This window comes from Eumetopias jubatus, unplaced genomic scaffold (assembly GCF_037043125.1).
Source record: "Eumetopias jubatus isolate StellerSeaLion01/CBP00866 unplaced genomic scaffold, mEumJub1_p1.0 scaffold_6, whole genome shotgun sequence".
Taxonomy (NCBI): domain Eukaryota; kingdom Metazoa; phylum Chordata; class Mammalia; order Carnivora; family Otariidae; genus Eumetopias; species Eumetopias jubatus.
The window spans coordinates 103,355,642-103,619,944 of NW_028274812.1; the positions used below are offsets into that span (position 1 = coordinate 103,355,642).

Here is a 264,303-nt window from a genome sequence, read left to right on the forward strand (position 1 = left end):
GGTCATCCCATTAACGCTCAAATATGCTCAAGTATCTTCCTTCCTAAAACAAAACAGCAGCCCGGGCTTTGTTCCCTGTGCTCCTACTGACTCTGCTCCAGGTTCTCCTTCCTAGCTAACCTTCTCCTGGGAACTGTCCACATGGCTGTCTCCACTTCCTAACCTTTGGGTGTCCCTCAATCCAGTTTTCTCCTCACGCCACTGCAGCCAATGTAGAAAGGTCACCAATGTTCTCCCTCTTAATAAATCAACCTATCAACTCTATTCTCTTCTCACTTGATCTCCTGGCAACACTCAACTCAGGTGACCCCTTCTCCCTTTTTTGAAACACCTTAAAAAGATTATTCTTTTGGTAAAAAAAAAAAAAAAAAAAAAAAAAAAAAAAATATATATATATATATATATATATATATATATAATTCAGGGATGCCTGGGTGGCTCAGTCGGTTAGGTGTCTGCCTTCGGCTCAGGTCATGATCCCAGGGTCCTGGGATCGAGTCCCATGTTGGGCTCCCTGCTCAGTGGGGAGTCTGCTTCTCCCTCTCCCTCGGCCTGTCTCCCCCTCCGCTTGTGTACTCTCTCTCTCTGACAAATAAATAAACAAATCTTTTTAAAAAGAAAATTAAATAAATAAATAAAATTTGCCAACTTAACCATTTTTAACACTCAACAGTGTTAAAAGTATATTCACATTTTTGTGCAATAGATCTCTAGAACTTTTTCATCTTGCAAAACTAAAACTTAATACCCCATGTCCTCCTCTGCCCAGCCCCTGGTAACCACCATTCTACTCTCTGTTTCTATGAGTTTGGCTTTTCTGGATACCTCACATATTGTGGAATCATACATTATTTGTCTTTTTGTGACTGGCTTCCCTCACTCAGCATAATGTCTTCATGGTTTATCCATGCTGTAGCAACTGTCAGAATTTCATTCCTTTTTAGGGCTAATAGTCCATTGTGTATATATACCACATGTTCATCTGTTCATCTACCAATGGACATTTGGGTTGCTGAAACACCCTCTACCTAAATCCACGTGATCCTCACCCCCCTATTTCCTCTCTGGTCTCTTCTCTACTGACTTCTAAGTCTCCCAAGTGCTCTCTCTTCACCCCTTGCCTCACTTCACTCTCCTCCCACCCCACCTCTGTCCTTCCTGGAGTAGCTCATCCATTTCCACAGCCTTGATCTGCAGGCCACGTTTCTCCTCAGCAATACATTCATATGTCAGCAAGTCCCATCATTTTTTCTTCAAAATACATCTCAAATCTGTCCATTTCTCTCTATCTCCAGCCAGTCCAGGACATCTTTTCCCCTTGCCTACACTAATACATTTTCACATTGTCTCCCTGATTTTACTCTTGCCCCCTTCAAATCTGTCTTTCGAAAGTATCCTCAAACATACATTTGATCATATCATTTGCTCTTTTCAAACCACTGATTAAACCTACTTTCATTGCACTCAGAATAAGGTTGGTGCTCCTCATGTGCCCTGCAAGGCCTAGTTGACCTGGGACATGTCTGCCTCTTCAGCCCCACCTTGGGCCTCTCTTCCGCCAGTACACTCTGAGGACCCAGAGGTAGAAAAGCTCCGGAAACATACCAAGCTGTTTTCCACCCCCAGCCATTGTGTGTCTTGTTTCCTCTGCCCAGGACCAACCACTGTTCCATGTCTCCTTCGCCCCACCGCCTTGCCCCACTGTCTTCTTCAACACACACAATGCACACACACACACTCTTTGTGGGACTGGCTGTCTCTCCTCTCTAGCATGCCAAGTAGACTAAAATGAAGGAAGAGAAGCACCTGGGAGTAAACCTTGAAGAGGCTCTCACTCAGGGAAGTGCCAAACCTGCACTTGACTGAGAGTGAAGCCCTCCTTAAACCTTGGGTCCTAGGCCCCTCTCCTGTTTTACCTCAGTCCAGCCTTGCTCCTCTCTCGGGTCTTAGCTCCAGTATCACTCTCAGAAAGGCCTTCTTGGACTGTTCTCTCTCTAAACAGGGACCCCCATCCATCTGCCCACCTACCTCATCATCCTGAATTATTGTACCATTTGTTTCTCTCAGTTCATTTATTCTAAGTTATAATTATCTACATATGTATTTATTTGGAGGTTGTCTGCTTATCTCCCCTCCCTTCCACAGGAAAACCAGAGTGTACACATACAGTAAATGTTTGGTTGTGAATTCATTTAATACCCACAATTACTTACCCTGGAAAGAACATTGGTTCGAATTCTATCAGTCTCTGGTCACCTTCTTCTGCCTTCTGGGGGTGGAGGAAGAAGCAGAAGGGAGGAGGGTACGAGTTGCCACAGGACTGATATGGGAAATACAGTTTCTGTGAACTCTTCAGATTTCCAAGGGTGAAAAAAAATTCAAGGATTACTAAGGCCTTCTTGGAAGGAGCCAAAGAAACCTTGACATTTAACGCAATATGCAAAATTTAAAGGCTATTTGGTATGATATAGTGGCCTCATTTCTGACATGATACAATAAAACTTTTGTCATACATAAGAACAACACTTCACTTTTGACAGGTCAATGGCCCAAATGACTACCCAAACAATTTATTGATCAAACAAAGCTGAGTCCGTTAGACCTGTTGTATGTAGTAAGAAACATCACCTTGGCAGACTGAGTTGGTTTCTGAAGAGGGAAGTCAGATATTTATAGAGTTTTCAGGCCTTGAAAACTGGAGAACTGGTTGGGTTTGGCCAGTCTACGACATAAAGACTTGGCTGGATGGGAACCGCACAGCAGAGGTCTCCAGCATGTCTTGATGAACAAGCTGCTTCAGTCGATAATAAGCTGTTCTATGTGGTTCAGAGCTTATCTTCCAGGGGTAAATATTTCCTGAAGGGCAAGTACCTAAGCTATTTTTGCTTATTTGTGCGTGTGGTATTTCACACTGGGACAGGAAAGAATGTTCAGTCCCAGTATTGTTTAACACAGGAAAGTACGTTGGTTTGAATTCTCAGCCATCAGGAAAGCTTATCTGTCAAGTTCTACAACTCTCCCTCAATTTTAATTTGCATTCCCTCTTCATTGCCCACCCCTCACCTTTCTTCAACTCCACTGTTGACGTGGTTGATAACCTCGTTTCCCATCTTAATCACTAAGGAGGCTTTTAGGCTCAAATTTGATCAGCAGGAGATCCTATTATCTTCCTTTTCCAGCCTTATCATCTACCACAAAATTAGCCATTGCTGGCTAACTTGAAGAGTCTGGTTGCCGGAAGGAACTGTGATGGTGAATGAGTCCCAGGGGGGACGTGTTTCCTTTCCATTGTATTCATCCATTCACCTCAAGCCACCTCCTTGTTTTCCTTTTTAAAGGACGGGTCCTTTCAGCTGATTTCCTGTGTTAATATTTCCTGGCGGCTCCAGTTCTGGTTCACTTCCCGATGCACCTCCCAGTGCCTTCATTCAGTGTGGTCGCTGCTGTCCTTGCCTGGCATCCTGTGGGTTTGGGTCTCAGGGGAAGGCTTCCAGAAGCACCCGCTTCCCTGACTTCTCAGGGGTTGCTGGACTTGTGGGTAAACACTGCTGACTTGTTGACTATAGAAGTCCTCCCTAAGATTAAACAAGAGTAACTCTAAAGAGGAGTCACAACCAACAGTTCATACAGGTGGCATCAAGGGCAAGAAGGGGTAACAGTAAACATACTACTTTTTAAATGTATATAATGGTAGAGTTTGAACAGCCCTTAAAATTCAGGTTTCTAGTTTTTCATTTGAAGACACAGATCCAAAGAGGTGATAAAATCTGCTTAAGGTCCCTGAGATGGGGAACACAAGGCCAAGTTAGAAGCCAGATCTTGACTCTCATCTCCTCATGTAAGAGTAGGAAAGAACTACTCAGTAGTGAATAAAAATACTGACGTGTAACCTAGCCTTTGCCCCTTGCATTGTCTGTAGATCTTGTCTTGCAAAACCTTTTATAAGAAAAAGGTTTAGTTCTTATTAATTCAATTTAGTGTCATAGAGGTGTCTAGGGGGTCCTAAAATAGTATCTATTAAAATAGGCTGTAGAAGCACATCAAACCCTTAAAACTGTATGGAAATCATGTATGTGTGTGAGTGCATCCTTCTGAGCCAAAAGAACTATTGAGGGATTCTCAAAGCACATAGACCTACTGCACCAGAGGTTGGTTCTCTAAAAGGCGCCTTTATGCCTCCTCCATCACCAACCAGCTATGTAAACTCGGCCAGTTATCACCTCTCCCTTCCTCAGTTTGCTCATCTGTAGATGGGGGTGGGGCAAACTATTTGTCCACCCAATATTTATACTCTGTTTTCCTTATTAACAAGCTCTGTCTGATCTTCTTCAGAGTTGCAATGTGCTCTGTTAAAATGCATGCATTGCAACAGACCCTTGTGACTAGAGCTGGGTATGTGACCAAGTTCTGGTCAGTGAGAAGTTAGTTGAAGTCATTGGGTGAAGCTTTTGGAAATGTTCCTACTCTTTTCCATTAAAAGAAAGGGAAGTCGGGGGAGCAGATTCAGCAGGCACATGAAAGAAGGCATTCCCGCCTTCTAACTGGGATTCAGATTCAATACCTATTTTGTAAAATCAAGAATGAAAGCCACATGCTAAGGGTGGCAGAACAGAAATAGGAGAAGCTGTGGTTCTTGATACCATCCTTGAGCAGTTTACACAAGTTCTGGGCTGACTATCTCCTGATTTGTGACATTATGAGAAAAAACTAGACAGTACTGTGGTTTTGTTGTGTGTGTGTGTGTGTGTGTGTGTGTGTGTGTGTGTGTGTGTGTGTGTGTTTACATGCAGCCAAATACAGGATTTGATAATATTACCTCCCTCAAAGGATTGTCAGAGTCAATCCATTTAAAATCCCTTCCAAGGGTACCTGGGACATCGTAAGTCCTTTTAAGCGTTAGCTATCTCTACTACCACTCCTGCTACCATTACTATCACTACTTCTCCCATCACTGGTACTGCTGTAGTATAGCTGAGAGCATATGTGCCTTTTTGGGCATGAGTAAAACAGAAGAAAAAACTAGAAAAGTAAATACAGATCACGCTGGGATGTGCTTTAAATATCAGGCATCAAAGCTCGTGAATCTAATCTGTCTTCACCCAGGTCTAGAAGAAGAAAGTTTTCTAGCAGACTATTAGCCTTAGGAACTCACCGCCTCATGATAAATAATTTATCCTCGTAAGAGAAAACTCTTCTGAAATGGAAAAGCCTCATCTGGGACAATGACCAAGGTCAGAAGGGGGTTTGAGTAGAGCAGGGCATTAGCTTATTACTCTCTATTATTTTCTCATTAGGTCTTTTTTTTTTTTAAGATTTTATTTATTTATTTGAGGGAGAGAAAAAGAGCATGAGCAGGGGAGAGAAGGGCAAAGGGAGAGGGAGAGGCAGACTCTCCAGTGAGCAGGGAGGCCGTGTGGGGCTCCATGTGGGGCTTGATGCAGGACTCGATCCCAGGACCCCCAGATCATGACCTGAGCCAAAGGCAGACACTAAACTGACTGAGCCACCCAGGTGCCCCTCTCATCAGGTCTTCTCTAGTCTCACTTTCTTCTCCTTGCCTCACTGTGGGTGTGTATTAATGGATTTGTATTAATGTTACCTATTGCTATAGCTACCACAGAGTTTATACACAGGGTAAACCCGGGATGGAGGCTCAGCCTACTTGGAGCCCTTGCAGACTGATGGAAGCCTTGTGAAGAGAGAAGTAGGGAGTATAAATAGGTACAATTTTTGTAAAGGACTCTGGCTACATATATTTAAAGCATTAAACATCTTCATGTCATTAACTCAGCTGGTAATGCCTCTTCTAGGTCTTTATTGTAAGGATATGAGATGTATCCAAATATTCATGTAAAAGAAGGTTTATCACAGCCTTAAAATAGTGAAAAACAGAAATTTATGTAAATGTCCAACAATTCAACAATTAAATATATTTTATAGTCTATATGATAGAATATTACACATGTAAATTCATGTTTTGAGGAATATTTAATGATGTGAAAAAATTAATAAAATGTCAAGTAATAAAATATCCAGTATATATCCATGCCACATGGACAAATTTTAATTTTTTAAAATATTTGTCATTGTTAAAAAAAATCTGTAATTGTTATCTCTTCTGGTTACCGCATTTGTGGGATTTGTGCGATTTGTGGGATTTGTGGGAAAAGTGCAAAACAAAAACCTTCATCAGTCAGGTTTTCAGAAAACAGAAGCAACTCTTCGTATTCTGAGGGTTTTAATCCAGGGAATGAGAGGTTTACACATCTGTTGGAACGGCCCGGGGAGCAATACTAGGAACCTGTTACCAAAGTCTCAGCCTGCACCTGCAAAGCGCGTGGTTGCCAAGAACGCACCAGAAATCACAGAGTCTGCAGGAAGCCCTGTCCGCTCTCACTGCGTTCTAGGGATATTCCATAGGGGCAGGAGGGAAAAACGCCCAGAAAGACGCAGCTCGGCCTGAAGCAGTCCCAGGACCACGCTGCAGCACGTGACTCCCAGGCAGCCCAGAGCGCAGGTGTGCGGGGGCGGGCCCCCAGCCAGCTCCAGGGCCGCTCCTCTCCGTCTGCAGGCCGCCCCCGCATTTACCTGCAGCCCCAGCGGCGGAAATGCCATAAAGTAAAGGAAAAAGGAAAAAAGTGTCTAAACCAAAATGCAAAAGCAACAAAAATTTTAAAAGTGATAATACTGTGGAAGTTTCCACTTACCTCGAACTTTACATTTGGGGCACGTGAGTCCTGAGGTTTTACCAGGGGGACTCCTTGGGGGTGAGGGGGGGTCTCTAGAAAGGTAGTGTCCAACCAGTCCAGCTGTCTATTACACATGAAACAATATGTAAAGGGTTCTTTGTTCTGTTCTCTTGTTTTTGTTTTTGTTGTTGTTGTTGTTTTACCTCAGAGGATTATGCAAAGGATTTGTACAGCGCCCCGCAGTCTCAATTCTGACAGAATTCCATGAGTAAGTCACTGCTCAAACTGGGGATGACTTTTTGAAATTCGCCGCTTAAAAACGTACTTTCTCTCACTTGTGAACTGAATTGTTCCCCTGAGCCTTTCCAACAATACTCCAAAGAGAAGGGAATGGGGCTGGGACATAGGAACATCACAAGGGCTCTTCAAGGTAGAAGGAGGAGATGGGAGAGTCAGGGTCACAGAAAGATGGGACTATACAAAAGGGTGGAGAGAGGGAATGTGAGGACTCACCCCAACATTGTTGGCTTTGAAGACAGAGAAAGGGAGTCCCAATTCAAGAAGCGTAGGCAGCCTTTAGAAATTGGAGAGAGCAAGGAAAGAATTCTCCCCCAGAGCCTCCAGAAATGAACTTGGCCCTGCCAACACCTTGATTTGGCACAGCGACTTCTGATCTCCAGTGTGTAAGATAATACTCTCTGTTGTTTATGCCACTAGTTTGTGGTGACCACAGAAGCAATGGGAAATGAATACAGAGCCCTTCTCCTTCTGGGACAGGAGGGGCCCGAAGAGAGGACGTGAGCAGGGCAAGACATGAGATGTTAAGTATCCTCTCAGGTCTATACTCGTCTGGAAAGGAAAGGGCAGAGGGAAGCAAGGGCCTCAGGAACACACAGCTACACTTGGGGAGACCCAAGAACGAGGGATGAAAGCCCCATTTCCACTAACATGTCATGGGGAGTTTCAGACTAGAGGGGTCTCATGAGGGGCCTGGCATGTTGCTAAATGTTGAACCAAGGCAGTAAATGGTAAAAGCAAAGGAAATAAGAGTGTAATGAGCTAGGTGTTAAGATACCATCTCTCTTCCCCTGCCTGAGCGTAACTTTACCCAGAAATCTGTGGAGGCCTTAGTTGGGGGAAGCTTCGAGAATTGTTGGAAAAATCAACATGAGATGAGGCAGTGCTACGATCAGAGAATTCTTTTTTTAAGATTTTTTATTTATTTAATAGAGAGAGAGAGAGACAGCGAGAGAGGGAACACAAGCAGGGGGAGCGGGAGAGGGAGAAGCAGACTCCCCGCCGAGCAGGGAGCCCGATGCAGGGGCTCCATCCCAGGACCCTGGGATCATGACCCGAGCCGAAGGCAGTCGCTTAACCAACTGAGCCACCCAGGCGCCCGTTCTTGGAGATTTGGGCAGGAACCAAGTGTGTTATCAGTGCAATGCCATGAGAAACTCGTCGGGGTGAACAGCACCTCAGTGGACATGGGATCAGGGAAGATACTGCCCTGGGAGACCAACGAAGACTCAAAGGACAGCACATAAACCTGAGGTCTCACTTCCTCCTGCTGCCAAGATGTATCTACTTTCCCAGCACACAGTCACCACACTAAGAACAAAGACCCTTGAGTAGGGGAAACAGCTTGAGAAGAACTTTAACTGCTACTTTAGATACATATAATAATGTAAACCATATGAGACTATTGCCTTTGAGTGAGGTTTTGTCTTTTCTTCCTGCCATCAGTGGGAACAAGGGCTTCAGATCAAGATAAAATCAAATAAGCATAAAGCATTTTTACATTACACATACATGGACATATGCAATGGACTAAGATAAATATACATTATTTTCTTTCATTCTTCATTTCCTTCCCTCCTGCCACGGGATAGGTGATAGTCTTGGTGAGATTAAGGAAATGGTTCTTTCTACATCTGAATACTTTCGTGTGCTTCATTGCTTTTGTCACACTCCAAAACCTTTATCACTATTAAGAGTCATAGATAATCTCTAGTTCTGTCACTTGCTCAAAATAACTAAGCCTTGAGCGCTTATTGACCAACTGATAGTCAGGGAAGTGCCCTGCAGATGGCTGGCTGTGAGTCTACTGGTTAAGGAAAGAGCCGTCTGATGTTATCTCATTCTGTTCTCCCCCAACACCTGTCCCACCTCTATAGTCTTCCTGATGACCTTACCCTTTCTGGGATACTATTGTTTCTGTGGCCCTGTAGTCCTGTCATCACCATGATACGGACACTTTAATTCCATTTTCTTGGAATTAAAAAGTCATTTAGGCTTAGAATTTGAGCTGAAAATAGATTTGCTTTTTCAAGTACAGTCATAGCACCATGGACCCTCCAACGACTCCCTGCTCTGGACGGTCATGCCAGACTCCAACTCCGTGGCAATTAGACTAGGCCCTTGGGGAGAAGACAGAGTGGCAAAATAAAAGAGATGCTTGATCAGAATCTCCGAAAGAAGCCCACAGCACAAGCTATTTTGTGAGCTTGTTTCCTAAGTGCCCATGGAGGAGATTTGTTGTCTTTGGCCTGGTTGATATAGGAACACATTGCAGGACAAAATGGAGAAACATAAGCAGCTCCCAGCGAAGCAAGGGTGGACAATAGCAGATCACATGTGTGAGAAGAGCTGAAGAACCACTACAGCAGCCTGGGTTCAGAGGAGGCTTCATGGTATCAACAAACAGGACAAAGATGGTTTTGGTTGCTGTTGTTGTGATGAGACTGTTTGCTCAGGGAAAAATCAAATACAAAGCGCTCAGGGCCCTCTTTCTCTCTCTTCTCTGAGTATGGTAAGAGGGAAAGGCTTTAAGTTATAAGAGTAATTTTTTAAAAATCTCCTAAGATATCAGGGAAGAGATAAGATTTGAGTGATAGGCCAAATTCACACAGCTACTAATTTTTTAGAGCCAGTTTTCAAAGCCAGATCTCTTGGATTCCAAGGCCTCAATTCTTTTCATTATATCATGTGGAACTCAGCAGAAGTGGCTAGGCTAGGAAAGTGTGGTGCTTGTGTCCTACTTCTGCATGAATTCAAAGGGCTGGAGCCCAAAGATTTTATTTGCAGCTTCTACAGGCCTTGTGGTTTACTCAAGACACACAAAAGCAGCTGAGCTTTATTTGACTACCATCTAGTGGTCATTTCTTTATGGGAGCCAAGTAAGGCTTTTCTTTCCCCACCTTGACTGAAAAGCCATGAAAATCACTTTAACGTTTGCAAAGCAACAGAGAATGTTCCTTAAAATCTTGTATGTGACCGCATCACAAAGAAATCTAAACAGACTATGAGATCGCTGAAAATGGACTTTGTAAATTATCTAGTCTCCCTCACTGATGGAAACATTTAATAAATAATATAAAGGATTACAAAGACTCGAAAAAACTAAGAATAGAATTTCCCAATTCAGGCTCCTTCTTTCCCATACATTACCTATGTAGGGCTAGCATACCATCAAGAACACAGGCTTCAAAACCTGCCTGGGTTTAGCTCCATCTCTTATTAGCCCAGCAGCCTTGGCCAAGTTGCTTAGCCTCTCAAGCCTGTTTCCTCATCGGTGCAGGGTAACAATAGTGCCTATTAAATAAAATTGCCAAGATACATGATAGATGACAGACAAATGTTACTTGCAACAGTGCTTGGAACATGGTAAGCACAATGCATACATTAGCTCAGTATTTGACATGATACCTATTTTTAAAGATAAATTTCCTGTTAACCTTAGGGTAATTAAACTGACCACTTAGGGGTGCCTGGGTGTCACAGGGATTTCTATTTGCAGGATCAAGCCTTTGTTTTCGGACAATGTTTTACACATTTGAATATAGCACAAGCATCTGAAAAGGTCCTTGTGTGTACTGCGTCTGATTACTCACCTTTGAACAGTGTCAGTTACTTGCTGACTAGCTCAGGGAGGAGTTCGATGAGGGAGGGAACGTAGCTTTAATTCCGTCTGTTACCTAAACACGCTCTCATCAGAGCTGTTTTCTTTCCTAAGAATATGTCTCCCTCCCCTTGGTTTTCAGCCTTCAAATTAATAGTTAGTGTGGCTTCTCTTTCAGTCCCATGTCCCCTGCCATTCTGCCGTACAGGATTTGGGCCTAAGATGATCATATAAACATTTCAGAGGAATCTGCATCTGACACAGGTCTGGGGAGGCTTAGGTCAGTCTTCAGGCTGTCCCTCGTTTCGTTCCAAATCTCAAAGCATTTGGGAGGTTATTTTTTTATTATAAATTGTGGTTGTTTCCTTATTGGAGAGCGCTACTTTTTTAAGAGTTTATTTGATAGAAAGACAGCGAGACCAGGAACACAAGCAGGAGTGGGAGAGGGAGAAGCAGGCTTCCCGCTAAGCAGGGAGCCCAGTGTGGGGCTCCATCCCAGGACCCTGGGATCATGACCTGAGCCAAAGGCAGATGTTTATCGACAGCCACCCAGGCGCCCAGAGAGTGATCCAGGCGCCCGGAGAGCAATGTTTTTATTTTACATCTCTTTTTAGTCAGTTTCAAGGGAGATGAGGAGTAAAAATGTCATTACTCTGTCATATCAGATTGCATTTGCATTCTGTTCAACTAATGCTTTAGGAATAGTTCTAAAAATACACTATATACTATGAAATGTTTAGTGATTTTTCTTTACTGAAGAATTAAGTTACTCAGTACACTGTTTAAAAATGAGTTTTACTTTTAATAACTTTATTCACACAACTTTTTAGGAACCGAAATGTAGCTAATAAAAAACACTTGTAACCTGATAGGAAAAAAATACCACCCAATAGTTGCAAAATGAAAACCACAACACCTTCTGTGATAGAAAAGATTACTGGCTCTATACAAAAAAATACTGATACCTATTTCTAAATTTATTTTCCATACACACACACACACACACACACAAGCATAGTCACAATAAAGGTCTTAGTGGCAAAATGAAAACAATGTTTAGTATTCAGAAATAAATTTTAACACCAAGACCCACCCAGTCTACTCTCTAAATCTTAATTGGCAAGTAATAAAGCCAAATAGATTCATTTGAGTTAAACTGCTATCTGCTTTTATTTCCTAGAATTAGACTAAACCTGCAAATTGTATTTTCATATAAAACCATCTGCACAGGGATCGGATTGTTCAACCTCTTTAATGTCCCTTCAAATATTAAAATTCTGTAATCCAAAAAACAATGACGTCGTTTTGGAATGTTGGTGAGGTTCTGGAGTCGATGGCCAAGATTTTAGAGCCACGTTTGGTACAAAAAGGGTTTTACTAAAGCGCAGGGAGGGGAAGGAGCTGAGGCCCTGGGACTGTGAGGAGCAACTGATTTTATACTTTGGGGGGGGGGGAGTAAAGATAAGGGAAGTGTCAAAAGGATTTTCATTATGCTAAAGAAGACTCACAGGATACTGGAGGTCTTGCTGTTGTCAAACCAAGGCTCTTTTTCCCTCTAGCAAGATATTAATACTAAGACAATTGGGAGCTTCCTGGAGGAACGTGATACTCTGCCGGCCTCAAGTGTTTGTCAATGGGCTGCAGGTTATAAGGACATTTAATTTTATCTACATTTCCTTCTGCCTTTGTTTCCCACACCAATAAAAATAAAAAATAAAATTCTATAATCCAAACTTCACCATCCTGTGCCTGGCAGGCTTAATTTATGCCTAGTGTTTATCAAGGCCAGTAAGAAGCATGTAGGAATTTTCAAACTACATTTTTAACTTAAATGACTTGCCATATTTTTTTTTTCTGTATTACTTCATACTGGTGTCATTCCTTTTCTAGGATTCAAATCTTCAGGTGGATTTCTAAGAAGCTTACAGTCGTGTATGTGGCATATTTTCAGCAAGAGTACATGGGTCTTGATGTCTTCTGGACTCTTGTTTTTTTTTTTATTTTATCAGGGCTTCCAGTTGTGAGATCAGAAACCCAAAAAACTTAAGAGCAAGTTTATGCTTAAGGAACCAAGCAGTGGATGGATAGCTGGGATTTAGGAATGACTGTAATCGGTTTTAAAATTCTCTGGATTGTTTCCATCTCTTTATGCTCTATTTAAAGATCTGTTCTTCCCAATCAGCTTTTTCCAGATGACAGACTATTAACTGAGAGCACTCCCATGCTGAGATCAGTGCTGTTTCAAACAAAAAAAAAAAAAGAAAAAAAATTTTTTTTTTCTTCCAAATTTTTACAATCTCAGTCTCTAAGTCAGGAACTCAGTTTGGGCAAAGTACTCTCCTTTGGGTCAATCACTGGGTGGTCAGGAAGGCAGAATCTTTAAGATGGTAGCAGTTCTATTTGAATATAAGGCTAATGTAAGGAGCTATCTCCCCCAAAAGAGATGCTGTACTCAAAAACAGGGGGAGAAAAACTACTATGCCTTTCTTTTAAATCTTATCTAATTTACATCATAGAAGAGAACAGAAGCTTCCACTAAAAAAAAAAAAAAAAAAAAACCACTCTACACCAAGTATTCTGCAACATACTTTATATAAATCATTTCAAATTATCCCAATAAACTTGTGAGGTAGAAATTATCATCTCACAGTTTCAGGGGGAAAAGAGACTCAAAAAGGTTCAGTAAGAGTCACATAGGTCTAGAACTTTTAATGCTTTCATTTTACTATTTACACTGTTTCTCTTATTTGGAAAACTCAAAGTAATAGAATTTTCATCATACTCTGCAATAAACATATGCTGATGTTAATGAAAAATTAATAAAGACCAACACAACTGACAATACTATTCTTTATTGTTTTTCTTTTTGAGGGAGAAGCATGCTTTTTTACAGCACCTGTAAACAAGTCAGTGAAGTATACTATTTTGAGTTTCCCCACATATATATTATTTTTATTTTTTTGGAATGTTAGAATACCACAACACCAACTGCATTACATAATAGTTACTGAAGGCAAGTCAGGCTAAAACAAGGGTAAAGTTTTATGGCTAAAAATATTCATAGCAGCAACTTTTAAAAGATGATTTTATTAAATCAAATCATTGCACTTGGTCATTTTATTGCTACAGCAAAACAAGGCCATTAAATTTTTAACGCTTCTCATTTCTGATTTTAACTGATTGTCTTATTCTGTTCATACATTTCAAGTTTAAATGCAAGCACAAAATGTTTACCAACAACTCAAGAGAGCACTTGGGTTTCTTCCCCCCCCACCCCCGTGATCACAGTAAAGCATAAAAAAGAGAACCCCCATTCTCTTCCTATCTTCAGACTTAAATTTTGTAAAGAGGTAACAGCTTTATAGTAAGACCAACCACTAAAGCTTGCACAAGCAAGCACACACACACACACACACACACACACACACACACAAAATACTTCCACTATTGAAATACAAGTAGGAAAATTAGTAATATTATGTGTTTCAAAGAATAGCAGACCTGAAAAATACATTCACTAATAATTTGGCAATGACAGATTCTACACTGTTCATCCCTAGTCTGTCATTTATACTCGCTCATAGAAAAAAACAATGATTTATCCCCAAATAAAGGCTACTTTGTGATATGAACTTTATGAATAAAAATAATAAAATTCCCACATCAAGAGCAAATACTGGTAAATTGCTAGATTGAAGTAATCATTCTTCCCTTGAGTTTGGCTTTAAGAACTTTACTTTCTGATCAAGGGCAGAAAAATAGAGCCATAATAATTTTCTAATAGAGACACAGTACTTTAATTTCTATTCTGACTGAGGAGTATACAAAGCAGATACTTTAAATGTATGTCAGCATTCATGACCACCTTCATTTTATGCACTAGTGAGAAAATGACCAAGAAAAACTTTAAGAACAGTCTGAAATCTGCTGGAAACTTCCCTCACCCCATTATCAGGGTGAGGAGGGGTCACTTAATAGATGTTCCAGTCAGAAAGCTGGAGAATGATTTCTAGGATACAATGTTTTTATTTCTACCTAAGGACAATTAATTAAAAGAAAATAAAATCTAAATAACATAATAAAATTTTAAAAATCTAATTTTTTTAGCAAGAAGGAAATCATTCAACAAGTCATTTAAAAATATTAGAATAGGAGTAAACAATTTCGTTCAGTAGTGACCTAATCAGAAAAGCCCAAGGACTTTAAAGAGTTAAAGTGTACATACTCAATGCACAATCATGTTTCCTGAATTAAACATTAAGCAATTCCTGGAATTTCTATTATTTTCTACTTCAGTTCTCTTTTATGTGAGACAACATGGCAAAATTTCATTAATAAGATTTCAGTATATAAGATTAAAACTTAAAGGGAAAAAACTGGTTTGGTCGTTTAAAATAACACAAAACGGAAGCATGATAGGTGGTACTCAAAATCTGAAAGTCTTTGCTATAATAAAGCTTAAAATCTAATTTTCTTATAAATGAAAAGTCAAGTTTTCTATTTTTAATACAAACCCACATATTTTAAGACAGGTTATCTATAGAAACAACATTTTAAAACGTTCAACTGTTCATAAGTGACTCTTAAGAAACTACTAATTCATCCATCCTGTGAAAATGCATTTTGAATATGGTCAACTGTATTTGGTTTTAAATAAGCTGTACTGTTATGTTTTGATATACTAACACTCTGGTACCTAAATGACAGCCTAAAATATCTCCACCAGTTAGTTTGGCCTTTTAGGTAAACTACACATTGTCAAACCTGAGTATTTACACGATGATAATTTGTCAAAGTATGAAACCTCACACCGAAGTTCTCAGTGTTCTGAGTTTTGTTCTCCTCATATTACCATTATTAAAAATCAGAGGGAGGAGTATGAACAACTCAATCACAAGATCACAAAATGAGTAATCTCTGAGCCTGTAAAATAAGCAGAAAAGTACAGCAATAAGGCTGGTGTTTGCATATTATATGTGCTGTAGTTTCTAGGCACAAGTTAAGGGTTAAATTGACATTTTTAGTTCCTCGACCTAATGAATTTAAAATATAGCTCATATTTTCCCAAATATAGTTAACAATCCAATATATTTTAGCTAAATTCCTTTTATGAATCCTATAGTGCAAGCAATATAAAATATTCTAAAAATTGAAGAAATTATTTTGATTGTTTCATTAGTTATTACTATATGCTTGGGTGAATAATCTGGTTTATAGCTAGGAAACTCCTATTTCATCACCCAGAGTATAAACAGCACTGCAAACAAACAGGCACAACAGTGTAATCCTGGGTAAGAAGCTAAAAGTAAAAAATATATATATATACAAAGTTTATATCCCTTATGTATTATGGGAAAAGTAGTGGCTATAGTTACTATAAAGCTAATTTGTCCCTCTCAAATAGTATATTTTACAGATTATTTGTAAAGATATCACCATATTTATAGTATAGATCTCTTTAAAAATAATACTACAAGTTTCAATAAAAAAACTATTGTGAACTTTCTTTCCTTTTTATACAGATTCAGTAGTATTTTCAAGCAAACTAAAAAAAAAAAAGTTTGCAATTCCAGCACATAAGAAATAAGGCCTTTTCTTTTTTCATATTGGCAAAACAAAATATATATAAAAAAAAAAAATCCACCCTCTCCCTACTTTTCTATAGATTATAGTTCAAATACTCATATTTCTTTATCAGGACAACAGCATTTGTTATTTTTAAGTAACAAGTCAGTTGAAGTTCATAGTGTTGCTTCTGAATCCCTGGAACCTTAAGAACACGGGGCCATGCCATTTTAGGAAGACAGGACTGCTTTTTTCAGCTTCTCTATTTCCACCTAAGATATAAAACATAAGTTGACAATAAATAAAATATCTTTAGTCAAATTATTTTATCCTATGTCATTAAGATCCAATCATACTTTGCTAAGACTTCAGATTTTTATTTCCATTCTAAAATCCAATTTCCAATGGTGTGATCAATAAAGAAAAAGTTTAACAGAAGAACACACCACAAGTTCCTAATACAGTTCCTAAATGGCAGGAGACAACCACAAAACAGCAACTACAGTTGTTTCAGCCAGAATATTAAGGAATGGGATTATCCGAAAAAAATACTGTCATAAAATCAGCCCTCCAAAGAACAAGAGAATCCTTGAAACCAAATTAAGAAACGTACAAGTACCTGTAATTAAACAAAGGGGGGGTGGCAGTAAAGAACTGAAAAATGATCATAATAAAGACCAGTTTAGTCCTATGTTTTTCACTTACTACCTAGTGAAATTGGCAAATCCCTTAACCTCATTTGGTCTCAATTTCCTCATCTGTAAACAGTATGTTCTAGATTAAATTCTTTTTAAAACCCAGGAATGTATCTAAGATTCAGTCAATGTGTTGGAAATATTTCCACCTTTAGGCAGAAGACATCCTTCACTTAACAGAAATTCACAATTTAAGAAACTTAAGAGAATTAGGAAAATTCAATACATGTTCACAATAACTGTGGTTATTTAATTCTGATATATTACAAATCATGATTAAATACCATGCCAAGTGTCCACACTAGCAAGTGGTACAGAACTTGCACTGACTGGGTCTAAGGCTCTGAAGGCCAGTTTTTTACTCTTCCCAATTATGAAAGGTTTTGATGATCTCTGACCGTTCACTGCATGCGGAAACATTCAGGCCTTACCTTCTCCTGACAGCATCATCCCTGTCCCCAGCGCTGCATACAAGTAATACCTGCTACAGCAAACCTCTGACAAACAATTCATTATTAAATGATAAGCACTTTGCCAGTCAAAATGTGTAATTTCAGTATGCTCAGAATTTCCTAAGGGATTCTAACCATTCAAATATGGTTTGTTAATTCTAGGATCTTTCCTGATATTAATCTTCCACTAATATGATTATTAGGTAAATATTTTAACAGCACTACTTTGGGACAAACCTTGGTCTTCAGCCTGGATTGAGACAAAATACCTTCAACCTTCATCATGATGTGCTATTATCATCTCTACTCCAAAGATACATGAACCAACTAGACCAATTTTAACAAGCAAGGATGCAAAGAAAATGGGGGGAAAAACAACACCGGTGAAAAAAGGAGTAGGGGACAGAAAGAATAACCCTGCACCCAATCAGTAATACTCCTTATAGACCGTCACATAAATTTAGATATCAAGCAAATATTTTTACTGCTAGAGTTCCTCTTCTAGCACTTTTATGTTCATTGTTCATCTTTAGTACTTTTATCATTCCTCAGTATAATTTAATACTGTATGTTAACTTCATAGTTCAAAGTACTACTTTTAATCTTTAGGGAACAGAATTTCTCCTTTCAATGTATGATCTTAAAACTCTGTCTTATTAGGTGTGCTCTTATAAATACGAGGGTCAAACTTTCCCCATTAGGCAAAAAAAAAAAAATTGTAATGCAAATGAGGGCGAGTCTAAGTAACAGCTGATTTTGCTAAAAAATTGAATCAAATAAAATTCTTCAAAAATGAAATAATTCATTTATGATTTTTATGACAAATTAAATCACATATAGAAATTTAACACTGTATTAGTTCCTCTTGCTTATAACACCTTATTTTCATATATGAATATGTGTATGTAGGAAATACAAGAAATAAAAATCAAGAAACTTGTTTTTAATTTCTGAATTTCTGGGAATTTAAGACATTTTTAATATGTATTCTTTGACAAAAATTAGCTATCTAATATGTGTACAGCACTTTGCTAGGACTATGGACAAAGATGGAACAGACAGATACACCCTCAAACAGTCTTACAGTCTAGAAGATGGGCAAAGTCAGTCCATAATGTCACAGTGATAAGATAGAAAATTATTATTTAACCTTTTCAAAATAAAGGACATGAATTTGGAAGAAGACAAAATTACTTTTAAATCAGAGGAAGATGGGTACTAACTTAATGAGGGTGACTGCTGGAGGTAAGCTTTGAGAATCTGTAGAACTTATGCATGAGAAGATGAAATAAAAGGAAAATCCAAGAAAATACAGTAAGAGCAAAAATTCAGACGAATTAACTGTGAGGGACAACTGAGGATAAGCAAGCAAGAAAAGATAAACTAGGACCAAGACATGAAAGACCTCACATGCTAAGTTGAGAAGTCTGAACTTTATTCAGCAAGTAACAGAAAGTTCTTGAAAGTACTAAATAAAGGAAGATTAATTTGAGATAAGAATGAGAGAAACTTAAATAGCTAAAGAGAAGATAAAGAGCATGGGAGAAGAACGGAAATACTAGGAACAAGGAGATAAGGTGAGGGAGTAAAGCTAACTGGCCTAAATGTGAATGGAACGAGAATGGAAGTACTATGTAAGACTTGAAAGGCAATGAAATGATCAACAGAAAAAGAAAATCGGAAAAGCAGGAAAGGAAGATGATAAACGTAAAAGGGTACATGCTAGTTCTAAGATCACGGCGTATCATCCAGGGAGACGAGCAGCTGGAAACAGGACAGAAGCTGGGAAAAGAGAATCAGATTCAGATAGGAGAGGGACGAGAGCTAATCACAATGCTTGAGGGCACAGGTATGAAAAGAGTGAGGAGATGCTGAGAGGAGGGCCAAGGGCAGCTCTGAAGCAACATTTCACTTAAGAGAAAAGAGGGGGCTGAGAAGTGGACTGAAACAAAAGAATGTAGATCACATAAACCAGGACAGAAAAAGTGGCAACAGATTAAAAAATGTGAAATGCTGTAGAAACTGGAGACACTGGAGTTGCCTTCAGTAAACCTAAAACATTAAGAGTTGTTGAGTGAATTAAAGGTGAAGAATTAGAGACCACAAACGTACACTTTTTTTTGGTTGTTTTGCAGCAAATGAAAAGTGAAAACTACAGATTAAGAGGGCAGCTGGACCTGAAAGAGGACTTTGGTTTTTTGAAAAAGGGGAAAAATTGAGTATTTTCATGGAAAAAGGGAAAGTAACAATAAAAGGGATACGTCAGATGTAAGAGTGAAAATGGAGTTTTGATAATTTACCAAAGACCTTCACATATATTATCTCAACAACTAAAACTAAAAGGCAGCTAAGTGACTTCCTCAAGTTCAAACAGTATAACTTAATCCCTGAGAGCAAAGTTTCAATAAGTCTGGCTGTTTCTGTTAAAAATTTCAGCCCAACTGCTGATTTAATCACTCTAAACCCTAGTTTCCTCATCCTTAAAATAGGAACAATAATCCTTACAAGTTGTTATGTGTGTCCACTGAGATAACGTACAGGAGGTGCCAAGCCTGACACATAGTTTAGAGCTGAAAGTCACCAGTGTAAGTCAGAAGAGGGGCTCAAGGTTTTCTTTGGTTGTTGTTGTTGTTGTTTTGTTTTTACCAAGTCCCAGGTTCTTTCTGTTTCACAATGCTAACAATAGGGTAAGCAATAAGGCAAGGTAAAAACAGGGAGGCACATGAAATACTTAAGTACCAAATGGGAAGAGACTCTGAAAAAAGGCAGAGTACACTTTCTCTGAAATATGCAGAAAATAAGAATACAAATGAAGACCAAAGTAGGCATGGATGGAGGAGATGGAAAAAAAATTAAGGAAAATAAGTGAAATTGTAGTCATCAGCAGAGTGAAGATGATGACTTCACAGTTATGAAGTAAATGCTCAGTGAGAAATCAAGTCAACAAATCTATAGCCGTCCCATTACCACCCTCACCCCCACCACCCTTGCCTCCAGGCAGAAAAAAGGAATTAAAAAGAAAAAAGTTTAACTGTGGAAAAAAAGAGGAATAGTTCAAGAAAGCAAGAATGCAAAAGATCTAAAACTACACACTCTTACAAGGCCAGAACCATGTTTATTTATGAATATATACCTTATGCCTCTCACACATTGCCTGAGAGCTAGTGCTCAAAAATATTTGCTGCATGAATGAATGGAATGTGACAGGGAGTCAACAAGAGATTAGTTAAATGGCTATCAAGCAGCAGGGAGTGTCCAACTGAAGTAGGAAAGCATAATTTGTAGTGAACCCAATCACCTAGCAGAGATGGGAAAACACACCTAGTTTATGCTGACTACAATCAATGTTAGGAGAAATGAATTACCTCCAGATTACTTCTCATTGCCTTCTCCTCTTCCAAATCCTTTCGTAGTTTTTCCAGTTCTTTCCTAAAAACAAACTATTTATTACTGTTAAGTCTTTCATTTAAACAATATATTTGACTAATGTTAACGGGATCTCTGTTACCTGACATACCAAAACATGAGGAAAACGTTTTAAAGAAAATAGCCATATTGATCAAGAAAAATTTCAAATTCACTAATGCAATGGTTCAGTACAACATTAAAAAAAAAAAAAAAAAAACTCAGCAATGCCATGGCAAACCTACCTGTGATAAAGAATTTAAGTGAATAGAGAAAGTAGCTCATGATAAAATAAAGAAATAATAATTGGCCTTTAGAAGAATTTTCCATATTCAGTTATCATGCATTTTCCAGGCTGGACACTCTAAAGCCCAAGCAATTTGGTAATGTCAAAACATGTATTATTTAACAGGGTTACCTGGACTTTACATTTCTCTTTATCAGTTTTTTAAAATTAAATACTACATTAAAATTACCAAACCAGGGTCGCCTGGGTGGCTCAGTCAGTTAAGCAACTGCCTTTGGCTCGGGTCATTATCCCAGGGTCCTGGGATCCAGCCCCACATCAGGCTCCCTGCCCAGCGGGGAGTCTGCTTCTCCCTCTGGCCCTCCTCCTCTCATGCTCTAATAAATAAAATCGTTAATAAATAAATAAATAAATAAAATAAAATTACCAGACCAATAAACAAAAAAACTTTAGCCAACAATCCGTCCTCCTTAACTCATGTTTGCATTTTTCTGTATTCTCGTCTTTTTTTATATAGTCATCTTCCCTCCACAGCTGTAACTATATATTCCATATTGTGTCTTTTCACAAAGTGTTTTAAAATACTTCCATGCTGCTAAAATTATCATATTTCTGATAATTGTTGCTTGACACTCAAATATCCAGGTTTTCTGGTTATTGCTTTTTGGGGGGAGATGGAAAGAATAGGAATTTTATTTATCATGAATATACCAGCATATCAAATTTCTAAATCAAAAAGTAGGGACATTTTCACAGCTTTTTGACATATGCTAGGAAAATTCTCTTCAAGAGTATTATAGAAATAATAGCTTGAAAAATGCATGAAAATGCTCAGGAAGAAAGACTACATGAGAAAGAAAGGAACTTTCTTTTTCTTTTCTTTTCCCCCATTATTTATTTTTTTTTAAAGATTTTATTTATTTATTTGACAGAGAGAGAGACACAGTGAGAGAGGGAACACAAGCACAGGGGCAGTGGGAGAGGGAGAAGCAGGCTCCCCGCGGAGCAGGGAGCCCGATGCGGGGCTCGATCCCAAGACCCTGGGATCATGACCTGAGCCGAAGGCAGACGCTTAACCATCTGAGCCACCCAGACGCCCCAGAAAGAAACTTTTAAATTCTATAGTTTCAAAACTAGTTTCTTCTGTGGTTTTAATGATTATAAAGCTATTTCTCTATATTGAGAATAAATGTTCTACTGTTTCAATTTAAATTATAATTTAAATATTTAACTCAAACGTATCTAGAGTTTATTTTAGTATATGATAGAAAATGTGCTAAAATATTAACTTTGTAGTTCTAAAATGTTACCACTAAATTAAATAATGCTTCCATTTTCTAATTATTCTATTACTTTGAGTTTATTATACATTTAAATTATATCTAAATGAGGATCTGTTCCTAAAAATATTTATCCTGCTCTGTTTATCTATCACATTTTTATTTTTAAAAACACATTTGTGAATATAAAATTTTTATGTAACATTGTTTTCTTTTTACAGGAACAGATCAAACTATATCTCTTGTTCTATAACTTTTCAACTAAAGAAACAGATTACTAATACATTTGTCAATCATTCCATGTCAATAACCTTCAATTTTTTTAATGATTTGTTCCAAACATTTTAGATTCTAACACTGAATGCATAAAGACTATGTATTTGTAAGCTATAAAGATAAAATAATTAAAAAACCTAAGAATTCCAAGTCAGCTCAAGAAATAAATTATTACTACCAGTACCTCTGATACCCAGAGTGACCCACAATCCTATTTTCCTCCTCTCCTTCACAGGAAGAGTTCTATAGTCTTTATTTCTTTTCTTTTCTTACCACATATACAAATAATATCTTGAAACAACACACTGTTAGATTTTATATGCTTTTCAAACTTCATGTAAATGAAATAATACTGTATGGATGTCTCTGACTTGCTTTTCCTACCCTCTTTTTTCAGACTGATTCATGTTGACACATATAGCCACAATCCATTTATTTTTTCTTGCTGTACACTGTATAGCATTTTGTTGTATCAACATACCAGTATATGTTTTACCCATTCTCCTGTGATGCTCTTATTTTTCAGATTAAAAAATCTGCCATCCATTTCATTTTCCCAGAGGAAATAACTTTGAAAACACCCATTGGAAAGATTTCTAAAATATCTGATATATATATGTTTTAAAATATATATGTCATAAATATTTTATTCATCCTACAGCTACTTTAAGAACACCGAGGGGCAATTTGTAAATGTAATCATCAGTTCACTAAAAATAGCAGACTTGGTATCAAAAATGTAAATGTCAAAATCAACAAATTAGGAGAGTTCTCTAACTTACACATGGATGGTGTTCAATAAATACTTCCTAGATGAATGAACTTACAGTTTATAATGTGTATATTGCAGAATCTGTAAAAAAAAAGTTCCGCAGGATTCAGACAGATAAACTGAAGGGTAAAGAAAAGACCCAACATGTATCAAATTAAGAACACTCTGTCTCTCCCTCTCTTTCTCTCTCTCTCTATATATGCAAATATATTTTTTAAGTAGTCACTCAAGATAAATTTTTTGGTTCTACTTAAAAGACATTTGTAAAAGTGCTCTGCAACTACAAATATATTGTTAATCTCAGTATCTTTTTTTTTTTTTTTAAGATTTACTTATTTGAGAGAGAGAGAACGCACACAGTGGGGAGGAGTAGAGGGAGAGAATCTCAAGCAGACGCCCCAATGAGTATGAAGCCGGACGTGGAGCTTGATCTCATGACCCAGGAGATCACATGACCTTAGCTGAAACCAAGAGTTTTGGACACCTTACCGATTGAGCCACCCAGGCACCCCTCAATATCACCTTTAATAAAGAATCCAGTGCCATCTGAAAACTGGGGGAGAAATGGTAAATTCAGCTCTGAGGCAGCATGGTTTCTGGCAATGACTTTTATACCAGATTCCATATACCATCAAATACTTCTAGAAGCTACAGGGGAAGATGAGATAGGGGAAGAGCACCTGAACCAACCCTCACCCTTGGTTCAGTTAGATTAGCTCATCTTTGACCTGTTTTACCTACTGGGCCTTTGTAGAACTATGTTTAAAATGTTAACAAGTTCTATTTTTATATTTATTTATTTTTTAATGTTAACAAGTTCTAAAGCTCAAATAATAACGGTTCTAGAAAAATATCTCTAAACCAACAGAAAATATGATTTCAGTTCTAGCTCTGCCTTTTAAGAACCGTATAATCTTAGATAAATAGCTTTACCTCTCTGAACCTTTACTTCTTCAGTTAAAAGAAAGGAGAGGAGCTATAGTAGGTGACCTTTTACATTTGTTTTCACTCTAAAAATTCCCTTTCACTTAGGATCTCACCATATACTATTATTGAAAAGTTTCAGAATTAAGAGAATTTTTTTTTTATTTTTTTTAAAGATTTTATTTATTTGAGAGAGAGAATGAGATAGAGAGAGCATGAGAGGGGGGAGGGTCCAAGGGCGAAGCAGACTCACTGCTGAGCAGGGAGCCCGATGGGGGACTCGATCCCGGGACTCCAGGATCATGACCTGAGCCGAAGGCAGTTGCTTAACCAACTGAGCCACCTAGGCGCCCAAGAGAATGGTTTTAAAGATCACCTATTCCCAACCCCTTGGTTTTATTTACATACCAATCTCAACGCTAACAGAGACAGTGATCCAGTCCCTCTTGAAAAGTAAATATACACTCCAGATCTGAAATACAATATAACTTTTCCTAATATTTTTAAGACTAATTAACCCATGTGTTTGACCAGAAGATTTCTACCCTTGAATTATGGGTACATATATACCTTTTCCATAATAAGCCTATGAGAACAAGTTTCCTAATTCAAGTTTTTTGCAGAAAGGAGGGAAGCACTATTAATGAAAATTTCTTTGGAAACATATCTGCTTATACTAGAAATTTGGCAGATTACATCTCTGCTTGATAGAATTTGAAAGAATTCTTTACGTATGTGTTAAGTAGTTTTCAAAGAGGAAAACAAGGGCTACTTACCCATGATCCTTTTTCAGCGCTTCTACAATGCAGAGCAGTTCAATAATCTGAGCTCTAAGTTCATCCAAGGGATTTTTTTTCCCATCATCTGATTCTACTTTAGCTTTGATTTCTAATGGACTTAAAAAAGCAGCCGTATTTGGCTTAGAAGCACTTGAAGGTGTTGAAAGGTACACAGATGGCTGAAAACATAATAGAATATTTTCTTACTTTATTTGTATTTATATTTATGTTTAAGTTCAAAAAATTTTATAGGAAAGAGGTAAATAAAGTAATAATTCAAGATAAATGGTAACTTTGGAAATTCAAAAAGCAGCTTGATATTCACAACTAGTAAAACCACCAAACAACCAAAGAATAAACTTGTAATCACTAGTTTATGTGAGAAATGTCAAAAGATTTATTAATAATAATTTTTAAAAAGTGGAAAAGAAAAACCTATTAGATTTATCTTATGAATGGTTTGCTGAGTGGAGCATCTAGAGGCAAGAATATATCAGCATTATTAAGGTGCTGCTTTGATCCTCCACTTTAAATAGTCATTATTTAAATTTCACTTAAAAGTAATTAAGAAGAATTGAATAAGTCCATGGAAGAGGCATTAAAATGAATCCATGGCCTGATGCTCTTTTTACTATTTCACTCAAGTAACAGGAAGTAAAATTTCAATCGACTGTTGACAAGTTGAGGGAATCAGATTTAAGTGTATCTGATAAACTGGAATGGCAGCCAAATGCTGCTTGGAATGAATTTGAGGAGAAAACACTAATTTCTTAAATATAAGATATGTATAGGTTGTGATAATACTATCTTAAATAAAAATGCAAGAGTTTAGAAAAGTCTTAACACCATGTAATAAATGGAAGAATCCATGTATACTGCCATTCATTCCAGTATATATTCAGTGCACCATGCTAGGTCAGGGGTAAACAAATGATGGCTTCTGGCCTAAAGAGTGTATGTTTAATGGGAAAATGAAACAGATGGAGAGATCTATGCCTTAAAAAATATGAAACGTGTAACATTTATACTACTCATTTAAAATAAGCTCTTTTAAAAAATGACCTACAGAGGACAGTGTGACTTTAGTAACTCCATTTTTTAGCAAGAACTTTTTTTATTTCTTGGCAGAAGAAATAATTATTAGAAGACACTTTAAATTCTACAATTTTGGTGTTCACAAAGAATCCTACAAATTATACAAATCTTAGGCCACAATGCCCCTCACCTTTGGAGAATAGCATGAATCCTTTTTAAATTCAGATGGCTTTAAGTTGGCACCATCTTCTTCTTTTGGTAACTTCAAGATTTTTTCTGGGCTTTGAGTTGGCTGAATGATTTTTTAAAATCAACAAACAGAAAATACCAAAGAAGGAAAAGGCAATAAACATTTGGATGATAAACTAAGTAATTTTTATCACTGTTTTTCAGCACCTAGTGTTCCAGATATTCCATTATTGTTAACAGGATATTACATAATTTCAAGCTGAATAACACACTTGCATATCTGGAAAGTAAAAATAGCCTGCCTCTTAGCAACAAAAATTTTCTCTACTTCGGTAATTTAAAAGCACCATGGCGCTCAAGAGCTAATATATTAATAATAAAATACTACCAGCATTCCAGGCAATGTATAGAAAACATAAAAAGAAGCTACACATTTAGATACTAGCATTAGTACTACAAAAAAACCCCCCACTATTTCAGAGGAAAAGAATGTTCTCATTCTTTCCTAAGGTGAATATGTACCACTCAATTCTAATTATTGTTGTGAGATGGATAGATTATATGGGTACCCTGACCCCTTTTGATTACATGTGCTTTGTGGTTATGGTCTCAGGATAGCTCTTTATTCCTGATTCTGTAATCTTCTCTGAAATGAACATGACCCCATATCTCCCTAAATACAACCAACCATTTGCCACTTGAGTATCATAACTATCTTCCTGATTTTTAAACTTTGGTGGAGTTACAAATCCTCCTTGTTCCTATCTTTAGAAGGATTCTGGATTTGCTAAATTCTGTGTTTTAGAACAGTAAGTGTAACTCACAGAATGTCCACCATTGAAGCGGCCCGGCAACCTTCTTCCGGGCATCTTCGGTCTATTTGCGGTGAGATGTAGCAAGTTTTCTGAGGAAGCTATGTCATCAAAATTTACAAGATCTGGAGAATAAAATTAAACATATCTACTAAGACGTAACTGTACATCTTAAAAGATAAAAAAGAACGTTTCTGGATTTCTAACAAACTATACATTAAAAAGTACCACTAGGACTCACAAGTTAACCTGTGCTTTTCATATGCATTTGGAAAACAACACTCACCCTTAAAAACAAACATCCTCTTTACCTGATACATTTTATAGCATAAGACTTTACTAACAATAGAAAGTTCATGTTTCTAAGACCTCAAAAAAAGTTCTTATTGAAAAATACAAATCTGAACCAAAAATTACAGTATCATAAAAAAACTGTCATCTTAAGTTCTTGCTTGTAAAAACAGATCTACTTCTTCAACTTATAATTAATTACAATATATCAGAAAATTAACACATAAAATGTCTTAAATTTCAAGTAGTATCCTAATATTCAAATTTTAAGAACTCAACTGTATGTGGGACTCTGATGCTTTCCAACTGTGAGGTGAAAGTATAATTTAATGGATCTTTATATATGTGCGTGTGTGTGTGTGTACACACTGCTTTGTAGCTGGGACTCAAACTGTTCATAGTTCACTGCACTTTTGCTTAGACATCAGCTGTTTGGGAACTATAAGACAGTTATAAATCTAAGGCAAACAGGGTATCAAGGAAAAATGCTACAAAGATCATTCACTTGTTTTACCACTATCAAAGGTTGGTTGACCTTTGATCCAATGACTTGGGTTTCTTTAAACCTATGTAATTTGTATCTTTGAAATAATGGCATATAATACCTTCCCTTTTTCTAGATGATCCAGAAAACCTTGCTGAAAAAGGTGATTTTTATTGAAACCTAGAAATCTGTAAGTGATACGAGAATCCTAAGGATAATTCCAGACACTTCCACTGTCAATATAATCTTCTTTTAGCCCAGATTCCAAACTAGGGATATTAATCACAGTTGAGATACTTGATATGGCAGCAGATATCTTTGGTTTAGTCTTCCAAATACAGAATTAATTCTGCACATTCCCATTGCTTAGATGTTTATAATGATTTCTGTCAAATATTTAGATATCCAAACTCAGTGATTTGTTATTTCTTAAAAGACATCTAAAGATAATTATTATTACTGCCCTCAAAAGCTTATTCATCAATTTTCATATTCAAAGTAATCAATTTAGAAAAAAATGTTAAGAGTAAAAGGGCACAAAGGTAAGACACAAGAAAAGTTATCACTGTTTGGCAATATGTGTTTTGTAACAAATTTAAGTATTTGTTGACCTCTTAATTCTTTTCCATCCTCCCATTGTGGGATTACTTTGTGAATTCTATCTTATATCTAGTCATCTGCTTACCAGGCTAATACATCACAAAAGGCAATCAAATGTGCTCAGTTTAATTCTGGTCTTGAGTCTTTTGATAATTGTTTATAATTATAAAATATAACAAACCATAATAAGAGACAGTGGCTTTAATGGAAAACACATTATATAATGTGAAAGACCTTGAGTTTAAATATACTTTTAAATATTTCATTTTATTTGTAAATTTCATAAAGAAAATCAGTATTTTAAAAAATGTTAAAAATATGCTGTAGTTTGAAGGGTTAAAAATTGCTTTTAACACTGATAAATGTACATTGGCAACCTATAAAAAAAAAAAACCTTGAAAAGTACAATTCAGTAATTTTGGCCTGTGAAGATTATTTTCAAATGCATATTTAAGCAACTTGCAGAAAGAAAAAGAAACAGAAAAACATAGGAAGGGATGAAGATAAATAAAACTGAAAGGATAAATAAAAGGTAGATTTATAAAACTATAGACCATGCTCATGTAAAAATGCCTTCCATATGTCCAGTTTTGGGCTACACCACCAAGACAAATAATTTTACTATTCTAAAACTTTCACAGGTCCTCCATGTAAGCCATTAGGTTAGTAAAATAAAACAGTGCACATTTTGGACTCATGATATATTTGAACACGTTTAAAATTTACCTAAGAGTAATAAGAGTGGATTTATACTGTACACATGGCATGAAAGGAATGACAATCACTTAACTCTTCCAATTATATTGCCACTCTGCCAGCCATTTACATTTCTATACATTGCCTAAGAAGACACAAAATTTTTTAAAAAGTCAAAATGAAATATCAAATTTTGGTAGAAAATAAACTGACTTTTATGGTTTTCAGTTAAAAAAAAACTTTTATCAAAAGAATATCTTTAATCAGGAAAATTTTTCCAACATAAATTTCATTTTATTTTCAAATGGAAAACCAAAAGGGTTAGAATAGACAGACAAACATGTACACTTTTAGTACAATTACAAAGAAAAATCAATGTGCACCACCTATTTATATGGAATATACTGTTTTGATTTCTTTTATAAATTGTCATCTTACCAAAATGGAGAAAGGTAGGATAATTTCCTGACACGTAAGAAGGGAAACATGGCAAACAGGCTAGGAAACAAAATCTGGAAAGAAAAGTCAAGGATAGGAATGTCTAGAAAAAAAGACTAAATCAAAAAAATTATTTTACAAAGCAGGAAAAAGGAACAGTTGTAGAATGAGTAGAACCATTTCAATGTTTAGCATATACCTACTGCAGTTTATCTAAACTCACATGTGTATCAGATTTTAGATTTATCTTTGGAAAGAAAAAATGATTAGTATTAATTTCAATATATTATAAGTAGAAAGAAGCCTTTTAAAAATTACTCACTGAACACCAAGACAGCTTCAAAAGGATGTTTTAGTAAAAAATTATAGAGGTCAGAGTAATAAATCAATATATTAACAACTCATTAATATAGTTATAACTAAAATTAAACTACCTTCCAGTCAAGTTTTAGTCTTCAGCATATGACAGTAATTAAATGAAAGAGACAATTTTAGTTCTATAATAAAAGAAGAAAAACACGACAAATAGTATTTTTAAATATCTCACTATAAAAATACAACTTATACATTTAAAATCACATAATCCATAGATGAATCTTCAATTATGCCTTATATGATGCTATAAAGGAATTATCAAGAAAATTACTGTAAGAAAATAATAATTTTAATCTCTGCTCTTAATTCTCCAGGTAAATTCTATATTTTTGGGTGTGTTTTGTTTTGTTTTTGTAGCCTAGTTTAGATATAGACTCATTTTTTATAGTATCTACCACTCAACAGGTAAGCATCTTATTAGAAAAATTCCACCTTAAACTCTTTCTGGAAGAAATAAATGAATAAACATTGAGAACATAATTCAAACAAAAATAGATTATCAAACAAAGCAAAGAATGTTTCACTATTTAACAATGAATGCTTTGGGATCAAATACTATTATGTACCTCTAAAATTTCCTTTTAACCCAAGAAGAATTTATCATAGAAAACAATCAAAAAGGATAATATAACACTCTAAGAATACTTCATCAGCTGTGCTTTCTCAATGTAATATGTATGTTACCACCAAATCTTCTATCTTGTATTTTAAGACTAATGTGTAAACCAATTTTATGTCCCAGAGAACTTATTATTTTGGAAATATTTAGACCATGTGAACTTTATAATTGACCAGTAGTAGCAGTGAGATTATTCTAAACCAATTTTTAATGAAAAAGAGAGGAAAAAATTAAAACATGTTCTAACAACTACGCAATTTATAGTACTATCTTATATATGAGAATATATACTGAAGGACATTTATTTTAAAAATAGTTTATAAATGGCTTTATATACAGTATAATCATATCTGAGCATAGTGTCAGGAATTTCTACCCTATTTTACAGGGAAGAGCAGAAACAGAATAAGATGAGATTAACAACAGAGGAAAGGAAAAGGGAAGTAACATTTTATAACATCTTCCATGTCAGGTATTCTAATAGGTATCATAGACATATTGGATCATTCAATTACCATTTAAGTGCAAAAACAAGACAATGATAAATGAGCTAATAATTTAAAACCCACATTTTTAATAACAAAGTATACTTGCTTACTATATCATCACCTGAAATTATTATTTTGTGTAATAATGAGACTGTTCTAAGAAGATTTTCATGTATATTTTAAACTTTCTGAAACATGTTAAAGGGCTAGGTTCATATGCTATTTTAAAAATTTGAAACCTCTAACTGTGCCAAAAATATAAATTAAAATATGCCTCAACCTAATGCAAAATTTGAGGCTGTATTTGATGCAGAACACAGTGTTTTTTTAAGGTGTCAATATCTCAAAAAAAGAGTTTAAACACTTTTGCACTACAAAGACTAAAAACATAATATTCCAAAAAAATGGAAATGAGTAATAACCTGAGTTGAAGTTCAGAATATAAGCTATATGCTATAGCAGTCAGGCCTTTTGTCTTAGCATATTATTTGTGCCTAAAATAGTAATGGGATATAACACTCGCTCAATATATATTTCCTATGTAATATGAACACAAACATAAAATTTCTCATTTTACTGTGCTTTGCAGACAACTCCATTTTTTTACAAATTGAAGGTTGACGGCAACCCTGCGATGAGCAAGTCTATCGATGCCATTTTTCCAACAGCACTGCAGATCTGTCACATTTTGGTAATTCTCACAATATTTCAAACTTCTTCATTACTATGATATTTGTTATGGTCATCTGTGATCAGTGATCTTTAATATTACTATTGTAACCGTAACGAACTGTGCCCACGTAAGATGTTTAACTTAATTTGTAAGTGGTCTATATGTTCTGACTGCTCCACAGTGAAGCTGTTTCCCATTTCTCTCACTCTCTTTAAGCCTCCCTATTCTCTCAGACACAATACATTGAAATTGGGGCAATCTGTAACCCTACAATGGCCTCTAGGTGTTGGAGTAAAATGAAAAGTCACACATATCTCACTTGCAAACAAAAGCTAGAAATGATTAAGTTTAGTTAGGAAAGCATACAGAAAACCGAGATAGGCCAAAAGCTACACTTCTTGCACCAGTTAGCCAAATTGTGAATGCAAAGGAAAAGATCGTGAAGAAAATTAAAAGTGTTACTCCAATGAACACATAAATTACAGAAAGCAAACAAGCTGATAGGGAGAAAGTTTCAGTAGTAGTCTGGATAAAAAAAAAATAAAATCAGGCACATTCATTCCCTTAAGCCAAAGCCTAATCCAGAGCAAGGCCCCAACTCTCTTCAATTCTGTGAAGGCTGAGAGAGGTGGGAAAGCTGCAAAAAAAAAAAAAAAAAAAAAGTCTGAAGCTAGCAGAGGTTGGTTCACGGAGTTTAAGGAAAGAAGTCATCTCCATAACATAAAAGTGCAAGGGAAAGCAGTTAGGTGTTGATACAGAAGCTACAGCAAGTTATACAGAAGATCTAGCTAATCAATGAAGGTTGCTTCACTGAACAACAGATTTTCAATGTAGATGAAACAGCCTTAGAGTGGAAGAAGATGCCATCTGGGACTTTCATAGCCAGAGAGGAGAAACCAATGCCTGGCCTCAACGCTTTAAGGACAGCCTGACTCTCTTGTTAGAGACTACTTGCAGCTAGTGAAAGCTAAAGTCAACGCTCATTTACTATTCTGAAATTCCTAGGGCCCTTAAGAATTATGCTAAATCTGTGCTCTATAAATGGAACAACAAAAAAGGATAGCAGCACATCTGTTTACAACACGGTTTACTCAATATTTTAATCCCACTGTTGAGACCTACTGCTCAGAAGGTTCTTGTTACCCAAGAGCTCTGATGGAGATGTACAGGATTAATCTTGTTTTCATGCCTGCTAACACAACATCCATTCTGTAGCCCGATTAAGGAGTAATTGTGACTTTCTTCTGACTTTCAAGTCTTATTATTTAAGGAATACATTTCATAACACTACAGCTTCCATGGATAATGATTCCTCTGATGGCTTTTGACAAAGTAAATTAAAAACCTTCTGAAAAGCATTTATGATTCTAGCTGCTATTAAGAACACTAGGGATTGGGGCGCCTGGGTGGCTCTGTCGTTAAGCGTCTGCCTTCGGCTCAGGTCATGATCCCAGGGTCCGGGGATCAAGCCCTGCATCGGGCTCCTTGCTCGGCGGGAGCCTGCTTCTCCCTCTCCCACTCCCCCTGCTTGTGTTCCCCCTCTCTCTCTCTCTGTGTCTCTGTCAAATAAATAAATAAAATCTTAAAAAAAAAAAAAAGAACACTAGGGATTTATGGGAGAGGTCAAACATGAGTTTAGAAGGAGATGATTCCAACCTTCACGGATTACTTTGAGGGGTTCAAGACATCAGAGGAGGAAGTGACTGTAGATGTGGTGGAAATACCAAGAGCACTAGAATTAGAAGCGGAGACTGAAGATGTGACTGAATTGCTATAATCTCATGATAAAACTTTAAAGATGAGCAAAGAAAGTGGTTTCTTCAGATGGAAACTACTCTTGGTGAAGATGCTATGAAAATTGTTGAAATGACAATAAAACATATAGAATAGTAGATAAACACAGTTGACAAAGCAGAGGCAGGGTTTGAGAGGACTGACTTCAATTAGAAAAAAGTGCTACTGTAAGTAAAATGTTATCAAACAGTATCACATGCTACAAAGAAACTGTTCATGAAAGGAAGAGTCCATTGACGTGGCAAACTTCATTGTTGTCTTATTTTAGAAATTGCCACAGCCACCCCCAACCTTCATCAGCCACCACCCTGATCAGTCAGCAGCCATTAGCATTAAGACAAGACCCTCCACCAACAAAAAGATTATGACTTGCTAAAAGTTCAGATGATGGTTACCATTTTTTAGCAATAAAATTATTTTTTAAAGTATGTACATTTTTTAATCACAATGCTAATGCACACTTAATATAGCATAGTCTAAATGTAACTTTTATACGCATGGGAAACCAAAAAATTCATTTGACTCACTTTAATATTTGTTTTATTGCAGTGGTCTGGGATGGAACTCTCAATTATCTCTGTGGTATGCTTTGTGTATTTCCTGAACTTAACTGGGTGTTAAGTGTAGTACACCAAAGGCAGGCAGCCTGATAGTCAAAGGAATAAAGGACAGCAGTATGGAAGTTAGCTGTTAGTTTTCTGTCCTTACATGTCTCAGCTTCTCTAAATCACTTCCTTATTCATTTGAAGAAAAAAAAAACACAAAACAGAAATTAGGAATTTGCAAACCCTGTTTCATAAGACCTATTTGTTTTTTAATGACGAGTAAATAATGGATATGGATAAAAGTAAAAATTGGGACCAAAAAGAGTAAAAAAAATCAAACTTTACAAACCACCAATAGTTTGACATTATTACATGTGTTACTTCTTTTTTTTTTTTTTAAGATTTTATTTATTTGAGAGAGAGAGAGAGAGAGCACAAGCAGCGGGAACAGCAGAGGGAGAGGGAGAAGCAGGTTCCCCAAAGAGCAGGGAGCCCAATGTGGGGCTTGATCTCAGAACTCTGAGATCATGACCTGAGCTGAAGGCAGTCGCTTAATCAACTGAGCCACCCAGATGCCCCTAAAGGATATTTTTTAAAAACCTTCTATAAGGAACATTTTTTTGTTTTTATTTCACTAACAGTAAACAACAATTTTCACCAGATACAACACACTAAATATAACTGAGTGAATTGTCTCCAAAATACAATCAACATCTCATTTTCCAGAAATTATTAATGAATATGGCTTCATCCAGAGCAGGCAGGATCCAAATATATGATGAAAGGGTCTATAAAACATTCAAATTAAAAAACTGAAGGAGAACATGTGTAGGTCAGAGCTTTTGTATTGGCAAAATGACAATTCAAGAAAATAATAAAATCACCTAACAGTTTTCAAAAGGTAGTAAGTAGCGTATCTTACAATACAGTGACAAAAAAAAACCCTGAGTATAATTGGCCTTTAAGTCTGAATATAAATATGAAATGTTAACACGAAGACATTAACACTTTTAAAAGAATATCATGAGCATTTATATAAAGGGGACTTAAAAAGTTCTCTTCTGCTTTATGTCATCTTGGACACTTGATGCGTCTATAGCTTAATTTCTTTAGAAGCAAAATAGCGTCTGCCTTTTAGAGTTACTATTAAGATAAAATAAGAATATATATGAGAAAGTGCTTTGAAAATGTAAAAAAAAAAAAACAAACAAAATGCAAGGTACTATACAATAATCATTACTACAAAGTAATGATTGTGCTATGCTTTTAATATTGAGACCTTTATCAAAAGTGCTCTGTTTCAGGTTTTCCATTTTACAACTAAGAGGTATAAAAGACCAGGAGACAAAGATGATAGATGAGTTGAAAAATCAGTCCTAAAACTTAAGGAACAACATTTAACTAAAGAAGTAAAGCCTGCTGATACACATACACAAAGAGAGAGAGACATAAAAAGTGTATTTTCCTGAATTAGAAACAAAAGTATCTTGAGATAAAGTAAAGAAGTAAAAATAATCTTCAATATAATCTCGTGCTGGGCACTGATAATCTGTGTTATCTCTTTATTCTTAAACTTTTAAAACTAAAATGTATTCATATCTGCCTTAGTATGGACATTGCATTACAAGGGGACAGAATATATGATAAATGATCTTTTAACTCATTTCTCAGTCCTTACATGAATCAAGTATTTTGCTCATTTATCTTCTTTTAGTTTTATTTTTCTCTTTTGGCTTCATAGATTTTAAACAAATTTTAATTAATTTCTACTCTATCTATCCACACATAAAATGCATACACAAGTTTCTTAGTTTCTGAAAACTGTATTGGCAACTTTTTTTTTAAGTGTACCACCCTTCTACATGTTAACTTACCTGTTTCTTTAGAGCTCCTAAATGTAAATGAATCTAGGTCTACTGATTTTGGTCTAAGTGGTAACTGTTCAGAATCTAGCTTTGGTTTTGACACTGGCTCAGTTTCAAATTTTGATGAATTGGTAGAAACTTCCCCATTAATCCTGAAATGAGAAAATCAAACATATGTACAAATCACTTGTATGTGAATCATAACCATTTTTTTTACACTGTGAATTAATGACACTAAAGATGTTATAGCACAATAATTTTTCTTTCTGTCCACAAAATTATTTCCATAAACATACACCTCCACAATAACACTAAACACAATAAAATCAGAAATGTAAAAACAGCCTAATAGGTATGTATTTACCTGGTATGAATATAAATCATTTAACAGAGAATCATTATAGTCTATAGAAAAAATCTGGAAAACAAGTACTTTAAAAATTATTTTGACATTTAGAAAAGCAATACAGGGGCGCCTGGGTGGCTCAGTTGTTAAGCGTCTGCCTTCGGCTCAGGTCATGATCCCAGGGTCCTGGGATGGAGCCCCACATCGGGCTCCTTGCTCAGTGGGAAGCCTGCTTCTCCCTCTCCCATTCCCCCTGCTTGTGTTCCCTCTCTCGCTGTGTCTCTGTCAAATAAATAAATAAAATCTTTTAAAAAAGAAAAAAAAGAAAAGCATTTATGTCAAAGGCAGGTAACCAATAAACTAAATTAGGTAAGTTAACTAAATTAAAATTACCTAAATTAAAATTAGGTAAAACTTACCTGGCTATAGGAGGTGGTGGAGGGACTGGTTTTTCAGGTCGCTTTGGGTATACTGTTCCAGGAGATCTCAATAAATTATTGGCTTTGGTGGGTGGAGTAGGCTTCTTAGGTGGGACTTGTGGAGCGGCTGGTTTAGAAGGTTTCTGTTCCAGTACTGATTTTTCATCTGGTTATTTAAAAATATTTAACAAGTTATTAACAATCAAAATTATTTAGGTTTTTCTATTTCTTACAACTCACATCAGGCTGAAAATGTGTGAAACAGAGACATTATCTGTTTATGTGTTCACTGTTTTAAAGTTATAATTTAGTAAGCTTAAATATCTAAAAAAGCTTACTTTGGTGGGAAGGAGGACCACTAATAAGCTTCCGAGCAACAAATAATGCCCAGTTCTTAATGTCTTCTCAGCATCCTTTGTTTTTAGAGGCGGTATACTATATATAATCACATATGATTTTACTCTAAGCAGAGGACAATATTATCTATGCTTAAATCCAGACCATTTGCTGAGACTGAAGTATAGGAAACTAGTGACATTTAACATACTTATTTAAAAATAATCACAATGATAAAGGAAAACACCCAATGTTAACAAAAGCAGGCTAGCTTGACTAGTCACAGATGAGAAAATTACAGGCTTATATTTATAATCCTCACAATTGTACTCGGAATATATTAACACAATTTCATTGTTTCCAGTTTATTAACACCATTAATAATTCTATGAACTAGGGGTGCCTGGGTGGCTCAATCATTGAGCGTCTGCCTTTGGCTCAGGTCATGATCCCAGGGTCCTGGGATTGAGCCCCACATCAAGTTCCCGGCTCTGCGGGAAGCCTGCTTCTCCCTCTCCCACTCCCCCTGCTTGTGTTCCCTCTTTCACTATGTGTCTCTCTGTCAAATAAATAAATAAAATCTTTTTAAAAAAAATAATTCTATGAACTAGATAAGGAAATATGCTGGAAATAAACAACACTGGGAACGATTTTAAGCCATGTTAATAAAAACAATTTTATCATCAAAAAGGCATGGTACTATACACAATGACACACTTGGTTCCTGATCTTTCAAGGTACTAAGAACAAATATTAAAATTGACACACACATGTGACTCTTAAACACGGAGAACAAACTGGTGGTTGCCAGAGGGGAAATGGGTAGAGGAATGGGCAAAACAGATTTTTTTTTTTTGACTGACACAGGTACACACATACTAGATATTCATGATATAGCAGTCAGCAAAAATGTGTCATATGCAAAAATAAGAAGCTCTTAAGTGCAATACTGAGTAATTTTCAAAATTTATTTGGTCTTTGTAAAGAATGTCTATCACAGGACCACAAATAATTTCATGAGATTTCATATCAATCAGAAACTGGTGACTATGAATCTTGAACAAACATGCAAGCCACGGGTAAACCCTGGTTCAAAATAAATTTAATATAACAACAATGAAAATACAAATTACCATTGTTTCAGTTTTATCATTTATGTATAGCTTCCGTGGATCATTTGAAAATATAACAAGTCTATTAAACCCATGGTCATCATGTTGTACAAAAATCCACTTTCATATGGCCTCAAAATAAACAATGCATCATATAATTACATCATAATAATACCATCCAATTCTAACTATAAGCCAAAAGAGCTATCTGTATCATTTATAATAGTCAACCAAATCTCTAGAAAATGTTAAGAAACCTGTTTTATATAAAATATCAGGAAAAATATTGAAGGCTAAATAGAAGTTCACTGATTAACTGAACATACTTCTTTTAACAGATATGTAACTAAAAGCTTGAAATCAAGTCAACGCTGTAGTTTTTTCTAAAATAAAAGAACACATTTAAATATTCATGGAAATCAAAGGTGATAAAACTAAGTTCATCATTTCTGGTATTGCCATGACTAAATCAACAATAGTATGTTGATTTATTATATATGATGGCAATGTATTTGGGAACTAGGTTTTATCTACCTTTACTGAGGTGAAATTTACCTAACAATTTAAAGTGAACAATTCAGTGCCATTTAGTAAATTCACAATGTTCTGCAACCACCACCTCTATCAAGTTCCAAAACTCTTTTATCACACCAAAAGAAGAGTCTGGTTCCCACTGTTCAGTTACTCCCCATTTCCTCCTGTACCCATCTCCTGGCAACCACCAACCTGCCTTCTGTCTCTACAGATTTGGTATTCTGGGCATGTCATAAACATGGACTCATATAACATTCTGTGTCTGGCTCATTTCACAAGAGCGTAATGTTGTCAAGGCTCATTCTCAGTGCAGCATGTATCATTATTTCATTCTTTTTGTGATTACATAACATCCACTATATGTATATAGCACACCTCATTCATCTGTTGATGGGCATATGGGTTTTTTCAACCTCTTGGCTATTATGAACAATGCTGCTATAAACATTTACATACAAATATTTGTTTGAATATCTGTTTTCCATTCTTTTGTGTATATGTCTAGGATCACACAGTAATTCTATGTTTAACCTTTTGAGGAATTACCAAACTGTTTTTCACAGCAGCTGAAACATTTTACATTCTCATCAGTAGTGTATGAGAGGTCTATTTTCTCCACATCCTTGTCAACAATTATTATTTTTCATTTTTATTATTATTATAGCCATCCTAGAGAGTGTGAAGCAACTCATTGTGGTTTTGGTTTATATTTCCCTAATAATTAATGATACTGCACATCTTGTCATGTGCTCATTAGTCATTTGCACATCTCCTTTAGAAAAATGTCTATTTGGGGCGCCTAGGTGGCTCAGGCGTTAAGCGTCTGCCTTTGGCTCAAGTCATGATCCTGGAGTCCCAGGATCGAGCCCCACATGGGGCTCCCTGCTCCACGGGAAGCCTGCTTCTCCCTCTCCCACTCCTCCTGCTTGTGTTCCTTTTCTCGCTGTGTCTCTGCCAAATAAATAAATAAAATCTTCTTAAAAAAAAAAAAAAGTCTATTTCAATCCTTTGCCCACTTCTGGGCTTTTTGCTGCTGAGTTGTTATAACTCTTTGTATATCAGAACACCAAACCTGTTATATATTCCTGATACTGGATATAGGATTTGCAAGTATTTCCTCCCATTCTGTGGTGTATCTTTTTACTTTCTTCATTATGTCCTTCGCTGCACCAAAGTTTTTAATTTTAATGAATTACAATTTAACCATTCCTTTCTTTTGTTGTCTGAGCTTTTGGTGTCATATCTAAGAATCCATCACCAAACCCAAGGCCATGAAGATTTAGCCCTATGTTTTCTTCTAAGAGTTTTAGTTTTATACCCCTCATATTTAGGTGAATGATCTATTTTTAGTCAAATTTTGTATATGGTATGAGGTAAGGGTTCAACTTCATTCTTTTATATGTGGATATCCAACTGTGCAAGGAATTTTAGTTTAGCTAGAAATTCACCAAAACCAAGAGGAAATTTAGACTAAAGAAAAAACATCTTGTTAGTTTTTCAAATGCCCAAAGGAAGAAATATGTAAGGTACAGAAGTTATAATTTAAGACAGAGAAAAGATCATAAGTGTATGGAGAAAATTTTTAACTGAAAGCAGCTAAAATATATGGCAGCTAACAAAATACAGCAAAATAACTGAAATATGCCCTATCGTATTTACTACAGAATATAAAAATATATTACCAACACTATATGTAATAAATTCATCCATTTGTTAATTCAGATGAGGATTAGTTCCCCACTGCATGAATAAGAGTAGAAAAACAATTCTCAAAAAATTAAAAATGGAAATACCATATGATCTAATAATTCCACTACTAGGTACTTACCCAAACAAAACAAAAACACTAATTTTAAAAGATATATGCACCCTATGTTTATCACTGCATTATTTACAATAGCCAAGATATGGAAGCAACAACCTAAGTGTCCATCAATAGACAAATGAATATGGAAGATGGGGGGGAGGTGTACATATGTATATACACACACACACACACACACACACAGAGGAATATCACACTTATAAAAAAGGATAAGATGATGCCATTTGAGATAACATGCATGAACCTAGAGAGTATTATGCTAAGTGAAATAAGTCAGACTGAGGAAGACAAATACTTTATGATTTTACTCATAAGTGGAATTTAAAACAATAACAAATGAATAAATAAAAAGCAGAATCAAACCTATAAATACAGAGAACAAACTGATGGTTGCAAAGAGGGGAGGGGTGTGGGGGGTTGGGCAAAATGGAAGATGACTGGGAAATACAGCCTTCCGTTATAGAGCGGGTAAGTTACAAAAACGAGAAACACTATAGTAAAGTATGGAAACAGACGGTAGCCACATATGTGGTGATTATAGCATAATGTATAAATGTGTTGAGTCACTATGTTGCACACCTGAAATTAATGTAACATTGTGTGTCAATGATACTCAAATTATTTAAAAAAATAGAAAAATAAAATAATTATACTGGCACCAAAGCATGAATGGATTACGAATGCATAAATTCAGACTGAAAAAATCAAATCCATTCTTTATCAATTGTTACTCAAAGATGTGTTAGAGCAAAACACAGTACTATCCAAAAAGTAGCAAATGAATTTATTTTTGAGAGAGAGAAAGCACACACTTGTGCACATGTGGTATAAGGAGAGGAGGAGAGAGAAAATCTCAAGCAGGCTCCACACCCAGCGTGGAACCCAACACAGGGCTCGACCTCATGACCCTGAGATCATGACCTGAGCAGAAACCAAGAGTCAGATGCTTAACCAACCCATCCACCCAGGTGCCCCGCAAATGTATTCTTAATTGAATCTATTTTCCTAACATTTCTAGAAAACTTAAGGACAAAAAAAATCTACCCATATTAATCTCACTGAAATAACCTAAACTGAAGCATAACATACTTTCAGAAGTGTAAGTACAAAGCTCAAGAAATTATCATCACATGAACACACATGAATAACCACCACTCAGGCCAAGAACTGAACATTAGCCACAATAAGTTCCCATCATGCCCCTTTCCAATTCCTACACAACTGCTCCCACCCAAAGGTGGCTTCTAACCCTATATAGATCACTTCTGCACATCAGTAAAATCCTAAGATTCAAGTTGTTGCACAGTATCTTGCTTGTCATGTGAATATACTTCAATCTATTTATCCATTCAACTGTGAATGAAGATTCGTGTTGTTCCCAAATAAGAGCCAATATAAATAATGCTATGATAAACTTTCTTATTTGAATCTTTGGTACATACACACAGCATATTTCTGCTGGATATATAACTAGGAGTGCCAGTGCTGGGTAAGAGGGTATGAATATATTCAACTTAAGTCCTCCAGATTAGATATAACAATTTGCATTCCCACCAACAGTGTATGGGAGTTCTGCTAATCTGAATCCTCACCAACATTTGGTATTGTTAGTCTCCTTTGCAAAACTTCACCCATTTTGGTGAGACTCTTACTTTGCTTTAAATTGTATTTCCTTGCTGAGTAATGAAATTGAGTAACTTCATACTTTGATGAAGTATCATATTCAATGCTCTTAGCTGCATTTTATCAAGCTTTTTCTTACTGATCTGTAGAAATTCTTTATATGTTCTGAATATATAAGTACTCTGTCATTTATCTGTGTTGTAAAAAATCATTTCCTTCTCTGTGACATAACTTTTTATCCCCCATGTGGTGTCTTTGTAAAAGACATTCCTAATTTTAATGTAGTCCAAAAAGTCAATCTTTTGTCTTACAGTAATATCTTATATATCCTGTTAAAGAAATAGTTCCCAACTCCAAGGACACAGAAATACTGGTTTATAGTATCTTGCAGAAAATTTGTGGAGCCATCATCCACTTGGAACTTTTGTGCCTACTGTAAGATAGCTAGGTAGGTATAAGGTATTATAAAGTAGGTGTAAGGTTTAAGTTTTATTTACTGAAGAATGCCCTTTATCACTTCTTTACAGTGCAACTTTGGTCATAAGGCAAATACCTATTTCTGGATTCAAATTTATGTACTATGTGAGATAGAGATTAAGACTTAGTTCTTATATGAATATCAGTATCATTTACTCCATCTTTACTGCAAAAACAACTTCTCTTTATAAATCACATGGCCTTAATTAAATGTCCCTCTTAATAAGCTTCTTGCTATCCTGTCTACTTTGTCAGCTATTAATATAGTTAGGCCAGCATTTTTTTTTTAGGCATTTGCCTAAAAAATTTGCCTTTTATCATTCCTGAATTCTTCTAAGATATGTCTCTTGTTAGCAGACGATGGTTGGATTTTTTTTTTTTTTTGAGTCTAATAATTTTTCTTTTAAATGGAATCTTTAGTCCATTTACATTTTCTGTGGATATATAACTAGGAGTGCCAGTGCTGGGTAAGAGGGTATTTTACTGAGTAAAATAATTACCGAGTATTATTTTTTTCTGGCTTGGTCCATTTTTTTCTCCTTTCTTGCCTTTTTGTATTTTTGTTATTCCACATTCTCCTATTATCTTATTTATACATTATTCTATTTTTTATAATTGCCTAGAGATTACAGGACAAATCCTTTCACGTATATATAAATTCTTCTACTGCCCTAACACTTTCACTCCATTTATACCCTACTGTCTTGTTGCACTTTTATATCTATAAAAGCCCAGAATATATTGTTTCTTACAGTCAATATTTAGATTTACCTATTTAAACTTTTCTGTTGCTCTTGCTGTTTCTCCAGGTTGACATTTGGAATCATTTCCATTCTGCCTATAGTACTAGCATGTCAGTGATAAATTCTCTAAGATTTGACTGGCCTAAAAATGTTTTTATTTCACCTTTTTTTCTGAAGATATCTTCACTGGCATTATACTTCTAGGTCAGCAGTTATTTCCTTCAACACTTTGGTGACATCATTCCATTGTCTTCTGGCTTCAATTTTTTTTTCCACTGAGAAGGAACTGTCAGCCTTATTTTTGTTCCTCTAAAGTTAATGTGTCTTGTTCTCTGGCTGCTTTCAGTATTATTTTATTTTTTGTTTATAGCAGCATGACTATAATGAGTGTATGGAGGTTTTGTTTTTTGTTTTTTGTTTTGTATATATCCAGGCTGGGCTCCGTATTATTTCTTGATTCTGTGGCTTTTTGCTTTTCATCATTTTTGGAAGTCTAGAAACCACTGTATCTTCAAATAAGGTTTCTAGTCCCTGTTCTCTCCTCCCCATCTGGATCTTCAACTGCATGTACATTGAAACTTTTCACTGTATTCAATAGCTCTTAAGATCTTTTTTTCCACTGTTAAGCTTTAATTCAGTAATTTCTTTTGAAAATACCACCACATATTTCCACACATATATATGAATATATGTATGTACAACATGTTTGAATTGTCCAGGCCTACCTACACACAGATTTTTTTAATACAGTGTTGTAAATGTATTTCTTCTTCCTTAACATTCTCATTTTCTTAATAACATTTTCTCTTTAGCTTACTTTACTATAAGAATACAATATATAATGCAAAATATGTGTTAGTTGACTGTTTATGTTATCAGTAAGACTTCTGGTGAACAGTAGGCTATTGGTTGTTTTTGGTGAGTCAAAAGTTATATGGGAGGGGCACCTGGATGGCTCAGTCGGTTAAGCATCAGACTCATGATTTCGGCCTCAGATCATGATCTCAGGGTTGTGGGATCAAGCCCTACCTCAGGCTCTGCATTCAGCATAGAGTTGGTGTCTGTCCCTCTCCCTCTGCTCTTCTTTCCACTTGCGCGCTCTGTCCAATAAATAAATAAAATCTTAAAGTCCAGGAGTTTATTAAGGTATCTCCTTTTATCTGGGCCCTGAACTCTAATTTTTGTCTCTCAAACCCTAAAATATATTGAAAGTTCTTTTCACAGGTTCAGCTACCACTTTCCGAATTGGCAAATGCCTCAAAAGGAAACACAGGCTCAAATGCTGGACTTACTCTAGTGGGCTCCCCTCCTCTCCTAGATCTTGACCCTATAATTTCCTGTACCCTTCACAGCTCTTCTACATCTAGTATATATGTATATATTTCATACAACCCTACTAGTTGTTCTCACTCAGATCATTCTCTGCCTGCCTGTATGGTCACTCATCAGTCTTCTTCAAGAGTTCCAGTTCATCTAACAACTTCTTAAATGTACACAGATTCTAAGACTCCATGCTGAACCCTCTTCCTATTCTCATTTTAAGCAACCTTCTTGAACACATTACCCGTATCCATACATTTAATAGCTAAGTTCCAAGACAGCACCTTATAAATAAATGCTTAATACAAACTCTCAGCCAAGATTCATCCCATATTTCCTATATTCATATCAAATTCCAAGTCAAAAGCTGAACTATATGTATTTTCCACCAGAAACTGTCTTTATTTTATAATTCATACCTCATTTCCCCATCCTCACAACCCTTGGGATTTAGTCAACCAAGATGTACTAATATAAAACCTAAGCCACCTTTCTTATGGTAGAGCCTAAGTATGTGTCAACATCTCTAGCAGATAATATAGTTGATTAACTCAAATCTATCATACCTTCATATGATTATACCAAGCTAGTAAGTGCACAACATTCATTTTATAAGACTTATTGGTCTGGAATTGAACATGTACCCAAAATTCGTCCAAGAAACTGAAAAAGACTTACATTCTATGGTTCTGGAGAGGTTTTCCTCTCTTTCCTATCAAATGGACAAGATAGCAAGTTGCCCTGATTGTCACAGTCAGCATTCTTGTGACCTCAAGGGAAACCAATCTGAAGACAAAGTAGACACTAAGGATGGCAAATGGAGAGAGATATAATCCAGGTCCAAAATGAAATTATTCGCTGGGGGGGTCATATGACTCCTCCCTCTAGACTTCCAATTACATCAGACTGTTTCCCTATTGTTTCAGTTTGAAACAGTCTTTGCTCTTAAAACATTCCAATTTCCTTTTTATCCACACCACCACCACATCTATTCAAATAATAGCAATAGAACAGTTTCAGAAAAACATATCTGAACATGTCACACCAGTTTTTAAAAATATTGTGTATTATTACACAATTATACTGAGTATTCCTTATGCATTATATACTTACTTTGCAAGAAACCATAGAACCAATGTCGAATAAAATTCACACACACACAGACACGGACCCTACACCTTGACCGCATGAGGTTTAGTCAAATGTAGGAAAAAAAAATATGCACAAAATATCTAAACTAATAGGTGACAATACTGAGAAATATCTACTTTTAGAGCAATTAAGAAAAGACTAATGTCTAGGAGGTGACATTAAATTGGACATTTTAAGCTAGAATCTGAAAAATGAGAAGGAACCACATATAAGAAGATTCTGAGGGGAGTGCAAGACAAAGATGGGATTCTAAGGAAAGGGTACTCATACCACGTAACTGGGAGGGGAAAAAAACTCATCCTATGAACATTACAGATGGGGGGACCCTACAACACACAGTCAACAAGTAAAGAGAAGTATGGAACATATTAGAACACCCGACAGGGGGCAAGATCCCTCAAAATCTGGTAGGCTAAACTAAGGCTAATGTGGTCAGGTCTTCTTTCGAGACTATACTATAAGCTAAAGTTTTTTTCCCAAATGCAACACGAAGTATTCAAACACAGTAATAAGTTCATGTCCCGTGAGTCATAACACGACTGACACATATTTGTATGAAACATGCACATACACACTTTATTTCCATAATATAAACTCTGAAACCCTTATTACTTTAAATCTTTTTTGGAGCAGGGCAAGATATAAATAGCTAAATACAACTCTTTGCCATAGCACTGAAACACCTTTTATGAATCACACAAGTGATTATTAATTTTGTCTTCAGATCAGAATCCCGTGGAGAGCTTTAAAAATACTACAATGAGTTCTACCCTATAAAAATTCTGGAAGAGGATCCTTGGCATCAGCGTATTTTTAAAAGACACCCATGTAAATCCTGATATACCACCAAGACAAAAAACAACTGTACCAAGCTACCTTTCTTGATTTCTAGCTTGATTTCTTACAATTCTTTTAGTTACCTATAGCCATTTCCTGAATATGTTATGCTTTCTCTCATTCTTTTCACATTCTCTTTCTGTGTCCTGGAATCACCTTCTCTTTTCTAATCAACACATTATGCTCATTTTCTAAGTCTCTGAATGGTTACAATCTCATTATCATGCATATTAACTAGTCAACTAGCAATTGTCAGAATATCATTTGAAACAGAAAAAAAAGTAAACAAAAAAAATTAATCTTCCTAGTGATCGGCAGAAGCCAGGTGCCTCACATATATATATACTGATTTTGCAAACTGTTAATGCGTGTTTAACATTTGATTAAAAATCTGTTTCATGTGTGGGTTAAGTATAATAACGAATATTTGCTACTTCTTTTTTTAAAATTTTATTTTATTATGTTAGTCACCATTCATTACATCATTAGTTTTTGATGTAGTGTACCATGATTCATTGTTTGTGTATATTTGCTACTTCTTAAGAGGTCAAGATTATTTTTAGGTTCAAACTGGAATGATTCTTTGTCGAACTCTAATAGAGACAAGTACTGTTTTCTTTCTGGTAAGCATACTAAATATATAATACAATAGAGTCCTGCCACAGCTTTCAACTCAAGAGTCTATGCGCTACAGATTGTATCACAGATGAAAAGGCATTTGAGTTCAGTACCTCCAATAATAACTGCCGTGAAATGAGTCTTAAACACACAGATCTTGATTTTAATTCCACACTCAACTGTACTATACCAAAATTCCAGAGCACATAATTTAAAAGCGTATTTTGAATACGGATTTCCAAATCTCTCTGTAATATGAACAATACTGACTATCCATAGCCAGCATATGAATTGGAAAACTACAACTTTTTATTACATTTCAATTTCATTAAATTTTTTACTCTGCGTTCCTTTTATTGGCTCAGAGGAAGAAGAGAACACTCCTGAGCAAAGATGTAAAGAAGACAACACCTCAAGACTTCCATTTCAGGCAATATGTTGAATTATGTACTAAAACCTATTTTGCCAGCTTAGAATTCAATGTAAGGTAAAATTATCTCTCAAAAACAGGAGAAAAAAATATATTTCAAATAAAACGTCATACCACTAGGTCCTCCGTTAAAGGATATTATTTTTAAAAATTATATATACCTTATATATATAATTTTATACTACATATATAGTTTATATAGTTATATATAGCTTATATAATTATATATATATGGCAGAAAGTATGAAATGCAAACAAACAAAAGTACAAAGAAAGCAGCAATGCATATGAACAAACCCAAACACTGAAAGGCAATCAGCAGCATGCAGATGGTGGTTAAGCCATTGAGCCTTTATATATATGACTGTCTAAGCAATCAAGAATAAGACAACAAAAGATCCAACTCTGATAGTCCTTATTAATTCTTAGTTCAGTAACTGAACAAATGAATTAATGATGCTATTGGACCCTTGTGTGGGAACCAGCAGCAGTCACACAACCTTTTGCAAGAGACAAAATCTTAGTCAATAAAGTATAACTTTTTCAAGGAGATAGGGTAAGATTCACAATTCAATTTACTGGGGTTGGAAGTCCCAGAAATCTGCCAACTAGACCCTCAAAATCTGTAGTCTCCTATATTAGTAGTGAATTCCTAGCATGTAAACATTTTCCTAGCAACAGTAACTTGTCCTCCTTTAATGCCAGATACATAGACAAGAAAACCTCAAGAGGAACATCCACCAGCACAACTCTCCCTTCCCATTCTGCTAATATGAAACACTATTGCCATTATTAACATATTGGTATTTAGTTCCTGCCTGGAGGTTTGTACCATCTGGTTATGTTCTGCTTATGAATCAACTGAAAAATAAGACAAATTCTGTCCTTTACACCTGCAGATATAGAAACTGGAAAAAAATGTTCCTCAAGCAAGTGAATACAGATTCACTGCCTCTACTAGTAAAAGTATTAAACCAGTCTGGGCTTTAGCAGCCCATTACACCCTTCCTATGGATATGACTGAGACCACGAGGGAGAACATGTACATAAAGGTAACCATTTAAATGATTTTATAAGCCTAAGAGCTTTGCTTACATTCTCTCCTACACATATACATGTCTCTCTCTCTGTCACTCCAAAGTAAATATCAGTTGCTCGCTTCCTTTCATATATATTTCATATCAAGAATACAAGTCACTGAGAATGAAGTGGGCTACTGAAAGGTATGTCCAAGAAACTTTTTCCAAAAAGCAGGAGAAAAACTTGTGCTCCAAAGTGTTGATGTTATTCTTCTAATGAAGCACACTATGGCCAGCATTCAGGTACCTCTGAGAAAATAGGGGGCAGGAAACTACTAAGCAGGTTTGAAAAAATAAAAACTACATGGTGGCCTGGGGCAGGGAGCAAACAATCAAGATTTATTCTTAAGATTTGAAAAGTATCCCATGAGACAATGGGGAGTCACTTAAGACTCAAAGGTAATAGGGTAATCAGGTTCACGTTTTCTTAAGATTTTTATTTTTATTTATTTGCCAGAGAGAGAGAGACAGCACAAGCAGAGGGAGCGGCAGACAGAAGGAGAAGCAGGCTCCCTGCTGAGGAAAGAGCCCAATGTGGGATCAGGACCTGAGCTGAAGGCAGACACTTAACCGACTGAGCCACCCAGGCGTCCCATGGTTCATGTTTTCTAGTAGCTCCTTTTTCCCCTCTGCTCAACACAGCAGAGCTTTTCAAAGTATATCCTCTGTAGAATTAAGATCATAACAGAAATAAAAGTCATGAACACACATGCCGGTGGGATATACTGTATTTCCTCTCTGAAGGTTTAAGGCTCCTCAAATTGGCCCTGGCCATGGTCTGAAGAAGCTCCCTCTGTTGAGGGTGGAAAAAGGGTAGAACTTTGTGTTTATTAAAAAAGAAAGCCTTTAATCTATACCAATATTTAACACTCAGACTGATACTAGTTCTCTCTCCCAATGCACATCTCCAAAGCTTACTAGGCAAAGCACTGACATTTTTTCTATTCCTTGAACCAGGTTTAGGCATGTCAGATTAATGAGAATATTTTGAAAATATTAAGAATTGTTTCCCTCATTTTACATTTGTCCTGTTTCATTAATTAAAAAAATCCTTACATTTGCACACAAATCTGAAACCAACACTTACTTAAAAAAAAAAAGTTTTGGGGGGCCTGGGTGGCTCAGTCGTTAAGCGTCTGCCTTCGGCTCAGGTCATGATCCCAGGGTCCTGGGATCGAGCCCCGCATCGGGCTCCCTGCTCCGCGGGGAGCCTGCTTCTCCCTCTCCCACTCCCCCTGCTTGTGTTCCTGCTTTCACTGTGTCTATCTCTGTCAAATAAATAAATAAGAATCTTTAAAAAAAATACAGTTCAAAATATTAAAAAAAAAAAGTTTTAAAATCTTTCCAATGAAGAATTTTGGTGTTATTGACAAGATTTAAAAACAAGAAAAAAGGGCGCCTGGGTGGCTCAGTCGGTTAAGCATCTGCCTTGAGCTCAGGTCATGATCTCAGGGTTCTGGGATCGAGCCCCACGTCGGGCTCCCTGCTCAGTGGGGAGTCTGCTTCTCCCTCTCCCTCTGCCTGCTGCTTCACCTGCTTGTGTTCTCTGGCAAATAAATAAGATCTTTAAAAAAAAAATAAGAAAAAAATGTCTTTTATATTTACTTAAATATTTACCATTTCTGGCATTATCAGTTTCTATTTATCCAAATACCCATGTAACATCATTTTCCTTCTGCCAAAAAGTACTTCCTTTAACATTTTCTGTGTAGTATATACAGGTCTGCTGGCAACAAGTTCTCTCAGATTTTGTCTGAAAGCTTTTATTTTGCCTGCACTTCCTGAAAGGTATTTTGCTAGGTAGAGAATTCAAGGTTGAGAATTATTTTCTTTCAGACTTTATGCTTTTCTTTTTATCACAGCTTTTCACTGAACTGATTATGTTCCTTTAGGTGGTTTCTTTCATGTTTCTTCTGCTTTGAGTTCACGGAGCTTCTTAGATCTATGGGCTTACAGTTTTCAATAAGTTTGGAAATTTTTCAACTATTATTTCTTCAAATATTTTTTCTGCCCCATTCTCTCTCCATTGATTCAGGGACTCCAATTAGACATACGTAAAACTACTTAACAGGGCCTGTGGGCGGCTCAGTTGATTAAGTGTCCAACTCTTGACCTCAGCTCAGGTCTTGATCTCAGGATCATGAGGTCAAGAAGCCCTGTGCTGGGCTCCATGCTGAGTGTGGAGCCTACTTAAAAAAACAAACGAACAAACAAAAAACACTATTTGATATTGCACTCAAGTTACTAATGCTCTATTCCTTTTTTTTCTAGTACATTTTTTTAAAAAGTAGGCTCCACACCCAACATGGGGTTTGAACTCACAATGCTGATATCAAGAGTTACGCTCTACTGACTGAACCAGCCAGGCACCCCTCTAGCACATTTTAGATAGTTTCTATTGCTGTGTCTTCCAGTTCACTAATATTTCATTCTATAGTGTCCAATAAGCTGAATTCCATGCAATGTTTTTCATTTCTGATACTGTATTAACTCATATGCATAAGTTCAATTTGGGTCTTTTTACATTTTCCATTTCTCTCACCATCATGCTTGTGTTTTCTTCTACTTTCTTGAACACATGCGATACAACTGTAATAGTTGTTTTAATGTCCTTACTGCTATTTCCATCATCTCTTGTCATTTCTGGGTCTGTTTATGTTGACTAATTCTTCTTCTAGTTACAGGTTGCTATTATCCTGGCTTCTCTACATGCCTGGTAATTTTTTTTTATCAGATAATGGGCACTGTGTATTTTACACACGTGGCTGCTAGATTTTGTTATACTCTTTCAAACTGTATTGAATTCTGTTCTGGAATTAGTTCAATCTGCTTCCAAGGTACATGCAAAGAAACCTTTAGTCTAAGGTGATACAATCTTTTATAGACTCTATCCTGTGCCTTATGAAGTCTTTCCACTGTGCCTTGTGGAAACATGAACTATTAGTGAGTTCCAGAAACTGCTTCACCAAATGCTTTCCAGCAGTTATTTCTCCAGCTATGGAAGTTTCCTTTCTTATGTGTGTAATTCACAGTACTCAGCCAAAGCTTCATGGTAAGCCCTACAAAGATCTCAGAGTGCTGTCTGTGCAGTTTCCTCCATTCTGGAACTCTGCCTCACACACTGTAGCTGCCTTGGCCTCCCTATACTCCTATCTCCTATTTCTGCAATTCTGCAGGAAAACTGGGCTCTGTTGGGACTTCCTCCTTTCTGCTGCCTGTAAATTGCTTCTAGACAATGAGGTAGGGTAATTTTAGGGCTTGCCTTACTTTTAGTGATAACTTCCTTCAGTGATAACAATCCTATGCTGTTGTCCAATAACTGAAACCACTATTTCATGTACTTTGTCCAGTTTTCTAGTTGTTTAACTCAGGAGGGCAAATTCAGTCCTTGTTACTTCATCATGGCCAGGATTTTGACCACATAAATGATACAAAAATGCATCACCTTCTACTTTGTTTATAACATCACCTGACTGATTTCAGGGAATATGGGAAGTCACTACTAAATTTTAACAAACTCCCAATCTACTTGGTGGAGGAGACTATAAAAGGAATATCATAATGTCGGTAATGAAGCCAACAACATAGTTCTTACATGTGGTTCTACATATCTTTACAGAATGAATCTTTCATGTAGGACAGGTATTATAACCAGGTACCAAAATAAACTGATCCAAGACTCAGACCTAACAATAGCCATATTACAGCTGAGATTAAGAAATAGTTCAAAGTATAAATTGTTTTTGCATAACAAATAAAAAATTCTCAAATGTAAAGAAAAAAAAGAATATAAAAAACTTCCATGCTGAGCACAGATAATGAGAAAGAAAGCAAGCTATGAAAGTACATCACATGTTCAGGGACAAGAGTGTGATTACTGTATTTAGTGAATGAAAAAGAAGATGATACAAAATTGTAATTTGGAGGTCAGTTCCCAACAACACCAAAAGCTGGCCAGGATAAGAAGCAACAGGAGTTCTCATTCATTGTTGATGGGAAAATGGTAGAATTTGGAAGATAATCTGACAGTTTCTTACACAACATACTCTTAACACATGACCCAGCAATCACACTCCTTGGTTATTTACCTAGGTAAACTAAACTCTTATGTCCCCAGAAAACCCAGACAAGGATGTTATTTATAGTAGCTTTATTCATACCTGACAAAGTTTGAAAACAACCAAGATGTCTTCAATAGGTGAATCTGGATAAACTGTGCTATAGATAGTTAACAGACTATTAATCAGCACTAAAAAGTAATCAGCTATTAAGTCATGAAGACACGGAGAAAATTTAAATACATATTACAAAGTGAAAAAGCTATATACTGTATGATTCCAACCACACAACATTCTGAAAAAGGCAAAACTATGGAGACAATAAAAAGATCAATGGTTGCCAGGAGCTGAGGGAAGGGAAAGATGAGAGAGCAAAAGATTCTTAGGGTAGCAAGATATATTCTGTAAGATATTACATTACACATTTGTCAAATTAAACATTTGTCCAAACTCATAAAATGTACAATACCAGGAGAGAACTCTAAGATAAACTATGGACTTTGGGTGATAATGTCAATGGAGATCCATTCTGGTTCAGGATGCTGATAGTGGGGGAGGCTATCACGGGGGGGCAAGGAGTATATGGGAACTATCTATACTTTCTGCTCAATTTTGTTGTCAATCTAAACTATTCTAAAAAAAGTCTGTTAAAAATAAATGAATCTGGCAACAATATGAAATATAAGCAGACAAGGGACTAAAGTTGAGAGAAATCAGTTAAGAGAATAAAGGAACACTGTAGGCAACACACAAGGATAGGCAAACAATACTGGCAGTAGAAACAGAAGCACTCTAAAACAGTGTTCAAGTTGTTGCTTGTACAGTTGACCGCTGAACAACACAGGGAGTTAGGGGCACCAACCTCCCACACAGCTGAAAATCTGAGTATAACTTTTGACTCCCCCAAAACTTAACTGAAAGCCTACTGTTGGCCAGAAGGCCTTACCAATAACATAAACATTGAATTAACACATTTCTTGTATGTTATGTGTATTATATACTCTATTCTTATAATACAGTAAGCTAAAGAAAAGGTTAATAAAATCCTAAGAAAAAATACATTTACAGTGTTGTATCATATTTATTGGGAAAAAAATTCATGTGCAAGTGGACTTCTGTGGTTCAAACTGGGTCATGCTGCTCAAGGGTCAACTATATATATAACCTAGTATACTAGATAGAATTACTGCAGATCTTTCTGCACAAAGAGAAGTAATTATTTTCTCCAAATTAATAGTAGCAAAATATTTTTTGTTTTTATTTTTAACAAAATACATGTGTACCTTGGAACAACTTTCCAAGTTTATATGACAAATATAGGCAGTGAAAATTAGATAATACATAACAAATCACGTCCGTGTTTTAAAAGTTAGAACTCACCTAAGAAATTTTTTTTTAACTTAATTGGGACTCTAAAAAAATAATTAAAATATAACTAATGCTTAGTTTTCTTATATAACGAACTATAATGAAACACCACATTCTTACTGAAGTAATGGTTTAACTTTTTAATGAATGTAAATTGGTATCAGTTTGAGTGAAATCTTAACTTCCTATCAATCTTGACAAACTACTTCCTCCCAGAAAACTCCAAATATTGCTAAAGACTGAACAGCTGTTAAAAATCAATCTAAATCACTCTGTGTGGAGAGAGATTATTATTTACAATGACAACAAAAGGAAGAATTACTTTTCTGAAAGTGGAAGAATTAGTCTCACCTTTTTCTTCTGGCCTTATAGGAAAATACTTCTTCTCTATAGCTATTAGCTCAGGCTTTGGAGCTAAGGAAAAAAAACAAAGTTAATACTTAAAAAAAATAGTTTCAAAGCACAAAGACGATTATACCACTAAACAGTACAGGTTAGTTTTAAAATAACATTAGAGGAAACATGGCTTAACAGAGGAACAGTGTACCAGAATCACTAGGCTAAATATCTAATCCTGCACCTACCTACCACTGACCATGACTAAGTAGTTACTTTGTGGTCTCAGTTCTTTCTTTGTCAAATGAAGGCGTTCATATCATCTACAACACTCTCCAGTAGAACTTTCTATGATGATGGAAATATTCTATTTTTGTGCTATCCAATACTGAGTATGGAGACTTGAAATGTTACTACTGTGACTGTGAATTCAATTTTTTATTTTATTTAACTAGTTAAATTTTAAAAGCCCAAATATGACTAGTGACTAAAAAGCCTCCAACACCAACTTCTATAAAAATTATTTTTAATTTATGCTTTACTTGTTATGGGATTAGGTCAGCAAATACAAAGCTGAAAACTTGGGAGTAGGGAAGAAGGACTTGTATTATTTTAAGATAAAGCAAATCTTCCAAGAAAAATAATTGTACTTCATTTGTAAAAATCAGAAATTAGGGGCTAAAATTTACAGAAACAGAGTAAGAGCCAGATTATAAAACTGTAACTCCGGAAAAGTCTTCTAAGAACACCGTAATATATTCAACTGCTTAAAAAAAAATAAAAATAAACTGATCTAGTTTGCTTAACCCTTAGAGCACATAGTCTGAAGAAATACAAATTAGTATTTAAATGAGACATTAACAAATGTATTTAATGTGAAAAGGTTAAATTACTAATTGGCCAGATCAATATATTAAGTATTCTACCTAAATACATTAAACTTTGTCAATTTTCTTAATTAGAAATGGCAAATTATAACTAAAGTATCCAAATTACTTTTAAGATCCTATTTTAAGTTTATACTTAAAAAAATACTGATATTAATATATGTAAACACTTAATTTTTATATATTTCTAAAGTCTGTATATATCACAGCATATATGGTTTTTGCTAATATAAGTGGTTTATACTTAAAACCCAATTTCACCACTTTATAACTTGAAAATATGAAAAACAGCAAACTGAATAATGTGTTTCTTACCTACCTGGACCTTTAGCAGGTGGTGGTGGTTTCTTTGGTTTCTATTAAAATAACAATGGTGAAGATACATGAACACTTACATGTTACATACTTATACTTAAATTCTGATCATTAATAATCTAAATTGAAGGAATATCTGTCCTCATCGCATCCCTGCCAAAAATTATAAAATAAAAAGATCTTAACAACCAAAAGGTCACTAACAAAAAATTTAATCTATCAGAACAAATGCTGGGGCGCCTGGGTGGCTCAGTCGTTGGGCGTCCGCCTTCCGCTCAGGTCATAAACCCAGTGTAATGGGATCGAGCCCCGCGTCTGGCTCCCTGCTCTGCGGGAGGCCTGCTTCTCCCTCGCCCACTCCCCCTGCTTGTGTTCCCTCTCTCACTGTGTCTCTGTCAAATATGTAAATAAAACCTTTAAAATAAAAAAAAAAGAACAAATGCCTTCTTGATCAAAATTCAAATATGTCAAAACTCACCAGTGAGTTTGGTAAACTCCAAAATATCTTAATGATAATCAAAACTATTCGTGACCGCTTCCCCTACTTTAAGATTCCTAGACACAATTTTACCTCCCTTTAACGACTGAGTAGTACGGGGAAGGAGAGGTGGCAGGGAAAGGAAGAGAGAGACAGGTTTAAAAAAAGAGTGGCTAATAGATGGATCTAGCTTATACTCCTAACTCTTCAGAACTCTCAGAAGATTTAAAGCAAAGGCCCGTGGGGCACGTGGGTGGCTCAGCCAGTCAAGTGCCCAACTCCTGATTTCGGCTCAGGTCACAACCTCAGGGTCGTGAGGCTGAGCCCCACACTGGGCTCCATGCTCAGTGCGGATTCTGCTTATCCCTCTCCCTCCCCTGCTTGCACATGTACACACTCTTTCTCTCTAAAACAAATGAATAAAACCTTAAAAAAAAAAAAGGTTTATTTTTCCTCAATTTATTCAAATTCTCTTGGGTTTATAAGCATTTTTTTTTTTTTAAGAGAGAGAGCGGGGGGGGGAAGCAGGGGAGAGGGAGAGAGAGAACGTTAAGCAGACTCCACACCCAACGTGGAGCCCCACACGGGGCTGGATCCTACAACCCCGAGATCATCACCTGAGCTAAAATCAAGATCAGACACTTAACTGACTAAGCCACCAGGCACCCCAGTGTTCATTTATTTTTAAGACTTAATTTAATGATTTAAAAAACTTGAAATATTCCTAAGCATGTGAGTTTGGTTTTCCCAAATTAAAAAATAACTGAGAGTCAATGCTGTATAAACACCAAATAAACGCCCCCAAAATAATTTGTTCATTAGGCATTAAAATAAAGCACCCTGAAAGGCTGAATAAATACTGAATGAAATCTAGCAAAAGAAGGACCTCAGACAGCATTAACCCATAGCACAACCTCTAATAATTTACTTAACTACATAAAGACTACAAAGGTTAGAAATTTCTACATTGGCTTAAATAAAATACGGTAGACTGTCTTGCTCTGGGTGTCCGCTCTCTAACTCAATTAGAGAAGTAGCAAGTGGAGGCAGTCCAAGGTGGTGGCATAGGAAGACTCTGAACTAACTTTGTGAGAGGAATCCCATGGACACAATAAATTTACACCTATATATAGAACCATTCCTCCTGAAAAAGTGAGGGTGGATTGAATAGCTTCTACACAACAAACAACAGAGGAACCACACAGAGAACAGTAGCAAACAAGGTAACAACACAAACCACACCCCAGATACAAGAACCTGCAGTAGGGAGGGATATCACTGAGGGTCCCAAGCAGACTCACCTGCCCTGAGGCAACAGAAACAAAACAGCAATTTAAAGGCAGCTAGACTGCAAGTGAAGGAAATCCATTTACTAACTCTAGAGCCTCTGCCAAATGAAGGAACTGCTGGAACTCTTTCCAGGGGTCAAAGATGCCTACAAGTGCCAGTGTTTATGCTCCCCACACCCATACTTGACAGTACTGATGAGAAGAGTCCAGGTACTCTAGCTGGCCTGCTAGGACTGCCCCAGCAAGTCTGGACCCCCAAGCCCAGAACAGTTTCAGCTGTCCCACCAAGGCAATCCACTGCCCTGTGCCAGCCCCAGCTCTAGCCATCACAACAAGGTGGCCCCAGAAGCTCCAGGATATGCCAGGCCTGTAGCCAATAGCTCAAGCTCTCCCACCATTGTGGCCCTGGCACAGAGTACATTGGAATCCCTCCCATGCCCACACCTACTCAAGTCATCTGCCAAGGAGCCCAGGCCAACTCTAGCCCCAGCCATCCTGCCAAAGTGCCCTAGTGTAGCAAGCCCCAGGGCACCCCTAGCCCATGTCTACTCCAGCTCCAGCTACCCAGCCAAATCACCCTGGTACACATACTCAACAAAGGAGACATTCCTATACAAGGCCGCTCCTTCAAGACCAAGAGGTAGCTGTTCCACCAAATTTACAGACGCGGACACAGAAAGACAAACAATATACAGAGAAAGAAGATGTGTTCAAAACAAGAGAACAATATAAAATAAGAGAGATAAATAGCTTTCTTGATAAACAGTTGAAACTAATGGTCATAAAAATGTTCACTGAACTTAGGAGAAGAATAAAGGAATACAGAAAGAAACCTTAACAAAGAGGTAGGAAATATAAGAGTACCAAAAAGGGGTGCCTCAGTCAGTTAAGCATCTGACTCAAGTTGGGCTCAGGTCACGATCTTGGGGTCAAGAGATTGAACCCTGTGTCATGCTCTGCGCTGGGCATGGAGCCTGCTTGAGATTCTTTCTCTCCCTCTGCTTCTCCTACCCCTGCTCACATGTGCTCTCTCTCACTCAAAAAAAAAAAAAAAAAAGTCACAGAGCTGAAAATTTCAGTAACTAAACTAAAAGTACACCAGAGGGCATCAAGAGATTAGAGGATAAAGAAGAATGGATCGCCCCAATGGAAGACAGAATAGTGGAAATCACCCAGTCAGAGTAGCAGAAGAAAAAAGAATTTTTTAAAAAATGAGAATAGTTGGAGCGCCTGGGTGGCTCAGTCATTAAGCATCTGTCTTCAGCTCAGGTCATGATCACAGGGTCCTGGGATCGAGCGCTGCATCGGGCTCCCTGCTCAGCGGGAAGCCTGCTTCTCCCTCTCCCACTCTCCCTGCTTGTGTTCCCTCTCTCTCTATGTCTCTGTCAAAAAAAATAAAATCTTTAGAAAAAAATGAGAATAGTTTAAGGGACCTCAGAAATGACATCAAGTATACTAACATTCACATTATAGGGGTTTCAGAAGGAGGAAAAAGAGTAAGAAAATCTATGTGAAGAAATAATGGCTACAAATGTTCTTAACCTAGTATAGGAAAGACATCCATGTCCAGGAAGCAAAGAGAGTTCCAAACAAGATGAAACCAAAAAGAGCCACACAAAGATAGATTATATTTAAAATAGCAAAAGTTAAAGAGAAAATCTTAAAGGTAACAAAAGAAAAACAGTCACATATAAGGGAAACCCCATAAGATATCAGCTGATTTTTGCAGCAGAAACTTTCTGTGGGCAAGAAGGGAGTGACAGTATACATTTAAAAACCTGAAAGGCAAAACTCAACCAAGAATACTCTACAAGGCAAAATTATTCACAACTGAAGGAGAGATAAAGAGTTTCCCAGATAAGCAAAAACTAAGTAAGTTCATCACCACTAAAAAGGCCTTATAAGAAATGTTAAAGGGTCTTCTTTAAGTAGAAAAAAGGACCATAACTACAAATAAAATATGAAAGAAACAAAATCTCACTGATAAAAATATATAATAAAGGCAGTAAATCAGCCACTTAAACAGTATAAAAGTTAAAAAAATTAGTAAAATTTACTATAACTACAATAACTAGTTAAGGGATACACAAAATAAAAAGATGTAAAGTAAAACATCAAAACATAAAACATGGATCAGATGCGGGATAAAAGTTTAATGCTAGAAATACATTTGACTTTAAGTAACTATTAGCTTAAAATAGACTGCCATATATAGGTCAATATACAGAAACCTTGTAGTAACCACAAACTAAAAGCCTACAGAATAAACACAAAAAATAAAGAAAAAGGAGCCCAAATATAACACTAAAGAAAACTATCAAACCACAAGAGAAGAGACCAAGAGAAGAAATGAACAGAGAAAAGCTACAAAAACAAACAGGAAACAATTAAAATGGCAGTAAGTACACACCTACAAATAATTACTTTAAATGTAAATGAACTGAATGTTCCAATCAAACGACACAGAGTGGATGAATGGATAAACAGAAAACCAAGACCCATCTATATGCTGCCTACAAAGACTCACTTCAGATCTAAAGACACAGACTGAAAGTAATGGGATGGAAAAAGATATTTCATGCAAATGGAAACAAAAAGAAAGCTTATGTAGCAATACTCATCAGACAAAAGAGACTTTAAAGACTGTAAGAAAAGATAAAGGGTATTATGTAATAAAGGTGTCAATCCAAGATGAGGTTGTAAAATTCATAAATCTTTATGCCCCCAAAACAGAAGCACCAAAATTATATATAAAGCAAGTATTAACAGACATAAAATTGACAGTAACACAATAATAGTGGGTGACTTTAATACCCCACTTACATCAATGGATAGATCCGAGAAATATTAATAAGGAAACCTTGGCCTTAACACATTAAACCAGATGGACTTAAAAGATATATACAGACGATTTTATCCAAAAAACTATAGAATACATATTCTTTTCAAGTGCACATGGAACAGTCTCCAGATGTGAAGCCACAAAACAAATCTCAAAAAATTCCAGAAGACTGAAATCATAACAAGTATCTTTTCCAACCCCAATGGTGTAAAATTAGAAATTAATTACAAGATACCTGGAAAAAAACACAAACACAGGGAAACTAAACAATGCTACTAAACAATCAGTGGGTCAACAAAGAAATCAAAGAGAACATCAAAAAATATGTTGAGACAAATGAAAATAGAAACAACTTTCCAAACCTATGGAACACAGCAAAAGCAATTCTAACAGGCAAGTTCATAGCCATACAAGCAAGCCTACCTCAAGAAATAAGAAAATTCCCAAATAAACAATCTAAATTTACACCTAAAGGAACTAGGAAAAAAAAGAACAAAACCCAAAGTTAGTAGAACAAAGACCAGAGCAGAAATTAACAAAATAGAGATTAAAAAACAAAAGACAAGATCAATGAAACTAAAAGCTGACTACTGAAAAGATAAGCAAAATCAATAAACCTCTACTCAAAAATCATCAAGAAAAAGAGAGGGGACCCAAATAAATATACAAGAAATTAAATAGGAGAAGTTACAACTGACATGTAGAAATATAAAGGATCATAAGAAATTACCACAAACAATTACATGCCAACAAACTGGAAAACCCAGAAATGGATAAATTCCATTTATGGATAAATTTCACTTTTCTAATAATTTATCCGTTTCCTCTGGGTTCCGAGACTTGATTACAAAGAAATAGAAAATGTTAATAGACCAATTACAAGTAATAAAATTCAACCAGTAATTTAAAAGTCCAGGACCAGACAGCTTCATAGGTGAATTCTACCAAACATTTAAAGAGGAGTTAGTAACTATCCTTCACAAGTTATTTCAAAAAACTAAAGAGGAAGGAATGCTTCCAAACTCATTTTATGAGGCCAGCATTACCCTGATATCAAAACCAGTCAGACATCACAGAAAAAAAAAAAAAAAAAATTACAGGCACTCTCTCTGGTGAACACAAATGCAAAAATCCTTAACAAAATATTAGCAAACTGAACTGAACAATACTTCAAAAGGATCATACATCATGATCACTTAGGATTTATTTCAGAATGATTCAACATCTTTAAACCAATCAACATAATACACCATTTTAACAAAATGAAGGATAAAAATCCTATGGTCATCTCAACAAACGCAGAAAGACCATTTAAAAAATCCAACATCCATTTATAAAAACTCTCAGCAAAGTGGGTATAGAAGGAATGTACATCAACATAATAAAGTCCATACATGACAAACCCAAAGTTAACATCACACTCAATGGTAAAAAGCTAAAAGCTCTTTCTCTAGGATCAGGAACAAGATAAGGATACCCACTCTCACCACTTTTCTTCAACACAGTACTGGAAGTCTTGGCCACAACAATTAGGCAAGAAAAATAAATAAAAGGCATCCAAATTGGAAAGGAAGAAGTAAAACTGTTCACTACTGGAAGACAACACATATATATACACACATGTGATGTATACATACACAATGGATTATTACTCAGCTATAAGAAGAATGAAATCCATAGATGGACCTACAGGATCATATACTAAGTGATATAAGTCAAACAGATAAAGACAATACCATATGATTTCACTTATTGTAAAATCTAAAAAACAAACAAATGAACAACAACAAAAAAAAAACAGAAACAGACTCACAGATATAGGAAACAGACTGTTGGTTACCATAAGGGGGAGGGGCTAGGGAGCAGGTGAAATAAGTTGAAGGGGAGTAAGAGATACAAACTTCCAGTTATAGAATAAATAAATAAGTCATGGGGCTGTAATGTACAGCAGAGAGAACACAGTCAATAATATTATAATAACTTTGGTGACAGAACTAGACTTATTATAGGGCCCATTCAGTAATGTATAAAAATATCTAAAAATAAATAAATAAATAAATAAATAAATAAAATATCTAATCACTATGATCCATAACACCTAAAACCAATAGGATATTGTATGTCAATTATACTTCAGTCAATCAATCAATCAATCCTCAATTAGGTCCAACATCCTATGGGGGAAAAAAGGGATCAAGTTGCAGAAAAGCAAAAGAGCACTGATGAATGACTCAGCATCACTTTAAATACTGTAATAAAGCAAAGACTGCTTCTTACCCTCCCAAAAATGCATTGACAGAGTAGTACTGTAAGATCAAGAGTAGCTTAAAATAAGATTTTCCAAAAAATTCAAGTATAATTTCTTCCAGGGAAGTGTTAATTTGTCTAACTACTATGAGAGACTTTTTCTTTTAATTATAATAAAGTAAAAGTCTAACATTACTTTTCAATATAGTCAGTGGGGAAAGAACACCAGAAATAAAACACAAAACTGAAATATTATTTTGTTTTACTACAGTTCAAATCAATTTCACCTCAATATATAAATTGGAAACCCCCTCATAAAGCTGACCTGTTTTTAAAGAAATAATTGGCAAATGGTTCATTAAACTATTACCATCATTGAAAAATAAAAGCTTACTGGAAAGTCTTTATCCAGTTCATTTATCTGAATAGCAAAATTATCCGGAAATACTCCTTCTTTACCATTAAGTTCACCCTTCCACCAGCCAGCTTCTCCAGTCTCCTATAATGCAAAATGAGGAATAATTAAAATAATTGGGGCTATCTTTAAATAAGAAAAAAGTTTACAACAAAATGGGAAAGTACTGTATTCCATTATTTTTACAAGGAAAAAAAAGGGCTAAACAGATCATAAGGTCCTCCTAAAAGCAAATATTACCCACATATTACTTCCAGCAGTATTATAAAACTGGGTTTCATTTTTTTAAGTAAGTCAAATAATTTTAAAATTCAGTTTACAAGAAGAAAGGAAAAAGTAAAGTGGGAGAGGAGGTGGAGCAAGAATATGATTTTCTAAACTGTATCTTACTTAACATTCTTAACACTTTATATACCAAAAAACAAGCACATTATTCATTTGCCTTAGAAATTAACAAGATATTCTACAATTCTTTCCAAATAACCCCCCTTCCATGAGAAATTGTATGATTATCAGTCCAAAACTATGGATATTAAAAATCACATACACTAAACCATCTGATAACAAAGTCAATTTAAAACAAGGGGAAATTTTTTAGAAATTATTCTATATGGTTATAACAAAACCAAAACATTTATAGTTTTCCTCTATTACAAATAGTAACGGGATTCTGCCCAGACCCAAATACTCCTGGGTTTTCTATTTTTTTGCCATAATTTATTCCAAGTTATAAAACTACTTCATTCTTTAAAATAGCTGCATCACTTTCCACTGTATGGTTTTATAAACATTTACATACTGATGGAATTTAAATCATTTCCTTATTTTTCTTCTTTTTATTTTTAAGAGTTTATTTATTTATTTGACAAAGAGAGACACAGCGAGAAAGGGACACAAGCAGGGGGAAGGTCAGAGGGAGAAGCAGGCTTCCTGCCGAGCAGACAGCGCAATGTGGGGCTCAATCCCAGGACCCTGGGACCATGACCTGAGCCAAAGGCAGATGCCTAACGACTGAGCCAACCAGTTTTATAAAAAACTCTTTTTATATGAGCCAACCAGTTTTATAAAAAACTCTTTTTATATTATAAACAACAAACATTAGATGGGGGAAAAATGTAATGAGGTGAACTAGGAAGTGAGAACAGAAATCTGGAGTTGAGGTTAGAGAAAAAACACACATGATGGTAAAAATAATCCCCAATAAATCAATTATTAGACAGACAATAAAAATGTTCTCAAAAAAAAAAAAACCTTTCTGAGCACTTACTATGTGCCAGGTTCTCAAAGTTCCAGCTCCTCTAGAGCTTACATTGTAGGAGGAATGTAAGAATGAATAAATTAAATGATGCACTGAAAAACTGAAAAATAGCTTACCTTACTTATCAAGTAGATTATCTCTCCCTCTTTAAAAGAAAGCTCATCTTCATTAGTACCTTCATAGGCAAATAACGTTCTACAATATTCCTTTGCTAAAATAAAGAACGTAAATAATGTAGTTTAAATAGATTTTTTCAACAATGCTTATTAAGCCTCTACTTTGTGTAAAAAAAAAATGCACACTAGAAGCTATTAAAGATGAATGAATAATTTTGGCCAATACTATACACTGAATTAAGTAACAATTTCATTAATACATGCACTCAAATAGTTACTAAGTGCCTACTATGTTCTAGGCGCAGTTCTAACTACAGGGGGATACATGAGTGAACAAAGCACACTAAAATCTTTGACCCTGTAGTACTTACATCTCATAGGATCTAATACTGTGATCAAGTAGTACAGTGTTAACAAACATCTTCAAAAAATCTAATTATGTATTTGAGCATGCTTCATTCCCAATATGCAAATTTTATTCAAAAACTTACCTTTAGTTTTACTTTCTGTTTCTGTTTTTGTTATGTCCACACTCTGTGCTTTGGATCCTACTGACTGTATAACTAAGGGCTGGAATAGAAAAGGATGGTATCAACTATTTTAGGTGAGAATTAAGATAATATTCTTAAATAAAATTTCCATTTGCGTTAGCCAACTTTCCCGAACGATACCTATAGCCAGGTTAGTAATGTGACTAAAAACTCTGCAATGAAAAGATAAAGATGACATAAGCTTTCCTAAATGTGATAGCTCAGAACTTTACATTTTTAAAACTCCCCATCTTAAGGATAATACACATTCTCTGCTACCCATAATACAGTAATTTAATTGTAAACCTCTAAAATCAATAAAAATAATAGCATCTGGGACGCCTGGGTGGCTCAGTCAGTTAAATGTCTGCCTTCAGCTCAGGTCATGACCCCAGGGGCCTGGGATCGAGCCCCATGGGGCGCTGGGCTCCCTGCTCGGCGGGGAGCCTGCTTCTCCCTCTCCCTCTGCTGCTCCCCCTGCTTGTGCTGACAAATAAATGAATAAAATCTTAAAAAAAAAATAGCATCTGAAAATGTACTGAATACCAATCCCTTAGCTAAACACTTTATATACATTATAACTTAATCCTCAAAACAATCTGCATAAAGGAAGCACTATTATGTGCTCCTTTTATAGATAAGGAAGCAGTTAAGTAACCTGCCCACAATAACAGTAATTTAGTAGTGGAGCCCAGATCTGAATCTAGAAAGTCTGACTCTAGAAAGTGGCTCTTAAACAACAGCACTAAACTTCCTTACGATGACATAGGGAAGAAAAGAAAGTCTTTATACTTCATTGCTGCTATCTGAATAAAAATACCTAGCTAATGTTACAACCTCTGTAACTATAGTCCAGGAGAAAATTTTACCTTGTAAAGGACTAAGTTAAGTCCTTCATACTCGTGTTTTCCTTGACTTCTCTCCCCAGAAAAAAACATTACATTTGACCTTACCTGTCATTAGTTAAAAATCTAAATGTACCAACTACCTATCACTGTGTGTTCTGTATATTTTAAGATACTCACTTTAATTTCTCCCAATTCTACCCATCATTTCTTTTAATCTGATGTCACCCACAAACATAGCAAATGTGCTCTCTATCAATTCCTGGGTGAGTGATCAAAGCAAGGCTCAAAAGGCCATCAATATAGGGTGACCCTGAGACGACTCTCACTAATAATAATTCTTGAATAGTGAACATTTTAAGTGTTCTGAAAGAGTACTACTGTAATCATTAATTAAAGTTATTTGATATAAATCATAAGCTTTAGAGTTAGAAAGGAGCCCCAGATTATCTAATGTCCCTCATAATGCAAACACTGCTTCTCCAGCATTCCTGGCTCTTATATGGCTATACAGCACCATTCCAAAACCATTAAGAATTCCAATCTTCACCTTTAAAACCAAGAATCAATTAGGCCCCATATTCTAACTGCCAGACAGTCTTGAAGCTAGGAGAGGGTAGGGTAGAAAGTACAAGTTCTCTTTCCTGAATCCAAATCATTATTACATGAAAAAATATGTAGCAAGCTGGGAAAGAAAAAATATGTTGAAACTAACCACTGTAGAAGAAAACTTGAAAATACATTTCACCAACCAAAACAGTCTTATAAGTGAAATACAGCTGAACTAGGCAAGCAAATACTGAAATACTTAAAACTCTTAAGAGTTAAATACAGTCATAGAACTGAGAACTAAAATGAAACACCCTAAAAGTCAATGGAAAAAGCTCCTATCTGAAATAAGTAGTCTGTATCTCTAAGATGTGAGCCTCAGAAACAACATAGCCTTGTAATTAGTGTTCCAGAAATTGCAGCTATTTTCCCCCAAAACAAAGATTTGGGAGTTTATTTTAAAATCTGTTATTAATTTGGAAGGAAAAAATAAAAAGGATCTCACCAAGTGGTAAAAAATAAAGTAAAATAAATAAAATCTGTTATTAGATGTTATAATTTATGGTATGTTCATTTTGATTTATTTCACAACGCCAGTGAAATACTAATGAAAAATAAAGTTCTCCATACATTTAGAGAGAGAGATTAGCATATTTCCTCCTAACAGGCAATCCAGAGGAAAGTTAAGTAGAGCCTAATCAACTTAGTATCTCATTGTGAATCCATTTTAAAATGACCCATGTTAGGCCTATTTCAAATTAAAAGAAAAAATATGTAATTTTAGCTTTTAAAAGGCAAAGCAAAGAAAAAAAATCGCCGTTTCTATTTTTACCTATGATAACCAAAAACTCTAAAGTTTCCACTAAGAAAAGTCGGGTGTTAAATTTACCAGTAAACATTCTCATTTTATAAGAACCAAATATAAACATTAAAGTAATCACTATAAAGTTGCAGTTTCTCATTCTTCTCATTCATAACCAATTATTAGTGATCTTAAAAAAGGAAATATAACAGAGTTGCAAACTGACTTTTACATTTTAAAAAATACTTAATGAGAGAATAAGTGCAGTTAATCTAGAAGTTCATCATTACCTTTTCTGTTTTCTTCTCTTCTATTTCACTACCAGATGTTCTTGTCCTAAGTTTCACAGAGCCTTCTTTAAAAATATCTCCAAATCCAATTCCTCGAATTTTCTTTGGCTGTGTAACTGATCCAGGTGCAGTTTCACTCCCATTCCCTGGAGACGGTAAAGGTGAGGTAGTCCCAGTCAAAACAGTTTCTGAAAGAATAATTTGTTTTTGAAGAATGCAGAATCACAAAGATCCCCTTCCATACTGTTTACATTCTATACCTCCTAATTAAAAATGGTAAAATAAAAATAAAAAATTAAGAGCACTAAAATATCCAAAAAAGTAAAATTCACTTAAACTGATTATTTTGGATATTGTTTTAAACAATAACAATTTTAGGAATATTTAGGTAGTAAAATGCTAATTTAGAAATCCAGGAAGTCATATAATACAAGATCCTTAACAAAAGCATGTCAAAATTTACAGCTCTTGGCCAAACATGACAGAATTCTAACATGTTGCACAAAAATTTATCATTTTCTAAAAGTTACATAAGATTCAATTTGATCAAAGTAGGGGAGTTTCCAAATACAGCAACTAGTAATATTAGCAAATTTTTATTTTAAAAAGTCCATTTTCGGACGCCTGGGTGGCTCAGTCAGTTAAGTGCCTGTCTTCGGCTCAGGTCATAATCCCAGAGTCCTGGGATCGAGCCCCACATCAGGCTCCCTGCTTCGTGGGGAGCCTGCTTCTCCCTCTGCCTACTGCTCCCCCGCTTGTGCTCTCTCTCTCTGACAAATAAATAAAATCTTTAAAAAAATAATAAATAAATAAAAAGTCCATTTTCATTCTTAGAAGTTTATCATTTTAACTCATAGATGAATGAAGTCTAAATTTGAACCAATAAAAATTTAAACTACAATAAAAAATTTTTTAAAGAAATTTTAACATTATATAAGTAAGAAAGTTGTTTCTACAATCTTGCTCAGCAGCAAAGGATCTTATTTACAGGCTTTAATGAATTTATGAACAACCCATGGAAAATTGTATGGGTATTTTTTCAGCTTATTTTTCTGGGTATAAGAAGCATATCTCTTAGATTCTCAAAAAGCCTTATAATCTAAGAAAAAGTTCTAGAGTATATCATCCAAGAAAATCCCAGAAACACTTCAGAATGGGGTCAAGGGGTAGGGAAAAACACATGATACCAGTTCATTGAACTAAAGGAATCTGTTGAAGTTTAACAGTAAGAATAACAACAACGTAATTAATAAAAATGGTAGTTACATTTATTCAGGGCTTAATCTATGACAGGCACTTGCTAAGCACTGTACATGAATTATATCTAATTTACATAATCATTCATAGGCTTAACATTAAGAACTATTATTCCTCATTTTGAAAATAACTGGGTAAAGAGATATTAAGAACTTCCCCCCAAAAAAAGAACCTTTCCAAAGCCATATATGTAGTAACAAAGCCAACATTTGAATTCTTGATGATCCCAGAACCATTTTAATTAGATTAATCATTAAATTATTAATAATGGTTCAAACAACAAAAGCCTCTACTCACACATCTGAAACATTTGAGAATTAAAGGAAACAACTTTTAATAACTTAAATGTAATGCTAACAAGTACAGTGATCTATACTAACCACTTTCAATATTAGCCTAAGCCACATAACTTTTTGTAATATATTTTAAATCATTTATTAGAACGTTTACACACAATAAAATGAACCAATTTTAAATGGATATTCCAATATCTTTTGACAAATGTATGCACCATGGAACCACAACAATCAAGATACAGAACACGTCTGTCACCCCAAATGGACATTCATACACCACCCTCATCAATCCTTCCTAAGTTCAAGCTTCAAGAAACCTTGATCTTCATTCTGTCACTACAGGTATCTTGAGTTTCAAATAAATTTAATCACACAGCACATACATCTTGTATCTGCTTCTTTTGCTAGGCAGAATGTATAAACTATATCCATGCTGTTCCATGCATTCCTACTTCATTTCTTTTTATTGCTGATTGGTATTCCATTGTACAGATATGTCACTATGTATCTAGCATTAAGAATGTTAGCTGCGGGGGGGGGGGGGGGGGGAGTGCCTGGGTGGCTCAGTCATTAAGCATCTGCCTTCGGCTCAGGTCATGATCTCAGGGTCCTGGGATCGAGTCCCACATAGTCCTCCCTGCTCGGCGGGAAGCCTGCTTCTCCTTCTCCCACTCCCCCTGCTTGTGCTCCTGCTCTTGCTATCTCTCTCTCTGCCAAATAAATAAATATTAAAAAAAAAAAATGGTTAGCTGCAGGTTTTTCATAGATGAGCTTTGTTCAATTTATAAAGTTTCCTACTGTTGCTATTATGGAGCTTTTTTACTGAAATTAAGTACTGAATACATAAAATTCTCTTCCTGCATCTGAGATGGCCATCTTTTAAGCTGTTTAATATAGTATATTAACTTTTGAATACATGGGATAAACATCATTAATTATAATATATAACCTTTACATATTTTACTTTTGAATGAATGGAGTAACTCCCTTTAATCATAATGTATAACCTTTACATATTTTGCTGGGCTTGATGTGCTAATGCTTTGTTTTGATTTCTGTGTTTATGCTCATGACATAATGGTTTATAATTCATTTTTTCATGACTTCATCAGATTTTTATATCAAAGTCATACCAACCTAGAAATCTGAAAAACTCTGTGTAAGATTAAATCCTTAATAGAATTCAGCAGTATTTTGTGTGAAGATTTTTGATAATGAATTCAAATTTCTTCATCTGCTACTCAGACTATTAGTTCTATTTCTATTTTAATAAGTTGTATTGTTCAAGGAATGTGTGCATCCTTGAACAATAAAAAACAAAAAGTTATCAAATTTATATTTTTTATCATCCCTTTAATGTCTGATCTGCAGTGATAATCATATCACTGGTTATTACTCAATCAGACATTTCATATCTGATTATCAGTAATATTTTTTCCTTTTTTCTCTGAGCAACCATTAGAGCTTTAACAATTTTATACCTTTTTGAAAAACTCAACTGTTGAAATTGCTGATTTTCTTGAAAGTTGGTTTGTTCTTTATTTCATAGGTTTTTGCTCTCATTTCCTGACTTCTAATTATTTCAGGTTTACTTTGCTCTTCTTTTACTGATTTCAGATAAAAACTTATAATTATTGACTTTTGTTTTTTCTTTTCTAGTATTAGCATTGAAAGCAATAAATTTCTCTACAGGTGCTGTTTTACCTGCATTCCACAAATTTTTATTGTTTCCTTTTTTTTTCATTTTGAAAAACCAGTTTAATTTCCCTCACAATTTCTTCTTTGATCCACAGGTTATTTATAAAGGTTGCTTAATTTCCAAGTAACTGAGAATTTCCCAAGTATCTATTCCTGAAATACTTCCACTGAGGTCACAAAACCTACTGTGTAGGACTTCAAACCTTTTAAATTTCTGAGACTTGTCTGATGCCCAAACATTAAGGGTCTATTGGTAAATATTCCATGTACTTTTCAAAAGTATGTGTATTTTACTGTTGTTGGGTTAACTATTTCAGAACATCGACTAGATCACTTATTTGATCATTTGACTCTTCTATATTCTTACTAATTTTTTTGTCCATTGGTTCTATCAATTAATGAGAGAAGCATGTTCAAATCTATGCATAGATTTGCCTGTTTCTTTCAGTTCTGGCAGTTTCTGTCTCATGTACTTTGTAGTTCTGGTATTAGGTTATACATATTTACAACTGTTATGTAATTTTTATGAATTGACTCCATCATTATGAAATGCTTTTTATCCCTATTTCCTTTGTATATTAATATATCATTAGTAATGTAACCATTCTAGATTGCTTATGCTTTGCAACAGAATACCCTTTTTCTTTCTTTTTAACCTGTATCTTAATATATCGAGCAAGTTTCTGGTAGGCAGCATATTATCCAGTCAATTGGCCTTTCAATTAGAGTTTTTAGACTTTTTTTTAGTAGGCAACATGCCCAGCATGGAGTCCAGCGTGGGGCTTCAACTCACAACCTTGAGATCAAGACCTGACCTGAGATCAGACTTGACTGAGCCACCCAGGTACCCCTAGACCATTTAATTTTAATGTAATCACTGTTGTGGTTTAAATCCATGATCTTGCTATTTGTTTCCTATTTACCCAGTTAATCTTTGTTCCTTTTTCTCTTTTTTTCCTTTGGCTTTAACAAGAGACATTTATTTTTTTCAGTTCTGGAGTCTAGAAGCCCAAGATCAGAGTGCCAGCATGTTGGGTTTTGGTGAGATCTCTCTTCATGGCTTACAGATGGCTGCCTTCTCACTGTGCCTTCACACGGCCTTTCCTCAGTATGTGGACATAAAGACAGTGGGCTCTGCCGTCTCTTTTTTTTTTTATTGATATATAACTGACATATAACATTATATTACTTTCAGGTGTACAAATAATGATTCCTTATGTGTATATATATTGTGAAATGATTATCACCACAAAAGTCTTATAATTAACATCTATCATCACACAGTTAAAATTTTTTTATGAGAACTTTTAAGATCTACTCTCCTATGACTTTTAAAATATACAACACCGTTTTATTAACTATAGTTACTATGCTGTACATTACATCCCCAGAACTTATTTATAACTGGAAGTTTGTGCCTTCTGACCACCTTCATCCATTCCACCCATCCTATACCCTTCACTTCTGGCAACCATCAATGTGTTTTCTGTATCCCTAAATTCAGTTTTGTTTTTAGATTCCACATCTAAGTGAAATCATACAGTATTTGTCTTTCTCTGTCTGACTTATTTCACTTATAATAACGTCCTCGAGGTCCATCCATGTTGATGCAAATGGCAAGGTTTTTCTTCTATTTTATGGCTGAAAAATATTCCATTGTGCATATGTAAAACATTTTTTATCCATTAGTAAAAAATGCTGCCATGAACACAAGGGCGCAGATACCTTTTCAAGTTAGTGTACTTCTCTTCTTTAGGTAAATGACCCAAAGTGGAATTTCTGGATCACAAAGTAGTTCTAATTTTTTGAGGAACCTCCATACTGTCTTCATTAGTGGCTACACCAATTTACATTCCTACCAACAGTACAGGAGGGTTCCCTTTTCTCCACATCCTCACCAACACTTCTTGTCTTTTTGAAATAGCCATTCCAACAGGTGGTTTTGGTTTGCATTTCTCTGAATATTAGTGATGTTGAGCACCTTTTCATGTATATATTGGCCACCTCTACATCATCTTTGAAAAAATACCTATTCAGATCCTCTGCCTATCTTTCAATCATGTTTTTTGAGTTGGATGAGTTGTTTATATATTATGGATATTAACCCCTTATAAGATATATGATTTGCAAATATTTTCTCCTATTCCATAGGCTGCCTTTTCATTCTGTTGATGGGTTCCTTTCTGTGGAGAAGCTTTTTAGTTTGATGTAGTCCCATTTGTTTATTTTTGCTTTTGTTGCCTTTGCTTCTGGAGTCAGGTCCAAAAAATCATCTCCAAGACTGATGTCAAGGAGCTTACCGCCTAGGTTTTCTTCTAGGAGTTTCATGGTTGCAGGTATTTGTTCAAGACTTTAATGCATTTTGAGTTAATTTTTTTGTTTGATGTCTCTCTTTTTTAAAGTACTTTTTTAGCATTTCATTTTATTATTAACTTATTAGCAATTCCTCATTGTTTTATTTTCTTAGGGGTTGTTCTAGGCTTATAATATGCAACTTTAACTTGCCAAAAACCATTCAAATAAAATTATACCGCTTCACATGTAATAGCCTTATAATAGGTACACTTCCATGTCATCTCTTCTGTGTTTACAGCTACTGTTGTCATTTGTTTTACTTCTACATAAGCTGTTTCCCATAATATATTATTTTAAAATCAATTATCTTTTAAAGAAATTTGAAAATGGAAAACAGTGTTTTATACTTATCCACATATTTACCTATATTTCTGTCACTCTTCATTCCACTTATATAAATACAAGTTTCTACCTGGTATCATTTTTTTTTTTTCCTAGAGAACTTTAATTCTTTAGAGTATAGCAGGTCTGCTAACAATGAATTCTCTATTACTGTTTGTCTGAAAACTTTATCTCACCTTTATTCTGGATAATATTTTCACAAAAATAGAATTCTGGGTTGACCACTTTTCTTCTTTCAGCACCTCAAAGATATTCCATTGTCTTCTGCCAGTTAGTTTCTCATGATTATCTGTGGTTTTTATCTTAATTCTTCTCTACTTGAAGTACCTTTTTCTTCTGTTTCCTAAGATCTTCCACTTTACTGTTCATTTTCAGCACTTAATTATAATGTGCCATTGCAAGCCCTGTGTGGGTGTGTTTATCCTTTTTGAATTTGTGGATTTATAGTTTGCATCAAATCTGGGCATATTTTAACATTCTTTCTCCAAATTATTTTTCCTGACCACCTTTTCTCTACTCTTTTTCTCTAACTCAAGCTACACATGTTAGACTATTTAAAATTATCCCAAGTTTTCTGCAGTCTTTATCCTGTTAGTGCTTCATTTTGGATGGAGTCTTTGCTACATGTGTAAGTTTCAATTATCTTTTCTTCATTCTCTAGTTTACTGCTGAAATTCCACAAGAAGGAATTCATTACAGATATTGTGTTTTTCATCTCTAGGAGTTAGTTCCATTTGGTTCTTTTTTACTATCTTCTATTTCACTCATTACATTCACATTTTCTATTACATCCTTGAGCATACTGAGCATTTTTATTATAGTTATTTTTAACATCCTTGCTGTTAATTCCATCATTTCTGGTTCACTTTCTATCAACTAGATTTTCTTCCAAACTGTGGGTCACATTTTGCTACTTCTTGATATACAGCTAGTAATTCATTTTATTTAATGTTGTTGAGGGCTAGATCTTGTTGTAATCCTCTAAAAACCAGTGATTCTTGGGGCCCTGTGTGGTCCAGTAGGTTAAGCGTCCAACTCTTGATTTCATCTCAGGTCATGACCTCAGGATCATGGGACTGAGCCCTGTGTCAGGCTCCATGGAGACTGCTTAAGATTCTCTCTCTCCCTTTCCCTCTCCCTTTGCCCCCACCTCCCAAGAAAATTTAAAAAATTAAAAATTTTTGGGGGCACCTGGGTGGCTCAGTTGTTAAGCATCTGCCTTCGGCTCGGGTCATGATCCCAGGGTCCTGGGATCAAGCCCTGCATCGGGCTCTCTGCTCAGCGGGAAGACTGCTTCTCCCTCTCCCACTCCCCGTGCTTATGTTCCCTCTCTCGCTGTGTCTCTCTCTGTCAAATAAACAAAATCTTTAAAAAAACTTTTTTTAAATAAAAAAACAGTGACTCTCAACCTGGGGTGCTTTTATCCCCCAAGGGATACATGGGAACATCTGGAGACAATTTTGATTATTTCAACTGAAGACTGCCACTGATATCTAGTAGGTTTAGATCAGAAATGTTTATAAACATTCTATATGCACTAGATAGACCCCCCCCCCAAAGTAAAGAGTTATCCTGCCCAAATGTCACTAAGGACAAGGTTGAGAAACCCTGCATTAAAGAGTACTAATTATGGGGGCACCTGGGTGGCTCAGTCGGTTAAGCATCTACCTTCGGCTCAGGTCGAGCCCCATATCAGGCCCCCTGCTCAGTGAGGAATCTGCTTCTGCCCCTCCCCCTGCTACTTTTCTCTCTCTCAAGTAAATAAATAAAATCTTTAAAAAAAAAAAGAGTGTTGATTTTTTTCTGGCAAACAGGTAAGTACCTGCATATTAGTGTGAAGCTTTCTCAGGGTAGAACTAGAATAGCTTCCATTTGAACACCAATCTACCCTCATTTCACCCTTCCACTGAATTGCCCATGTATTCAATGAAGTCTCTCAAAACCAGATGGAGAAAATTCAAACAATTCTTGATCTTGTGTAAGCACTGGAAATTATTCATGTTAATCCCAGTGATTTATTTTTCTTCACCAACTATTCATGTCTAAGCTCATGGGGTTTCACTCTATGCATTCACAGACTGATATTAGCCAAACGCTCAAGGAAACACATTGTTGAAGCGTTTTCTCTCCCCCCGCCCCCCCACCGCCCTCTCTCTTTCCCCATGTAATCAGCTCCACAATTCTAACTACCTTGGCTTCCTTGAACTCAAGTCTCTAACTCCTCAACAAAACTGACAACCTTCTGCTGAGGTTCACCCTTTTGGCACTGCAGTCCAAAAATTACTTCCTGGTAGAAATTCCGGACAATGATAGGATTTTCCTTGTTTCCCCTTTTCTCAAGTATCTCATTCTTGTGCTTCCTATCATCTGAAAACATTTGTTTTCTATAATTTGTTCAATTTCCTAGTTTGTATGGTAGGAAGGTAATTCCACTGGCTTGCCTCCTCACTGCTGAATTGTGTTCTAAATATTGTAATATACATCTTCAATAACCAGCTTATCAGACAAAACAATATTCAGACACAGAACAGTATGAGGTACCTACCTGGAAGGCTTTTTTGAAACAATCTACGATATTAATAAGCTGCAAATTAATAAAGGCAATGTCATCAAATTATTTTAAGGTACGATTTTCAGTTTTTAGAATTATGGCCATAAAATGAAAATTTTCTTTTAGATTTAGTAACTGTAAACTTTACTGGAGTCATTAAAACATATCACTAAAATAAATGGCTAGATATTAAAAATATCTAAATAAGAAGGATAGGTTGATCATTTTCAGCTCATTGAAAATTGTCAAAACTACTATAATGACTTTTTTTTAAGATTTTATATATTTATTTCAGAGAAAGAGAGAACGCATGAGAGAGCACAAGCAGGGGGTGCAGCAGAGGGAGAGGGAGATGGTGAGAGGAGCAGAAAGCCTGATACAGGGCTTCATCCCAGGACCCCAGGATCATGACCTGAGCCGAAGGCAGATGCTCAACTGACGGAGCCATCCAGGTGCCCCTATAATGACTACTGAATCAATGGCTGGAAGGCAGCACAGTGCAGTAATAAAGCACATGAACTCTAGAGTCAAATCATATCACCTCCTCCACTGTATGTACTCAGTTTCTTCACCTATAAAACAGGATTCTTCATAGGACTGCTATGAGGATTAAACAGATTACTATAAAGTGCTTAACAGGATCTGGTTCAGTGCCTATGATTTTTGAAGAGTTTAAAGATGTATTGCTGAGCACCATTCAAGCAAGAGAGAGCATGATCACATAGAAGAACCAAAAAATAAAAGGGAAAATGTCTTAACTACTACAAGGAAGAATGAGTGAAGAAGGGGGAGGAGAGAAAGGAAAAGCGGCCAAACAGGAGGTTTTATAATCAGACAAAACAGAAATCTTACCTATATGGTATTCCTAATATTTTTATGCCTATATACTTTATCTGTCAGATTGTCCTTGAATTTCTAAGTTTGTAGAAAAATTATATCTACATTTTATGTGTGCCAGTGTCAGTCAAAAAATGTAACAAGCAAGTGTTCCTATTAGGCCTAAAATCCTTTCTCCCTTTTTCATTAAATCTCTATAAGCAAAAGCCACTTAATGTCTTGTACCTCCGTATAAAATGACAAAAGAACCAAGAGTCCCAAAGTAAAATCGTTGGGAGAAAAAACAAAAACAAAAACAAAAAACCAAGAATCTTTATGTGAACTACACTGAGTGCTTAAGTAGAAACTTGATGAAAATACAAAGCATTTAATGAAAGCAATACAAGTTCACCATTAAACTAAATGGGAACTCATGTAGAATATGTTAAAGTAAAATATGTAAACCAAGTAGGACTTTAGATTTGAGAATCTAAAGTTGCTGGCACAAATTCCCCCTTTTTACTCCAAAGAATATCTTTTACCATCATTCAAAAATTTTAAAAATAATCCTGTATTTCCTAAGAAAATGTTGCATGTGTTTTAAGTAGTTAAAATCTGTATTCCTTAGCTCCTAAACAGAATCTTTAGAAACAGCATCTAGCTATAACCTAATTTATAAAGACTCACAAAATATTACCAGTAAAAGCATCAAAGCCCCCCAACAATTTTCCTTCCAAAGCTGTTTACTTTAGGCTGTTCAAGGTGAATGCTAATGTGGAACTACAGACACCACCTTAAATCCTGCAGACCAGGCTGCAGGCCACCGGCGTTCAATCCACCACCTTTGGCACGACCAGCGTACACCGCCATTCCACAAGCCCCTGCGCCCCACCAGCAACAAGCACTGTCTTCTTTTTCAGAGCCTGAATAATCCAATTAAAACACTGTTCACTTCTCCTAAGAGAATGACTGTTTCTACCCACAAGAAACCAGAACTTCTGAAGAACAATCCATCAGGGTTTCTCAAACATTTTATGCCTCGCATCCCTCCGATAGCCCAGTAAAGCCCAGAGGGATGCATGGCTCTAACATTTAACTATTGGAACCCTTTTAATCGCCTCAAAATTCTGACCTCTCATTCTTAGCATCTCTCTTTTATAGAAAAAAATCAGAAGTCAGACATCTCTCCCTCAGCTTCTCGACACTAACTCTGATGTATCGCCAATCAATTGAGACTAATGATACCTACAATATGAATCTCATTCCCTCTACCTTCTGGGTAAATCCTGTTCTGGTGATAAATCCCATTCTTCCAAATATGCATCTTCAACTTCTTCCTCTCTACTTGTTCTTTGCCATTAGCGTTTAAAAATGATCAAGACTTTTCCTTCTTAAGAACAAAAACATTCTTGAATATGTTGTCCTAAACTGCTGGACTGCTTTATACTTCCTTTCTCCACTGCTCTCCGCCCCCCCCCCCCAATCAACTCAGCTTCTGTCCCAATCACCTTTCTTTACTGTGCTTATCCAGGTCATTAATGATCTCTCCATCCCTAAATCCAGGATTACATTTTCTCTCTTATCTAACTTACCTTAACTTCACAAGGAGCATCAGACATTACTGCCTATGTCCTCCCTGAAAAACTCTTTCCTTGACTACCCCATACTCGTAGGTTTTCTCCTGGCTCTCTCTCTGTGCCCTCTTGGTCTTCTTTTTAGTAATTGTATCTAAGTCCACACCATAAATGTTGCTATATAGGATTCGGTCCAGAGCTCTTTTCTTCACTCTAGACCATCTCTCTGAGTGATCTCATCTAACTCCTGCAAACGCTGAGACAGGAATGTTCCTGACATCTTTAAAAAACTATAAGGAGACCAACATGAAAAAAAGGGAGAGTTAAGTAGGAGACAAAGTCAGAGAGGTAGGGGAAGACATTGGGGGTGCCAGGTCAGAGGGCTCTGTAGTCAATTTAAAAAGACTTTGATTTTTACTCTAAGTAAAATATGTACCTACTAGAGTGTGAGCACATTAACATTTAGGAGGCAGGTAATGGCAAATTAAGAACCCACTGCAATTGTACAGCAAAAGATAACTTACACCAGGTAGAGGCAGTAAAAGAAAACAGTTCTATTTTTAAGATTTTATCTATTTATTTGAGAGAGAGAGAGAGAGAACACGAGTGGGGTGAGGGGCAGAGGGAGAGACAGACACCCTGCTGAGCAGGGACCCTGATGCAGACTCAATTCCCAGGACTCTGGGATCATGACCTGAGCAGAAGGCAGATGCTTAACCGAATGAGCCACCTAGGCGCCCTGAAAATAGTTCTATACATTTATTTAGTAGGTAACAGAATCTGTTAATGAATCAAGTGTGGAATGTGAGATTAAAAAGAGTTAAAGATGAATCTAATTCTTAAATAAAAGAAGAATGGAGTTGCCATTAACTTAGATGAGGAAGACTGTATAGAGCAAATCTAGGTGCAGAGAACAAGACAGATGACCAATTTTGACTATCTTAAATTTGAGATGCCTCATAGACATCTAAATGGATATTTTTATAGGTTTAAGATGGGCAGAAGACTTTATACAAGGGAGGAAAATACAGAAACTGTAGTCACTGGCTTTATAGAATATGGGGGGAAACTGAAAGCAGGTCCTACTTAGCAAATAAGGTGGAATGTAAAAGATGATAAAGGACACTCTAAACAAAAAGGGTTATGTAGATCTGACAAAATAAAAAAGGAGTCATTTCATTATAAAAATGGAAACGTAACACTTCTTTACAGAAGCAAAGCTTTTCCTGAAATTGAATATTAGAAGATATTTATCTAAATAAGTAAAATAGACTAAAAAGACTATAAAAATACCAATTATAGACAGAGTACGTTACACTTCATTAGGGCACAGGAATAGTGGACATCAATTCTGTAAATAATGCATTAGATGGAACTCTTAAATCAAAGCTTAAAGATCTATATTCTTTTATCACAAGAGTTCTAAAGTTCTTATAAAGCACTCACTTCTTGGCATTCAAATCAATATGCAAAAACTTTCCGCCTAAAACTTAAAAGTTTTTTTTTTTTAAAAAGGGAATTATAGTGTACTTCAACCACTGACTTCCCACCCCATAATCACAAAGCTCCACATTTAGAATGCAGTGTTATTTTAAAAGGGTTAAGCAAGCAAGAAGTACATTTTTGACAGACATACTTCTGCAAAGTTACTAAAATTCAAATAAGGCTGAAAGTGCAAGAAAGTACCCAAAGTATTTATGATTATAAAAATTTAAAATAAAAATTTATAAATATAATATAAAATGTAAAAATATAAAATATAATAAAATTTAAATTGTATTTCTTTTGCTAGTGGTCCCACATAGCCTTAAAATTCTGGAGCGCCTGGATGGCTCAGTTGGTTAAGCGTCTGCCTTTGGCTCAGGTCATGATCCCAGGGTCCTGGGATAGAGTCCCTCATAGGGCTCCCTGCTGAGCAGGGAGCCTGCTTCTCCTTCTGCCTACCACTCCCCCTGCTTGCGCTCTCCTCTCTGTCAAATAAATAAAATCTTTAAAAAAAATTTTTGTACATATTTTAAGAGCTGAGTTTACATGGCATCATAAACATCATTTCACCATAAGCTTTAATTCATAATAATTTTTTGGGGAGGGAGGGGCACAGGGAGAGGGAATCAAGCAGACTTCATGCCCAGCACAGAGCCCTACGCAGGGTTCAATCTCACAACCCTGAGATCATGACCTGAGCCAAAATCAAGTTGGATGCTTAACCAAGTCAACCAGGCGCCCCAAATGTTAAAAATAAATATTAGAAGATCCAATACCTATGAAATATATGAACAAAAATATGCATCAGAAGTAATTCAGGGGACAGTCTACTAAGTAATAACTGTACCACTATGTTTTCAGTACTTGTTTGTTCTCAATGTTTTTACACATCTTCAAGACATGAGTTCTGACTTTAGAATACCAAATATTCTCAAATAAGTAGAACATAAAATAGTATATGTTTTTATGACTCATATATCTTCCTATCTAAATGATTTTCTATATTTCAATGTAATCAGCAGCTGCACTGAAAGAATGATTTCAATGTCCCAACCCCACCCCCAAACACTGTTCTGCTTAGGGGTGCCTGGGTGGTTCAGTCGGTTAAGCGACCGCCTTCAGCTCAGGTCATGATCCCAGAGACCCGGGATCAAGTCCCACATCCGGCTCCCTGCTCAGCAGGAAGTCTGCTTCTCCCTCTGACCCTTCCCCCTCTCATGCTTGCTCTCTCTCATTCTCTCTCAAATAAATAAAATCTTTATTTAAAAAAAAATTGTTCTGCTTAACATTTTATCATGTCACTACTCAAAATAGTTAACTCCACATTTTTTTAAAGAGGAAAATTAAAGGAAAGAATGGGGTAAAGAAGTAAAAATAAAATAGTTGGTAAGAAAGAACTAATATCAACTATACTTCAAAACTTGCCAGGTACTATGCCAAGTTCTCTCTCCATATATGTATAATCTGAAAAATGAGGGCATGCTTCATGAGGTACTGATCAAAAAAAGGACACTAGAAAAAAGCTGACCAAAGAAAAGACAAGCTTTTAAAGGATTCAATTATTTGTTTCTTTAATTCACATAGTTTAAAAGGTAGAGCCTTAGAGAAATTTAGAACCTAGAGTTTACTGCAAAATTAAGGAGAAAAATATACAGCGGGAGAGCACTTAGAAATGGGAGGCAAATTAAAAATGGAAATTCACACCTTCCAGAAGGCCATCACCATTCATACTAAATACCCATGAAGACAGTGTTCTTTTCATTCGTTTTCAGCACATGTACAGAGCTAAGAAAACACTGAAGCTCCTCTGAGAGGCCAGAGTCTTAAAAGAGGATCCATGGTATTGTATGTGGTAGATTGCATTAGTATTCACATTTAGTGCCCCACCCTTGTAGGAAACTTACATATCCCTACTCGGTTTCACTCAGGCATAGCCATGATGGTCCAATATAATATTAGTGGAAGCGATTATGTCCAAATCTGGAGTAGAACCTTTAAAAGCCATGTTCCTGTTGCCCTGCCTCTGTGTCTAAGCCATGTGTCAAAAAGGAGACTCTATCAGTCTAAGTCCCTAAATGACTATGTCTGTTTTAAGCCACCATGATTTTCAGGTTGTCCTGAACAACATACTATGTTACATTTTATTTAAGAAAGAAGGAACTATTCAAATAAATGTTTTTGTGGGAACCTGCATAAACACACACTGGGAAGACAGCAAGAATATACAAATACTTTCTGGTACAGAAGAGACAACTGCATGGATGGAGACAAGTATTATAATGTATATCTTTTTATATACTGACTTTTGAACCAATATATGATCTAGTCATATATATGTATATGGGTATATATGAACTATGTACCACATGAATTAGTATGTAAAATTTTACTCATATGATTACATGTACTTTTCAGAGAGCATACTACAGCTTTCATCTGCTTCCCAAACATGTATATGAACCAAGAAACATGAAAAAAGCAATACTCTAGCCCTCTATATAACCAAGATGGCATGTCAGATTAGGAATACAATAATTACCCACACATGCTAAATGATCAAGCCCCTAATTTGAAAAGCACAGTGCTCCATGCAAGTAGGTTAACCAACCATAGCAGAGATTGATTCATCTACTCTCCCTAGGAATAATCCGTACCATGTCCTTGTGCTCTAGAAAACAGATGACATAACCAACTGGTATGAGGGCTACCTGCTCCCTATATAAATTACGAAGTTTTTTTTACACTATCCCTCCCCAAAGTGTTGGCCCTATAAAAAGGCACATAAATGACATGAGAGAAAATATAATACTCCGGAATAAAAATTAAACAGATCATAAGCTATTCATTTTTTGGATCCCTATAGTAAGCAGTAAGCAAACAAAGAAAAAGAACAGTCTCTGTCTATAAACAGCTGACAGTCTACTGGAGAGGAAAAACATAAACATGTAAATAGCCATACGTGCCATGATAAAAGTCCGCATAGACTGGTCAAATGAACTTCAACAAGGGTGTTATGGTGACTCAAAAGGGGAAAGGACTCTCTGTAACAGCATCACCACGGGTCTTAAGGGTAATTATTAACCTTGCTTCAAGTTTACGCACTCCTTACTTGCTTTAAATCCCTTGATCTGCAGCAGAACTAACCTACTTTCTTTGAGATTTGCAGATCACTGACCTTGAGGACTAAAGGACCAGACTTTCCCAGAAGATAAGGCCTGACTACACTGAAAACAGCTGCCACTGATGCCAGCAAGTCCATTCTGGGTCATGTCAACATATGGCTAAGCCGCCTCGGCGCCGGCTTCTCCTGCAGGTTACCCTCCTCCTTTTTTCCCATGCCTTCCCGTTTAAAACTCTCCAGCTTCACCTGGACAGTGAAGATGGCTTTGAGACATTATTCCATCATCTTCCCAGGTTGCCAGCTTCCTGAATAAAGCAACCTTTCCTTTCCCACCATCACTTGTCCTTTGACTATTGATTTTTCTAGCAGTGAGCAACCAAACCTGAGCTTGGAACCAGTTCTCTGTCCAGTAACATCCTTAACAAATGCTGCTAGGAAAACTGGATATCCACATGCAAAACAATGAAGGTGAACCCTTGTCTTAAATTTTACTCAAAATGAATTAATGACCTAAACATAAAACCAAAAATTATACAATTCCTACAAGAAAACACAGGGAGAGAGTTTCACTTGCATTGGATTTGGCAATGATTTCTTAAATATGATACTAAAAGCACAAGCAACAAAAGAAAAAACTGACAAATGAGACTACCTATATGAAAAACTTCTCTACATCAAAGGAAACAATTAACAGAATGGGATAAAATACCTGCACATCATGTATCTGATAAGGGATTAATATCCATAATACATAAAGAATTACTACAACTCAACTATAAAAGGAAAAAAACCAAATAATCTGTTTGAAAAACAGACAAAGGACTTGAACAGATACTCCTCCCAAGATGATGCACAAATGGCCAATAAGCATATGAAAAGATGCTCAAGATCACTAGAGAAATGCAAATCAAAATCACAATGAGATATCATCTCATACCCATAAGGACAGCTAATAAAAAAAAAAAAAATAAAATAAAATAAAAAACAACCCAGAAAACAAGCGTGTTTGCTGAGGTTGTGGACAAATTAGAACTCTTTCCACCGTTGGTGGAAGTGTAAAATAGTGCAAACACTATGGAAAATGATACAGCATATCCTCAAGAAATTAAAAATAGAACTAGCATATAATCCAGCAATCCCACTTCTAGGTATATATTCAAATGGGAAACAAGGTCTCAAATATCTGTATGCCCATGTTTTAACAACCCATGTTTTACTCACAACTGCCAAGAGGGGGAAACAACTCAAACATCCATGAATGGATGAATGGCTACACAAAAGGCAGTACATACACAAAATAGAATATTATTCAATCTGAGAGAATTCTGTCACATGCTGTAACATGGACAAACTTTGAAAACATTATGCTAAGTGAAATAAGCCAGTCTCAAAAAGAAAATATTGTATGATTTCATTTATATGAGGTATCTAAAGTAGTCAAATTCACAGAAACAAAGTGGAATGGTGGTTCAAGGGGCAAGGAATGAGGAGTTATTTAATAGGTATGGAGTTTTGATTTGTGAAATGAAGAAGTTCTGGAGATCTACTGCATGGCAATGTGAATATACATAACACTACTGAATTATGCTAAGAAAATGGTCAAGATGGTAAATTCTATATAATGTGTTTTTTATAACAATTAAAATTTTTTTTAAAAATGCCTGTATAGTGGAAAACAAGGGGAAGAACAATTAGAAGGAAAAGAAGTTTAGAAAATAACATCTTCTAAAATAGTTGTAGTCAAAGCTGCAGATTATATTTTTAATGTTCCCTAGAATATTTCTGAAAAGATGAAAATGTACAAAGTAATTTTTTAAGTGACAATGTATTCTGTTTAGAACTGTTTTCCACCAGCACCTCTTACACTCAGACCATTTTAATCCAGACTGAAATGTACTAATTTGAGTTCATACTTGTCTTATCCCTCAGAGGCCTGGACCTTAAGCTTCTGGACTGCAGAGGGGATTCTGTACCCTCACAAAACCAACCTAGCACTTAGCACATAGTAGGCTTAAGAAATATTCACTGATTAAACTGTCCTCTACTGCTTCCTAAGGTCATTTATTTTATTCTAAAAATAAGATGAGTTAAAACTATTCACCAGACTGATTTATACCATCACTCTATTACCTATTATTACTAAAACTGATCCTAAAACCCTTTCCTGAAAATTCCCTTAAAAGTAAAGTAAACTCAATTATTTATTTCATTCATCTCTATGGCTAATGGGCTTAAAGACGAAATCACTGCAGACTAGAATGCACCCTGTGGTATTAAAATAGAATTAGAGGCACCAGCAGAAATAGGTAGGCAGACAGGCAGGTAGGTAGGTAGGTAGGTAGGTAGAGAGATGGATGATAGGTAAAGAGATATAGGAGTGTGTATGTGGGCATGTGTGTACATGTGTAAGCATTCCCCCATTTTATCTACTAAGAGTGCCTAGAAGCAATATCACCCCAGGATCAATGAGCACACTTGTACTCAGATCTCAGTGTTTAACTACTAACCAACTTTGCCTGAATAAGTAGCCGATTAAGGATGAAGTAGGTAAAGTTCAAGATGAGCCTGGAACATCTTGTACAACAAAATAACAAAGTGCTCAGACAATGATGAAGACCTGTTCAGAGGACACAGCAATGCAAACCGATCCATAATGAGAAAAAAGCAGACCTATAATCACCTGAAACCAGAGACAGAAAAAGAGATGGACTGCATCAGGGAATGAGGAATATTCTGGGGATGATGCAAATATTTTGTATATTTATTGTGGCAGTGGTTTTCATGGATGTATACTATACATCTGTCAAACTCACATATTTTAAATAGGCAGATTATATATAAATTATATTTCCAATAAAGTTGATTTTAAAAAAAAATCACAGAAACTAATTTGAAGGAGCTTTCATGGGCCAAATCTGGTGGTATCAAAATAAATAACAGTAACAGATTAATACCTAGTGAATAAAATAGAACCCACTGGTGAGTCCACACCAATAAATAAACAAACTGAGCAGAAAGAAAAGTTCCTTAGAGAAGAATGTCAATTTTATAGTCTCAAAGTATTTCCCCCCAAGACACTTCCCAATCATAAAGAAAACAACAGTACCCTTACACTGGCAGCACAGCTTTAACCAAGTAATTAAATTGAACATCACCAAAAAGAAAGCACACAGACATCATGTGCCTCCTGATACAATGCAATGAGATAACATTTTGTAATCCTGTTAAAACACAACCTGAAACTAATCATGAAGAATCTGAAGGAAAGCCCAAACTAGGATCCATTATATAAAATATCAGCATAAATCCTTCAAAATTGTCAAGAAAAACAATGAAAGACTGGGAAACTATTCTAAAGAAACTTGAGAAATAAATTCCCTGCATAGTCTTGTCCAGAATTGGGAGAAAAAAACAACTATACAAAGCATATACTAAAACATTAAATCTGTATGTGAACTATGAATTAAATAATACTGTCAATATTAAATACTGTCAACATTTAATGTTGCCTTTGAAAATATACTGAACCTCACTACATACATTTTTCCATACATAAAAAGATCTACTTTAGATCCCTGCATTACCACTTTTGAATTTAATTTCTCTTACAAAAAACAAAAAACAAAAAACAAGGGTGCCTGGGTGGCTCAGTCAGTTCAGTGTCAGACTCCTGGTTTCAGCTCAGGTCACTATCTCAGGGTTGTGAGATCAAGCCCCACATCAGGCTCTGCACTCAGGGCAGAGACTGCTTAAAACTGTCTCTCCCTCTCCCTCTGACCCTCCCCCTGCTCACTCACACATGCTCTCTCTCTCTCTCTAAAATAAATAAATAGACCTTAAAAAAAAAAAAACTAAACTAAATTCCATTGCAATTCTTAAAAATAAAAATAATTTAAATTTAGCTTTGGGATAAAATGTTTTTTTTTTTTTAAGATTTTATTTATTTATCTGACAAAGAGAGACACAGCCAGAGAGGGAACCCAAGCAGGGGGAGTGGGAGAGGGAGAAGCAGGCTTCCCACCAAGTGGGGAGCCTGATGCGGGGTGCCTGATGCGGGGCTTGATCCCAGGACTCTGGGATCATGACCTAAGCCGAAGGCAGATGCTTAACGACTGAGCTACCCAGGCGCCCCTGGGATAAATGTTCTCAATCATACTTTTAAATGGTGAGCAAATTTAAGATGAATTTGTGGGTAAGCCTATAAATGAGGGCAATCACAAAATATTAAATGATATTCTGGCTACACAAAAAACTAATTTATTATCTGAATATGAACAAAAACAAAAGCAAGATTTTTTAATTAAAAAATTCGAAAATCTCTGAAGTAGTTATGACATTTGCAAACTCAAATCAAAACATCAGTACATCTTAAGTGGAAAGAAATCAGATAACATAAGCAGTATTAATTCATAATCAGGGAACTAAACATTTACTTTAGGTTGAAACAGAAATCAGAGAAGGAAAAATATTAAATTATTTGCCAAATACTTAGTTCATTTTAAGTCCCTGTCATAAGCTGCTTTTTAAAAGTAGAAAAACTGAAGCTCATAGTTCAACAAGAACAGAGTTTCAAAAAATACCAAATAAGCATTAGATCATATATAATTTTATTTAAATCTATTCAAATTTTTTAAATAATCTACCTGAATCCTCCTGGGCTTCATGAGTTTCACCATCATCTGTTACCTCTAATTCTTTCACAAAATTTGAGGGAAACAGTCCCAACTTGTTGTTCAGCGTTCCACTCCACCAGCCTTCTTCTACCTGAAAGAGTTCACAACTCAAAAATAATAAAAAGTTCTCTTAAGTAAAATTGTCCCGCTATGGGAAAATTAACCTACATAAATGAATGAGCACAAAGTTAGTGATGCAAAATAATCCCTCTAAATCTGTAAGAAAATAATGGTGAAAAATATATTTTAAGTAGATTAAATCTAAATTGATTAGACTTATCATATATGGGATTAGTCATATCAGTAGCACTTTAGAACATTTACAATGAGAATTTGTAATCAACTGCAATCCACCGTGTAAGTAATTTTTATAAAAATACCAGATAACCAAGAATAAGGTATTAATAGCAGGAAGTAGATAGCTCTCTTCTGGAACATCACTCTTTTAAACACCACTGAGCCTCAATTTTGTAATTATTTCAATATTTGTAATATGTTTCATATATTATTTAAGCATATGAAAATTCAGATTTAGAAAAAGTTTGATGAATATAAGACTATACTTTCCCAAATGCCACATAAAATTACTAAGCCTTTTATTTAAACAGTGAATCTTAACCCAAGTAAGAAAAAGAACACTCCCCAAATGTCAACCAGAAATATCCTCGGGAACCAAACTCTTTAGAAAAATATTTACATTCACTAGTAACAAGGTTACTAACTTTCGTGGTTATTTAATACTATTTAATAATTTTTAAAATGTATAATTTTTACTAAGGATGCTAAAAGGTCTTAATAGGTTAAAAAAAATTTTAAGAGTAAACTATTCACTGTTAACAGCAGAACATGAAATATCACTGCTAGAAAAGGCTATTTTATTTAAAATGTTTTAAATGTTTTTCACTTCAGAATTACAAAGCAAACTTTAATAAGTTATTCATCCAACAGGCACTCACTATGTATGAGCCATGGTGTTGACTGCTAGTTAAAGACTGAGATTTGCATATGAGAAATCTCTGCCCTTGAGTGAAACAATCTAAAGAAGAAAACAAATACTAAGCAGATATTACAATGTAATGTAAGAGGTACTACAACAAAAGTATGAACAAATTGCTATAAGAGCACAAAAGAAGGGCTTAAAAGATTCAAAAAAGGCTTCCCTAAAAAGAAATAACAAAAAAAGCTGGGTATTAAAGGCTGAATAAGAGTTTTCTAGGTATAAACCAAGTTAAAAATACAGTGACCTAAAAATAAAAGATTTATTCCTGGAATATATACAACTGAAATACAAGGCAGCTAGAATACAAACTGTTGGAGGGAGAAATGGAAGGCTCTTAAGACTGAAGAGTTCAGAATTTTTCAGCAGACTTGAGACACCAAAGGATTGAGAGTTCTTCAAACCAAGGTGATGGAGATACACAGACCAAACTGTAACAGATACAACTGAGAAAAACATCAGGAAACTTAATTATCTACACCTGCAATCCCAAATTGGCAGCAACTGAGTAGTTAGGGTAAATAACCTTGTAATTCCCATAAATTAAGAAATTCCTAAGAGGCAGGATAGTATAGCAGTAAACAATAATGACTCAAACTGTAGATTCAGATTCTGGCTCCTCTGCATCCCATGCATATGGACTTGGGCAAAAATGGCTGAAACAAGATCTCCTATCCCACATGATCATCTACAAGGTAATCTTGACATTCCACCAACAGATGGTCTTTGTTCCATTGCCTTCAATCTTGCTGGCTTTTGACATGCTTGTAGCCAATAGAATATGGTGAAAGTAATACTATCACTTCCAAGGTCAGATTATAAAAGGCTATCACCATGTTTGCTGAAATGTTTACACTAAGAGCCCTGAAATGGCATGCAATAAGTCCAACTATCCATCTCGGGGCCTCACACAATGAGAAAGCCAAGTCAAATGGACAAGCTACCTAATAGGTCCCCAGAGGTAGTCTTCGAGCCTTTTAGGTACCAATCACGTCAGTTAAGGCGCCTTCCCATGATTCCACCAACACCCGAACTTTGAGTCTTTCCAGTTGAGCCCTCCAGACATCTTGGAACAGAGGCACAAGCCATCCCAACCGTGCCCTTTCTGAATTCTTGACTCACACAACCCATGAACCTAGTAAGGTTCATTGGCTACAAAGTTTGGGCCAGCATGTTATGCAGCAACAGTAACTAGAAGAGCCAATCACTTATCTTCCATGACTCCATCTCTTCATATATAAAATGGATATAAAAATTCCTGTCTCCTTAGGTTGTTTAGAAATTTAAAGAAAATAAATGTGAAACACTTAGCATAATGCTTTAGACACATAGCCTCAATAAACATTATTATTATTGCCACCTGGTAGAAATAAAACAGAATTGTCTCATATATATTTTGGAATTTAATATAAACATTAAGTGATAAATTACATTACATGATGTTATGACATAAAATCAATTCCTATGACTATATCTGATATCAAAACATATACTTTGAAAATGGGATCTTCAGCTGCCAAATGAAGTTTTTAATATTCTTTTAATGGTAAAAGAAGAGATATGAAAGGTTATATCTACCATCTTTTTAAATCTCGCTGTAAGATATTAAAATGTGGGAAAAGTGTTTTTGGTTCACATTTGAATGTGACAATTCAAACAAGGCAAAGCTTTTAAAAAGATTCTGTTTTTTGTATCCCTGCTATGCAGAAGGTAAAACTGCTTCTATTTTACTGCTTTGGGCCTAAAGTGAATTCAGAATCGAAGAAAATGTTTTATTCTTAGCTACTTAGATTACATTAATCTTCAGCTTAAAAACTTTTATTCCTAAAGTCAACACATACAAATACAGTACACAAATAACCAGGTATAGTAAGAATTTAAAGCTTTATTCCAACAGGTAAGACAACCTTACATTAAGACATTAAAGAAGCATTTTAAAACCTGTATCTTAAAATTTTTATAATACAATAAAACTGGCAAAAATTTCAATGAAAAATTAATACTCTTATAAAGCAGTTTTCTAATACCCAGAGCATCAATTCCAATTGCTGCTTTATCTCTAGCACGTTTTCCTTACCTCTTCACTAATATCAATAATATCTCCCACTTTCAGCTCCAGTTCATCCTCATTTTGTGGAATGTACTCAAAGAGAACTTTACACTGACGCTTCTTAGTCTCTGAAAGAAGTAGCATAGTAAAAAATGAAGTTAAGAAAGATCATTAAAACAAACAACAGCACCTTTATTTACACACCATATTTATTGCCATAGAATTCGTATGTATGAATAAAGCAGAACATGGAAGCATTCTAAGCAGCTAACCACAATCAGTTCTGGCTGGCTTTTCACCTTGCCCCACATTACGCATGCCAAAATAAATTCAAACCAAATACAAATAAGGTACATGGTTCCCAGCCATGAAATCTATTTATACATCTAATCCCACCAATTACACCAAAGTAAAATATCCAATGCCAATTTTGAAACTTAAAATAAAAACAATAAAAGACACTGTTGGCACAACAAATTTTTTCACAGACAAGCTGTCTTTCAAGCCAGTAATTTTCAGACTACTTCCTGATCAAAGTCTGGAAATACTAAAAATGCACTAATTTAAGAGTGTGTTAAAAAGTCACAAAATGAACAAGTCCAAAATGTATCTTATATTAAGAGTTCTATTTTCTGACATATAAAAATCAAACTCACCTAGGTAAAGATAATAATTTTACTTAAAGTTTTCAAACAAGTTTCATTTATTCAAATAAGTGACAATCATTTATAACCATCCAGGCTTGTGGTTCTCAACTTCTTTCAAACTCTAAGAGTTGAGAACTCAGATTCACCCCCATCTTTAAAACTGACTCATTAAAGCACCTATGGGTAGATGATCAGGTACAACTGATTCAAGGATAACTTCTTGCTATTCAAAGTATGTTCCTCAGACCAGCAGCAAGAAATGCAGTATCTCAGGCTCCACGCTGGACCTACCCATTATGGACTGAACTGTGTCCTTGACTATATTGGGAGGTAGGGCCTTTTTGGGGAGGTAATTACGGTTAAATAACATCATAAAAGGGAGCCCTAATCCCCACACACACTTAATTGTGCACATGTGCATGTGGGCATACACACACAAAAGGCCATGTGAGGATACAGGGGAAAGGCAGGTACTTGCAATTCTGGAAAAGAGGCCTCACCAGAATCCAACTCTGATAGCACCTTGATTTTAGAATTCTAACCTCCAGAACTATGAGAAAATAAGCCTCTGTTGTTTAAGCCACCTAGTCTGGGGTATTTTGTTATAGCAGCCCTTGCAGGCTGAATCAAAATCTGCAGTTTAAGATGCCCTAGATGACTCTTAATCTTGTACTCAGTGATCTAATTATACTGATTTCTAATTGCTTAAAAATGACAAATCCTATTCCTTCTAAGACTTAAGTATACCATTTTTTTGAAGCACCTGGGTGGCTCAGGCAGTTAAGCGACTGCCTTCAGCTCATGATCCCAGGGTCCTGGGATAGATCCCCATGTCAGGCTCCCTGCTCAGCAGGAGAGTCTGCTTTTCCCTTTCCCTCTGCCCCTATCCCTGCTCATGTTCTCTCACGCACTCTCTCTCTCTCTCTAATAAATAAATAAAATCTTTAAAAATATATATACTGTTTATTTGGCCAAGGACTCTTTACTTTCATCCACAGAGTCCACCTTTCTCGGGCTTCAACTCATTTTCAGGTCTCAACTAAGAAGAAACCTCTTCCCAAATAGCTTTCTGAATTAGGTACTCTTCCTTTGTGTTTCTATAGCACCCTATACTTACACTATTTAATTCTGTAACCTACCTGTTACTGACAACTCACTTTTTCCTTTTTATTCTATCATAATGATTTATTTTCATGTGTGTACACCCCATCCTCTGTAGGCTAAAGATAAATGGGCACTGAGTTTAATTGCTTTCTCCCCAGTATCTAACATAGTGCCTGGCCTATGTCAGGCCCATTAAATATTTTTGAATGAATTAATGAACAATTTCTAGGCCTAACTATATGGCATTAATGCCAAGAAACATCATGCCAAGAGTATCCACATTCCATCAACCCTTTGCCACCAACAATCCTGTGACTTTTCTTAATAAATTAAATGCACACTTAAGCAACTAAAAGAACTTAGGAAACAGGCAACAATTAGTAATAAAATACAAATATATAATGAGATAGTAAATATTTAGAGCAAACTACAAATATCCCAAAAATTAATAGAAAGGACAGGTTTGAACTGGAACAGATGTGGAAGAATTCAAAGAACAATGATCAGAGTTACACAATTAAAGATGAACACAATATAAGAAGGTGGAAAAGACGTGGCAGATATTCTAGATAAAAAAGTTTTCCCAGGGGCGCCTGGGTGGCTCAGTCGGTTAAGTGTCTGCCTTCGGCTCAGGTCACGATCCCAGGGTCCTGGGATTGAGCCCCGCATCGGGCTCCCTGCTTAGCAGGGAGTCTGCTTCTACCTCTCCCTCTGCTGCTGCCCCTGCTTGTGTTCTCTCTGTGTCTGCCTCTCTCTCTGTCAAATAAATAAATAAAATCTTAAAAAAAATTTTTTTTAAGTTTTCCCAAAGAAATAGGAGTTGATAATACAAGGATTCTAAAGAAATTGTTGCTGACAACAAAACAGAACGCTGAAAAGCAGTCTAGATAGATACAACTTCACTACATCAAGTCATAACCTCTCCAAATAAACTTCTGTATGTAGTAAAAAAAAAAAAAAAAAAAAGATGCCATGCTACAGAAGAAATAACATTAGCTTGGAAGTCAGAAGACTTAGGTTCTAGTACATCTGTCATTTCCTCATTATTTGACCTAAGTTCTCTGGGAATCAATGTCCTGAACTACAAAATAAAAGAGCTGGACTACACAACCATGACTGTTACTTCAGCTCTGATGTTCTATGGATCTATGAAAATTGTTTACCAAAACAAAAATATAAATCCAACTGAACCTCCAAAACAATAAAAGAAGCATATTATATGCAATCAACACATGAAAGAGGTGCAAAACAGATGATAATCAAATAGAAAAATCTAGTCTCCAAATAAGAAACAGTTATACCTCAGTAATTGTTTCCTCCACTTCATACTGGAATATCTGATTTTAAAAATGTTTTACAATAGAAGGAACCAAAGAAAGTAAACACTGACCATACTTTTTTTTTTTTTTAAGATTTTATTTATTTATTTGACAGAGAGAGAGCGAGAGAGCATGGGAGCAAGTGAGCACAAGCAGGGGGAAGGGCTGAGGGAGAGTGAGAAGCAGGCTCCCCACTGAGTAGGGAGCCTGATGTGGGACTCGATCCCAGGACCCGGAAATTATGACCTGAGCCCAAGGGAGACGCTCAACCAGCTGAGCCATCCAGGCACCCCAATGCTGACCATACTTTTATAACTAACCTAGAATTTACAGTATAATTTTTCAAATGTCACCTTTCATCACATCTCAGAGTAAATTTTTAAGTAGTTATTTAATAGTGGCTTTTATGCATACTGCAGGAAAACTTCTCATTTCTTACACTATAGATAAATACAGTCCCTAAATACTTTTGGAAGTTGAAGTGAGCTTGAGAAAATGTGTCTTTTGTAGTTAGCACTTCATAGGTGAAAGAGAAATGATCTACATTACTGAAAAGAAATTCTATTCTGCTCAGGGTGCACTTCAAAGAAAATCCTATCATTTGATAATCTTATTAGGCCTTTAAAAAAAATGTAGCTTGCTTCTTTTTAATGGGTATGAATATCTTTAAATGACTTAAAGTAGATAAAGAGCATTAATTAGCCCCCCTGCACCCAAGCATATCAATTAACTTTGAGAAGCCTAGTTATAGCATAACCAAAAGCTTTGAGTTTGTGGTTTTTTCCCTGTTCACACTAAGCATAATTCACCAGAGTGTTTTCCAAAGTAGTTTGCAAAATTATTTGCAAATAATTTTTCCCCCAAAGGAAAGAGCCACATTGGATAAAAAATATCTGAATGGCCCCTATTATTACTACAAAATATGAGCCATTTATTTAAACTTAGGATTTTCTGTTTTATTTATTTTAGGAAAAATAGTAACTTTACTTTTTTAAGTTGCTCAAACAAATTTCTCTACAACATTATCTCTGTGCCTGATTTTATAAAGGTCTCAGCAGCAATGTGACCTGTACCAGTTTTTGCTATGAGACGTGCAAATTTTTCTCTTCTATAACTTTAGCAACTTCTAGTAATTGTCCTGGAAAACACTATTCTGTGCTCACCCTAAAAAAAATACCAGTTTGTTTTACCAGTTATTATGGTTAGCTTACACACAAAAGCAAAAGTTTCAATGGCTTTGCGTCTAGACTTCATGAAATAGCCAACACTTTTTTGGCTTGGGAGACTAAAGAAGAATAGCTAACAAGCCCAGTTTCCAGATACTTAACACCACAGTATGTACTTGAAACTCTCTTTTTAAGTTGCTTAAACAGAATTCAATACACATACAGATTCACTTGTCTTGGCATACAGAGATTAAAATTGAACATTCACACTGCAGTTATTATTTTATCAACTTTTACAATGTTTTTTTAAATTATAAATAATATTGGATAGTAGTATCCACTACTATTTAATATTAAAATAAACCACCTTTTGAATAACTGGTCTATTTTGTGAATTAAGGATACGAGAAAAACAATAACAAAAAAATCAGATAAAAAAAAAATTAGCTTGCTTTTCCTGGAAAATCAATCTGAAAGCAAAAACAACCTGCATCCTGTTTTACATGTTAGCTAGCACCAAATTACCAATTTAGTCCTTGCAAGAACATGCACTTAAAAACAAGTTATGGAGGATCCTCAGGAAAAAGTCTAAACCTCCTGGCACCAACTACATAATGGTTTTTCCTTTTACAAGAAAAAGAATTATAACCAGTGTTCTTGAGGAAGGTAAAATTTAGTATGGCCTCTCTTATTAGGACACAAAAATGAATAAAATAATCATAACCTTGAAGTCCTTTGTCTAGTCTCTAAGAAAACTGTCCTTTTATAGCTCAGTAAAACTAAAGAAAGTGGTAAATGGATTTTATAATAGACAAAGGTCATAAATTAACACACCAGTGGGCCTTAAAATTCTCCTGTGCACAAAAATTCCATCTAGAGGTACACCTGTAGGATATGAAATACTCTCGGTAATCTGTCCCCCAGTCTCTAAAATAGAGTCTGAGCATCCTTAAAACTATTGAAACTGTTCACCTTCAGGCAGTAGTCTGAAAGCAGTATGCGTAATATCTAAATATTGTTTGTACAATGCCTTTACTGGGAAACAACAAAGAATCCTTTAACTGGTCTGTCTTGTCATGAAATCTTTTTAATTTTTATGAAAATCTGTTTTCATTTTATGAAAATATCAAAGGATGACAGAACCGAGAAGTAAAGGTTTCCCCCAAACTTCACAGACAGTAGCACAGAAGTAGCAAGATATAAGGAGACTCTATAAAAATCATAAATACTCTTGTATTTGTAAAATATATACAAACAAAATTTCTTTACTGTAGACTACTTGGTACCACAAGGGATTTACAGACCACAATATCAAAGACATTGATCTAAGATAAATGTGGCTAAATATTCATTTACCACTTATTAACTCAAATTAATCATGTAATTCAGTATTCAATTTCTCAAGGGGCTTCAGGTCTTACTATGTTAAAATACCATCTGCTCCCATAAATGCTATATTTTGTACATGTTTAATGTTTAATACTTTAATAACAGTCTTTCCCAATACTGTAAGCTTTTTGAAAACAGCAATACTAGCTGTCTTTTTTACCACTTTCTCACCAGCAGCAAAATAAAACTCAAGAGGTTAAATGATCTAAGGTCATAAGATGGACTCAAACTCATGTCTGATTTCAAATGTGGTGCTCTCCCTCTATGCTAAAATGTTCTAACATATTTAGAGAGTACTAAATACCTAAAAGGACTGCTGGGCCAATCACCTTAGGAAGCTGAATGTCTATATTCAGATGTCTAACCAATTAAGAAAACATACTACCAAAATGCATGCATCTATACTACTTAAAGATGAGTAGACATCTTAGCATAAAATAAATTTTATTTATGGTATAAATATATAAATTGTATTAAAATAAATTTAAGGGAAAGCATCAACTATTCAACAGAACCTGTAAGGCAAATAAGAAAACAAAGCCCCATATTTTAATTTCTAATTCCTATAAACAATTGTCAGCAGGTCATGCTCAATATTTGTAAGAAGAATGACTACAAGGGCCAGTAACTAGTAACATGAGAATATGGAGGAAGTTTCTGCAGTCCACTGCAAAAGGTTAAGCTAATTTTTCTTAACATAACTTATGAACGGTTATAAAACATCCTTTATTTTGATTTAAACAGGAAAGAAATTATTTACATACTCTTCTTAATGTTTTTGGTTTGTGGATGTGGTTGAATTCCTCCAGCTGGAAGTCCATAGGTGCTTATTCGTTGTACAAGACTTGCTACATTCCCATGTCTTTCCCGTTTAATGGGCAAATTGTCATCCTTGGATTCTGTCTCTCTCTTAATTTCCTATAAAAGAGGATATCAGTAAATAGGCAAATTAAGTTGTATTTTATTAAATTAAATCCTCAAATGTAAAATACCAAAACACAGGTACAGTGATTATTATATAAAACATGACATCAAATTTTTCTCTGCCCACACATATCTAAAGAATGCAACACACTTTGGTAACAGTGACTCATGAGTTTAAGTCTTACCAGAACTGGAGACAGACGTAAAGAAAGACAGGCTGAAACACCACCTCCACCCCAAGATACAAAGAAACTCTGAGATATATAAACAATGAAACAAACAATAATTCTCAACCAGGGTGGGCAAACTTTTTCTATAAAGGGCCAAATAGTAAAATATTTTAGAATTTGTGGGCCATATAATCTCTACTGGAAAAATGAACCCTACCATTTGTAGTGCAAAAGCAGCTATATACTTAAATGAATGAACACAGCTATACTCCAAAAAATTTTATTTATGGACACTAAAATTTCAATTTCATGTAATTTTTACATGACATTAAATGTTGTTCTTTTGATTTCTTCCAACTATTTAAAAATTCTTAACTAGCATTCTCAGCTCATGGGTGTTATAAAAACAGGTGATGTTCAGATTTGGCCTGTGGGCTGTAGTTTGATGAAACCTGTTCTAAGTCATAGTTCTAACAGAAGATATGCAAACCTTCATGAAAAGAAGGGGCACCTGGGTGGCTCAGTGGGTTGACTGTCCAATTCTTGATTTCAGCTCAGGTCGTGATGTCATGGTCATGGGGTCAAGCCCCAAGTCGGGCTCCCTGTTCAGCAGGTAATCTGCTTGAGATTCTCTCTCCCGCTCACTCTGCCCCTCCCCCTGCTTGTTCACACTCTCTTTCACTCTCTAAAATAAATAAATCTTAAAAAAAAAAAAAACCTTCATGAAAAGAAGTATGCAATTAAAAAAAGACAAATGGGAAGTCATACCATGTTCAGTGATTAAAAGCTCAAATTATTTTAAGGATATCAATTCTCCCTAAAACTGATGCAATGATGCAATGCAATCCCAATAACTGTACCACAGATTTGGGAGAGCGATAAACTGGTTTTAAATTTGTATAGAAAAAACTCCAAGAGCAGCCGGAATACTTCAGGGAAAACAAAGTGAGGGGGCTTTTCTTTTTAATAAGATATAAAGAAAAACTATATGATAATGTAATTTAGACAGTGTGGTACTGGCATAAAAAGACATACTGATAAATGAAACAAAATAGTCCATAAATAGAAAAGCTTGACTTATAACAGGCAAAAAGCAAAGAAAAACACATGATGCTCATAAAACTAATATTCCATATTTAGGGGGTTGGGAGAAAACTGTATTCCTATACCTCACACATTTGATAATAAAACTTAAAAATTTCTGTTCATTAAAAGGAACCATCAGAAAAGCAAATCACTAATCAGAAGATATTTTTCACATACAAAGTTAACAAAGAATTTGTTATCTCTAGGTGTTTACATCTACCACAAGGTTAACCAGTTGTTACTCTCTAGCTGGTAGGATTTCAGACAATTTTCACTTCTTTATACTGTTCAGAATTGTTTTATGTTTGTTTTGTTTTTAACAATGCATATTATCTTAACAATGAGAAAAAAAGTTTTTCATTTTGGGAAAACTTATATTGGTCAAGAATTGTGAAAAGTTATTAAAGTATAAATCGTGGAAAATACAAAGTATTTCACAAAATGGGCTGCTTCATTTTTATTGGTAATTCACTTAAGGAAAAATACTCCAATTTGCTATCAACACATGGGATATCAACACTTGAAAACCTCAGTTTTCAGACTGCACTAGTATATTTCAAACTAATAAAAGCATAAAATCTTTGTAAAGAACAGAACTTAAAACTTCAACATGCTAAAAAGTATTCATTTTGAATTCTTCTTACTGTCTCATGAGCTGCCCACATTTTAAAAAACTGAAAGTCATATATCTCTGAGGGCTATTGTTTTCTAATACAGGGACCAAGAACTTGGCTTGATATTCAAGTTTTGTTCCTCTAGGAAAGTAACTCCAATCTGACGAATTGTGATTAAGAGTACAGGCTCAGGAGACAGATGACCTGGTTATAAATCTCGATTCAATCCTCTTCACTGGCTATATAACTTTGGATATTTGTGTTATCTTTTAATAAAAACTTACCACATGTATAACTATGATATATTGAGACAATGCTTCTTGTTTCAAAAGAAAACTTACAACATATCGCTCAAGACCTAGAAACATTTTAAGGACCTTCAATATTCTCAGAGACATAATCACATCTAAGAATATTAGATATAATAAATCTTCTGAGGGTACAAAACATAAAAGGAAACGGGGAATGTGAATTAGAAGTATATAGACTACACTGAATAGAGAAGACTCAGGTTTACAACCACTCAAATACATAGTGCCAACTAAGATATTTAATCACAAGTATCAAGTGACCTCAAAGCTCTAAGTAAAAGTACAGATAAAGTTTGCCTTGAGCTCCACCTCCTCTTCCTCTGCAACCTCTTCCTGCTACAATCCACAACCACTAGATACACACACTCACTCACTCACCAACCTAATTTTCCCTAATTCCTAGACACACAGTGCCTCCAAATTACTCTTTGGCTATCATCTTCAACAGCAAATCTCACTGACTCCTATGAAGTGTTACTATGGTGTCCAGTGTTTCTTCCTTCTTCTGCCCTTTGCTTCCTTTTACCCAACCAGCCAGTAAATAAACTACTAACATGGTAGTATCTATTTTCTACCAACTTCACTTCCTTTCCTAACTTTGAAAAATGACTCCAGGAAATCCAGTAAAAAAGAATCCTCACTTGAGGAGTATCGTGTATTGACAAACAAACTCAGAAAAACTTTTGAATTTCGCCCTACAAATGAGAAAAACATCCTACAAAATAGGTAATAATCAATGCAAAATTGGCCAAGAAAAAGACAATGTGGATAATCTCCATATAAATAAGAATGCAATTACACTAATTTGTTCCATAGATAAGGAGTAAGAAGAGGCAATTTAGAGGGAGGCAAAAAATACAAGCAAATGAGAGGGAGCCAAAAAGTTTGGAAAGGATATAGTTATTCTTCATCTATTAAGATAATCAAAGATACTTAACTCTGCACTAACCAAAAACAACTTAAAAGATGATCAATAAAATTCATAAACCACTTCTTAATGTTTTAGTATGTCTTCATAATAATGTGGTTATCTAATCATAGCCAATGCATGATCATAATCTGAAAAAAGAAAGCAATTAATTTCTATATCACAGAATTAAATAAACATCACAAAGAATAATAAAAACCAGATTAAAGGACAAAAGAATCTTTTTTTGTTGTTTCTCAAATGAAAGAGATGGTCATCCTAAACTGAGTCACAGTTCTTATGCTAATTAAAATTTAAGGAATACACTTAATGTTTTTAATATAACATTAAGGATTTCCAAAAGTGTTATTAAAACTAGTACTTCCAACTTTACAAAACATAAATCAGAAGATATGGATATAAAGTGATATTACTAAAGATGTATGAATATAAGCAGAATTAAATGTTTATTTAATACGTCCACTGTTTTAGCTTTGGCTGCATCCATTAGACCCATATTTGAAAATGAGGTTTGCAACCTAAAATTGTTTACCCTATTCCTAAAGTTTTTATTTTGTTTTTTTAGAATGTAAGTAATAGTATATAAGGAATCATGGACCTCAAGTCATTAGATACTAATTTTTATGTCTAAATTAAATCAGATAGTAGCAAAGAACCTTTAAGTCCAAAGTGAAAGGACCGACAGGAGAAAATCTCCTTAATATGAAATAAGTACACACCTCCTGAGTGCCAACATATCAAAATCATGAAGGAAAACAACAGATATAACAGGACTATTCTGAAAGTTTCTAAATTTATTCTCTTCCCCAAATATGCTATTCTCCACATAACTGCAGCCTCTCCAACTTGGACAAAAGGCCTTCCTATTGCAACTGCCCCTCCCCCACTGGAAAAGACAAAAGTAGGGAAAGAGAGAGAAAAAGTTATGTACATTCATTGTCAATGGAATCCTACTCCTTTCTCTTTTTCCATCACAAGAATGTTAATGAGAGCCAAGTGAAGTAGAGTGGGAAAGACACGAAATAAAGAACTCAGACATACTACACTGAAAACACCCCAGCAATTTATAATGGTCACATTTTTCATACTAGTTATATGGATTTAAAAATGTTATTTGTGCTTGCAGTTCTAGGATGAAGGGATTTTAAGATACAGCAGGTAATGAGGGCTAATAGATCTATAACTCAAAAGACCTTAGACCTACATGGAGATCCTTCTCCCAAAGCTGCTAGACTCCTTGAGGCCACACATGACATTATCAAGCAGGCAATGAGTGCTGATCCAAAAAGATCAGGAGATATCCCAGAAGCCCAGGTTCTGGCACTCAAACTTTCCAAGCTTCAATTATTTCTACAATTTGAAATACCTTAGCAGAAACAAAATGTATTAACTCTTTAAGGGGAAAAATTAGAATTTAACTTTCCAGGTAAGTCCAAGGTAAACATTAACATGATCTATATAATAATGTCTTAAATTTAAATTTGTTTAAATATAGGCTATAAAGGGGGAAGGGGATACAAATAATTCAGTTAAAAAAATTTTCTACAGATAAGTCCGTATCTACCACATTCCTAAACGTGGAAGGAGGCTGGAGGAGGATAAGGAAAGAAATGTAACTTTCACAATAGCCACTTCTATATTCCTTGAATTTTGTTTCAACATTATTTCAGTGATTTTTTTTTTTAAATAAAAAATTTGGTGTGCTCACAAACAGTGCTACAAGTCAAATTGTTCCGGGGCATTCAGAGAAAGATTTTAGTTGTAGGAACACACATTACTATGTCTAAATCCTTAGACATTTTTTCTAGCATTACCTGTACTGAACTATTTCATTAATGCAGTGAATACAGCCTACACAGGATTCAGAATATTATCAAAAATATCCCAAGTCACAGAACAAATTGCTGTGTGTATACTTAATGATTTACAGTATATAACAAAATATGTACTACAGTGTATCATAAGTATAACTTTGACGTTTTATCTACTGTTTTTATTGTAATTCCCAATAAGCTGTCTTTCATTTAGTATTCTGATATCTACAGCTGTTTTCTCATCTAATGTGTTTCAAATAATGAAAGTAAATCAAACACAAAATTTTCTCCTGATATAAAGCCAACTTCCTGAACTATTCTATTAAGGTCACCAATACATCTCCTAAAACTTAAAAACATCACTGAGGTTTATCTAAAAGAACAGGTTTCAAAAAATAAGGGATTCAAAAATATCAAGGTAACATAAAATCATGCTGACATTTCCTTCATTAAAAAAAATTCTTGGGCGCCTGGGTGGCTCAATCGTTGGGCATCTGCCTTCGGCTCAGGTCATGATCCCAGGGTCCTGGAATCCAGTCCCACATCAGGCTCCTTGCTCAGCAGGGAGCCTGCTTCTCCCTCTACCTGCCACTCCCCCTGCTTGTGCTCACGCGCTCTCTTGCTCTCTGTATCTGACAAATAAATAAATAAAATCTTAAAAAAACTCAAAATCTGCATTCTTCTAGAAAAATGTAATATTAAAAAAACAAGAAATCACTAAGATGGTTCCAAACTAGCCACATACATCAGATCATTATCTTATCCCCATATTGCCATTTTTCTTTAAAAGTAACTTGTTTTTAAACGCACTTAAAGACTTAATGCCTGCTTAACCATTTAACCCACAGAATACAGACATAAAATGACAAACATTCTTAAATGCAAGATAAGTTGTCAAACTCCCCAATTTAAAAAAAAAAAAAAAGACTCAATGAGGGGCGCCTGGGTGACTCAGTCAGTTAAGTGTCTGCCTTCGGCTCAGGTCATGATCCTAGAGGCCTGGGATCAAGTCTGGCATGGGGCTCCCTGCTCAGCGGGCAATCTGCTTCTCCCTCTCCCTCTCTGCTGCTGCTCGCTCTCTCTGTCAATTAATAAAGTAAAAAAAAAAAAAAAAACTTAAAAGATTCAGTGATTTGATTTAAATCTTTTTCTAAATGAGAAAAATACTGCTAGAAATTTAAGTCAAAATAAAGAAAAAAATATCCAAATGACTTTTATTCACTTGCCAGCTCCCAAAAATACTTAAATGTTAAAAACTTTTGTTTCCTTGTTCCTTATTATATCAGAAAGTCTGAAACACCTTATCAAGCTCTGAGAACTCTTCAAAAGGAAACAAAATTTCATTTTAAATTTAAAAAGATGGGGAAAAGCAATTCATTTACCAACATCTGACTTCAATGAATATATCCACTTATTTTTTAAAGTAAAAATATCATAATAACATCATGTAATAACCTATACCACCATCAGTATAAAGCTCACAAGAAAGCTATAGCAAAGCTCACAAATAACATCCCTTATCCACACTGTCCTGCGAATACTCTTTAAGTACAACCAATAAAAGTATTTATTAATTTCTTTTAATATCTTATTTCACTCATATTTCTCTGCTTTTCTTAAGAGAAACTAGCTATTACTACACCATTTCTAAAAGGAGAAGTTCTTTCTATGCAGTGAGTTTTTAGACCATTAATGATATGCACTTCAATCTCTATTAAAATGCGTAACCATCTATCTGATGGTTACCATAGGGGAGGGGGTTTGGGGAGATGGGTGAAATAGGCAATGGAGATTAAGAAGTGCACTTGTCCGGTGATGAGCACAGGGCGATGTATGGAACTGTTATATCACTATACTGTATATCTGAAACTAATATAACACTGTATGTTAATTAACTGGAATTAAAATAAAAACTTTAAAAAAATGCATCACCATCTAGATGGAATAGATCAACGGCTTCCTTAGTCTTCCCACTTAAGTACAGTTAAAAACTCTAGACATTACATATTAAAAATAAACAGATAAAAATACTCTGAAAGTGGAGAAAAGAAGATAGACCAGCCAAGACAGCCCAGGTTCCTCAGAACCTGGTTAGTGAGCTGACGAGTTTTGCCTCACATATTCTAGACTGAGTACTGGAGAAACCAGCAACTGTTATTGCCCCTGAGAGGAGAGGAAAAAAGCTCCAAGAAAAGCCTGCTCTCTCCAGCAGAAGGACCAAGAAAAGGGTAACCTAGGCAAGATGGAAACCAGTCTACTATAGTCAAATAATACAGAGAAAAAGGAATCAAACAAACAGGGAGCCTAGACTTCCACCCTCACCAGGCTGTAACCAGACCGCCCACTCACCACCACTACCCCATTTTTCCAGCCAGCATGGTGTCAGACAAGGCCAAGTGGAGAGCCAAGACTCTCGTACCCACCGGGTGGGAATGAGCCCCCTTCTCCTCTCTGTCAGTGGAGACCACAAGGCAGCACTAAGGAGGCATTTACCTGCTCTTTCATCAAGGGGGATTCAAGGACTAGTGAGCCTCAAATCCTACACCACTCAGCAGTAACAGGCAGCTCCCCCCTCTACAAGTGGACACAGAGACAGAGTGGGGAACTAGACTTGGAGGTAACTCATTCTTTTTTCAGCACAGGTTTTCTCTTTAGTAAGATACAATTTAAATGTAGACCCAAGGTCCTCAACCAACGTTATGATTTTTAAAAAATATTTTTACCGCCAATACTTCTACCAGGACATGAACACAAATCCTCAGCTTTAAATAACATGTCCTGACAAATGTCGGCTTTCTCTCCTTTCTCAGTAACTAAAACAACTTTCCAAAGGCATTTTATTTTTTTTTAAAGATTTTATTTATTTTTTCCATTCCAAAGAACTTAACAAAAAAAATTTATTTCCACCAGATCACTTTTCTAAATACATCCTGACTCCAAAGGCCATGTTCCTTTCCTAATGTCATGCTATCTTCTTGACATAGCTCTAGTAGAAAAGACCTATCAAAATTAGTTTTACCCTAAGGAGCTAGATCTTACACAAATCTGAACACATTAAAAGCTTTTTTTATTGTCTAGCCTCTCACACACAGTTGGCCCATTTTTAAACAGACTTCATCTGTTCCACCACAACCACCATGAAGACTACAGATTTGGTTTAGAGAAATAGGCTAATCAAACTAACTGCTTGTCCCATATTTTCTCATTTTAATTACCTTCTTCTTTATTTTTGTCCTTCCTTAAAAACAACTAGCTTTGGGGCGCCTGGGTGGCTCAGTCAGTTGAGTGTCTGCCTTCGGCCCAGGTCATGATCCCAGGGTCCTGGGATCGAGCCCCATGTCAGGCTCTCTGCTCAGTAGGAGACCTGCTTCTCCTTGTCCCTCTGCCCCATACTACTGCTTGCTCTCTCTCTAGGGCTCTCACTCTCTCAAATAAAATCTTAAAAAAAAAATTAAACTGCTAGCTTTTTTAAAAGAGAAATTAGAAAAGTTCTAACTTATTTACCTATTTTATTACTGTTTGATTTAACAGTACCTGGTATAGTATAGTCACCAGGAAAAAAAACCTATTTGTTGACTAAATTAACAATTTAGGTGATTTTCCTCTCTGACCTTCCCTTTATGAAATGGATGGGCAATTCCTGAGCAAAAAAATAATAATAATAACAACAGGATAAAATAATAAATCCATAATGTATCTACTTGCAAAGTACAGACACTCAAAATCTAATTCCTACCAACAACCCGAACAGGTGGGATTCCCCACATGCACACCGGAAGAAATTCATACTCTAGAGTGAGACATCTTTAAGGAAGAACACACAGTAAGCATGTGTGTGGGTACGGGGGAATAGGGGGTAAGAAGTCAAACAGAGGTCTATACATCCTGACTCCAAAGGCCATATTCCTTTCCTAATGCCATGCTATCTTCTTGACATAGCTCTAGTAGATTGGCAACCACAACTATCACATTAAGCCTACTTTCCTCTAATTTCAAGATCCTTCTCAAAGGGAATTCATTCCTTATCTCCTCTGCACCCTCCTGGGTTTTTCTGGCCAAACAACCTCAAAGATACTTTCCTAGAACACCCAAAGTAAAGTATTAAATGCCATTTTCCACCTCCCACAACTCACTTTTTTTCTTTCAAAGCACTCATGACAATCAAAATTATCATCTTATTCATTCATTTTTTCATGTTTGTCTTCTCTCCACCATTAGAAAATAAACTCATAAAGAGAAGGGAACTTATCTGTTTTATCCACCATTGCGTCCCTAGCATCTATAAAAGTCCTAACACATAGAAAGAACCTTGGTAAATATTTGACAAATGAATAAATGGCAAACAGAAAAGAATAAAACAATGGAGAGGCAGGGTATGAGGAGGATATGCCACAGTATTGGCACTGATGTTACTAAAACATAGCTCAGTAGAGAGTGCCTGGGAAATGTTTTTTTTTTTTTTTTAAAGATTTATTTATTTCAGAGACAGAGAGAGCGAGTGCAAGCACAGGAATCAGGGGACGAGCAGAAGGAGAGGAAAGAATCTCAAGCCGACTCCCCACTGAGCAGGGAGCCCAAAATGCAGCTCAATCTCAGGACCCTGAGATCATGACCTGAGCCAAAACCAAGAGTCAGCCACTTAACCCGACTGAGCCAACCAGGTGCCCTGGAAATCTCATTTCTTATCAAGGATACTGAAGAGTCCCATTATCTAAAAAAGAACTGAAAACCCTGCTGTAACTGCTGCAAGAAGAGACATGTGGTTGATGAAAACTACAGGCTTCCAAGAGAGCTTACTGAGAGTTATCCCTTACTTGGTTGCTGTTAATCTTACTTGCAATAAAGAAAGCTCTTATTTTACTTATATTTAACATAACTCACTACCTGGACTACATGAAATTTTGTACGAAAGCATGTATTCCTTGTGTTATGCCAGCCCTGAGATTTTAATATTGTTACTACAGTATAAGCTATCCCATTCTTACTGATACATTGGGCCTTCAATTTTCCCTATTAAACTTTGTTTTTCAGCACATTTCTAGGGATGGAGGCAGTAGAAAAACATGAATGAAACTGATTCCATTTTATAAAGTTACCTACAGATAATTTTACACAAGCATTACAAGTCCTGTTTCATTTTCCAAATATCTCATTATTTGTACATTTTCTTCATGTTTCCATTCCATCTTTAGTCTTTGCAATGCCCTCATGTCAAATCTCAAGTTTAGTTTTGGGGGAAAAAAAGTTTGTTTCCATAAAATTGCATTTTGAGGAAGCAGTTTGAATTTTCTTCTTCAAGGGTTAATTCTAAAGGTTATCAAAAGCATTTAATTTTGTAATTCTAACATCTTTCAATTATGCTGATGCCACTGGAGAATTTCAATGGCTAAGATTAATATCACTTTGTCTTTAGATTCTTAAAAGCAGAGAATGTTACAAAATGATCACATTTCTCCAATAACCAGCACATACTATATAAAATACATTTCTCATCTAAAAACAGGCTGACATTTGCCTACTACAGAGCTATCAACTACCAAGTCCTTGGTCCACCAACTATCACTAGTATGACTTTGGGCATAAATGACATATTCCTTGTCTTACTTCTATAGATTGCAGAATAAAGTGAGAAAATATATGGAAACTTGCAAAGTCTTAACACAAATAAAAGGTATTATGCCTATTAACTATCCCTTTGCTTCCATTCTCACTGCACAACTCTCATTTACATTACTATACTTTATAGCCTCAACTCTCCGTTCATAAAACCTTTCCTTCTCACTAAGATTAATCCATTAAAGCATTCTATTCTCCCTCTCCTGTCTCTAAAAACTCTGTGATTTCCCTAGTATCTTTTAAATAGTCTTAATACCTTTACATGATCCTAAAAATGCACAGTACCACTGGCTTTAATCCATACTTTTGGCCTTAAATCCCATTATACACACCCCCATAGAAAAACGTACATTCAACCGAAGTAGTCCATTACTTTTACCATAAAACACTTTGCGCCGTTGTCAGACATAGAGCACACCAACTATTCTTCTAACTTCCTATCTTTATTAAAGACCAAGTCAAATGTTACTTTCAACATCTTTTCTGAAAAGTATTTTTTCCAAGATCCTTTAGCACCCATCATCTTTACCACACATTTGACATTCAGCCAATAAAGCACTGCAATTTATCCTTCTGTTTTCATGTTGTTATCTCCCCCAATAAAATAAGTTGTGGGAAATCTTCTCACCACACCCCAAAATACTTTAGACAATTACTAAGTATTTGTTCAAAGGAGGAGTGTTTACTTTGTTTCATTGCAATTACAAAGACCCAAAGTGTCAAATGTCAACAAGTCATAACACTGATACTGAATCTCAAAGTTTACAGGAACAAATAAATCAGACACTCTCTACTTTAGTCCAAAATACTGAAGTTGAGAATGAGGAAAGTTTCTTCCCAATTTTGGCTCAATTCTTAAAACATTACAAATCTGTGAGGAAAGAGTAGACGATTCAACATTTTTTTATGTGGAAAAAATTTAATTACTGCCTAAATCACATCTGTACAAAAAGTAAAGAGAGACTGATAAAGACTTACAACGAAAAATCGAAACTTTAAAAGTAATGAAAACATAGATTATCTTTAAAACCTCCCTGCTCCCAAGTTATACATAGACAAGCCACAAAAAGCACTTGTTAAAGAGAAAAGACACATAAGCAGAAGACAAACGACTAGCATTCACAATACAGAATTCACAGTATTCACAATAAGAAGTACTACAATGAGAATGAGCAAGAACTCAACAAAAATGGACAGAAATATCTGAACAAGCTAGAAACAGGAAAAGAAATTTAAATGGCCAATAAATGTGAAAAAATGCCTAACTTCCCTCATAATCACAAAAATGAAACACTGAAACATGTGGATATTATTATAGATCTGTAAGATTAGAAAGAAAAAAAAGAAAATCTGATGGTATCAAATGTTTAAAAGAACATGGAAGAAAAACTCATACTACTGGTAGGAATTTAAATTGGCAATAATTATTGAGAAATTAGACAATGTCTAATATAGCTGAATATGTGCGTACCCTAGGATGCAGCAAATTCCCAGCTATGTATATAACCTACAAAACGATATTCATTGCAGCACTGTTCTGAATAGCTAAAAAATGAAAAATAGTCCTATTTTACCTCATAAAATGTGGTAAAGACCCAGAATGGAACACCATAGGACTGTGCAATCTCTACTATAAAACTACATGTACATTCCTAAACATCTGACCTTCTGGGGGAAAAAGAAAATCATATACACTAAAATACGACTGAGTATGTGAAAACTAAATCAAACACTAAAAAATACCAGTGATTATGCAAAAAAAAAAAAAAAAAAGTGTAAGGTTTGGGACATACCAATTTAGACCTATGCAACTTTGGAACCTGAGCACTAAAACGAAAATAAAAATAAGTAACAATAACTGAAACCTTAGAAAATGGATTAAGTGGGTAATAACTTAAGGTTGCCCAAGCAGATGACAGATGGATTCCTCCATAGCTATTAAAAATGCATAACAACAATAAAGTAGAAAGGTTGGTTTATGGATGTTAAGATAGTGCAGAAAGAAGAGGGGTCAAAAGATAGAACTTTTTATGCTAGGACTGTCAACTTTGAGGAGAATACCCAGGTACAGATGATCACCTTAACAAAAAAAAAGTTTCACTTAGGAGTGGCTGGGTGGCTCAGTCGGTTAAGCATCTGACTCTTGGTTTAGACTCAGGTCATAATCTCAGGGTCCTGAGATCAAGCCCTGAGTTGGGCTCCATGCTCAGCCTGGAGTCTGCTTGTCTCTCTCTCTGCTCCTCCCCTAGCAAGCTCGCACACATGAGGTATCTCTCTCGCTCTCTCTCATTCTCTCTCTGGAATAAATAAATAAAATCTTTAAAGGAAAAAAAAAAAAGGTTTCACTTAAAAGCTGAAAGAACTCCTGTTTACACAAGCAGCCAAGATGAGAGCCTCTCCCGTTCTTATGGAAATTATAATTCTACACTCTTTATCAAAGCTCCCTTTACCTAGAAAATAACACAACTTTCCCATTGTCCTGACATCATTCCTCTATTTACCATTTTTTTAAAGATTTATTTATTTATTTGAGAGGGAGAGTACGCATATACAAGCATGTGTGCAAGTGCGGGGAGGGGCAGAGGTAAAACTCTTCAAGCCGACTTCCTGCTAAGTGCAGAGCCCCACCTGGGACTCGATCCCACAACCCATGAGATCATAACCCAAGCGGAAACCAAGAGTCGGATGCTCAACCAACCGAGCCACCCAGACGCCCCCATTTACCAATCATTTATGAGCTAACTACACAGTGTTATGAACGTATATTGTAGTCAAAATGATTATGTTATGTATCACATTGAAACCCGTATTAAGTTTTAAAAAGCTGCAACCTGACAATTATGCCAATGTCTAAATCACACAAAATACTATTTGTTTATACACAGGTAAATATGTATAAAACTATGTATTATAAGGATACATATAATTTCAGAATACAGAGTTTGGGAGGAGAGAGAAATGATAAGGAGGTTAACAAAACTCAATTTTATCTGTAATGTTTATTATGAAAGTAACACTCTAAAGCAAAAATGCCAAAATGATAACATTCTATACATAAGTTCATGAATCCTTGCTCTATATTGTTTTAAACTATTTTTTAAATCATGTAAAGATGAAATAACACTGCAAAGGGACAATGAAATGAACAGTTTGTCATAAAACAATTTAGTGTCCGTAAGTTTTTTTCAATAAGCTGCAAAAATTATTTGACCTTTCTATCCATCTTCCAGCCCAAATGGAGTATCAGTGCTCTTCAGTACAGCTATCTGAGATAATAACAGGGACGTGAGTCTTTAGAGGAAGCCTGGTTAGTTCTACCATCCACTCCATAGTCTTCATTTACAAAATAACCTATGTACCTTAATGTTAACAGTACATTAAACATAAAAGGCTTATTTTCTTTTTTTTTTTAAAGATTTTATGTATTTATTTGAGAGAGACAGAATGAGAGATAGAGAGCATGAGAGGGAAGAGGGTCAGAGGGAGAAGCAGACTCCCTGCTGAGCAGGGAGCCTGATGCGGGACTCGATCCCGGGACTCCAGGATCATGACCTGAGCTGAAGGCAGTCGCTTAACCAACTGAGCCACCCAGGCGCCCAAGGCTTATTTTCAAGGGGACAGTGAATTAGAAATTCTAACTCTCCCTTAAATCTTCATATACACAGCTGAAGTAATAAAGCCGACTTATTACCTATCGCTGTTGATTGCCTGTGGTTAATTTTTTCAATAAAAATTTTACTTTAGAATAATTTTAGGTTTTTGGAAGGGTTACGAAGGTAGTACACAGAGTTCCCATATCCCCTTCACTCTGTTCCCCTAATGTTGTATCTTGCATAACCATATTACACTTGCCAAAACTAAGAAATTAACACTAGTACATTACTACTAACTAAACCACTGACTTTATAAAGATTTCATCAGTTTTTCACCAGTGTCTATTTTTTTGTTCCAGAATCCAATCCAGGATACTACAATGCATTTGGTCATCATGTCTCGTTAGGCTCCTCTAGTCAACATCAGTTTCTCAGTCTTCCCTTGGTTTTCATGACCTTAAAATTCTTTTTCAGCCCTGGTCAGGTATTTTGTAGAGTGCCTTCAATTTAGGTTCGTCTGATTCTTTTTCTCACGCTAAAACTGGGATTATGGGTTTGGGGGAAAGAATAAATACCACAGAGATGAAGGGGATACATGATATCAACATAATATATCACTGATGATGTTAATTAGCTTTCATCACTTGATTATGGTAGTACTTGCCAGCTTTCTCCACTGTAAAGTTACTATTTTCTTCTTCCATCTATTTTTTTAGTCCAGCCCATTCCTGAGGGATGATTTTGAGGGGAGGGGAGGGGAGGGGGGAGGATGGAGGGAAAGAAAGTCTCTACAAATATTTGAAATAATTCTGTGAGATTTCTCCCTTCCCCCCATTTATTTATTTACTCAATCATTAATCTTTATCAGCAGGGACTTAGTTATATTTATGCTCCACTTTGGGTAATGATCAAATACGTTATTTTGTTGCTTAAACTGTTCCAGCTCTGGACACTGGAAGCTCTTTTAGATTGGCCCCTATGCTGTTTTGACATGGGCCATTATTTTGTGGGTTTTTTTTGAGCACTTCCTTACCTTCTGGTACTATGAGATGCTCCAGGGTCCATCATGTATTTTCCTTGCCACAATCCTAGAATCAGCTATTTGTCTAAGGAGCCCTGCTTCCTTTTATTGGAGAATAATATTTAGAAACCAAAATCTGGACACTGGGTATAGTCATTGCTACTGGTGTGTCACTGTTTCTAGGCTGTCTCAGTGGAGAGAGCTGAGAAATATATGTATGTCTATTAACCAAGTTAATACAAGTATTAACACACACATATATAAATATATCTGTATGTGTTGGTACATATCTTAAACTAAACATGAGTTCATACTGATGTCTCCAACTCTAATTTGGTACCCTGTGGTTACTTTTTAATCCCAGATTATGCTTCCCTCTATTATCCAGCATTTTCAAACTGCATCCTCTATTCTCAGGCAATTCATTCAAGTCAAGTTCTAGTGTTAGTTGTACTGAAACAGGAAAGTAACATGTATTTCAAAATGGAGTCCTGTGATAGGTCATCTCCACTACTGGGACAATACATCAACACACAATTAAGAGAACTATATAAATACTTTAACTTATTTTTCTTTAACTAGTGTTCTATTACTTCAATATATTACCTCTGAAAAGGCACTTTCCTTTAAAAAAAAAAAAAGAAATGAAATGAGAGGTCAATGGCATGGCTTACTATACACTATCAATATATCATTTTTAAGTATAAAAAAACAGAGAAATTATGTGGTTTGACCTATATTATTCCACCAGCCAAAGACAAAGCTGGAACTTGACTGTGTTTTAATCCATTTATTCTACTCCAATTTCCAAATCTGCATTACACTCCATTTTAGATTATAAGAAGTCGATTTATAAAACAAAAAATAAAAAACAAAAGTGACCTTCTCCTATAAGTTCAAGTCCTTATTACAGCTTTTCTTAGTTGTTTCAAGAGATAAAATATAGTTAGGTAAAGTATAGTTAATTCACTTCTGAAACAACTAATATTACAGTAGGAGTTCATATTTAGAGGTAAAACCATAATTAAAATAAACACAAATTATTCAGGGAACAAATATTTACTAAATATCCACATTGTGCAGGTGGATATTACTACGTAAGGTGAACAAACAAATGAGACACATTCTAGCCTTCCCAGAACTCATAATCATAATCTAACGAGGCCAGGGATACAGCTAGGTATAAGAAAACTAATACAGGAAAGAAGACAATTACAAGTGAAGTATAAATATACAGATATTATTTTTTTCCTTCTCTAAACTGAGAACTTTGTTTGCAAATGATTTTAAGAATCTTGATTGTTTTCTGGCAGGGGCGACTAGAATATTTACTAAAAAGGGAATGTTTGGTGGTTAAAGAGTAAACTGTTATTTGATAAATACCTGCTGCAATGCTGAAACTTAACAGAGGAATGCAAAGGGACTATGAAAGTAACAATATACAATTAGACTTGAGTCAACTATCCTGGATTTCATTTCAAATTCTAGATCTTCTTAGCTAGTCAACATTGGGTAAACCATCTCATCTATATGTCACCATACTTAAAACGGGGTTATCATCTGCCCTACTTACAAGACAGTAGGCTCAAATGAGAATGTACACAGCAAAACTACTTTGTAAGTAAAAGAGTGCTACCCAAACACAAAGTACCATTTATTTTTTTAAAAAGACAGACAGGTAGATACATACATACATACATACATATATAAACACACATGTACGCACACATACACACAGTGTTATTATCCACTAGGACACCAAGCAAATGTGGAGTAAAAAATACACCTTGAACAATTTAGTTTTTAAAATACATGTATTTCTGGGCGCCTGGGTGGCTCAGCTGGTTAAGCGACTGCCTTCGGCTCAGGTCATGATCCTGGAGTCCCGGGATCGAGTCCCGCATCGGGCTCCCTGCTCGGCAGGGAGTCTGCTTCTCCCTCTGACCCTCACCCCCATGTGCTCTCTCTCTCTCTCATTCTCTCTCTCAAATAAAATAAATAAAATCTTAAAAAAAATAAATAAATAAAATAAAATAAAATAAAATACATGTATTTCTTAAAGTTAAAGATTAAATCCTATGAAGCTAAAGCTAGAAATTTAAGTGAGAGTACTAACCTTAACAAAATTATCAGGAAACATTCCTCTTCTCCCATTTAGTTCTCCTTCTAGCCATCCTTCCTCCTGCAGTTTTTTCACATTCCTGATGATTTCACCAACTCGAATAGTTAATTCATCATCATGTACAGCATCGTAGTCATACTCCACAATATAGTCAACTAAAAAAAAGAAAAAGAAATGTCTAAAACTTAATTCATGAAATACAATTAACCATATTAATAAACTTAAAACTAAGGAGCCTGTTTAACAACAACAATATTACAAAGACATTATCAAGACTTACTTCAATGATTTTAAATATTTGGTTACATTTGTAAATTTCTTGATTGCCTTAGTATGAAACAGTACAAATTTTAAGTAGAAGCCTCAATACAACATATAATTCATGTCATAACTTGTTCTTATGGTCAGATGTATGTATTATTAGTGACAGATAATCTCTATAGTAGTCCCTATGATCCCCATCTCTTGATATTCGTGGCTTTGTGCAATTCCCTCTCCTTGACAGGGGACATGACTTATGACTGACTTCTGACCAACAGGAAATGACAAAGATGATAGACTTTATAGGACTACATAAGATTATAATGTCCTTCTTGCTAGGAAACTCTCTCACACTTGCTGGCTTTCAAGATGCAAGCTGCTTTGCTATGAGCTGGCCTACCAAGAAACTGATGAAGGTCTCTGGCTGACAGTCAGCAAAAAACTGAGGGCATTAGTCCAACAGCCACAGAGAACTAAATGATGCCAACTACCATGTACGCTTGGAAGCAGATCCTTCCCCAGCTGAGAGCCCAGACCTGGCCAACACCTTCACTGCAGCCTTGCACAGTACCCAGTTAGTCACACCCAGACTTACTAATCACAGAATCTGTGAGATAATAAAATGTGTGTTGTTTTTTGTTACTACACAACAGAAAATGAATACACCCTCAAGATTAGTAAGGATCTATTTTACTGCCTTTAAGTACAGAATTTTAGGTTATAGGACATCATATGTGCATACTATTAATATTTTACAGGGCTCAATACAGGAAAGCAGTAACATATTTCCAATTCAAGATGGCAGACTAGCCATACCTCCATTCATCCTTTCTTCCTCCTCTAACAATGATTTTTTAAAAAGAATACACACATACACACACACAAACACGCACACAGTTACAACCAAAAAAGGGATAAGGATTATGGGCAGACATTGTTGGTTGCAAAACCAACAGCCATTCCTACACTGACTCTCGACATCCTTCTTCCTTTCTTATTGAACCCTGATTTTGTTCAGGTATTTTGAGATCTTGTACTTTTACAAATGCGGCTTCCCTCATTCCCAGAGGGTTAAATCTTTTCTTGTTCAGACCAGGGCTTTTCAAAATACTAATGTACAATCAAGTCATCTTATTGACTTGCAGAAGCCATCTTGTTGAATCTTGCTTAAATGTGTACTCTGAAAAGGCCCAATATCTAATGCTGCTGGTCAAAGAGGCAATGGTCTCAAGATAATTTATTTACTAAAGACAATTTATTTATAGTAATTTCACACAAACACATACGCATGCACACACTGGTTTTCAAATACACATGTGATAGATGGATTCTACCAATAAGATATGAGCAAGGGTTCGCAGAAAGTTTTATCCAAACTTAAAAACAAAACACAAGGAAAAAAATGTCTTCTTGCAGACTTTAGATGTTCCTCAGTGAGAATGTAATGCCCAAAACTGCTATAACTATTTAAGACAAGAAAAAGACGAAGAGATTGTCTTAATCCCTCCTTAAGACAAGAAAGAGATTATGATGGAAAAGAAGAAAGAGGAAAATGACCTAGATCTTTTCTAGATTCATCAAACTGCGTATTAACCAACAATACCATTAGTTTTCTTATTACAGAAGTAGTTTTTTCTTAACCTGTTTTAAAGAGTCATTTATTTTAGAGAGAAAGCACACGCATGAGTGGGAGGGTCAGAGAGAGAGGGAGACAGAATGTGAAGCAGACTCCACACTGAGCACAGAGCCCAACTCGGGGCTCAATCTCACAACCCTGAGATCACGACCTGAGTGAAACCAAGAGTCAGACACTTAATTGACTGCACCACCCAAGGGCCCCAGTTTTTTCTTAACTTTTAAGTAAATTTTAGACAGGATTTCTACTTGCAGCTGAAAATCCCAACTGGAGAAGAAAGCCAAAAAGAAATTTCTCAAATTTATGAAAATGGATCCATAACTAATAAAGCCAGGAATAAAGCCCAGAGAATTTCAGGAAACTATAACAGATACCAAATTGCTCTGCAGAATCCTATAAAAGCTAGAAATTCAGAAAAGGAGGGCTTATGGGAAATGCAAAACTGAAAACAGGGGAATTACCTCTACCTGGAAGAGCTACCACTCACTATCAACCACAATAGTTCTAAGACAATAATGCTAAATAGGCAGGCATTTTTCTCTGAAGGCGAAAAACTAAAGGGTTAATCCCCACCCTCCACCTGTGCCCCTCCCCCAACACACACACACACACACACACACACACACACACACACACACACACACACACTTTGGGGAAACTAGTATAGCACCTATGGATGAGTCCTGGTTTCTTAGAGAAATGACTACTGATTTCCAGAATTTAGAGGTCTCCACAGCAATGAGCAGCTCTCTGCCTAATAACTGTAAAATAAAACACTAAGTTCTACCTACATAGTGTCCCCAGCTTATTATTTATTCATAAATATGAATAGACTATAGTTAATCATGAAAAACCATAATAAAATGAAAAATTACTCCTGGATGAAACATACACCCACGTTCCCCCTTCTACCCTCCGAAACAATTGAGTCCTAAAGCCATTTAGGGATAGAAGAGCACAGTGGGGGAAAAGCGGGGGGAGTGAGGAGGAGGAGTCTAATATGAGAAGTTAAAGACCAAGAAGAGTAAAAGTATCCAAAATTGGGGTGGGGGTAGAAGCAGAAGTCAAGCTATCAGAACCAGAGTACAGTAAGGAGAGCATCCACATATGGGGGCTTCCCTAGAACAGCTATCAGCACTCTAACACAAGGTGAGGTAGGCATCCAGGTAGAGGCACCCTGACATGGTGTATCAGACCCCAAGCACAGTGGAGAGGGCATCCAAGCTGAGGGGTAACTTGGTAAGGGATATCAAAGGTCAAATGGTATTGGGGGTGGGTGGGAGATTTCCATGCAGAGTTATGGAAGGGTAAAGGTAATCTAAAATGAGGACTAATAGTCCAAGGAGAACAGGGTGTTTGTGTGAGGGTGAAGAGTGACAACAGAGATGGAAGACTAGCTACATCCAGGGAATTGATCAAGTAAGTAAATATATTAAGGGTAACAGAAGTCAAGCTTCTCTGTGTCAGAGAAGGGAGTTGCAAACATAAAGGAGAAAAAGCTAGATTCGATGATGTGATACTAAATGAGAAGTACCACCATGAACTTAACAGTTCTCAATACATAAATATACACACACATAAAACACACACACACCAGCTCTGTCCACTGAAAGGGTGTGAAACCAGCAACAGTCTAATAGCAATGAGCAAACCTAATGCTGAGATCTTAAAAACACCACTTTCTACTAGAGAACTAGGAATCCTTGGGATTCCGCCATTAAGGCAGGAAAAGTACAAGATAAGCCTGGGACACAAAATTATGTCACAAAACAAGTTAAAAAAGATAAGGTGATGCCAAAGGACAGAGAGAAGTAATATCAAAAAGGCTCCTACTGGTCAAATCAGGGCAATGTGAGCATCAAAATAAACAATGAAAGTTAACAATATATTCCACTGAATAAAGTAAGAAATCATGCATCCATGCATGTATAAATAAATGTTAATTTTTTAATTCTATGGTTGGATTGTGATCAAGTAGAAGATCCTGGCTTGCAGAAAATACATACTAAAATATTCAGGAGAAAGACAGGAAAAATGTCTTTGTACTGCACTTATTTCTACAATTTACCATTTCAAAATAAAAATTGTGAACATGTACAAATTTTTATCCTCAAGAGATATAACGAAGTTCGTAAAATCAGAAAAGACTGCTATAAAAAAAAACTAAGAAAATAAAAAGGGTTGAGAAATCTATATCTTCCGGGGTGCCTGGGTGGCTCAGTAAGTTAGACATCTGCGTTTGGCTCACGTCATGAACCCAGGGTCCTGGGATCCAGCCCCGCATCATCAGCGGGGGGGCATGCTTCTTGCCCTCCCTCTGCTGCTCCCCCTGCCTGTTCTCTCTCTGTCAAATTAATAAATAAATAAAATCTTTAAAAAAAAAATCTTTATCTTCCAACATGTTTCATTAACTTTTTTTCTCTTTTGGAGAGGTGGAGACAAATCCAAGAAAGTTTTCCAGAAAAGGTAAAGCAAAAAGACATAAAGAAAACATAAAAGACAGATGACCAATCCAGACAATTCAACATCCAATTAACAGTTCTAGGGGGAAAAAAATAGAGAATTGACAATGAAATAACACAAGGAAATACTCCAAAGCTAAATGAAACAAATCTTCAAATATAAAGAGGTCTATGAAAATCCAGTACAGTAACAAAAAAGTAAGTACTCACGTCTAGATGAAATTTTATAACAAAGATAAATATATCCCTGAAAGCTCTCTGAAAAGAAAGAGTTCATCTACAAAAGAATGAGAATCATCAGAAGACTTCTCATTGAGGACAACAGATTCTACGGGAGAAGTAAAAAGGCAAGGCCACTTAAGTATTAAAGGAAAATGAATTCCACACTCAGCCAAATCAGCAGGCAAGTATAGGCTGTAACATTTTCACACAGGCAAGGAAAAGGAAATTAACCCTACATATGACCTTACATGCTACCCAGTAAAATAAAAAATCTGAAACAAAAGAAAGGAAGACATGAAATCCAAGAAATACTGGAGCCAATCCCAGAGAGTAAGAAAAGTGCTAAGATGGTAACTGTGCAACAAAACTAAGGAACAGTCTAGACTAAGAAGGAGACAAAAAGTTCTAAGAGGTATTTGGGGGCAAAGAGGAATGAGGAATAGACTGTTTTTTAATTAACTTTAGATTTTTAAAAGCTAATAATACAAGTGGTAATCACTAACATAATAAGAGTATAAATTGCCAAACAAAAAATACTGGACTTGCAGTTTCAGCTCCAACATATGAAAAACTTAGAAGCTGTCACTCCCACCCCTACAAGAAAAAAGCTAAACAAACTGAAAGTCACTGACTTTCCCTGGACCCATCAGAGAAATGAAGACACAAGGCAAACTGCCAGCTCAAGATACGGAGAGATGGACATACCCAGGAAGTCAAAGGCAAGAAGTACTAGATCACCTCAAATACAAACAAGAAGAACCATAAACTGATAAGAATATTATATTAATTTCCCAGGGCCATCATAACAATCACAAACTAGGTGACTTAAAACAATAAAACTTTATTCTTTTACATTTATAGTTCTGGAGGCCAGAGTACAAGGTCAAAGTATCAGCAGGGTTGGATCTTTCTGAAGACTCTGAGAAAGAATTGCTTTCACGCTCTGCCTTGGTTTCTGGAGGCTGCCAGAAATCTCTGGCATTTCTTAGCTTGCATAATTCCAACCTCTGCCTCCATCTGCACAGGACCTTGCCCTTCTGTGTGTCTCAAATCTCCCTCCCCTTACTCTTAATAACACTGCTCACTGGATTTGTGGTCAGTCCTAAATCCAGGACAGTATTATCTTAAGATCCTTAGTTACATCTGCAAAGACTTCATTTCCAAATAATATCACATTCATCTATACCAAGGCTTAGAACTTGGACATACCATTTTGGGGGCAGAAAGTTAATCCACTGCAAACACCTAAATGGTATTTTTGATTAACTACTACAGGCTGAACATGGAATAGCATCAGAGTAGGAAACTTCTGGGAACCAGTCTCAGGATTCCATCTGAGGAGTAGTTCTTAGGAAAACCCAAGTTCTTAGGAAAACCCAGACAGCCAGGAAGACAAAAAAAGGACTCTAAAGAAATGTGAAGCCTCTGGCACCTACACCTAGAGCGAATACTAAACCCAATACAATTCTTGGAGAGACTAATATAAAATCTCACACTCAGTATCTGTTTATCTCAGCTCCTATTCCCTAATACATAATGTGCAACTTTCAACAAAAATTATACATCATGCTTATAAAAGGCAAGAAAAAACACAAAGCAAGCATCAGAGACAGACTCAAATATAATACATATTTTGGAATCAGACAGGGAATTTAAAATAACTATGATTAATATGTTAAGGGTGATAATGGGGGGAAAAAAGACAACAAGCAAGAACAGATGGGTAAGGTAAGCAGATGGAAACTCTAAAATCAAAAGGAAATGAAAGAAATCAAAAATACTAACAGAAATAAAGGATGCCAGGGTGGCAGATCACTGCCCCAGGAAATGAGGGGTGGGTGCTGAAAGGGAAAAGTGACCACCACAGCAAAGGTGGTGTCTCAGAGGGGATCCACAATGGTAGCACCTCAGAAGAAGGTTTCAGGCAAGGTAGGATGCATGGCAGCAGCCACTGAGATGCTGGCCAGCTGGTTGGTGACCTAAACTGAAGGGACAAGTGACACGCTCAGCATCCACAGCCCTGAGCCCTTGCCTCAGTTTTCTAAACTTCAGACTCCCTTCCACCAGACCTTTATGCCCAGAATAAACAACTTTATCAACCCTCTCCTCTCCCAGCCCCTGGAGCTCTGTGTGGAGCAGGGACCAGGAACTTCCAGCACTGAGATACGGCCCTGAAGGGTTGACAGGTAACAAGAAGGTCCCCAGTGCCCAGGAGGAGGGAACTGTGGCAGGAGAAGGGGGAAGGGACTGGGCAAAGGGGTACAAGCTCTCTGCACCTACCCCTACCTCCTCCCTCTGCCATTGCCCATTCCGTGCAAGCAGCCTCCTAAGCACCAGGGCCACGGAGGTGTCCTGGTAATCACCACTAATGGAAGCTGCCAGCACCACCATCCGGACCTCAGAGAAAATGGTCAGCTTTACCTGGAAATCAGTATGCACAGCACACAGGCAGAAATGCTCCCAAGGCTCCTGACAGTTCCGCAGCAGGGGCAACAGGCAAAGGGGAAATCCTTGTCCCTGCTCAAAGATGACACTTCAAATGAACAAGAGCTTTTCTGTCAGAAGTTAGCTGCATCAGTGTTGTATACTTGATTTCATGGACTCAGTTTCAGACTTGAAGACCAACAAAATTCAAAGAACAACACTGAACTGATTGAGTATGTTTCCCAACTAATTGTGGGGTAATCTGTCAAATCAGTGTACTGTGATAAAGTAAAAATAATCAGTGCTGGCATCTTCCATACTCTTCCTCCAAGTCATAATCTAGATTTTGATCCAGAAAAGGATGAACTTGAAGCCTCTTGGCTTCACATACAATTGGTGTCAGAGTTCTTAAGATTTTTGGAGAGTTTTGGTTTGGAGAGCATTGCAAAGTAATGTATGGACCAGAAATTTGTAAAACAGTTCCTGACCTTTTCAACAGTGAAGGTATCTCAGAGAACAGGAATACCTGAAGACTGTTCTGCACTGAATTTATAGGAAATTTCTTGGATTAAGAGCATTTATCAGAAAACAAATTAACAACACTTTCCTCAGGTTCATATATGAAACCACATTTCCATGGGGTTGCTGAACTCTTTGAAATATTAGTAAGTTTTATCAATGGCTTTATGCCATACTACTGAAAGCAGAACATAAATAATTTCTAATGAAGGCTTTTATTCGTATGCATACTGCAAAAGGATTAGCTTTGTCCCATGCTCAGATAGCCTACTCTGTTATATAGTTTCTGGGGAAAAATACAACACTAACATAACCAGAGATCACAGGACTGCTAAAATTTTGGCCAAAAACATGCAGTCAGAAAGAGGTGATGCTTTCAGAAGAAAAGTGAGAAATCTTAGATGTCACTGAACCAAAACAATTCCAAAGAACTGAAGAACCCCTTTTTAAGCAGATATCCAGATGTGTATCCAGTTCTCAGTTTTAGGTTGGAGAAAGGGTACTGCACACTTCTGGAATAATGAATATACTCTTAGTTTGAGGAGAATATTAATAAAATCCTGACAATTACATTTGGCAGTTTGTAAAAAATCTCCAATGAACACTGGAATTAGACCACTGTAGCCCTGGTGTACAACACACAGAAAACCCTAATGGACATAAAAACAGCAAGCTTTCCAACAATCTTACTAGCTCACCCAAAGATGAAAGACAAAAAAGAGTAAAAGAAGAAATTGGAACACAACGAATTGTAAGGAAAAATCAGAGCAGCAAAAGCTAAAGAAAGCTTAAGAAAAGCAGAACAGTGCTTACAACATGCACAGTATTCTCAGCAGTAGAAGTAACAAATTAAAGAAAAAAGCCTACACCACTACTGGATAAGCACAATTTTGTACACTGTTTTGAAACACGTAAAAATTTTGAAACAAACTTCATCAGTATAACTAAAAGGCCAATTTTTTTCCCAGCAAATGTAAATGAAAAAAATAGACTGAACATAGCTCTGTGCTATACCATGGTCACAGTACACTGTAACCTTTGTCTCATCATGGATTTACTGTGTCACTTTCAAGTTATGAGTGAGATAATTATGAGTGGTAAGAATTATTATTTGAATTTTTATTTTACTGCACACATAGGTATATTTTTCCTTTTTATAATGCTCTTCATTCATATTGTTACAGACCTTAGTTACTATGAAAAAGAGTATTTCCTAAAATAAAACGGGAGGTATAATCCTTACCCTTCTCATTTCTCCTAGACATATGATATGGGGAATTGCCCACTCTGAGCATTCCTTCACTAAAGATATTGCTTCTATTCTAAAATCTAAGCTAAAACTTAAATTGCCAAGCTTTTTAAAGCACAAAATATAAATAAAAGCTGGGAAAATAAAACAAATAAGATAAAGGATGCTATTGGTGGGCTCATCACCAGACTAAACACCACCAAAGACAGAATCAGGAAACTTGAAAATAGGTCAATAGAAACTTCCCAAACTGAAATGTAAAGAGAAAAAAAAGAAAACAGAACATCTAAGAATTGTGTAACAATTTCAATAGATATAATATATGTGTAACTGGAATGGTAGAAAAGGAAGATAATGGAGAATTTTCCAAAATCAGTACCATACACCAAACCACACACCTGGGAAACTCAGAGAATACAAAACAGGAAAATGTGAGAAAAGTCTACACCTAACCACAACCTTTTCAAACTGCAGAAAACCAAACACAGAAATTCTTGAAGCCATAAGAACAAAAGCACCTTACATATAGAAGAACAAGGGTAAGAATTATAGCAAACCTCTCTTCAGGAACACTCAAGAGAGGGGAGTAAACCATTCGAAGTTTGAAAGAAAAAAACTACCAACTTAGAATTCTAAGAGGGAAGTTTACAAAGATAACAGATCAACCTTAAGAAATAAGAAAAATCTCTGGGGCGCCTGGGTGGCTCAGGTCACGATCCCAGGGTCCTGGGATCAAGCCGCGCATCAGGCTCCCTGCTCAGCAGAGAGCCTGGTTCTCCCTCTCCAACTCCCCCTGCTGTGTTCCCTCTCTCGCTGTCTCTCTCTCTGTGTCAAATAAAATCTTAAAAAAAAAAAAGAAAGAAAGAAAGAAAGAAAAATCTCAAATAAATAATCTAACCTTATATCTAAAGAAACTAGAAAAAATACAAAGCTCAAAGTTAAAAGGAGAAAGAAAATAAAAATCAGAGTAGAAATAAATGATATAGAGATTTTTAAAAAATAAAAAAGATTAATAAAACCAAGAACTGCTTTTTGGCAAGATAAATGAAATTGATAAACCTTTAGCTAGACTTATCAAGAAAAAAAGAGAGAACTTAAATAAAATCAGAAATAAAAGAAGTAACAACTAAGACCACAGAAAAACAAAGAATTATTTAAGATACTACTCTGGAAAATTATATGCCAACAAACTGGCTAACCTAGAAGATACGGATAAATTTCTAGAAACATAAAATCTTCCAAAACTGAATCAGAAGGAAATAGAAAATCCGAACAGACTGATGACCAGTAATGAAATTAAACAAACAAAACTCCAGGACCAGATGCCCTCACAGCTGAATTCTACCAAATATTTAAAGAGTTAAGACCTATTCTTGTCAAACTATTCCAAAAAATAGAGGAAGAAAAGATTCCAAATTTCACTCTACAAGGCCAGCATTACCCTAATACCTGAACCACTAACACTACAAAAAAGAAAACCACAGACCAATTTTCTCTGATGAACATAGATGCAGATATCTTCAACAAAATATTAGCAAACTGCATTCAACAATACAAGAATCATTCACCACTATCAAATAGGATTTGTTACAGAGATGCAAGCATGGTTCAGTATTCATAAATCAATCAACATGATGTATCATATTAACAAAATAAAGAATAAAACCCATATGATCATCTCAATAGATGCAGAAAAAGCATTTGCTAAAATTCAACATCCATTCATGATAAAAACTCTCAACAAAGTGGATTTAAAGGAAACACACCTCAACATAATAAAGGCCATAGCTAATGTCATACTCAATGGTGAAAAACTGATTTTCCTTTAAGATTAGGAACCAAAAAAAAAAAAAATTAGGAACAAGACAAGGATGCCTACTCTTGAAATTTTTATTCAAAATAGTACTAGAAATGCTAGCTATAGGAATCAGACAAGAAAAGTAATAAAAGGTATCCAAATTGGTAAGAAAGAAGTAAAATTGTCACTATTTCCAAATGACATGACCCTGTATTTAGAAAAGCCTAAAGACTCCACCCGAAAACTTTAGAATAAATGAATTCAGTAAAATTGCAGAATACAAAATGAATACCCGTAAATTGGTTATATTTCTATACACTAATAACAAAATAGCAAAAAGAAAAATTAAGAAAACAATACCATTTATAATTGCACCAAAAAGAATAAAATAGCTAGGAATAAACTTAACCAAGGAGGTAAAAAAACCTATACTGTGATAATTATAAGACGCTGAAGAAAGAAAATGAAGACAACACAAATGGAAAGTTATACCATGCTCACAGAGTAAAATAATTAATATTGTTAAAATGTCCATACTCCTCAAAGCAACCTACAAATTCAATGCAATCCCTATCAAAATACCAAAAGTGTTTTTCACAAAACTAAAATAATCCCAGCACATGTATGAAACCACAAGACACTGAATGGCCAAAACAATCTTGACAAAGAACAGCAAAGCTGGAGGTATGACAATCCCAGATTTCAAGATATACTACAAAGTCATAATAATCAAAAACAGTGTTGTTCACACAAAAACACTTAGATCAGTGAAACAGGACTGAGAACCTAGAAGTTAACCACACTTATATGATGAATGTACAATGTGGAAAAGACAGTCTCTTCAATAAATGGTGTTGGGAAAACTGGACTGCTGCACACAAAAGAATAAAACTGGAACACTTTCTTACACCAAGTAGAAAAATAACTCAAGGGCGCCTGGGTGGCTCAGTTGGTTAAGCGACTGCCTTCGGCTCAGGTCATGATCCTGGAGTCCCAGGATCGAGTCCCGCATCGGGTTTCCTGCTCAGCAGTGAGTCTGCTTCTCCCTCGGACCCTCCCCCTTCTCATGCTCTATCTCATTCTCTCTCAAATAAATAAATAAAATCTTAAAAAAAAAAAAAAAAGGCAGTAGTCTCTGACATTGGCCTTAACAAAATATTTATGGATGTGTCCCCTCAGGTAAGGGAAATGAATAAAAAAAAAAACTATGTGGACTACACCAAAATAAAAAGCTTTTGCACAGCAGAGGGAAATTTCAAATGATTAAGGCAAGAGACCAAACTAAGTATAAAGTACAAACCAAATCTGTAAAATATATTTCTTTTTTAAGACCTGATATACATCAAAATAACTGTTCACTCTGTAGAAATGTACAGGTCTTTTTTTCCTCCTTCTTTATTCTGTTTTCTCTAAACTTCCTAAAATGAACAGTTTTACAATTAAAGATGATACTAACGTTGGTAATTCATAATGTGCTGTATTTACAGAACATTAGTGTGGCAGAACCCCAATTATGCAAGTGTTCCTTATTATAATGTCGTTCTTTTCCAGCTAGGGTTCATTCCAAGGTGATACAGGGGGGTATCTAATGTTATGCCCCACAGCATACATCAAAACCTTTCACCTAGAAGTAGAGCTAGTTAGAATCAATGGGGTATGTTTCAACCCTGAAGGAATCATTAAAAAGCCATAAATCCCATCTGCCCTACTCTGATAGAATTCTCTTATAATTTAAGACTAAACTCAATACAAAAAAGTTAATCCCAATCTTCCAACAATACTTCACTGTCTTAGAAACCACAAGTTCTACAGTACACATCATATGGAACAAGAAATGTTCCTGACTTACAAATGTACTGTTTTTCAAGTTCTTGTCTACTTCTCAATAGTGCTATCTGATCTTAGCCATCTACTTAATTATAACACCTATATTTGGATATGAGAATTGTTAAATTTCTTTAATGATATTCATATATATGTATACACATATAAACTATACATATGTATATATAAACATACACAATGTTTTTCAAAATATTATAGTGAGTCATGAAGTGTGGCAAAAAAATATGTCAGCAACACAATGAACTCCTCCTTAAATTATGTTGAATTACTCTAAATTATTTGTGCCTTCTTGCAGGAGAATTATACTGAGTTGACTTTCTTTTTTTTTTTTTTAAGATTTTATTTATTCATTCATGAGAGACAGAGAAAGGGAGAGAGAGAGAGGCAGAGGGAGAAGCAGGCTCCCAAGGAGCAGGGAGCCCGATGCGGAACTCGATCCCAGGACTCCGGGATCATGACCTGAGCCGAAGGCAGACGCTCAACCATCTGAGCCACCCAGGCACCCTGAGTTGACTTTCAAATATTTTATCCACTTTAACAAAATCTCTACTCGGAAGTCCAACTTTCATTTCAACAGTTCATGTCTAAGTAAAATTTACTTATTCCTTAAAAATTAGTTTGTTGTAAAAGCTATTTTATACATAGTTCAAGTAGTATTTTTTATTTTTTTCAGATAAACTACAACCAAAAACACTAACTTCTCATTTATTAGAGCTAAATGAACCAGATATTCCTAAAGTCAGTAAACTTCAAAATAAACACATCCTAGGGCGCCTGGGTGGCTCAGTAGGTTAAGTGTCTGCCTTCAGCTCATGATCCCAGGGTCCTGGGATCTAGCCCCACATCGGGCTCCCTGCTCAGAGGGGAGCCTGCTCCTCTCATTGGCGCTCTCTCTCAAATAAATAAATAAAAATCTTTAAAAAAAATAAAAACAAGGGCACCTGGGTGGCTCAGTTGGTTAAGCGACTGCCTTCAGCTCAGGTCATGATCCTGAAGTCCCAGGATCAAGTCCCGCATCAGGCTCCCTGCTCAGCAGGGAGTCTGCTTCTCCCTCTGCCCCTCCCCCCTCTCATGTGCTCTCTCTCTCTCATTCTCTCTCAATAAAAAAATTAAATAAATAAATAAATAAAATAAAAAAATTAAAACAAAATAAACAAACTCATCCTAGATTTGGGGGGATATTTTTGCCAATATATATACAAATAGCCATCCTAAACCCAAAGACTTAAGTTATGATTATTTAACTAACCAATAAACAATAGTAGCACTTGTATGGTTAGCTCACCCAGCAATCCACTTCTAAAACATCTCAAAAGATTAAATACTTCAAAGAAGCCTATCAGGATGAGCAATGAAAAATAAACTGGAGCCACAAGAGATTACAGAATACACAAAGAGATCTGTCAATTCAGCACTCTAAAATGGGATGCTGCAGAGTTGGGGCCAGACTCAGAGGCTCAGAGTCATGTGACAACCTATGAAACTGGGCTGGTTCTTGGTTAGACTATAAATTTCCAACCCTAAATCTCAATTAAATGGATAAATTTCTATTTTAAAAAGAAACACGAATTACTCAAGAGACTAAAAATAAAATCAACAGCCATCATCCAGGAATAAAATCAGAAAGTGGCCTAAAAATAGCCTCAAAAACAGTTCCCAAAAACAGATGATTTGTTTTAAAGGTTAATTCTTTCAAAACTACCATAAAACACAAAATAAGCCTACAAAGCTTCACTATCTTAAAATAATCATTATTTAAAAACAATTTAAGTGATATTAAGACCAAAAATTGTACCCACAAATATACTGTCTCAAACACATAAGGTTCTATCAAATGCATAGATAATTAGCCACCACAATAAGCAGGGGATAGAGGTTTAATCTTGGAAAATCTGGGGCAACTGGCTGGCTCAGTCGGTAGAGCATGCAACTCTTGATCTCAGGGTCATGAGTTCAAGCTCCATTTGGGTGTAAAGCTTACTTTGAAAAAATAGTAAGAAAGAAAGAAATCTTGGAAAATCTAATTTATCATATAAACAGATAAAATTAAGAAAAACCACACGATCCACAGATTCAAAGTAGCATTCGATAAACTTGAACGTTAGTGTGTTTTGTGTGAACTCAATCCCTCTTGTCCCAGTAAAAAGCTCCTAACATGAGGTCTTAACCTCAAGCTTTGCCCCAGAAAACACAAGCTTTGGGGCCAAATTAGCAATTCAGTTCTTCTCAGGATAACTATATTTATAACATGTACATTCAGACCTAGTTTATATTAGGGCAGTAGTTCTCAACCAGGATGATTTTGCCCCACAGGGGACACTTGGCAAAGTCTGGACACATTTTCAGTTGTTACAGCTCAGGGAATGCTACTGGCATCTAGTGGGTGGGGGCCGGGGATGCTGCTAAGCATCCATCAATGCACAGGATAGTCCACCACACAAATTAATTTCTGACCCAAAACTGCTAAGGTTGAAAAATTCCATATAAGGGGAAATATGCTACATACCGATTTTCATCTCATCCTGTAAATTCTAGTTGAGTGAAAAAGAACTCTTCTCAGGGCACCTGGCTAGCTCAGTCAGAAGAGTGTGCAACTCTCGATCTCAGGGTTGTAGTTTTCAGCCCCACACTGGGTATAGAGATTACTAAAAAATCAAGCTTAAAAAAAACCCACACACACAAACAAAAAACACCTCTCCTCTCACACATACACATACAAACACACACGCACGCACGCGCAAGGAAGAGGGTAGGAGAAATGCAAAGGAGGGAGGGAAGGAAATGGAAGTAAATATCAAGATTGTGGTGAGAAGCTTCTAAGCAAACAAAACAATCAAAATTTAAAAGCAAGCAAACTGGAAACTAGGAATAAATATTTGCAGCAAACCAAAGAATTAAAAGCATTTCTAAGAACCAAAAAGAAAAATAATACAACCAAGGTTGAAAACAAGCAAAAGAAAATGTAGTATTTAAAATGAAGTACAGCCACTCTAGGAATTTAATTCTCACTTTGAAAAAAAAAAGAAACATATTTTCTTAGCAACCTGGACTCAGTAGGGAGGGGGACCACGCAGGGGGGTTGATGATAGTATTTTTTAAGGAGTCTACATTTTCAAAAATTTTTTAATAGTGATTTTAAAAACAAAAAAGTGATTTTTTTAAAAAACAAAATCTGAAAACCAAGGTTAAATTTCTTAAAATCCAGAAATTTTTTTTAATTGCGCACAAAATATCAATGGTAATATAAGTTCACCAACTATTCTGCCCCAATAAACATGTATTCTTCTGATAATGAAAAATCACATCATAAAAAACATAATATAAGCAATTTATACAAATTCCAAACAGGTTTGAGTTGTATGGACATTCACTAGGGAATATTTACTTTGGTTCTAATCAATACAATATAGATAGGTATCACAATATCTAATTAGGTCTGTCAAATTAAATGTACTCTGTATTATACCACTGGTTATATCATACCATTAAGCTTTAACCTTTATTATAGCAAATGACAAATTACAAGAACTTATACAAAAATTAACAAAACTATGCTCCATTGGGGTGCCTGGGTGGTGCAGTCAGTTAAGTGCCGACTCCTGGTTTTTTTTGGCTCAGGTCAAGATCTTGAGGTCACGGGATCGAGCCCCACTTAGGGTTCTGCACCCAGTAGAGAGTCTGCTTAAGACTCCCTCTCCCTCGGCCCCTCCCCCCCTCCACTTTTCCTCTCTATAAAAACATACTCCACTGTAAATTCAGAAACAAGTATAAGCTTTATTCCAAAGAAGCAATAATAGAAACACTTTAATGATTCCATTAAAAATAGAAAAGATAAAAAGTATTTTATTTTTTTTAGTACTTTAGTACTATTTATTTTAGTACTTTTTATTCCCAAGATTAAATACTTATTTTTTACCAGAACCAAAAGTCTTTACCAGAAACTTCTTTCCAGGACTATCCTTACATAAATGCAGAAATGCAAAATTGATGAGCATTGCTTAATATCATTTACCAGTGACATTATTTAGGTTCCCTAAAGTTATCCAGAATGTCAAAATACTAATAAGAAAATTTCCTCATGTTCGTTAAAATAGAACTGATAAACAGCGTTTCTTACATTTTTTTCAACAGAGGTAAGTAAATCACTCTAAAGATACCATACACAAAACCCACCCCTTCCATTTGTATTCAAATAGAGCACAAAAGTTTGCATATCAGGTACTTTATCAGAGAAGAGAATATGTGGTGTAAGAAAATTTTTACACAGTATTACAATCCTTTTAATATTACTAAATCAGATCTGTGATAAATGTCTATAAAAATAATCTAAATTTTAAAAACAAAAGTATTTTAATCCCACAAAGACCAAATACTTAATAATTAGTTGAAAACAAATTACCATGCATGCGTGACTAATGGCTCCTTACAAAATAACAAAGCCTAAGAACAAATAAAATTTATCTGAAGAGCAAACAAGTTAGAAAATTTAACTAAATATTTCTCATTCAGATTATTATTCCCATTAACTTTGAGAAAATACTAAAATTAGTTTTAAGCACGTTTCAAGCCATATAAAATACCATGCATTTGTCATAAAATTTTATAGAATTCACCAAAAAAGTCTTATGATAGTCTACTGAATACGTAAGTAAAAGACCAAAGTGTAACACACAGTTAAAATTAGTTAAAAATCTTTTAAGAGAAAATAATTACCCAAATACATGTACAATGTGTAATACCAATCCACAATTTTAGGATGATAAAGATTTAATGTCATTTCTTTATTCTTAAACCACATTAGGACAGGTATTTCAATCAGTATTACTTGCTCTGTTTAGCTCAACTTTTCCCCCCAATGTTTTAAGAAATAATTAAGAGGGGTGCCTGCACGTTCCAGTCGGTTGAATGTCCAACTCTAGATTTCAGCTCAGGACATGATCATGATCTCAGGGTCATGGGATTAAGCCCCAAGTCAGGCTCTGCACTCAGCTGGAGGTCTGCTTCTTTCCCTCTGCCCCTCCCAGCGTGCACGCGTGCACGCGCGCACGAGCGCGCGCACACACATTCACTCTCAAATAAATCTTAAAAACAAAACAAAAAAAAAATTAAGAGGGCATGCTTTAAAATCAAAGCAATAGAACTTTAATCCAGCCTTCTTCACATCCTTTCTCTGACCTTGGATGAGTAACAATCTCTTCAATTTCTAATTCTGAAAAATGGAAACCATGTTTTACCCCAGAATGCTCCAGGGGAAATTAAATACTGAATAAAATACCTAGCATTGTAAGCATTCCCTAAATGCTAATAATTAGCAAAGTATCAATTAAAAAAGAAATTTTAAGGTTACCAAAAAATGGAAACTGGGTTTAAAAGACAATTTCACTCTTCAAGTAGACCTTAAAAGTGTAATGAAGTTATATAACTGCAAGAACCTGTAAGAAAATCAGAATCATGAAATCATTTTATTTTCTCCACATTTCCAAGCATACACCAAAAGTAAATTCGTGCATTAAAAAATAACCTAAATCCTTACACTCAAAAAGGTGTTAAATTCAAATTACCAGAAAACATTACCTGGCCAGGGTTGAGAGCAGGGGACTCTGTTTTACTTATCTTTGTAGGCCCAAGCCCCATCACAGTGCCTAACATATCAAATGTACTAAACAGCTATTTGTAGCACTGAAATGAAAGACATCACATTGCCTAGAATTTTAAATTCTTCTTTCTAACGCAAGTATAATGATAATACTCATTCAGCAAGTATTTGAGTGGCTGCTACTGGAAGGTAGCCACTAGTTCCAGGTACCTCTAAGGTAGAAAGGGAAAAAAAAAAAAAAACCAAAGCTCTGCACTCCTGGAGTTTATACTCTACATTTATATTCTAGAAGGGTAAGACAAGCAATAAACATGTAAATAAGGAAAATACAAAGTAAGTTACAATGTGGAAAGAATGGGTTAAAAAAAAAAAAAGTAGGGCAAGGTAAGAAGGATCAAGAATGCCTGTTATCTGTAACCCTAATGACACCTCTCGGAGGAAGTTAGGAATTCGCTCCCCATTTATAATGGTTAAGAGTAGCGCAAGCACTGGAATACACAGTTGCCTGTATTCAGTAAACTACTTCTGTGCTTCCTTCCTAATCTGTAAAATGAGAAAAATAACAGAACCCAAAAATATATAGATTTGTTGAGAATTAAATAATGCCTGTAAAGTGCTCAAAACTATGCCTTAAATAGGAGTACCTAATAATATTCACCAAATGTTAACACCCATTACAATATATCGCAATATACTGCAATCTACCCATTAATCATCAGCAACCCAGGACAAGGAACTTGCCCACCTTTTTATTTTGAATGCTTCTGTCCGTGCTGATACAGTATCTAATTTAAATCAAAGTATTTACTAACAAGACAGAATTATAATTATTATTATTCTGGGAAAAAGCAATTACTATGGAACATGACTCATTACAAAGAACTAGAAATGTTAAAAGGTGGGAAAGAACTCACACAATAGCTATTTAAGAGTCCTTGAGAACCTTTTTCAGAACTCAGACCTCACTGAAAATCCAATAAAAGATACAGATCCTTTACCCCAAACAATTCCATCACAAAGGTCCATGCAAAATTTTACATGTTTAAAACTGACAGGCTCCTGAAATATATTCCTATGTCATTTCTGAGAACACATTACATGCCCAATAATTATTTGTGTTTTTCTTTTGTGCTCTTGACCAACACCATTCATTTATTTGTGAAATACCACTCTTAAATCTTACTTATCTCTGAAGTTAAGCATTATAAACTGAAAGAACAGCTCTCTAATTAATTACTAAGGCCAAATTATACTTTGAGGTAACAATCCAAATGTTGTTCAAAAGCTTCAAATTCTCTAATATACCAGTAGGCCATTTGCCAAAAACCACATTTTTTTTAGAAGACAGAATGAAATAAACGTCAGGCCTATTACATGCAATCCACTAAACTGAACATTTTTCCCATGAGAAAATATTTAACTTATTTAACCATAATAATCAATAATTAAACACCTAATACAGAATTAATCAGATAAAACCAAAAATGGTTTATCATTAACAAACCCTAAAATAGTACAATTCCTTTTATAATAATTTACAATTGCATAACTTTAAAATATTTTCATATATATTCTCATTAGATTCACAACAAACCTAAGGGTTTACATTCTAAAAATGCCACGTGACTACTAAGCACTTGAATTATGGCTAGTCCAAACCAAAATGTTAAATAAATGTAAAATACATATCAGATTTCAAAGACACAAAAAAATGGAAACCATCTAATAATTTCTTATACTGAATATATGTTGAAATAATTATTTTCTTTAACCCAACACATCCAAAATATTAAAATTAATTTCACCCCTATTCCTTTTAATTTTTTAACATATCTATTAGGAAACTTTTAATCATATATGGAATTTATCAGGTTAGTATGCTCCAAAGAACATAATGTATACTTGTTTCACAATACCCATTTAAGATAGTACAATCTTACAGTTTACTCAACATTGTTTATTTTAAACAAATGTTTAAGCAACTTAAGCCTTTACACTTAAATTTAACATGATAAATTGGGGACTTATATAGAAATGTCTCTGATTTGTGAAACAGATAATCTTCCCTTTATTTACTAGGAGAATGTAACGTCAATGCAAAACAGACGAGGTAAGCCATCAGCAACCCACCTGACAAGATGCTTAATATCCCAAGTTACTGACTCTATTAAAAGAATTTAAGAACCTCAATGAGTCTTACAGAAAGGATTAAAGAATTTATTTCTTTTTTTTTAAGACTTTATTTTCAAATAATTTCTACACTTAATGTGGGGCTTGAACTCACAACCCTGAGATCGAGTCACACAATCTGACGGAGCCAGCCAGGCACCCCAAAGAGTTTATTTCTAAAAAGAAAGTTAGATCTCATACCAACTTGAAACAGTAGCTCCAGTAGTCAGCATTTTTTTAGCCGGGTTTAGGTGGACATATTTCAACACACTTAAATTTTGTAATATTCATTAGACTGGCTGGATCCCTCTCCCCAATTATTCCAAATTAAAGTATAATTGCATCATAGATTTAGTGGCTACATAGCAGACTCACAATTTTCTGCTAGTTATTAAGGGGGTTAAATTTTTTTTAGTAGAACAAAATAAGTAATACAGTCTCTGGCATCAATGAGCTCCGGGCAAATAAGGTCATTCATTACATATGAAATGAAGGGAATAACAAAGGAGTTTTTATTTAGGCTTTACACTATGAGGTTCTAACTAAGTTCAACTGGGTTTTATAAAATAGAAAGAATATAAGAAATTCAGGAAATATTTGTGCGAAAGGGATTATCTTGGGGTCTAAAATATCACCTTTACATCTTCATTTGACATTCATTTGAAATTCTGCACTCTCAACAGATTTATGTTCATCATTTAAGGCAAATTTTTTTAACTGCCTTATAAAATGTGTTTGATAAGAATGGTGTAATTAATACTTAAGTAAAAATGGAGTCTTCATCTTATTTATGCACACACACTCCAAAACAGCAAGACAAAATACTCAACAGTGCAACCTGATGCAGCAGAGTAGGAATTTAAATAACACAAAACTTTGATATAAGGAGAACACATCTCTAAATAACTTAAAGTTAGTTGTTTCTGCTCTAAAGAATAAATAAAAAGCAAGTAGGAGAGTATACATTTGAAAGATCAACTTTAATATTTCCTTAAAACATTATACTCTACTTTAGCCAAGACTGATGGTCTCAATTTTACAAATATATTTTCTGTTTTGCAAGTGAGCGAGCAGAAGGCAGTTCGGCTGCGAGAGCGGAGCAAGGCCTAAATCAAAGGAACTTGTTTCTTCAAACTCTTCTGGCAGCGATTCTGACAGTGAGGTTGACAAAAAGTTAAAGAGGAAAAAGCAAGTTGCTCCAGAAAAACCTGTGAAGAAGCAAGACGGGTGACACTTCAAGAGCTCAGTCATCCTCTGAGCAGAGCAGCAGCACAGACAATAACATGTTTCAGATTGGGAAAATGAGGTACACATCAGTGTTCGGGACACTAAAAGGAAAGTTCTAGTTCATGTTAATGAATACGGGATGGATCTAGAAGGTGAAATGAAACCTGAAAGAAAAGGTATTTCTTTAAATCCCAAGCAATGAAGCCGGCTGAAGGAACAGATTTCTGACATTGATGATGTGATAAGAAAACTATAAAATCAGAGCCATAGGAAACCTGTACGATAATTGTTGTTTTATTCTGTTTACATTGGCTTTTGCTTTCTAAACATTGTTTTCCAAGCTACTGTATACTGGGATTGCAGAACAATTTGTAAGATGAATACTTTTTATGTGCCTTATTAAAAGTGTTCTAAGTGAAGTTAATTGTCAACTTTATTAAGGAGGATTGCTTTGTGCCCACCACCTGGTATAGAATAAAATCAAATAATACAATCTTAAAAAACAAACAAACAAATGTATTAATTTCTATACTTAAAGCCCAAAACAAGCAATTTGGCACTTATTATAATAATCATGATAAATAAATACTCTAGAAATTTCACTCTTACAGTTATTAAAGTCAGTCTAGATGTTACATAAATTTCTGGCCTCAGTACTAGGGCACTGATAGATACTGACAATGTTAAGACAGTTTTAATATTTCAAGTAAGAGAATCTTAAAAATATCAGTGCAAATGAAAGTGTACCTAATTCTAAAGACTCGGTGCCAGGAATACAAAAAAAAAAAAAATACTGCCATGTCACTGGTCAAACTAATGAGAGATGAACAAATCCCATTTATCTTCCAACACAGGAATCTATATCCTGATCTTCCTTATGCTTCTCCTATAACATTTTAACATTTCTGACAATGGAATAATCCTCTTCATGTGCTACATTCCCTCTCCTGTTTAGATTTCTAATGATTCACATGTTAAGTTTTATTCCTATCAAGTTAAGTCATATTCATATCATAGCACTACAAGCCATCCCAAAACATTCATGACACTCATCAACCCCTGGAGGGAGGAAAAGAGAGGAACATATGTTAGAATCTCCAGGGGTTGAGGAATTTTTTTTAATCCAAGTAATTCTAATAATAGGCCCAACCCGTAAAACTGCTATCAACTACTTAACGCACCAAAACATATTTGTCCTAATCCCCCTAGTGGCTAGCATGGCATTAACCACATTCCTAACATTAAGGCAAATACCTCTTGATTAATCTTTCTTTAAAAAAAAAAATAATAATAATAATTTATTTATTTATTTGACAGAGAGAGACAGGAGAGAAGGAACACAAGCAGGCGGGTGGGAGAGGGAGAAGCAGGCTTCCCGCTGAGCAGGTAGCCTGATGCAGGGCTCAATCAATCCCAGGACCCTGAGATCATGACCTGAGCCGAAGGCAGACGCTTAACCCACCAAGCCACCCAGGTGCCCCTTGATTAATCTTTCATATAAAGCTCCTTTCCTTACCATAAGACCTTGCAACAGAACCTTTGTCTTAATGTTGGTGGTAACTGTTAGCATACTTAAAGTTGTTATTTTTCTACTAGAAACTCCCAGTGATTAGGTGCCACACAGTCACTCTCTTGGAATACGTGAACGCCAAATCATCAAAAAAGAACGTGAGCTACAAGACACTAAAACAGATGCTGGAATTTAGGATCCCATATTAGTCATCTCTGTTTTGTAAATTAGTTGGGAAAGAGAATGGGATCATGATGGGAAGTTTAATAACACATACAGAATTTGAAAGATTATAAAATGCAAGTCTCCTACCCAGAGGCAGGAAAGGACTGAGATGGTATAAATAGGTTCTAGGAAAGAAAGAGTCTATAACATTGCCATATCTGGCAACAGATCAACATCTTAGGCTACATATCAATTTAGAACACTGAATTTTTTAAAAGCAGAGCTTCTTCTTAGAGTAAAAGCTCCTTTAAATGTGAACAACTAGTAAATACATTTTCAGTTTAATGAAAACAGTCACTGAGAGACTAGAACATCCAGGTATCTGACACCTTCAGAAACAAACAAAAACCAAAATAAAAAAAAGAAACAATATTAAATTTAGTCCAAGGGAGGAAACTTTTAGGACCCCGAAAGGAAAATGTCTACCTCACTTGGAACTAAAACCAGAGTTCTGACTGAAAAATCAAAGTACCTTAGACCCAGGAACATACGTTTGAACTGCTCTGGTCCATTTATATACAGATTTTTTTGATAAGTACAGTATAATACTGCAAATGTATTTTCTCAGAGAATACATGTAACATACAAAATACGTGTTAATTGACTGTTTTATCAGTAAGGCTTCTGGCCAAAAGTAGGCTATTAGCGCAGTCTTGGGGGAATCAAAATTATACTGGAATTTTCAACTTCAGGGGCGGGGGGAGGTGGTGTTCAGCACCCCTAATCCCGGAGTTGTTCAAGGGTCAACAGGTATTATAACACAGTCTTGGGTCAGAGAAGCCCTACTAAGATTATGAAGGGAATTTTATCTGCTTAACAATGGTAATAAATGACTCTCTAAACATCTAACATGAACCTAAAAGACAATTAGAGAAAACGGAGGAGTTTGGTAGGAGTGAAAATGAGAGGTACACTCTCCAAAAACAAAAAACAAAAACCCAAGTCTTTCTAAAAAAGAGCCTAACTCCACTTCAGTAAACCAAGAAACCACTCATTATTGATACTTTCAAATTTCTTATATCTTGGGGCTCCTGGGTAGGTCAGTCGTTAAGCATCTGCCTTCGGCTCAGGTCATGATCCCAGGTCCTGGGATTGACCCCCACGTCCGGCTCTCTGCTCACTGGGAAGCCTGTTTCTCGTTCTTCCACCCCCTGCTTGTGTTCCCTCTCTCTCTGTCAAAATAAATAAATAAAATCTTTTAAAAAAATTTCTTATATCTTACTTGCCTGTTTAATATTATATTGGTAGTTATGACTACTCAACACTTATTAAGGATTGTGTGCTTGTTTCTAAAACAGAATGGTAGGCTGAAACTGTAATCTGCTTTGCAATGTGTCTGAAAGAGGAGGAACTCAGGTGAAAAAGAACAGCAAAGAAAAAGCAGACAGAGGGGCGTCTGGGTGGCTCAGCTGGTTAAGCATCTGCCTTCGGCTCAGGTCATGAGCCCAGGGTCCTGGGACTGAGCCCCACATCGGGCTTCCTGCTCAGCGGGAAGCCTGCTTCTCCCTCTCCCACTCCCCGTGCGTGCTTGTGTTCCTTCTCTGAGTCTCTCTCTGCCAAATATATGAATAAAATCTTTTAAAATAAAAGAAAAAAGAAAAAGCAGACACATCAAATCACTGGGACCTAATAAACAGAAGGAATTCCAGACTGTGACCAGGGAATATCCTCTCAAGCATTTGGACAGAGAATCTAATTCCACCCCAGTTATCCAAGACCACTTACAGATCCAGGTACGAATACAGACTAGTAATATGCTCTCAAGACAGAAAATATATAACATCTATAGCTTTGGAGCTCAGCATCTTTCAGTATTAATGCTTGGCTCATCCTAAACAATTCCAATAACCAAGTTCATTTTTGTGCCTGGGAACAAATACCTACCTTGTATCTCTCATAAAAATCTGAGCCCTGTCTAGTTTGTTTCCTTGTGGCTAGGTCTTCAAAGCCTACTGCCAAACCCCATTTCCTCCCCTTTCCCACAAGATATCAGTCTGAACATCTACCTAGTGCCTGCTACCAACCACCATCCCATTCCCACACCAAGCTGGCCCACTCCATCTATTTTTCTATACACTGCCTTTTACTACACACATCCCTCATGCTGACAGACTGACTATAGAAACATATGGACCTCTATCCAGATTCCCCAGACCAATGTTTTGGCCTCTCCTCCATCTAGAAAGACCAAAATCCTACTTGAGGTCAATCTGCCTAGTAGCTGGATATCAAAGCCTACAACTAAGCAAGTCACAGAGCAATCATAATGATAACCAAACTTACCTAATTTCAATCACATATTAGATTTTATTCACCCTTTCTCTTTTGAACACAAACTGAACACTTTCAGATCTTTAAAACCTTGCTTCACCACTTTACCTAGAAAACAAAACTGCAGCTTTGTCTTCTTCTCACCCAAATGAAGAATCATTACACCTTTCTTTGCCCTTCTTCAAGCCCTTGCCATGACACCACTTTTTACATATACATTAGAAATTTAAACATTTATCATACATAAAATGTTTAATTCCAGTTAGTTAACATACTGTGTTATATTAGTCTCAGGTACAATATAGTGACTCAACACTTCCACACAACACCCAGTGCTCATCACAAGTGCACTGCTTAATCCCCATCACATATTTCACCCATCCCCCACCCACCTCCCCTCTGGTAAACTTCAGTTTGTTCTCTATAATTAAGAGTCTCTTTCTTGCTTTGTCTCTTTTTTTTTTCCCTTTGCTCATTTGCTTCTTAAATTCCACATGAGTGAAATCATACGGTATTTTTCTCTCTCTGACTTATTTCACGTAGCATTATGCTCTCTAGCTCCATCCATGTCATTGCAAATGGCAAGATTTCATTCCTTTCTATGGCTGAATAGTCCACTGTGTGTGTGCGCACACATGCACATGTATATATACCACATCTTCTTTATCCATTCATCAGTCAGTGGACACTCGGGCTGTTTCCATATCTTGGCTATTGTAAATAATGCTGCTATGAACATTAGGGGTGCATGGGATGCATGTGTGGCTCAGTTGGCTAAGCATCTGACCCATGACTTCAGCTCAGGTCATGATCTCAGGTTCATGAGACCAAGCCCCGTGTCAGGCTCCGCGCTGGGTATGGAGCTTGCTTGGGATTTTCTCTCTCTCCCTCTGCCCCCGACTCCACTCTCTCAATCAATCAATCAATCAATAAACATAGAGGTACATGTAGCCCTCTGAATTTGTAATTTTGTATTCTTTGGGTAAATACCTAGTAGTGCAAATGCCGGACCATAACGTAGTTCTATTTTTAACTGTTTTCCAGAGTGCTTGCATCAAGTTTGTACTCCCACCAATAGTGCATGAATGTTCCTTTTTTTCCACATCCTCACCAACACTCGTTGTTTATTGTGTTGATGATTTTAGCCATTCTAACAGCTGTGAGGTAATAGTTCATAATCGTCTCGACTTGCATTTGCCTGATAAATGATGTTGAGCATCTTTTCATGTCACTGCTGGCTATCTGTATGTCTTCTTTGGAAAAATGTCTACTCATGAATTCTGCCCATTGGTTAACTGGATTATTTGGTTTTTGGGTGTTGAGTTTTATAAGTTCTTTATGTATTTTGGATACTAACCCTTTATCAGATATATCATTTGCAAATATCTTCTCCATTCTGCAGGTTGCCTTTTAATTTTGTTGACTGCTTCTTTTGCTGTGCAGAAACTTTTTATTTTGATGTAGTCCCAATAGTTCATTTTTGCTTTTGTTTTCCCTTGCCTGGGGAGACATCTAGAAAGAAGGTGCTATGGCTGATGTCAAAGAAGTTACTGCCTGTGTTCTCTCCTAGGATTTTTATGGTTTCAGTTCTCACATTTAGGTCTTTAATCCATTCTGAATTTATTTTTGTGTATGGTGTAAAAAATGGTCCAGTTTCATTCTTTTACAAACTGCTGTCCACTTTTCCCAATACCATTTGTTGAAGAGACTTTTTTCTCACTGGATATTCTTTTCTGCTTTGTCAAAGATTAATTGACCACATAATTGTATGTTTGTAATTGTAGGTTATTTCTGGATTTTCTATTCTGTTCCACTGATATATGTGTCTATTTTTGTACCAGTACCATACTGTTTTTATTACTACAGCTTTGTAATGTAACTTGAAGTCCAGAACTGATGGCTCCAGCTTTGCTTTCCTTTTTCAAGATGGCTTTGGCTCTTCAGGGTCTTTTGTGTTCCACACAAATTTTAGAACAGCTTGTTCTAGTTCTGTGAAAAATGCTGTTGGTATTTGGATAAGGACTGCAGTAAATGTGTAGACTGCTTTAGGTAGTAGAGACATTTTTAAATGTTTATTCTTCCAATCTATGATCATGGAATGCCTTTCCATTTCTTTGTGTCGTCTTCAATTTCTTTCATCAGTGTTTTATACTTTTCAAAGTACAGGTCTTTCATCTCTTTGATTAGGTTCATTCCTAGATATCTTATTATTTCTGGTGCAATTGTAAATAGGATTGTTTTCTTAATTTCACTTTCTGCTGCTTCCTTATTGGTGTATAGAAATGCAACAGATTTCTGTACATTGATTTTGTATCCTGTGACTTTACTGAATTCATTTATCAGTTCTAGCAGTTTTTTGGTAGAGTCAGGTTTCCTATATCACGTCACCTGCAAATAGGGAAAGTTTTACTTCTTCTTTACAAATTCGGATGCCTTTTATTTCTTTTTGTTGTGTGACTGCTGTGGCTAGGACTTCCAGGACTATGTTGAATAAAAGTGGTGAGAGTAGACATCCTTCCCTGTCTTGTTCCTGACCTTAGGGGAGGAGCTCTCAATTTTTCCCCATTCAGGATGATGTTAGCTTTGGTTTTTCATAGATGGTTTTTATTATGTTCAGATATGTTCCTGATAAACCTACTTTGTGGAGGGTTTTTATCATGAATAGATGTTGTACTTTGTCAAATGCTTTTTCTGCATCTATTGAAATGATAATATGGTTCTTATCCTTTCATTTATTGATAGGATGTATCACAATGACTGATTTGCGATCAAAATACATTTCACAGAGAAAGATATTCCATCACAGAAAAGAGGACAAAAACATAATCACAGATCTGGAGTACATACAAATAAAAATTTGGAGGCATTTTTGATTAGCAAATGGAATGAACCAAAGGCACTTCATGTTTTACAACTTTGTTTTTATCTCAAATGCCTTCAAATTTAGATCTTAATTAAGTTAATGTGACATCATTTTACTTTGTAAACTCCTCATTTAGAGAAGTATACGGCATAGATCAGGCTAGTTTCCACAGGAAAATATAAAATATTATCAGTGTGAATTTCCACCCTTAATGGGATTTTATGGAACTATAACTATTCAAAGTTTGAAACACTTAGAAAAACCTGATCACGAGTACTTAGTAATTAACAAATACAACTTACTATTAGTTTTGTTAGTGATCCAAATTTGAAACAAAAATTTCCTAATATGACTATTTCATGCTCTGGATCAGTTTAACCGAAATAAATCCTGAGACTGAAAGGTGAACCCTTAGCAGGCAACTTCCATTTGCCACTACTTATCTGCATGAGTCAAGATTTTCTCCAAATAGTGCAACAAAGTAAAATAAGGAAATAAATCACTCTATTATACTAGTGCATAGACCATCTCTAAACCAATTGCACTTTTCTGTCCATTAAAACTGCCTCATAATTTAAACATGTTGACTGGCTATATATGAGCTTAAAAAAAAAAACAACCTGAACTAAGAAGTTCATAACCTTACCTAAAATTAATAGAAATTCAATCATTAAAATCCACTTACTTTTTCAAAAATAAAAATTCAGACATTGTAACACTTTGTACCATTTGCTATCTTTTCCCCTTCAAAATGCAAATCTGTATTTCTGGAATAAGAAAAGTTAAGTTTTGCCTTTCTATATCTCTAAACTCTTCACAAATTCTTTCACACAGAATACCTCAAATTTCTACATGTTAAGCATTCCTCTATATGAACAAACTAAAAGCAGTGCTTTAGCTTAACATAAAATTCAAAGAAACTAGTCTTCTAGTACTCATCCCATTTACTTTCCCCAAAACTACTAAACTTACTAACAATAATGGACTTTTTCAAAATATAATCAATACTGGAAAAAAAAACTCCCTACATAATTTTTATAAGGATACATAAAATTAAATTTCTGGGAAAAAAAATGAATGTCTGCATTACTACAAAACATCTTGTTCCACCAATTTTGTAAATGCAATATGAGCTTCTAACAAAGGTCAAAAATTGAGAATTGTTTTTATAAGTTGGTGCAAGAATTAGGGAAATGATTTGAAAATGAAAAGAAGAGCAATCAACACTGGCCATGTTCCAAACACTTTACAAGTATTAGCTCATCCAATCCCCGTAACAACCTATGAGGTTATTTTTACTCCATTTACAGAGTAAGAAACTGAAGCAGAGACAGGTTAAGTAACTCGCTCAGTCACAACCGCTAATAGGTGGAAGAGCCAGGATTTGACCTTAAGCTGTCCCGGTCCAGAGCCCTGCTCTTAACTCTCCAGTTATACTACCTACCTAAATAGTTCACATGGTAGGAACCATCACTTAATAGGTATCCAAATTATTTCAAAACAAAGAAATTAAAGATTTTTTCATTCTGTGACACACCGGATAAAATAACATACATATTTTTTTAAGCTGCCATCTTAAATCATAAGAAATAAAGACTGATGATAATAAAACCAAGCAAATGAAATTTATATTAAAGAGAAAACTCCTTTTAAACGATTTTGATAACTTTAACATGCATTATTACACGACCAATAAATTTAAAGTATACATTCATATAGAAATGCCTGACAAATGCCTTTCAAAAATTAACTACAAATGCCAACTAATCAACCTTCAAAACACATGCTGGGTAGTCAAGTTGAGAGCATACAAACAACACACTTTACCTAGATAATGTGGCAACTTGCCTAACCAGAACACAGCAGAGAAGTCACTAAGGAAAGGCCTCTGAACAATTAAAATAGATACTCCAATGCCCAAGTATTGATGCTAATTTTCCTCAAGGTAACATCTCACACACTAAGTAAAGGTATACTTATTTTCCCCTTATGCAGAATTACAAATTTGAATGATTCCCACACTCGTAGAAAAATTAGAGAAGGGAGAATGAAGGGGGCTCTAATCAGAGTGACAAACATCCAATAGGAAAGCAGAAAATATTTAAATAACATCAAAATGCAAAAGAATCGAATCAACAGTCCTATATACAATCCAACACATCCCTCAAGGCATCACAGTAACCGATGGTCACAAATGATGGCCCTAGGCCATCAAAAGGTTTAATTACATTCTGCATCCTATTTAAGACAAGAATTAAATATTTTAGTATGATTTTCATCCAAATCGGTTAAAAGGGTTTTATAATTTGATGCGTAAAGGAATAAACCGTCAAATACTCAGTAAACTCAACAAATCAATTAGAAAGGAATTCATGTGAAAGTTCAAACAGCAAAGGTTTTACCCTCTGGAGGTATAAGAGTAGTTTGTGTACAAAAGTTACCTGAAAGACATAAAAGTAGAAAGTCTAGTAAAATACAGAAGAGCTAACGAGGATCTGTAAACACTATGCTTAAAGCATTGCCCACAAAACATTGTGTGGGCAGAAGGTGCCACATCAGCAGTAGTCTGTATTTGTCCTGCTTCTAAATCATTTGTTAGCTGTATGAATTATTAATTTCGGTTAACAGTATGTTGATATGAAGAGTACCAACTCTCAACTACAAAAAAATGATAGAGTCCTCCTGATTTACTCTACAAAACCAAAGTTGGGATTATTCTTCTAGAACATGCTTATGCTCGACGGTGGCACAAATTTATGTTTTATAATGACACACATTTATTTTGGCACACACACACACTTCTTTTCAATTGCTTTTAATTTTTAAAGGATTAAGAGAGTGCCTAGCCCGCACCGAAATGTGCTATCAAAAGAACTGTTACACTACTCAACAAAACTCCCTTTCAAACCAGGTTGCAACACATTCTGCTTCTTCTAGCTCCCAACAAAACTTTAAAGCACATAGTAAATAACGAATAAGGCCTTGTACTTTTCTCTCCTCTCGCAAGGAAGTCTAACTCCAAACAGGAAACAGCTTCTCAAAGGGTTCAACACTGAAATCCTATCAAACCCTAACTCGGTCCTCAGGAAGAGATTTAATATTTAAGTGCCAACACACTTGCCTAGGTAAAAACAAATTAAATACTCAAGTTTCCCTGTCCTTGAGACATCCCTCCCTTAAAAGTTTTAGCGGAGGAAAAAAAATTACCTTTCCTAACAACAACAAACGAAAAACTTATTAAAAGGCCAATCTATACAAAGCCTAGCAGAAGATAAAGAAATTAAAAGTGCTACTTTGTCAAGTTTTTCCACCACCCTCCCCCATCCGACCAGAAGGGGGTAGGGAAAGAGGAGGCTGGGGAAGGGAGGGAAGTTCAGGCTAAGGTTAGCTGGGCAGTGGGCGCGGAGAGGGGACCGGGTACCCCCTCCCCCCTTCCCTCACCTTTCCGGAGAGCAGGAAGAGGCGGGGAGGGGAGCGCAGGAGAAAGCACCCGCAAGCCCTCCGACCAATTTCTCTGCGAGAAGAGCAAGGTGGAAGGCAGGGCGAGGAGGGGCGGTGGAGAGGGTGCGGTGTTGCCGCGAAGGGGCTGACCCCGGTCCCTCCCTGCCGAGACCTAGAAGGGGAACCGCCTGCCCTAATCGTGAAGGTCCGGCCGGGCGGCGGGAAAATCCCGCGAGTCTCTTACCCATGCTGGGGGCTCCCGCAGGAAGAAGCCCGGCGCCCCCTGCTCCTCCTCCGGCAGATCGCGCGGCCGCACTTGCGGCGGGAGGCGGGCCCCGCGCTCCGCTCCTGCCCCTCCTGAACTCAGGCGGGGTGAAGAGATGCCTCCATCCGCCCGCGGCGTTCCCCGGCCAGTCCCGTCAGCGCGGCCCGCGAGCTAGAAGCTACAGCGGCGGCTCCTCGCTCCTGGCCTCCGCCGAAGCCGCGGCGGCGGCGGCGGCGGCGCGGGAGAGCCCTCCCCCGCCCGCCCAGACGGCGGCTTTCCCAAACCCCGGACGCTCCCGCAGCAGGGGTGGGACCTGCCAGTACGTCCTGGCCGCCGGCTCCAACCGGGAGAGCCCGCCGAACCCCGGAGCCAGCCTCCCGCCGCTCCCTTCCACAACCGCCGTTCTAGAATGCGACACCGAAAACAGAGGTGGAGACCCCACAGAAGCCGGGAAGGTGCCGGGAGCTGGACCCGGGAGGAGGGAAATCTCGCGAGAACCCCCTCGTTCTCCCTGCCCCGCCCCCTCCGCGTCCCGGCTCACTACCCGGCACCCCAGCTGGTGCCAGGTGCGGTGACGTCAGGGCCGAGGAGTCGCGCGCCACCCGCGTCCAGGTGCAGCAGGCTGAAGAGGAAGGAATCCGGAAGAGTTGAGGTTACTCCTTCGCCTTGAAGTTCGGCACAGCTGGGACGGCCGTTTTGTATGGTTTGTCGCCCCAGAGGGAAACAAAGTTTTTGCTCCTAAGCAGAGTGAGCCTGTGTTGTGAGCCTGTGTTGCCCCACTTTCCGCGGGGGCGATGCGGTGTTGCTCTGTGCAGAGCGGCAGGTTCTGGGGGACGTAACAGAAAACAAGGCAAGAAACAGAGGCCCAAAGACAGAGACCTCTTGCTTTCAACCCTCAGAGGCCCAGCTCCTCCGGGGAACCCCGTAGTTTACCTTGCAAAGTTCTTAACGAATGACAAGCATTTGTTCGTGGGAAAAACAAAACAAAACGCTAGGCACACACAAAATTATATTTTACAGAAATAAATCATTGGTTAATTTAGCCTCTGTCAGCTGACTACAACATCTAAATCCTTTTACTTGAGCAGGGGAAGAAATAGTCATTATTTGAAATATTGCCAGGCATTTTTTCAAGCCTCCATATGAGGAAGGACATGGGATTACTGTAATCAAACATAAACATTTCTTAGAGGAGCTAGAACAAGTATAATTCAGCCAGGCTTTCCCCCCTACTGTTTAAATAGACCCAATTCCAGACATGTGTGAGAGCAACACTTGTTGACTGCCAACTACTGTGCCTAATGCTTTTTAAAGCAATTATGTCATTTAATTCTCAAAACTATGAATTGTAAGAATTACGAATCTAAACACTAAAACTGCCTTGCTGTTTGGAATCAAGTAGACCTGGGTTTCTGACACAGCACAGCCATTTACTTTTTTGTTGGATCTTGGGTAAATTAACTAAACCTGGCTGAACTTCATTTTGTTGAGTCTGTTGAAAGAAATCTTTACACTATAAAGCATAGTGTCTGTCACATGGTAGCAATCTTCTATTTATTCCCACTATCTCTTACCTGCTTTTGCCATCTTTTAATATTTTTTCTTCCAAAAAGGTTGCATATGGTACCTTTATAATAAGAATTGTCAATCATAATCAGAGCTGAAAAGGACAAAATAAAAAATTTTAATACACTAAATGAGATGTACATGTTGGCTGTGTTGTATTAAAACTACAGAACATGTGCCCTTTTTCAATCAACAAATATTTTTCAGCACGGTCGACATACAATATTATAGGAGTTTGAGGTGTACAATATGGTGATTCAACATATATACATTATTGAAGTTGTTGCAGAGTTGCAGGGTTCTTGTCTCACGGAGTCCAAGGATGAATCTCCTGGACACAAAAGGGTGAGGTGAAAGTTTATTAACTGAAGGTGAGAATAGAAAGGAAAGAAAAAAACTCTAGGGTGAGAGGGGGTCCCTAATGGGTTGCCACTGAGGGCTTTTATGATGGGTCTTCTACAGAAAACTGACCAGAGAACTTGACCTCTGGTAACACCATGTTTATGTCCCCTTCAGGTTTGGTAAATTTCAGTGGCCAATTTGTACCTTTCATGAAAATATCTTGTCTATAACAAAACAAACAGGGTCGTCTCCTTATGTTCCCTTAGCTCTGGTTTTGTTTGTAACTCTCATGAAAGTATTTCATCTCTAACATTTCTGGTCATCTGGGATTTCTGTGAGCCTGGTCAGTAGCCCCCTACCTATCTCTCCCTACCTAGCCCCACCTGTCCTTTACTCAAAGTGAACACCAGGATAAATTAAACTACTATCTCTCGCCATACAAAGTTGCTAAAAAATTATTAACTATATTCTCTATGTTGTATATTGCATCCCCGTGTCTTATTTATTTCATAACTGGAAGCTTGTGACTTTTTTTCCCCTTCTTCTACTTTGCCCATCCTTCCACCCTCTTCCCTCTGGCAACCACCAGATTCTTCTCTGTATCTGTGAATGGGTTTTGTTGTGTTTTTTAGATTCCACGTATAAGTGAAATCATAGAATATTTGTCTTTCTTTATCTGGCTTATTTCACTTAGCATAATACCCTCCAGGTCCATTCATGTTGTCACAAATGGTAAGATTTTATTCTTCTTATGCCTGAATAATATTCCAGTGTGTGTGTGTGTGTGTGTGTGTGTGTGTGTGTGTGTGTACCCCATCTTTACAATATATATATATTATATACACACCACATTTTCTATATCCATTCATGTATGATAGACACAAGTTGTATCTGTATCTTGACTATTGTAAATATCGCTGCAATATACATAGAGACAAAATATCTTTTCAAATTAGTGTTTTTGTTTTCTTCAGATAAATACCCAGAAGTGGAAGTGCTGGATCACATGGTAGTTCTATTTTTAATTTTTTCAGGAACCTCCATACTGTCTTCCATGGTGGCTATACCATTTTGCATTCCACCAGTAGTGCACAAGGTTTCCTCTTTCTCCACATCCTCCTCAATACTTGTTATTTCTTGCTTTTTTTTTTTATACTAGCTGTTCTGACAGGTATAAAGTGGTATCTCATTGTTTTGATTTGCATTTCCCTAATGATTAGTAATGTTGCATATCTTATCATGTATCTGTTGGCCATGTGTATTTGGTGTTTTTTGTAGAAATGTCTGTTCAGGTCCTCTGACCATTTTTTAACTTGATTATTTTGGTTTTTTGTTAATATTGAGCTGTGTGAGTTCTTTATATATTTTGAATATTAACCAATTAACAATTATATCATTTGTGAATATCTTCTGTCATACAATAAGTTGTTTTTCACTATGCTGATGGTTTTCTTTGCTGTGCAAAATTTTTCAGTTTTGTGTAGTCCCATTTGTTTGCTTTTGTTGCCCTTCCCAGAGGATATAAATCCAAAACAGATATTGCCAAGACTGACGTCTAAGAGTGTGCTGCATATGTGTCCTCCTAGGAGCTTTATCCTTTCCAGTCTTGACATTTAGGTCTTTAGTCCATTTAGAGTTACTTTTGTATGTGGTGTAAGAAAGCAGTCTGGGTTCATTATTTTGCATGTCGATGTCCAGTTTTCCCAGAATCATTTATTGAAGAGACTATGTTTTCCCCATTGTATATTCTTCCCTCCTTAGTCACAGACTAATTGACTATGTAAGCATGGGTTTATTCCTGGACTCTCTGTTCTATTGATCTAAGTGTCTGTTTTTGTGAGAGCAACATACTGTTTTTGATTACTAGAGCTTTGTAGTATAGTTAGAAATCTGAGAGTGTGGGGCGCCTGGGTGGCTCAGATGGTTAAGCGTCTGCCTTCGGCTCAGGTCATGATCCCAGGGTCCTGGGATCGAGTCCCGCATCGGGCTCCCTGCTCCTTGGGAGCCTGCTTCTCCCTCTGCTTCTCTCTCTCTCTCTGTCTCCTCCTCTATCTCTCATGAATAAATAAGTAAAATCTTAAAAAAAAAAAAAAAAAGAAATCTGAGAGTGTGATAATGCCAGCTTTGTTCTTTTTTTCTCTAGATTGCTTTGGTTATTCGGATCCTTTTGTCGTCCCATACAAGTTTTAAGATTGTTTGCTGCTGATATTTCCATCAGTGTTCATCAAAGATATTGGCCTGTAGTTTTATTTTTTTGTTTTATTTTATTTTGTTTTTGTTTTATTTTTATTTTTTTTTTATTTTCTTTGCTGTGGTCTTTCCTTTCTTTCTGGGGTCTTTGGTTTTGGTGTCAGGGTGATGCTGGACCCATAGAATAAGTTTGAAAGTGTCCCTTGTTCTTTATATTTTGGAATAGTTTGAGAAGGATAGGTATTAACTCTTCTTTCAATGTTTAGTGAAATTCACCTGTGAAGCTTTCTGGTCCCAGACTTCTGTTTTTCAGGAGTTTTTGATTACTGATTCAATTTTACTACTAGTAATCAATCTGTTCAGATTTTCTATTTCTTTGTAATTCAGTCTTGGAAAGTTTTGTGTTTCTAGGAATTTATCCATTTTTTCTAGATTGTTTCATTCATTGACATATAATTTTTGTGGAAGTCTCTTATGATCCTTTGTATTTCTGTGGTATCTGTTGTACTTCTCCTCTTTCATTTCTGATTTTATTTATTTGGGCCCTCTATTTTTTCTTGATGAATCTGGCTAAAGGTTTTGTTTTGTTTTGTTTTTTTAAAGAACCGACTCTTAGTTTCATTGATTTCTTTATATATTTTTTAATCTCTATTTCATTTATTTCTGCTCTAGTCTTTCTTATTTCTTCCCTTTACTAATTTTGGGTTTTGTTCCTCTTTTTCTAGTTGCTTTGGATATAAATTAGATTGTTTATTTTGGGAATTTTCTTATTTCTTAACTAGGCCTGTATCATTATGAACTTCCTTCTCAGAACTGCTTGTTGTTGTTGTTGTTGTTTACACAGAACTGCTTTTGTTATGTCCCATAGGTTTTGCTTGTTGTGGTTCCTTCCATTGTCATTTGTCTCAAGGTATCTTTTTATTCTCTCTTTGATTTCTTTGTTGATCCATAGGTTGTTTAACCTCCAGGAGTTTGTGGTTTGTTTGTTTATTTTAATATTTATTTTTTTAAAAAAATATTTGCGAGCATGTGCACAAGTTGGGGGAGGGGCAGAGGAAGAGAATCTCAAGCAGACTCCCCACTGAGCATGGAGACTGACATGGGGCTCTATCTAATGACCCATGAGATCATGACCTGAGCCAAAATCAAGAGTCGGATGCTTAACTGACTGAGCCACCCAGGCACCCCCAGGAGTTTGTGTTTTTTTCCCTTTTCTTCTAATTGATTTCTGCATTTATACTGCTGTGGTTGGAGAAGATGCTTGGTGGGTTTTCAATCTTCTTAAATGTATTGAGACTTGTTTTGTGGCCTAACCTGTGATCTACCACATAGAATGTTCTGTGTGCACTTGAAAAGAATGTGTATTCTGCTGGTTTTAGATGAGATGCTCTGTATATATCTATTAAGTCCATCTGGCCTAATGTGTCCAAGAAGGCAGTGTTTCTGTATTGATTTTCTATCTGGATGATCTGTCGCTTGATGCAGTGGGGTGTTACAATCCCCTACTGTTATTATATTGCTGTCATTTTCTTCCTTTATGTCTGTTAATATTTGCTTTACTATTTAGGTGCCCCTATGTTATGTGTATAGATATTTACAAGAGTTATATCCTCTTTTTGGATAATCTCTATATCATTATTAATGCTCTTTGTCTCTTGTCACAGTCTTTGTTTTAAAGTCTATTGTGTTTGATATCAGAATTGCTACCATAGCTTTCTTTTCATTTCCATTTACATGGAATATCTTTTTCCATTCCCTCACTTTCAGTCTTTGTATATCTTAAGATCTCAAGTGAGTCTCTTGTAGGCAACATATGTATTCGTCTTGTTTTTTATCCATTCAGCCACCTTATGTCTTTTGATTGGAGCATTTAGTCCATTTACATTTAATTATTGATAGATACCTACTTATTGCCATTTTGTTGATTGCTTTCCGATTGTTTTATAGTTCTTCTCTGTTCTTTTCTTCTCTTGCTCTTTTCCCCTGCAATTTGATGACAGTCCTTAGTATTATAGTTGCATTCCTGTCCCTTTGTTTTTTTCTGTGTCTATTAGAAGTACTTGGTTTATGGTTACCATAGGTTCATATGTAATATACTATGTATATAGCAGTCTTTTTAAAGTTGTTGGTTGCTTAAGTTCAAGCCTGTGCTAAAAGCACTACATTTTTACTCTCCCTGCCGTGTTTTATGTTTTTGACATATTTTACATTTTATTATTTTGACTATCCCTTGACTAATTATTATAGATTAGGATAATTTACTACTTTTGTCTTTTATCCTTCATACTAGCTATGTAGGTTGTTGATCTACTACCTTTACTATATATTAATCTTTACCAGTGAGATTTTTTTTCTTTCATAATTTTTAAATTTCTAGTTCTGGCCTTTTCGTTATCATTTAATGAAGTCCTTTTAACATTTCTTGTAAGGCCAGTTTGGTGTTGATGAACTCCTTTAGTCTTTGCTTGCCTGGGAAACTCCTTATCTCTCCTGTTCTGAGTGATATCCTCGCTGGGTAGAGCATTTCTGATTTTAAGTTGCTTCCTTTCAGCCCTCTGGTTGTGCCACTCTCTTCTGGCCTATAAAGTTTCTGCTAAGAAAACAGCTAATAATCTTATGGGTGTTCCCTTGTCCATGACCAGTGGTTTTTCTCTTGCTGCCTTTAAGGTTCTTTATCTTTAACTGTTGACAATTTGATTATAATGTGTCTTAGGGTGGTTCACTTCGGGTTCATCTTATTGGGAACTCTCTATGCTTCCTGGCCCTGGATGTCTGTTTCCTTTGCCAGGTTAGGGAAGTTTCCAGCCATTATTTCTTAAAGTTTTTTCTTTCCCTTTCTCTCTCTTTTCTCCTTGGGACCCCTATAATGATTGTTAGTACTCTTGATGTCCTAGTGGCCCCTTAAACTATTCTCATTTTTTATTCTTTGTTATTTTTGATGCTCTGATTGGGTGATTTCCACTGCCCTGTCTTCTACATTGCAGCTCATTCTTCTATATCATCTAATCTGTTGATTCTCTAGTGTGTTTTTCATTTCAGTTATTGCATTCTTCAGCACTGACTGGTTCTTCTTTATATTCAGTCTCTTTGTTGAAGTTCTCACTGTATTCATCCATTCCTCTCCCCAGTTCAGTGACCATTTTTATGACCATTACATTCAACGTTATCTGGCAGATTGCTTATCTCCATTTTGTCTGTGATTTTGAGTTTTGTTTTCGGTTTTTGTTTTGTTTTGTTCTTGAAATTTTTGTCTCTTCTTTCATTTGGAACATATCTCTCTCTCTTCATTTTGCCTAACTCTCCGTGTTTGTTTCTATGCATTAGGTAGATCAGTTACATCTCCAGGTCTTGATGGAGTGGCTTTATGCAGATTGTGCCCTGTGGGTCCCAGTAGCACAAACACCCTAGGTCTTCTGAACCAGTATCCCAGAGGTGTCCCCTGTGTGGGCAGTGTGCACCCTCCTATTATGGCTGGATTGTGACTAGTGTGGACTTGCTGGACTAGTGAGGCTTTCCCTTGCTGTGGCTATATGACAGGCCCAGTCATGAATGCTACACACATGCTGTTAAGTACAGCTAGCCCCAAGCCTGTCTGGCTGAAATACCTGGCCATGACTGCTGCAGGTGCACTGTTGTACAAGGTTGGTTCTTTGCATGCCTGCCTGTGAGGCCAATCTGTGACAGCCCTGGGCTTGTTGGAGGGCAGGGCAGGCCTCCAGTGTTGCTGGCTCCAAGGTCCAGGTATGCCTCTTGCACTCACTCTAGTGTGCAGGGCTGGCCCCTGGTGTGGGGGCACTTAGAGGGCCACTGATGCTCCCCAAGGCCTCCCACAAGGTGTGGTGGGGCAAGGGGAGCTGCTTGAGAGGGGCTCCAGTGCCAACCGAGTTTGCCCTCTGGGTATAGGGAGGGTGGGGAGCCACTCGGGAGGAGTGCTGATCTGGGTTAGGTAGGCTGGGTGAAGCAAGTCCGTGGGGGAACACTGGGGCTGGCAAGTGGTGCCAGCACAATAAATGGACAGAGTCAGAAATGGCACCCACCTAGTGCTGAGCCAGCTAGATAGAAGGGAAGTGAAAAGAAAATGGTGCCCACAAGTGCTTCCATTTCTGAAGAACATTCTTACAGATCCCTGCCTCTCCAGCACATGCCCTAAAATTAGCCAATGGCTCTCCTTCACATGATACCTGGGGGCCTTTCAAACTGTTGCCATGGCAGTGAGTGAGATTGTATGTGGGCCCTTTAAGAATAAAGTCTCAGTTTCCTGCTTGCCCTCTGACTCAACCCTGATACAAGCCAACATAAGCCCACTGGTTTTCAAAGCCAGACGTTATGGGTGCTTGTCTTCCCAGTGCAGGTTTTCTGAGCTGTGGAGCCTCGTGTGGAGCCCGATGTGGAGCCCCTCATCCCTCAGGGCCTCTATGGTTATGATATCCCTCCTGCTTGTAGGTCACTGCATCAGGCTGTGGGTCCTGACTGGACTGCATTTCCACTCCTTCTACTCATCTCATTGTGGCTTTTTCTTTGTATCCTCACTTGTGTAAATCTATTCTGTTAACCATCAGTTCATTCTCAGAGATAGTTGTCCTGTATGTAGTTGTACATTCTGGTGTGTTTGTGGGAGGAGGTAAGCTCAGGATCTTCCTACCCCACTATCTTGATCCCCTCCTTCAACAAATATTTGTTAAATATTATCTTCACTGTCCCCTACCAACCAAACAAACAAACACAAGCTGATGTACAGCCCTTATACTCAAAGATTTGCATTTTATCTAGGAAGTAAGACATGGACACATCATTTGTTAAAAGTATGAGGTAGTAAAGGTGAAATGCCTGAGAATTCAAAGGAAAATAAATTACCATAAACAAAGCAAGCTTAGGGAGATGGTATGAATGGAACTAGAGCTTGGAGGAAGGCAGTAATTTCAACCTGGAGGAGTCTTAGAAGTAAGGAGTGGAAGGCAGATATGCAAACAAACTATTCCTGAGTTTAAAGAAGTCTGTGTATCTCCAGCAGCCCATAAGAAAGTAAACAATTTAAAATTTGAAAGAATGAGGCTGGTGAGAGGCAAAAGAGAATTCATGAAAGGAGACAAAGAGAAATATAATACATAGGAAGAGAACAAAATTCTTAGGTCTCTAGGTTGCCAGACATTCAAGAAGAAAGACCAATGAATAGAACTAAAGAGAAGTTAAGGAAAACAAACAAGAGGAGGGAAAAAAGACTACTGGATTTGATAATAATACCTTCAAAGGTATAATTTCAGGTTATATATAACAACATATAATAGATATGACTATATGTATTCAGAATATATATAACAGAAAAGTTTAAAGTCAGTTAAAGGTTTCAGTGGCTAAATGATTGATACGGAAGTGGAGGCAACAGGTAGATAAGGTGACTGACCATATTTTCTTTTTTTTTTTAAGATTTTATGTATTTATTTGACAGAGAGAGACACAGCGAGAAAGGGAACACAAGCAGGGGGAGTGGGAGAGGGAGAAGCAGGCTTCCTGCGGAGCAGGGAGCCCGATGTGGGGCTCGATGTGGGGCTTGATGTGGGGCTCAATGTGGGGCTCAATCCCAGGACCCTCCCTGCTTCCCTCTGAGCAGGGAGCCCCATGCGTGGCTCGATCCCAGCCTCCTGGGATCATGACCTGAGCCAAAGGCAGACGCTTAAAGGCTGAGCCACCCAGACACCCCCGACCATATCTTCTTAACCAGGAGTCAGGTCGCATGATCTGCCAACGAGACAAAAACATTTACAATCAATTCTATCCTAGAAATGTCAGGATCTGTTTTATTTCCATAATAAACCATGTACCTTACAAGTTTTAAAATCAGAATAAGCAAATCAGTTTGCAAATTCAGAGGGTAATATCCCATTGAGGTAATTGTTGAGGTATTGGATCATAAAAGAAATTAGAAGGATCAGGGAATAAGGCCTGTAAGAAAGGTTGAGAAGTAAGCACCACCCCAGAGTTGATGCCATCTTCCAAAGGTAAAGCCGGAGGAAATCCCAGTAGAAGAATGAAATCTAGAAATTAATACTTTAAACTTACAAAATGGCATGTAAAACTATGTTCTAAACTTTTAAGTACAAAGCAGATGTTTGTCATTAATTACTCCGTGGAGGTCTTTTCATCTTGTGAGTCTCACTTCCCCAGTGAGACCTTCAAGTTATGGCACTATATTTTATACATTTTCATATAGCTAGCACTCAGCTCAAAACCTTGCTTTCCTCAGCAATCACTCTTAATTGGAGGATAGAAAATGTGAAAAGATAATCTCATATTTACCATGTATTCAGATCTAACCTCAAATACCTTTCAGCTAAAAACAAACAATCTCTTTGTGTTTATTTTCTTTATTGTTACCGTATTATGAATTAGGTTTTTTCTATCCGTCTTTTTTTCTTTCTTTTTTTTATTAATTTTATTTTATTATGTTATGTTAGTTACCATACATTACATCATTAGTTTTTGATTTAGTGTTCCATGATTCATTGTTTGCATATAACACCCAGTGCTCCATGGAATACGTGCCTTCATTAATACCCATCACCGGGCTAACCCATCCTCCTACCCCCCTCCCCTCTAGAACCCTCGGTTTGTTTCTCAGAGTCCATAGTCTCTCATGATTCGTCTGCCCCTCCGATTTCCACCCCCTTCATTTTTCTCTTCCTACTATCTTCTTTTTTTTTTTTTAACATATAATGTATTATTTGTGTCAGAGGTACAGGTCTCTGATTCATCAGTCTTACACAATTCACAGTGCTTACCATAGCACATACCCTCCCCAATGCCCATCGCCCATTCCCCCCATCCCTTTCACCCCCCACCACCACTCCAGCAACCTTCAATTTGTTTCCTGATATTGAGAGTCTCTTTTGGTTTGTCTCCCTCTCTGGTTTCATCTTGTTTCATTTTTTCCTCCCGTCCCCTATGATCCTCTGTCTTGTTTCTCAAATTCCTCATATCAGTGAGATCATATGATACTTGTCTTTCTCTGAATGACTTATTTCACTTAGCATAATACCCTCTAGTTCATCCATGTCATTGCAAATGGCAAGATTTCGGATTTTTTGATGGCTGCATAATATTCCAGTGTGTGTGTGTGTGTGTGTGTGTACCACATCTTCTTTATCCATTCGTCTGTTGATGGACATCTTGGCTCTTTCCATAGTTTGGCTACTGTGGACATTGCTGCTATAAACATTGGGGTGCACATACCCCTTAGTCTAGCCATCTGTCTTCACCCTTCTTTATATTCCCAGACAAATGGACTAATACCACTCCAATCATTCACTGTCTTTCCTGCTAAATACTGAATATGTTGATCTTGTATCGAAGAGAATATTATAAACTCTGTGAAAACATAACTTCAGACTAATGTAATTCACTAAACTGCCATCATTTTTACCTATTTTTTTCTTAGAAATTTATCAAAAGATATCTATATTGAAAAAAATCATCTACCTTCTTTCCTTCTGGTAAAAACTGTTCTAACCAGGAAATTATTCTGAAGGAAGTTAAATATTAATTGTGTTATTTTTAAAGCATTCATTTAGCTCAAATCTTACAGACAGCTAATTTGTTTCTTCTTTCTTAGTTGTACAGTACTAGATTTCCTGGCCAGTTTTCTTATTGTTATCTTGTTTTGGCTTGGCTATTTTACATCATGACTTGGCACAGATTACATCAATGTATAACCTGAATTTTAAAAACCATTCTTTAGAAAACAATTGCAGGAAGTAATAATTTCAAACACAGTGCCTATATTGTGAGGTCATTGAAGCTGGAAAATCTCCCTGCTCAAACTGGTGACCCATCAGCTTGCAGCAAAATCCTGCTACTCTGTTAGCAATTTTTGGGATGTGCTCAAACATATGACCATTCTAAGCCCTTTTCATTTTTGCACAATAAGAAGAAGTTTAGGGGCACCTGGGTAGCTAATTTGGTTAAGTGTCTGCCTGTGGCTCAGGTCATGATCCCAGGGTCCTGGGATGGAGCCCCACTTCTCCCTCTCCCTGTGCTCTCTCTCACTATCTCTGTCTCTCTCCCTCAAATAAATAAATATAATCTTTTTTAAAAAAAAGTTTAAACACATGGTGAGCCCAACCAAATGATTCACCACTTGGCCAACTGGAACAACCTTTTTAATAATGTCATTTGCACTTTATTCAGATAGTAGTATCATCACAGAGCTGGTATATAATATAGGTAAGTCAAAGAGCCTTGTAGGCTCTCAAACACAATCTCTTTCAAGAAGCATTACTTTTTCAAAATGTTAAAGCTAGTCTCTTTTGAAGGACCAGATATGTTAAGTAGTCCCAATGACAAATACACTTGCATTTTTCAAATATCAGACAATTCAGTTTTTCACAAAACATCATGTCAAGAATTTCCAGTCATGAGTACTCATTCATTCAACCCAACATTTACTGATCACCCATTACAGATAAGCACCTGCTCTGTCATCAATATAGAGATAGAAAATATATTCTCTGCCCTCAAAAGAGGAAATATTGGGGAGCCTTTAGGGGTACTTTGAAGTTGCCTGGTAAGAAGGACAAGGAAGAATATTCAGACAGCCAAGTCAACAGGCAGGTATACAATTGAAACCATGGGATGCCTTTTGGGGGGCGAGGCTCAGGAAAACAGATTCAAACACAAAGGGCTTCGTGTATCATAGAAATGATTTAAGGTCTTATCCTAGAAGTTATGGATACTTAATGAAGGATTCTAAGTAGATAATTGATTTGCGTTTTCAGTCTCATACCTACGGTCACACACAAAAATGGGCACATCTCAAAAAATTTGATATAGGGGCGCCTGGGTGGCTCACTCAGTTAAGCGTCTGCCTTCAGCTCGGGTCATGATCTCAGGGTCCTGGGATCGAGCCCCACATTGCAAATGTGAGTCTGTCTCTCCCTCTGTGTCTACCCCTCCCCCGAGCTCTCGCTCTCTTGCTCTCAAATAAATAAAATCTTTAAAAATTTTTGATATAAAACATTTTGTTCAATAAGCATTGATTAAGTACCCACTACCCTCAATCAATTATGCCTTTTCTAATATAAAAAAATGTCTAAGTGGGGAGTGCCTGGGTAGCTCAGTCTGTTAAGCGTCTGCCTTCAGCTTAGGTTGTGGTCCCAGGGTCCTGGGATCAAGCCCCACATCAGACTCCCTGCTCAGCGGGGAGCCTGCTTCTCTCTCTCCCTTTTTCTCTGCCTCTCCCCCCTGCTTGTGTTCTCTCTCTCTCTCTCTCTCTCTGTCAAATAAATAAAATCTTTTAAACATTTAAAAAATAAAAAATGTCTAAGTCAATATAATATACAAGGCACTGTGTATTCTGGGGACTGTGAGAGATGTAACACAGCAAACAAACTCTGCCTTTAAGAAATGTGATTTCCAGCTAAAATTCTAAGATATGCTTTGAATGTATGCTTATTTAAGTAAAATCCACCTTATTGCAGAGAATCTGCATTTAGAATCATCATGACACAGACCAGTAAACGGGGCACATTCTCATGTCAGTAATGTATTTGCAGTATTCTTATTTAGATCATCTTGCAAATTTTAAGCAGTAAATACAAATGACCTGTTGCCCAATAATCAGAAATGACATTTGTACTTATCACAAGTTCCTCTACCCCAGGGTAGCTTTTTTGAAAACAAAAATATTAGTCATCTGTGTTTTCGTCCCTTATGCATTTATAGAAACGACAGAAGAGGTTTTTGGTGTGTTTGTTTAATAGTAACCCAAGGGCACTCTCCATAGAGGATTCTGTCTATAATCATTATCCCTTGGGCATTAGCCTCTCTTCATCTGGCCCTAATGTGACACTAAACGGCACTCATCAAATTGTTACATTTCTGTGCATCTGCCCACCTAGCCAAGAATTGTGTCTGAAACAAGAAGTGGAATTTTTATTTCAGATCCCTTGTAACTTCCTTAACTGCACAGATGACAATGCAGATTATGCCCCCTCTGACATTGGAACTCTTAAACTACCTGTTCTCATATTATTTTGCTGCCCAGAATTAAATGCCTACCAAAGCAAAAGAAGCTCATAAACCAAGACGTTCCTCTCTGCACATTACTGAGAATTCACATTCCGTTCTGCTGGTTTCCGGGCCAGGTCTCACCACTCCCCCCACTCCAGCCCCCTCTAGATGTGGCTCCTAGCAGCTCTCCTCCATCCACTTGTCAGCCCACACCTCCTTCCCCAGCTTTGCCTTTCCTCACATCTCCTTAAGTATCTGAGGGCAAGTTCAAGTGAATCATGATACACTTCCACCTGCTTGCTCCTGAGACTTAGACTAATACCTCCACTTTACAGCCAGGGAACCTGAGTCATTCCAAATGATCCCCTGTACCCTCTGCCTCCCTTCTTCTTTACAGAGTGGATTTTTCTTCGACATGGACTGTGTTCTCTTTTTCTCTCCCAACAATCTTGTCTCTGATTTGGACCCTTCATAATTTTATATTTGGCCTATCTTTTCTTCACCCTTAGTTCCTAGAGCATTATCTTCCTCCTTTTCCATTCTTCCTTCCCCACCCCTTTTATCTACTTTATACCACATCTTTTCTAACTCTTCAACACTGTTCCAGGATTGTCAATCCAATCTGCCCGGTCTAGTAAACCTGACATAGGTAGCCTCTTTGACCTCCTAACCCTCCCTCACCATTAAATATCTTTTCAAAAAATAATCTTGCACCTATTGAGACTATTTCAGGGTAACAGTTGTTTACACATTAATATATATAATCTCAATGAGTTCCTTAAAATAAATCAGTAAAGTAGGCAATATTATTTCCAGTGTTGGCAACAACAGCAACATTAATAACAGCTAACACCATCTGATCGTTTTAAGTCTTGGGCAATGACCTACACACACTTCATATATCTCATCTGACATGACACTCACTGCAAGGCTTTGAGTCATACTATTATTTTCCCCATTTTAAAGAGCAGGGCACTGGGCGCCTGGGTGGCTCAGTTGGTTAAGCGACTGCCTTCAGCTCAGGCCATGATCCTGGAGTCCCGGAATCGAGTCCCACATCGGGCTCCCTGCTCGGCAGGGAGTCTGCTTCTCCCTCTGACCCTCCTCCCTCTCATGCTCTCTGTCTCTCATTCTCTCTCTCTCAAATAAATAAATAAAACCTTAAAAAAAAAAAAAAAAGAGCAGGGCACTAAGACCAGTAATTACCTTGCCTAAGATCACATAAATATTAAGTGGCAGAACCCAGGCTAACTCCATAGCTCATGTTCCACCTTATCTCAAGTCAATTTGCTCCTTGAGCCATGATTTCTTCTTTTGTTTACAGAGGTGGAGGAAAGAGGGTGAGAGGAGGATCTAAAGGGATCTTTCTTCAATGATCTGTTGTAAAAATCAACCAGGAAAGGGCCTGGCACAGGGTAGATACTTGATGCTAATTTCTTTTCCCACCTTTAAGCATTCACTGAAGACCTCCTTTGTCCTGTACAAGGTGGTTGTGTAGATGGGTGTAGAGAAATGATAAAGGAGGCATCATGGAGCTTATGGTCTAGGAATGAAGCTGCATTTCCCAAGTACACAATATAAATCATCTATATTAATTCTCATATGCCATCTGCTACATGACTTTCTTAAATGTGTCCTCTCCTTCTTCATAAACATTGTCCTTATACTTCTCCTAAAACATTTGGTGTTTAGGTGTTTTCTTTTGTGATACAACTTCCATTTCCTGTTACGATGGTGATGTCCTTGAAGACCCAGACTATGCCTTATCTATGTTCTGCATTCTTGCCAACTATTAACACACAGGAGGTACTCAATAATTATGCCCTAAATTTAACAGTAGAAAAACACTGTAAAATTATTTCTCTGTGTCCTCAAGATTTCAAATCAAGGAACTATTACTTCAGTGATTAGATCAGATTTTTCTTCTTAACGAATGCTGTCTTATAAACGAGTTCTTCGCCACACTGCAACAAACTCTTCCTGGAGATGATTAGCCAAGATGTGATTACCTAAGATAAATCCTTAACCAAGTGGTCCCTTATCTTTTTTAGTGAAGGCAGTCCCTGTTAAAGAATTAAGAAATCGTTTTAAGTTCATTTTTTACATACCTGAATTTCTTGGAAATATTATCTCCAAAAAACCTGAAGAAGTATATTCAGAATAAATTCATTCCATTTATTACAAGGTCATATTTTTTTCTAAGAATTATGGAGTGGGAGGAGGTAGTGAAATAATGCTGATCATGTAAGGGAAACGCTCGTACAGCCTTTATCTACTCCATAGTCCACACCGGAGTAGACCCTCCCCGAGGCAAAGTCTGACTTCCATCAGCCCAGCCTCTGCACAGACATGTAGTTGTGTTTCTATGCACGAGAGCATGTTCTCTTTCCATCATGGACTCACCATCTGATTCTTCAAGCCTTACCTCTCACCCCTAAAGGGTATACAAAGAATGGAGAAATCCAGGCCATTACAACACTACAAGGCTATGCGCAAGACCTATTAACAAGACCTGCTGATTAGGAAGTTAGTCACTCCCTACCCACAGCAGTGTGCGGTTTTTACCTCAGATCAGGTTAGAAACGAGAACCCAGAATTTGGAGACAGGCTCAGTGTTTCAGAATCTGATTAAACAGAGCATTTACAAAGCAGAAAGATGTTGTGATCACCACACAGCAGAGTTTTGTTAAAAGACAAAGCCCGGGGATTAAAAAAAAATAAAAAATATAAAATAAAAAAAAAAGACAAAGCCCGGGGAACTGACAACTAATGCCAAGGGAAACAACAGCCTTGTAGGAATTCTGATTTCTAATGTAAGTCCACATTCGGATCTCTCTTCCCCAAATGAAAGTGTTAGTTAATCGGTCTATTTGAATATGGTTTAAACTAAAATGAAAGGTAAAGGAACTTTATGGCAGACACTTTGTAAAGACAGGAATTGAAAGCGCTTGGGGACAGTTTCCTTTCTGGGGGAAGAACCCTGAGAAAGAGGAACTCTCTAATTTAAACAAATTTTTTTTAAAGATTTTATTTATTCATTTGACAGAGACAGAGACAGCAAGAACAGGAACACAAGCAGGGGAGTGGGAGAGGGAGAAGCAGGCTTCCCGCTGAGCAGGGAGCCTGATGTGGGGCTCAATCCCAGGACCCTGGGATCATGACCTGAGCCGAAGGCAGACGCTTAACGACTGAGCCACCCAGGCGCCCCAATTTAAACAAATTTATTGAGAGAGTAAGAGGTCTGAGAGGGAAGCTCTCTCATTGACGGATTGATTGATTCATTAATTGATTCATTCATTCATGTTGAGAGGAGAATGGTTTTTTGGTTTTTTAAAGATTTTATTTATTTATTTATTTATTTATTTATTTATTTATTTATTTAAGAGAGAGACAGCATAAGTCGGGGGAGAGACAGGAGAGGGAAAGGGACAAGCAGATTCCCTGCCAAGCAGGGAGCATAATGTGGGGCTTGATCCCAGGATCGGGAGATCATAACCTGAGCTGAAGTCAGACACTTAACCGACTGAGGCACCCAGGCACCCCAAGAGGAGAATGTTTTAACCATAACTCAGGATGACTTTTTTTGTGAAGTAATAAATTGAAATCAAATATATCAGTATAAATTTAAAAATCGGCCTATTCTTAAATCCATGTTTTAATCACATACACATTCTTATGCTTTTCTTTCAGATTATGTAAAAATTACTTGTACAAAATTCAAACAATACAAAAAATGTGTAAAGTAAACGGTAAAGGTCTCAAAGAATCCCACATTTCAGAACAACTACTATTAACAGTTTGATTTATATTAACTGGAATTTTTGTTCATGTTCTTACATGTAAATGGCTTATAATTATACTACACATATTGTTCTGCAACTGTACTTTTTCAGTCCATCCATAGGCATAATTCCCATGTCAATGCATATGTTTATTTCCATATCAAGTCATTGCTACAAATGGTGCATTCCATTTTTTTTTTCCTGACCATGACCACGTCTCTATTAATGGCCTTTTGAATTATTTACAGGTTGTTTTATTTTTTGGTACTATAAGTACTGCCTCAGTGAATATCTTTATACATATGTTTTTGCACACTTTGAAATTTTTCACAGAAGTGGAATTGATCGATCAAAAGCCATCCAAAAATGTTGTACCAATTACTGTTTTTCAACAATTTACACAGCCACCAAAACAGAGTATTAACAATCTTTTTAATTTAGTCCATATAGTGGGAGAAATAGTGTTCCCTATTGTTTGAATTTATATCAAGGAGGCTGAGAATCTTTTTAGATTGACTACTTTTATTTCTTCGTCTAAAAATTGCCAACCCACCAAGGCACATCCTCGGTTCATTTTTCTATTTTTGTTATGTATCATTTTCTCACCAATTTCTAAGAACTCATATCTAGGGATATGAGTAATTTTTCCTGGTATCCATTTGCCCTTAGATCCATTTCTCCTTTTCCCATTGGTGTGTATGGGCTGGTGGGGAGATATGGTGTGCTGACCCATGCAGACTGCTTTCCCAGTTGGCTTCCAGCTGAGTTTGGACCATGAGAGTCCCTGGTGGAAGACTGGAAGGTGTGGAAGGCAGAATAATGGCCCCTCCAAGAGACCTAGGTCATAATCCCTAGAAGAACATGTTATGCTATGTGACAAAAGGGAATTGGGTTGCAGATGGAATTATGTTTGCAAATCAGCTGACCTTAAAGTAAAGAGAGCATCCTGCGTTATCCAGGTGGGTCCAGTGTAATCACAAGGATCCTTGAAATTGGGAGAGGGAGCTGGAAGTGGGAGAATCAGAGAGATGGTACTATGAGAAGTACTTAACAGTCATGGCTCTCTTTGAAGATGAAGGAAGGGGCCATGACCCAAGGCAGGTGGCCTGTAGAAGCTGAAAAAAACAAGGAAACAAATACTTCTTGAGAGCCTGAAAAAAGAAATGCAGCCCTACTGACATCTTGTTTTTAGCCTACTAAGTCCTGTTTCAGACATCTAAACACCAGACTGTAAAATAATAAATATTTATTGTTTTAAGCCACAGAGTTTGTGTTGATTTGTTATAGCAATAATAAGAAACTAACACAGGGTCCAGAGGAAGGGATAATCCACCCCTAGCTCCTAGGTCAAGTAGCATGTCCAACATTCACTATGTCCCTCTGGCTCTGTTTCCACTAGAAAGGCCTGCATCATTTTGGTTTCAGCTAGTAGCCCTTGGCTCCTGTGCTCTGGGAGTACTGCATCTTCCATTTTCCTCTCCAGTTCAGGGGCCAAGAGGCTACTTGCTCTTGAGGTGCTTACCATCCTCTTTTTGGCTTTTTGCCTTTTGCATCAGCAATGAAAACAATTCCTATACTAGATTCTCTGTGTTTCACATATTTAGAGATCTCTTTTACTGGTTGGATCCTGTTTGATAGAGTCTGTACAAGGGAGTTACAGATGTTTTCCCAACTTGATGTTGGGGTTTTTGTTTTGTTTTGCTTTTGAAAGTGTTTTTATGCTATTCAGAAGATTTAAACTCGCATGTTTAACTACATGTCAATCTTTTTGTAATGACTTTTTAAAAAAAATTTTTTTAGAGGGGTGGAGGGGCAGAAGCAGAGGGAGAATCCTAAGCAGGCTTCACACCCAACACGGGGCTCTACCTCATAACCCTGAGATCATGACCTGAGCCAAAATCAAGAGTCAGATGCTTAACAGAATGAAACACCCAGGCGCCCCTATAATGACTTTGGAGTTTTATGTTACAGTTGAAAGGCCTTTTCTCCTCTGAAATTATAAAAATAATCTATCATTTAACCTAGTTTCAAAACGTTCATTGATAAGTAATATATAATCACAAAAGTATGTATGTCATAAATGTACAGCTTGCTGAATTTTCACAAACTGTAAAAGCTCTAGTCATTCTAATTTCACTTTTTACACTTAAGGTGATATGTTTGGATTTGATTTAGGCTGGATAGAGTGATATTGGAGTTCATCTAATTTCACTTTTTACACTTAAGGTGATATGTTTGGATTTGATTTAGGCTGGATAGAGTGATATTGTTTACCTTTCAATGACAAGCTCTTCCTAATGTTTGAGAACAGTAATCCATATTACTCTTACAGATCTTAAAGCCACGTATTTCATATTCTTAATCTGTATCTCCTTGATCAATTTCTGGAGTCCGATCTACCCATACCTGTGTTTGTATTTCGTTATTTCTTAATGTTTTAATATAAAATTGTGAGAAACACTCCCTCTCACCCTAATTACTCATCCTCAGAATATATACTATTTTAAATGTGTAGAATTACAAAAGGGCCTTGCCCCTGCAAGAAAGAGTGAGTCAATATCAAAAACAAGCTCTAGGTCAGGTAACATAGTTGTTAATAAATTGTCATGTACAATTCTGTGCAGATATTTATATCTTTCTACTGCCAGTTTAGCCAGGACATGGCACATGTAAATATTTAGTAAATATGTGGTTCCCAAGCCTGATTGAACATTAAAAGTATGCCAGACATACATTTTGACTGAATTCTAACTGAGTATAAAAATCAGTCTTCATCAGAACTCACATGATCAAATCTGGGTATGGCCATATAATTGAAATGATCACATACACAAATAAATCTGAACTTTCATTAAAAATTATTACTCCAGGGGCACCTGGGTGGCTCAGTTGGTTAGTGGCTGCCTTTGGCTCAGGTGATGATCTCAGGGTCCTGGGATCGAGTCCCACATCAGGCTCCCTGCTCAGTGGGGAGCCTGCTTCTCCCTCTCCCCTCTGCCTGTTGCTCTGACTACTTGTGCTCTCTCACTATCTCTCTGTCAAATAAATAAATAAAATCTTTAAAAAAAATTATTACTCCAATTGAACAAGAAATTCATCTATCTTGGAAACTTTTTGCAAACGGATGTTGGGCAAAATGCCCAATTATTTTATGGTAAGTTTGTATGGTAATTTGAAAATGAGATATCAATAAAAGCCAATTCTTCCTTAAAAATCTTCCTTAAAAAATTAAGGGATGACTGAGCCATCCAGGCACCCCAATATTTATTTTTATACTCAAAATAGTTCATTGCATTTTCAGCTTCTAGAAGGCACCTATACTCCTTGACTTATAGTTCCTTTCTCTGTCTTCAAGGTCAGCAACTTTGCATCTCTCCAGTCATTCTTCAATTGTCATATATTCTTCCAACTGACTCTTCTCTGCCCCTCTCCTCCACATTTAAGAATCCTTGTAATTACATTGGGCCCACCTGAATAATCTAGGGTACTCTCCCTATTTTAAAATCAATTGATTTGCCACATTAATTACATCTTAATTGGTTTGGGGTTTTTGGTTTTATTTATTTATTTATTTATTTATTTATTTATTTATTTATTTATTTATTTTTGGCTATTAAATGCAGCACATTCACAGGTTCCAAGGATTAGCATGTGAATATTTTGGAGAGCCATTGTTCAGCCTACTACAGCATACACATTTAGATACCTTTTATCAGCCAAGATTCAACTGCAGAGAATATAATCTACTCCAGTTAGCTTAAGCAGAAAAAAAAAATCTATTTTAATGGCCTCAGAACTGATGGTTGAATAACTAACTAGATTTCAGCTGAGCTTCCAGGATTCATTTCCAAAGAACACAGTGCAAAACCAGGTGACCAGAGAGCTGACGATACTGATCTAATCAGGTATGTATACATGGAATCTGGAGGCTGTGGGTAAGGCGGTTGTCTGTAAAAGTTACATCACCTCCACTACAATCAGAAAGCTGCCTCTGCTAAATTGGAAATCCAGTACTACACTGCTGAATTGTGCAGCCTCTGCCGTTATTCACACCAACAAAATGGATGCCTCTTGCTGTCTCTCCTCACTCAGCTCAGTTTCAAAATCAAGTGTCATGCAAGTGCATCTGATGAGAGGAATCTAAATCACATCAGGAACTCTGATTATAGTGGAGTCTGGCTGATGTTACTTTTAGTTTTCTAGCTCCTGCAACACAGGGAGGCGTGATAGCAAGAGGTTAAGAATGGATATTAAACAAATTAACCAAGATATCTGCTAGATGCATACATGATATGTTTGTGGAAGGAAATATAAGGAACCAGTAGAGTGGATGCATCAGGAAGGGGAGTTTCAGTGGTTGGAGTCTAGGATAGGAGGGACACTTTATTTTCACTGTACATCCTTTATAACTATTGAAATTGGTACTTTGTACATGTATTTGTGTTTTTCACAACTAAATAATTTTTAAATAGTACAGGGCAAAACAAAACCAAGTAAGCTAAAATAAAAATAAAAAGATCTCCAATGATTGTAATACAGCTAGTCCACAGACCAGGGTAACCACCTCAATTAATAGTTGCTAAAATTAATGTATTTTCTGTTTGGTCTAGTTGAGGAAGAGCATAGTTAGCTGCAGAGTAACTGATAATTATTGGATTTTATTTTATATTTTATTATTTTGACATCATCTGTAGGTAAAAAAGTAATCTTTAATCACTTGGGGAAGGCTAACCTTTGGATTGAACTCCATAGCCAGAAACCACATTTCCCCTGTTGGCACCTGTAAGGATTGCAGGCATGATGCGAGAAAGGGAAGAGTTCTGTAGGATGGTCTCACAAAACCAAAACCTACTAAACCATGAAAATACTCTGAGGAGTATACTCTCAGGAGTCCTGAGGGACTAGAAAAAGGCTTTATTTAAAGAAATGGGGACAGAAATGGGGAATCCAGAGGAAGTGTTATTTTGGCTGGGGAAGATAGTGAGTTGATTTATGCAACATCAGGGTTGGTAGCTGGGGATGGTCTTTCTAATAGCAGAGTCTGAGCAGTCAGTTGAAATGAGGAACTGAAATTTAAAAGAGGGCAAATCTGCTGGACATATGCATTTAATAATCATCAAGCACATGTAAAACCTGTGTTATAAAGGTCTTGATGAAATCTGGCTTACCACAGGCTCAAACCATGTTTCCAGTGTATGTAATGATAGGAACCTCACTCTTAGTAATATAAAAAGAAACCTGTCAGTGGGAATTGAGTAGAAATGGTAACTGAGGCTTTCTCTCTGGGAAATGTGGCTTACAGCTCTAACTATAATCAAGTTGTTGATCCCTCTGGGCAGATGTCACTGAATTGTCACTCCCAGGGGCTAAAGGAGTAAGTGGAAAACCGTCTAGTCAGCTGTGCACCATAGTGTGGCATCCGGGAGAAGGTACACTGATTTCCCTTCTACAGCAATCGAGAGCTTTGTGAGAAAATAGGATTTCGTTCTTTTTTTCCAGATTTATTGAGGAAGAGTTGGTACAGAAAAAGCCGCTCATAATAAATATATACAACAAAGTTAGTTTGGACATATGTATACATTCTTGTTACCATCACCACAATCTAGGTAATAAATATATCCATCACCTCCACAAGTTTCCTTAAGTTCTCCCACCTTTTTTTTTTTTATGGTAACATGAAATTGACCCTCTCAATGAAGTTTTAAGTGCACAATAACTTATTGTTAACTATAGGCATTGTGTTCTACAGCAGATCTCTGAAATTTACTCATTACTTCTGACTCAACGATAGTCACAACCCTTTGGAATTGGGCCATTAATTGATCAGGAAAAGGAGACTTCAAATAGGTCTTCTATGTCCCCCCATGCCCACCCCTACACACACACTTAAACCAGCTGTTGAAGAGCTGCCTTCAAAAGTTAATCACTGACTAGAACCAGAGAGACATTTCTCGGCTGCTCTCAATTCTACAAGATGTGACTCTAGAAATCTGCATATATACTCATGATTCCTTGGAGAATTCACTGGGTGTGGAGGAAGAAACTGCTTCAAGCAGTGACCTGACCCATGACCAGAAATCTGACTCCACCAGAGAAGTTGTAGACACTCTCAGATGCAATCGCAGCCGGTGAACAGGAAGAGAAGCAGGGCCACCTGCCTGGGGCTGAGGTGTCCAGGTCCCCAGATGACTCAGGTTTTTTCTAAGGAGGAATGCTACTGTGGGACTATGCATAGAGGTGGCTGGTGACTTTCCTGTTGTGCCCAGTATTAAAAGTTTTGCTTTGTCAATAATTTTGAAGGTCAGGATGCTGGGAAATGTGGCTCTTGGCACTAGGTATCAAATAGAATAGTCCTGTCGCCAAGATGTTCACCTCTGTGGTATGATTTCACTTTGTTGAGAGGCTGAAAGCATCTGCTCAAAATTACTTCCTGATCTCCTGAGGCAAGGGAAACAAAAGCAAAAATAAGCTATTCAGACTTCATCAAAATAAAAAGTTTCTGCACAGCACAGGGAACAATCAACAAAACTAAAAGGCAGCCTACGGAATGGGAGAAGATATTTGCAAATAATATATCTGATAAAGCATTAGTATCCAAAATATATGAAGAACTTATAAAACTCAACACCCAAAAAGCAATAATCCAATTAAATGAGCAGAAGACACAGACATTTTTCCAAAGAAGACATACAGATGGCCAACAGTCACATGAAAAGATGCTCAACATCACTTATTATCAGACAAATGCAAATCAAAACTATAATGAACTATCACCTCACACCTGTTAGAATGGCTAAAATTAACAACACAAGAAACAACAGGTGTTGGCGAGGATGTGGAGAAAAAGGAGCCCTCTTGGACTGTTGGTAGAAATGCAAACTGGAGCTCACTCTGGAAAACAGTATGGAGTTTCCTCAAAAAGTTAAAAATAGAACCCCTATGATCCAGCAATTGCACTAGTAGGTATTTACCCAAAGAATACAAATACTAATTCAAAGGGATACATGCACCCCAAATGTTTATAGCAGCATTATTTACAATAGCCAAGATATGGAAACAGCCCCAAGTGTCCATCGACTGATGAATGGATAAAGATGTGGTATATGGTACACACACACACACACACACACACACACGCACGCACGCACACACACACACACACTGGAATATTATCCAGCCATAGAAAAGAATGAAATCTTGCCATTTGCAACAACATGGATGGAGCCAGATAGAGAGTATTATGTTAAGCAAAACAAGTCACAGAGAAAGACAAATACCATATGAATATTATAACACTATGCTAACTAACTGGAATTTAACTAAAAACTTAAAAAAAAATTACCTCCTGTAACTCCTCCTGAAGTTCATTGAACACAGAGGGGCTGTGCCCTGTTTTGTGAGCCTCTTAAGGGCTTCCTTATTGGGGAGGGAGTGGTTGGAATATGTTCCATGGCCGGCAAGGGAGGGGAAGAAGAGCCAGAAAGTTCATTAGGGCAATGGTTCTATATACATTATTATTTTAAGCAGTGGAGTCTCCTTTATTTTTCCAGACAAAATTTTATGTACAGCTCTGACATAGAAAAGCAGAGCTTTTGTGTTTGGGGCTAGACTGTTGGCATTTTGGTCCCTCCTGCTAGACCCCAAAAGTTGGACCTCCTAAATTTTAAAAACTATTGCAAAGTAGCAAGTGTTCCCCTTTAAAATGTAAAAACCCATGCAACAACTATGTTAAGCCAGAATCTATCTATTGATAGTTTAATACCCCTTAGTGTGAACTAATTTCAATCAGATTTCTGTTTTTCCTAATAAATGGTTGAAATAAATTCACCAGAGAATGTTAATTTTAATGAAGGAGAAGAAAAATAAAATTAGTTTTGAAGCACGTGGCATTATGAGGTACGGTAGACGTAATGGCATGTCTCAGGAGGGGTTTGAGCCTGGTTGTGATTACAAAAACAAAAATCTAGGATACTGTGACCATGAGGAGTGGCTTACTGCAATCTTATGTGGTACTTAGGCCAATTATTGCCTAATTCCTCATTTAGAACATGGCCATAATAATAGTACATATCTTATAGTGTTGTGAGGATCAAATGAATTGGTATTTTTTTAAACCTTAGGACACTGACACACAGTAAACACTCTAAGTATGGGAATCAACCATTCATGACTCAGGATTCATAGTAGCAAAAAGTATCTCTGCCTTCACTGTGACACACACTAAATCAATTACACAAAAGCTATCATTGTACTTTTACTTTCTCAGAAATAATGTGATAAAAGTTGGCATGTAATCTTTACCAATACAATCCTAGAGAAACCAAAAACCTTTGACATCAGAGATTACTACTATAAAGAATAATTTGCTGTATGAGAAATATTGAAGGGAAAAGTATGAAAATTTTTTCATCTGCATAATAAAAGCAAAGGTTTGTCACCAAAAAGTATCCTAGTGCAAAGAATTATCGAGAGTAGTCTATTTGCCAATATGAAGTAAAAATTCAATTCGTGTGTTCTGGAAATAGAAAATGATTTAATAGAAAAGAAACTATTATCCAAGTACTAGCAGATGATCAAGAAATTTACCCAAGATTTAGAGATACAACTTCTGATTATTCTGATGATTTTAACTTCCTCATCCCTGTAATTTTGTAATAGAAATGTGGAAGGACAGAGTTTCTCTGCTGAAAGAGGCCGTAAAAGGCATTTGGTCCAACTATTTATCTGGTTCTTCAAGCTATCCTTGCCAAGTAGAATTCAGTCTATCCTTCAACCCTATCTTTAATTGGGAATTCGTTTCTCCTTGAGGCAAAGAAACCTTTCTTCAGATACCTCTGAATAATAGAGTTATTTATATTACCGTGTTTCACTCTGCCCTCGTAGGGCCTAACAGAGTAAGTCTAACCCTTTCTCATTGGTCCCTTTAAAAATGTGAAGAGAGGGGTGTCTGGTTGGCTCAGTCAGTAAGGCATATGACTCAGTTTGAGCCCCACGTTGGGCAGAGATTAAAAGATGTGAGGATAGGGGCACCTGGGTGGCTCAGTCATCAAGAGTCTGCCTTCGGCTCAGGTCATGGTCCCAGGGTCCTGAGATCGAGTCCCGCATTGGGCTCCCTCCTCGCCTGGAAGCCTGCTTCTCCCTCTCCCACTCCTTCTGCTTGTGTTCCCTCTCTCGCTATGCCTCTGTCAAATAAATGAATAAGGTCTTTAAAATATAAAAATAAAAATAAATAAAAGATGTGAGGATAGTCTCTTACTCCTGAGTCTTCACTTTTCCTAGCTTGACATCCCCAGTTCTTTCAACCCTTTCCAGCTGATGTGTTTTATGTGTCTTTCCCCTCTGATTGATTGTCTCCATTCCAGGTTTTTCAACAAACTTTTAAAATGCATCCGATGTCCTGACTAGTGCAGAAGAGAGAAATCTACCACCTACCATTCTAGACCCTCTACTTCTATCAATGAAGCAATGAATGCGTTTGGTGACCGAATCTTACCCATCTGTTCCTGTGGTGTAGTAGGATTTGGGGTTTCAAGTGTGATTCATTTTGTCCCTGGTAAAAGTTAAATTCAACTTCTAGCATCTTTTTCTTTTGGATTATAATTTACTGCCATTCAACCCACTCACTCTATCAGTTTCATGCCACCTGGAAATCTGACAAATGGGTCTTCACTAATATAAAATTTCTAGTAGAATCAAGGACAAAGACAGCTCTGCACCACACTCTCTTTCCATGCTGACATTGATACCATTGCTACGCTTAATCATCTGAATATTGGCAGCATTCTACAACTAGACAGGACTTAGAAGTAGCCAAAGCAGGCAGGTGGTTTCAAAGGCATCAAGTTTTCCCAACCTGTCAGAATGCATCTCCAGTTCATTCTCAATACCTTGGGTTCTAATATTATCTGAGATTTTTCTTCTTATTAAATTGAGCTACCATCTGGGACGCCTGGGTGGCTCAATCTGTTAAGCATCTGCCTTTGGCTCAGGTCATGATCCCAGGGCCCTGGAATCAATTCCCACATCCGGCTCCTTGCTCTGTGGGGAGCCTCCTTCTCCCTCTGTCTGCCACTCCCCCGGTTTGTGCACGCTCTCTCTCTCTGACAAATAAATAAAGAAAATCTCTTTAAAAAAAAGAGCAAGTGCTCTCTCTCAAATAAATAAATAAATCTTAAAAATAAAATAAAATGTGCTAGCACCTAATAGCACTAAATCCTTCAGTCTTATCTGAGTGTAAATTTATCAGCAAATTCTGGAACAGCAGATTTTCACAGGGAGTAGAGCGGAGACAGATAGCAGGAAGGCCCAGGGTATCTGAGAAGTAAGGGAATTTGAAAGAAGCTTGGAAATGCCCTAGTAAATTTTACTTCAGCTTCTTCAATGTTTTTGGACCTCAAACTCTTTCCACAGTAATATATGATTAAACTTTTGTATGAATTTAAAAATAATCTCACCTTTTTCTATGATATAACGCAGAACTTTATAGTGGGTAGTAGGTCTCAGATGAGTGATAAACGAAGTGATAAAGTAGTAAGTGAATCTGGGCTCCATAACCACAGCCCTGCAGACTTTTTAAGAAACAAAACTCAAATACTAAAGAAGAGGTTTTAAATTTAAAATATTTTATTTTAAAATATTTTATTTTGGGTCAGCCTAGTATTTAATATTATATTAGGAAACTCATTGTATATATTCCTTAGTGATGGACATCACACGTAAAGATATCCAATCTTTTCCTACTTCACAAATAGGAATTAGCTAATTATCTAATAATTAAATAAATTAGATAAGTATTACATCATTTTAACTTTATAAGGAACATTTACTTACCAACAGATAAATTTTAAAAGATTTATTTTATTTACTTTGGGGAAAAATTTAACTGTTTTGGCATCAAAAATTGATAAATGCTCTCATAAATTGGTATTTGAATTTTTGCACTTTCCACATAGGAGAAAATCAACTGCTCTTTTCTCTTTTGTGTTTTGTTTACAAATGATGAGGGAGCAGGGGTTGTAAGCACCTCCCTGCAAATGACACATGTGTGAATAGTCATGTCCAATAATTGAAAAGTCGGAATGGCTGTAATCCTTGCACTTGTTTTGTATTTAAGTATGATTTTTTAAAAAGAGATCAATACATTTGGATATACTATTTAAGAATTTGATTTGATGATTGTATCCTGATGGATCTGGAGAGGATCAATCTGAGACTTGGAGAATTAGTATCATACTTATGGTCCTCATTGATAATCTTGTACTTTGTCATTAGTATTTCTTTTGTTTCTGAGTTAATTAGCTAACAATGCAATATGAGTATAACATTATAAGAATAACAGAATGATGTAAAGCTGTATTTCCACCAAAAACTTCATAGTGAGCCGCAGGTCCCAGCTGAGTGATAAACCAACTGACAGAATAATGAGCAAGTGCATCTCAACACCATTAACCAAAATCCTGTAAACTTTTTAAGAAATAGTAGGATGGTAGTTCCTGACACTGCCTTTATAACAACCTGATCTCTTATACTACTGGTTAGGAAACATTTCATAATTTTGCACATGATTGAGAAGTTCAAAGAAAAGTAAAACCTAAATATGTTGAAACAAGTATGGTGAAAAGAAAAATAAGGGCACCTGGGTGGCTCAGTCATTAAGCGTCTGCCTTCGGCTCAGGTCATGATCGCAGGGTCCCGAGATCAAGCCCCGCATTGGGCTCCCTCCTCGCCTGGAAGCCTGCTTCTCCCTCTCCCACTCCCCCTGCTTATGTTCCCTTCTCTCGCTGTGTCTCTCTGTCAAATAAATAAATAAAATCTTTAAAACAAAAACAAAAACAAAAACCTCTGTCTACTCTCATTCAGTAAACCTAGTGCTTCCAGTCAGTGAAAGATAACTAACATTGCATACTACCAAGTGGATGTAGTAAACTTATTCTGAATGTTGTGAGTCTTGAATAAAGTCTCAATTCAATTAAAAGACATCTTGAGACAGTCAGTAATCCTAGGCAACTGGTGAGTAAAAGATTTAAAGTTTCCCCAGGTCAGAGCATCTCCAACTATACTGTCCACCTACATCACATGGGGGTGTTACTGAAATGCAGACTCTGATTCAGCAGTTGGGAAGAGGGCAGCTGAGATTCTGGATTTCTAGCTAATTTCCAGGTGATGCTGATGCTGCTGGTCCAGCCACAGGGAATTCCAAGGCCCTCTCCAGAGCTGGCAGGACAATGCTAAATAACCATGTTAACCTTATTCAATGAAGTAAAGTATACAGGAAAGCCATAAAGCACAAACACAAGCTACTTATTATATTAGGTACAATCTATCCATTTCCTTGTTTGTTTCAGTCCCTGGACCGTACATCTCCCTGGCAGGCATGAAACACCACCACCATCAGCAACAACAAGGATTCATGCTACCCCAAATCCATCTGTCTCCTCTCTAAAGACACACCACCCACTGAACCGTTATTTGAGATTTGTGAAGCGGTGAAAGCTTGTGGTTATATACAAACAAAAGCCAGTAAAGAAAGATAGGTATACAAATGGCAGGTGATGAGGAAAACGTGGTAGAAAAGGATCAGAGAACCTTTGTTAGCTAGAAGAAAATCTCATATACTAACTCCTATTTGCTTTTGGGTTCAGACGGGGATGCTCGTTAAGGAAATGTTCATATATTTTCTACATTTGCAAATGAAAATGTCATATATTTGCATGAAAAGATGGAATGAATAAACAAATGCAACAAACTGTAAACTGTTACTGTTGGGGTGGGAATGGGGGTTGGTTAAGGTGGATAATGGCTACAAACCATTATTGAACACCTACTGTATAAAAACTGCTTTACATAGCTCGTACTTAATTTCCACTCACCTTGAAAAACAACTTACAGTACTGAAGTACCCATTTTACAGTTGAAGAATCTGAGACTCTGAGAGGTCATAGAAATTGGTGAAAACTGACCTAGATCTTACCTAGATCACTCCTAAAAGTGAATCTTTATACTGAGCCTGCTGTCACATAACTTACTTGAAATTGAAAGTTCATTTTCTTTCCTTTTTCAAAATTACCTTGAATCAATAAGCATTCATTGAAAGATTGATTTTCCACCAACCCCTGGGTGATATATTTGAGATCCCACAACAAAGTTGGTGAACCGATCAAATCTGGATCCACCTGTCTGAGCTCCCAGCAGAAGCATCATGTGCATGTGAGTCATGAGACCTGCCTGGCTGCTTCTGGCATGTTCACGAAATCTCAAATCTGCAGCCAGGAAGGAGGCTACAAATGAAGGGTTGTTTTCGTTTGTTATTGCTATTTAGTTTTGTCTGTTGATTTTTGTTGTTCTTTCATGATCTTGGATGGAAATTTCATTTGATGTGCTATTTCCTAGACTCTGTGAGAAAGTTTATGTGCCCTTTCAGGGATCTCTAATGGTTTCTTGTTGGGTGCCAAAATGCCATTGATACTCTCCTAGTCTCATTTAACTTCTTAGATCTCAGTGATTGGAAATTATAATGGTGGTTTGAGCAGAAAACCTTTGCCCTGGGGAAACAAATGGAAATACAAAGTACTTTGTCGAAGTCTTCTTGATAGCCTAAAACTGAAGATAACTTGTTTACCATGTAATTTAATATGGAAATTACTCAATGGCTGTAGTTTTTAGACCAGCAAAGATCAGAAAGAACTTTCTCCCCCCAGAGTTGCAGTTAGTAAAACTTGGCTAGGAGATTAGATTCACCTTGTTATGTCAACGCTGAGCATGCAAGAAAAAAAAAATTATAGCTGATTGGCTGCCAGCAGGCATAGTTTTTAATCCTTACTAGCTACACTCAAGAAACAGGACACATTCTTTTTAATCAGTTTTGTCTTCAGATATCTGTGCAGAAGGAGCACTCGATACACAAAATTAAGAAAAGAAAGCTGAGCTAAGGACAGTGAAGCCAATGTTACTGAATGAAACTTAAATGCATTGTTCTTTTCATTCTCTGATCAGGTAGTTAACATTTTCTTAAGGAAACTTTTTTTTGTCATTTCTGGCATGAAGAAAGAAGACATAGAGTATATTAAAATACAAAATCAACCAGTGCTTTGGTGACTATTTTTGGCTAACTTCAAAGGTTGGTGTTCTGAATATTTAGGATTTTCAATCACAAATGCAGAAATTCTAGACTATTCACATCCAATTTCTAGGCTACAGTTTCCAGAAAAATATGAATGGCCAAGTAAATTGACCCTAAAAAAATGATAATATTCCCATGTCAACTTCCTGACTAGAATGAAGGGTTGGACATACATTCAGATGTAATGGCAATTGTATTTGAAGAGAATGAGCAACTTAAACCCTGACCATTTCAAATTTTGAAATCATTAAAATAAGAACAACGGCAGAAAAGAACTAACCATGAGAATTTAAGCTATCAAAACAAAAACAGAAGCAGAATTTTGATTGTGCCTGATTTATTAAAAAACAAACAGAAGTTCTTAAATTTTTCTAGCACAGAATCAACTTCTGTTTTGCTTAAATACTCAATAGTGTGGCCCTACAGCAAATTGGAAGCCTTTAGAAGACAAGGGTGATACTCTATCCATGTCAACTGTAAAAACCCAGTTTTTTTTTTAAGATTTTACTTATTTATTTGACAGCTAGACAGTGAGAGAGGGAACACAAGCAGGGGGAGTGGGAGAGGGAGAAGCAGGCTCCCCGCTGAGCAGGGAGCCCGATGTGGGGCTCGATCCCAGGACCGTGGGATCATGACCTGAGTGGAAGGCAGATGCTTAACGACTGAGCCACCCAGGCGCCCCCAGAGTGGTTTTTTTTTTTTTATTTGAGCCACAGCATACAGAAGGGTGACAGGAAAGTGATGGCACCATGTAAAAGAGGACAATGTAGCAATTTAGAAGTACTGTAACTCTAACTGCTCCTCCCACTGCTGGGAGTAAAGGATACCTTCTATGGGTTCCTTGCATAATGGCATCCCAAAATTCAAGGCTTTGTGTAATATCCGTCCAATTCTATCACTGATTGCTATGTTCAAATAATAGCATCCCATGTACAGCCCACTAACTTCATAGCCCAGCTTGTCTTTTCTTGTTATATATATTATTTGAAATTTTGGAAAAGTTGATATTAAACTGACCTGAGAGGTCATTTTTTTTCCACAAAATTATTCATCGACTTGAAATGCACAAACACTTCACAAAATGGTGTCAGAAATCATTCATAAAAAAAAACTAAACAAAGACAAAAAATTATTCATCCAAATATTTAATTGATATTTATTTGTCCTGTACTGTATGCCACAATTCTAAGCTCTAAGGAGATTTTCTGCTCTAACATGTTTTTTTTTAAAGATAAAATTTAAATTTGATTGATAATCCCTATTCATAATTTAGCTTGCCAAGATTTAAAGGACTTCATTCACAAAATCATGACTTAAAATGTATAAAATAATATATCAGTGTGACACTTTCTATATTCTAGAACAAATGTAAATGAGATAGAGTGGTTTGAAGCTGTCAAGACGTTCAAAGTAGGCAAATATGGTAAAATTCCCACTTCCTCAAATGTTTAATATGCTTTTTCTATAAAAGGGAGGGAAAAATAAAACAAGACGAAATCAGAGAGAGAGACAAACCATAAGAGACTCTTAATCATAAGAAACAAACTGAGGGTTGCTGGAGGGGACGTGGGTGGGGGTGGGGTAAGTGGGTGATGGGCATTAAGGAGGGCATGTGATGGAATGAGCACTGGGTGTGATATGCAACGGATGAATCACCAAACTCTACCTCTGAAACTAATAATACACTGTATGTCAATTAATTGAATTTAAATAAAACAAAATAAATGAAAAAAAAAGGATCACCATGATCTACATTCTCATAAAACACTTAAAAAACATGAAAGCTACACTGAAAATGTAATTATGCTTTCCAGATCATGGCAGAGAGCATAAATATAAGAATTCGGGTGTTCAAAACTGGGCAGAGGTGCAAGTGGGCTACTCCCAGATGGAAGAATGTTTGGAGCAGCACAGGAATCTTGAGATCTATAAGCAGGAAGGCAATAAAACAAAGGTGGGGGCCTACATGTTGGGTAAGGCACAGTGCCTACTAAAGACACTAATAAGGAGGCTAGTGGCAGGAACATAAGAGTTGACCTACTGACCCCAAAAGCTACTTTTCAGATTATTTTTCTCCTTTTCTAATACTTCCAATTCTATCTTTAGCCTTTCTGGATTGATCATTTAAGAGTGAATATTTTCTTCATCCTGTTTGTGAAACCCTTTACTTGTAAACTCTTCTTAATCTTCTTACCATTTAGGCATGTACCCTCAACTTCTAACCTGGTTGTGTTAAGGATAGATTAAATAACTCAAAACAAGAAATTTCTGAAACATCAGATAGGTGAGCCTTGAAGAAGGCTCAGGCTCTCTCTGTAAAATGAAGGGGTAGGTAACTTATCAAACACAACAGAGACTGTAACAGAAAACTTGGTTTTTGCTTGTTTGAACAACTGAGATTTATTGGCCCACATAACTGGAACTTTAGAGATAGAGCAGGCTTTGAGGTTGGCTTAATTAAGTAATTCCAGGAACTGTTTTCACAGTTTTCCTGGCTAGGCGCATCTCTGAGTATTGGCTCATTTTCAGAGTAGCATCCCTCTTGGTGACAAACTTGGCTGCAGAATTTACAAGCTTCACATCTCCACCTCACAACACAGAGAAGAAGAGTGTCTTTATGGCATTCTCCTTTAAACAAGGAATATTCTTTTCCTAGAGGTTTCCAAAAACTTCCCTCCCTGTTGTCTCAAACTGGGTCCCATTCCAATGCTTACTCCATTGGATTAGTTTATGAGGGCCGCCATAACAAAATGCCACAGACCGGGTGGCTTAAATAACAGAAATTTTTTTCCTCACAGTTCTGGAAGTTAGAAGTCCAAGATCAAGGTTTCAGTAGGGTTGGTTTCTTCTGCAGCCTCTCTCCTTGGCTTGTCAATGGCTATCTTCCCCCTGGGTCTTCTACTTCTCTTTCCTCTGTACATGTCCGGGTTCAAATTTTTCTCTTACAAGGACATTGGTCATATTGGACCGGGGCCCACCTCAGTGACCTGCTTTTAACTTAATTACCTCTTTAAAGGACTTAGCTCCAAATACAGTCACATTCTGAGGTACCGGGGGTTAGTGTTTCAACATGTAAATTCTGGAGGGACACAATTCAGCCCGTAACACCCGTCCTAATAACAAGGATCCAGCTGAACAGATTAGCTTAGACTGAGATTCTGAACCAATGAGATCATTCCCACTGCTAAGTCAAGCTCATTGCCAAAACATACTGGCGGCATTGGGGAGAATGGAAGACCAGGTGAAAATTGGGCTGACAGAGGGAACCAGCAACATTGATATTCATTATAGGACAGTTAGGCTAAGCAATTGCTAAGATTTCTCCTCTCACTCTAAAACTCAGTGATTCAAAATCCCAAGTATTTTTCCTCATCATGTACTAAAAGTTAATTCAATATAAAGCAACAGGTGGAGCTTTAATGACAGTGGACCAGAAGTAGACGATCAAAAAGTTACATGACCAGAGAAGTCATCGGGGCAGGATGGCATTCTCTTAGAGGTGTGGCTCTACTTTCTTTAGATAGTGACAATGGAAAACAAGACCATGAGCTCCAGTCAAGGGCAGAGGAAGGAAATAAGGAATCCCTCAGCTTTGTGTGGGGACGGGGAAAAGTGGCTCATCATAGCCTACAGCTCATTATTTTGAAGATGGTAAGAGTTCTGCAAATGTCACAGGATGCTGATAAAGACAGTTGACAGAAAACCTCTTCAGCTTTTGACCTGACCTTTGATTATGTTAGGTTAAGCCAGGAGAAACTGATGCTTAATAGCTTAAAAATGATGAACATATCGGCAATTTCATGGTCCAACCAAATAAAGGCCTTTCCCAATAGGCCTTAAAGGTATGTGCTCTAAAGCCTAGCAGCAAATATAAAGGATTTATGAAAGAAAATATATCTTAGAACATAAATTCGCTTTCAGCCTGATGGCCTCCGTAGACTCCGTTTATGATAGAAAATGATGATATACAATACACAATGATGATAACAATGATCTTGACTGACACACAGAAAGCTAAATTATCTTTCACACAGTGTGTTTTCTATATCTGGGGAATATATATGTCTGAAAGTATTCAAACAAAGAAAAATTGTGGCATTTTTAAAATCTTAGATATCTTTCCCTGTTTACACTAACTGAATCCCCAGCTACAGATGGGGAAAATTAATTTTCCGAGTTTTATAAAAATAGTAGCAAAATGATTTCATTCCCTCCCCCCACCATTCACCTTCCCTATCTTCTAACTTTGTTGGCATTGAAACCCCCACATTTGTCTAATGGGTCATTTGTTTTGTCTGGATCCCACGTTAGAATTTATTTTTAAATATTTAAGGTATATATTAAATGTCCCAGATAGGCTTTAATGGAAAAGAAAAAATTGGCCCCAGACAAATGAATCCCCAAAACTTTTGGTTGAGACTTTAGTCTCATTTTCTTTTCCCCAAGTATGGGCAGAGATTTAAACACTTTTTTATCAGAATTTTTCTTCTTTATTCTACCGAAGTTATTTCACGTTCGTAGAGATTTTATGTTGAAGAAGTTTCTTTTTATGATTCAATATCCCTCCCTTTATGTTTGATATATGTAGGATTTACACTGATAAGGGAAATTAGAAGGCTCTCAAGAATATTTCCTATAAATTTCTAATAAGGAAAAGCATCACTTACAGCTCCGATATGGGGAAGTTATGCAAAAGAACCTCTATAAAAGATTTGAAATCTAGATTGCTTTCTTGCTTTCTTTCTTTCTTTCTTTCTTTCTTTCTTTCTTTCTTTCTTTCTCTCTTTCTCTCTCTCTCTCTTTCTCTCTTTCTCTCTCTCTCTTTCTTTCTCTCTTTCTCTCTCTCTCTCTCTTTCTTTCTTTCTTTCTTTCTTTCTTTCTTTCTTTCTTTCTTTCTTTCTTTCCTTCTTTTAAAGATTTTATTTATTCATCAGAGAGAGAGAGAGAGCACAGCAGGGAGGAAGGCAGGCAAAAGGAGAAGCAGGCTCTCTGCTGAGCAGGGAGCCCCATGCGGGACTCGATCCCAGGACCCTGGAATCATGACCTGAACTGAAGGCAGATGCTTAACTGACTGAGCCACCCAGATGTCCCAAGATTGCTTCATTTATTTAACATGTTGGCAAAGAAATATAATTTTATTTGCACAGAATCTGAGAAACAAAAATTTCTTAGATTTTTTATAATGGAACAAGCATATCACTTGCTAATCAAAATTTGGGGGCAGTGCTGCTGGTAGAACAATGTGTTTAATTAAAACACAAAATAATTCTATTTGAGAAACTAAAGGAATGTCATCTTCTTTTCATTTTTCTTAAGGTGATCTCCAAACACTACATTCCTATTATTCAGTTTGTTGAAGTGCAATTACTTACGTCGCTATGTCTGGCAGAAGCGAAGTACCAAACTCATTTTTCCCCCCATGTGGACACAAGTGCTCCCCTGCATTACAAATTGCTGTGGGAGGTGTTTATTTTGCAATTAAATCAGAGTAAGGAGAATGTTCTGAAGTTATTGCTTAGTGTCCCTCCCCCTCTCCTCCCCAATACCTTTTTTTTAACATGCCTTTTTTTCCTTTCTTTTCTTTTTTAAGATTTTATTTAATTGACAGAGAGAGAGAGAGAGAGCACCAGAGAGCACAAGCAGGAGGAACAGCAGAAGGAGAGGGAGAAGCAGGCTCCCCGCTGAGCAGGGAGCCCGATGTGGGGCTCGATCCCAGGTCCTTGGGATCATGACCCGAGCCAAAGGCTGACGTCCAACTGACGGAGCCACCCAGGTGCCCCCCCCAATACATTTTTTTTAAAGATTATTAAAACCAAGGCTGAAAGTGGTTTTGGTAAAGTAAAATTCTGATCTTTAATAAATTAGTGAACACTTACCAGAGATACGTGTAACCATTTGCATTTCACTTTTCCTACCACACCTTAGGTCACCATCACCTGTTTTAGGTTCTACGGAGAATTATGTGTCAGGAGTTGCTTCATTTGATTCTCTGTTTGACACTATTTGGGGCATCTGTAATATACAAGGCCCTGTGCCAAGAATTCTGATCCAGGGTAACTTTACGGATTCTTAGAGGAAATAAAAATATGTGCCTAAATAACTATAAGGCAAGAAGGAAAGCAAAAAGTCTCATGAAAGTTACAGTCAGTGTTAAGCTCCAGGGGAAGAAATGTTGCTGCTAAAGAAATGTGGCATTTGAACTGCTTTGAAAGACAAGAGCATTTGGATGTGCTGAGAAGTGACAGGGAGGGCTCCCAGGCAGAAAGAACTAGCACGCACGTGGCAAAATGAAATGCATGTCTAGGAAACACCAAACAGTTAAGCGTGGCTCTAGTATGGGGTACAAGAAATTAATGAGGAATGAGCTGGAGAAATGGGCTGACTTAGATGAGAGAGGGTCAGAAATGCCAGGCTAATGATTTTGGTGATGTTCTATGGGCAATGGAGAGCCACAGTTGATTTTGTTTTAAGTAAGGCAATAACAATGGCCTCCAGTTGATGATTCGTATAAACAACTTACTGCAGGACAGAAAACAAGGTGGGAGAGGTTAGAAGGCTTTTGTGTGTCCAAGTGCAAGCTAATGAAAGCCTGAGTTACAGTATTGGCCAGCCTTCTATTACTTTTCAAGCCCCACCCCCCACCCTCCTATATATCATCCAACTACAGGCCTAACAAACGAAGTCTTGACCTACCTTTCCTTACCTTTTCTCCATCTCCTTTGCTTTCATCTCTTTCCACCGATCAAGATTCTTGGCTCCCTGACTTCTACCTTCAACTCTGAGCCCCAGGCATTTGACCTTCATCCTTAACTCTTCTAGCATTTGGACACTAGTTTTTTCCTGTGCACTCTGGTCAGGTTCACTTTTCCATCCTTGGATTATTCTATTCTCTCACGTGGGCTCATGATGCCTCAGCCCCAGCCTTAGCCCTGCAGAGCACAGTCTCACATGTATCAGTCAGGATATGCAGTTGCAAACAGAAACTACTCTCTTTAAAAAATTTTTTTTAAATATTTTATTTCTAAGTAATCTCTGCACCCAGTGTGGGGCCCCAACTCACAACCCCGAGATCAAGAGTAGCATGCTGCACCTACTGAGCCAGCCAGGTGCCCAGAAAATAATTTAAATTTAGTAGAGTAGCTTGGTACCTCATGGAATCTCCAAGAGGGCTGGAAAGTCGGGCCCAGAGGCTCTGCAGCCTGGATCCATGCCCCACATCATATCGTGAGGCTACTTGGGGGAGAGGGCACCATAGTCCATGCCAGTCACTCCGGGGACCCAACAAAGAAAATTCACCAAGCAGGTTCTGGAAGAGCAAAACCTCTGTTGTCATTGCTGTAAAATGGTAGATTGCAAAGGCTCCTGCTTCCTGCCTTTGTTTGCTTCTGGGGTGAAATCTTCATGATTATAGCTGATTAGTGAAGCCTCAAGGCATGGAGAGATGGCATGAACATGGTGCTAATGAAGCTGGAGTGTTGGGACCCCTCACGTGCACAGAGCCCTTCCAAGGCCCCGGGAGAGTCCTAGAAAGGTCATAGGTTTGGGACAATTTGCAAAAGAAAGATACCATAACTGCAACTCTTGTCTTCCCCACCACACTTACTAAATGTACACAACATGATCAACCATGAGTTGTGAAGCTTTAAAGAAACTTTCTAAACAATCAATAAAATTTTTTCTTGACCAACCTTGCTAAAGGAAAGACTAAAATATCTTTCTATTCTATTTTTTTAAGGTTTTATTTTTAAGTAATCTCTACACCCAACGTGGGGCTCAAAATTATAACCCTGTGATTAAGAGTCACATGCTCTACCAACTGAGCCCGCCAAGTGCCCTTCTTTCTATTCTTGTGTAGCAAAAATATTACAGGGCACCTGGGTGGCTCAGTCAATGAAGCATCTGCCTTCGGCTCAGGTCATGATCCTGGGGTCCTGGGATCGAGCCCCGCATCAGGCTCCCTGCTCAGCGGGGAGCCTGCTTCTCCCTCTGCCTCTGCTGCTCCCCCTGTTTGTACTCTTTCTCAAATAAACAAAAAAAAAGTCTTTAAAAAAAATTACAAAATCATTGTCATGTGAAGATGTAGTCAAAAAGAATTATTATTTTTTTTGATTTGTGACGGTTGTCGTACTGGTCAGCTTTTTAAAACTTGTAATCTGTTTTGATTTTTTTTCTAATTTGAAATAAGCACTTAATTTTTAAAACTAATTTTAAATTCATTATTTTGTTGCTTTTTATCGAAGGAGGCCCCCGAAATTTTATTGGCTTCATGCCCCACAAAACCAGACCTGATGCTGGCCGAATTCCTGATTCCTAACTAAACAGGCTAAAAGAACTATCACAGAAGGTAGGAAGGGTGTTTAAACGTGCCCAGTGGCCCCAAACACAATGAATGTCCATTCCATTGTGCTTGAGCACATGTCTGGCATGTGGAAATGACACCCCTCTTGAGGAAATACACTTGGATACGTTTTGGGAAAGGAATGGAGAGGCAGGAACACACAATAGAAACACCTCATAGACCCGATGAGAAATTGGACTGTGTGTGAAAAGAGATAGTCCTGAGGATTAGTAGAGATGATTATCAGGTTGGTGATGCTACTAAGCCAGATAGGGATCTCAGAGCCGATAGAGGTTCAGGGAAGAATTGGGAAGGCAGAGGGTTTGATTTTGAATGTTCAAGGACTCAAATTGTGCAAGCTTCCTCGAGGACCGAAGTCAGCAGATCTACTAGTGTTTAATTCACCATCTCATAGCACTGATGAAAGGTAGTAAAATTTTCACTTATATAGTGTAACTTAGCAGCCAAAGGAGGAAAATAAACTAAGAGATAATTAATTTATTTTTATTTTTTTTAAAGATTTTTTATTTTTAAGTAATCTCTGCACCCAACATGGGGTTCAAACTCACAATGCCGAAATGAAGAGTCACATGCGCTATCCCCTGAGCAAGCCAGGAGCCCCAGTAACAGATTAATTTAGAAAAAAGTACTAACAAATGTGACTGAAGGGCAAATGTAACCAAGACATATTAGACAAAATGCCATGCCCATGATTAAATGCCAGAGATCCTGCTTTGATTTCAACCAAATTTTAACCTTTTTAGTCTAAAAAATAGCAAAATTAGGAAGGATTGCCAAAACAAAACACAGTTGGCTTACAGAAATAGTTAAAATAACAGCAGCTATTTATAGAGGGCTTACTACACTCTAAGTATTATCCTAAATAATTTACATATATTACTTTCATTATTCCTTGTAACAACCCAGTATGATAGTGGCATTATTCTCATTTTACAAAGGGATAAACTGAGTCTTAGAGTTACTCTAAGTTACTTATATTACCTGCCAATTTGCAAACAGAGGTCTGGACTCTAAAACCCATACCAGGGCATATAACCAGAACATTATATTGCTTTTCAGCATTCAGCTGTCCTGTCTTTATTATTTTTCTGGAGCACATTTTGTGGAGAGAGTATTATGCAATTATATATGCTTTGTTCCAGCACAATCATGACAAGTTAAATTGATCTTTGATAGCCTCACACCCTTACTAAGAACAATGGCCTACCCAGTTGTGCAGAAATAAATGACCAAGAACATTGGATTCCTCGAATGAGTGCTTTTGGTAACTCTGGTGTTCAGGGTGTAACTTGGCATGATTAAGGGAGGCAGCACGACTTAACGTGAGTTGGTCTGAAAAACAGGAAGAGAGAAATTATTTGTACATCATAGATTACATTCAGTCTTTCTTTGCCTTTCAAGTTTCAGATAGAGAACTTAAGCAACTGGGCTCCAGGGAAAATGAGACCAGGAAGCTATGGGCATCCTTCCCTGGGGCTTGCCTGCAAGTATAAAGCCACATAGGACAACTAAACAGTCCAATATTCCCCACCAAGTGGGGTAGAGAAGAAAGCGAGATAAGGAAAGCCTGCAGATTAACCGTTTCCAATTTCTCGTTCAGTCAGTGAAAGCAACTGGGTATCTCTATCTAAAGCAATTATACTGTCTTGGAACCAATATTGCATTGTATGCTAACTAATGAGAATTTAAATAAAAATTTTTAAAAAGTAACCATACCTGAATGTTTAGCCTCTTGTATTTCCTCCATCTTTAACACAATTACTTTTCTTCTTTATTTGCTTATTATCGGTCTTTGCCCTAGTGCATGCATTTTTCACAAGGATAAAATCACCCCAAAGGTAAAAATTGGCTCTTGGAGGGGAAGAAAAAATCTTTCTATGTATAAAGCAGAGAGTAGACGCAATATAAAACAGATACATAGTATCTCTGTGGTAGTAAAATTTCATGATGGGGGGTGGTTAGGAAAAAAATATCTAAAATGTTTCCTTGGAGGGAGGTTAATATAAAAAGATAAAAGAAGACTATTCTAGGGGGAAAGAAGGGCAGGGGGTGCAGAATCCTTGCAGTTTGCAGCCCCGGTGCCTAGCACTGCTTTGCACAGAGTAAGGGCGTAATAAGTATTTTGCAGAATCAACTCTGCATTTGCCTTTCTCACAATAAATCACATCTCATGTAGTGTTACCATTATTTTAAAGTGGAAAGGAGAGGGGCGCCTGGGTGGCTTACTTGGTTAAGCATCTGACTTGATTTTGGCTCAGGTCATGATCTCAGGGTGGTGACATTGAGCCCTGTGCAGGGCTCCCGCGCTCAGTGGGGGAGTCTGCTTGAGATTCCCTCTCTCCTTCTCCCTCTGCCCCTCACCCACTCAGTCTCTCTCACACTCTTTAAATAAATAAATAAATAAAATCTTTAAAGTGGCAAGGAGAGTTGGGGAAGGAAATTATGCAGAGGAAATCTTTTTTTTTTCCCCCAGAAAGGAGGCTAGGTGGGTGGAGCAAGAGTACATATATAAAGTTTCAACTCAGAAGAGAAGTCATTTTTTCAGAAAGCTACTCTGTCACAATTAGCTGGTGTTGACTTTTAGATCTCTCCATGCTAAATACTTCATTTAAGAATAGGCACACAGAATTTATTTTTTTTAAAGATTTTATTTATTTATTTGAGAGAGAGAGAATAAGAGATAGAGAGCACAAGAGGGAAGAGGGTCAGAGGGAGAAGCAGACTCCCCGCTGAGCAGGGAGCCCGAGGTGGGACTCGATCCTGGGACTCCAGGATCATGACCTGAGCCGAAGGCAGTCGCTTAACCAACTGAGCCACCCAGGCGCCCAGGCACACAGAATTTAAGTCAAAACTTTCTGCTTATTCTCATCCTCTGCCCAATGTCCTTGCTATGGGTAATATTATTTCTTCCATGAGGCCAGACTTGGGTCTGATGAGTTCAAAGTCCTGACTGCCAAGAAGGGCTTGTGACTGGGTATAAAGTGTGGGAGAAGAGAGGCCCAAAGGTTTTCAGCCACTTCCTAGTATCCATTCCTGGCCAGACAGCCCCCGTGCCCTGCTTCCTAACAGACTAATATTGGGTTCCTTTAAGGTCAGCGTTGGGACAGCTGAAGATAGTTGAGACAGTGGGTATTTCTTGTGGTCTCTTCCTGTTTCTCTGGTCCAAGACTTCTTCCTAAAGCTTCCTCTCATGGAGTAAAAGTCACAACCTCAAAGCGTTCTGCAGAAAAAGGAAAAAAAAATGCCCCAGTCATGATCTGATGCTGACAGATTTCTCCTCAATGCTATGTTTGCATGCTCACAGTCATGTGGGAAACTTTCAGTATGAGGATCTTCAAGGACATTCCATCCTGTAGTGCCGCTTCTATAGACCTCAGCCTCCTGTTCTCTACACATGTTGGCTTACGTAGACAGAAACGCTCTTAACAGTATCTTATCCCTAGATGGAATCTCTACATACTGATAGAAAAGTTTCTGAGTAAAGCAATAGTGATAGTAAAGGAATAGTAAATCTCTTTAGAAAAGGTAAATTATCTGTTTGTGCTGAAAGCAGCTGGAGAATGATTTAACAAATGTCTACAGATGATGTATGAAAATATGTCCCCCTATCTCTCCATTCATTTTTAAATCTCTAAATGTTCACAGAAATGATTACACAAGATTAAATGGTTTTGGAGCATAGAAAAATGTGCTCTGTCGCACAAAAGAAATTTTGACTGTGAGAACTTTGTAGAATTCAGAACATGGAAGGATTGGTAGCTTTTGAGAAGGATCCATTCTTCTGAGACTTTTGGAGAGGGAAAAGATGATGGATACAGGGAAATAGGAAGGTGGAAAGTTCGCTAAACTTTCCCAGATAGGTCTCTCCTCTTGATCTATCTCCAGAAGGAACATTCTCAATATCTAACCTCAGTGGAGCTCATATTCAAAAATATTTTTGAGATGCAAATAAATGCTCCCCTCGAGTTACTATTCCGTTCTGTCACCCATCATGCAGGTTACTTCTGGTCAATGGAGACCTTAGCCAAACTAGCACTACTTAAGCCGTCCCCCCACGGGAGGGTAACCAAGGGTCATCAGGTTTAAGTGAAGGCAGTGAGGAGGAACTGAGGACTTTGAACTGGGAAAGAATTTGAAACAGCCCGTATTTAAAGTAAAGCACATCCGGGAGTTCATGTGCACTGAAAGTTTTCCTGCTTTTCAGTAATCAAAGGATGAAGGAGGGGTACCTGGGTGGCTTAGTCGGTTAAGCGGCTGCCTTTGGCTCAGATCATGATCCTGGGATCCTGGGATCGAGCCCTGCGTCAGGCTCCCTGCTCAGCGGGGAGTCTGCTTCCCCCCCACCCCTCCCCCACTTGTGTGTGCCCTCTCTCGCTCTCTCTCTCAAATAAATAAATAAAATCTTTAAAAAGAAAGATGAAGGACATTTCTACAGTTTTTTTTAATTTAGAGAATTCAAATGATCAAAATGTTGTGTTTTTTTTTTTTTTTAAGAAAAAAAAGTGAAAAGGGGCACCTGGATGGCTCAGTCGGTTAGGCAGCAGACTCTTGCTTTCGGCTCAGGTCATTATCGCAGAGTCGTGAGATCATGCCCCTCATCGTGCTCCATGCTCAGTGGGGAGCCTCCCTGTGCTCCTCCGCCTGCTCCCCCACACGCTCTCTCAAAAATAAATACATAAATCTTAAAAAAAAAAGAGTGAAATTATGGAAGCGTAGCAGAGGTTCTCGTATCCCACTTCCATTTAACCAAATGTGCAGATTAGCAAATCCTCTCCATTCTCTCTATAACACTCTGACAGAGGCCCATGGCCAGTTCACCACTTTCTAGCTTTCTTCTATTCCCATCAATTGAATTGTTTGTGTGGAGAGTACTTGCTATTACAATTATACATTATCCCCTTCCTAAATTATGATATACTGAGATGTACTTTTTTGGTGTACAGGTGTATTGTGGTGTATATAGAACATACTGTAGAGATTAGGATAACCACCATGACAATCAAGATACAGAAAAGTTTCATGAACCCCCCAAAGCCTCTCAGGCTATTCTTTTATAGTCACACCATCTCCCCATCCCTACAGTGGCAATCACTGATCTGTTCTTCAACCCTAGATAGTTCTGTCCTCTTGAGAATGATATAAATGCATTTAAACAGTACATAAGCTTTTGAGACTGGTTTCTTTCGTTCAGCATAATGCTTTTGAGATTCATCCAAATTGCTGCATGTTTCAGTCGTTTGTTTCTTTATATTGCTGGGTAGTGTTTTATTGGATGAATGCACCACAGCTTGTTTAGCTATTTACCCACTGAAGGACATTTGGGTTCTTTCCAGTTTGTGGCTATTATGAACAGAGCTACTAAAAACATTCATGTACAGATTTTTGTGTGAACATAGCTTCCATTTTTCTAGGGTGAGTACCGCAGGAGTGGATTGCTGGGTCATATGGCTGGGGTATGTTTAACTTTTTAAGTAACGGCCAAATGGCTTTCCAGAAGGGCTGTCCCATTTTGTCTTACCACCAGCGGTGTATGAGAGTTCCAACTGCGCTGCATTCTTATTAGCACTTGGTACTGTCAGTATTTTTTAAAGCCATTTTCATAGATTTGAGGTGGTATTCTATTATGGTTTTAATTTTCATTTCACTAATGGTTAACCATATTGAATATCTTTTCATGTGTTCTTTTTATGTATCTTTTTTGTCAACCATTATTTCTTCAAACATATTTTTTATTTTTTATTACTTTTTTTAAGTAAGTTCTACCCTCAATATGGGGCTTGAACTCATGATCCTGAGATCGAGTCACATGTTTTTCTGACTGAGCCAGCCAGCGCCCCTCTTCAAACATATTTTTAGCACCATACTCTTACTTCTTTCCTTTTGGGACTTCCAGTGGCTATAAGGAAGGATGCGATGGAGAAATTGTCAATATGACTCTGAGCTTTGGGGTTGAGTGATTGAATAGTGCCGGTAACAAAAATAGGGAAGCCAGATAAGGGAAGCATTTGTAGGGGCAAAGAAGTAGTTACAGAGGGGCAAAAATAAGATAAGGATGAAAGCTGTTGAGTTTGAGGTGACGATTATCTATCCAAATGTACGTATCAAGCATGGAAGAGTGATCCTCTTTCCAAGCTCTTTCTTCTCTTGTAGAGTCGGCCATCCACGGAGAACAAAGGAATAGAAAGTGGCTTTTTCTCAATGTGGCTTCAGGCTAGAAAGGCAACAGACATTTTTAGCATAACAATAAAACAGAATTTTAGCATAAAAATGCTAGGAAGAGGTAAATCTTCCCGGGGACAGGTTTGAGTAGTTTTATTTTTTTAAGTAGTTTTTATTTTATTTTATTCTGTCTGAAGCCAGGTGGCATGGGGGGGGTTCTTCTTTTCAACTCTTTGATCAGGAGCAGCCCTCACTCCCAAACATGTATACTCAACCCATCCAACTGCAGTTGAAGACGTGGTTAAGAATGACCGCAACTCGGGGCGCCTGGGTGGCTCAGTCGTTAAGTGTCTGCCTTCGGCTCAGGTCATGATCCCGGGGTCCTGGGATCGAGCCCCGCGTTGGGCTCCCTGCTCTGCTGGAAGCCTGCTTCTCCCTCTCCCACTCCCCCTGCTTGTGTTCCTCTCTTGCTGTGTCTCTCTCTGTCAAATAAATAAATAAAATCTTAAAAAAAAAATGACCGCAACTCAAAAAAAAAAGAAAAAAGAAAGAAAAAGTATGGCCACAACTCATACAGAGGAATAAGAAAGGGGAGGTAGGACTTTGGAGTTGGAATCTGTGTCAGGGGCACACTCAACATCCATCCCAGCTTTCTTCCAGCTACCCTTTCCCCAACCAAAAATCTCTCCTTCCCAGACGGCCTTGTGGTTAAAGCTGGCCATGTGACTCAGTTTGGCAGATGAGATCTAGATAAATAGAAATTCTCAGCTTCCTATTTCTTTATATCTGGAATGCATAGAGTGCTTGGAACTGCAGCTATCAGTACTAAGGAATGAAGAAGCAGGGGAACGAAGGATGCCTACTTTCTTATAGCAAGCCTTGGATTCTTATTCCTTTAGGTAAACAAATCCCTATATGAATAAACCGCTCTAGTTAAGTTTTTTGTTAGCCATTCTCTGGGATTATATGAGGTGGCCTGACCAGCTAACAGTTACACTGATTTAGGGCAGACTGAAATTAAGGAAGACTTCCTTCCGTGATAAAGTGGCATGGTACTTAGGTGACACCAGTGTTTGGTACGAGATGACAAGAACGGAATTAAAAAGGGAGGATGTTGGGCCGCGGCGGTGCCGCGCGCCCAAAAGACCCGTACTTGCGGGGCCTCTAGCTTCGCCCCGGGCTGCGGGCAGCCCTGGCGGCCGCGGGAGACGGCAAAGGTCGGAGGAAAGCAGGTGGCGGCGGGGGGCCGGCCTCGGCACGCGGAGGAACAGCCGAGCATGCCCCGAGACAACTTGGCCTCCCTGATTCAACGGATCGCCCGCCAGGCGTGCCTCACCTTCTGGGGCAGCGGGGACGGCCGCAGTGCTTCCGACCTCGGCTCGGCTCCAGGCCCCGAGGCCTCGATGCCGCAGGGCTTCCCAGAGAACCTGAGCAAGCTGAAGAACCTGCTGACCCAAGTCCGCGCCGAGGACCTGAACATCGCCCCGCGTAAGGCCACGCTGCAGCCATTGCCACCCAACCTGCCGCCGGTCACCTACATGCACATCTACGAAACCGACGGCTTCAGCCTCGGCGTGTTCCTGCTCAAGAGCGGCACGTCCATCCCATTGCACGACCACCCGGGCATGCACAGCATGCTCAAGGTGCTCTATGGCACCGTGCGCATCAGCTGCATGGACAAACTGGAGGCGGGCGGCGGGCAACAACCGCGGGCCCCGCCGCCAGAGCAGCCGTTCGAGCCACCGCTGCAGGCCCGGGAGCGGGACGCCGTGCGGTCTGGCGTGCTGCGTTCGCGGGCCGAGTACACCGAGGCCAGCGGCCCCTCTGTCCTCACTCCGCACCAGGACAACCTGCACCAGATTGACGCTGTGTACGGACCCGCCGCCTTCCTGGACATTCTGGCCCCGCCCTATGACCCCGACGATGGCCGGGACTGCCATTATTACCGGGTGCTGGAGCCCGTCAGGGACAAGGAGGCCTCCGGCTCGGCCTGTGACCTGCCCCGAGAGGTGTGGCTACTGGAGACCCCGCAAGCCGATGACTTCTGGTGCGAGGGGGAGCCCTATCCAGGTCCCAAAGTCTTCCCTTGAAGCCGCTGGCGCCTAGTTGCTGTGGGCTGAAGACGTGCCCTATTCCCATTTGGGCCTCGCTGCCCGCGAGCCACCAATAAGGGCTCTCTCCCTACGCCCAGGCCTGGGCGTTGGATCTACTGGAATGGGCTGTAGCCGCTTCCTCCGGAGCCGTGGGAAGCAGGGGCGATTGGAGTGCAACCACCGGGCCCGGTTAGGCGGTGGGGAAGGCTGGTAGGTTAGGTTGTTTCCTGGCTCTGTCACTGCCACCGGGGTTTTGATTTGGGGGAAGGGGGGTACGGGACTATCTGAAGCGCTTCCATCCTAAAGCCATAATGAAAATATTCTTTTCTCTGTTCCTTATCCTACACAAAATACACTAAATGCCCCCACCCCCCTTCCCCGGGTCAATAGGGTTTGTTTTCCACTCATATCTTATGTCTTATAACTTATTGTTATAGTTTTAACTTAGTGACTGCATGACCCAGTGGTTTGAATTTTTAGTTCAAGTCATTGGTAAGAACTAGGCTTAAAAAGATGAGCTACTATTTAAAGTGAGCTGTGCTGCCTAATTAATTCGTTGTGGAAATTAGATCTTTTTTCCAGAGTTGGGGCATCACCCCCAAAACAACTATGCATGTAGAGGACAAGATTTAATTTCTTTCCTCCCCCTGCCCAGTAGCCACAACTGGTTTACTCTGGCAGCATCTACTAAGAAATTCAGCACCTGCATATCTCAGTGACAAATGGTCACTTACAGCTTATCTTCCCCACGAGTCTCCAGATCTGTGAGTTGAACAGATTTCTTGTTGCAGATTGACCTTTAATGCAAAAACTATATTATCCTCAAATGACCTTTTTTTTTTTTGGTCTTAGTGTGCTTTAAGAGGTGATAGAGTTATTCTGTGTTTTCTAAGGAGAAGATTCAAAGGAGCTGAATCAGTACGCTTCCAAACAACTGAACGTAAAACACTCCAAGCCAGCTGTTGAATTCCATGCCCCTATTTACTTCCAGTATTTTCCTGCAAAAATAGAGAAAAATGTTGATGACTGTTTCAAATTCTCTCAGGAGCTCTAATGTTCCAGAAGGCCAGTGGTTCCAGCTGTGTTGTTTTGGTGGCAATGTTCTCAAAACTCTTCAAAACAGTAGAGAGCCAGTGCTTGTTTCATCCAGTGTGGTTTTCTATAGGAAGAGAGAAGGCACAGATGATCAAGGCTACAGAATAGAGAATTACTATACTGCTGGCCATTTTAGAGCACCAAAACTTGGGACAAAACACTTCCTAACCTCTTAAACAATTGTGGTATCTGTAACTAGTTTAATTTTTGTCCTTTTAGTAAGCTCAGCAACTTTACCTTGTTTACAAAGGTATTTACACCGTTTGCTTCGGGCTATGGAGCACTATTATTTCCCTCTTTTTACTATTTATAGGATTCCTTTGTCACAACACTTTTAATAAAAACAAACTGTGGAAATAAACACGTTAAAATCTGCAAAAAAAAGGGAGGATGTTTATTTGGAATTCATCATTGCAGTAACGATACTTCTAGGTAGTTACATGACATCAAGCACAATAAATGTTACGTAGTGGGTACTTAGTATTTACCGTATGAGTACATGAATGAGAGTTAATAAGATATCAAACACTGAAAGGTAATTTTACCATCCCTTCTAAATTGAATCACCTGTAATTCTCTGCATACTCGCACCTGTCTCAGAGTCATACCGTATACCATTCCTCTGCCCCAGATTGCCCCTCCTTCTCCCACCTCCACACAACCCTCCCTCACTTTAAAACTCACACTGCTCAAAAGAGGATTTTTTTCTTCTTCACCCCAACCAGTCTCAGTTGCTCTAATAACCACACCCGGTCACACAGTATTAATTTTGTATAATGTCACTAACTACTGCGTGTAATTGTGAATTTCTACAGTTTAGATAAAGTAAACGTGTCTGTCTCTATTTTTTTTTATGAGATCGAAAGCTGCCCAGAAGGGATATATATCTTTTATGTCCATTCTATTTCCTGATACTCCTACCTTTGAAAGCTGTAGCTATTTTTCACTCAGTAAACATTATAGACTGACTCATGTGGGGACACAACTCTTGCATCACATTGACAAGAAATGTAAATGACAAGTCAGATCTAGTTCTCTAGTCACCAAACAAAGGAGGGAGAATGATCATCTGACCAGTGTTATGTCCAACATTATATAAAAATATAACATTTAGCATTGACCTTGGAAACATTGCACATTTGGACTTCGCTCTAACTTTTTCGGAAGCCCAAAGAAAGACACTTAAGTTCCAGGTCTGGGTTCTTGCTTTATTTCATAGGAAATGAACTGTTCCGTGGATTATTTGATATATATAAAGCCATTTCTAACTACCCTGAGTAAGGAGTTTGGGATAGGGAACATAAGCTCTTCTGAAAGGGAGAAATCTCATTAGAAGCAAGTGTGTAAAATAAATCTCTAAAGATACATCCCATTCCTGTGGCTGTATGGTCTTAAAATATTACAGAAAGTAAGAATCAGCATTCATGGAGCTCAAAAGATCTTAATGTCATGTAGCCTAGTTCCCTTATGTGACAGATAAAGGAACTTAAACCTTGACAAGTTTTACTTCCCTTTCCATGATAAGATTAGATGAGGCTTGGGGGAGGTCATACTCAGTTCTCAAAACGAGTTTATAAGTAGTTCCGGGAACCTCTCTTTAATATTGCCTTTGGGCACATGTTGGAGAAAATGTTATTGGCGAAACCAAGTCAGATGTAATAAGGTTTTCTAGCAAGGAGAACTTTGTTCAGAACACAGGTGGACAGAGTTACCTCAGACTCAAACCTGCCTTGTAGTAAGCTCCAGTGAAGTTTAATAAAAATAATAATAAGGGTTTTTGCCAAGATGCCGCTGCATAGACCTGAAAACAAACCAATAAACAAAAACAAACAAACAAACAAAACCCACGGGCAAAGCTAATTAGACCCGGCTATCATAGGGCAGAGAAATGATATATTATACAGAGGATGATGTTGAATTCTGGGGAAAAGAAATCAGCAGTGAGGGGCGCCTGGATGGCACAGTTGGTTGAGTGTCCAACTCTTGGTTTCGGCTCAGGTCATGATCTTACGGTCATGTGTCGGGCTCGATGCTCAGCGTGGAGTTTGCTAGGGATTCTCTCTCCCTCTCCTTCTGGCCCTCCCTCTACTCTCTCAATCAATCAATCGATCGATCTTTAAAAAAAAAAAATCAGCAGTGGAGAATAGTAAATGCCCCTTGAATGGAGTGTTTGGTTTTATTTTACTTTGGGTAATGGGTTACCTTGATCAGTGAGGGTGATGTTAAGAAGCAAACTGAAGGACAAAAATATACTCCAGTCCTGGTTCGACTACTGATTATCTGTATAATTTCATTGATCTGTTCAACATCCTCCCCCCAGACACTTTTTTCCCCTTCAAATATCTCTTGGGACTGAGATTGTAATGCCAAAGTAAGGGTAATAACCCATAAGAGTGGTTGCTAAGTAGGGGTGCCTGGGTGGCTCAGTCGGTTGGGTGTCTCTGACTCTTGATTTCAGCTCAGGCCATGATCTCAGGGTGGTGAGATCGAGCCGGTGCTGGGTGTGGAGCCTGCTTAAGATTCTCTCTCTCTCTCTCCCTCTGCCCCTCCCCCTGCACTGAGCTGGTGCTCTCTCACTCTCAAAAAAAAAAAAAAAGAAAGAAAGAGTGGCTATTAAGTATATATATGTGTACACACACATAGTTAAACTATACGTAAATATTTATCAGGCAATAAACTCAATGGAGAAAACAATTTTAAAACAATGATGAATAATGCAAATACTTTGCTTTCAATATAATTTTTACTATTTTTTATTTTACCCACCCATATTCAATTATAATGCATTTTATTATTGAAGCCCAAGTTAAATTATGCCACAGGGAGGCAATCCAGAAACAAAGTGGTAGAGGGTGGCATCACAAGGGCAAAATGGCTACGTAAATCCGATTAGGTTGATGCACATAAGTAAAGGAATATTAGCTATCAATGCCAACCGCCAGTATTTCAATTCATTACTAAAAAACATATCTTACATTTTGCAATATAGCTGGAAAGGTGGAAGAAGACTCTAACTTAGAGCTTAGCTATGGCTTTTGCATGCTGGAATAAGTGGACTGAAGAAGGAAAGACCTTTTTTAAAACTTCCTGATGGTTCAGAGGTTTTAGCAAGTATGTCTGAGTCTTCCCACTGAGAAAATTCTGACTTCAGGAAGGAAAAACTGAGGGCCAATGCAAGGCAATACCTGCTTTGTTCAAGACAACTTCTAGCAGTTGAGATAGATTGGGAGGGTGTGAACATATTTACAATGCGTATTCCATTCCAGGGAGATGACTCAGAATTCAGAAGCCTGGTGTTTCAGTCACCCACAGCTCTCTTCTGGACAATCCTAAATATTTGAATCCTGATGCCATGATTAACTGAGCATCTAATATAACCCCTGGAAGCCATATTGCATCTTAATTGTTCACAGCTTTGCAACTGGTGGAGGGGAGGGCCAGGAGGGGGCCAAGAATCTCACCTGCTCACTCTTTAACAGGACAGAGAATAACATACAAAATACAGAGGAGAAAGATGAAGGCTGGAGGCTGGGGGAGGAAGGAGTTTGCTGGTTTTTTTCTTGGTATGTTGGTAAAATATTTGCCAAGATCAGAAGCAGGAGATACTGAAGCTGAACTCTAAGAAACTTCAAACCAAACTCAACTAACAAAACATCAAATTAGCCATCGTTGCTAAGCACAAAAGTAAGCACCATATCTAATAAATGTATCTTGGCTTCTTGCTGCCTTTTTATTTTGTCTTCCTGCCTTTCATCAATTTGTTATTCATTTGGAGCATAGGATCTCTAAGGGAAACTTATAATTGTTTATAAATAATATGATGTCTAATTGTACAATCATTTGGGCTATTTCTTGGGAAAAATGAAGCAAGCCAAAGTTATCCAATCCAGAAAGTCAGAAGAAACTGAAGCCTGCTTTTAAATTGCTTCCTTCCTTTTTTTACTCTTGCTGTACTTCTGGAAGGGAGAGTGAACATGATCTAATTGTAAGTGATTGGGATTTGATATGCTGGTTAATGATTATCCAAGGGGAAGGAGGGTTTGCCAGGCTGATACAGACCCAGAGCATTTCTGGACAAGAAGCAATAACAACCAAACCAAGGAGTCTGATCACAGAGGAAAATTCCTCTTTAATTGGATGCAAAGCGTAATAATACTTAGTGTAGGGAAGACATTTAGAAAGTGGATTGTCTCTCTGTACCTGTCCCTTTATTTATTTCCTTTGCAGGAAATATCGTTTTAAAACTTTAGAGCAGAGAAAAAAGCCAATGCGAGGACAACTTTGGTTAAAGAGGAAATGAGTGGTTCTGAAATGTTTACTCCTGACCGTCTACTTATTTTTACTTTTTAAATTGTTATCTCCCTCCTAGTGACTCACAGTAATACTAATTTTTCATTAGGTAACTTGAGGCTTAAAAAAATCTTTCCAGTATTTTCTATTAAAGTGAAAATACAGCGCTTTCTAAGCTCTTTTTGTTTCTTTATGATTTTTTTAAGCCAAACTTATCTTCTAATTTTTCCCCAAAGATCTAAAACATTAAATGTGATTGGCAGATTTTTCACAAAACTTAGGAATAATTTGAGGCTTAAAAAAAATGGTTGGAGGTTTATTTTTTTTTTTTTAAGATTTATTTGTTTGACAGAGAGAGACACAGCGAGAGAGGGAACACAAGCAGGGGGAGTGGGAGAGGGAGAAGCAGGCTTCCTTCTGAGCAGGGAGCCCGATGCGGGGCTCCATCCCAGGACCTGGGATCATGACCTGAGCTGAAGGCAGACGCTTAACGACTGAGCCACCCAGGTGCCCCTGGAGGTTTATTGTTAAGGCCTCAGAGCAAGACTTGCTCCTACATCTTTTTTTTTTTTTTTAATTTTTTCCTAAGTTGCTTACTTTTTTAAAACATAAGCTCTATGCCCAACATGGGGTTTGAACTCATGACTCCAAGATCAAGAGTCATATACTCTACTGGCTGAGCCAGCCAGACACCCCTCATTTGCTCACATTTTTGAACACTATTTTGCTTCTTCATATCCTTTATGAAGAATATGCTCATCTCTTAAATATTATAATTTGCCCCTCCAAAGTCAGGAAGAAGATACTGAAGTTAAAACCACTCCTATGTGTACTAGGCAGTCCTCATTATTCAGTTCCCACAGATTTCAGAATTATCATTCTCTACCCGTCTTTGAATTAGCTCTTTTATAATGGCATGGGTAATTGACCAGAAATCCACCATGTAAATAAGAATGGAGGAGGACTACTAAAGATAGTAGACTATTCCCCCTTGTCTTTAGCAAAACTATTCTTGTTATTTCATAATTGTTGAGGCTTTATTTATTTTAAAAATTAACTTATTGACCACATTATTTACCAAAAGAATGAGGTTGGATTCTTACTTTATACCATATACAAAAATTAACTCAAAATGGATCAAATACCTAAACATAAGACGTATAACTATAAAATTCTCAAAAGAAAACATCAGGGAAAATCTTCATGGCGTTGGATTTGACAGTGATTTCTTGGATATGACACCAGAAGCATAGGCAACAACAAGAAAATAGACAAATTGGACTTTATAAAAACTAAAAACTTCTCTACATCAAAGGGCATTATCAAGAGTGAAAAGCCAACCCACAGAATGGGAGAGAATATTTACAAACTATCTATATCTGAAAATAACAAGTCTTGACAAAGAGGTAGAAAAATTGGAGCCTTATGCATAGCTGGTGGGAGTACAAAATGGTGCAATCATTATGGAAAACAGGAAAACCTCCATAGAGGTTCCTCGAAAGACTAAATATAGAATTAGCATATGATCCAACAATTCCACTTCTGGATATATACCAAAGTAATTGATAGCAAGGACCTGAACAGCTGCTTGTATACTAATGTTCACGGCAGCATTATTCATAATAGCCGAAAGGCGGACAGAAATGTCCATCCGTGGATGAATTGCTAAACCAAATGGGGTACTACATACAATGAAATATTTCCAGTCTTAAAAAAGGATACATGCTACAACATGGATGAACCTTGAAGACATTATGCCAAATGAAATGAGCCAAATACAAAAGGACAGATGGTGTGTGAATCCACTTATATGTGGTACCTGAAATAGATTTATGGAGAGGAATGTAGAAGAGTAGTTACTGGGGCTGAGAAGCAAGGGCAGTAAAGTGGCTTGGGGGAAAGTGATGGGGAGTTATTATTTACTGGGAGAGTTTCCATCTGGGATGATAAGAAAGTTCTGGAGCTGGATTGTAGTGAGGGTTACACAATAGTGTGGATGTATTTAATACCGTGAAGTATTTGCTGAAAAATGGTCGAAGTGGTAAATTTTGTGTTATACGTGTTTTTCCACAATAAACACACACACACATCTATATATTCTTAATTTGGACTTCCCTAACAGCAGACGCTGGGAGACAAGGATGTGAGAGTGAGTAGCGTATTTGGGATCCCCAGAACCATTGTTGGCAAGTGGAGAAGAAACGCAAGCAAGACGGCTTATGTTACCAAGCCAGATACCACCAGGCACAGCTGAAACATAATTTAGCTGGGGACTCTGGGATCCAGCATAACACAACCTGAGAGCTAATTCCCTGGTTGGGTGAAGGAAAAGGAAAACTGGTCTACCAGATCCCATCAGCTATTCTTAAAGGGCTTCTCCTTAGACATCTGCTCATTCCCTTGAGCAGGTGCAGCAGGGTGGACACCTGTGACTTGATAAAGTCCTTGGGCAAAGGGGTCCTAATCTGGCAGCTGGCTGAGGCAATGACAAGACCTGCCTCAATATATTTAATTCAGACTTAAAAAAAAACCCTAATTCAAATGGATGGCATTAATTAAATAGGAAGAGATTTCTCAATAGGCAGACGCTCAGTACTATAGGATAGAGTTTACCGGATGTGCAGCATATATTAAGTACCTCATCACTCCCATCCTGCGACTGTTGGACTTTGAACTGTGTCTACTCTGTAGCATCTTGTAGCTTTGGCCCAAGTTTTGGTCCTCATCCCCTGCTCCAGTAAGGAAAAGCCCCCCTGTAGTCTTCCTTTCTGATGAAGGAAAACTTGGGCCAAAAATCTGTTTTTTTCTGAGTGTAATTAAAGCTCATTTGGTTATTTTTGTATCCTCTATGCCTATCTACAGCTTTTCCTGTAAGTATTAAATAAAAGAAGGAGGTGAGGTCGAACGGGAGGCAAGGATGGAGAAATCTCTTGGAGGATAAGAGTTGGGGAGTGTGTCCCAAGAACGAAGCTAACCGGGGCTGTAAAGGAAGGAGAAAGACCAAAGCTAAATTCATTTACATTTCAATGAATACCAGGGACAACTCTCTTTGTGAGACTATTTATTGTAGCATTGTTTGAAACTTTGCAACTTTCTCTTTGGTGTTTTACCCGTTTCCTGTTTCCTGATATAATTAACAAAAAACCCAAACTTAACCAAATAAAAAGCCCTTGGAAAACTTTAAAAAGTTTATGCAATTTTAAGGCGATCATGGGTCACGTACGTTTTTTCGATATAGGGGCCCCTGGGAGGACTAAAATCCTCTTGGGGACGCCATTGAAAATGGAAACTGATGGGTCCTGCCTGATGAAGTGAGGAGGAAAAAAAGAGCCCACCATACCTTTTATCCTTGGTACACACTACAATTTGCCACTCTGGCTTAGAGCTGAAGGAATCCCCACCACCTGGTGGAGTGGGTAGATGAGACCATAGTCTCTTGGCATACTTAGTTGTATCAAAACCTTCCCCATGGAAATACTGAAAAGTGTGATGGTGAATTTCTTAAGTGCTGACAGCAAAATTACAGTTTAAGTAGGTTTTTGTCTTGAAGACAAAATGTCTTACTATTTCTCACTTTGGTGACCAAACCCATTTTCATGTCAGGAAATTCCTCAACTGGAAGATTTAGTGAGAGGAAAAGTTAACGTTAACTGTGGAGATTTTGCTTTTCATTTACCTGCCTGGCTTGCATTCTTAGATTTATACATACTGTATGAGCTCGTAAGCCATGACAAGACATGGAGAAACCTTAAATATATGTTACTAAGTGAAAGAAGCTACATGCTGTACGATTCCAAATACCTAACATTTCGGAAAAGGCAAAATTATGGAGACAGTAAAAATATCAGGGGTTGCCAGGGGTTAGGGAGGGAGGGATGAATAGGCAGAGCACAGAATTTTTAGAGCTGTGAAACTATTCAGTATGATACTCTAATGGTGCCTGCATGTCATTATACATTTGTCCAAACCCATAGAATGTACAAGACCAAGAGTGAACTGTAATGTAAAAGGACGACTTTGGCTAATAATGATGTGTGAATATAGGTTCACCAATTATAACAAAGGCACTGCCCTGGTGGGGGTTGTTACTAGTGGGCAAGGTATGTGTGTGTGTGGGGGGGGTCACAGGGTATATGGGAAATCTGTGTACCTTCTGCTCAATATTGCTGCGAACCTAAAACTGCGTGGAAAATAAAGTCTGCTAAAAAAAAAAGTGTTCTGTATGTTCAACAATTGTTTTTTTTTTTTTTTAAAGATTTTATTTATTTATTCATGAGAGACACAGAGAGAGAGCGCGAGGGAGAGGCAGGGGGAGAAGCAAGCTCCCAAGGAGCAGGTAGCCCGATGCGGGACTCGATCCCAGTACTCTGGGATCATGACCCGAGCCGAAGGCAGACGCTCAACCATCTGAGCCACCCAGGCGCCCCTATGTTCAACAATTGTATACTTAACAGCCATACAGCCTCTTTCCTAGGTCTCAGAGGAGGACAGTCTTGGGTGGATGTCGCCACCTCGTGGCCGATATGGGGAACTGTCCAATGCAAGCCTGCCTGCTTTCTCCTTCAGAAGCAGGGTGAACTTGTAATATACCAGATTTTCTTTTTGATAGTCATAGTTCCAGCTCAGCAAATCCCACTAAAAGACACTCTCTCATACACACACCCCCCCAAACTCCTCTTACAACCTTCCCTCACTGTTCCAACTCAGCAAATCCCTAAAGATACACACACACACACACACACACACACACACACACACACACACACACACACACACCCAAAGTCCTCTTACAACCTTCCCTCACTGTTCCAGCTCAGCAAATCCCACTAAAGATACACACACACACACACACACACACACACACCCACCCCTCGAACTCCTCTTACAACCTTCCCTCCCCACTGTTGCTAATTGTTTCTTCCTGCTCTCCCAGAAGGCAATTTTGTTATTTCCCTCTCTGTCCTTCTTCTTTTTCTTAATTTGTAACTCCCTCACTCAAGTTAATGGAAAGCATATGTTTCACAAATAATGAGACGTATTGAAACCAATGTTATAAATTTTAAAACTTTTGCGTTCCCCAGAATTACTCTTCTTTCAGAATCCTTATAGAGTTTATAGGGAGTTTCTCCTCATCTCTCAATTAGATCCACTTTTTCTCAATCACCAGTATTTAAGGCAACATTTAAAAAAAAGATTTTATTTGTTTGAGAGAGAGAACACACGCCTGCATGCGAACATGGGGAGGAGCAGAGGGTGAGGGAGAGGGAGAGAAGCAGACTCCCCATTGAGCAGAGAGCCCACACAGGGCTCCATCTCAAGACCCTGAGATTCATGACTCCAGCTGAAATCAAGAGTCAGCCGCCCAACTGACTGAGCCACTCAGGCATAAGGCAACATTTTATTTTTTAATTTTATTTATTTATTTTTAAAAGATTTTATTTATTTATTCAACAGAGAGACATAGTGAGAGAGGGAACAGTAGCAGGGGGAGTGGGAGAGGGAGAAGCAGGCTTCCCTCCGAGCAGGGAGCCCGATTTGGGGCTCCATCCCAGGACCCTGGGATCATGACCTGAGCCGAAGGCAGATGCCCAACGACGGAGCCACCCAGGTGCCCCAATAAGGCAACATTTTAAAATCACTTAAGATATTTCTTCATACATAGGTATTTGCTGATTTGTCAAAGGAAAACTGGTAGGATAAACCAAGAACTAATAAACATAATTTCCTGTAGGGAGTAGGAGAGAACAGGGTTGAAGGCAGGGATAGAAGACACTTCCCTGAACGCAGTGTTTGTTTGTTTAAGAAAGCAGCTTAACTGAAGTATAATTTACACAACATAAAATTCACTCATTTTTAAGTTACAATTTAATGACTTTTAGTAGATTTACAAAGTTACGCAAACATCACAACAATCTAATTTTTTAAAGTAATCTCTACACCAGACATGGGGCTTGAACTCATGACCCGGAGATCAAGAGTCACATGCTCTACTGACTGAACCAGCCAGGTGCCCCAACAACAATCTAATCCTAGAACACTTCCATCAACTTCCAAGGAAATTTTGCCCTTATTTGAAGTAACTCCTCATTTTCTTTCTTTCTTTTTTTTAAAGATTTTCTTTCTTTCTTTCTTTCTTTCTTTCTTTCTTTCTTTCTTTCTTTCTTTCTTTCTTTCTTTCTTTCTTTCTTTCTTTCTTTCTTTCTTTTTCTTTCTTTCTTTCCTTCCTTCCTTCCTTCCTTCCTTCCTTCCTTCCTTCCTTCCTTCCTTTCTTTCTTCCTTCCTTTCTTTCTTTCTTTCTTTCTTTCTTTCTTTCTTTCTTTCTTTCTTTCTTTCTTTCTTTCGTCAGAGAGAGAGAGCACAAGTAGGGGGAGTGGAAAGGAAGAAGCAGGCTTCCCGCGGAGCAGGGAGCCCGATGTGGGGCTCCGTCCCAGTACCCTGGGATCATGACCTGAGTGGAAAGCAGCTACTTAACAGACTGAGCCACCCAGAAAATGAAAACTCCTCATTTTCAATCGTAGCTCCAAAGTCTCACAAAGTCCATCATCAGCCTGGTTGTTTTATTTATTCTTTCTTTCTTTCATCTTCTTCTTCTTATTTTAGGCCTGTTGTTTTACCTAAGACCCTAACCAGGGTGACTTTACTACGTGGCTCCAGGGGATTACATTCATTTGTAACCCATGTAGATGGTGCCTCGTGGAGTCGTGCTATACCCCGAGGCTGCCACTTAATCTCTATTGCATGAAATACAGGTTATAATATAAATCAATAGCAGAATATCATGACATAGTCACAATTTCCTTTCTTTATTTTTAAAGTAGGCTGCACGTGCAATGGGGGGCTTGAACTCATGACCCTGAGATCAAGCATCACATGCTCTACCAACTGATCCAGCCTGGCACCCCAGAATGAACATGACATTTTTAGAGCAGAGACTCATTACAGCAGAAATTTTCTATTGCTCAAAACTGTATTCATGTTATAAAGCCACACGATTTGTAACAGTAGCTGAAGATTATTAATCTCCATCATTTTATTAATCTCCATCATCTAGTGAAAAAACCAGTTAAAATAGCATAATTATTTGCAGTTTTTAAAATAGACTTTAGTTTTTAGAGCTGTTTCAGGTTCACAGCAGAATTGAGTACAGAGATTTCTCACATACCCACACCCCCCACACATGTGTAGCCTCCTTCATTATCAACATTCCCCTATTTGCAGTTTTAAGTATTTCTCCTTGGTATCTGATTCTAGCAGGAATAAGTTATGAGGTCATTAATTCATTCATTCATTCATCTAACAAATACCTGCTAAGTATTTATTATATGCCAGGCACTACTTCAGATGATAAGAATAAACAGTGAACAAAAACTCACAGAGCTTATATCTGGAGAATTCAAACATTAATCAAATAACACCACACAAATATAATTGTAGAAAGTGCAAGGAGACAGGGGCTCACAGTCTGTAGAAAGATATAATCAAAGAGGTTGTACATGAGGCTTCATCCAGAGGGACAGATGACATGTCACTTACTTCTCTTGTCACTTACTTCTCTTCTAGTTTTTTCCACATCATTACCCAAGCTTTTTGTGCATAAAACTCCTCTCCTCTTTAACAGTCCTGACTCTTGCCTTCCCAGAAACCCAGACAAAATAGATGAGATAGGTAGTCATCAGCCCCCCCAGTCCTGTCACCTGCTACAATCTGAATACAACTCTATGAAGTGAGAACATTTAGAATGCTGGACTTCAGTCTTCTGAGCAATCTTGATAAAATGCCATGATTTTAGACCGAGTAGGAATTTTCTCATCAGTGATTGGAAAAGTGAAATTAATTCAATAAATATAAATTGTATATCATAATTGAAAGAACTATATCACCCTGGCTGAATACAGAACAACACAAGTGTATGAATAGCTTAAGGCCTACCAGATACTAACAATATAATACTAGCAAGAAAAACGTCAGGGCAAGAAATCTAGACTTGATGATGTATTAGTGATTAAAGTGTTTCCTTGCGTTTCTATCATCAAATGTTAAAAAGTTATAATCAAAGACCTTTTTTTTTTTTTTAAAGATTTTATTTATTAAGACCTTTTTAAAAAGTCTTCTTCAGGGGCACCTGGGTAGCTCAGGTCATCATCCCAGGGTCCCAGGATCAAGCCCCATTTTGGGCTCCCTGCTCAGCGGGGAGTCTGCTTCTCCCTCTCCATCTGCTTGCCGCTCCCCCTGCTTGTGTGCACCCTCTCTCTCTCTCTGTCAAATAAATAAATAAAATCTTTAAAAAAAATTCAACAAGTGTCATCTCATCAGAAACTAAGCAAAGTGGAAGATAATGGGAAAACATCTTTCGTGTACCGAGAGAAAAACTGCTGACTTGAAATGATATACTTGGTAAAAACAACTTTCAAAAATGAAAGCAAAATTATGTATTTTCAGACAAAGGAAAGCTGAGGGAACTAAGGGCAAGCCACCTGGCGCTTTAGGAATGTTAAAGGGGATCCTTAGGCAGAAGGAGTATGATTTCAGACGGAACCTGATTTCACACAAAGAAATAACACCAGAGATGGTAAAAATGGAGATTTTGAAAAAGCCTCCCTCCCCTTAGTTTTAATTACTTTTTAAAGTGATTGTTGAAAGTGAAAATGCCAACAGTGCATAATGGAGTTTATAATATATGGAAAAGCAGAATGCGTGGAAACATGAGCACAAAGGAGAGGAAAAAACAGAGAATGTCGTGTTAAGGTTCTCTACCACACTATACAAGAAGTGGTTATATATGATTTGAAGGTAGACTGTAATGCGAAAGGATGTAGACAGCAACCACTAAAATGGTTTTAAAAACAAGGTAACTAATAAGCCAATCATGGAGATGAGTCACCATAAAACGAGATGGTGGTTGTAATTCTTTCAGAATCCACCAACCAGACATCTGTCTGCTTTCTCTATGGACTGTGTCCCTCCTTAAACTTATGCTGCTGTGTTGCAGTGTTCAGTGTGTCTTTTTTCAGCAGAAATACACTTGAGCATGACTCCCCTACGGAGAAATCAGACCTCCGTATGCTTCTTTTGTTGGACCTCATCCCACACCTCCATGAAAAACAGATCCGCAGAGCTGCAGCTACCTTCCGAATGAAGACAAACTTCTGTGTTACCGCGCATAGCAGCAGTTTGGAGTCTCCCTCCCATCATCCAGACCTGGACTCTTGATATATTGTGTTTCCTGGAAAGATCCAATAAGCCTCTTTCTCAAAATACAGAAGGATCAAAGAAACAGGAAAACTTGGGAGCTTCCTATCGTGCCAACCATAAAGTTTCAAAAAATTAATATCTAGGGGCATCCTGACTGGCTCAGTAGGAAGAGCACGTGACTCTTGATCTCTGGGTTGTGAGTCTGAGCCTCATGCTGGGTACAGAGATGACTTAAAATAAACAAACTTAAAAAAAAAAAACTACCATCTAGAACCTGCATTTTTAACAAGCTCTAAAGATGCTTCTGGTGAGCTTTGAGTCTGAGACATACTGGCGTAGGAGATCCACAGGCTTTGGAAGGTGATGGGAAGGATGGGTCCACCTGTGAGGCAGAGCATGGAGGAAGAGTTTTCCCTGGGAACTGGGATTTTTAAATAAGCTCTCTAAGTGACTCTGATGTGTGTGTTCTGTGGACAACATGGGGTAAATCTTGCCTCTAAGATGACCATGACTGAGCATGAAGACTTTGAACCCAGACTCTAAATACTACTATTATTACCTATGCAGCTTTTGGGAAGTTGGTGTCATTTCCGTATCTCAGTTTACTCACCTGGAAAATGGGGCTGATAATAGTGCCCACTTTGTAGGGCTGTGAGGATTGAATGAGTTGATAAATGTGTGTTTGAAATATAAGAAACATTCAATATTCAATAAAAAATAGAGCTTCATTTCCATTAGAACACCCCTCTACAGGGAGACTTAAAAGTGATGGATTTTTATTTACAGATTCATTGGGCCAATGTATAATGTCCAAATTCCTGTTAAAAGTCCAAAGAGTTCAAAACCATGAGAGGTTTTGAAGCAGGATATATGATTCCATTTTCCGTACTCTATTATTTGCCACTAATGTACCTGTCTATGTTTACTGAGATGTCGAATCTTAGGGATTCATTACATCTTCAGAACTGGAGTGCCTGCAAAAAGTTAGCTTTTTAAAATGTGAGTTTGTAGCAGATGCATGATTAAGAAAATAACTAAGCCTTTTAAGATAACAATTTTTGGATGGTTCTGCTCCCCCTCAGATCTCTTATCTGATTTAAGTTCCTTCATAAATCAAAATATTTGTTCTAAAGTTGACAAGAGCTTGAGAATTCTCAACAGGTGAGATCTTAAATGGCTCTGGAATACTTCAGATTATGTGAAACAAAACAAACTAAGAAAATAACTCCAATCTTCCCAGGGTTTTATAAAATTATAAAAAGAGTTATTATTTGCTTGGTTATGAATTTCTGCCTAACCCTGCTTATTAAAATGCCTCCAAAACTACCGTTTATGACTATTGAGACATCATACATATATTACTCAAGAGTGATGCCAAAAGCTCTTGATTTCAGTTTGTTATCAGGGGTCTAAGTGCTCTTTTTGGTTGTGGTTCTTGGTAGACATCACTCTTGCTCATCTATCAGAGCTGTCATCTCCTCCTCCTTGATTAAATTGTGTCTGTGATTTAGGAAGTTGGTAAAGGCAGAGAATTGTGCTGCCTCTGCCCTACCCCCACCCCAGTAACAGTTTAGTGACAAACAAGGGATCTCTACACTAGATAGATTTTTTTGGTATTGTACCTCTGTCTGTAGTGTTTGATGAAATCAATAAAAAGGTTCTTGCATTAAGATCAGGAACATGCTTTAGCTCCCATGTATTTCATAGTAATATTTCCTATTCTCCACACTCATATGACCAAGCAATACTCACAAATTCTTTTGGTTGAATAATTGATAATGTATGTCAGACATCCTTAAGTGCCTTGGGCTTGGCTTTGGCCTCTGCAGAGCTCCCAGATGGGCCCACGGTGGGAAGTGACTTGCCAGATCCTTTAAGACCTAGGGTCAATCTGGTTCTTAGCTCTAGGGACTGAGCAGGTGACATTAATCAGCAAGCAAAGTATGTGAGTGACTTTAAAGACTGGTATTTCTTGGGGTTCCTCTGCTCTCTCCTCCTCCTCAAGACATTCTAATAGCTACAGTTTCCATCGCTATGTTGATGGCTATCAATTCTATATTTCCAACCCCAAACTCTCTCTTGAAATCCAGACCCATCTGGTCCACTGACTATTGGGAATCTCATCTTGGATATTCCTTGGCTACCCTATGGAATTCATCATCACTTCTCTCCCCTCCCAAAGTACTGATGCTTTAGAAGATGTTTCTTATCAGAGTGACTGACACACCATCCACCCAGTTTCTCCAAGCAAAACTCAGACTTGTCTGTTCCCGATCACCCTCCAACATGCACACATAAACTTTCATTATCTCTCTTTCTCGATATATCCAGAATCCACCCAACTCTCTTCATGGCTACTGCCACCGTCTTCATCTTTAGTGTCCCTTTCCTGGTCTTGTCCCTTTCCAACTGTCTCGAGAGATCTTCCTAAAATAGAATTAGATCGTGTCACTTCCCTGCTTGAACTTCCTCCCAGAATCCTTTGCTGCCCCGTAAATAAACCCCAACTCAGCATCCTGTAGGGCTCACTGCCTTCAAGGCCATCCACCCTCCTCCCCACTTGGACTTTGTTAACTCCCATTTAGCTGTAAGTTCTGAGTTTGTTTATTATTTCCTTTGGGAAACCTTCCCTGAAGTCCTCAGACCGGGTCGGCTTCTCAGTTCCCACAGCACCTGAGCTTACCCCTCAGAGCACTTATTTTATATTAACTTGTCTGACTTTTTCATTACACTGGAAGTTACTTGATAGAAAAAACTGTGTAGGGCGCCTGGGTGGCTCAGTTGGTTAAGGGCTGCCTTCGGCTCAGGTCATGATTCTGGAGTCCCGGGATCGAGTCCCGCATCGGGCTCCCTGCTCGGCAGGAAGTCTGCTTCTCCCTCTGACCCTATCCCCTCTCATGTGCTCTCTCTCTCTCCCAATCTCTCTCTCAAATAAATAAATAAAATCTTAAAGAAAAGAAAAAACTGTGTAGTTCGGCATCATAATACCATTGCCTGGCGGGTTCCACAAATATTTACTGTGTGAACTAATGAACGGGTTCACCTCGAGCAAAAGCGTCAGCACTACGTACGTACTTAGTGTATGTGTACGTGCCCTCTGGCAACAGAATAAAACACAAAATAGGAAAATTTTGCACTTAAGATCCTGAGATCCCTAGAACAGAATTGTGAGCCATTAATGGCAACATATGATTCTTGTTATGTTCAGAAGGAATTGGAGTGAAGCATATAAAAAGGCAAGGTGATTAATTCATTTATTAACACAGAAGGCCCTACTGGGTGCCAGACCTCGGGAGAGGCTTTGGAAATGCTGAGATGATTAATACCTGTTGACTGCTCCCCAGGAGTTCAAAGTCAAGTGGGTGTTAGACTCACAGAATGGTAAAGCTGGGGGAGACACAAAGGAAATTCAGTTCAGCCCCCCCCCATTTTACAGAAGACATGTAGATGGTTTCTGCAAATTACTCAATAACTATATAAAAAGAGAGTGTTTTCCCCTTTACACACCTGTGCTCTCCCCCACCTTCAATTAATCCACTTTCTTAAAAAGGGAACACCATATCAGTGATATTATGAAATCACAATCAACATAAGCTCACCTTGGAAGTGGGGGAAAAAGTATGGTCTGCCAAAGTTGCCCGGAGGGGAAATTCCTATTTGAAATACTGGCATCATAAATGTTTTAGGAAAAAAAATCACATGAAAGAGTTAAAAGCGATCATTAATTAAAATCATCAAACCGTGGGGGGCCTGGGTGGCTCAGTCGGTTAAGCGGCTGCCTTCGGCTCAGGTCATGATCCCAGGGTCCTGGGATCGAGCCCCATGTCCGGCTCCCTGCTCAGCAGAGAGCTTGCTTCTCCCTCTCCCTCTGCCTGCCACTCTGCCTACTTGTGCTCTCTATCTCTCTGTCAAATAATAAATAAAATCTTTAAAAAAAAAATCATCAAACCGTATCAGTGGGCTATGGAAAGAATTTGATTACACAGTCATTTGTCTCAAGCATTTTATTGACCAGAAACTGGTTTTAAAAGAGAGACTGGTGTTATTAAACTAAGAGAGAAATAGTTTTTAATGGACATTTTAGGAGCTTCAGTAAAGTGACCGTTTATGTACATTTCCACGTGTGGATGTCAGGCAAAGATAGGCAAACTGGTTTGTCCCAGGAGAGATAGGAGGAAAGTGGCCTGCTCAGGGCTGTTTTTCTTGGACGAGACAGGTCCTATTCACTGGGTGTGTGCCCCACCAGAGGAGACCAAGCAGAAGGCAGCTTAGAATTAAAAGGTTGAAAATATCTACATGTTCAAGTCAGAAAACCAGAAATGCTCACTTATGGAGGATAGTCGATGCCTTAAATATCTGCTTCACTCCCATGTCACCTGTTTCCTGGAGCTCTGAACAACCATGAGGGGGGTTTCTCATGGACTGTTTATATTTAGAGGGTCACTCACCTTAAGGGACTTCGTGTGGGCAAAAGGCTTATTGTAGAGGTGAAATAGATTGCCCACTGACAATAGTTGCTAGAGTATTATACGATTACATATATGTGCATACACATATACATTATTACCATTATTACATACACAGATTACTCTTACATATGTGTGATATACATTAGTACATATATGTATGACTATTACATATATACTATATATATACATATTTAAAGAGAGAGAGACTCACGGGGCATCATAAAATTATACCTACTGGGAGCAATTTTATTAGTAAATCAGACTACTCCTCTGTCAAACTTTAGGCATGATTTTCCTGTCTTTTTTGTTTTGCAGACCATGGGAGTGTGGGGAGGGCGGGGAGAAGCTTTTTTTGTGGGGGGTGTTATTCAGTAGAGTGGCAATGATACTGTTCTGTTCCTTCAAGTAGAAAAGTCAAAAGTTACATCTCATCTCAGAGATTCAAACCGCCTTTAATTTATATGCTGATCTCATGTGATTGGACTGGAATGCAATGGAATTTCAATTAGGCATGCTTACCACAGAGAGAACAAAACACCCTGAATTTTCTAATTATGTGAGCACCGAGGCTTGGATGATAGATGATGGGAAGGAAACCTCAAGGCAGGAACCATGATGTGCATTCCCAGTGCTCACAGCACTTACTTCCTTTAATATACATTTTGAAACTGGTGCCTACTTTCCTTCTGCTCCTTCCTGGACTGGCTATATGAATTTAATCATTTGCCCTCTGCTATCCTTGACTTGTTTTGAGTGTGTGAGGCTTATTTTCCTTTTTCAGCTGTCAGCTTCCAGAGATTCGGGATTAATAGTACTTTGAAAATAGTGTAATGATTTATTTTATCATGTGTTGCATGTGAGGCTGTTCATTATTCTATTTTATGCTATTTTCAATTTGTTTACATTGTCTTCAGTTTTGGAACTATTATCCCAATTTTACAGTTGAGGGGACAAAGGCTCATGGTGCATATATATATATTTTAAGAGGGTTGCTTGCTATTGTTGTTTTAAATTTTATTATTATTTTTTAAAGTAATCTCCACACCCAACGTGGGACTTGAACTCACGACCCTGAGATCAAGAGTCGCATGCTCCACTGACTGAGCCAGCCAGGCTCCCCTCTCATGGTGCATATATAACTGCCCAAGTCCCCCCGCTGGTTAGTAGAGCCAGAATTAGAAGCCAGTCTGACTCCAGAGCTCGGACCCTCTGTAAACGCCAGCCCCACTGCCTTTGAGTGTCACAGAGTCCCCGACCTGTGGTGTTTACTCAACAAATACTCGTGGAATTGAGATGAACCCCAAGCAGAAGGTAGCTTAGTGGAGGCTTGTTCCCCATATTAAGTGAGCAAGACTTCAAAGGAAACAGAAAGCCAAGCAGACGCATAGACAGAGAGGTTGACGTGAGACCCGACTGACCCATGGGGCTTCCTCGCCATGTCCCAGTCCAAAGGGGAAAGACTTCAAAATGACTCCAAATTAATTCTGCCTAAGTGGGACAAAGAATTCAAAGCAATGATTGCCAACTCACTTGAGAGATGGCTAGGAATGAATTTGGTTCCAACTGAGCAGAAATTCAATTTTGGCATCCACTCAGCTCAGAAATAAGGTCAGTTGTTTAAAATTGTGTCTCAAGGAAAGGCTGAGTGTCACAGGTGATTATCTTCAAAATTCTCCAGCGTCCTGGGGGACCCGACAGGCTTGCCTGAGAGCCTGCATAAGCATTGATTAGCCACACTCCCAGCCTGGTTTGTACATTGGCAGCGTTCACCCCAGGGCACCCTACCATCGGGTTTTCTCAGGTCATTTTAAAATCTCATTTCCCTATAGCAACAATTCTTTGTTTGTGTTCCTCTTGCGTATCCTTCTTGGAGCAGACAAGCCATCATTCTCTTTGTTCTCAAGGAGGCAGCCAATTATGGATTTTGATACTTAGGATTCTGAAACATGACATCTGAGACAGGCTTACATTTTTTTTTAAAGATTTTACTTATTTATTTGACAGAGAGAGAGAGAGAGAGACAGCGAGAGAAGGAACACAAGCAGGGGAAGTGGGAGAGGGAGAAGCAGGTTTCCCACTGAGCAGGGAGCCCAATGCAGGGCTTGATCCCAGGACCCTGGGATCATGACCCGAGCCAAAGGCAGACACTTAACGACTGAGCCACCCAGCCAGGCGCCCTGAGACGGGCTTACTTTTATCCATAGATCCTTAGAGCATAATCTAGAAGGTATAATGCCCCACAGTCTTGCAGAGAACTCTGGAATAAGTGCTCTGTATTGACCAGACTCATAAATAATAGATCGTTAATGCATGAACCAGCATTTGTTGAAATCAAAGAGTGTTAGATATGCCACAGGATGGTAACAAGGGGGTAAAGATCCTCAAAGGATTCTCCCAGTGACTAGGTGGGGCCAGTTTCCCATCTGGTTATGGGGAAGCCATGGGGGTGACCAGGGCTTTCCCTGCTCACATTGCAATAAAGACAAACAGATCGTGTCTACCCTTCCACTGGAGGGCAACAGCAAGTTCCTGAAGGGGAGCAGAGTTGAGAGGACTTTGGTTGTAAAGCACAGAGGAGGAGGAGGGAAGAGGCCAGATGTGAACCCACTATAGTGGGAGTTCTTGGATGGAAGGCTGGAAGAGCAGCTCTGTTGGAAGCCAACATAACCATGTCCAGCCTGCTCTCCAGCAAGTCCCTCCTGAGGCGCTGGAGGCCATTCCCCCCTGTGAGTCACACAACCCTCCAGCTGGAGCTACTCTGTGCACGAGCTCTATTTTTAGCTTGGCTCCCCTTGGAATATTTGACTGCCTTAACATCCCAACCTTGTAACTTTCCTGGACCCTGGCAATCTCTGATATAGGATATTCACAGTGTATTTGACCTGTCCTAAACTAAACCTGGGTTAACTCTTCTGTAGCCTGTGGGCTTTCAGTTGGAAAAACTGGCTTCAAGTCTCCATGACTATGATGTGACTCACTGGAATGCTAAGTAGTGTCAAAAAGCTGATGATTTTCGGTGCCTGGGTGGCTCAGTTGTTAAGCGTCTGCCTTCGGCTCAGGTCATGGTCACAGGGTCCTGGGATCAAGTCCCACATCGGGCTCTCTGCTCAGTGGGGAGCCTGCTTCTCCCTCTGCCTGACACTCCCCTGCTTGTGCTCTCTCTCTCTCTGACAAATAAATAAATCAAATCTTAAAAAAAAAAGCTGATCATTTTGTTGAGTACGGTTGTCATTCATTCATTCAATCATTCATTCAACCAACCAGTATTTATTGAGTGCCTTACCTGTTGCTTGGTACTGTCCTAGGTGCTAGTGATAAAGCAGTGAGAAAAAAACAAAACAAAACAAAACAAACAACCAAAAACCCAAAACCAAACCCAACACACCCCCCAAAAAACAAGAAATCCCTGACCTCATGGAGAGATAAGAAAATTAGATAAGACTATGATAGTCTATAGTATGCTGGATGGATGATGTGAAGCCATAAGGAGAAAAATAGCACAGGAGAGAGATAAGGAATTGAGTGTGTGTGGTGGGGAGGGGCGGCAATTTTAGAAAGAAAAAGGGAAAGACTCCTGAGAAGGCAACGTTTGAGTCAAGACCAGAAAGAGGTGAGGGAGCAAGTCGTAAAAACCAGGTGCGGGAAGGGCATTCTGGACCAATGACAACGTGGTGCAAAGATCCTGAAGCTAGGACGTTCCAGGAACACTAAGGAGGCCAGAGAGGCTGAGTTGAGTGACAAGGGGGAGGGTGGGAGGAACTAGGGTCAGAGAGGGAATTGCACAAGGGGGTGAGAGGGTTGGAGACAGGACAGAGAGAGAGGACCTTTAGGCCATTGAAAGAACTTTGAGAGTCGATGGCTGTAGTTATGTAGGAATTTTTCATTTAATACCATTTTTGGTGAGCAGATATGAAGGATGCAATGGTGTGGCTGTGTAGGAAAGGAAACTAACAAGTGCCCATTTACGCAGAAGTACATTTATTTTTTTTTTAAGATTTTATTTATTTATTTGACAGAGAGAGACACAACGAGAGAGGGAACACAAGCAGGAGGAGTGGGAGAGGGAGAAGCAGGCTTCCCACTGAGCAGGGAGCCCGATGCGGGGCTCGATCCCAGGACCCTGAGATCAGGACCTGAGCCGAAGGCAGACGCTTAACGACTGAGCCACCCAGGCGCCCCCAGAAGTACATTTCTTTAAGTAGGGTGTTGAGATGGTGGTGTTTGTCTGCTGTGGACTCAGATCTTGTCTTTCTTTCAGCCCCTTTTCTACCCACATCTCACTCCCTCACTTAGTTCAGACTCCGTTCCAATGGTGCCTAGTCAGTGAGGCCTTCTCTGACTACTTCATCTGAAATGGCACCTCTCCCTCTCTAGTCCCTTATCCTGCTTTATTTTTCTTCGAAGCACTTAGCATTGCCGCCATTATAGCATAGTTGGGAGTCAATGGGTCGGCTTGTCTTCTATTTTAACAGCATCGTTCTGGCTACTATGTTGAGAATATATTGAAAGGATGTGAACAAAGAGGCAAGGAGACTAGTTATTGATAGAATGTTGTTTCTCAATGGCTGCAATATAATAGTTCAGAGTTCATTTGGAAGATCTTGTACACTTGTTAATATCATTACCCTATTTAACAATAGGCACCAGGAGTTCATTATGGGCATACACGTTCTCTATTCTTAAACAATCCTGAGAAATACAATGTACTATCTGACAATTGTCTTCTGAATTTTTTTGTTTAAATTATACAGAACAAGAAAAGACACTGAGAAAACACCCCCCTAACTGAGCAATAGCACTGGGCTAAGAAGAGACAAATTTATTGTGTTGTCAGCTTTGAGGTTCACGAAAAAAAGCTGCCATCTTCCGCCATGGTAAATAGATATCTGTATTAGATACATACAGCCTTTCGTGACAAGGATTAGAGAGGACAGAATTTTTATTTATTTATTTATTTATTTAATTTTTTTTTTTTAAGATTCTATTCATTTATTTGACAGATAGAGACAGCGAGAGAGGGAACACAAGCAGAAGGAGTGGGAGAGGGAGAAGCAGGCTCCCCGCCGAGCAGGGAGCCCGATGCAGGGCTCGATCCTAGAACCCTGGGACCATGACCTGAGCCGAAGGCAGACGCTTAATGACTGAGCCACCCAGGTGCCCCAGAGGACAGAACTTTTAGAGTCAACTCCTCAGTACCACTTATTTGTTCTGCCTCTGGGGCTTCTGATACTTTTAGGCCTAAGAACCCTCCCTGGGACTTGTCTTCCTTTTGCTGAATAGGAACACAAAGGACAGCTTGCCTTGTCGGATGCTTCAGCTCTGCAGGATCTGGAATGAAATTGCACTTCTGCAGGGGACCAGAAGTTGTGGAGCTTTGCCCCGAAGAGGGTCTTACAGCGACCAACCCCATCTCGGGGGCAGGGTCTGTGCTGCTGTGAGGTAAAGTCTGGACCAGGTGGTGGGGTGGACGAAGGCATAAAGATTTCAGTTCTGCTCAGTCACTGAATGATTCCTAGTTATGGGGTACTCATTTTATCTCTCTAGTCCTTAATTTCCTCAACTTTGATCAGGGAAAGGCATGATACATTTAGTGAAAAAAAACGAGCTGCAAAATAATGTTTCTAGTAGGATCCCTTTTCCTTATTTGTCTTGATAATATAAAAAACAAACCCTTTGTATTTGTGTTGTGAGTGTCACAAACATACACTATATAGATATATGGAGGATGTGACACACAGATTTATACATATGTGTCTAGATCTACATAAAGATACAGTTATACATACATGGATAAACACAAAGAGAGCTTTTCACCAAATGCTTGGCTCTTTGGCTCCTGAGTCTCTCTTTTCATTACTGGCACTAAGCTGGCTGGGCCAGGGATTGCTCCTTCCCCCAGAGAAGGGTGGTGAATCTGCACTCCGACTCAATTTCCCCCAAGACCATCGGTTGCTAGCAAATAATGGTCCTAGACTCTAGTAACGGAGCGGGAACCCACACTCATCCTTTGGGTCCCCAGGCTCAAGGCTATTTTTTCCCATTTGCAAGCACATCCCAATACTTGCCCCATAAAAAGGAAGAGTTACAGAGGGTGGGATCCCTCTAGACAGCCCCAGGGGGTGTCTAGTTGTACCCAGCCCAAGTTTATTGGTGTACGGAAGAGAAGAAGGGGCCCTTATAATTGCTTCCTTTCTGTCCTGAGTTCCACCTTGCACTAAATGATACCTGCAGGTGCTCAAGAGCACTTGGATTGATTGGCATTCAAAGTGTTGACATGAAAGTGGGAGTAGGGTGTGTTGGGTGGGGGTGGGGGGTTGAAATGGAGGTGATGAGGAGAAAGATTATTAACGTCCCTATACGTTTATAGCATACTTTTGTAGGCTTTTATTTGTTAAAATGAGCATACATTGTGAGTTAAAATCTAGTCAATCAAAGTAGACACTAAAGAGACTAAGCACTTTCCAAATGCAAAGTATGATCATCACTTCAAGGTATAGGCTGACTTGCTGTCCTGTAGCCTTTCATGTCATGAGGAGCACTTTGCCAAGCACTTGTGCTTTGCTTAGGCTGGTCACACTGATGGTTATAAACTTGGGGCTATTTCCCAAGACGCGTTGTTAGTGGATTTGCAAAAGAGAAACATTTTGATGTTCACACAGAACATTTTAAAAAGTAAAGACACTGAGCTTTTAAAGACACTTTAAAAAAATGAGGTAATTTTAGAAAGAAATTAAAGCTTTTGGGTACCTAAGCCAAGAGTAAATTTAAAGAATTAAAAAGGTAATTGGACTGAAACTGGGTTAATAAAACCAATTTTTCAGAGCTAAGGGAATCACCGGGAAAGGAGAACAATTTGACCGCGGAGCATCCCAGACATTGTCTGGCCTTTCTGACCCTTCAGCTTCTGGTTCTTCTTCATTGATTCTTCAGGATTACATCTTTTACAAACCAGATCTGACCCTGCAACTCTACACTATAATTGTTGGCCCTCATTTGACCTGTACTCTTTTAAAGTTAAAGTTCATGTGATCTTAGTTTCTTTGGATACTCATTTTCCTACATTCAGATTCCTACCTTACTACTTCTCTCCCAAACTCAAAAAACATGGCTGTGGTCACACTTTTAAATCATATTGTATCTATTTATTTATTTTAAAAAGATTTTATTTTTTTACTTATTTATGAGCTAGAGAGAGTGGGGGAGGGGTGGGCAGGAATAGGGAGAAGCAGCCTCCCTACTGAGCACAGAGCCTGACGCGGGGCTCCATCCCCGGACCCTGAGATCATCACCTGAGCAGAAATCAAGAGGGTGATGCGTAACAGACTGAGCCACCCAGGTGCCCCTATACCTATTGAAAAATGAGATTGTCATTGTGTTTTTCAGTTTTTGATGTTGCTGTCAAAGGCAGTCCATTCTTTTAATTCTATTGCCCATGTCCCATGTGAGATTTTGTAGACAGAACTGCGTTGATGTCATTGAATCTAAAGATGAGGCTCTGACACCAGAAATACATCTGCACCAAAAAGTTAAGCATTTTGCATGGTTTTCATTGCTTGGGTAAAGTAAGCCAATAACTGATGTTGTTTTCCATTTCCTAGGTCTTCTTAAGGGGAGATTTTAAAAGACCTGGCTTGAAAAATGCACGTGTGTGTGTGTGTGTGTGTGTGTGTGTGTGTATGTGTGTGTGAATTCAAATGGCAGGCAATTCATCAACATGGATTGTATAAGCTTTTACTCTCTGTGGTAAAAATTTCAGAAACTTAAAACACTGTGCTAAACTGTTAGTAAGACTTCTTAGAAACACCCAATCTATGATTTATTTCCTCATCCTTCCTCCCATTATTTGAGAAACACATTGGCAAACGTAATTTCTTTCATTTTCCTATCTCTTTTCACATTTTATCCCTTCAGGTTACTGTTTTACAGATGATTTATTTATATTGCCTATTGTAGTTCCCAAACCTCACAAGGCTTATGTTTATGCATTTAAATCTTCTGGGACTCCACCAGAGTGATTGCTTTCATTGCATTCAATATTCATCCTTTCCATATCAACGAGTTTCTAGGAGACTTTCCACAAGGTTCTTGGAGCCAGTGCATTTTCCTGCAATTTTTTCTTGGAATGATTTAGGACTTGAGAATAATCATAAGAAGAAAAAAAAAAAAGAAAGAGCTACCCATCTAGGATATGATTAAAATCATTAAAAACAAATAATACATTGTATGTTAAAAAAAAAAAGAAGATAGTAGGAAGGGAAAAATGAAGGGGGGGAAATCAGAGGGGGAGATGAACCAAGACAGACTATGGACTCTGAGAAACAAACTGAGGGTTCTAGAGGGGAGGGGGGTGGTGGGTGGGTTAACCTGGTGATGGGTATTAAAGAAGACACGTATTGCATGGAGCGTTATACGTGGTGTTATACGCAAACAATGAATCATGGAACATTACATCAAAAGCTAATGATGTAATGCATGGTGATTAACATAATAAAATAAAATTTAAAAAAATGAGGCTGGCTTTACAAGATAATTTTCATCAAAAATTTGTAATTTTAAAAAATTTCAGAAAGTATAGTGTTTGAGTTTTTTTTTTTTTTTTTTTTTTTTTTAGTTTGGCAGGTAGACAGAGGTGTGCTGTGAGACAATGATCAGATTTTTCCAAATCACATCTCTTAGTTCACATTCTTGGCAGAGTGTTCGCAGTAATCCATCTTTGAGGGCTACACCTGAAAATAGTAAATATGAGGTCTTAAAGCTTTTAAACTGGTGGGTTTGATTTTGGTGTGCTAACTCCTTTCTTCGATGTTTCATTTTAAAAATGCTTCTCTTAAAATTTACTCTCCCTTACACAGGGATGAATTAAACCAATTAAAAGTGTACACATGGGATCCTTTCTGGACTTTAAAATTCAGAGATTGTTTGCAACAAAAAATAAGTAGAGTGGAATTTTATTTTATTTTTTTTAAGATTTTTATTTATTTATTTGACAGAGAGAGACACAGTGAGAGAGGGAACACAAACAGGGGGAGTGGGAGAGGGAGAAGCAGGCCTCCTGCGGAGCAGGGAGCCTGATGCTGGGCTCAATCCCAGGACCCTGGGGCCATGACCTGAGCCGAAGGCAGACGCTCAATGACTGAGCCACCCAGGCGCCCCAAGTAGAGTGGAATTTTAATAGCCCCTGCAAAGACCAACCTATACAGCCCTGGTTTCTCTAACTAGGAAAAGATTCCTGAAAACAAAATATCCTGGTAGTATTTTATGTTGAAAGGGAAAAGGGAGACCCATGAGGCTTGGGGTGTTCTAGACAGAGGTACAAAATCTCTACCTCCTAAGTGGATGGGGTCTTTGAGTGACATCATCAAGTTAAATGCCATGAGGAGAACAAGTTTCAGCAGGACTGAAGGCAGTTGATGTCTCTCACTTGAATGGATACCCAAAATTATTGGGTTTTAATTATAGGGTCTTGTTTAGATACTGTTGCCATTTATAATTTGTGTCACTGATTTGCATAAGTATATAGAGTTCATCTTCATTATTCATGGATTCTGTATTTGCAAATTTGCTTATTTGCTAAAATTTATTTGTAACCCCCAAATCAATATTCGCAGTGCTTTTGTAGTCATTTACAGATGTTCCTAGAGGGTGAAAAATTTGAGTCACCTGAGGCCACATGTTCCCAGCTGAGGCTGAATAATGGAGAAGAAAAAAAAAATCACCCAGAAAGAAAGACTATTATCACTGTTATCACTGTTACTCTTCTACCATTTTTCAGATACATATGCATTCACAAAGTTGGGACATAATGTAAGGCAGTTTTGTGTCCTTTTTTTAAACTAAACATGTTATTACCATTTTCTATCCTTCAAATACTGTTCCGAAGTCGAATTTTAATGGTTGTATTCATTCTTAGCCTCACACAGCAAACCTGGAAACCTCCTGGGCTAACTTAAGCCTCATTTTCTCCCTTCAAAGAGTTTGGGGGTTTGCATCCTAGTACTACTTGAAGGAGAGTCTCTTTAGAAAGTCTAATGTAAATGTGCTTTTACAGTTTTCTCTGGAGTTCTCAGGGACTAAGTGTAAGAACATAAAGTGCAAACATTTTGGAAGCCAACTGGGAGTACCTTGGGAAAATGTATGCTTAAGGAGAAACATGTGCACAAAGAGAAAAACATTCAAAGATGCTCAGTTTAGCCGTCCTTAAAACAAAAACAGTAAAAATAGTAAAACAGTAAAAAATTGCAACTAACCAAAGCGGCCATCAATAAGGGAGTGGATAATAAACAGTGATATATTTACGTGATGGAAGACTATGGAGCCATGAAAAGAAATGGGATGGAACTGTTCAGGTCATCATGGGTAGATCTCAAAAGCAGAGTGCTGAATGAAAATAGTAAGTGGCAGGACAGTACCTTCAGTTCACTTATGAGCGTCTGATTCACAGATGCACAAGGGTAGTAAATAGAAAAGGAAGGACGCACAGCAAAATCATGACAGCATGCTCTTCCTGCCTCTGGACTCAGAGCTGTTCCTGGCTGTGCAGCAAGGGTGGAGGGAGCTGTCAAAGCCCCCGGACTTTGGACAGTGGTTTCCAGACTGAGTCTCCAGCTTCTAGTCAGGACTTGTTTCCCACTGTGAAGTTTCCACTCCAGCTTCGGCTGCTCAGGACTTTGTCGGCGCACTGCCCCATGGCGCATCTGCGTGGGCAACACGAAAGAAGCTAAGCCACGTCTTCAGATTTCCTGCCATCGCCATGCGTCTGGCCGAGGAGAGCTGTGGCTTCTTCAAAGATTTTGGCGCATTGCTCCTAGCATCACCCTCTTTCAGCACACCCTCTTCCTGGCTGCCTCCTGCTCTTGAGCCTAATCTCAACTCTCGGGGGGTCGGTCATAGCTGGCAATTTTGTCTGCCTCTCATACTTTCTCATCTTCCTTCTTCAGGGTATAGCTCTCATATGGGTAATTGTTCCCTTTATTCCCCCTGTGATCTTGATGAGGCTCCTCTCCCCGCCCCCTGCAGTCACGTGACCCAAAGCAGGACCAATCAGGGCCTTATCTGAAATTCCTCGAAAGGAGGTGGAAAAAAAAAGTCTTGGGTGTGTGTGGACCTAAGGCTGGGGCTCCCCGAAGCAGACTTAGTCTACAAGGCGGAGGAAGCCTGTGTGGATAAACAGGCAGGGTGCGTGATGGTTGATGGAGGAAGAGAGAATGACTCCGGGTGTTAGGGAGTCCCTCTCTCCTGAGGCTTGGTTCTGCAGCTCCCTCTTGAGGCACGTGAATTGCGCTAGTATCCTTCCCAGAGGAGTCAGCCAACACCTTTCCTTTTTATTTCCCCTTTTAAACTAGCTTGAGTGGGATGCCTTACTTTTGTGATGTAAAGAGCCTCACTTAGCTGCCCCATCATTGCCTGTCCTCTGGTGAAGTGTCCAATTTTCACATAGTTCTCTACTACTCTCTTCCAGTCCTTCCACAAAGGACGCGGTCTCTCCTGGTGACTTTTCCTGGGCTCGTCTCTCCTCTTTCCAGCATCACCCACACCCACAGCTTGGTCTTTTCCAGTAACATGTTTATACACATATACATATATTTTATGTATATAATAAATATATTAAGAAGATATATTTTATATAATATAACTTTATTTCACACATTATATATTTGTTATATGTATTTATATATATTATAATATATATATATATTTTAACATAAAGTTGGGATCTACAGATGCTGTGGCAGACCAGTGGAAGAAATGTTTTACACCCCCAAAGAGGACACACCCTACCTTTGTGTAATCCAGTATTTCACAAAGGAGCCTTATGGTTCTACTTCAGAGATCTCCAGACACTCCCATCATGGAACCTCTCTACTTTTTACAGTGCGTTGGAGGATCTTTATTTTTATAGCAGCTTTATAGTAGGTGGTACAGGTTTTCTTACAGGGTGAGATCTGCTATTGTTGAGAAGAAGCTCAATTAAAGCCACTCCCTGAGGAAAGTGTGCCTATCACTCCAAGGCAGAAGAGCTAGGGAGAATGGTGGTGGGGGTATTCAGGAATGGCCTATGCCATAATAGAAGTTGGCCAGTTCATGACCAGGTATCACCTGTAATTTCTGGAGCCACAGAATGCTTTGGTGTGAATGACATTTGTGTGGAATTTTTTTTTTTTAAAGTATGCTCTGTGGAGCCCAGTGTGGTGCTTGAATTCATGACCCTGAGATCAAGACCTGAGCTAAGATCAAGGGTTCGACACTTAACCAACTGAGCCACCCAGGTGCCCCCATGTGGAACTTCTAAAGGACTAGACATTCTGTAACTTGGCAGCACATTTGGGTGGATGGTGGTGGATAGAATTAACTCAGGGAATTGGCAGAAATATTAGGTAGTACTTGCATAGGTATGGAGATTAAGGGTTTAAAACAAATTAACAAGATAACTGCTTGGCAGCAAAGTATGAGAAACTCCAGACATCTGTCACAAAAAAAAAAGACACTTTGTTAAACTTTACTTCAATAATCTTGTAAAAGGCTGTGTCTTGGTATGTGCTTGAGTTTGTTCCTAAGAACAAGCTGCCTCAAACAGTAACTGTATCTGTTAATATGTGAAAACAGGTTGCTAGGCCTAATCTTGTCAGCAGAGAAAGATACAGTATTTACATGACCAATAAACTCTTTTTTTTAAAAAAAAGATTTTATGTATTCATTTTAGAGAGAGAGAGTCTGAGTGGGGCGGAGCAGAGGGAGAGGAACAAGCAGACTTCACACTGAGCGTGGAGCAGGATGTGGGGCTCAATCTCATGACACTGAGATCATGTCCTGAGCCGACATCAAGAGTCAGATATGCTTAACCCACTGAGCCACCCAGGTGCCCCCATGACCAATAAACTCTAAATGGCATCTAGAAACCTAAGACAAGAGAAGTCGTTTGATTCTTTCCAAGGTGATACACTGTCAGGAAACCCGTGGAAAGGGAAGATAACCTACTAATTTCTGTGCCTTTGTGTATTGGGCTTCTGTGCACCACGTGTCTCTTAGCCTTTTAGCTTCTGTCATGTAAAGGAAAACTAAGACAGGGCTAAGAGAGAGTCACAGAAGAGAGGCAATGTCTTTATCCCAGCAAATCTACTGCCAGGAAGGGAGGGAGAAACCGAGGGTTAGCTCATTGCAAAGGCTCTGGAGAATCTGGGTCTTTACTCCCCAGAATTCCACAGAGTTGAGTAAGCAACTGAGAAAAATTCTGAGAATCGAGTCAAATTAGTGAGAACAAAGGGTTAACTGTTTCTCTTTGGAACCTAAGGAGGAAAGTGGACCAAAGCAAAATGATTTAGGATCATAAGAATTTAATAAGAATGAGTGAAGAAAAGACAAAATGTTTATTTCTATTCTTAATCCCTTGTTGACAGACTTAGTATAGTTTAATAATACTTGATGGAGTTAGCTATTTTTATATGTGGTTCTGTTTTTATTTTATTTATGCCAAAATTTCCAACTCGAGCAAACCACGTCCATGGCAAAGGATTCCTGTTTCTCCAGGAGCTTAACCAAACCCACGGCTGTTTTCCTGGTGTCTAGAGACTTTCAGTAAGCAACATAGCTGAAGAGGAAATAACCTTTCTGGCATTAAGTTAACAACCTAAAAATACGGCATAATGGTATGCCATACTCCCACTCTCAGACATCTTTGCTCTTCCTGTTATTCTAGCAACTTCTTTTTCTTAAATTCAGGGGGATAGCAGTGTGGGAAGCTGGAGTCTAGGATAACCATAGTGACTTTGATTTCTAGCTGTGAGGAAGAACATGCCCAAGTGGCCATTCCTCCAGCACCTTGATATCTATTGGAGCAGGAGATAACTATAGAGATCAGGGAGACAGGACCTGGCGAGCATCCAAGCTGACAGCTGGATACTTCCTGCCAGTGCATTCTAGGGACAGCTGGCCTCCGACATCCTCTGCAGTGGCCAACAGAAACGAATGGGGTCAACTCTGAAGAATAATTACTTCTCAATCGGGAGGGGGGACAGGTTCACTGTTAAGTGAATGTGGACATTTTCAAGACTAGAATATCACAAATAAAGGCAGCAGAGTGGAGTAGAGAGGGCATGAATGGGCTTTGGAATCAGACAGGGCTGAGCTAAAATCTAGGCTTCCCCAGTAACTAGTGGAGTCATATATAATTTGTCACAAAATTATGAGACACAAATTTGAGACCCCAAATTTTCGCTGAGCGAAATCCCTAAAAATTCACTGTCTGTCAATTTCTAAAATGTCTCAGCTCTTCCTGTGCCCCTCAACCCATTGTTAATATTTTCAACCTTTAAATCATTTTTGTATTTAGCTTTGACACAAACCACTGGGCTCTTAATATAGATTAGGAAGGATTCTCTAGAGAGACAGAGCCAACCTGATATATATAGGAAGAGATTTATTATAAGGAAATTGGCTGAGAAGTTCCACAATCTGCAGTCTGCAAGCCAGAGACCCAGGAAAGCCAGTGGCGAAATTTAGTTTGAGTACCAAGGCCTGAAAACCAGGGGAACCAAGGGCAGAAGAAGACGGATGTTGCCGCTCAAGCAATCCGGCAGGCAAAGCTGGATTCTTCCTTTCTCTGCCTTTTGTTCTGTTCAGGTTCTCAACAGATTGTGCGAAGCCCACCTGCCCTGGGGAAGGTACCAACTTATTGATTCTACTGATTCAGATACTAATTTGATCTGGAAATACCCTCACAGACATTCCCAGAAATAATGTGTAGCCAAATATCTGGCCTCCTTGTGATCCAGTCGAATTGACCATAAAATTAATCACCACATAATATACATACTGTTGGTATACTTATCAAATTATCATATTTTTCCTGTTTCCATGATGAAAAAAATAGGCTCCATAAGGGAAGTTAGAAAAGATTTTATCTTATATCTCTTTATCTCCTCTTCAGCAAAGAAGATTCGTCCACTGTTGGGACTCCTTTGATCATTCCTGGACGTTTAGCATCCCTGAGCCTCAACACTAAATACTAGTAGCATCTGTAAGACATGGTGACCACAAAAATGCTCTTACAAATTTCCAAGGCTCCTCATAAGGATGGTACAACCTTTGACTGAAAATCATTACAATGTCTAATATATTGTAAATGTATGTTCAGTAAACCTAAGTTTATTTGTTCAGCATTATGATTGTTTCATTTGTTGCAGTAGGGACATCTCGGTCTAAAATCCGTTACTTTTTCAGCAAACAAACAAACAAAATATTCGAGAAATTGGTTCATTTGTTATTTTTTCAATTCTGGTTCTACCCACTAATCTTTGTGTATCCTTTATGTTTGTGTTGCAGTTGACATTCTCTGAAATGCAGATCTGAGGAAGATGCTGTACAGTTTTGTGTGTGTCTATGGGTTTGTTTGTTTGTTTTTTTTTTTTTTTTACTTAGGGAGTGCTTTGGGGACGGTTGAGGGAAAGGAAGAAAGTAGGATTAAACAGAGGGAGAAGTTGGCAGAGTGTGATTCAGACTCAAGAAAGGCGAGAGCCAATTCCACAGATGGCCCTTCAGAGTTGTCCCAAGCTGGAGCAAGAGAGCCAGACCTTATATCCTATGCCAATCGGTCCTTGCGTGTACACTGTAGAAATGCCGTGAGCTGGGTTAAGGTAGCTCTTTTCAGCAGAGGAGAGCTGAGGTCTCTTTGTGGGTTTTCATGGTTCTGGGGGCCAGAAGTCCAAAATCAGTGTGTCAGCAAGGCTCCGTTTCCTCTAAAAGCTCTAAGGTTGAATCCTTCTTTGCCCCTTCCAGGCTTCTGGTGGCTCTGAGCATTCCTTGGCTTGGGCAGCATAACTCCAATCTCTGTCTGTTATTACATGGTCTTTCTCTTCTTATTTGTGTCCCCTCTTCTGTCTCTTATAAGGACATTCATCATTGGATTTAGGGTTCCACTTTTATGATCCAGAATGATCTCAGCTCAAATTCTTTAACTTAATTGCACTTACAAAGATCCTTTTTCCAAATAAGCTCACAACACCAGAAAAATACACACTAAACAAATCAGAAGTTAACAGAAACCAAAAAAAAAAAAAAAAAAAAAGAGAGAGAAAGAAAGAGAAAAATGAAACCAGAAGTAGAACAGAACACAACAATAAACTAGATCCTGGGTGTTATTTTGGTCTGTTTGTCCTAGAAGAAACTAGATTCCAGAATAGGAAAGAAAAATTTATATACATACAAAAATAAAATTGAATATAATGAAAGGAACCCAAAATGAAAAAAAATATATTTATAATGTAAATGTAAAAACAAAAATTTAAAAAGACTTAAAAAAAGAATTGATAAAATAAGAAAATAGCTTGCAAAAAGTGGTCACTTTTCTATTTGTAGAATTGCAGCAGTTCTTTTCTCAGATCTCTGGTTAATTTCGCAGGTGTTCAGAATGATTTGCTATCTAGCTGAATTCCAGGGACCAGAAGAAATTAGGGTCCCCCACTCCTCTGCCATCTTAACTCCTTTCTAAATAAGTTCACATTCACAGGTTCCAGAGGCTAGAACATTTTGGGGAGCCATCATTAACCCCTTACAAGGGGTTAAAGGTAAACGTTCCAGCTTTCTTACATAGATCAAATATGCTAATTTTCAAAAGGAAAGAACTTTGATGTGAAATGTAATGTCACCTCGGGGGTCAGTTTTGAAAATTTGAGAGTGACAACGCTGGGGTGTTACTGGTACAGTGGCAAGGGTTTGGCATGCTCACTGCCTTGCCATGTATGGGACACTCTGGCATAAAGAAGGACTGACCCATGTTCTTTTTTTTTTTTTTACAAGATTTTATTTATTTATTTGAGAGAGAGAATGAGATAGAGAGAGAGAGCATGAGAGGGGGGAGGGTCCGAGGGAGAAGCTGACTCACTGCTGAGCAGGGAGCCCGATGTGGGACTCGATCCCGGGACTCCAGGATCATGACCTGAGCCGAAGGCAGTCGCTCAACCAACTGAGCCACCCAGGCGCCCAGGACTGACCCATGTTCTATACAACTTTTCAAAATCCTACCCAACTTGCATATGTCCCCTAGGTCACTGATGTAGGTGAAAAACCTATTTATCATCATCTGGGTCGAGCACATAACTCCATCTTATGAACAACAAGGAGGTTAGATCATCTGTGAATTCGATTTCAGAGTAGTGAAAGGGGCATTAAAAAATATTTATTGTAAAAGGGAGTTATTGGGTCTGATAGGGTTGAAAGTCACTTACAGGAAAAAAAAAAAATCCCCCTAAGGTGGTGTTCTCAAATCTTTTAAGTGAATTTTCTAGTTGGGAGTATTTTATTAGCATTTCCTAAAATAATTACAACTGTCAGCTTCTCCTTGAGTGATGCATATTTGGATCCAAGCACAGTTCGTGGCAGTGTGTTGGAAACCATTTAGAGCTCCTGGAATGGGAAGTGGAGTACTTTGTAGCGAGACCTCATCCGCAGTCCTGTTGAGTGGCCATGGAACGTGGTGACCAGCCTCTCTGACACTTAATTTTATTATCTTTCATATAGAAATGTCATACATCAAGTGATTGTTGTCTAAAGATTAATCTGATTAATCAAATTATCCCCAAATAAGTGATGAGGATGTACTTAAATACTAATGAGATACTGAGAGTTAGGAACCCTCTGAACAGAAGGAAGCTCATCAAGGCTGATGTCTTTCTCTGTCCCACAGCCTACCAGTGCAGGCATTTGAAGATAAGAAAGTGGGGGAGTATAATAATCCATCTTCAAAACCAAACTCTCCAGTGGCGCTCCTATAATTAACTCCATTAATGGTAGACTATGACGTATGTTTTTAACATCTGTTCTCCTACTCTCAGATTGAGTGTACAATATCTTTTGAAAGAATTGGAAAAGGAATGCCAGGGAACCCAAGGCCTGAAAGATGCAGCTCCTGGTGGTTGGGTGGCCTTCAGATGGAATCTCTACCACGGCCTAAAAGACTCTACCAAATCTGGCTTCCTGCCATAATCTCCCCACCCACTCCCTTCTGTCCTCAGTGTCTTTGTCCTGCTTCTTGAAAGGTCAACCATGGTTTATGGCCTGTGTCTCCCCTTGGAACTCTCTTCTCCCAGGTATTTTCTCATGCCTCATATTTTATATGTCATGTATCCCTCTTTTCTGATTTCTTTATATAAAATAGCACTCCCAACCAATCGTATTCCTTTACCTTACTTTATTTTTCATCTTAACACTTGCCATCTTCTTACACATTTATTCGATAATTTGTTTATTGTCTCCCACTGGAATGGAAGACACACAAGGGCAGGGACATTGCCCACTTCATTGCTTTATCCTTCATGCCTAGAACAGAATGGCATATAGTGAGCTCCCACTAAATATTTATTCACTTTTTCTTAATTTATATTATTTACCAGATCTAGAATTCCAGGTTGATACTTATTCATATGTCCCTTCTGCATGTTTTCTTTGTGATTTAAGTGATACTCTTCTCTAGGGGCAAGAGATTTGCTTTTCATTTTGGTTTTATTTCATGGATTTCCTTTTGATAATTAATAAATAGCTTTGTCTGATCAGCTTTTATTTCCATTCAACCCATTTGTTTGTCATGGCTTAAAGAACTAGTTAGAAATTTGGCTACAGAGGTAAGCTAGGTTTTGAAGGTCTCCGGCTAATTCATTATGTAAATTTTACAATCAGAGACCGTTGAACATGGGCAAGATTAATAGAATATTGTAAGGGGATTTACAGCAGATGATGGGAACGTGGACTCCTTGAATTGTTTACCATTTATGCTGTACTGGGAAAAACAGTGGTTACTGGTTATCATAGTGTAATTACCGGTAATTAGACTGCAGACTATAAGTCCATGGGGGTAGAGATCTTGTCTCTCTTGATCACCTCTGTGTATTCAGGACCTAGAACAGTGTCTAGTATATAGCTGGGGTTCAATAGATGTTTTGAATTTCACTGAATGAAAGAAGGAATACTGCCATTGGAGAAGGGGCAAGAGGATATTCTGGAAAGTAATACTGGTAATATTTCTTTTCTTTTCTTTTAAAGTAGGCTCTACAGCTCCATGTGGAGCCCAACACGGGGCTTGAACTTACGACCCTGAAATCAAGACCTGAGCTGACACTGAGAGTCAGACGCTTAGCCAACTGAGCCACCCAGGCGCCCCAATATGGGTAATATTTCTTATGCATATGCCTTTCTTTCACACTTCTATTATCAGCAGAATAATTCAGAGCCCTATTGTCACATTCTTGGATTCACTGATATATTTTATCTTAATTTTGGAAAAACTTAGTGAACAGTATCAATCATCATCTCAGAATAAGAGGGGATGAAGTCTTCAAGTGTTGCTTTTAAAATTCTTTCCTCACAAGATTTTGTGCTAGAACAATAAAAGTATTCCTGACTGTGTGATCAACTTTTGCAGCATGATCCCTGTAATAGGTTGAATGGGAGACCCCAAGATGTATTTCTCCGTCCTAATCCCTAGAACCTGTGACTATTACCTTTTATGGCAAAAGATGTGATTAAGTTAATGCTTATCATGCATTATCCGAGTGTGCTCTAAATACACTCACATGCACTCCCCATAGGAGAGAAACACAGAGAAGGGGACATCCAGGAGACGACGAGACAATGAGTGGCGGGACCACAAGTCATGAAATGCCAACAGCTACTCAAAACTCGAGGCAAAGAAGGGATTCTCTCCTGGAGCCACTGGAGGGAGTGTGGCCTTGCTGACACCTTGATTTTGGACTTTTGCCTATAGAACTGTAGGAAAATACATTTCTGTGGTTTTAAGCCACCTCACTTGTGAAGATTGGTTACAGCAGCTGTTGGAAATGAAGGGCATGCACCAGAGGCTCTTCTTTTTTCTTCTTTTTATATTGTTATGTTAATCACCATACATTACATCATTACTTTTTGATGTAGTGTTCCATGATTCATTGTTTGTGCATAACACCCAGTGCTCCACGCAGAACGTGCCCTCTTTAATACCCGTCACCAGGCTAACCCATCCCCCCACCCCCTCCCCTCTAGAACCCTCAGTTTGTTTTTCAGAGTCCATCGTCTCTCATGGTTCGTCTCCCCCTCCGACTTACTCCCCTTCATTCTTCCCCTCCTGCTATCTTCTTCTTTTTCTTTTTTCTTAACATATGTTGCATTATTTGTTTCAGAGGTACAGATCTGTGATTCAACAGTCTTGCACAATTCACAGCACTCACCATAGCACATACCCTCCCCAATGTCTATCACCTAGCCACCCCCTCCCTTCCACCCCCCACCATTCCAGCAACACTCAGTTTGTTTCCTGAGATTAAGGATTCCTCATATCAGTGAGGTCATGTGATACATGTCTTTCTCTGATTGACTTATTTCACTCAGCATAACACCCTCCAGTTCCATCCACGTCGTTGCAAATGGCAAGATCTCATTCCTTTTGATGGCTGCACAATATCCCATTGTGTATATATACCACACCTACCAGAGGCTCTTCTTAAAAAACAGTTGAGTTGCCATCAATTTTCCTAAGAGCCTTTCCTAATCCTTAGGCATTCCGATCAATCTCTTTTGACCGGCTGATCCTGTCATTAGTGTTGATTTTTTTTTTTCTTCCATTGCAAACCAGTAGTGTGCTCTGCCAGATCCTGTTCACCAAGGGCTTTTGCTTGGAATGTGAGCAGTTTCCTATCAGCGAGGTGGGGTGATTAGGTGAAGATTAATTTTATATAACGATTTCCATTTATATAACGATCCAGTCTTCAGTAAGTACTGCCAAATTATAACCTCTTTTGCTGCCCTGGCTCAACTCATAAATGGAGACTCAGAATGAAGGACTTGCCTGAATTCATTGTAAGGAAAATTAATTCAGAGAGATCAATGTGGGCTCCGACTTTTCCATAGTTGGAAAAGTCTATCAAGAAATACTTGGCCTGTGTCCTAAATGATGGACCAGGGGTTGGATTAGGGAGAGGAGGCAGTGAAAAAGGGCATTCTAAGCCTTAGGTGGTTTATGATCTGAGCCGCGTCCCCTGTCAACTTTACTTGGTAGGTTGCCATAAAATGCCATACTCAATCAAGCTATGTCTGAGGTTAGGAGGCTCACTTGGGGCTTTGGTTATACAGACAGAATCAAAAGCAGAAGAAGCAGGTCTGGGTGGAGTTTCCAGCCTACATTTTCACTCTGTTTACCAATCTCTTTCTGAACACCTGGAGGGTGGCAGATGGGCACCACTTAATTACCTTCCCAGAAAGGAAGTGAGAAGGACAAACCCAGTTTTGATCTGCAGTCAGGCTAAGTGGCATATTCTGTTCTCTCCACCTATTGATCTCGGCTGTGCTCTGTTACCCTGAGCAGGTGCTGGGATCCTGACCCAACATAACAAATTAATAGTGCAGCCCTTTCATTTCTTTTGTAGGTACATTCCTAGTATAGCCTGTCAATTAAGTTGATATAAATTGGACCCAATTTCCCTCACATTTGGACACAGCATTGGATGCAAAAGTCCAAAAATCTAGGTCAGGTCCTGGTCAATTTGATTTTCTAGATTTGTGACTCAGAACTTTTTGAGTCTTGATTTTTCAGTCTCTAAAATGATTACCCTCTCCCAATGAAATCAGGTGTGGCTCTCTTTAGCAAACTTAGTATTCCCGTGACAGCTTGAATAGTATCTGTCTCCTCCCTTGGACTGTAAGCTCCCCAAGGACAGACGCTGTCTGCCCTGTTCTCTCTTGAATCCTCAGATTAATGGAGTGTGTTGCACACAGCAGAGACTCAACAAACACTTGTTTCAGTGAACAAATGAAACATGTATCACTTCATATTCCCAAGGAGGTTGAAGTCAAAATGGTTCAGAGTCACCGGAGGTGGGTGAAAACATACATCTTTGGTCTCCTTGACACAGAAGTACAGGACTGCTCTTGACACAGACGTCAGAGAACAGCTCGTGCTCTGATGTCACACCATTCTTTAGTCAAAGGCTTTGTCATCACTACATCATGGAAACCGTGCTGTGCATCCTCATGGATCCCGGGGTGTTTTGTGAATGTTTTTCTTTTTCCCTGGGAAGGGTTTTTCTCATTTGCCTTTATAAGTTTTCCAGTGCCACTGCTATCTTCAGGTTTCTTTGCAAAAATACATATCTGAAGTCTTCTTCACGGATAAATAAACCATTCTCTGCCATGAAAGGGAGCACCGAATCGTATTAGTGAGGTCTTGGACAGTCTGGGCAAAAAGCATTCATCTAACTGAGATAATTTATCCTTTGGGAAAAATTCTGAAATGTACCTCTAGATATCAAGCTTTAGAATAATGACATTATCTCAAAGGTAATCTCTGTGAACAGGTACTAATGTAATGATGAGGCAATGGGAAAAAGTGTTAGGCTTTTCCCCACCTGTTTGTTTTTGTTTTGAGTGTGTCTGGTTCTTTCCCTAGTCCTCTGTTTGCCTGATCTATGAAATGGGTGTGTGAACACCACACCTTCCCAAAGGACTATAACTTTGACGTCAGCAAGGCTCATTAGCTGCTATTTGCCTGCCCAAAGAGAACATAGGAGAGGTGGAAAGTTTTTAATTATCCGTCTGCTTTCATACCAGATGCCACTCATCCAGCTTTCAGACAGAGATTGGCATCAAATAGACCAGCCAAGGAAAGAAACACAGAACAATAGAGACAAAAAGCAGAAAAAGGAGCCCGAGAAAGGCTGCTGAGTAACAGAGCTTTGGTCTGGGTCCTGTGTCTCAGGATGCTGTGACTGAGACATCATGTGTTTAGAGGTTAGTCAGGCTCAGATTCAAATCCCAGATGAGGGGACTTTCTGTAAGTTACTTAAAAGTCTGAGCGCTATTTCCAAGACTAAAATGGGGATCGTCATGCGAACATTCTGGGGTTGTCACGAGAATCAGTGATGTGTATGTAAACCAAATGCTTCATCGTACCACTCAATAACTACTAGCTGATACTGTTTCTGACACTCTGGGGAGAGAAGGTAAGGTTTGATAACTCCCCTTGTACCTTCAGGTGGAAGAAAGTAGCCAATTGTTCTCTTATATGCTAGGAGAAACTATTATCTACTAGTTACTGGTAGATAAAGTTTGAAGATGAACTTTTGCTTCAAAAATTGTCCCTTGCCTCCCTTACCCATCAGTTTTGTTTAGTTTTGCTTTTTTCCTGAAACATCTCTCTTATAAACTCACCCTCGATTGTGGCTGAAGTCACTGGGCAGGAATGAACAATGGAATGTAAACTTGTCTCATCCTGATGGGTTTCTTCTCCCATCTCAAGCACCTTGGTGATGTTGGCTTATTCTGTATGTCCCTGCTCACACAGACACTAACCATGGACTCGAGCCTGCAGAAGGATGTTCTAGAGCCAGAGCGACCACACAAGCCCTTCTATTTGCCTGTCTTGAGAGCTCCGCACCCCAGTGTCTGTGAACCTTCTGTTCTGGGGAAACCCTAAAATATTTTAGAAGAACCCACGAAGTTTCCTAGGGCAAGAAATGCAGCTATCAGAATCTTTTGTGAGACAAACGGGTGTTACCCTGGTCTTGGACAGAGCCTCGAGGGAGCTAACATAACATAGACATGAAGTCCAGGTAAAAAGAAGACTTTTACAAAGGTCAGGAATGGAAAACCCAAATATGTAAAGGGAGAGTTGAAAAGTAAAGGAGAAGGGAGCAGTTTACCATTGGTTTAGTCAAGATATCATCCCATATATTAGCAAGCAACCTTGGGCATGTTACCTAACCCAAGTCTTATTTTCCACAGCTTTGAGATGGGGATAATGAATATCTATCTCAAATGTTTATTACTGTGATTAAAGAAGATAATGTTGGTGAAGTGCCCTGTAGATTACCCAGTACTTAACAGGCACTAAAAAATATCAACTGTCACATCTTTTCCACAGATCTTCTTTCTTATATGGTAATGTGTTGGAGTTGGCTCACACTAGAGCTAGGGTCAACTGCATGAATTTCTGCCCCACTTTAATTTCAGGGACATCATGTTGGTAGCTCGAAACTTGGTGTGGTGGGATTATTGACACCATGGAAATTGGCAAATGCCATCAGTCAGGGCTTTCTCATCCACCCCCTTCCCTAGAAAGCTTGTTAGTAGATATTTATCAGCATACCACTGGGTACTGACCAGGTAACTTGATGTCTCTGAGTCTCAGTTCCTTCACCTTTAGGTGAAGGAGAATAAACACATTCTACCCATCTCACAGGGATTTTGTGTTAAATAACAATGAAAACCCGAAAATTACTGAGAGTAGTAATGATTAATATTAACATTGGCCAGAGAATGTGCTAATGGCATTTCCTCCAGGGAAGGGCTCTCAAGTCCGAGTTTTTCTGAGTACCCTGAGGAGGTAGAAGGACCACAAGGGTGAAAATCTCAAGTAGAATAAAGTTGGCATACTTACCTTCTAACTAAATACGCTCAACAAACATATAAACACTATACCAAATGCCAAGGATGTAACAGTGGTGAAGATAGTCTCTGCCTTCAGGGTGCTTATAGTCTAAGGGGAGATAGGCTAGTAAAGCAGAGTAACAATCCTGTGTGGTAAGTGTTCTGACAGGGTGAGCACAGGTTGCTCTCGAACTAACTGTGCGAGCTAATGCAGCGGCCACTAGCCATACGTGGTTATTGAGTATTTGAATTGTGGTTATCCCAATTGAGATGTGCTGTAAATGTAACATACACCAAATTTTGAAGACTTAGTAAAAAAAAAAAGTAAGCTAACTCATGAATAACTTTATTATATTAATGACATGTCAAAATATTAATATTTTGGACATATGGAGTTAAATGAAATACATTATTAAAATGAATCTCACTAGTTTCTTTTTACCTTTTACAATGCCACTGCTAGGAAATTTAAAATTGCCTCTGTGCTCACATTATATTCTTATTGGCCATTCGTATATCTTTGGATAAATGTTTATTCAAATTGTCTGCCCATGTTTAAATTGGGTTGTCTCTCTTTTCGTTGCTAAATCATAAGTATTCTTTATTGTTCTGGGTACTAGACTCTTATCAGATAAGTGATTTGAAAATATTTTCTCTGTGCCTTTGGCAGGCTCTCCTCTGAGTGTGGAGCCCTACTCAGGGGCTCAATCTCATAACCCTGAGATCATGACCTGAGATGAAATCAGTTGGACGTTTAACTGACTAAGCCACACAGGCGCCCCAAGTCTCCTTTTCAAGATTGTTTTGGTTATTCTGGGCCCCTTGCATTTCCATGTGAATTTTAGGACGAGCTTGTCCATTTCTGCAAAAAAGACAGTTGAATTCCTTATAGGGATCAACACTGAATCTGTAGATTAGAGCATTGGGCAATATTGCTATCTTAACAATATTAAGTCTTCAAATCCATGAAGATTTATTTAGGTCTTCTTTGACTTCATTCTGCAATGGTTTGTAGCTTTCAATGTACACAAAAACTTGGTTAAATCTTTTCCTAAGACTTTTTATTTTATACTCGTGTAAATGGAATTGTCACACTGGGATGATAGTGATTTCATCAGGACTGGCTTTGATCCCTTCCGCTGATCTCCCTGTTAAGCTGTCTGCCTCTGGGAGTTTCACACCCAGCTTCCCTGCTCCTCAAATTGCTGGCTGATTGCTCTATTGCTTAGACAATGCCCTGGTTGTCAACTTGCTCTCCCTCTGATGAATCAGAGGTAGTTTTTGAGGCAAGTCTTTGAGGTTTGTTTTGACCCCTGGAGGGCTCTCCTCAGCTGTATGTTTTCCTGGTTCTTTTTGATAAACTAGCTGATGGATGGTTTAATTTGTTACTCTAATGGAACTCCCAGCCTCCTCTTAATTGTTACCTCCCAAATCTCCAATGTTTTAAAGAGTGACCTTAGGCTTGAGCTTCCCCATATTCTGTTTCAGATAAAGTCAGTTCTTCTGGGAATAGCTTTGGAACTTTCTGTTCTTATGGACTGCCTGTCCCCCTGGCCAAAATCTTTGAGCTTCTGCTCAGGACATAGAAACAGTGGCTCACTTCTTCTGTAGTGATATTGCTGCTTAACAAGGAGGGCGCTGAAAAAAAACAAAACACAACAAAAAACCAAGCAGGGCACCGGATGAGGGTAACAGCTTCTTGTCTTTTCATTTTGCTTCTCCCAGCATAGAACCTCTGCCCTATGAGTGAGCTAGGGCAAGGCTGGTCAGGGCCCCAATGTTTTCCACCTGCCACATCTGGGGCCACGCCTGTGGCCCTGTAAGTGTGAGATGGATGGAGGAAGGGAGGCCCCTATTTTTTGGTCACACTCACCAGGAATTTAACTTCAGCAACTTGGAGCTGGAAGAGGCTGAGAAATGCCGATGCTTTGCCCCTTCTAGTAAACTACTGTTTTCCCTGCTCAGAATACAAGAGGAAAGGGAGCTTTATGTTCTTGGCCACACCCATCTGGATTGGAGTTTCCGTCATGGCACCAAGATACAGATGAGGGAAGAAAGGAACGATGTTGGTTCAAGTGCCACAGATCCTTGGTGTTATTTCTGAGATGTAGTAGATTTTCTTGAATAAATGTTTCTTCATTTGTTGTATGCCGTTAGGACAACTTTCAGAAACCCTAAATGGTTGTTTTTATATAATTTTTTACCAAATCATAGCTGTTTCCTGTGGAGTGAGTCCACAGCACTCCTCATGCTGCCATTCTGGAAGTGGATGTAGTAATAACTTCTTTAAACAAAACTCCAAAACCATAAAGGGGACAATTTTTTGGTTTTTACTATATTAGAATAAAAGATTTTTGTTCAAGAATGGGTGGCATATAAGAAGTTAACTGGTCACTACCAGGTGGCAGACTGTGATAAAATATTTACAGAAGGCATCGATAAGTAAAATATAGCACATTTTAAATGGAATATACAGAATATATAGGGATTCCTGTAAATCTGCAAGGAAATGATGGGGAAGCTCATAGAAAAATGGGCAATGGATGGGAATAAGCAGTTCACAGGAGGAGGAAACTCCTAGAGTGAATAAGTTCATGAGGAGAGACTTAGCCTCATGAGTAGTCATAAAGGGGCAGTTATTTTTTTTTTTAAAGATTTTATTTATTTGAGAGAGTGAGAAAGAGAGAATGAGATGGGGGAGGGTCAGAGGGAGAAGCAGACTCCCCACTGAGAAAGGAGCTGAAGTTAAATTCCTGGTGAGTGTGGGACTCAATTCTGGGACTCTGGGATCATGACCTGAGCCGAAGGCAGATGCTTGACTGACTGAGCCACCCAGGGGCCCAAAAATGCAGTTAAAATAAGATTCTACTTTAATCCCAACATTGGGCAAATTAAGTTACTTTCTATCAGATACTTATGAAAAATGGGAACAAGAGCCTCACATACAGTTGATGAGATTGTAAGTTTTTGGAGAGCAATTTGGTGGCATTTAATACAATTGACTCTGCATTTAGCCTGTGACCCAGGAAATTTCTTGCTTCGGCAAATATTTTAGAAAATCTTCACAAAGAAACTAGGGCAAGGTGATTCACGACAGCATTGTTATTAATGTTTGTCAGCATGAACATCTGAAATCTGCCTGAAAGTGCATCAACAGAGAATGGATGAACACGTGTGGTATATGCATATTATCAAATACAGTGTATCAATCAAAAAGAATGAACTAGATACATCAATAAGGATAGTTTACAGATGCGATATGGAGTATAAAGAGTGAAAGCAAAGCAAATGAAATGCTTAGCAACTTACAATTGATGTGGAACACAAAATAATACTTTATGTTGTTCATTGTTATACAAATATGTGAGTAAAGATATGGATGGTGGAATAATATTCCTGAAATAAGGGAGCATGGGTATGTGTGGTGGGAGATCAGATGGCGAATAGCAGGGGGTAGGGGAAGTGAAGATGACAAAAAAGTAAATGCATAAAAATTAAGTTAAAAATGGACTATGCAAGGGCACAGGAGAAAAAAAAAAAGACTATGCGGGTAGTGCTGTCAGTAATATGTCCCAAACTAAGGAGTATGATTGGTGCCATTAATGCAATTCTGTGTGCCCATGAGTCCAATAATGTTTTTTGATGACAATAAAATGAGGTAATGTATGTATAAGTGACTAGCAGTGCTACCATCTTTGCTAGTTCTCCCTTTCTGAATACCTCACAGGTATAGCAGCAGAATCAGGGAGATAAACATTCAAGATGGACTTTGCAGATTCCTGCAAAAATTATAGTTTGAATTACCTTTGTAAAAATTAAGCATGAATTACTATTACAAAAATGACTATTCATTCCTTTAAATTGACCAGTGGTTGAGTCAAGTAGAGACCAACTGGGAGGACAGAGTTTAAAGAGAAAATATATATTTTTAAAGATTTTATTTATTTGACAGGGAGAGACACAGTGAGAGAGGGAACACAAGCAGGGGGAGTGTGAGAAGGAGAAGCAGGCTTCCCGCCGAGCAGGGAGCCCAATGTGGGGCTCGATCCCAGGACCCCGGGACCATGACCTGAGCTGAAAGCAGATGCTTAATGACTGAGCCACCCAGGCGCCCCAAAAGAGAGAATATTTCAACAAGGAAGGCAGTCAAGGCACATATGAATTATTCACAGAAAACGAAAACAAAAGATTCCTGGAGAAAATCTGTAAGTCTGGAAATATGGTCCAAATGGTGCCATCTGCTCATAAAATCATGGAAAGGCTGTTGGAACTTTCCAGCACTGGGCTGGACTGTCTCCACAAAATTCTGTGGCACCAGATCATGAGGAGCATTTCCAAAGGGAGAAAGCCACTAGGAGGCTTTCACTCTTCTTCCCTTGTTTCAGCACAGCAATTCCGAAAGTAAAGAAAATGAGGATTTTCCCTCATAAAACACCAGCCCAAACTAAACTTACTTTTACTGAACTAAATCTAGGAGTGTCCCTCCTTGATTACCACCACCCATCCAATTCATAATCACTCTTCAGATTTCATCTCAAGTCCAAGAGAGAGTGGAACGAGCAAGGGCATTGGGTACAGACAAACGGGCTCAAATCTAGATCAACTTATTGGCTGCATGAACTTGGGGCATAATTTTATTTTATTTTTTGAGGGTTTTTTGTTTGTTTTTGTTTTTTGGGTTTTTTAAGAGGGGGGTGGGAGAGGTTGCAGAGGGAGAGGGAGAGAGGGAATCTCAAGCAGGCTTCACACCCAGTGCAGAGCCTGACACAGGGCTCAATCTCACAACCCTGAGATCATGACCTGAGCTGAAATCAAGAGTCAGATGCTTAATAGACTAAGGCACTCAGGTGTCCCACTTGGGCATAGTTTTAAATTTCACTGTGCTGTGATGTCCTGAGTAAAACAGCAGAGGTGTAGGGAATACCTAACTTTCAAGTTGTTGTGAGAATGAAAAAATCAGAGCAGATATTTACACATTATTTCCTCTTCACCTGCCTTGACTACTCTTGTCCCTCACCATCACTCCCTTTTTGGAATTTCCCCAACACAGGTAGGTGCAACTCAATAACTTCCCATCTTTTTTTTTTTTTTTTAAGATTTTATTTATTTATTTGACAAAGAGAGCGAGAGAGTACAAACAGGGGGAGTGGCAGAAGGAGAGAGAGAGAGAAGCAGGGTCCCTGCTGAGCAGGGAGCCTGATGTGGGGCTTGATCCCAGGACCCTGAGATTATGACTTGAGCCAAAGACAGACGCTTAACTGACTAAGCCACCCAGGTGGCCCTCAATAACTTCCTATCTTGATTGTAATCTCATTTCATGGTGTAAGTCTTATCTCACCAGGAAGAGCTTGGCGTGAACTTTCTTTCCCTTCTTTTCACCTTACCCCTTGTCTCCTCTCCCCATTTCCCCCCTCCTGTGCTTAGCAGACCTGGTACTTATTAAACCCTTGTGGGCATCATGATAAGCATGCTCTCAGCCTTCCCAGAGGCCTCCAGGAAAACATCTCAGTCAGGTGCAAAATGTCTGGATGGGTGTGCAGGAAAAGCTCATTATCAGAAAGTGAAGCAAAATGTCACTGTTGGACAGACAATCTCAATGCAGAGGGTGGTGCCAAGTATCTCTGTATGTACCCAGAGCCACCTTAGTCCTTATAGCCCCAACATCAGGCAACCAGAGACCTTTTCCAATTGGTTTCTCTTTTCTCCTCCCTAATGACCCCAACTTCTCCTCATCCTGCTGCCACAAAGGGAAGTGGACAATTTATTTCTTCTATGATAAATCTAAAGTAGATAATCACTCTTTTATCCAGATAGTAAGGCAACACTTGCAGTCAAAAGGGTTCTCTTTTTCTAGTTCATTTAAACTCATAATTTCCCACGGGCCTATGATGATATACCAAACCACAAAAACAGGCCAGTTTCATCCTACTATTCCCAGTCAGAAAAACAGAGTTTAATTGGTAAGGGGGGGAGTAGTGATAGCTAAATTTCTTATAAAATCTTTAAGCCAGGGCCGCCTGGGTGGCTCAGGTCATGATATCAGCGTAGTGAGGTCAAGCCTGTGTTGGGCTCCGCGCTCAGGGGGAGTTTGCTTGAGATTCTCTCTCCTTCTGCTCCTTTCTCTACTCGTTCACATGCATGCGCCCTTTCTCTCTCAAATAAATAAATACATCTTAAAACGAAATCTTCAAGCCATAGGGATGATTCCATGGCTTTCCATTTTCCCAGTGAATCCTTAAGATTCACTGGGAAAAGAGATGCTCCCTATTTTTCTGGGTGCAGAAAGCCGGTTGCCCTGCTTGGTGGGAATGCACATGGGGTGCCCTTTCAGTTTCCATGCCATAGTGGTTCCTAGAGAGCCAGTCACTCAGCCAGCTCCATGGTGTCCAATTGCCAAGGCTCTCCGGTCAAGGTTGTTACCCCTCCTCATGTAATACAAATTTCCATGAAGAGCTTATAGCCCTCAAAGGAACTTAAAATAATTCTATTTTGGCTTTAATATAGAGGCCATTTGTTCCACACATTTACATCAATCAAGTTATATTTCAATTTACACTATTAGTATTTGCGGAGTGGTTACTGTGAACAAAGCATTATGTAAATGCTTAAGAATAGCAGCTCTCACCCATGGAGGGAATAGAAGACCTGAAGAGCTTTTCTTTTCCTTTTTTTAAACAGTTTTATTGAGGTTTAATTTACATACTCATAAAATTTACCCATTTTTAAGGGTACGATTCAATGATTTATGAGACATTTGCAGAATTGTATGAACACTGTCACAACCCAATTTTGGAACATTTCCATCATGTCAGGAGCCTTAAAAAATTTCTGATGCCCAGGCCACCCAGATACATGTAGTCAGACTTTCTGGGGTGATTCAGGCAGCTTCCCAAGTGGTTGTAGAATGCAGTATGTTGAAAAGGACAGCTGCAGAGGATTCAAAGACAGGTCCGTTCCTATTTCCTACTTTTACAGAACTTATAGTCTACAGCCGTCCCAACCTCGGCACTAGCGACATTTTGAGCTGGATAATTCTTTCTCGTGAAGGGCTCTCCTGTGCATATGGTGTTTAGTAGCATCGTTGGCCTCTACGTACCAGTAGCACTGTCTCCCTCTACTCCCAAATTGTAACCACCAAAAATATCTCCAGACATTGCCAAATATCCTCAGGGGGGAAATTGGCCCCAGTTGAGAACCAAAGGTCTACAAAGGCAACAAGACATGACTAGAAATACGTTGAAAACTTGACAGAAACATAGTAATACCGTGAGAGATAAAAAAAACAATGCTGTAGCAGTTTAAAGAAGAAAAGATCTCCTGTGTGCCTCAGTGTGGTACAGTGTCAAGATGGTGGGCTTTCAAGCAACAAATGTTTAGACCGATTTCCTGGCTCTGCCAGTGGCTGGCTTTATGATCTTGGACAAGGTAGCCAAATTTTATGAACATATTTTCTCATAGTAACCATTCAGGATATATGTAGCTTATTATTATCTGCAAAATGAAGATAGTGATACCTTGGCAGAAGTGTAGAGGTAGTACGCCAAAAATTTGCACACAGTAGGCACTTGATAGAGACTTACATTAATTGGGCCTTTACTCTGCTAGGCATTGTGGTAAATGCATTACATAATATCACATTTCATCTTTACTACAGTCTTATTAATTATGTATAATGACCACCCCCAGTTTACAGATCTGGATACTTCTTTAGGCTGAAACTTAGGGTCTAGGTTGATGAACTTACCGAGGTCTTGGAGTTTGGTAAAGAGGGAGGTTCAAGAAGCAGATGGGTCTGACTTGAAAGCCAGAGTATTTGTGAGCTATGCTATGTGACAGTGCTTCTTAAACTGCTCATCAGAAGAGTCACCTGGTACATCATTAAAAATGCACATCTGCAGATTCAGAAGTTTTGTGACTCTGTATTTTCTACATGTGCCACAAATGATTTCTATGATCATCCAAGTTTGGGGATGGTTGTTATGGTGCTTCTCATAAATACTAAATAAGTGTTAAATAAAAAATGAGCTAGCTAAATATTCTGGCTTGGAAAATTAGAAAAATATGTAGGATTTCAATAGATCTAGTAGGGAGGGAATAATATAACCAAAGGTAAGAGGCTTAAATATAGGGGGTGTGCCTGGGTATTATAGTAACAAAAGCTAATGTTATTTTACATTGACAGGCACTGTCCTAAGCATATTACATATATCATCTTATTTAATCTTCTCAAACCACTTTGTGAGATAGGTATCATTATTTTCTCATTTATAGGTGAAAAAACTCAAGGGCAAAGAGGTGGAGTAATTTGTATAAGACCTCGTAGCTGGCAAGTGGTCAAGCCAGGATTTGAAAACAGACTTGCATCCCATCCTCATATCAACCGAATCAAAGTATGAGGCTCCGGGAGTGTATGGAACTTGCCCAACATAGCTACTCAGTCACGAATATTAGATGGACACTTGAGTTTGTCTATTCCCAAATCTTGAGTTTTCCACTACCTCACAATTGTTTCACTCCAAATTGTAGGGAGCTTTGAATACTGTAGCTTCCAAATCACTTAAAAAATATTTATTTCATGCCCATTCTTCACTCAACAAGTAGTCATGGCGTGCATGCCGTGGACCAGAGCCACAGAGCTGCACAGGACTAAGGCATGGCTGTGTCCTGGGGGGACATCACAATCTTGTGTGGAAGCAGACACAGAAGCAATTAATTCTAACAGTAGGAAAGTCTAAAAAGCACTCTGTCTAGAGAACAGAAAGGACTAAACTCTACCCAGAGTGGCTGAGACTTGAGAAAAAGCCCAGGAGACATGCCGAGTGCAGAGTCTATTCTTAATTCTTCAGATAATAGGGCACAGGTGAAAGCAGAATCAAAATGGTGTTTTAAGATTCACTGATGGTAGGATGGAAATCAATTTAGAGGAGATAAATTGTTAATCTAGTCAGGAAGTTATAATAGCAGCCGGAGAATAAGATGGGAGACACTGGGGTCCTAAATTCGGGCCATGTGTGTGGGGAATGGAAGGTAGGGGGAGATGGTGGAGAATATGTGCACCGTAAACCTGCAGTTAGTTACTAAGTCCTTCTATGTGCTCTCTTCTGGGCAGGAGGACTTATAGTGGGAAAGGGTATGAGTAATCATCCATCTGTCCATCCATCCATCCATCCATCCACCCATCCAACACTGACTGAGAGCCAGCTATGTGCCAGACACTGGTCTAGCCATTGGGCATATAGTCATGAACAAGACAGCAAGGGCTGTAACTTACCAGGGTCTATATTCTAGTAGGGGGATATGAATTTTGATTCATGCCTTGCAGGAAGGATAGGGGTTCACTGTGTAGGTAAGGGAGTCAAGACTTTTCCAGTACAGAGGATAGGACATACAAAGGCACAAAGGCAAGCAATAACATGAAATATTATTAAACCCCTAAGAAACTTAATATGGTTGGCTCGTAGGACGTTCAGTGGGATGGCAAAGATGGAAGGAGATGAGGCAGGGCCAATCAGGCACATAGCTGGGAGCTTGGGTATTATCCTGTGGTGAGGGGAAGGGTTAATTAATTGTGCAATGTCTCTGCCTTCCTTTTTCTCTGCTGCTGTGCCCTCTCCTCCTCTGTATCCCAGTCAGCATGCATGCTTGTCATTCCGACCAAATGAGTCAGTGGAGATGGGAGCATTAATTTATTGGAGCAGACATGTGTCAACATCATTTGGAGAAAAGGCACCAGACCCATTACACACACTCAAATAACGTGATTAGGACTAGTTTGAAAGCAGCAAACCTCAGGCCTTCTTAATTCAGTCCTGATTGCTTCAGCCCACTCTGCTGCTCAGTCTGTCTCCCTACCAAATTTCTACTTCCCTATTTCCCCACCCCTCATTCTCCTTTCCCCTACACACACACACACACACACACACACACACACACACACACACTTCACCCAACTCTGTCTCTCTCTTGTTGTCTTAATTCTTGTTAGGGCAAGGAAGGGGTAAATTCATAGGACCTATCTCCCTTGATGTAGGGGAAGGTACTAGAATAAAAAACATAGTCTGATCCTAATCTCCTCACATCTTTATTAGATTCATGAAATTGTAAAGGCAAGATCTGGACAGGATCTTAGAGACTAGTGAAATCCACTTCCTTCATTTTAGAAAAAAATAGAGTCTCAGAGAAAGTTATCTAAAGTTAAGAAGGCTCTGGAGTTGAAAGCAACACAAGCACTTTGTTTTCTTAATCAATGGGGGATACGTGTGAGTGTGTATGAGTGTGTGTGTGTGTGTGTGTGTGTGTGTGTGTGTGTGTTGAAGAGGAGTGTGTGGTAGGAAGCCCCTGCGCTATGTGGGAAAGTGGGAAGGTAAGACACAATCCCAACAGCAATACAGCCAGGCTTTATGGATGCTGAAACATTCTTTAGGTTCTGCAGGAGTCAAATGAGCACCAAATCTAGGCCATCTGGCCATGCCCTCAGCATCAGGAACTCTTAGTTCCTACTTAAGGGTTATACTTATACTTTGTGATATCCCCTTTCCTCTTGATCACTGCTTCTACTGTTCCAGCTGCTTCTTCTATCTCAGGATAATGACTTGAGAAAAACCTCATGTCTTCTTTATGGCTTATGCTGACTCTTGGCTTCTCCTGAGTGTGGTTTCTGCTTGTTGGTTCTCTCTGTGGATTATTCAGCTCATGCCCATTGTTAACTCTCTCTCCTTCTGTCTAGCCTTCAAACTCCCTAAGTGAGAGGGACTGATTGGTTCATTTAGTCTCATAGTTACTCTTTGTGGACAAAATTCTTGTGCCAGCCCTTCTTGGAGATGACCACCTGGCCTGTGGATCCACTGTCCTTGGCCCTTCACCTGTGACTAGGGTGGCAGGAGTTTGCTTTTGTAAGATGAGACTGCACAGGTGACAGTGTTGAACCTCCTCTCCAAGTAGACTCTCCATAATTATTAGTGACTAAAATAGGGCTTGAGTCCAGGTTCAGACTCACCTGCGTTCTCGATGGTTCTGTGTATTTCTTCCTCACCACCTGCCTACCCCTTAGCTTCTCAAGCTGTGCATGGCATCCTACTGCATTCATTCTCCCATTGAGCAAGGCCCACGCTTAGATCTTGGAATGATTGAAAAGGACCCGATAAAGTAATTATAACTAAGAATGGCTTGGTCTCTTTCCTTGGGTATTTACATTTTAATGATGCCTAAGCTGAGCAAATTACCTCTAATGTGGTATTTCAGACTGCTCAAGAAGGAAAGAAGAATTTGGGAGGGAGCAAATTGTCCAGGGCTGCTCCAATTACCATATAAACAGCAACATATTCTGTATGCCAATAAATAGACCTTCCCGCCTCTTCTACGTACATCATCTCCTCTGTCACCACCACCTTTATTTCACTGATGAAGATTAAGAAGTTAATAAATTTTCTGGGCACAACCCAGATTAAGGATGTTGAGACTGGTACATATAACCACTTTTTATGCTCCAAAAGAAGCTTATGCAACACAAGGTGAAGGATGAAAAGTCCCTGTATAAGGGAAAATTTTTCTAATTTAAAGAATTCTCAAACTTTCTATTACCCATTGCACTCTCCTACGAGGCAGAATTACATTGTCATTCACAGACCTGGAATTAGTTGTCTTGTATTCCTGGATAGAGTTATTAATCAACAATATTATCCTCATGCCTACTACAGACTGGGTAAGATTTAGGTACCCAGTACTGAGTGAGTAGCCCCCATGGAGATATCCACTGTAAATATTTTTATTTTTACATTTATTTCATACATGTTTCAAATAAAATTGAGAATATGTATGTGTATGCATATGCATATGTATGTATTAATATTCTATTTCTTTAATTTCATGTTATTTTACAGGAATTTTTATGTAACTGAACATGTGGAAAGATGTTATCCTAATAAACTACATAATATTTCATCACTTGGATACATTGTATAAATTAAATATTTCCCTCTTGGTGGATATTTAGGTCATTTTTTAAAAAAGATTTTCTTTATTTATTTGACAGAGACACAGCGAGAGAGGGAACACAAGCAGGGGGAGTGGGAGAGGGAGAAGCAGGCCTCCGGCCGAGCAGGGAGCCTGATGGGGGGCTCAATCCCAGGACCCAGGGGTCATGACCTGAGCCGAAGGGAGACGCTTAACAACTGAGCCACCCAGGCACCCCTATTTAGGTTGTTTTCAAATTTTGACTATTGCAATGATGCTGTAAATATCCTTTTACATAAATCCTTATTTGCATTGATTATTATTCCTTAAGATAGATTCTCAGATCTAGAAATAGTGAGCCAAAGAGCATGATGATTTTTCAAGCAAAAAAAAAAGTTATCTTTGGGATGCCTGGGTGCCTCAGTCAGTTAAGCGTCTGCCTTCGGCTCAGGTCATGATCCCAGGGTCCTGGGATTGAGTCCCACATCGGGCTCCTTGCTCATAGGGGAGCCTGCTTCTCCCTCTGCCTGCCACTCCCCCTGCTTGTGCTCTCTCTCTCTGACAAATAAATAAATAAAATCTTTAAAAAAATTTATCTTTGAGGCTGAGTTGTAAAGAAGATGCAGGGGCCGATCTAGGAGCAATGCCAGGACCCTTGTCTCAAGTACGGAGAAAACTTTACAAGTCAACACTCCATTCCTCTATCATGGGAAGGGAGCCCACTTGAGGTGTGACTTCCATGTTGTCCACCTTTTTGTTGGAGAAGTGTGTGACCAGAGTTTGGAGAACAAGTCAGTCCTCTTACATCATTGGCTACCTCCCATTCTCTGCTTAAACCATACTCTCCCTTCAATGGCCTTCTGACTAATCTTAGAATAGCATCCAGGGCCCACAACATCCATACCACCTGGCATCTGACTGCCTTTACTGCCATCTTGTGACACTTTTCCCTTCCTTAGCTTCCTTCAGTGGCTTGAACATGCCAAGCTCTCCAAAAAACCTTAGTTCAGCCTTTTCTCTCTGTCTGGAAGATTCTTCCCCACACTGTTTACATGACGTAGCTCTCTCTTTTCCTTAGGATTCAGCTTAAGCATTCCTCCTCAGAGGTTTCTTGCCTGACCATGGCACTCAATTTTTGTCTACTTTTTAGAACTTACTAAAATCTGCAACTATTTTATTTATTTCTCTGTTACTGTTACTTTTTTTTTTTCCCTCTGCTTCCCATGCATGATGGGAGAGCATATTCTGGGCATACCACATAAAATCTGGAATCCCTGGAGCTTAATACAGTGACTGGCATGTAGTAGGCATTGCTTAACTATTTACTGCTGAATTTCTGATGAATTTGGCCAGTTGTGGCAGTAGGACAAAGTGTGCAGTAAGACAAGATGTGGAATCTAAAGCCAGATTTTGAAGGGAGGGACTTGGGTTACCGGTCCAAGGTTGGGTTGATCTGCATTTCCTGATGTGGTGGTTGAATAATGTCCCCCAAAGATGTCCATGTCTTCATCCCTGGAAACCGAATATCTCAGAATGAAATATTAAGGTTTGCTTGGCCAAATAGCCAACCAACCCATCCCAAGGCTGGGGTAACTGTGATCTAGGCTCAAGGTCAGGATTCTGTTAAGTACCCAGCTCAGCAGAAATCTGAACTGCAATAGTCACAGCACCCACTGAAGCCCAAATAAAATGAAGACAAGACCAGATACTGAAGTCAAAGTTGACTGTAAGCCTGAATGGACCTGACGATGTGCCTCTGTTTGTGTATCAGAAAGTGGCCTAGTGTAATTAAAACAACATGGGCTGTGCATTAGGCTTTGGTCTGAATCTGAGATTAGCTGTTTATAAACTAGCTAGGTAGACTTGAATAAGTCCTTTAATTTAGCTGAGATTTAGTTTTCTCATCTGTGAAATGTCAGTAATAACACCTACAATGTAGGATAGTTGTAGAGATGAGAAAGTCCATTTAGTATGTCTGATACATAGTAGGCTTGCAAAATGGCCATTATTATTTTTCCTGGGGTCTCTACTAGGGAGGCATTTCCAGAGCCATGAATCAGGAGCTAAGGTTCTGTCCTAGGTCAGTTCTGATAGATGGGGTGTCTGCTCTCCCACCCCCAATCTCAAAAAGGCAGGCAGATATAAGAAAGAGTTATGCTAAGGGATCAAATCCATTTCCCCACCCTTCCCCTACCTACTCCCAACCTCAAATCTTGTTTAGCCCAATTTGGCAAACCATGAAATAGAAAACGTGTATTTCTCTACCTGGCAGAAAGCCCATAAAAGTTCTGTGCAGAAAGTTAACTTTCAATCTCATTTTCTTCATCTTTTCTTTAAAAAAAGATTTATTTATTTGAGAGAGAAGGAGAGCAAGAGAGAGAGTGGGAGGGAGGGGCAGAGGGAGAGAGAGAATCTCAAGCAGACTCTGCACTGAGTGGGGAGCCTGATGTGGAACTCGATCTCACAACCCTGAGATCATGACCTGAGCTGAAGTCAAGAGTCAGACACTTAACAGACTGAGCCACCCAAATGCCCCTCAGTTTCTTCATCTTTAAGAGAAGGGTAATTAGAGTACTTGCCGTACAAGGTTATTCTAAATAAGGAATTAGATAATGCATATAAAATACTTACTTTCAAGGAACCTGGTATAAGGTAAGTGCTTGGTAAACCAGAGCACTGTGGCCATGTGGTGTTGCATTGGTGAGCCTAAGGATGCTAATGATGAGCATGGTGATGACGAAGATGATGATTTAAGAAGACTAGCTTCCTGGTTGAACTCAGGGAACACCCTTGGAGTTAACAGTGCTCATACAGCTTTAAGCAGCTTAAACGTGGAATTATTATTATTTTTTTTCTGGTGGGGGTGAGGTTCAAGCAACACAAATTGAATTTTGAAATCAGTCTCAAGGAGCTAAAAGTCAAGGTGTCAGCAGGACTGGTTCCTCTTAAAGGCTGTATGGGGACAATCTGTTTCCTTGGCTTTTTCAGCTTCTAGAAGCAATCTTCATTCCTGGGCTCATGGTGTTGTTCCATCTTCAAACTTCATCACTCCAATCTCTGCTTCTGTCATCACACTGCCTTCCTATTCCTTTGACTTCTTGCTTCCCTCTTATAAGAATGCTGGTGATTACATTTATGTCCCATTGGATAACCCGGGATAATATCCCCAACTCAAGATCCTTATCTAATGTCTGCAGAGTCTCTTTTACAATATAAGGTAACATTCACAGATTCTGGGAAGTAGGATGTGGATATTTTGGGGGAAGATTATTCAGCCTATCACAACCACGCATCATGTCCCCGTTTCCCCATTTCCCACTTTCCCAGTGTAGATTCTGTGAGGCCTCCATTGTAAACATGCTCAACACCCTTGTTCTTATTTCAGTTGTAAGCCTCATCCCTGGGTAACCCAACCCTTCACCGACTATGTGCCTGCATCCAAGCAGCTCAATGAGTCTGGAGAAAAATGCAGTTGTGCCAGCAGGTCCCACCTTACTTTTTTTTTTTTTTTTTTTACCCCAGATCTGAAGTAGGCCCTCAGCATTATGACAGAGCTCTTGACATAGAACAGGGCATAGACAGACAAGGGAGAGATAGAATCATTCACTTTGAGATAATTAGTAAAATAGAAGGAAAAAAGGTAGGACAGTTTAGAGGGGATAAGACAATCCATGTGGATTAAAAATTAATCGTGAGGAACATTTGTCCTGACCGTGAAGAGTTCTTACGTGAAGTCCTGTTGGTGATGGAATTCTATAGCACAGAGAAAGTTGTGTGACCAACTCAGAACAAGGGACTCTTTCCGGGTCTGCCCAGAAGCCTGGGGAAAAGGTCATGTAAGTACAGGACTTACATTCTTATGGGGGAGATAGAAAATAAAATAAACACATAAAGATAAAAAATAATGCCAGTTGGAGAAAAATGCTGAAAAAAAATAAAACAAGGAAGAGGCTTGCCCATAGCAGGGATTGCTATTTTAGAAAGAGGATTTAGAGAGGACTTCTCTGAGGAGGTGGCATGTGAGCCCAGGATGCAGTGAGGGAGTTCACAAAGAGATTGGCAGGCAAGGAGAAGAGGGACTGTAAAAACCCCTGAGGCAGGATTTGCTTGGTGAGGTTGAGGAATAGCATGGAAGTGAGTGTGGCAGGGAGGGAGTGGTGAATTTGGAGGGGTCTCCAGGGAAGGTCTTCTTGGAGGTCTTTGTCTGGCTGCTCCTCTGGTCAGGGAGACAGATGCCCCTCACCTCTCAACTAGAGAGCATGCTGCCTTGGAGTCATGCCCTGTTCTCTGTCCCATCTGCTGGGAAGATCCCTTGGATGCCCTGGAGCCATACCTGATCCCAGCCTCCTGCATTCTCCATCGTTCTGGAGTTATCTCCCTTCAGGCAAGTCATTGCTTCTCAAGATCTCAGCATCTGCACTGGACCAGGTCTACTTTTCTGTGCGAGTCAAAATGACACATCTCTTCTCAAGCCCCAAGATATGAGTCACCAGCACATGTCAGACTTTTTAGAGGATTTGCTTCTTTCTGTTATATCTGAAAAGAAATTTTGCTGTCTTCTCCATTGTCCAGTTTTGTTTACTTCTCATATTTTTTCCTTTGTTATATGATTCGCATTTTTGGCCTCTGGGATGAAGACAGACTCAAAAGTGTAGAAGGTGCTAGGGAGAGGTGAGAGGAGAGGTTGGATCTTGGAAGGACAAGTGAGAACATATGACTAAAGCAAGGGTAGAGAAACAAAATAGAGGCAAAGGAGGAGTCTGATCACCCCTGAGAAATCAACCTTTTCCACACCATTACTGCTAATGCCTTCTTCCTGATCCAGGGGCTAGAGTGGATGTCCTTGAATGTCCCCACCAGGGGAGGCTCAGCCTGGCATGCCTCCTGCAGCTGAAATGTCAAAGGGCTGGGGAGCTTATCTTTGAGGATGTGGAGGATGAGAAATGGGCCTTGGGGTTTTGCTTTTTGCTTGTTTGCTTGAACAATCTTCAAGGTTTTATTGATTTTATGTTGTTCTGAAGGTGATCATAGGAATTAGAACCGTAGCTCTATAAAGACAGACATTCTGGGGGCTCCTGGGTGACTCAGTCAGTTGAGCGTCTGACTCTTGATTCAGCTCAGGTCATGATCTTGGGGTTGTGGGATTGAGCCCCATGTTGGGCTCTGAGCTGAATGGAGAACTGTCAAAGGAATATTTTAAACTCCTGATCTAATTTCAATTCTTTTCCAATATTAAAATAATCCACAAATGATGAGGGGGCAACAAATGTTTGACACCATGACCTTGTCTGTTATGTCTTCTTGTCACCTTTGGTGCCTTGTGACATAGGTGTATTTTTAATTTTTTGAGGAACCTACATACTGGCTTTTCCACAGTGACTGCACCAATTTACATTCCCACCAACAGTGCACAAAAGTTCCCTTTTCTCCACATCCTCGCCAACTCTTTTTGTCTCTTATCTTTTTGATATTAGCCATTTTAACAGCTGTGAAGTGATATCTCATTGTGGTTTTGATTTGCATTTCCCTAATGACAAGTGACGTTGAGCATTTTTTCATGTACCTGTTGGCCATTTTTAGATCTTCTTTGGAAAAATATCTATTCAAATCCTCTGCCCATTTTTTTTTTATTTGGATTGTTTTTGCTTTTGTTTTTAGTATTGAGTTGTATGAGTTCTTTATATATTTTGTATATTAACCCCTTATCAGATATATCAATTTGCAAATATTTTCCCCCATTTGGTAGGTTGCCTTTTCATTTTGTTGATGGTTTTCTTTCCTGTGGAGAAGATTTTCAGTTTGATGTAGTCCCACTTGCTTATTTTTGCTTTTCTTGCCTTTGTTGTTGGTGTCAAATCCAAAAAATCATCACCAAAACCAATGTCAAGGAGCTTCCTACCTTTTTTGTTCTAGACATTTTATGGTTTCACGTCTTACATCCAAGTCTTTAATCCATTTTGAGTTTATTTTTGTGTACGTGTAAGATAGTGGTCCGGCTTCATTCTTTTGCACGTTGCTGTCCAGTTTTCCCAACACCATTTACTGAAAAATACTGTCCTTTCCGCATTGTACATTCTTGTCTTCTTTATTGTCAATTAGTTGACTATATATGCGTAGGTTTATTTCTGGACTCTATTCTGTTCCGTTGATCTGTGTATCTGTTCTAATGCCGACACTCTACCATTTTATTTTGATTACTATAGCTTTGTAATATAGTTTGAAATCAGGGCATGTGATGCTCCCAGCTTTGTTCTTCTCTCTCAACATTGCTTTGGCTGTTCAGTTTCTTTTGTGGTTCCATACAAATTTTAGGGTTGTTTGTTGTGTTTTTGTGAAAATGTTGTTGGAATTTTGATAGGAATTTCATTGAATCTATAGATTGCTTTGGGTAGTATAGACATTTTAGTAATACTAATTCTTCCCATCCATGAGCATGAATATCTATTTATTTGTGTCTTCGATTTCTTTCATCAATGTCTTATGGTTTCCAGTGTACAGGACTTTCATCTCCTGGTTAGATTTATTCCTAGGTATTTTATTCTTTTTGATATGATTATAAGTGGGATTTTTTTCCTTAATTTCTCTTTGATAGTTTGTTACAGAAATGCAATGAGATGTCTGTATATTTGGGTCTCCGGTTTTAAATTTGGCCATTATGCTGGTCAAAATTGAAGGCTTAAAGATAAAACCCAGTATTAACAATAACAAGTATAACAAAAACAAAATGTAACTTTTTTGTTTTTGACAGATCTCATCACTTAAAAAGAGTGCAAAGAGTAGGCTTGCTGGGCAGGCCTGGGTTCAAGTCCTAATTCTGATACTTAACAACTGTATAACTTTGGGCGTATGGTTACATTTCTTCGTACCAGAGTTTTTCTTGTGTGGATAGAAACACCCGGCTTATAAACGCGTGGATTAACTAATGGGATATATCCAGCCAGTTGCCTAACCTGTAGGGAAGGCCCGCTCCCTTCTTAACTTCCCTTCCTCCCTTCCTCTCTCTGCCTCTTCCTTCTGATTGTTTAAAGAGCTGTATGGCATTCCAAACATATTTATAAAGTAAAAATGTCCAAAAAGAATTTTAATAAAAATGTGGATATTTTCCTAAGGAAATGTGTCAGTGTTTATAGCAGGTGTCATATGAAACTCGAAGCAATGATAAGGAGAGGGAGGAGAAGAGAAGGAAGGAAAAGCCTAAATAATTTCCTCTCTCTCCTTCCCCCCCACTTTGTCTCTCCTTCTGTCTGTCTTTTTCTCTCAGAATATAAATTCCCAGAGGGTAAGTTTTCCAAACATATTTTTATATCAACACAAGTAATGTATTTCAGAAAAAAATAGATTTACAGCTAATCTTGAATTAGTTAAGTAAGCAAAAGTTTTTCAAGCTTCTGTATGGACAGCATTGTTGCAGGTACTGTGAGGTGATACAAACATGACTAAGAAAGGGTTTTCCTTGGGCGCCTGGGTGGCTCAGTTGGTTAAGCGATTGCCTTCGGCTCAGGTCATGATCCTGGAGTCCCGGGATCGAGTCCCGCATTGGGCTCCCTGCTCGGCTGGGAGTCCGCTTCTCCCTCTGACCCTCTTCCCTCTCGTGCTCTCTCTCTCTCATTCTCTCTCTCTCAAATAAATAAATAAAATCTTAAAAAAAAAAAAGAAAGGGTTTTCCTTTCAAGGGGCTAATATTCTAGCTATATTCACATATAAGCTTATGGAAGTACAGTAACTATAATGCAGTGCAGACAGCCATGCATAAAAAGAGCATGCGTGAGAACCAAATAACCTAATTGTCCTTTCTACATGTGCTTGAGGTTTTTATATCTACAGAGGGTATGAGGATGTGGAGCAAAGTTGGCAGTTTTGACACCAGCCCTGGTCCAAGACGCCACCCTCTCTAGTCTGGGTTATTTCAGTAACCTCTTAACTGGCATGCCAACTCCGCCACAGTCTATCTTCAACACAACAGCCAGACTGATCCAGACCCACACACATCAGATCATGAAACTCTACCCGATGGCTTCCTGATTCACTGGGGAAAAGCCAATGTCTTATCCATGGTCCACAAGGGCATCCAGGATCCTGTCCCTGTTGTCAGTCTGTCCTCTCTCCTGCCGCTCTCTAGCGCTTGGCTCTCTCTCCTTTCTTTCTTTCTTTCCTTGTTTCTTTCTTTCTTTTTTTCTTTCTTTCTTTCTTTCTTTCTTTCTTTCTTTCTTTCTTTCTTTTTCTTTCTTTCTTTCTTTCTTTCTTTCTTTCTTTCTTTCTTTCTTTCTTTCTTTCTTTCTTTCGTTCTTTCTTTCTTTCTTTCGTTCTTTCTTAGATTTTATTTATTAACTTGAAAGAGACAGTGAGAGCATAAGATGGGGGTAGGGTCAGAGGGAGAAACAGACTCCCCTCTGGGCAGGGAGCCCAGTGCGGGACTCAATCCCAGGACTCCGGGATCATGACCGGAGCTGAAGGCAGAGGCTCAGTGCACTGAGCCACCCAGGCGCCCCAGCATCCTCCAAAATAATGGGAATACTTCCGCCAGGGCTTTGGCAGGTGTTGTTTCTCCCAGACACCTGCTTGGCTCCTTCCTTCCCTTTCCTCGATCTTTATGCAAATATGGTCTTCCTTGATCACCTTACTTAGAAACTGCAATCTTTATCTCTCTGCTTTGCCTTGTCACTATCATACTGTAGAACTCTACCAGTTTGCTGGAGCTGCCATAACAAAGGACCACAGACTGGGGGGCTTACAAACAGAAATTTATTTTCTCACAGTCCTAGAAGCTGGAAGTAAGAGAGCAAGTGTCTGCAGGATTGGTTTCTTCTGAGGTCTCTCTCCTTGGCTTTAGATAGCTGCTGTCTCCCTGTGTCTTCACTTGGTCTTCCCTCTGTGTCTGTGTCCTCATCTCCTCTTCTTATGAAGACACCAGTCATATTGGTGTTGGGCTCAACTCAATGCCCTCATTTGGCCTTCATTACCTCTTTAAAGACCCATCTCCAAATACAGTCACATTCTGAGGTATTGGGGGCAGACTTTAACATATAAATTTGGGTGGGGGGGGACACAATTCAGCCCATAAAAATTACTTAAGTATTTGTTTTTATCTGTTTCTTAGTAAGTTCCAAGATGGCAGGGGTTATTGTCTGTTTTGTTTGTTGCCATGTACCCAGAACTCGGAAAAATGGCTGACCCATCACGGATGATTAATCAACACTTGAAATGAATAGGTAGTAAAGGAATAGACAAGAAGGCCAAAGGGATCTTTTAGTAGTTTGGATATGTCATGGCTGGGGGCAATGCACATTGCAAATTTAGAGAGCTGTCTTCAGTGAGGGTCAACTGGTCAGGGGGAGACAGATCTTAGCTTCTTCTCTGATCTTAGCTGATTCTTAGCTGGATAGTGCTGCATTTCTCCAACTGTGTCTTTGTTCCTGCCAACAACAGGTGTCCTCCCCAAGGGGCTGGGAAAGACTGTAGCTTTATCACTTGGCCACGTGAGCTTGGACCAGTTGCTTGCCTCTCTGAAAATCTGTTTCTTCATCTGCAAAATATGGTTAAGGATTCTTGTCTCACAGGAGTAATATGAGATATCTGTGAAAATGTCTGGCATTCACTGGTATTCACTCAAGCTAAAGTTTCTGACCCATGAAATTTCAAGTTCTACCCTTCTCAGAGCTCTACAGAGGTAACACTCCAGCCCTTAACCCTGCTTCCCCATCCTTAAGGTCTGTTCTCTGCCTTCCAAATCCTTCTGCCTCAGCCCACTGACAGAAGAATTTGAAAAAGAAGCAATAGAAATGAGGGTGGTTTTTTTTTAATGGTTAGTAAATAGACAAATTATTATATTAGGGAAACAGTAATTTAATGCCCTAAAATGAAACTCATTTTTATAATTACTTCGAAGAGAAAAATTGCATAAAATACCACTTTAGCAACCAATAAAATCTTGTACAACCTTTGCTTTTTAAGATAGTAAACAGCTGCGTATTTTTTTTTTTAAAGATTTTATTTATTTATTTCAGAGAGAGAGAGAATGAGAGACAGAAAGCACGAGGGGGAAGGGGGTCAGAGGGAGAAGCAGACTCCCCGCCGAGCAGGGAGCCCAATGTGGGACTCGATCCTGGGACTCCAGGATCATGACCTGAGCCGAAGGCAGTCGCTTAACCAACTGAGCCACCCAGGCGCCCCAACAGCTGTATATTAAAGACAGAGTTTAACTGATTTGTGGCATAGGCACATAAGTAGGATGGGTTTTCAAATAACACTGTTCATAAGTCATTTCTAGAAATGACTGCCTTAGATAAAATATCTATTGTGCTCATTATTATGAATTCTTTATGTAGCGTTAGTTTTAGTGCTGTGAAGAGGAAGGGCTGAAACAACATTTTTGGTTAAACTAAGCCTTTTAAATATTTTAAATATTTCAGTGAAATGATTCTTTTCCAAGCCAACTCTGGTTGTCCATTTTGCTTGAGAACAGACTTCAGATTCAAGCAAATTAATTGAGCTTAAGGCATTATATGTATAGGATGTCCTAAAATCTTAATGCAGTTTTAAGCTTTAATTACTGGAAAAGTGTATATGTTGCAAACAACAATAACAAATTATTTGAAAATGTTATTATTTCAATTATTTTACCTTTATGAATTTTGAATAATCAATTTTTTTTTAATTTTCTTTTTTGTTTTGGTCAATGTTTGCCATCTTCAGTTAGAGGGACAAAAATTAAAATTAGATGTGTATTTTTCTAAAAAACAAAAAATGTCAAAACTACCAAAAAAGTTTAAAAATTAAACTTTCAAATGTTTTTTGGTAAGTTTGTAATGTGTATACTTCTGTAAGTACTGATGTTTGAAACTGCCTTAAGACCTTTGGGGCACCCCTTGGAAAACACTCTGTATAGTAAGTGCTGTGAGGAATAAAAGTGAAAAAGATTTAATCAGAAGGGGAAATTTCCTCTCAAGAAAAAAATTCCCTTTTCCTCAGCTCAGTTGCTGCCGGCAGGGCACCAAAGACCAATCATCTAGAAAACTGTAAAGGCCTTTGAAGGGGTGAGGCAGGGTGTGTGTGGGGTGGGGAATTGGGATATGAGATTATATTACCGACATTTCCATCACTTAAATGACCTCTGGATCCAGTTTTCTCCTGCTGATGAAGTTGTTTCTCCATCCATTTGTCAGAGGCTTTTTAAAAAATTTTTTTATTGTTTTGTTAATCACCATACATTACATCATTAGTTTTTGACGTAGTGTTCCACGATTCATTGTTTGTGCATAATCCCCAGTGCTCCACGTAGAATGTGCCCTCTTTAATACCCATCACCAGGCTAACCCATCCCCCCAACCCCCTCCCCTCTAGAACCCTCAGTTTGTTTTTCAGAGTCCATTGTCTCTCATGGTGCGTCTCCCCCTCCGACTTACTCCCTTTCATTCTTCCCCTCCTGCTATCTTCTTCTTCTTCTTTTTTTTTCTTAACATACATTGCATTATTTGTTTCAGAAGTACAGATCTGTGATTCAACAGTCTTGCACAATTCACAGCACTCACCATAGCACATACCCTCCCCAATGTCTATCACCCAGCCACCCCATCCCTCCCACCCCCAACCACTCCAGCAACCCTCAGTTTGTTTCCTGAGATTAAGAATTCCTCATATCAGTGAGGTCATATGATACATGTCTTTCTCTGATTGACTTATTTCACTCAGCATAACACCCTCCAGTTCCATCCACGTCGTTGCAAATGGCAAGATCTCATTCCTTTTGATGGCTGCATAATATTCCATTGTGTATATATACCACCTCTTCTTTATCCATTCATCTGTCGATGGACATCTTGGCTCTTTCCACAGTTTGGCTATTGTGGACATTGCTGCTATAAACATTGGGGTGCACGTACCCCTTCGGATTCCCACATTTGTATCTTTGTGGTAAATAACCAGCAGTGCAATTGCTGGATCATATGGTAGCTCTGTCAGAGGCTTTTAATGCTGCCCTTATCATTTATAAAAGCTGAAAGAATGGTTCACGAGAGGTGCTGTGGTATCTTTCGAGGGATCTTCTACAACCGATAACCTACTCTTGTGAGATAATCTATGTATTGGCTAAGTGGGTGAGCTATGAAGCCATAAGACTTGGGCTCAAATCCTGTCTCCACCTATGTCTGGATATGTGACCATAGGCAAGTTACAAAACCTCTATAAGACTCAGGTTGCCCACTGGTACAAAGGAGATGATGAGAGACACCTGGGTGGCTCAGTTGGTTAAGTGTCTGCCTTCAGCTCAGGTCATGATCCCAGGGTCCTGGGATTGAGCCCTGTGTCATTGGCTCCCTGCTGAGCAGGGAGCCTGCTTCTCCCTCTCCCACTCCCTCTGCCCCTCCCTCCTGCTTGTGCTCTCTTTCTCTCACTTTGCTCTCTCTATCAATAGATAAATAAAATCTTTTAAAAAAAGGGGGGATAATGATTTTAATAATACATGCCCCAGAGGTCTCCTGTATGGATCAAATGAAATAATGCATGTGAAGGGCTTCTATGGTGCCTGGTATATAGGAAGTATTCAATACATGTTGCTGACTGTTAGTGTCACTCTGATTACAGTGGTCCAAACCCTGTCCCTGCTCCCATCATAAAGGGAATCAGGTTTCCCCATTTGAGGTTGGCAAAAGGAGAAGACTGCTCCTTTGTTTTGCAAAATGCCTAATTGAAAGGCAAGGTTCTCAGTGTCAAGACAAAGGAAGCTAAAGGGCTGTAAGTAAAAAGTAAAGTATTTCTTCCTGAGGATGTATAGAGTTTTCCATGCAAAATAATTTGGGGTTCTCTTGGGATAGACCTTAGAAAGGTCTGGAGAAGTGCAGGGAGGCTGGGAAGAGGAAAGATGCTATAAAGGACTCGTAGAGAGGGCTGGCCCAAGATGCAAAATGGGAATCTTCAGGAGAGAGAAAGCTGCTTTGCTCAGACTCCCTTTAACAGGCAAATGGACCCCAGAACAACAGCATGTAATCTAACTTTTTGTTGTGCTCCTGATCGTAACCACTACACCACAGGGCCTCCCTCTGCTGGAAATCTCTTTCTTCAGGCCTTCCCAGATGGGCTCCCACTTGAAATGAATCTTTACTTCCTATACTCTACTACTGCACTGTATTTGCATCTCATGCAACAATTATTTAGTCATTCAGTGAACATGCATTGCATAATTTGTGTGCCAGGCTCTAGCCAGTTATTTAAGGCAGAGTGTCAAAATCTGAATGTATTTCTTTGTTTCCAATAACATGTCTCTCGATAATAATACCAGCCCCTGAAGGCAGAATTCATCATTATTCACCATTGTATGACTTACATTGCCTAGTAATAATGCATTGAACATAGTCAGTCCTCAATAGATGTTTGCTGAATTGAATGGAATTAAATAAGAGAGGTGAAATATTTAGAAGAGTCTTGATTGATGATTTCAACTGGTAGAGATTCCAGGCAGAGAAAATGGACTCCACAAAATCACTTAGGAAAATGCATGGTGTGTGCTACCAATAGTGAGAAGTTCTTATTCTCTATAGCTAAAGGAGTGGTGGAGGATGATGCAGAAAAGGGAGGTTGAGGCCATACTGTAGAGAGCCAAAACAAATATTTTATACTTAATTTTTCATTCAATGGGAAGCCATCGATTGTTCTTCAGCAAATGTGAGGAATAACTAAACCCGTGATTTAGGAAGCAGACTTTGGCCACGGTGTGTAAGAGTGTTAGGGCAGAAGAGCTAAAGGGAAATAGGCCAAGAATCACACTAATTAGTTCGTCTAAGCAAAGATGTTAAAAACTTCAATTAGATTGTCGAGAGAAATGGAAATAGATACAAAGACAGAGGAAACTTTGGTAAAGTACAGGTCTTAGCAGGAAAGTAGATGCAAGGGTTGGGAGGTGGGAGAGAGAAGGCAAA

The 264,303-nt window shown here is 38.0% G+C and overlaps 2 protein-coding genes and 2 pseudogenes across 3 annotated transcripts; 3 read left to right on the top strand and 1 right to left on the bottom strand.

Annotated features, from left to right (window-relative positions):
• Nucleotides 1–13,423: 13,423 nt before the first annotated feature.
• Nucleotides 13,424–146,872, bottom strand: CD2AP (CD2 associated protein). 2 transcript variants are annotated; one of them, XM_028097779.2, is made up of 18 exons: nt 146,364–146,872; nt 114,396–114,556; nt 96,967–97,120; nt 90,605–90,705; nt 87,501–87,621; nt 67,363–67,508; nt 64,838–64,916; nt 64,347–64,441; nt 62,952–63,056; nt 55,706–55,742; nt 54,515–54,577; nt 36,652–36,817; nt 35,896–36,038; nt 27,031–27,143; nt 26,208–26,309; nt 24,980–25,161; nt 20,665–20,728; nt 13,424–16,424 (listed from the first exon to the last, which is right to left on the bottom strand). In XM_028097779.2, the coding sequence occupies exons 1-18, from the start codon at nt 146,365–146,367 to the stop codon at nt 16,383–16,385; spliced, it is 1,878 nt and encodes a 625-aa protein (XP_027953580.1). In that variant the 5' UTR covers nt 146,368–146,872; the 3' UTR covers nt 13,424–16,382. The 2 variants fall into 2 exon arrangements, with proteins under 2 accessions (XP_027953580.1, XP_027953579.1); XM_028097778.2 differs by having other exon boundaries at nt 67,363–67,550; nt 146,364–146,871.
• LOC114204586 (serine/threonine-protein phosphatase 2A 56 kDa regulatory subunit alpha isoform pseudogene) lies at nt 121,437–122,539 on the top strand (annotated as a pseudogene).
• Nucleotides 134,508–136,065, top strand: LOC114204587 (activated RNA polymerase II transcriptional coactivator p15 pseudogene; annotated as a pseudogene).
• A 47,308-nt stretch (nt 146,873–194,180) lies between the features above and the next one.
• Nucleotides 194,181–194,993, top strand: LOC114204659 (2-aminoethanethiol dioxygenase-like). The gene has a single exon (XM_028097880.1). It carries the CDS (start codon nt 194,181–194,183, stop codon nt 194,991–194,993), a length of 813 nt encoding a protein of 270 aa, XP_027953681.1.
• Nucleotides 194,994–264,303: the final 69,310 nt, after the last annotated feature.

Excerpts from the sequence above, each read along its gene's own strand:
- CD2AP (XM_028097778.2), bottom strand. Across the intron at positions 64,917-67,362 it reads AAGAGAAGAAAACAGAAAAG|CCCTTAGTTATACAGTCAGT; the intron begins GTAATGATGAAC and ends TTTCTATTCCAG. Across the intron at positions 27,144-35,895 it reads TAGGAGCTCTAAAGAAACAG|ATCTTGTAAATTTTGATGAC; the intron begins GTAAGTTAACAT and ends TTTATTCTCCAG.
- LOC114204659 (XM_028097880.1), top strand. The coding sequence starts at position 194,181 with ATGCCCCGAGACAACTTGGCCTCCCTGATTCAACGGATCGCCCGCCAG.